This window comes from Lepidochelys kempii, chromosome 9 (genome assembly GCF_965140285.1).
Source record: "Lepidochelys kempii isolate rLepKem1 chromosome 9, rLepKem1.hap1, whole genome shotgun sequence".
NCBI lineage: Eukaryota > Metazoa > Chordata > Testudines > Cheloniidae > Lepidochelys > Lepidochelys kempii.
In genome coordinates, this window is record NC_136388.1 from 90949461 (window position 1) to 91237818 (window position 288358).

Consider the following 288358-nt stretch of genomic DNA (forward strand, 5'->3'; position numbering starts at 1 on the left):
ACTGTAGCTGGCCCCTCCCCCCGGTGATGGGGTGTCTGTGGTGGAGGGGTATCTCTGTAGCTGGCCCCCACCCCGGTGATGGGGTGTCTGTGGCGGAGCGGTATCACTGTAGCTGGCCCCCACCCAGGTGATGGGGTGTCTGTGGCGGAGGGGTATCACTGTAGCCCCCCCCCCCCGGTGATGGGGCATCTGTGGCGGAGGAGTATCACTGTAGCCCTCCCCCGGTGATGGGGTGTCTGTGGCGGAGGGGTATCACTGTAGCCGCCCCCCCGGGTGATGGGGTGTCTGTGGCGGAGGGGTATCACTGTAGCCGCCCCCCCGGGTCATGAGGCGTCTGTGGCGGAGGGGTATCACTGTAGCCCCCCCTCCCGGTGATGGGGTATCGGTGGCGGAGCGGTATCAGTGCAGCCCCCCCCCCCGGGGGGGTGATGGGGCTGTGTCGGCGGAGGCGTACGTTACAAGCACTCCCCGGCCAGCGGCCGAGCTCCTCGTCCGTCCATCCCCGCGGGGGCGGGCCCGGCGCCGCGGCGGGGCGGCACGAGCCCGCCCTGGCGCGGGGGCGGGCCCGGCGGCGCAGTAAGGTGCTGAGATTCTGGGCGCGCAGCGGCTCTGGAGCTGCGGCGCGAGGCCGTGCGGGTGGCATGCTGTCCTCGGCCGCGCTGCTGGCGCTGGGCGCGCTGCTGTGGCTGGGCCCGCAGCCCCCGGGCCGGGCGGCCGCCGCCGCCCAGGCCGTGTGGACCGCCTGGCTGAACGTGTCGTGGCGGGAGCCCGGCGGCGGCGGGAACGGCAGCGGCTGGAACGCGAGCGAGAGCGGCTTCTTCGGGCACGACTCGCCGCTGCAGCGGGCGGCCGGGCTGCTGGTGCAGCCCGACGGGCCCGACGGCCTCAACGCCTGCAGCCCGCTCACCAACTTCAGCGAGGCGGGCGCCGGCCAGGCCTGGCTCGCGCTCATCCAGCGCGGCGGCGGCTGCACCTTCGCGGACAAGATCCGCCTGGCGGCCGAGCGCGGCGCGGCGGGGGCCGTGATCTACAACTACCGGGGCACGGGCAACGAGGCGCTGCCCATGTCGCACCCCGGTGAGTGACGCGCGGGCCCCGGCCCCGGCCGGGGGAAGGGGCCTCCCGGCTCGGCCCTCGGTGACTGCGGGGGATCGTCCCCTCCTCAGCCCGGTCCCCGCCGGGCGCGCTGCCCACCCCGGCCACTCTCGGGCACCGCCCCCTGTCCCTTCTAGCGCGCTCTGGCTCCCTGGGCTGGGCTCTGCGCCCCAGGCTCTGGCCGGGCTTCCTTATCGCATGGCAACGATGCTGCTGCCCTAGAGCTTCAGGGGCAAGCCCGGTTCGAGACTTGCCCTCTGGAGAAAGGCCTCCCGTGGAGGGGGCCGATGGCTTCCCGGTTCACGAGGCAGGGCTAGGTCTCCAGGGGTGAGTGTCCCTGCTGCGTTTTGGGATTCACGCCAAGGACCCGAAGAGGGCGTGGTGCTGTGCAGGTGTAGGGCAGTGGGGCTTGCAAGCTGAATGCATGTGGCTAAGCAGGCAGCAAACCTGCTGTTGCTTGCTGTCATAATGAACAAACAGCTAGTCACTAAAAGTGAATGGTCTTCAGTCGAGCTTGAATTTTTCGCCCTTCCCCGGGAGCGAGGTCTTCAGTAGTTTCTCTAAGGTCTGAACAGAGGGAGTTTGCCATATGCTAATGGGAAGGAGAATCCACTCAGCGGCAGTGTGTGCAGGGAGTCAAAAGGGCACTAAGTGGTAGTTTGAGTGGATTCTAAGGATTGGTGGAGCAGGGGTGGAGTTTGGGAGAACTTGGGAGGCAAGTAGGAGCATGACCTTGATATAGAAAGGCTAAGAGTCATTGCAGAGACTAAAATAGGGTGGACAGGAAGGCTATCTTGGCAGCTGTGGCTTGGACTGAAAGTGAAAAGGATGAGTGGGACAAGCCAGACATATGGGGGGATGGACTACTGTCTCCGCAATAAGATAGAATGGAAGAGTTTTGGGGGACAACGTAAGAGTAGGAATTGTGAGGGTTGGATGGGGGGGGGGAGGCTGGGGTAGAGTAATGATGGCCAGGTATTGCCAGGACTGCAAGCATAGGGGAATGGTGGTGGTGCTGTAAGGGGAAAAGGAGGAAGCTGGAGAGACGTTTAACTAGTATTCTAGCTCTTGGTTTTGAAAATGATCTTCTGAACACAAACTACTGCAGTCCTGAGTTTCCAGAGGGCTCCAGTGCTTACTGCTCAGAACTTCCCAAACCTGTAGCGGAGTGAAAAGCTGTCCCTGGCCAACACTTGGTTTTCAGAAGGGTGTTGGCCAGGGACTGATGGCATCTTTAGTCTGGCTAGTTTAGTCCCTTCGAGTGATTTTGATCTACTTCAAAAGACAGGAAGTCCTCATAATTACATGTCTGTTACTCTTTCCTGAACTTATACCAATTTATCAGCCTAAACATAGCTTGCTGTTCAAGGCATTTTGTTGAATTTCTGATTTAATACATAAGTGTTAAATACATAAGCTATTGCAGCTTAAACCTGAGTAGGTTGCTGCCTGAGTTCCCTGGGCTGGGAGAGCTGTGCACTGTCATATGGCAGCATGTGTTCAGACATATGGACTCGGGGTGGGAATTGTTTGGTTCTTTTTGCTACTAATCTAGTTAAATGTGCTCAGAGTCTGCTTTTCAGTCAGTCTACCTAAGGGCAGAGAGAGAGGCTGATGTCTCCTCCAGACATTTCTATTTTTAGTCACAGTTTTCCCTGCATCCCACACAACAATCAACTCTGAATGGAATTAGTGTGGGTCCCACCCTTTGATCTTCATGTAAAATCATTTTATGCCTCACAACTTGTCCCTTGCCAGGTTGAGTTGTGTTTCCAGTACAAGTATCAAGCCTTTTTTAAGCAAATTTACCTTCTGCAGAAGTTGATGACATAGGTTCCCTCCACTTGCCACAGAAAGTTTCCTGTTTGCCACTGGTGAGTGGGGGGTTTCCCCTCAAAACTCCTCATTTTTCAAATGAAGACTTAACAGTTTGATCGTCATGGTAGTACAGTCAAGCTAATATTTCATGGGAAAATATCTTAAGTTTGAGCACCAGAGTGGACATTAAGACTCTAGTTAACACTTTACAATATTAGGTTCTTAAAAGAACTTCCTTTGAAGTGTCTACTTTTTCCATTACTAATCTAGCAAACAGAAACAAAAACAGGGTGGCTTAAAACTTGCAGGCTTAAAACAAGACCTGAGAAAGACCTGGTGAAAATGGGGAAAGATTATTTCTTCACTCTTAAAGTGTTAAGGATAAATGGCATTTGTGTGGCTTTTTCCTGTGTATTTTTCATAAAGCACTCTTGAGGTTTCAGTCTTGCAAGTTCCTGGACTTAAAGAAGATAAATACAGTCATCCTGCCATTTATCCTCTGTGATCTACAGATGAAGTTGGGGGGTGTGTGTGTGAAGAGTGTGTGTGCATGTGCAGGAAGCTGTTTAACTCAACAAATACACTGGTGACTCAGGGTTTTCCAAAAGTCCTCTTAAGAATCTTTTTGGTACACCCAGAATCCACATAAACATCTATGAGATGAAGAGTTAAATGCAGGATGGTCCCATGGGCCGGATGTGGCCCGCAGGCTGTAGTTTGCCCACCTCTGGTGTAAAGACTAATGTGGCCCAAACAGACTTGCCAAAGCATGGACTTAAGTAAGGCAATGTTCTTAAGACTGGGCATAAACAGAGTAGCAGTCATTAACAGATCACCCTTAGTTTGGCATCTACTTATATCTGTAGCAAGAAGTATTAAGAGAAGGTAGTGAAGAATGTTTAACATGAACTTACAATAAAATTTAGTGGCAGATGAGGATGAAAGTGAAATAAGGAGAGAACTGTCTGCTATTCGATTACTGCACGTGTAACCTTACAACAAAACATGGACTTTGGGCGCTTTCTAGTTCTTGAAATGAAGCATCCCAACCATGTGTCTGGGTTCTGACCTGAAGGGATTGTCTCTAGCTTTGAAAAGAGAACTTTGATTCTTCAGTACCTGCACCTCGAATATTGTTCACCTAAATCACTGAACAGCCATCAGGGAGCAGCTACTTTTGATCACTGCTGACCTCTTAAACTAGTGTCCCAGGGATAGGAGCATCTCCTTACTAAACTGTTTAGCCAGCCAGTTTCCTCCGTGCCATATTTTTCTTAAAATCCCAGTTGATGGAGACTTGGTTAGCTTAATTGAACAAGCTGCTGTTCTCCATGGTGTGTGCTGTGCTTCAGAGATCTTCTCCCTCCCCTTTGCCCCTAGGGTGTAGTTTTGAGTTTTAGGCCCAGGGACTCATGCCACAATTGTTCAAGGTGGTGATCCAGCATGATTCATTATGTGCCCTGGGGTATATTGCAACTTCCAAGCCCAAGCATGGACAAAAAATGGAACAGGAAGTTCTAAACCAATGGATTCCAATCTTTTTGTCTGAAGCTGTCCCTCTGTAGTAATTGCCTTATGGTACCTCATGAATCCTTGCACTGTGCCATGACAATTGGGGCACCTAATTTGTGGTGCTGCCATTCTCTCTTCTTGTGTCCTTTGTCTGACTGTTTTGTCTCCTATTTCTCGCTGTTTCTACTTCATTACCTTTCCTGAGTCTTCTGATCTCTTCTCTCTCCCTACCCTCCAGTGCTCTCCTCTGCTTTTTCTGTTATCTGTCTTCCAGCTGCTGTATTTCCTGTGTGTCTGCCCCTGACAGTGCTGGCCTTTCTCTTCTCTTCCCAATTATCCTGCTTGCCAGGGACAGTGAATGTTTGTCTGTCCCCTAGCAGAGGGTAGGAATGTGGGGGAAGTGGTGCATGAAGCTCTGGTGATTCTGTCTGGTTCAGTGAAACTTTGCTGACAAGGCAACAGAAGAAGCAGTGTCCTCTGCAAAGAGGATGGGGATGGCAATGCATCACTGTTCGTTCTTTGGGGACAGTATAGCAGAAAAGTAAAGGGGAAGTGAAGTTAAGACATTAAAATGCAGTTCTTTTCTTAAAAAAAAAATGTATTTTAATGGTTCTTACCCCTGTATGTAGTCAGTCCTGTCTGCTGACTTGGGGGACAAATCTGCAACTGTTAGCACTTTACAGCAGTACAGGGAAGGAACTAGATTTTGTTCCTTCTACTGCATCACTAACAGAATAATTTGAGTTCAGTCAGCTATCTATCCATGCCTACTAATGATCCTATGGGCACAATCTGACCCATAGAACCTTTATTACAGGTGGCGGTGCTTGGGAAGGAAAGAAACCAGTTTGACCCTTATTCCGGGCCCAGCTTCTGGGTCTGACAATTGGAAAAAACACTTGTAAATGAAGCGAGTATATTTCATATGAAATACTACCAACCTGAACATGGACCCGGTAATGCTATATCTAGAATCACACTTGGAGCAAGAAGACAGACTGAAACAGGGAAGGAAAAACATGTACAGAAATAGCTTACTCACTAAGTCCTAGGATTTTTACCTCATAGTTTCCCACCTTGTGTATCACTGGTGTGACTCCCTCCAGAGGGAGTAACAATGGGAATCCTAGTGTAGAGATTACCAGGATTTTGCCCACTGTCATCTGGGGCTTCTCCAAAGGCCAACTTTGTGTAAGTAAACTTTCAGCTCATTTTTTGATGAAACCTAAATAAATAGTAAATTGGAGAAGTGCAGCTCCATGATATTTGAAACTAAAAGCTCACATATTCTGATTTGATTCTAAATTTATTGTAGGCCTGCATGGAACAGTGACTGAAATACCTTAATCTGCCTTTGCTAGCATGAAATAGACTATTGGAGACCGCACTTCTGGGAAGACATTGGTGCAGGGCAGTAATGCAGCCACATTGAGGGAGAATTGGAGCAGGTGGGGGGAATAGATTTCAGCCGAGGAAATGATGGTAAAAACAGGTGGGGCTGAAGTTAAATATTGTTGCCGACGCAAGAATATGCAAACCGTCTTCCTGTCCACTAAGAGGTTATGCATGGAAGCTTTCATGTACTGCCAGACAAAGAACAAAAGCCCTCTTGGATGGACTTGCACATGAGTAATGTAAAATATGTTGACTCTTCTCTCCTTCACAGGATCTCTGCTGCTACGAAGCTTTCCAACTCCTAATATAGGCTTATCTTCTAGACGTGCAATAAACAACTGTATTTTTTTGTATGATTATCAAACTTATCTTTTGAGGTAGAATTCTTATTTAGAGGCTCAAACGTTCCTGTACATTTAAGTAACTTATTTTTAGTCATTTCACTTTAAGAGGCTTGCATTATTTAATTACTGTGCACACATTGAGAGGGCTAGATTAATTCTGTTTTGTTCGCATCAGTCTTATGTCTAGAAATTAATGGTACATCAGTTTGTCAAAATTACCATTAAAAACACACACAATACAAAAATAGCCAAATCAGATATAATATCCTACCTAATACCTTCTAGTATCTAAAATGTCAAGGATTTAATGGAGTCTGATGTCATATTTATTTAGTAATTTTGTAAGCATTATATCTTATCAACAAGTAAACATCAGTTTTAACTATACTCATTTCAAGATGATGGTGCCTTTCTGTGGCAGGCTGAACATGGTTTCAAAGTATAATATTATGGGCTGATAATTGCTGACCTCTGTAACATATATTGGCCTTCAAAAGCAAACATGTGATTGGGGAAAGATTGAAACAGAGCAAGACCAAAGTACATAAAATGAGTTCAGTTAGCTTTAAAGGGTTCTTTAATAGACTTGAGCGAACCAGAATGTTAAGTGGTTTTCCTGTCAGGGTACATTAATAGCTGTGGAAGTTCTTTAAGTGTTAAGAGTAATATGTCTTGAAGATCTGCAAAGAAAGTACAATGTGATCTTTTTTTTTTTTTTTAACTTCCTTCTTCCAGTGCTCAGATCTTGACTCTGCTGGCCTTGAATGACAGATCATCTGGCTTTGTGAGTGCTATACCTGAGAGGGCCTGAGCAGACATTGGCTAAAAATAACCAACAAATGTATCAAGGAAAGAATACTAGCCAAGCAGGGGTGTTGCTGTCATGAAGCGCAGAAGTCAAGAGGCACAGTTTCTAGGGTATCCTATATTAACAAACTAGGATTAAAAAGGATCTGAGAGTCTAAACTTGGATCAATATATGAAAAAGAAGCTGGTGAGGTTAAAACCTTTAATGCCAATAGTAAAACTTGTACTGAAGGGATTAATTGCCACCAGCAAAAACAGCATACCATCTCTTAAGTTACTTGAGGAAGCAGTAGTCAGCAAGAAGACTAGCTGTGTCCTGTTCAGGCTTGTTATGAAGCATGGTTTTTAGAAACAAGCAGTAAAGGAAACTAATCTCTAAAGGAGAAAAGGATTGAGATCTGTGGTAAGTATTATGATTGGTATATCCTAAAGTAGTCTGTTTTTTAACACTATATTTGTGAATGGTAAATAAACAATCCTTTGCTGCTTTTGAAAGAGCAGAATCATAGAAATGTAAGGCTGGAAGGGACCTTGAGATGTCATCTGGTCAACCCACCATGCTGAGGCAGGACCTTATGCCTTATATTTATGCCTTATAATTATGCCTTCCTTGACTGGTGTTAGTCTAAGCTGTTACTAAAAACCTCCGATGACAGGGATTCCACAACCTCCCTTGAAATCCTGTTCAGTAATTAGTTAGTCTTTCCTAGTATCTAACCTAAATCTCCCTTGCTTCAGAGTCGGCTGATTACTTCTTGTCCTACCTTCAATGAATGTGGAGAACAATTGATTGCCATCCTCTTTATAATAGCCTTAACATATCGAAGGCTATCAGGTACCCCCTCGATCCTCTTTCTCAAGACTAAACATATCCAGTTTTTAATCCTTTCCTCATAGGTCAGGTTTTCTAAATCTTTTATCATTTTTCTTGCTCTCCTCTGGATTCTCTCCACTTTGTCCACATATTTCCTAAATTGTGGTGCCCAGAACCACACAATATTCAGCTGAGGCCTCATCGAGGCGAAGCCTTACCTTCCATGTCTTACATACGACAGTCCTGTTAATACACACTGAAATGATACTGGTCTGCCTTGCAGCTGCATCACACTGTTGATTCATAACCAATTTGTGATCCAATATACCTTGCAGATCCTTTTCAGCACTACCACTGCCTAGCTAGTTATTCCCCATTTTTGTAGTTGTGCATTTGATTTTTTTTAATTAAGTGTAGTACTTCTCCCTTGTCTTTATTTCATCTTGCTGATTTCATACAATTTTTCCAATTTGTCAAAGTTATTTAGAATTCTTATCCTGTCCTCCAGAGTGCTAGCAATCCCTCCCAGCTTTCATCTGCAGATTTTATAAACGTACTCTCCGGTCCACTATCTAAGACGCTAATGAAAATGTAGAATGGTACCAGACCCAGGACAGATACCTGTAGGACCTCACTAGATCTATTCTCACAATCTAATAGCAAACCATTGATAACTACTCTTCAAGTACAGTCTTTCAACCAGTTATGCACCAATATTAGGAATACCCTAGAGACTTGGAATATGGAGTTGTCTGTCAATGTCAAATGTGACTACCCTCATCTGCCTCAGCCATGGCTTGATGTAGTTTCTTTGCATGCCTCTGTGCTCATACCAGACACAGCTGATTCAGAAAGAACACAACTGGATCCAGAACTCTGAGTTTATCTCTGCACCAAGTAAAAGCTCACTTGTGAAAGTTTTCACTTATCTTGAGCTTGTAACTTCTTGTGTCCACAGATAGCTGTCATATAAATATTAATTACAATGTTTGAGCCAAGTACAGTATAAGGTGGCTTTTCCACAGCATGGATGAGCCAAAATGATGCAGCTGTAGTAGGTTCTCAGCTGTCTGTTCCAGTGCAGTGCCTTGTGTTTGGGGAAATTTCCCCAAGGAGTCTGTAGCCAGCACAGTTGATGGATATTATTATGGCATGAGTTTTCAGACTCTTTGAATTCACTGGTACTGCCCAAGGTGTGGTTATGGTGGTTTAGCTGTACTAAAACAGTTATGTCTAAAACGGTTGCTCTTTGGATTTACTAAACTGTTGCAATGACAAATAATGAAATAAAAAATGTAACGAAGTAACAGTTACTGTAAGTATTTACTAACCTAGTGGTAGGGTATATTGGTCTTTCTCGCCAGCTGCATCATTGTTGGCTCATACCTTGCAAATCCTACAGAGCCTAACAGGTTGATAACACTGCATATAGTTTTGAACTTGCCAGCAAGCAAATGTTGTTTCTCTGTTGTAAGAGACTTGGGAAGCCATTCCAGTTGAACCTGCATATTGTCTAGGTGCTGAAGGATGTAGAGAAACTCACTGTGACAAAGCAAACTTTGTCTTTGGCTAATAACTCCTGGAGGAGTATGCCAGAGGGGATTCAAGACAATTCAGTTCCTGTACTGATTTATTAGAAAACAACAAAAGTGATTTGTTGTTCGTAGTGGAATTCTTAATTGCATCTCTGAAGAGGTACACAAGAAACAATCTGGCTTATTTCTGTGAGTCCTAGATAATATTTAGGTTGAATGAAAGCTTGATCCAGTAACTGAAGTATATGTAGCCCATCACAGTACAATGTCAGGAAGAAATATTGGTGGTGGTGAACTTAATCGCATTTGAACAGAATAAATCGATCTTCTACAAAGCCAAAACTACTCACAGTTGGTTAGTGAAGAGCGATCAGAAGGGAGTATTGAACAGGCTCCATGAACTTTGTAAGTTTCTCCAGAGGATTTTTTTAAATTCTCTTCATTAGACAGGAAAGGCAATGCTTTAACCTTGTAAATTTCACTGAAGAAAAGGCAATGAGCTGTCTATAGAACATCCTGTCTTCAGATTTTGAAATCTGCAGCTAAAATACTATTCTTACAATGCAGTAAAGGATGACATTTTAAACATCAGTAAATGTTAGGCCCTGGCTCTTTGTGTCAAACTATAGTAACATTTATATTAACATACCATTGAGAGACGAGATGATTTTGTTAATTGTGAGATTCATCTCACAAGTGATCACTTATAGTTCAGTTTAATCAAATCTGAGAAGTACAGTTGGAGACTATGGAAAATCACAGAACATGGCGTATCCCCTTCTCTCTCTTCTGAATGCTGAGCTTTCAGTCAATGTTTTCAGCACTTGTGGAAGTGACTTTCCCTGCCTATTGTAAATCAATGTATTGGTGGGCTATGAAGGTAACCTAGCAGAATAATCTCTCTAGACAAACAAGGGTGGCGGCGGCATTAGCAGCAACAGCAAATATATATAAAATATGCTCCAGCCAAGTTAGTTTTGTTTGTACCCATTGAAATCTTGTAGGATTAAAATGCAGGACGTAAACGCAGGACGTGTATGCCATTCCTACAGAATGCTGACTCAAAAACAAAAAGATCCCTCACCAAACCAGTTCGGTTGCACTTTGAGTGCTCACTGGATTGTCCCTTGTGCAGCTTCTGAAACGAGCTGAAGCACTTTTTAGGCTTTGCCTCTGTGCTCTTTAACTGCAGTGTCTTGCTAGAGAGAATTTGGAATTAAATAAGGGGACAAACTCTATAGCTCTGGGCTTGATGCAGAAATTACTGAGTGAGATTCTATGGCTTTTGTGCAGGAGATTTGACTAGATGATCATGATGATCCCTTCTGGCATTTATTATCTATGAATCTGTAAGGCACAGAGGAAGAAGGATATCAAGGCAATAAGTTAAATTTGCTGGAGTTTTTGAATCTGCATTGAGGGATGTGGGGCTCTGCCTTGGGTCCTAGTTGAGGAAAAATCTAGATAAAGGTGCAGCCGGAAGCATTTTAATGCCATTGTATTTTCCTTTCCTTTTTACACACATCTTCTATTGGCTGTGACACCTGACCTTTTATTGTGGCAGCCATTCTTGTTTTACTGGAAAGTATTGCTTCTGGTAGGATGACTGTCCGGTCTCCAGATCTGGCTTTTCTTTACACTTCTCTTCAGTCTGTACCCCTGTTCAAAGCACAGAAATTATCAGAGTGAAACCAACTTGTACTCAGAGTTTGCTACCTTACTTCTGGCAAAGAAGGTTAAAACCCTATAGTACGCATCTCACAATTAATACTATACCATTGTTGGAGGGGATTGCTTCCTGTTCCCAGATGGCGACCAATTTCTAGCCTAGGTCATCCAGCTGATGTTCAAATTCTTCTGTTCTCCCTCTGTGTACATCATGTGCTGCATGAAGTGACTTAAAAAGAGATGGTGACTCTTGCATTCCGAGCAAGTACTACATCTAAGATATGCTGTACTTTAACATGGGTTGTGGTTGATTAGCCATCACTGGAAACGTTATTCGATCTAGATTGCCTTTCTATAAGAGATGCTGTAGTTCAAACAAGAATTAATTCAGGGAAGCCTGTGGGCTGTGTTATGCAGGAGGTCAGAGCAGATAATCTCAGTGGTCATCCTGTCTTCATAATCTATAGAGCAGGACTACTGATATTTGGATGCCTTTGCTTGGTGGGGAGACTAGGACGTCAATCAGATCACTGTTGATATCAGTTCTTTAATTTCTGACGTTTTTCTTGCTGCCACTATTAGTGGCAATGCTGTAATTAGAAAAGTTACCTGAATGCTACATGTCATGCAGTCATTCTGTACTGTTCCCTTTCTCTTCTTCCCTTTTCATGCTTGCAAGTAATGATTAATGCATAGGAAGAATGGTGGAGGTGGGGTTAATATTTAAGCAGTTTGGTGTGACACCTCTGCAGTTGCAAGGGCACTGTTCTGCTACAGAAAAGTATAATAAAATCTTCTCCTTCCCACACACCTGGAGTAGAGGATTTCAACTAGCAACTGACCAGTGAATAGTCCTGATCCTCTCCTTTTACTTGAGTATTTCACTTCTGAGGGGTACCCTTTTCTTTAAAGGGAAACTAACTTGACATATGTTTCCTTTTTTAAAGGTTCCAGTTAATGCAGCTTGCTCTTGAGACCGCCTGCTAGCCTTTGGTTTTTGTTGTTGTTTTTTTTTTTTAAATAACTGCATTTCTCCATTAAATATCTTTCTGTCCTTGATCCATAACGACTTGTAGGATCAGGGAACCAGACTATGCAAAGTGCCATTTACTGCACAAAGTTAACTGAAAATGGGGTGGTTTTTTCCCTTATATTTCAATTATAGTCATCTTAGGTGGCATGTGAGCTGGGAAATACTTTTCACAAAGTGGTTTGTTTAAAACCTGGACACTATTCTAGGAGTGGGGTTCTTGGCGTACTTCCAGATTGTGGCACGTTTTGGTCCGTTTCCTTGCATCACCAACATCATAGCTTTTATCTGATAGCGGTCACATCTGAAATGGTGTCACTGTCTCACCTTAGTCTGACTAAACTAGAAAAATGGAAATGTTTCCCATTCCTCAGGCTCTCATCCTTGTAAACAGGATGAGGGGGCATTATGAAGAGTTCCTTCATTAAGCAGCTTCTGCCTCAGATGATGTGTGAATTGGAGGCAAGCGTGTGCAGAGGTGAAATAACGTATGGCATTCTGAGTAACTTGGATACCTTGCCAAAAAAGCTTCCTGTTTTGCCTGTCACGAGGAGATTCATGACCTGTGGAACTTAAGTTTCTGTGTCTGTTTACAGCACCAGATTTGAACACAAGATAAATCAGTGATACTGACAAGATGGTGCCTGTTTCTCCTGTGATACTGGATACCTTTCTTTCTGCTAAAACTAACATTACAGGCTGGTTCTAGATTGCCTGATGTAGTTTATTCTAGTTTTCATCAACAAGAATCCAGTATGGCTCTTCTTATTTTGACCTGGCAAGAATATATAGGAGCAGCATTTGGGACTGATGTAATGACTTGCATTTTAGAATTGTAGGAGAGTATAACAAACCCTTTTTGCATGCCTGGACAGCCAGGTGTGGTGATATGATGGGGAATTGCCAGTAGGTTCCGCTGACTCTGCTGTGTAATTTATGATGTCTCTTCCTTGTAAGTGCAGAAAATGTTGGTTTGGCCTCTAGTGCTGTCTGGTTATACTGTTGGATTTTAATCCAATAAAGATCAACATATAATAGACTAAAGTAATCTGTCAAAATCAGGGCTTGGGAAAACAGCACATACAGGGCACCTGCATTAGGAGCTGCACTGGTCAAGCTACATCAGCTAGATAAGGGGCAGTCAGTTTTTTTTGTCAAGGTCCACATTTCTTGGTCAAGGTATATTCAGGGTCCAGACTCTGGAGAAAATAGTTTTGAAAGAATCAATGGTAATAAGTAAATAAAGATTTTTGGGGTCTGTTCAAAAGCGTCTGGCAGTCCAGATTTGGCCCGGGGCCTGCCTATTTGGTATCCCAGCTTAGACTACATTTCAGACTTAGTGATTTCAAGAATAAGATTTAACAAGGTCACTACGTGCTTGAGGTGAGTACTAGTGCTACTTTGGCTAAGACCAGCTATATTGTGCATGTGTGCTGTGCTGTTATCCTTGTTTACCTTTTGGTGTTTTTCCATTCTGTTCCATTCTGTAGTACTCCTGAGCAGATTGGTTACTTGTCTTGTGGATTGAAAATGCAGTGTTGAGTTCTTGTAAGCCTGTGTACACTAGGGACAAGGATGAGACCATCACACTTTTGACCTCATGCCAAAAGCTTTATAAAGCGATGTCATACAGTGACTTAGCAGTAAGAGGTTCTGCCTAAACAATAGCAAAGATCTCAAACTGCACTGACAACTGTGTTGACTTTTCCATTTGCATGTGACACAACTTAGTTCTAGAGTGAAAAAAAATTCTTTGGTCATTTCCTTACCTTGCCTTCAGTGCAGTGGAGAATTTCATACACGCAGCTTGAGTGGTAGAAAAAGCTTGGCTGGCGGGTTGGGGTAACAGCTTTATGATTGAGAGTTTCATTGGCATACTAGCACTGGGTGAAGTGATGGGTTGTTGGCTTAGTAGCTTAGATAGGTTTCCTGTGTAGCTACATTCTCTGAATATCTCTAATTTAATTTTAGAGGGCCTATATTTCTAGATTAGAAGTCCCTCTTTCTGCCAATAATCATGCTACAGTACTTAATCTACTGTTGCAAAACACTTGCTGGCTCAAATAAATAAATTCTTGAAAATATTACAGTCCACTTCTGAAGTCTCTCAGAGCTGTGACAGTTGAGTCATTTGATTGGTCTTCTTCCAAACTGGCTGCATTTAATTCACTTCACAAAAAGGAGACCTTTTATTATTAAATTATTTACATTCTGCGGGTCTTAGCTTGTTTGAACTCCAAGACACACTCTCACTACAGGATTAAAAGCTTCTTTCAGGCATTAGCTATTAGTATTCTGGTAGTGCCTAAGACATTGTACATGTACAGGAAGATGACTTTCCTAAATATCTCTAAGCTAATAGTTTCTCTGAAGCTTTTTGCTAAAGTGTGGTACTTGAGACTTGAACTGTGCAAATGCTTAACTTGTTAGTTCTGTTGCTGAATATATACAAGTATTTAAAGGGAGTTGAGACCTAAGCTGAAATTAGTACAGGAGAGTTTCATACCAGATTAGAATTTTAATCAATATGAATATGTATATTAACAATGAGAGCTACATCAAAAATATTTTGACGTTTTGAGAATTCCATCAAATATCTGACTTCTCACCATATGGTTAGGGCAAAAGCAAAACTTACACTTTTTCCCTTTGAGGATGCAGAAACAATAATTTAATGAAGCACTTACAAATAAGTTGCTGTCACTTTGTAGTGTGTTAACCATATGGTGCAAGGAAAAGCGGTCTTCTGACACTGATTACTGGAACCAGTAGTTATCAGTAGAAGATTTGGCTGTAAGATGACAATTCCATTTGTGAAGTATTTCAAAACTTTGTCTTCATTTCATTGGAATAAAACCCCAACATTTCAAAATTCTCCAAAGAAAAACTTTTAAAAGCTGCATTTTGGGTAAATCAAAGTTTTATTTTTTATTTTGATTTATCAAAATACTCTGTGCGGTGGTGGTGTAGCCCAAGATATTAGAGAGACATGGTGGGTGAAGTAATCTTTTATTGGACCAACTTCTGTTGGTGAGAGAGACAAGCTTTTGAGTTTACACAGGTATCATCCCCTGAGTATTCAGATGCATTTTGTAGTGTTATCCATGAGTATTGCATATCAAGGAGTGCCAGCCGAATCTTAGCCTTTTAATTTCTCCTCAAAGATGTTGAATTGGATGGGTAGCTTTGTCCTGGGAAGCAGAGACTCTGAGAAAGATTTGGGGGTGGTGGCAAATCACCTGAATGTGAACTCAGTGCAATGCTGTGGCAATAGGGCCAATGAAATCTTTAGATGCATAAACAAAGAAATCTTGATTAGGAGTAGCACTGTTGTTTTAGTTTTGTATTTGGTACTGGTGTGGCCGCTGCTGGAATATTGTATCCAGTTCTGGTGTCATCAGTGCTAGAAGAATTGTTCATCGGAGAAGGTGCAGAGAAGAGCCATGAGAATGATTAAAGGATCAGAAAACATGCCTTTTTAGTGATTTTGAGTTTTCTGGGTTAGCCTTCGGCAAATTGTTCCAATTGTTATGGTGGATTCTCCATTGCTGGCAATTTTTAAATCCAGATTGGATGTTTTTCTAAAAGAGAGCTCTAGGAATTATTTTGGGGAAGTTTTATGGCCTGTCAGGTTCCATCTGGCCTTAGAATCTATGTTCTCCTCATTATATTAGGAACACATACTAATGCTAATGATTCCATGGTTAGCCTTAGAAATACAAGGTATGATTGTTGTTCAGTGACTGTCAGTACGTTTTCAAATTTAATTTCTAGATCTTAATGCATTTTTTTAATGCAGTAAAGTTACTAACTTATTATGCTGCTACCAAAAATAAAGTGTGTAACTCTGAAGTAGGAATGTTGATTAGCTATTCCTGAGAGGTTAATAGGTGGGTATCTTCCCTCTTCTCCTCCCTGCCCCAACCACAACTCTCTCATGGAAAAACTTCATGTATAAGCAGTGCTGCGATTTGTACGTATTAATGAATGCATGAAGAGTAAAAACATACCATTTCAGTAAAGGTTTTCTGAAAGGAAAACTAAAGTGAATGTTTCAGATAGCAAATATTTGCTGGAGAATATATTGACTTTTCAAGTCATTAGGGAAACATTTATCTCTATGACAATTCTCTGGGAGTTAAATTTTTCTAATACTTGTCATGAAGCTCCATAGAATTGTTACATAATGTACTGAAGTTATCCATATGAATGAATGCAGAAAGATTTAATGTTATAGGAACACTGTTTGAGAGCTAAATGGTGGTAATTAGATCTTATTTCAGCATCCTACAGCAAAAGGAATAGACCTGAAAATGCAACAACAAACTTGACTTTTAACTATTTACAATCATGTAAGGAAGATGTTAGACACACATGAAGCTTTTCAGTTATGAGGAGAACAAGAAAGACTTGTTTCCTGCTGTTAAATTGGGTGCACAGTCTGGAAGTGGAAATGTGCTGGATTCAACTTGTAGAAGCCTGCAGAGAGTGTGGCAAAACTTCAGCATAGAAACTTCAGCATGGAAAGTACACAGCTATAGCAACTCCCTCTTTTCTCTCGAGGGAAAATATGCCTAGCAAAGCAGAAAGTATCTCAAAGGGATAGTCATTACAAAAGCAAGACTGGGTGAAGTTTAAACAGAATAACAACATACAGAAAAAGCTGTGTTATCAAGCACTTTACCAATTGGAAAGTTCTAGAAACCAGCATTTCGGGGTTCCGGATCCAGGCAGCACTCACCTCAGGTCGCTCCCTGCAAGTGGCAACATGTCCCTCCTGCTCCTAGGAGGAAGAATGGCTTTGGGGGCTCAGTGCACTGCCACAGGGGCGCCATGCACTGCCCCTGGCCCGAGCATTGGCTCCACAGCTCCCATTGGCCAGGCACCAGGGCCAGTGGGAGCTGCAGGGGTGACGCCTGGGGGTGGAAGCAGTGTGCAGAGCCACCTGGCCATCCCTCTACTTAGGAGCAGCAGGGACATGTCGCTGCTTGCAGAGCACTGCCCGGATCTGGCATCCTGCACTTCCTCTCATGTCCCAATGCCCAGCCCCAAGCCCCCTCCCGTGCCCAAACTCCCTCCCTCAATTGGTAAGTGTAAATCAATTTATTCCAAAACCTTCTATATTGACACCTCAACCTGGGACAGTCCCTCAGATTTGTCACCTAAAAAAGAGTGGTTTATGTGAGGCCATCACATTTTCTTCAGTGAAAACCAATGCTAAGAATTCATTTAGCTTCTCTATAATGACCTTGTCTTCCTTGAGTGTTCCCTAAGCACCTCGATTGTCCAGAGGCCACACTGATTGTCTTGCAGGCTTCCTGCTTTTGATGTACTTAAAAAAATAATTTGCTGTTAGTTTGAGTTTTTTGCTAGCTGCTTTTCAGATTCTTTTTTGGCCTGCCTAATTATACTTTACTTGCCAGAGTTTATGCTCTTTTCTATTTTCCTTAGTCAAATTTTACTTCCAATTTTTAAAGGATGCCTTTTTGCTGCTTTTACTCTGTTTAGCCATGGTGGCATTTTTTGGTCCTCTTACAGTTCATTTTAATTTGGGATATACATTTAATTTGAGCCTCTTATGATGTTTTTTAAAAGTTTCCATGCAGCTGGCAGGCATTTCACTCTTGTGACTGTTCCTTTTAATTTTCATTTAATTAGCTTCCTCATTTTTGTGTAGGTCCCCTTTCTGAAGTTTAATGCTACTATGGTCATCTTCTTTGATATTCGCACACCCTCCCAGCCCCAAGGATGTTAAATTTAATTATATTATGGTTACTATAACCGAGCGGTTCAGCTGTTTTCACTTCTTGGACCAGATCACATGCTCCACCTAAGACTAAATCAAGAATTGCCTCTCCCCTTGTAGGTTTCAGGACTAGCTGTTCCAAGAAGCAGTTATTAATGGTGTCTAGAAACTTTTATTTCTGCATTCTGTCCTGAGATTACATGTACCCAGTCAATATGGGGATAGTTGAAATCCCCCATTACTATGGAGTTTTCTATTTTTATAGCCTCTCTAATTTCCCTGAGCATTTCACGATCACCATCCTGGTCAGGTGGTCAGTAGTGTATTCCTACTACTCTATTCTTATTATTCAAGCATAGAATTTGTCCATAGAGATTCTATGGTAGAGTTTGATTTAACATTTTTACTATATTAGACTCTGTTTTGTTTCATATATAGTGCTACTCCCCCACCAGCACAACCTATTCTGTCATTCCTATATATTGTGTACCCTGTTATGTGTCCCATTGATTGTTGTCATTCCATCAAGTTTCTGTCATGGCTGTTATGTCAATATCCTCATTTAATATCAGGCACTCAGATTCGCCCATGTTGGTATTTCGACTTCTAACATTTGTATACAGCACTTATAAAATTTGTCACTTTTTGGTTGTCTGCCTTCATGTAATGTAATTGAATGGGAACTCTTTTTTTCATTTAACTGTTTCTCTTCGGTTCCTACCTGTACTTTATCCATTTTTATCCTCTCCTTTTGTCTAGGATATAGAGAATCCTGGTTAATAGATCCTCCCCTATGGGATATCTCTATCAAACCATGTGAGACTAAGGCAAATAAGGATCAAAACTAACTCCGAACAGCTTTCTGACTTGATTTGTTTTTGGCATAGCTTGTTATTACTCATTCTCTCTGTAGCTGAACTTATGAAAGCAGCGATCTTTCTTTTTTTGTGAGGGACTTGACCTGTACTTAATCACTGTATCTACTTGTAACACTTAATTAAAACTCGTGGTATGTTAGACACTGAATCAGTTTGGAGTGACTTAATATTAACCAACCATGGTGCATAGTTCTCATCATAGAACATTTTTTGAATAAAATATAGTTTAGCCGCATGGGAGATGCTAGATCAGGGGTCGGCAGCCTATGGCACACATGCCAAAGACAGTATGCGAGCCGATTTTTAATGGCACGCTGCTGCCTGCTGGGTCCTAGCCACCGGCCCCACTCAGCTGGCTGCCGAACCCAGGCCAGGACCCCAGCAGGCAGCAGCGTGCCATTAAAAATCCTGCCCGCCCCAGTTCACTCTTCTCTGCCCCCCGGGGGGCAGGGTGAAGAAGCTTGATCCTGCTGGCTGCTGCTGTAGGGCTGGCAAGCTCCTCCTCCCCTGCCTCTTCCCCCAGTATGCTGGGTTCCTGCCCCTCCTCCTCTCCCTCCATGCCACTCATCAGCTGATGGCCCTTGCAAGGGATGGGGAGAAGTGGAGCTGCAGTGTACGCGCAGCTCAGGGGAGGAGGCAGAGAAGAGGTGGGGACGGGGCCTTGGGGAAGGGGGGTAGAATCAGGGCATATCCCCTCCTGCCCCTTGCCATGAGCCGTTCTGGACAGGGGGTTGGGAGCAACCCCAGGACCCTAGCCCACACACCCAGCCCCCTGCCCTGACCCCTGCACGACCCCAGCCTTGACTTCAGCACCCCTCACACATACCCAGCCCCCCTATGCCCTGACTCTTGCACCCTCCACATTCCCACCCCCACCCTGAGCACCAAATGGGAGCTCCTGCACCCCTCACACCAAATGGGAGCTGCCCAGGTAAGCACTCCACACCCAAACCTCCTGCCCCAACCCTGAGCCCCCTCCCTCGTTCTAGCTCCTGGCCAGACCCTACACCCCAACCCCCAGCCTGTTCCTTCACCCCCAGCCCTGTGCTCAGTGCACTCCCACCGTCAGCTCAGTGCAGAGAGAGAGGAAGAGAATGGGCTAGAACCAGGGAGAAGGTAGGTACCTACTCTGTGTGGGCAAGGCTGGGATCCCAGACCAGCAGCAGGCTGAGCAGGGCTGGCAGCTGGGACCCTGGCTGGCAGGAGCCAGTGGACAGAACTCCAGACTGGCAGCAGGCTGAGTGGGCCGGCGGCGTAAGATCAGCTTTTTAATTTAATTTTAAATGAAGCTGCTTAAACATTTTGAAAACCTTGTTTACTTTACATACGACAATAGTTTAGTTATAGACTAAATATATAGACTTCTAGAGAGACTTTCTAAAAAACATAAAAATATATTACTGGGAGGCGAAACCTTAAATAAAAGTGAATAAATGAAGACTTGGCACACCACTTCTGAAAGGTTGCCGACCCCTGTACTAGATAGACTCAATGCTGAATATATTTAGTAGTTTGGAACAAAAGCAGTATATCAATTGTAGTGCAGAGAGTGGCTTGACTACCAAGAAAGCTCCTTTTATTATATTTCTATCATAAGAAAATGAGAATCATCAAAGTTTGGGTGAGGTTAATTAAATGGTAGTCTCCTACAACTGTAATAAAAGTGTGTGATCAGAAGACTAACTAAATATGGCACCTTCTTAACCACTCCTGCTCCATGAGGACATTCTGAGTCATATCTACTTACTTTACTGACACAAATGTTTAATAGCACCGCAGAACCAACACAGCTCTGCCATGAGACTCTTTTCTAGCTGATGTTTAAAGTAGTTTTTACCTGGATTTATTCATGGTGTGGAGGGGAGGACTGATTGAGCTGGGTAAAGTTAAGGTGATTTGCTGCTTGTCCCACATTTGCTTCACTCCTCCTTTTAGGAGTTCATTTACATTATAAAAAAGTTGTGGACACTTAGACAACCATTCAGGTACTTCTGGCTGTTCTTGGCATTCCTGGTCACTTGCAGTGAAGGAGATTCTGTTCTGGCTCATACCTACTAACCAGACTTGTAGAAAAGGAACTTCAGCCATTACATCAGAAATGCATGTTAATTGACTTGTTGTGATGGGTAAACTAGGAAGCACAGCCTGACATTAAAATTCCAGGTTGATTCTGCAACACTGATCCTTCTACATGTCTTGTTACTTGTAAATTGCAAACACTTGATATGGTAGTCACTGGCTACATCTATACTGTGACCTAGGCATGTGATTCCTCTGCTGGTGTGCAAATATCGGTGCTAGCTCTCATCAAGCTACTGAGAGTATGAATAGCAGTGTAGCCGTGGTAGCATGGGTAGCAGCAACAGAGGCATGCCAAGTACATACCCACTGGTTTCCTGGGGGTCTGTACTCTACGTGCCTCCACTGCCGCTACCCGTGCTGCCGGTACCTGTGCTGTTTATATTCTCGCTAGCTCGATAAGAGCTAGCACCAGTATGTGTAGACCAGTGGGGGAGTCACACCATAGTTCATAGTGTAGATGTAGCCATTGAGGGAAACTTGGAAACCAATAGCAACAGTTATCTTTCAGAGGAGACCTGGGTGGAGTCACTAGAGTCAAATTCATGCTAAATTTCCTGTTTAAAATATAGAATCCAAGTCTGTCTTTTGTTTAACAGATTATTTTGTGTCTGAATAAATCTTGTTCAGTAGGATTGCCAAATTTAGGAAAGAGGTGTAAGAAAAGCAGCATCAGAACAAGGAAATCAACAAGGTCTTAGAATGGTACTTTATGAAATACCGTGTTCATGATAGAGCTTTTAAACCACTATATACATACAAATACAAACTTTAGTCCTTCAGAAATAGGTAGCTATCATAGTGACTCCCTGGGATGTAAACCAAGATTTCGTACTGATGTGGTTCCAAGGAACATATCAAAATGTACCCTTCCGTAGTACATAGCGTTGCTCCAGGTGTATAACAGTAATTTAAACATTCCATGTCCGAAAGGTGCCTTATGTAATGATTATTTGAAATCAGTTGTTTACCTAGTTTGTGGGTAACAAGTGGATATCTTGAAACGCTAATCTATTTTGTGTTCCTTCCCCACTCTGAACTTTAGGGTACAGATATGAGGACCCGCATGAAAGACCCCCAAGCTTATTTTTACCGGCTTAGGTTAAAAACTTTCCCAAGGCACAAATTTTTCCTTGTTCTTGAATGGTGTTGCTGCCACCACCAAGTGAGTTAGACAAAGATTCAGGAAGAGGACCACTTGGAGTTCCTGTTTCCCAAAAATATCCCCCCAGACCCCTTCACCCCCTTTCCTGGGGAGGCTTGAGAATAATATCCCAACCAAATAAGTAAACAAGGTGAGCACAGACCAGAGCCTTGGGCTTTTAGGATACTAAAAACAAATCAGATTCTTAAAAAGAGAACTTTATAATAAAGAAAAAAGTAAAAGAAGCACCTCTGTAAAATCAGGATGGAAGGTAATTTTACAGGGTAATAAGATTTAAAACACAGAGGATTCCCCTCTAGGCAAAACTTTAAAGTTACAAAAAACAGGAATAAACCTCCCTCTTAGCATAGGGAAAATTTACAAGCTAAAACAAAAGATAATTTCCTTGCTATTACTTACAATTTGTAATCTTAGATGCTTATTTTAGGTCGGGTTTTAGGAGATGTGTTTTTCCTGCCCTGGTCTTTTTCTGTCCCGGAGAGAACAACAAAGAACACAAACAGAACCTCCCCCCACAAATTTAAAAGGATCTTCTTCCCTTATTGGTCCATTTGGTCAGGTGCCAACCAGGTTATTTGAGCTTGTTAACTCCTTACAGGTAAAGGAGGAATTTTATGCTACCCTTAGCTGTATCTTTATAACACTATATATGAAGATAAAGTTTAAAATGTAACACTAAACAACTGCTAGCTAACAGGTCAAGTGTAGAAATGTTCAGTTGGAGACTGTCATTCTACTCTTTTTAGTATCTGAGCTAAAGCAACGTAAAAACCACTGTTGAAATAATTGACTCAATCACTAATAAATTGGTTAGTCTCTAAGGTGCCACAAGTACTCCTTTTCTTTCTGCTATACAATAATTTGAAACTGAAAACAGCTTCCTCTTCTCTTTACAGGGGCAGGAGACATTGTTGCAATTATGATCAGCAATCTGAAAGGCCTGGACATTGTACGCCGGATTGAGAAGGGCTTTCAAGTGACTATGGTTATTGAAGTAGGGAAAAAGCATGCACCCTGGATGAATCACTATTCAATCTTTTTTGTCTCAGTGTCGTTTTTCATTGTCACAGCAGCAACTGTGGGCTACTTCATTTTTTATTCTGCTCGAAGATTCAGGGTTGTAAGAGCTCAGAACAGGAGAGAGGTTAGTTTCTCCTATATATTTGACACTTGCTTATTTATGTTGTACATTGCATATTGTTTTGGGAGATGGTGGTGGTTGTAGCTCTACCTGCAGGGTCTTTCCACTGCATCTTTCCACTGGCGTGGGGAATTCTGGGGCTACATCTGTCACGCAAAATAAGGCTTGAACCCTGGGTCCTGGCTTTATTTGGGCTTGAAATGTCCACGCTTGTGGGGTCTTAAGGCCTGGGTCCAAGCCCAACAGACGTGTAAATGGAAGGGGAGTTTTGGGCTTACACTGCAGTGCAGACATACCCTTGGAAACTATGCATTGTGATAGCTTTCTACGTTACTTTCACAGAAACAAAGCTCCCACTTCATAATGGTCCTATTGCAGTTAACGTGAAACTTGGTAGCAGTGATTTCCAGACCTGGGGGCACGACACTATTGTTTTTCCCAGTTGGTTATGCTATCGTTGACCTCTCCAGCTGAACCAGTGCTGGTTCCCTTCCCTTCAAATGTTTGTGAAATTTTGAGACTTGGGTTTTTTACAGAATTCCATACTCCTGATAAACTGTCTGAATTCATGCAAGTAGTGGAAGGCTCAGTCTTTTGATGTATTTATTTTAACCCATGATCACCTAATATGCTATTATAATACAGACCCCAGTGTATCAAAAGCTTCTAGTTCTAATAGGTTGGCTTCCCAGTGAACATAAAACCAACTGTCATCTGCTTCAGTTGTGGAAAAATAGAATAAAGTTACTTAGTTCATAAACTGTTAGTAGGATGTTAATAGGCATCAGTTTTCTTGCCACTGGAAGCAATTGAACATTCATATTAAAATTCATAGATGTAGTGCGTGTGCTTTCCAGTTGTTCTTGTGTTATTACTGTGAAGCTTAGGTATACAGTAGAACCTTTCCAACTTGCACAAAAACTACAGCTTTTCCCTACCTCAGATTTAGTAGTAGATGCGATAGTTACTCTGCAAAATGACACTACAGAATACTTAATGAAGCTTGTACTAAATGTGTGCTATAAAGGAGCAAAGTACAATTGATGTGTATGTTTGGGTTCATTTGTTTGCAAAACCGGTAACTTGTAATGAGCCTCCCCCATCACTAGTGCATACTAGTAATGGTCTGCTAATAGTAAGTTCACCATGGCTTTAAGTAAAAGTTCTTACTGCTGCTCCAGGGGTGTGCCAGAATATATAGTGACACTTGAAACAGCAGAAAACATTTTTTTCTCTAAAAGCTTAGTCTTGCAAGTTCTACAGTGCTCCTTGGAGAGGATTATAAAACACTGAATGGACAAATGCAGAAGTTATTTTAAATGCATTGCTTAAGGTCACTTTTGTGCTTCCTTAGGTGGGACTTCCCATTCCCATTCTGAGGATGTTGTGTGTCTTTAAAATGCCAAATATTCTATTCCCAAAACTCTCCTCCTAAGGAATTACAAAAAGCCAATTTTGATTATCTGGAACACTTAACAAAACATCTGCTCCAACTGCTTGTTTTGTACAGCAGCTATAATAAACATTATCCCTAGAGCTGTGACCTAATAATAATGCTGATATTAGATCAGGTGATAAAACTTTTGGCTATTAGCATTTCCTGTCTCCTAGTTTTGTGGTAAAAGACACAACCGTAGAGACGTTCAAGAGTCTTCAAAGCCAGGTGCACACAGGAGTTTGCTATTTTAGGATTTTTAGCAGAGAAGAAAATTGCTTTAGAAACTGAACATTAATAAGACACTCCTCAACAGAGGAAATTACTGAATTTCAACTTCTGGTGTCAAAAGCAGCACTGGTGTGATATTGACATATAAAATTGTAATCTTAGATTTTAAAGCACCAGCAGGGATTTACATGGAAACTTGTTGACTAATTAGTAACTCTTCATCAACTATGCGGTAATTTATGATCAGCTAATATAATTAATACAAATTATGTCTCCAGTTTGACTGTATTACAGTAGATAGTCTAGTCACAAAGAGCTCCTAAAATCTTGGGGACAAATCTATGATGGGCCTTAATTTGGTATGAGAATCTAGTCCTATCGTTTCTTCTCCCCATGGAAAGCTTAGGCCAATGGCTGTAGTCACTAGTGGGCAGAAGGGCTGTGTGTGCCAAATATGAACAGCCATTTCTATATGGTCCTAATTGTATCATTCAGGAGCCTACCAGAACATGTGATCCTCTCTGGTGACTTTGTTCTCTCTCTCCAGATTTCTTTCCAGGGCTTCTGGTAAAGCCCCAGTCTTCTGGAGCTTTGAAAAGAGGATCTGATGAACAGTTTCCTCCCCCAACCCATAATGCAGTAAAGAGACACTCAAAGTACGAGGTGACTTTCTGATTGTCTCAGAGCAAATCACCGATTTGGTGCTTGGATACTTGTGATTGATAAAACAACCTACCCTTCATCTCAGATGATTTCACTGATAACCCTCCCACCTAATCCCTTAAGTACGCTTGTTCATCCAGTCCATGAACTGGACTGCTTGAAACAAACTGCCATAGCTCAAAATTCAAAAAAGAAACCTGAGAATGTCATAACTGTGTCACTGTGGTAGCAAACGTAGTCATAACTTGTAAACCTAGTGAGTGGGTAAACTGACTCACTAGGAATGTAGCCCAACTCCAGTTAACCTACATTATGATCTCCATTCCTGGTAGGCTATAAGGTTAGAGAGATGGACATAAAAATGTTTCTTGTGAATCTAGGCAGGACAGCTGAACATCAGTTATAGCATGATTACTGTAGAATTTTAGCTCAATTAAGTTTTCAGTATATATTTTGAGAACCTCTTGTTTGTAAGTTTGAGCTCTTTACTTATGGATATTAATTCTAATAGAGTACCTCCAAGCCTCATGTCTATAGGGAATGTCAGGGAATCTACTGCTTCCATGAGGCATTGGGTGAAAATAGCAGATAGGGTTCAGGCACAACATCTGTGAAAGGTGCTAGACGGCTTGTTAGTTTTACTCAAACCAGACATTTGTCTTAATCTTTTACATAAGAATATAAGAGTGGCCATACTGTTTCAGACCAGTGTTACATCTGAGCCGGCCAGTATCTTGTCTTCAAACAGTAGCCGATGCCTGATGTTTCAAAGGAAATGAATGGAACAGGGCAATCACTTGATGATCCATCCCTGTCATTCTGTCCCAGCTTCTGGCAGTCAAAGGCCCGTGCACACCCAGAGCATGGGGTTGTGTCCCCGACCAGTTTAGCTAATAACCATTGATGGACGTATCCTCCATGAACTTGTCTAAGTTGTTTTTGAACCCAGTTATACTTTTGGCCTTCACAATAGCCTCTGGGGAATAAACTTGCTTTTAGTTGAATTCTTTAGACCTTGTATGCCATCTGTAAATCTCTCTTCATTATCAAGCCCTTTTAAAAGATAGATGTTGAAAGCAAGGTGAGGGAGCTGTAGGGGAATACTCTGAAGCTATTGTATGCATCCTTTGAAGTTACTGAATTCGAACATTGAACAAGTTTCTACCTGTTGGATGTAATACATGGTCAGATGGATTCCTTACTGTACTGCATTCTACTGGGATCTGACCAATTCTTTAGAACGTGTGGTTTCACATTTCTTAAATTGCATTCTAGCTTTTTAACTATGATTTTTATTTTCATTATTTTTATTCAGTTTGGCAGCTGAATTACATAAGTAATGCTTACTCTTTCTACAAACCGGCACAAATCATGTACAGCTAATTTAGATTCAAGCTGAAAAATAGCATTGGGAGGAACCGGCATGTCACTTGTAAGGTGGCTTCAACTGATCTGTTCAATATAAGGAGCTGAAACAGTGCAGCAGAAGGAAGTAGTCACTAAACTTACCTTCAAATCTAGAGATTTCAGATTGTCATTTCTCTACTATATGCCAGCAAAGGGTAATTATCTTGTAAAACATGCCAAAACCCAGAGGAGCAGTTAAACGTATTCTTTATTTTCCTCCCAAATCATGACTACTTGAAGCTTTAGCATAACTAGTGGTTAGCTACAAAAGTGGTATCATGAGGTAAATCTCTGTTCAATGAACATAGGCTGGCAAAGCATGTTTTTTAAAAAGAAAACCAAAACATCCCTCGTTTATTATTGTTTGGTGTGTGCCCAAGAATGTTCTTTACGATGCCCAAGAATGGCTTTACGATGTAAATACAAAATCCAGGAATGGGATTAGTTTTGTTTAAGTTTTTATTAGCTCTTGAAAACACTAAACATTAGCTGAACAGTACAAATAAAAACTTGCTTACTGAACGTGGAGTTCTAGCAATGATCTTTAAACACTTCCAAAACTTTGACTTACATTATTCACTGGACTCTGCCTTGGAAATGTCATGGCTTTTTTTTATACCAGCTATGGTAGGAACTGTTCAATACTCTAGGTGAACATGTGTTTTGGAGATTGAGTCAGTTTTGTGATGATCATTAAATATTCCAAACTTCAGCTTTCCCAGTAGTGGTCAATAACTCCCAAACCAAAATGGAAGATTTTTGATTACTGGAAAGACCGTTTCGTATATCAACTTCAAATAGCAGCTCCTAGTCATTTTGAAGATGGTAAACAGTCTTTGCCTTCAATATTGTTGCACCATTAGATCTACCTTCTTGCTGGACTCTAGTCTTTATTCCAATATCTGCTTAAGCAGAAAAGCTGAATTTTATGCAAGGGTTCGAGAGAAGGTCTTTAAGAACTGGAATGAATTTGTATTTTGGACGGATGGATGAAGGCATTCGAACATCTTGTGCTAAGCAAGTGAGCTTTCAAACCTTGAAACATTGAGGAGTTCCCCCAAGCAAACGGCAAAGGATATAATTTTAAGTTAGCATAGACTTATCCAAACTGACCTAGCAGGGAAGTACCCATGAACTTATTTGAGTAGTCGGTTTAATAAACTGTTTTATTATTTGTCTGATGATCATTTTTGACTACTTGGTTAGATTATTCTTAATACTCTTCATATAATTGTAGTTCTCTGGAACTGGTCTCCTGCTGGCCTCTGTTCTTTCCCCACGCTCTGATCTTGACTTCTGTTTTCTGTCCACCACAGAACCCGTTTTATAGTACTTAGTTATCAGAACATCCCTTGGTGGAAAAGCAGGGTTTGGCTGTCTGCCCAGTGAATCAGTATTTATTAAATGATAGTCTAAAAATGCCTTCAGGTCCATCTTGCAAGTTTGTAATAAAACATCTGAAAAAAGAGGTTTTGTTTACTGACTTCGGCTGTGTAGTTTATTTAAATCTAAACAGGAACCTAGTTGTTGCAAACTGATATCTTAATGGTATATATGCTAACCTTAATGTTTAGAGAGAGAGGTCCGATTCTTTTTCTTTTTCTTCTGTGCAGTAGCAGAGGTCCATCTTTGTCTCGTTGCGATCTTTACTCTTATGCAAGTAAATACACCAGTTTAACAGAATAAGCAGATAAACTAAGTGACTGTAGAAAGCTGGATAGCAAAGAAAAGACTAGAAAAAGACATTGCAATCTCTCATGAACCACATGATTCCCTCACCCTGCAGAGTCCTTTACTGTTCTTTCAGGAGGTTTATAGTTAATGCGGGGCGGGAGAGACGTTAAAAGGCTACCTTTAAAAACAAAACTTGACAACTTCTGTTATCTGAAAACTGGAGAAATAGACTTTTAAGAGAGGATTTGATTCTCATTTATGCCAAGGAGACTCTACAGCACTCTGACAGAGTAAAGGGGTCTTAAATGTAAATGAGAATTGGGCCCAGTGAGTGTGCAGAAGGAATAATCTGCCTGATCAGCAAATCCTTAAGCAAGGATAATAAGGATGGCATTTCTGGATGTTACCACTTCTAACAATTGAAGAGGGCTGCTTACACTTAAAATTGTATGAAATAATAGTAAATTAATCTGTCAAAGGCAAATAGAATGAAACATAAGACCCATGAGGGAAGTCCCAGTACTAATTAGAATCAATCATAGAATCATAGAATATCAGGGTTGGAAGGGACCCCAGAAGGTCATCTAGTCCAACCCCCTGCTTGAAGCAGGACCAATTTCCAGTTAAATCATCCCAGCCAGGGCTTTGTCAAGCCTGACCTTAAAAACCTCTAAGGAAGGAGATTCTGCCACCTCCCTAGGTAACGCATTCCAGTGTTTCACCACCCTCTTAGTGAAAAAGTTTTTCCTAATACTTTAGCAGGATGCTGACCAGTGTAGGACATTAACATTTTCAAAATCTAGTCCATTCTAATTTAGTTTACTGGCACCCGGAAATAACTAGTGATAGTACTTAGTTCACCATAATTGGTTCAAAGTTTAAACTTAAATGCCGTCATACAAATTACATAATGCCTCAGAAGTGACCCACTTAATGTGATACAGGAAGCAAGGTGACCTGCATCAGGGCAATGCTCAAGTTCATGGGAACAGTAATTAAATCTCTGCGCCTCAGGGTAGTGGAGCTCGGCGTGTCATGCAGATGTCTGTCTTGGATTATAGGAGGAACATAAGGAGTGTCAGACCTGTTTGAAACTCCTTCATCTCCAAGCAGTGGTGGTGATCCTCTCAGAGGAAGAGCAGGGAAAGGAACTTGACAGCATCAGTGCTACCTTCCAGAATGGAGGGACAGAAATAAAAGCCACTCTGTCTCCTCCCCTCTCTTCCTTCCATCTGGGTCTGACTCCTGTTTAGACCAGGCAATGGCAAATCCATAGTCTTGCAGACTGTGGCATATTCTTAACTCTGAATTGTCAAAACGTGTATGGAAGCCAGGACAGACTCATCCCGTCTCTGGCTCCTTCTTGTTCTCTCCCACCCCAGGTAAAAATTCATTTACCTTCATGAAAATACTTTTTGCTGAAGCTTGACAGTCAATTTAAGCCCTTAAAACTTGTTCATAAACTTTGTCTTAAATTAAATTTTCACATAAAAATACCTTTTAAAAAAAAAGTAGGCAAGCACTGAAGTTAGGAAAACAGCTTTAAGGTTGCCTGTGCAACCTTAATTTAACCCCCTTATATATGCACTATGATGCAGCCTTGAAATACAGGACTGCATGCTCTTCCACACAACCACTGCCTCCATCATTGTATAGAATAGGTGGTACTCCCTGAATGAGCAACTATTCAGTATCTTATCTTCATTGACCAATGTGTGGCCCATAACTTACTCTTTCAAAGAAAAAGCAAAAGGCCCTGACTTTAGGGCAGCCACAATACGAAATTTCAAGTCCCTTTTCCAAGCATGGAGTTACAGGAGCTGCTTAACAAAATGCTGTTAATTTAACATAGGGAAAAATGTTTTGCCCTAACGTTATTCTAAGAAATGGCTGAATAGTTCTTCCTGAAATTTTCAAAAATCAGCCTGAAGCAGACACTTGGTGTGTGGGCTGTAAGTTCTCACACCATTTTAAGCTTGGTGACGAAGTTATGCAGCTAAAAAAAGGAACTCACAATGGAAAACCTTGGGCAGTCTTAATCTTAGGTAGTTCTACTTGCACTGCCTCTAATGACAGTATGAAAACTTCAGAGCTGTATGTGAGGCAGACTTCATTTCAAACTCAAATACTGTAACTGCAGACAGTGACACAACTCCGGTTCTCCAAAGGCTACGGAAGTTCAGGACTCTTGTGTAATAGAACAATTTCTAGACTATTTCCTGCTCTTTCACAAACTCCTAAATAATTACAACAGGGCAGCAGGTTTAAAACAAACAAAAGGAAATATTTTTTCACACAACGTACAGTCAACCTGTGAAACTCCTTGCCAGAGGATATTGTGATGGCCAAGTCCATAGCATCTAGTTCTTTTTTGAGCCCTAAGTTCATGGAGGATAGATCCATCAGTGGCTATTAGCCAGGTCCCTGGCCTCTGTTTGCCGGAAGCTGGGAATGGGTGATGGGATGGATCACTTGGTGATTACCTGTTCTGTTCATTCCCTCTGAGGCATTTGGCATTGGTCACTGTCAGAAGACCAGATACTGGGCTAGATGGACCTTTCGTCTGACCCAATATGGCCGTTCTTATGAAAGAACCAGGGTACAGCAGGTGTGTCTGTCCTACAGGATCTTAGCAGAGAGAATGTGTACTGAAGCTTGGTCAGAAGTGGACACTCCTTAGAAAAATGTCTACACTAGAAGGTAAACTAGCTCAGTGGGAAGGGGTGTCTGAAGTAATTCACTGGTGCAGCTCTTAGCACTGGTGCAGCTTCCTTGTGCACAGCTGACAGCACAATTGGAAATATTTTTGACTATTGTCAGAGTAAGTGACTGTGGAGTTTCTAAATTTAAAGTCTGCTGATGAACTACTGTTTAGGAATTGTGGCATTGATACCAGGTCTAAGCTGGAAATTGATACATTGATTATCATGGTACATAGTATCATACATTGATACCAGGTCTAAACTACAAATTGTCTGAATATGTGTGGCTGTTTTTATCAACATGTTTCCAGATTAAGCCTCTAAACCGCTTCTTTCTCTGGTTGATCAACAGTCCATGGGCAGGGTCTGTCTTAATGGGAGCACTGAAACTACTACACCTAGAGGTGAAGCATCCAGAGGCAGGGCTCAGAGCTGGAGATCCAGGCAGGAAAATGGAGGCACAGAATCTAGATGCAAGTTCCTAAGCAGGAACTCTCGAGAACATGGTAGTTACTTAGTGGTTTAGCTCCCTACATATGCCCACTGTTCCTGTTAATGTTGATGTTAGAGTTGACTCTGTCAGTGTAGTTTGTGAGTTTAACAAACATTATTGCTTAGACAAATGCAAAATGTTTTGTTTTAAAATGACTAATAAAGCCAATCAAAACTCATGTAATGTGCCTACCCTGACATGAACCATGTGAATTAGATGCTGGTGTGAATTTTACATAGTCTTTTCTTCAGTTGTCATGATTTAGAGAACTATAAACTGGATATATGCTGTTCTGGCCAATAGATAATAGACAATATTGATATTGCTATATACTTATATCTTCTATTGATTGTACCATACTCCACTTGAGAACACTGTGGCAGTGTGTGTCATTCTTGGGGCTCTTCATCTATTTGTTAGTCATACAGACTGACTCATAAGACCACAATAGAGAATGCTTCCACGTGGTCTCTGTGACAGGCTGGATCACAGAAACCTCCTGGGGGTTGCCACCTGATGTGCCAAGACTACTTCTGCTCCTGCTTTCCTGCCCTATCAACTTAGGACTTCAGTGCCCTGCCTGGTTTGAGCCAGATCTGCTAGCCTGCTGCAAACCCAGACCCAGGTCTGAACCACGTCCCCTAACAGCTACAGGCTTAATTGAAAGCAACTTAGAAAGTGTTCCTGTCTTTAACGCTCAGTTGCCCAACTCCCAATGGGGTCCAAACCCTAAATAAATGTTATACCCTGTATATGAGTTTACCCTGTATACACTTTAAATTGTTCGCCCTCTATAACACTGACAGAGATATGCACAGCTGTTTGCCCCCCAAGTATTAATACGTACTCTGGGTTAATTAATAAGTAAAAAGTAATTTTATTAAATGCAGAAAGTAGGATTTAAGTGGTTCCAAGTAGTAACAAACAGAACAAAGTGAATTACCAAGCAAAATAAAATAAAACACACAAGTCTGTGTCTAGTACGGTAATAAAACTGAATACAGATTAAAAACTTACCCTCAGAGATGTTTCAATAAGTTTCTTTCACAGACTGGACACCTTCCTAGTCTGGGCACAATCCTTTCCCCTGGTATAGCCCTTGTTCCAGCTTAGGTGGTAGCTAGAGGATTTCTCATGATGGCTGCTCCCTTTGTTCTGTTCCACCCACTCATATATCTTTGGTATAAGGCAAGAATCCTTTGTCTCTCTGGGTTCCCACCCCCTCCTTCTCAGTCTAAAAGCACCAGGTTAAAGATAGATTCCAGTTCAGGTGACATGATCACATGTCACTGTAAGACTTCATTACTCACTTGCCAGCACACAGGTATACAGGAAGACTTACAAGTAAAACAGAGCCATCTACAGTCAGTTGTCCTGGTTAATGGGAGCCATCAAGATTCCAAACCACCGTGAATGGCCCACACTTTGCATAACTACAGTGGGACCTCAGAATTATATTTCATATTTCTAATTCCAGATACAAGAGTGATACATTTATACAGATAGGATGACCACACTCAGTAGATTATAAGTTTTGTAGTGAGACCTTACGAGAGACCTTTTGCATGAAGTATATTTTAGTTATATTCACGCTCATCAGCATACTCTCATAAAATCATACAGAGTGAAATGTCACAGTCTCATCCTCAAACACCTTAAAATTATATCTGATTTTGTTCTGCCTAACGTTTTAGGAATTAATCTTCATTCAAATGGAAACAGCAAAGTGGCATTATCTGGGGGTTCTAATTCAACCAACAAAAAAAAACTTTTAAATCAATTTGTGGTGGTTTTTGAGGTTTTTTGTTTTAAAGAACAAAATTAAATTGACTTGTCAGTCTGTTCTAGCTGAGTTCATGGCCCCTGTATATGTTGTGAAATTTACATCTTGCTGTAGAATTGTACTAAGCCTCTACCCCCTTTCTGTTGCAAAGTTAACTTTGAAAATGGGACTGGAATGCAAACTGATGCCCTGTTGCCTTTGAGTCGTCAACTCTGATGCATGAACTGCCCATATTTGTTTAAATTGTTTGCTTCATGTGAAACCTAAAGACAACACATTTTAAAATTGTTCGCTGCTGATAACTTTTTAGCATAAAGAGACTGTTTATGGGCTCGTATTACAGCTGCAAATTGTGTCTCAGTTCTTTAAGGCTATGTCTACACTAGTGCTTTTGTCAGTATAACTTGTTGCTCAGGGGTGTGGGGGAAAAAACCCTCCGAGCGATATATGTTACACCGACAGGTGGTGGCGTGGACAATGCTATGTCGGTGGGAGACGCTGTCCTGCTCGTTGGAGGTGGTCTAATGTCGACGGGAGCGCTCCCATCGGTATGGAACAGCTACACGAGTGCATCAGCACAGCTGTGCCACGCTAGTGTAGACATGGCCTACGTGTCAAAACCTGCAAGTGCCCCTCCATTCAGCTGTCAAATTCAAGCGACTTCTTTCCTCCTCCTGACTTTCTACAATAGTTATGTATTGTCACTCCCAAAATCTTAGTTCAGTTAAGAACTGAAAATGTAGGGAAGGGATAAAGTTTCAAAACTAATAGCCCTGATTCTGTGTTGATTGTGTTTACATTCGTACATTGATAAACTCAACATTTTAACTTGTAGCAGAATATCTAGTTTGCTGCCGAACTTTGATCCACCTTGCCTGGGCTATAACGATCCTTATCATTGCTGCACTGAGGTGTTGCAGCACTGTAGCTGGCTCTGCCTGCTATGACTTCATGTCCTGAAGCAGTAATTACCTGCATAGAAGGGAGAGGTTCATCATGTTATTGAAGATAAACCTTTTGTGACATTTTAAGCAGAAATATTGGCTTTCATGATCATTGAACCCTCCGCGGTACCAGCTGGTTAACAGTAGCTGTTAGGCAAGCTAAAGCTTCCACTTTTTGGCCATTTGTGTGTGCCTCTGTCTCTTGGCAGCCTGACAAAATTAGATCAAGTGATTGACAAGGTGGGCAAGGAGGGGGAATGCAGTCCCACTTCTTTGCTGGCATTGTAGCTACCTTTTAAGTCTTTTAGGGCTAGTCTTTGATAGAACAGTCTACAGATTCTACCTAATCTGTCCACAGGCTTAGATTAAAAACTAGCTTTCACAAAGATGCAAATATTGCATATGCTAACATGGGTCAGTCGCCAGATAAAATTGTTCTCAGTGTACAGTTGCAGTTGGTGCTAGGAAGCTCTAGGCTCCTGAGCGGTTTGTATACATTATGAAATGAACTCATTTCAAAGGTTTGGTTCAGAGGGCGTGTTGAGAGTAGTTGAGGAGCTGACTGGTAAAGGACCTTGCTTTTATTAAGATACGCCTAAGTGGCGGTCTGTGCTAGGAAGTCACAATACAAATTCACAGCAATTGGCTATATTAACTCCCTGTGATTGGGTTCTACAGTATTCCCTCTTCTGGGTTGAGTTAATTTGAAGGTTTAGGTTGACACGGGTAGATTTGATGTAACTTAATCAAGATACGATTGTGTATGTTTACAAACCTGAAAATCCTTGGTTTTGTGTATTCTCAATGAAAAGCCTTTTAAAATACCTTTGGGGAAAGCATGTGATATGTACCTTAAAAGCACAATTGCATAAAGTATCAAACTTAAGCTTCAGCTGTTTTTTCTGCTTAATGTTTCTGATGCATAAATAGGCAAACTTTCCTCTTCAAAAGCCACACTGAATACCTATGGATTATAGAGGGAGACCTGGTTACACTAGGGTTTTTTAGTCATTATTTATAGGAAAATTAATACTGTAGTTTAATCTGCACTTCTCTTTTTTTGTTACAGAGACAATTAAAAGCAGATGCCAAAAAAGCTATTGGACAGCTACAACTGCGCACATTAAAACAGGGGGACAAGGTATAATTGACAAAATAATTTCCTTACATTCTTTTGAAATGTAATCTGACACTGCATTGTCCAAACTTTCCTCCTCTTGCTTTTAATAAAGTTGGCTGTGTAAATATCCTAAAATCTTCCTGCCTTAAGTCAAATGAAACGGAGTGCAAACTCAAATCAGTTTTGAGATTAAGCCTTCCAAAGGGCATATAACTTGCAAAACTGTAGCCTATAGCAAAATCCACTCCATTCTCACTGTGAAATTTTGGCAGATGTAACTGATGCAATAATGTCAATGTCACAGAAAGGAGTTGGCAGGGGTAACTTGAGTCAGCTGCTTCATTTTAAAAGGTTGGGGTTTTTTAGTTGTGCCAAATGCTCCTGATCTTTGGGCATTCGTGCAGACAACTAAATAGTTGAGTGTGGGGTTTTTTGTTTTGGTTTAAAATTCAGAAGTCATTCTTTAGTGGAACTGAGAGCATCTACACTGCAGCGCAGTGTGAGCTATTGGGGTGCAGGTTGCAAATTCTAGAGCACACCGAAGTGTTGCACTTTAACTGCCCTGTATGGACATTGCTGGAGTGAACTAAAAGGTACCTCAATTTGCATTAATTTAGTCCTGTTAAAACGTCGTCCTCTTTCAAAGAGGACTACGTTAACGCAAACACTGGACGCTTAAAGTGCAACACTTCGGAGCGTTCTGCAGTTCACGCTCCTGTAGTCTTCACTGCACTACATTCACTGTAGCCGTACCCTTACTTCCTTTTGGCTTCTCTAAAGTTTTAAACACCCACCCACTGATTAAACAAGATATTTTGCTGTTGATTAAGTCATGGGTTTGCTTTTTAATGCCTCAGGTTAAATATCAAACCTACTGAGTTGGTAATTCATCATTTGTATTTGAGACCTGTTCTAGTTTACTCTGGCTGGAATACTTCAGCTTGAGATTCATTTCCAGAATAAATCTGTGTGCAACTCTCAATCATGAATCTGTCTCAGGATAACTAATGACTTGTGCTCTTCATTTAGGAAATTGGTCCTGATGGCGATAGCTGTGCAGTGTGCATTGAAGTATACAAACCAAATGATGTAGTGCGTATTTTAACATGCAAGTAGGTTATCTTCTGCTAAATTGCCATGTATATTTTAAATGCTAAAGTATACTTCCCAAAACCTTTGTTAAAAGACAGTAAAGGATGCAAGGGGGTCTAATCTTACTACAGCTGTTGCCCCACCAAAATAGCCTTTAAACCTCACTGTCAGGTTCTCAGATAAACATTAAAAATTGTGGAAATGTGCAATAAAGGTTGTTTATTGCCATGTAATAACTTTCAGTGAGGATGAATGGATTCTTAAGGTCGAAGAATTTTACCACATAGCTTGTGTGAACTGTATGGTCCCAAACTCCTCGGTCTTATGGTGTGACTCCTTTTCAGAGGTTCTGCCCACCTGCATCTCCCACTAGTTTTGCTGGGATTTGGGGTTACTTGGCACCTCTGAAAACCAGGCTGTCAAAGTATAAATGAACAAGGCTTTTTGCTGAGATTTATGGTGTCTCATGGGCAGCACTTTTGAGTGTAGTCTGTATTTGCAATGTGTTTTTCCTCTGCAGTTTATCATTAAAACTAGTTCTGGAATAGCTTCCACTTCCTCTACTCTCAGGATAAGGTGATGACCAAACTAAAATAAGATCTCTGCAGAAAATATTTATCAGTATCTCCTATGTCCCCTACATATCCTAGTCTTCTACGCCCTACAGAAGCTCAGTGTAAATAGTACTTTAGTACTTACTTTCTTTGGCTTCATTATGCCTGTTGGTATTTCACAACGCCACTTCAGTGTGTGCTACTTACTTTCTCTGTAATTAAAACTGATTTATAACATCCCCCCATCTTCCCTTTCTCATAACTTGCCTAAACCTCTCATTTTGGGAAGGGTTGGCCAAAATAATCCAGCTCTCTGAGTTAAAGCTAAAATTGGTGTTCTAATAACTAAACCAGTTGAATCTGGAAGCTTTTCTGGGTTTGTACAGCTCTTGATCTGCAGGTTAAAGTAAAGTTTGGAAAAAAAAAAAAAAATCTGAATTCAACACAGGCATCCTGAACTTGGTCCACGTTAGCAATTGAACTTTGAAAACTTTGGAACAAGAGAGATCAGGCTAAATGCTCAAGATAGTTTGCTTTCGAAAGCTGGAAACATAATTCTTGTGTAAGAAGCGTGCAAAAAATAGCATTCATCCCGTGTTTAGGCTGAGAAATAAGTTCTGAAGATAGGACAAATCCAAAGTTGTTGATCTCTCATCAACAATAGGAAGATAGCCACATTGAAGAGACAGTGTTATGTAACTGTCAAATATATTATCTAATACAAGCTGGAATCTTATATATAATCTTATATAAGTGAGTATTTGTGTAAGCACTCTATGCCCTACTACCATGTAATAGGAGCTCTATGTTAAGACTTGATGACACCAAGAAGTTGACAAAAGCAATTATCAGCTGATCTCCCTTGTCCAGTGCTGAGCACAGTGCAACTGTTAGTAAAAGCAAGCACGTCTCAGGAACACTTAACATTTTCATTAGTACTAAATGTGTTAGCAGTTAAATAGCTTTCAGCAACTGTCCAAAGGACCTCTTGCTGACAGTGGTATTTAACAGTGGATCAACTTCCCAGAGAAAAAAGGCATCTAGTCAGGGGTTTAGACACATCTAAGTTGGTAACTTGAAAAGTTAGCTACCCTCTTCTACAAGATGATGTCCATAAGCAAGCTCAGTTATGTCTAGTCAAGCTGCAGTTGCACCTTATGATTGCACTGTACAGTACTCTTAGACTGTCCCTTTTCCTTACCTAGTTCCACTCCAGATTAAATTAGTTGTCCTTTCAACCTTCAATCACTTATAGCTAGACTACAGTTAATATGAAATCATACATATATTTTTCTTATGTCCCCATTCCCCGTCTCCTTACCCAGATCCATCACCAATTCAGTATGTATGTGGTAGGCACTTATGTTCATGCCTGTGTATTAGTCATGCCACATGTAGTGTACTACAGTAGAACCTCAGTTATGAACCCCTCGGGAATGAAGGTTGTTCATAACTCTGAACAAAATGCTGTGGTAGTTTGAAAAGTTTACAACTAAACATTGACTTAATACATCTTTGAAACTTTACTATGTAGAAGACAAATGCTGCTTTTAACAATCTTAATTTAAATGAAAAATATAGAAGCAGTTTCCTTACTTTGTCAAATCTTTTCTTAAACTTTCCCTCTATTTTTTTAGTAGTTTATGTTTAATACAGTACTGTACTGTATTTTTTTCTCTGCTGTCTGATTGCATACTTCTGGTTCTAAGTGAAGTGTGGTTGACCGGTCAGTTCATGACTCTCAGGTTCTACTGTACGTATTCCTTGTGTATGCACCCACTTTATGTACTGGTATGTCTGTGCAGCCAGTGTGTACTGACAGTAAGCACGTGGGGATGCAGTCTTCCTCATCAGGATGAGGGCATGATAATAACTGAGGTTTTTTAGATTTCACAGAAACAAGTGGGGGGGGGGCGGTGTTATGTATAGACTTTGTTGTTAACTTGGCTTATATAAGTTCAATGTTTATCCACTGGGGGAAATTAGTGCTCGCATGCAAGCTTTAAGAAAGGGTGTGATACAGCTAACATGCTGACTTGCTCTAGTAAGGTGTGGTTTTGTTTGTTTTAAACAGAGAAACTAACGAAAGCACCAGACACAGCAATTACAGGCTTAAACAGTTATATATTAGTCATAAGAAACAACTGGTTCAGATAACTACTTATGTAATTTGAAGCAACACAATGCATGTGTAATACCTCTCATGTCTTGGAAGAGTTAATTTTGTCCTTAACTAGTCTTAATATCTGTTAATATGTAAGCATTTCTTTTCCAAACCTGTGGGAGACAATCTTCAAAAAGCTTATTTTGAACTTGAATAAACAGAACCACAAATTACTCTACTCTGATTGGTTTCAGAGTAACAGCCGTGTTAGTCTGTATTCGCAAAAAGAAAAGGAGTACTTGTGGCACCTTAGAGACTAACTAATAAATTTGTTAGTCTCTGAGGTGCCACAAGTACTCCTTTACTTTCTACACTCATTGGTGGGGCTGTTTAACTATCTATTTTGGACACACACTCTACTTCGGCTTTACTGAAAGCTGTGTTGCCTGTTAGCTGTCTTGTAACACTCCATTAATTTCTCCTCTTTATAGTCTAGGTCTTATCCATCCAATATGGCATTATCTCTTCATAGTTGCACCTTAAAAATATAAAGGCTCCTAAACTTTCTAAGGCTATTACTGTTCAAAATTAGAATATCACCTTTAAATCTTCCCTTACCTGTAGTTGGTGTAACTAAAGTAAGCAGCAACAAATGTAAGTCTATCTTAAACATTTGCAGTGTATTACGGGGAACTAAAAGTCTATGGTATTGAACAGATGCTATGAGAGCCATTGGGATATTCAGTAATGTTGGGTTGACTAAAATAATTAGCTCTATGATGACCAAACGGCGTTAAGACTGAAATAGTGATGGTTAACTTTTTTCCTACCAGCCATCTCTTCCACAAGACTTGTGTTGATCCCTGGTTATTAGAACACAGGACATGTCCTATGTGCAAATTGGACATACTCAAAGCTTTGGGAATTGAGGTGAGTTAACATGTTTCCTAGTGACAGATGACTTCAGAAATGTTAGTGCTAGTATAATGAATCAGCTGACTCTTTTTTTAGCTACTCCTAGATTGTAGAGAATAAGCGCTGAGACTTTGTGAATATCTCCCATAGTACGATATTCTGTGTGGCACTTAAAACAGCAAAGACTAATCTCTTGGTGAAAACTGCTGCTGACTTGGCATGGCTTAGTAGCTGCTCATTGACTATTTAAAATGTTTCGTGACATACTCCGTTGTAGATTACAAGTGTCATAAAAAAGAGTTAGTAGCTGCTTTTAACAGCAAACTTATTTGGATGGGTCTTATAGCAGGCCAGGCTAGCAGATGTGTGCATTTGAGAGTTGCAACTCTTCTTGAAATAAATTAGTTATGTTAGTGGGGTTGGCCTGCATTTTTTTGGCAGATTCAAGTAATTACCACTTTTCCTCCATTCCACCACCCCTGCAGCTATTTAATTAAATCCCCAGGAGTCTTTAGATGACAAGAAGGCTGGCAGAAATCACTCTCCTCCCTTCAGCAGATGGCTTCTAATAACATACTTTTAAGGAGCTTGTGTTTATCAGAGACTGTCAGTTTATTATTAGGCACCTCTGACCTAGGGAAGTGTCAGAGTGAGACACTTGAGAAATCAACTGTACTATATTGTGTGTTTTGGAGGAAGGGGGAATGGAGAGTGCAGAGAACAGGAATACACAAGGTAATAAATATATGAACCTCTTCCAGTTTGCTTCACTAGATCATCTCAGGTTAGCTTTCTCCTCTGCTGGGTGTGTAGAAAAATATTTAATTTGTCCTTTGAGAACTAGGCGTAGCACCAGGGTTTGCAGTACTGGCCCTGAAAGGAACCCCTGTGGAAGGTGGCTCTTTCGAGCGGATTGTTGCTTAGCCCATGAGCCTGTGTTCCATATTTTATCTTTTTAGTTTCACTGTGCCCTACTCAGGAGGGTTGTTCCAAGAAGGCAGCAGGCACGTTGCCCCACTTGCCCTGTAGACACAAGGTTTAATATGACATCTGTGTTGGGCAGGCTACAGCTTCATAGATAAAGAGGACAACTAGAGTTGCACCTTATTTTAAATCATTTGACTTTAAAAAGGTGGATATAGAAGATGGAGCAGAGTCTTTCCAGACCACGGTGTCCAATGAAGCATCAAATAGAGCTTCACTTAACGAAGAGGATAATCGTAGTGAGACTGCATCATCTGGATATGCTTCAGTGCAAGGAACAGATGAGCCGATTCTAGAGGAACATGCATCTTCAGAGCGTAAGTATTCAGTGATCCCTGTCTCTGTCAGTAATTGTTTATACAAATTCCATTAGCCCCTCATTGCATGTTCTCATGCTGCAGGACAACTTAAGTTTTGTTTTGGTATGGCTATTTAAGTTGCCCCTACTCAGAAGCAGAGTGCACTCAGGCCAACCAATTCTAGTGAAGGCTAGTAGTCAAAGGCTATTGTCTAGTAAAAATCTTCTTCCTAGAAAAAGAAGTCTGATAGGAATATAGGTCTTGCAAGTGTTGAAAAAGGCCCTTAACCAGTAAAACAAAAGGTAGGACTCCATTCTTGAGGCGGAAGTTAAAGTTAAGGGAAACACCAGTGGATTCAACTTGAACTTCTGCCTAGATCCATGCCCAAGGTGCCATCTCACCAAATTCAGCTGGGCAGAATAACTGGCTGTTCGTATAAGCTGGAAGTCTGTATAAGGGAAACCCATCTGCTCCCCTTCCTGAATGCTCTGTGCAGCAAAGGTTAAGAAACCATGCACTGAGTGGGATCCGAAATACTAGATGTGTATTAACTCTGGGAAGGAGCTTGACAAGCTTTAGTATTAACATTAGAACTGAATATGTACCTTATATGAAAATCTGTTCATGGCCACAAAGTTTAATGGTGTTTGGTTGTATTAAGCCCAGGACTCTTATGAAGAAGAAAATCTTAATTTACCATTGGTGTCAATCAGGTTTCCTGCTTTCTAGCATTTGTGCTGCATTAAGAGAGCTAGGAGAAACTAGTCTTTTCTGATCCTAGTGAGGAACAAGGTCAAAGAAGAGAGAATGTAAGTTTAACTGGTAAACTATGGATTTCAGCGATCCAAAGGAATTTCTTAGATTAGCCCATGTTACAAGGGCAGTGAGACCTTTCCATGTCAAATGTAGTTTCTACAATATAACTAGATTAATCTACATTCTTGAAATTTTGCACTAGTTATGGAAGATTTATGAAGAGTAGTGTAATACTCTAAGTGATGCAGTGCAGTATGATTAAAAATGGTAAATATCATACTGAATTTCAGATTTCCCAAACTTGAATAGAAAACAGAAAACATGACTTTATAAATATCCTTTGAAGTACTTATAGTCTCTTCTACAGATTAATAACATACTTTCTCCTATCAGAAATAAGATATCGATCTCTTGTCTATAAACTAGAACAAATATAGAAAATGTAGCGAAATTGCTCTGTACTTGTATCCTTCATGTGATTTGTAAGTTTAATCTTCCTATTAAATTCAACTTCCCCAAATGGCTCAGTATTTTTGCTGTTGCTTTATCTGGGCTCTTCCCACCTGAAAAAATAATTTTTTTTTTCCAGTGAACTCCAGAATGATGATGATAAAGGCAACAAGCAGAGTGCTTTTTTGTGTGTGTAATAGGAAATGGTTCAAATGAATAATTAAAACAATCGCAAAGCATGGTATTTGCTGCCACCTGTTGGGTGTCTTGCCCTGGAAAATGCAGGTAGAATTGTTCAGACAAGAGCGAGTGTGCTCTGCTCAAACTAGACAAGTGGATCTTTTCTTTCATTCAGAATTCTTGAAGGCTACATTTTTTTTACATTCCCCCAAACATATGCCACTTTAGTGTATTTACATAAATGATTGAACGTCTTGTTCTCTTCTTGCCACTTAATATTTATTACATTTCCTCCCAGCTCTTGTATGCATTCATATTCCCTTTCTTTTGTTTTAAGTTTTAGTGTATTGTAACTAGCGTGAGGCTACAATACCTGATACATTTTGTTAAGCTTCTTTCTGTCTTCACCCTCTCATCCAGGATCTACCACACAACTATAACCTGGCACTCTGCCCCATATTGGGTGTACTCAATGAGATGTTAACACAAAAGTGTAATTGGCATTACCCTTTATTTCCAAAGGTGCCAATGGTGAAGTAGTGGGGAGAGGGCGACAAACTGCAGCCCAGAAGGGTCTGTACTGCATGTAGGGGTACAGAGCAACATTTCAGTTGCAACATGTTAGCGTATGGCAAGTAGGTCTGTTTGTGTAGAGAGCATGATGCTCGGGAGAGGAAAAGTTAGTGTGTGTTATATACTTCAGGATAATTAAGTGACCCAAAAGGTATTTATTAATTGTTTTTTTCTTTTGTTTCATTCTAAAAGATGACAATCTGCATCTCGTAAACAATGAGTCCCAGTCTCCAGCAGTGGAAGTCCTTCCTCACCTTGACAACCCAAGCTTTGAAGCAGATGAAACCCGTGTTCAAGAAATCAAATCCTAAAAATTTGTCAAGCAATGCGGAATCTGAACCTGTTGTAACAAACTGCCAGTTGTGGTCATAGGTACGTCAAACTGTGTAACAAATGAACTACTCTGGAGCAGCAATGTTGCATTGGAAATATTGGGATGAAAAGAAATTTTTTAATAGATCACAATTACATGGTTTGAAAACTTAACCTTCTGCTAATTTAAACCTTTTTTATCTTCCGTTGGAATTTAGTTTAAGTATTCTTCAGATAAAACTGTCTCAAAAGAACGTATGAAGAAAACCATCTGATTTTAACATTGAACCAAACCTTCCTAACCCAGCCAGTCTTGTGCAGTGATCTTTCCATTCAGCCTGTGAAAACGTATACTGCTTTTTTAAATATTGTACTAAGCGGATGCTCCTGTAGTAGCTGTCTCTGTTGGGAATTGTTTGATTTGGAGCTTACAGATTTAGTATAAAGATGGATTTCTATTACAACCAAATCAATTTTGATCTGGACTTATAGATACTTAATTGTTTTATGTAAAGCAGTGTTCATGTTAACTGTCACTGCTCCAAATTAGTAGGACAGAATTACAAACTAAATGCCTATCAACCTTCCCCTGCTCCCCAAATATTTTTGTGGAATATTAAACCTATTTCAAATGAGCTAAAGGTTCTAATCAGTCATATAATGCAACATATATTCCTAAACCTATTTGAAGGGTTTTAAATAACAGGTCAAGTCTGACTTGCACAATATTGTAAAGGGAACAATTGCAGAAGTGCTGTATTTTTTTTAAAAGAAAAAAAAACCTATTCACTTTCTCAAACTTCTTCTAACTTTTAAATGGAGTCTGAAGGCTATCCTATGTCTCAGGGGTTGTCTAAATAGCTGCAACACCAGCAATGTTTGCTAGTCCACGTTTTGTGGGAGTCTGAAATGCTGAAGACTGTCAACTGAGGGTGAAGGTCTACAAACATCAACTAGAACATGGTAAGGCAACAGGTGATAAAAAATGCTACTGAGTATCGGGGGGTGCATAGTTTAGCAAACTGGATAAAATTGCAATGACTCAACTGATGTCCTGTAAATGTAGCTATAAATTATGGCTGATAATTTTCTAATATTTGTGGGGAGTGGAACACAAGGGTGCCTTAGTACAAAGTCTAGAGCCTCATCCACCAAAGTTAACTAAGTACATCTATAAATGCACTTTATTTTTATTTTGTGTCTTTATTCTTTATTCTGTGGTTTTGTTCCTAATACTAATGCTAACAGAATTTAGTCTAAAGAACAGCAATAATGTACTACTGTTTGAATCTCTTGGGAGAAAACAATGCATTTTCTTACTTCTGTGTAGTATGATTAAAAATGTTGTAAATATTTCATGATTTGTACTGAATTTCTTTGAATATGAAAATGTAAATAAAACTATATTCAAATTGCCTGTCTGATACTTATTTATGTTTGAACATAACCACTTTTATTACTAAATTCCTCCTCTTGGTGGAAACTTAGCCAGCTATTTCAGGTTTCAGAGTAGCAGCCGTGTTAGTCTGTATTCTCAAAAAGAAAAGGAGTACTTGTGGCACCTTAGAGACTAACCAATTTATTTTGAGCGAAGTGAGCTGTAGCTCATGAAAGCTTATGCTCAAATAAATTGGTTAGTCTCTAAGGTGCCACAAGTACTCCTTTTCTTCCAGCTATTTCAATGCTTCTCATTCCTTTTTCCATCCACAATCGCAAAACTGTTTGGGTTTTTTCCCCTCATGTCCCTATCTGAGACGAATGGTGTTTCAAAGACCAAAAACATTACTAAATATCAGGTAGTAATGCATACTACCTATCACCCATAACATAATAGGTAATACTGTTTTGACGTGTTTACTGTTTGCACGCTGAGGGCCTAAACCATTATAAACCTTTCTACAAGTACAGTAAATGATAGTCTCTGCTTTCAATTGAAGAGACAAACCACAACAGGTGCATGGAACAAGCTGGAAGAGTTTGGGGGGGGAGAAAGAGGGTGGGGGTATGATGCACTGCATAGGCTAGCTGTATACCTAATTCATAGGCTAGCTGTAACAATTCTCTCAACAGCCTAGTGGCTGTCTGTTTTCTACATGCACCACAGCAGAGGAGTTTTGAGAAGGGAGTTGATGAAGGGGGAAGTGGCTTTAAGGATTTTTGACAAGCTTGCCTACAGAAGAGGTGGCATAGGAGAAACAGGCAATCAAGGCTGGTATTTCAAGAGCAAAAACAAAAGTTGATGCGATAACCTAAAAAGGGATCGGTAAAGCTCTAACTCCAATTGTAGATTATATGCAAATGTAGCAGCCATGCTATTTTTGAGAACTGGTATGTTGGTGATTTGCACCCTTCATCAATGTTTTAAATTGATATTGCACACCTTGAAATACAGTGGCAGAAGTGTTAAAAAAAAATTCCATGTGGCTGTTCAATGGTACATATAACTTTAAGAACTACTGTACCTTTTAAAATAAAGTATTAAGATGATAAACACATACCCAGTCTGTGTACATGTCACACTTCCTAGAAAGTCCATTATTAGGTAACCCAGCTTGCTTTTGCAAGAATTACTAGATAATCTGCAAGCTCTAGAAGTGGTTCCCAAATTTATTTATTTATTTTTTTTTTTTTTGCGGATCACTTAAATTGCTGAGCATCTCAGCGGACCACTTGATGGTTTTTCCACATGTTGCTTGTACCGTTAGCTAACTGTTCTAAAGCACTTTGGATAAAAGCGCTGTAGAACAAAAAAAACATTTTTTGTCCTACAAATAAAAGCACACCGCTCATATTTTAATATCACCAGTCTTACCTTTCTAATGCGATGGATGTGCCCTCTCTACCCCGCTGCAGCAGCCCCCGAGCTGAGGCTGGAAGGAGGGGGAGTGTCTCCCCTGCCACAGGGTGGAGGCTGGGAAGAAGGCCCTCTCCCTGGCAGCCGCAGCCCTGGAGCTGGAGAAAGTCGCCTCTTTCTCTGGCTGACGCAGCCCTGCACGTCCCAAATTCCTCCCACCCCCTCTTGTCACCCACTGCCCCCTCCCATCCACCACCTATTCACCCACCCCCAAGGCCACACCTGCGTGGCTCCACTAATTATGTGGGTGGCCCTTCATTATTGTGTGCGCGGCCGCCCGGACTCACACCTTAGAGGGAACTATCCGTGGACCACCTGAATGGAGCTCGCGGACTGCAGTTTCAGAACCCCTGCTCTGGAAAGCACTAGTCATCTTGTTTGCTCAACCTGTGAATGAAGTTGAGTGGAATCAGATTCTGCATGCTGTCTCCACTAACTGGGTCTCCACTGGTAATGAAGGATTGGAATGTGACAAGCATAGAGAGCGGGCAGCCTGATGCGAGTCAGTATGACGTGGATGCTGGTCATGAGAGGGAGTTGTGCAAGCTGAAACAAATGCACCAGAGGATAATGACAGCTCTGCTATCTAAGGGCTCCGTCATCCTCCCTGTTATGGCAGTAGCTAAACTTCCACTGGCTACAGTTCAATAGAAGCAAAATCTGGCCCAAACTGACTCATCAAACTACAGGAAGTCTAGCTGATAGTAATATATTTTACAATTCCTATTTCTGCTCCTGTCTCTTGTAACTGGGTTTCTCCATATGAACACAGAGTGCTAAAGCCTGTTTAACATTCTGCAGTTCTCTGAAGTGCAATAATTACGTTTTTCTCTTTCTGCTCATAATATAAAAGGCAGAGTCTGGACCACAGGGGCATGTAGGTGGGGCAAATATTCTGCTATGCATCTCCCCATTGTCAGTGTGCATGAAAATAATGTTGAATTGATTTTCCTGAGATTGTAAGCTCTCGGGTAGGGATGGTGTGCCTTATGTTTTGCAAAGTGTCTAGCATACATAAGGCATGAGATTGGGGTGCGGGCAGAGGACAATGGACCAGGAGAAAGATGAAAGTTCTGGATTAAGGGGAATAAAGATAGTATGCATGTATACATGGTGGCTGCAAAATTTATTCCATTGAGAAACAGCCTGTGGTCAGGTTTCAGAGTAGCAGCTGTTAGTTTGTACCCGCAAAAAGAAAAGGAGGACTTGGGCACCTTAGAGACTAACAAATTTATTTGAGCATAAGCTTTCGTGAGCTACAGCTCACTTCATCGGATGCATTCAGTGGAAAATACAGTGGGGAGATTTATATACACAGAGAACACGAAACAATGGGTGTTACCATATACACTGTAAGGAGAGTGATCAGGTAAGGTGAGCTGTTACCAGCAGGGGGGTGGTGGCGGGGGGGGAGGGGGGAACCTTTTGTAGTGATAATCAAGGTGGGTCATTTCCAGCAGTTGACAAGAAGGTCTGAGGAACAGCGGGGGGGGGGGGGGGGGACTAAACATGGGGAAATAGTTTTACTTGTGTAATGACCCATCCACTCCCAGTCTATTCAAGCCTAATGTAGTGGTGTCCAGTTTGCAAATTAATTCCAATTCAGCAGTCTCTCGTTGGAGTCTGTTTTTGAAGGTTTTTTGTTGAAAAAATTGCCATGTTTAGGTCTGTAATAGAGTGACCAGAGAGATTGAAGTGTTCTCCGACTGGTTTTTGAATGTTATAATTCTTGATGTCTGATTTGTGTCCATTCTTTTACGTGGAGACTGTCATAGAATCATAGAATATCAGGGTTGGAAGGGACCTCAGGAGGTCATCTAGTCCAACCCCCTGCTCAAAGCAGGACCAATCCCCAATTTTTGCCCCAGATCCCTAAATGTCCCCCTCAAGGATTGAACTCACAACCCTGGGTTTAGCAGGCCAATGCTCAAACTATTGAGCTATCCCTCCCCCCCAGTTTGTACATTGTCTAGTTTGGCCAATGTACATGGCAGAGGGGCATTGCTGGCACATGATGGCATATATCACATTGGTGGATGTGCAGGTGAATGAGCCTCTGATAGTGTGGCTGATGTGATTAGGCCCTGTGATGGTGTCCCGTGAATAGATATGTGGACAGAGTTGGCAACGGGCTTTGTTGCAAGGATAGGTTCTTGGGTTAGTAGTTCTGTTGTGTGGTGTGTGGTTGCTGGTGAGTGTTTGCTTCAGGTTGGGGGGCTGTCTGTAGGCCAGGACTGGCCTGTCTCCCAAGATCTGAGAGCGTGATGGGTCGTCCTTCAGGATAGGTTGTAGATCCTTGATGATGCATTGGAGAGGTTTTAGTTGGGGGCTGAAGGTGACAGCTAGTGGCATTCCAACTGTAATACATGTGCACACGAGGGCAGAGTTAAACTTGTGCAAGCTTACTCTCCCCCTCTCTCTCCTCCCCCCACCCCATTTCCTCCCTTTGCTTAATAGGCTAGTTTTAATATCGCATTGACACACTTTTGCATTGGCTAAAGTCCATTTGTAAATACTCTAGCTCTGCACATTTCTTGTTAAACGCATGCACAATGTTTCCATCCTTAAATATTTCCATATGCCCAACAATCTGTAAATCACTAACTTATGTGTTTTGAGAAACAATGGTCTTTCTGTTTTCTTTCACTTTGCCTGGAGTCCAGAGGAGCTCAACAAAAAATGAGAAAGGGTTTAGAAAGCCCAACCTCAGAGGAAAGGTTAATAAAAAAAAAACAAAACCTGAACTTTAGTCTTGAGAAAAGAAGCCTGAAGGAAAGGGAGTGGGGACCAATAACAGTCTTCAAATAGCTTAAGGTCAGTTATAAAGAGGATGGTGATCAAGTGTTCTCCATGTTCACTGAAGGTTGGACAAGAACTAATTTTCATAAACTAGCAATGGTGATTTAGGTAAGATATTAGACAAAAAAAACTTTTCTAAGAATACAAACAGGCTTCCAAGGGAGGCAGTGGAATTTCCATCACTGGAGAGTTTTATGAACAGGTTAGACAAACACCTTCTCAGGGATGGTCTAGGTATACTTGGTCCTCATTCCAAGCGCAGGGGGGTGACTAGATGATCTGTTGGGGGGGGGAACCCTTCCAGCCCTCTGTTCCTGTGATTCTAACACTACCAGCATCATAGTCCATGTATTTGTATTATTCATAAGGCTTTGCATTTTTATTTCCTTTCTCGTTAGTCCTTAACTGACCTGACCTGTGACATTATGAAGTTGTGCAACTCTGATGTACACACCCTTATAAATTTTGAACTGCCCACTTTGTATTTACATAAATATTCTTTGGCATTATGGAGGTATGTAATTTACAAGCAGTGATAGGAGTGGCTCTCCAGACAAGCTAAAAATAGGAACCTGCCTGGGGCTAGGGTTGGTCCTTTAACCCTTTCTATTAATAACAATGTGCCTGAGGTTGGTCCTCTGCTGCCAGAGAACAATAACAGATGCACAATCCTAAAAAACTGTGGGCTTCTGTCTTATTTTGCAGTTCATTTGTTCTCATTGTACATAGTGCATGCTCCATTAAAATCTTTGCAAACACGGAGTTCAGGGAATACTGTGGTACTTGCAAATGGTAATGGCGGTAATGACTATAATGACTACCATAGAAGCATTGAGGTTACCACTGGGAAATCTGGATATCTCCTTTTTTATTTTGCTCGCCAAGAGGAACCAGAGCAGATTAGGTTCACTCATGCTCCTGTGGTTCCACTCCCTGAAGAAATTCTGCCCAAGAGGCTTGAGTCAGAGACATGTTTGAGTTCTTTTCAAGAAATCATGCTGGAAAGATTTCTACTCAACAAGATGATGTGGCAAAGTAGGTCAATTATGTGAACTGTCGTGTGTGTAACCCAAGACTTTTCAGCAGTGAGATTTTGAGTACTGTATTGTTCCTAAACATCTGAAAGGATTTATTTATCATCTAAGGCAGAGGTTCTCAAACTGTGGTCTGTGGACCACCAGTGGTCCATGAGCTCCATTCAGGTGGTCCGTGGATAGATCCCTCTAAAGTGAGCATCTAGGCGGCCGCACATGAGACATTGAAGGGCCACCCACCTAATTAGTGGAGCTGTGCAGGTGTGCCTGCACTAATTAGGTGCCTGAATCCTGGAGAAGACAGACATGTGAGATGGGGGGAATAGGGGGTAGGGGGGAGGGGGGGATTTGGGATGTGCAGGGCTGCAGCAGCCAGAGAAAGAGGCAACTTTCCCCAGCTGTAGGGTTACTGCTGTCGGGGAGAGACGGCCCTCCTTCCAGCCCCAGCTCAGGGGCTGCTGCAGCGGGGGAGAGAGGGCACATCCATCGCATTAGAAAGGTAAGACTACTGATATTAAAATATGAGTTGTGTGCTTTTATTTGTAGAACCAAAAAAAGTTAATAAGTTTTTTTATATAGTGCTTTTATCCAAAGCATTTTACAATAGTTAGCTAACGGTACAAACAACATTTGGAAAGATCATTAAGTGATCCACTGAGACCCTCAGCAATTTTCAAGTGGTCCATGGAAAAAAAAAGTTTGAGAACCACTGATCTAAGGTCCTGCTTATGTTAAAGAAACTTTCCTTAGTGTAACTGTAACAATGTAGTTATCAGAGTGTGAATTTTCTAGATATACACAGGACCCATGTTGAGGGACGGCAAAATTGTAAAAACAGTTTGGGCCAAGGAAACAATATCTGAAGAATTCTTCTTCTCAGATCCGAGCAGCACAAGAGAGGGATCTGTGGCATCACAGAACTGAGGTAGAAAGGGGTGTCTGCAGCTTCAACTTGATCCCAACCACTCCAAAATGAAGTTTACAGGGCTAACCCTCAGCTGTGAACATTGGTGTAGCTCCACTGAACTCAGCAGAGCTGTGCTGATTTACATTAGCTGAGGAGTTGGCCCTATTCTTTCCTCCCTGGTTAAATGCAGGCTGTCCTCACATAGAGATAGATGCTGATCTGCTCGCAAGGCACTCACTGAGAGGTGCAATGGTCAGCAGCATCACTGCTGTTTCCGTGAGCCCTTGCTCCCGTTAAAATAAATGAGCATTTACTGGCTTCAGTTCACTGATGTAAGATTGGCCCTTTAAAGGGCACGTAAGGCTGGGGCTTGGTGTTGAAGCTCCCTATGCTTTTTCTCAGAAGTGTTTAAATCCACTTTAAGATCATACTAGCTTAAGTCCGCCCCACGGTGCTAAAATTGTGACTTTACTTCAAAAATGATGTCCCCTGTGCCATGCCACTTGTGCAAACGGTTATGCAGAGAGACGGCAGCACCAAAATATGTCAGTGATCACTGGATCACAGTTATGGAAAGGGAATAACCCGCTATTGCTACAGAACCATTCTTTCACTGAAACAAATGGTCTCCTGCCTCAGATCAAGCTTTATCTCTTTCTATTGAATGCATTGATTAGAATGCATAACCAGCCTTCATAAAGATCTAAGAAAATGACACATTGAGAGAAAATTTAAATCTCTATAAATTAACTTGCCAAAGAATAGCTGTGTGTGTTTTCAGTCTGTAGTTCATAATTCACTTCCAAGTGAATGTGAAAGAAATAATAGATATTGAACAACAAAATAAATCTAGCTAGGGGTGAACAACGGTTTCTGCTTTTTGTAAAAATATGATTGTAATTTTTTTTTAAATAGCTGATTACCAACGTCTAGACTAAGTAACTGAGGACCTGAATGCCAGGTGCTCGGAACCACCACTGCACTTTATTAGAGCCCTTTAAGAGGCCACAGACTAGAGTGTTATTTACATACTAGTTACAGTCACTAGCCAGCTTCCCTGCTTATTTCTAGGGATGTACAGTATACTTATCATTTAATGCCACCCCCAATCCTACCTTCCTTCAGCCCCAGTGCATCCTGGCTGCTTGTATAGTCCCAGCTCTGGGATAGAGGTAGGTGGGGGGGAGATGTTTACTTTAATCCAATTAGCCCCTCAGCTGTACCGCTACTCAGTTAATTAGCCACCTCTGCCAATTAACTGTCATTCAATCAGGTCCCAATTAATGTATACTGTTGGGGATTTTAAAAGTCAGCTCCTGGTTCAACACACTCTGTCACACTCCAGGAAATAGTCCATAATGTCCTTGAGGGCCTAATCATGCTCCATGAGATCCTCAAACACTTCAAACAGGTGACTACTTTTCAGTTCTTCATGCCTAAAGTTACCTTCATGTGAAGCCATGCAGCTGGTCAGGGCAGGCCCAAACTTGGTGGCACTGGCTGGGGCATGCGCATGGCTATAGCAGTTGGAGGATGTATGGATTCAGCACATCCATGTGCCCTCTCTCGCTGCAGGGTTGCTATGGAAAGCCACCTACACCTTTCACCTGCCTTCCCCTGGTAGAAACCCCCAAGGAAAAGCAAACATGGCCTGGCCTAACCTCCCCCAGGTATGAATCGCTCCTAGGGTGTATCCACACTGGAAATGGGTAGGATAAATTATTTTATATCAGTGTACATTTTACATCCTACCATTAATGTGTATATAAAACTACAATTCTGATATCTTCATTAGCATTCTTCCCAAATTCTGCATCTACACTGATCCCGAGCTTCAGTCACCTGGGCAAACAGGCAAGCAGCTAGGGCTGGGCAAACACCACCAGACGCTTTCTGTGAATGTTTGTCTGACGTTTGCTTTGACTGCATTTGTGCTCACATATGCTCTAGAGACTGAGTTTACTGGCAGGAGTGTTCTTGGACAGGATGACACTTAATAAGTCGCATACTGGAGTGTATTTGCCAAAACTGATTTCTGAATACATAATGAATACTCACACTGAGCTATTACCAGCAGGATAGTGAGTTTGTGTGTGTGGTTTTTGGGAGGGGGGTGAGGGGGTGAGAGAACCTGGATTTGTGCAGGAAATGGCCCAACTTGATTATCATGCACATTGTGTAGAGAGTTGTCACTTTGGATGGGCTATCACCAGCAGGAGAGTGAATTTGTGTGGGGGGGTGGAGGGTGAGAAAACCTGGATTTGTGCTGGAAATGACCCAACTTGATCACTTTAGATAAGCTATTACCAGCAGGACAGTGGGGTGGGAGGAGGTATTGTTTCATATTCTCTGTGTATATATAAAGTCTGCTGCAGTTTCCACGGTATGCATCCGATGAAGTGAGCTGTAGCTCACGAAAGCTCATGCTCAAATAAATTGGTTAGTCTCTAAGGTGCCACAAGTACTCCTTTTCTTTTTGGATTTGAAGAGTTACACTCATCAGATCAGAGAATAAAATCACATGCAGTACCATGTGACCTGTTCCACCAATCAGAACTGCTCACTAACAAACCACAGCCAAGAGGTCTTTGGTGAATAATTCTGAATAAACCATATGTGAGGGAAACTGAGCTGTTCACAGACAATTCACAAAGAGACAAAATTTGTCAGATAAATTATTTATTGCCACAAGCATGTGGGAAGCGCCTTCTTTTGTACCTGTCATATATTAATCCTAAACAAAGAGACACTGCTCATGCATAGAACACACAACTGATGATGCATTACTGTTCCACCAACAAATTTCAGTAATTGGAGCACCAATTCCATTTAAAACAAAACAAACAAATCTGAAACACCGAAGACAGTGTGATCTAGTGATTAGAGCAGGAAGCCAGGAGTCCATTCCCAATTGTGACTGTTTTTTGTGTGTGGAAAATCACTTATTCATTCTGTGCCTCTGTTTACCTGTCTGTAAGATGGGGAAAGTAGTATCTACCTACTCACAGAGATGTTGTGAGGCTTAATTAAATAATCTTACAGCTGGTTGAAAATATGTCACCATTTTTGTGACAATTTAGTCCCGTCTGGCTGACATTTGAAAGTTAATTAACCAAAATTTCTAAATTAATTTTTACCAGCTCTATAGCTACTCAAAAAACAGAATGATATTTTCACAAAAATTCAGTTTTTTTAATTGAAATGTTCATATATGGACTGACCTTTTCATTGGAATTCAAAATTTAAATGAAAAAAGTATAAATTTAAAAAAATTAGATCACCCTGTTTAAAGTTTATAAAACATTTTGAGTGAAACCATGGCCCCATTGAAGTCAATAGAAGTTTTGCCATTGACTTTGATAAGCCCCAAATTTCACTATTTGGGATCCACAGGCGGAAGGTGTTAAATAAGTGTAAAGAACTGTTATTACTATTACATAAACACACACATACGCCCCTTTTGTTTGGTGTTTCTTTTCCCTTTTTAAAATTTTTCTAACTACTGTCTCTCCTCCCTCTTCTTCCTATCTGATCTATTGTTTTAGGTAGATCTGCTATACTGACCTTCAGGTACAGCAATTTCTACTGCCTATAAGATCATCTTGACAGAGGTCTGTATAAATCAGGCACTGATACGATCATGTGAGCACATTACAAGTGTTACCATTTCCCATATGTATTCTTCATGGCTGACACGCTCAGCTTTTTGTATATATTCTGAAAAAAAGTAATAAAATTTGAATTACAGATTATGTGAGTTATAAAGGTTTATTTCTGGGTCTCTTTGGCTATTAAATTTGAATTTTCAACCCACCCCAAAAGAAACCTTTCTGCGTTAGTTAGCCCACTTTTTAAATTAAATGTAAACTACATTTAAAGAGCGGTCCGAAGCACCCCCTACTCCTAAAGGTCTATTGGTGTGCAATCTGTTAATGTTGCAGCCAGCCTCCTTCATAAAAGAAGGGAGGGGAGAGATTTTCCCCTCCCATGTCCCCCAGTGACCCATATTAGTGTCTTTTTTTAAATACACTGTGCTGCAGCTTTAAGGCACCTGGTGTGGGTAAGAATGCAAGGCTTTCACATGGTTGATGTTAAACATGCAAGGAGCAGCGTGGCCTAGTGTCTAGAGCACTGAACTGGGACTCAGGAGACATGGATTCTATTCGTGGTTCTGCTAATAGTCTGCTGGGTGACCCTGGGAAAGTCACTTCCCTTCTCTGTGCCCCAGTTTCCCCATCTGTACAATGGGGATACTGATACTGACCTCCTTTGTGAATTGCTATAAAATCATAGAAGATTAGGGTTGGAAGAGACCTCTGGAGGTCATCTAGTCCAACCCCCTGCTCAAAGCAGGACCAACATCAACTAAATCATCACAGCCAGGGCGTTGTCAATCCAGGCTTTAAAACCTCTAAGGATGGAGATTCCACCACCTCCATAGGTAACCCATTCCAGTGCTTCACCACCCACCTAGTGAAATAGTTTTTACCAATATCCAACCTAGACCCCCCCCTCCCACTGCAACTTGAGACCATTGCTTCTTGTCCTGTCATCTGCTACCACTGAGAACAGCCGAGCTCCATCCTCTTTGGAACCCCCCTTCAGGTAGTTGAAGGCTGCTATCAAATTCCCTCTCACTTTTCTCTTCTGGAGACTAAATAAGCCCAGTTCCCTCAGCCTCTCCCCATAAGTCACGTGCCCCACCTCCCTAATCGTTTTTATTGCCCTCTGCTGAACTCTCTCCAATTTGTCCACATCCTTTCTGTAGTGGGGCGGCCCAAAACTGTATGCAATACTCCAGATGTGGCCTCACCAGTGCCGAATAGAGGGGAATAATCACGTCCCTCGATCTGCTGGCAATGCTTCTACTAATACAGGCCAATATGCCGTTAGCCTTCTTGGCAACAAGGGCACGCTGCTGACTCATATCCAGCTTCTCATCCACTGTAATCCCCAGGTCCTCTTCTGCAGAACTGCTACTTAGCCAGTCAGTCCTCAGTCTGTAGCGGTGCATGGGATTCTTCCGTCCTAAGTGCAGGACTTGGCACTTGTCCTTGTTGAACCTCATCAGATTTCTTTTGGCCCAATCCTCCAATTTGTCTAGGTCACTCTGGACTCTATCTCTACCCTCCAGCGTATCTACCTCTCCTGCATCTTAGTGTCATCCGCAAACTTGCTGAGGGAGCAATCCATCCCATCAATGAAGATGTTGAACAAAACCAGCCCCAAGACCAACCCCTTGGGCACTTTGCTTGATACTGGCTGCCAACTAAACATTGAGCCGTTGATCACTACCCATTGAGCCCAAAAATCTAGCCAGCTTTCTATCCACCTGATAGACCATTCATCCAATCCATACTTTAACTTGCTGGCAAGTTCTATGTCCCCCTCCTTGTTCTATGAAAATCTACAGATGAAAAGTGCTATATAAGAGCCAGGCATTATTGTTAACCCTCAACTGCCCTTCCTTCGCCTCTATCGTTTTCTGTCTTCTGTTTTAATATAGATTGTCACAGTGCTTTGGGGACATGGATTTGTTCTTCCTGTGCGTCTGCAGTGTCCGTAAATAACATTGCAGAGGGAATGCATGGTTCATGCCAGGTCACTGATTGCATGCACAATCCTTGTCTGTGGCTGTAAGAGGCAGGCAGTGTGTGCGTGTTGGCAGGAGCTGCGAGTGCGTGTGCGCATGCTGACAGGAGCAGGGTGTGTGTGTGTGTCTGGCAAAGGCTGCATGTGTGTCTAGCAAGGTCAGGAGGTGTGTGTGGTGGGAGGAGCTGGTAGGGACAGGTTGTATGTGTGTTGGGGAGGGTTGGGAGGGACAGGTTGTGTGTGTGTTGGTGGGATAGCAGGATAGGGTGTGTGTGTGTTGGGGGGCTGGTAGAGAGAGGCTGTGTGTGTGTGTGTTCGGGGGCTGGCAGGACAGAGTCTGGGGGCACAGACAGGCTGTGTACAGGTTGGGGAGCTGGCAGGACTGGTTGTGGGGGGCGGAGACAGGCTGTGTCTGTGTATTGGGGGGCTGGTAGAGACAGGCTGTGTGTGTGTTGAGGGGGCTGGCAGGACAGGGTGGGTGGGGCTGGCAGGGACAGGCTGTGTGTGTGTGTTGGGGGTGGCAGAGAGAGGCTGTGGGTCTATGCTGGGGCGCTGGCAGGACGCAGGGTGCTGGCGGGGCAGACTGTGTGTGTGTTGGGGGGCTGGCAGGATGGGGGGGTGCTGGCAGGGAGAGGTTGCATGTGTGTGTTGGGGGGGCTGGCAGTGACAGGCTCTGTGTGTGTGTGTGTGTTGGGGGTGGGAGTGACAGGCTGTGTGTGTGTGTGTTGGGGTGGCAGGGACAGGCTGTGTGTGTGTGTGTTGGGGTGGCAGGGACAGGCTGGGTGTGTGTGTGTTGGGGTGGCAGGGACAGGCTGTGTGTGTGTGTTGGGGTGACAGGGACAGGCTGTGTGTGTGTGTGTGTGTGTGTGTGTGTGTGTTGGGGGTGGCAGGGACAGGCTGGGTGTGTGTGTTCGGGCTGGGGGGACAGGCTGGGTGTGTGTGTTGGGGATGCAGGGACAGGCTGTGTGTGTGTGTTGGGGCTGGGGGGACAGGCTGTGTGTGTGTGTGTTGGGGCTGGGGGGACAGGCTGTGTGTGTGTGTGTGTGTTGGGGCTGGGGGGACAGGCTGTGTGTGTGTGTTGGGGTGGCAGGGACAGGCTGTGTGTGTGTGTGTTGGAGTGGCAGGGACAGGCTGTGTGTGTGTGTGTGTGTGTGTGTGTGTTGGGGTGGCAGGGACAGGCTGGGTGTGTGTGTTGGGGTGGCAGGGACAGGCTGGGTGTGTGTGTTGGGGCTGGGGGGACAGGCTGTGTGTGTGTGTTGGGGCGGCAGGGACAGGCTGTGTGTGTGTGTGTGTGTGTTGGGGCGGCAGGGACAGGCTGTGTGTGTGTGTTGGGGCTGGGGGGACAGGCTGGGGGTGTGTGTGTTGGGGCGGCAGGGACAGGCTGGGGGTGTGTGTGTTGGGGCGGCAGGGACAGGCTGGGTGTGTGTGTGTTGGGGCGGCAGGGACAGGCTGTGTGTGTGTGTGTTGGGGCTGGGGGGACAGGCTGTGTGTGTGTGTGTGTGTTGGAGTGGCAGGGACAGGCTGTGTGTGTGTGTGTGTGTGTTGGAGTGGCAGGGACAGGCTGTGTGTGTGTGTTGGGGCTGGGGGGACAGGCTGTGTGTGTGTGTGTGTGTTGGGGCTGGGGGGACAGGCTGTGTGTGTGTGTTGGGGCGGCAGGGACAGGCTGTGTGTGTGTGTGTGTGTGTGTTGGAGTGGCAGGGACAGGCTGTGTGTGTGTGTTGGGGCTGGGGGGACAGGCTGTGTGTGTGTGTGTGTGTTGGGGCGGCAGGGACAGGCTGGGTGTGTGTGTTGGGGCTGGGGGGACAGGCTGGGTGTGTGTGTGTTGGGGTGACAGGGACAGGCTGTGTGTGTGTGTGTGTGTTGGGGTGGCAGGGACAGGCTGTCTGTGTGTGTTGGGGCTGGGGGCACAGGCTGTGTGTGTGTGTGTGTGTGTTGGAGTGGCAGGGACAGGCTGTGTGTGTGTGTGTGTGTGTGTGCGTTGGGGTGGCAGGGACAGGCTGGGTGTGTGTGTGTGTGTTGGGGGTGGGGGTGACAGGCTGTGTGTGTGTGTTGGAGTGGCAGGGACAGGCTGTGTGTGTGTGTTGGGGCTGGGGGGACAGGCTGTGTGTGTGTGTTGGGGTGGCAGGGACAGACTGTGTGTGTGTGTGTGTGTGTGTTGGGGTGGCAGGGACAGGCTGTGTGTGTGTGTTGGGGCTGGGGGGACAGGCTGGGTGTGTGTGTTGGGGCGGCAGGGACAGGCTGTGTGTGTGTGTGTGTTGGGGCTGGGGGGGGACAGGCTGGGTGTGTGTGTGTTGGGGCTGGGGGGGGACAGGCTGGGTGTGTGTGTGTTGGGGCTGGGGGGGGACAGGCTGGGTGTGTGTGTGTTGGGGCTGGGGGGGGACAGGCTGGGTGTGTGTGTGTTGGGGTGGCAGGGACAGGCTGGGTGTGTGTGTGTGTGTGTGTGTGTGTTGGGGTGGCAGGGACAGGCTGGGTGTGTGTGTGTTGGGGTGGCAGGGACAGGCTGGGTGTGTGTGTGTAGGGGCTGGGGGGGGACAGGCTGTGTGTGTGTGTGTGTGTGTGTTGGGGTGGCAGGGACAGGCTGGGTGTGTGTGTTGGGGATGCAGGGACAGGCTGGGTGTGTGTGTTGGGGTGGCAGGGACAGGCTGTGTGTGTGTGTGTTGGGGCTGGGGGGACAGGCTGTGTGTGTGTGTGTGTGTTGGGGCTGGCGGGACAGGCTGTGTGTGTGTGTGTGTTGGAGTGCCAGGGACAGGCTGTGTGTGTGTGTTGGGGTGGCAGGGACAGGCTGTGTGTGTGTGTTGGGGTGGCAGGGACAGGCTGGGTGTGTGTGTTGGGGCTGGGGGGACAGGCTGTGTGTGTGTGTGTGTTGGGGTGGCAGGGACAGGCTGGGTGTGTGTGTTGGGGCTGGGGGGACAGGCTGGGTGTGTGTGTTGGGGCTGGGGGGACAGGCTGTGTGTGTGTGTGTGTTGGAGTGGCAGGGACAGGCTGTGTGTGTGTGTGTGTGTGTTGGAGTGGCAGGGACAGGCTGTGTGTGTGTGTTGGGGCGGCAGGGACAGGCTGGGTGTGTGTGTGTTGGGGCGGCAGGGACAGGCTGGGTGTGTGTGTTGGGGCTGGGGGGACAGGCTGGGGGTGTGTGTGTGTTGGAGTGGCAGGGACAGGCTGTGTGTGTGTGTGTGTGTGTTGGAGTGGCAGGGACAGGCTGTGTGTGTGTGTTGGGGCGGCAGGGACAGGCTGGGTGTGTGTGTTGGGGCTGGGGGGACAGGCTGGGGGTGTGTGTGTGTGTGTGTTGGAGTGGCAGGGACAGGCTGGGGGTGTGTGTGTGTGTGTGTTGGGGCGGCAGGGACAGGCTGGGTGTGTGTGTGTTGGGGCGGCAGGGACAGGCTGGGTGTGTGTGTTGGGACTGGGGGGACAGGCTGTGTGTGTGTGTGTGTGTGTGTTGGAGTGGCAGGGACAGGCTGTGTGTGTGTGTGTGTGTGTGTTGGAGTGGCAGGGACAGGCTGTGTGTGTGTGTTGGGGCGGCAGGGACAGGCTGGGTGTGTGTGTGTGTTGGGGTGGCAGGGACAGGCTGGGTGTGTGTGTGTGTTGGGGCGGCAGGGACAGGCTGGGTGTGTGTGTTGGGGCTGGGGGGACAGGCTGTGTGTGTGTGTGTGTTGGAGTGGCAGGGACAGGCTGTGTGTGTGTGTTGGGGCTGGGGGGACAGGCTGTGTGTGTGTGTTGGGGCTGGGGGGACAGGCTGTGTGTGTGTGTGTGTGTGTGTTGGGGCGGCAGGGACAGGCTGGGTGTGTGTGTTGGGGCTGGGGGGACAGGCTGGGTGTGTGTGTGTTGGGGTGGCGGGGACAGGCTGGGTGTGTGTGTGTTGGGGTTGGGGGGACAGGCTGGGTGTGTGTGTTGGGGTGGCAGGGACAGGCTGGGTGTGTGTGTTGGGGTGGCAGGGACAGGCTGGGTGTGTGTGTGTTGGGGCTGGGGGGACAGGCTGGGTGCGTGTGTGTTGGGGCGGCAGGGACAGGCTGGGTGTGTGTGTGTGTTGGGGCGGCAGGGACAGGCTGGGTGTGTGTGTGTGTGTTGGGGCTGGGGGGACAGGCTGGGTGCGTGTGTGTTGGGGCGGCAGGGACAGGCTGGGTGTGTGTGTGTTGGGGCTGGGGGGACAGGCTGGGTGTGTGTGTGTGTTGGGGCGGCAGGGACAGGCTGTGTGTGTGTGTTGGGGCTGGGGGGACAGGCTGGGTGTGTGTGTGTGTTGGAGTGGCAGGGACAGGCTGGGTGTGTGTGTAGGGGCTGGGGGGGGACAGGCTGTGTGTGTGTGTTGGGGCGGCAGGGACAGGCTGGGTGTGTGTGTGTGTTGGGGCGGCAGGGACAGGCTGGGTGTGTGTGTGTTGGGGTGGCGGGGACAGGCTGTGTGTGTGTGTGTTGGGGCGGCAGGGACAGGCTGGGTGTGTGTGTTGGGGTGGCAGGGACAGGCTGGGTGTGTGTGTGTTGGGGCTGGGGGGACAGGCTGGTTGTGTGTGTGTGTTGGGGTGGCAGGGACAGGCTGGGTGTGTGTGTGTGTTGGGGCGGCAGGGACAGGCTGGGTGTGTGTGTTGGGGCTGGGGGGACAGGCTGTGTGTGTGTGTGTGTGTTGGGGCGGCAGGGACAGGCTGGGTGTGTGTGTTGGGGTGGCAGGGACAGGCTGGGTGTGTGTGTGTAGGGGCTGGGGGGGGACAGGCTGGGTGTGTGTGTTGGGGCTGGGGGGACAGGCTGGTGTGTGTGTGTGTTGGGGTGGCAGGGACAGGCTGGGTGTGTGTGTGTGTTGGGGCGGCAGGGACAGGCTGGGTGTGTGTGTTGGGGCTGGGGGGACAGGCTGTGTGTGTGTGTGTGTGTTGGGGCGGCAGGGACAGGCTGGGTGTGTGTGTGTGTTGGGGCGGCAGGGACAGGCTGGGTGTGTGTGTTGGGGCTGGGGGGACAGGCTGTGTGTGTGTGTTGGGGCGGCAGGGACAGGCTGGGTGTGTGTGTGTGTTGGGGCTGGGGGGACAGGCTGGGTGTGTGTGTGTAGGGGCTGGGGGGGGACAGGCTGGGGGTGTGTGTGTTGGGGCTGGGGGGACAGGCTGGGTGTGTGTGTGTGTTGGGGCGGCAGGGACAGGCTGGGTGTGTGTGTTGGGGCTGGGGGGACAGGCTGGGTGTGTGTGTGTGTGTTGGGGCGGCAGGGACAGGCTGGGTGTGTGTGTGTGTTGGGGCTGGGGGGAGAGGCTGGGGGTGTGTGTGTGTGTTGGGGCGGCAGGGACAGGCTGGGTGTGTGTGTGTTGGGGTGGCAGGGACAGGCTGGGTGTGTGTGTGTTGGAGTGGCAGGGACAGGCTGTGTGTGTGTGTGTGTGTGTGTGTGTGTTGGGGTGGCAGGGACAGGCTGTGTGTGTGTGTGTGTGTGTGTGTGTGTTGGGGTGGCAGGGACAGGCTGGGTGTGTGTGTTGGGGTGGCAGGGACAGGCTGGGTGTGTGTGTTGGGGCTGGGGGGACAGGCTGTGTGTGTGTGTTGGGGTGGCAGGGACAGGCTGTGTGTGTGTGTGTGTGTGTGTGTGTGTTGGGGTGGCAGGGACAGGCTGGGTGTGTGTGTTGGGGCTGGGGGGACAGGCTGTGTGTGTGTGTTGGGGCGGCAGGGACAGGCTGTGTGTGTGTGTGTGTGTGTTGGGGCGGCAGGGACAGGCTGGGTGTGTGTGTGTTGGGGCGGCAGGGACAGGCTGTGTGTGTGTGTGTTGGGGCTGGGGGGACAGGCTGTGTGTGTGTGTGTGTGTTGGAGTGGCAGGGACAGGCTGTGTGTGTGTGTGTGTGTGTTGGAGTGGCAGGGACAGGCTGTGTGTGTGTGTTGGGGCTGGGGGGACAGGCTGTGTGTGTGTGTTGGGGCGGCAGGGACAGGCTGTGTGTGTGTGTGTGTGTGTGTTGGAGTGGCAGGGACAGGCTGTGTGTGTGTGTTGGGGCTGGGGGGACAGGCTGTGTGTGTGTGTGTGTGTTGGGGCGGCAGGGACAGGCTGGGTGTGTGTGTTGGGGCTGGGGGGACAGGCTGGGTGTGTGTGTGTTGGGGTGACAGGGACAGGCTGTGTGTGTGTGTGTGTGTTGGGGTGGCAGGGACAGGCTGTCTGTGTGTGTTGGGGCTGGGGGCACAGGCTGTGTGTGTGTGTGTGTGTGTTGGAGTGGCAGGGACAGGCTGTGTGTGTGTGTGTGTGTGTGTGCGTTGGGGTGGCAGGGACAGGCTGGGTGTGTGTGTGTGTGTTGGGGGTGGGGGTGACAGGCTGTGTGTGTGTGTTGGAGTGGCAGGGACAGGCTGTGTGTGTGTGTTGGGGCTGGGGGGACAGGCTGTGTGTGTGTGTTGGGGTGGCAGGGACAGACTGTGTGTGTGTGTGTGTGTGTGTTGGGGTGGCAGGGACAGGCTGTGTGTGTGTGTTGGGGCTGGGGGGACAGGCTGGGTGTGTGTGTTGGGGTGGCAGGGACAGGCTGTGTGTGTGTGTGTGTTGGGGCTGGGGGGGGACAGGCTGGGTGTGTGTGTGTTGGGGCTGGGGGGGGACAGGCTGGGTGTGTGTGTGTTGGGGCTGGGGGGGGACAGGCTGGGTGTGTGTGTGTTGGGGTGGCAGGGACAGGCTGGGTGTGTGTGTGTGTGTGTGTGTGTGTTGGGGTGGCAGGGACAGGCTGGGTGTGTGTGTGTTGGGGTGGCAGGGACAGGCTGGGTGTGTGTGTGTAGGGGCTGGGGGGGGACAGGCTGTGTGTGTGTGTGTGTGTGTGTTGGGGTGGCAGGGACAGGCTGGGTGTGTGTGTTGGGGATGCAGGGACAGGCTGGGTGTGTGTGTTGGGGTGGCAGGGACAGGCTGTGTGTGTGTGTGTTGGGGCTGGGGGGACAGGCTGTGTGTGTGTGTGTGTGTTGGGGCTGGCGGGACAGGCTGTGTGTGTGTGTGTGTTGGAGTGCCAGGGACAGGCTGTGTGTGTGTGTTGGGGTGGCAGGGACAGGCTGTGTGTGTGTGTTGGGGTGGCAGGGACAGGCTGGGTGTGTGTGTTGGGGCTGGGGGGACAGGCTGTGTGTGTGTGTGTGTTGGAGTGGCAGGGACAGGCTGTGTGTGTGTGTGTGTGTGTTGGAGTGGCAGGGACAGGCTGTGTGTGTGTGTTGGGGCGGCAGGGACAGGCTGGGTGTGTGTGTGTTGGGGCGGCAGGGACAGGCTGGGTGTGTGTGTTGGGGCTGGGGGGACAGGCTGGGGGTGTGTGTGTGTTGGAGTGGCAGGGACAGGCTGTGTGTGTGTGTGTGTGTGTTGGAGTGGCAGGGACAGGCTGTGTGTGTGTGTTGGGGCGGCAGGGACAGGCTGGGTGTGTGTGTTGGGGCTGGGGGGACAGGCTGGGGGTGTGTGTGTGTGTGTGTTGGAGTGGCAGGGACAGGCTGGGGGTGTGTGTGTGTGTGTGTTGGGGCGGCAGGGACAGGCTGGGTGTGTGTGTGTTGGGGCGGCAGGGACAGGCTGGGTGTGTGTGTTGGGACTGGGGGGACAGGCTGTGTGTGTGTGTGTGTGTGTGTTGGAGTGGCAGGGACAGGCTGTGTGTGTGTGTGTGTGTGTGTTGGAGTGGCAGGGACAGGCTGTGTGTGTGTGTTGGGGCGGCAGGGACAGGCTGGGTGTGTGTGTGTGTTGGGGTGGCAGGGACAGGCTGGGTGTGTGTGTGTGTTGGGGCGGCAGGGACAGGCTGGGTGTGTGTGTTGGGGCTGGGGGGACAGGCTGTGTGTGTGTGTGTGTTGGAGTGGCAGGGACAGGCTGTGTGTGTGTGTTGGGGCTGGGGGGACAGGCTGTGTGTGTGTGTTGGGGCTGGGGGGACAGGCTGTGTGTGTGTGTGTGTGTGTGTTGGGGCGGCAGGGACAGGCTGGGTGTGTGTGTTGGGGCTGGGGGGACAGGCTGGGTGTGTGTGTGTTGGGGTGGCGGGGACAGGCTGGGTGTGTGTGTGTTGGGGTTGGGGGGACAGGCTGGGTGTGTGTGTTGGGGTGGCAGGGACAGGCTGGGTGTGTGTGTTGGGGTGGCAGGGACAGGCTGGGTGTGTGTGTGTTGGGGCTGGGGGGACAGGCTGGGTGCGTGTGTGTTGGGGCGGCAGGGACAGGCTGGGTGTGTGTGTGTGTTGGGGCTGGGGGGACAGGCTGGGTGCGTGTGTGTTGGGGCGGCAGGGACAGGCTGGGTGTGTGTGTGTTGGGGCTGGGGGGACAGGCTGGGTGCGTGTGTGTTGGGGCGGCAGGGACAGGCTGTGTGTGTGTGTTGGGGCTGGGGGGACAGGCTGGGTGTGTGTGTGTGTTGGAGTGGCAGGGACAGGCTGGGTGTGTGTGTAGGGGCTGGGGGGGGACAGGCTGTGTGTGTGTGTTGGGGCGGCAGGGACAGGCTGGGTGTGTGTGTGTGTTGGGGCGGCAGGGACAGGCTGGGTGTGTGTGTGTTGGGGTGGCGGGGACAGGCTGTGTGTGTGTGTGTTGGGGCGGCAGGGACAGGCTGGGTGTGTGTGTTGGGGTGGCAGGGACAGGCTGGGTGTGTGTGTGTTGGGGCTGGGGGGACAGGCTGGTTGTGTGTGTGTGTTGGGGTGGCAGGGACAGGCTGGGTGTGTGTGTGTGTTGGGGCGGCAGGGACAGGCTGGGTGTGTGTGTTGGGGCTGGGGGGACAGGCTGTGTGTGTGTGTGTGTGTTGGGGCGGCAGGGACAGGCTGGGTGTGTGTGTTGGGGTGGCAGGGACAGGCTGGGTGTGTGTGTGTAGGGGCTGGGGGGGGACAGGCTGGGTGTGTGTGTTGGGGCTGGGGGGACAGGCTGGTGTGTGTGTGTGTTGGGGTGGCAGGGACAGGCTGGGTGTGTGTGTGTGTTGGGGCGGCAGGGACAGGCTGGGTGTGTGTGTTGGGGCTGGGGGGACAGGCTGTGTGTGTGTGTGTGTGTTGGGGCGGCAGGGACAGGCTGGGTGTGTGTGTGTGTTGGGGCGGCAGGGACAGGCTGGGTGTGTGTGTTGGGGCTGGGGGGACAGGCTGTGTGTGTGTGTTGGGGCGGCAGGGACAGGCTGGGTGTGTGTGTGTGTTGGGGCTGGGGGGACAGGCTGGGTGTGTGTGTGTAGGGGCTGGGGGGGGACAGGCTGGGGGTGTGTGTGTTGGGGCTGGGGGGACAGGCTGGGTGTGTGTGTGTGTTGGGGCGGCAGGGACAGGCTGGGTGTGTGTGTTGGGGCTGGGGGGACAGGCTGGGTGTGTGTGTGTGTGTTGGGGCGGCAGGGACAGGCTGGGTGTGTGTGTGTGTTGGGGCTGGGGGGAGAGGCTGGGGGTGTGTGTGTGTGTTGGGGCGGCAGGGACAGGCTGGGTGTGTGTGTGTTGGGGTGGCAGGGACAGGCTGGGTGTGTGTGTTGGGGCTGGGGGGACAGGCTGGGTGTGTGTGTGTTGGGGCTGGGGGGACAGGCTGGGTGTGTGTGTGTGTTGGGGTGGCAGGGACAGGCTGGGTGTGTGTGTGTGTTGGGGCGGCAGGGACAGGCTGGGTGTGTGTGTTGGGGCTGGGGGGACAGGCTGGGTGTGTGTGTGTTGGGGTGGCAGGGACAGGCTGGGTGTGTGTGTGTTGGGGCGGCAGGGACAGGCTGGGTGTGTGTGTGTGTTGGGGCGGCAGGGACAGGCTGGGTGTGTGTGTTGGGGCTGGGGGGACAGGCTGTGTGTGTGTGTGTGTGTTGGGGCGGCAGGGACAGGCTGGGTGTGTGTGTGTTGGGGTGGCAGGACAGGCTGGGGGTGTGTGTGTAGGGGCTGGGGGTGTGTGTGTAGGGGCTGGGGGGGGACAGGCTGGGGGTGTGTGTGTTGGGGCGGCAGGGACAGGCTGGGTGTGTGTGTTGGGGTGGCAGGGACAGGCTGGGGGTGTGTGTGTAGGGGCTGGGGGTGTGTGTGTAGGGGCTGGGGGGGGACAGGCTGTGTGTGTGTGTGTAGGGGTTGGGGGGGACAGGTTGTGTGTGTGTGTGTGTGTTGGGGCTGGGGGGACAGGCTGGGTGTGTGTGTGCGTTGGGGCGGCAGGGACAGGCTGGGGGTGTGTGTGTAGGGGCTTGGGGGGGACAGGCTGGGTGTGTGTGTGTAGGGGCTGGGGGGGGACAGGCTGGGGGTGTGTGTGTAGGGGCTGGGGGGGGACAGGCTGGGGGTGTGTGTGTAGGGGCTGGGGGGGGACAGGCTGGGGGTGTGTGTGTAGGGGCTGGGGGGGGACAGGCTGGGGGTGTGTGTGTTGGGGTGGCAGGGACAGGCTGGGTGTGTGTGTGTAGGGGCTGGGGGGGGACAGGCTGACAGGCTGGGTGTGTGTGTGTAGGGGCTGGGGGGGGACAGGCTGGGGGTGTGTGTTGGGGCTGGGGGGACAGGCTGGGTGTGTGTGTTGGGGCTGGGGGGACAGGCTGTGTGTGTGTGTGTGTGTTGGGGCGGCAGGGACAGGCTGGGTGTGTGTGTGTTGGGGTGGCAGGACAGGCTGGGGGGGTGTGTGTAGGGGCTGGGGGTGTGTGTGTAGGGGCTGGGGGTGTGTGTGTAGGGGCTGGGGGGGGACAGGCTGGGGGTGTGTGTGTTGGGGCGGCAGGGACAGGCTGGGTGTGTGTGTTGGGGTGGCAGGGACAGGCTGGGGGTGTGTGTGTAGGGGCTGGGGGTGTGTGTGTAGGGGCTGGGGGGGGACAGGCTGTGTGTGTGTGTGTAGGGGTTGGGGGGGACAGGTTGTGTGTGTGTGTGTGTGTTGGGGCTGGGGGGACAGGCTGGGTGTGTGTGTGCGTTGGGGCGGCAGGGACAGGCTGGGGGTGTGTGTGTAGGGGCTGGGGGGGGACAGGCTGGGGGTGTGTGTGTAGGGGCTGGGGGGGGACAGGCTGGGGGTGTGTGTGTAGGGGCTGGGGGGGGACAGGCTGGGGGTGTGTGTGTTGGGGTGGCAGGGACAGGCTGGGTGTGTGTGTGTAGGGGCTGGGGGGGGACAGGCTGGGGGTGTGTGTTGGGGCTGGGGGGACAGGCTGGGTGTGTGCGTTGGGGCTGGGGGGACAGGCTGGGGGTGTGCGTTGGGGCTGGGGGGACAGGCTGGGGGTGTGTGTGTTGGGGCGGCAGGGACAGGCTGGGGGTGTGTGTGTTGGGGCTGGGGGGACAGGCTGGGTGTGTGTGTAGGGGCTGGGGGGGGACAGGCTGGGGGTGTGTGTGTAGGGGCTGGGGGGGGACAGGCTGGGGGTGTGTGTGTTGGGGTGGCAGGGACAGGCTGGGTGTGTGTGTGTAGGGGCTGGGGGGGGACAGGCTGGGGGTGTGTGTTGGGGCTGGGGGGACAGGCTGGGTGTGTGCGTTGGGGCTGGGGGGACAGGCTGGGGGTGTGTGTGTTGGGGCGGCAGGGACAGGCTGGGGGTGTGTGTGTTGGGGCTGGGGGGACAGGCTGGGTGTGTGTGTAGGGGCTGGGGGGGGACAGGCTGGGGGTGTGTGTGTTGGGGCTGGGGGGACAGGCTGGGTGTGTGCGTTGGGGCGGCAGGGACAGGCTGGGGGTGTGTGTTGGGGCTGGGGGGACAGGCTGGGTGTGTGTGTAGGGGCTGGGGGGGGACAGGCTGGGGGTGTGTGTGTTGGGGCTGGGGGGACAGGCTGGGTGTGTGTGTAGGGGCTGGGGGGGGACAGGCTGGGGGTGTGTGTGTAGGGGCTGGGGGGGGACAGGCTGGGGGTGTGTGTGTTGGGGTGGCAGGGACAGGCTGGGTGTGTGTGTGTAGGGGCTGGGGGGGGACAGGCTGGGGGTGTGTGTTGGGGCTGGGGGGACAGGCTGGGTGTGTGCGTTGGGGCTGGGGGGACAGGCTGGGGGTGTGTGTTGGGGTGGCAGGGACAGGCTGGGTGTGTGTGTGTAGGGGCTGGGGGGGGACAGGCTGGGGGTGTGTGTTGGGGCTGGGGGGACAGGCTGGGTGTGTGCGTTGGGGCTGGGGGGACAGGCTGGGGGTGTGTGTGTTGGGGCGGCAGGGACAGGCTGGGGGTGTGTGTGTTGGGGCTGGGGGGACAGGCTGGGTGTGTGTGTGTGTTGGGGCTGGGGGGACAGGCTGGGGGTGTGTGTTTGTAGGTGCTGGGGGGGGACAGGCTGGGTGTGTGTGTAGGGGCTGGGGGGGGACAGGCTGGGGGTGTGTGTGTTGGGGCTGGGGGGACAGGCTGGGTGTGTGCGTTGGGGCGGCAGGGACAGGCTGGGGGTGTGTGTTGGGGCTGGGGGGACAGGCTGGGTGTGTGTGTAGGGGCTGGGGGGGGACAGGCTGGGTGTGTGTGTAGGGGCTGGGGGGGGACAGGCTGGGGGTGTGTGTGTTGGGGCTGGGGGGACAGGCTGGGTGTGTGCGTTGGGGCGGCAGGGACAGGCTGGGGGTGTGTGTTGGGGCTGGGGGGACAGGCTGGGTGTGTGTGTAGGGGCTGGGGGGGGACAGGCTGGGGGTGTGCGTGGCCCCAAGCCCGCACCTCTCCCAGCTGCGGACAGCCGTGGGGCGCCCCGCCGCCCTGTCACACAGCGCGCGCGACGAGCGGGAGCCGAGCTGAGCCCCCCTCAGTGGGCGGGCGCCGCGGCCACCCCTCGGCAAACGACCCCGCCCCCGCGCGGCGCTCAGCAGCCGCCCACCTCACGGCGGCGCGCCGGCCGCTGGGGCTGGTAGTGCAGGGCGGAGCTCGGGCCGCCGCCGCCGGCCGCCAGCGAACTACATCTCCCGGCGGGCTTGGCGCCGCCCCCCGCTCGGTGGAGCTTGGCCGGCGGGCTGTGGACGTGGGAGCGGAGCGGGGCATGAGGCGGGCGGCGAGATGTGGCTGAAGCCCGAGGAGGTGCTGCTGAAGAGCGCCCTCAAGCTGTGGGTGCTGGAGCGCTCCAACCGCTACTTCGTGCTGCAGCGGCGGCGAGGCTACGGGGAGGACGGCGGGGGGCTGGCAGGTGAGCGGCCCGGCCCTGGCGTCTCTGGGGCCGCCGCGGGGGGGCGGGGCGATGGGGAAGCGGGGCGCCCCTGTCCCGGTTTGCTCCTGGGAGCCCCGCCCCCCCAGCCCGGTGGGGCGGGGATGGGCTGAGGGGTTGGTTCGCCGCGGGCGGGCGGGCTGCTCGGGGGGCAGCGCGGGGGCAGGGGTAGAGGCGGGCACGCCCAGGGGAGGGGGCTGACCGGCCTGCCCCGGGCATAGCTCTTGGGAGGGTTGGCTGGGGTGCGAGGTCTGGGTCCCTTCTCCTGGGGAGCTTGCTAGGGCAGCTGCTGCCCAGGGGTAGCAGGCCGGGGCTGGCGAGTCACCTGCAGAGGAGATGGTGGCTGGCAGCGACGACGGGTAACTGTTGACAGTGGGGGCGGGGCATAATTTAAAGCAGCAGTTTTCAAACTTTTTGAGCTGAGCCCCTCACCTTTGAGTTACAATTTTTTGCGTTGCGTTTCCCCCCTACCCCCATACAAAAACAGGTGAATTGTGGGGTGGAGGTGGCGCTCCCGAGCCCTGCCGTGCAGGGCTAAAGCCCAAGCCAGCTGGCATCGCCGCTTCCCCCCATCTCCAGTGTTCCTCTGCACCTCCCTAGGGGGGCTCGCCTCACAGTTTGAAAACCTCTGATTTAAAGATTCTGGTGCAGCAGGGTTCAGGGCTGGGCATATAAACCCTGGCAGAAATTGGAGGGGTACATGATCCCTCCTGTCTCCCCCCCACACATCACTTCTGGACTGGCTGTGGGGGATAACAGGTCTTTGTCCTCAACGTAACAAGCTTCACTTTATAAACATTTCAGGCTCTAAAATCTGATCTCTACTCATTATTATCTGTTTGTTCAACTGGGGCTCCTGGGTGCTACTGTTATGGAGCAGAGGTGCGTTGCGCTAGGTGCTGTACAAACAGAGAATTCCCTCCTTACTAAATTGTGGCTTCTCTTTGCTTCCCCTTCCCAGAAGAAATGTCCTGGATGTCTGGGAGGGTTTAGTTCTAGGATGCTCTGGACGAGTCACTCCTTTCTGGGTTATACAAGGCAGTCTCCAGCTGTGGCATTGTGAATGACAGAGAGATTTTTAGAAGTGTGCACGTGAGGGTTTAATCATCTCCTTGAAAACCAGTGTAGAATCCTCCATCCTGGTGGGGAAAGATGCACTATCCAAGCTGTGAGACAGTGAACGTTGGTGGGTCTGGATATGCCATCCTTGTGTTGGAGACTTCAGTAGGGTTGGGCACACAGGTCATTTTCAGGGAAGAAAGGACGTATGAAAGGAATCATTAGTAACCCAATAAACCTCCAAAAAGGCTGCAACAGATTTCTAAGAAATACAGAGAAAAGCAGGTTTGGGTTTAGGAATCAAGGGTGATTCTGGTCATAAACGCCACTGTAAAAGTGTCTGGTTGTTTAATCGGATGAAGTGAGCTGTAGCTCACGAAAGCTTATGCTCAAATAAATTGGTTAGTCTCTAAGGTGCCACAAGTACTCCTTTTCTTTTTGCGAATACAGACTAACCCGGCTGCTACTCTGAAACTGGTTGTTTAATTATGAACTCAACTCTTCCGGGAAGGACTGGTTTGAGCAGAGGTGGTGGCAGCTGCTGCTTTTGCTGGGCAGTTAAGTGCTTTTCGAGGGAAGGTAAATCATGTGTGTGCATTGGCCCCTCTCTCATCCTTGTTTTGAATCTGGCATCTTTGGAGATGAAAGTAAGCCCTACCCAGTGTCACTCACTTGGCCCGAAGATTATCTTTCTGTATGCTGCTCTTTATTTAAAAAAATCTCATTGCTACAAAATGTAGAGCTGACTCCAGAATTAAAAGTTCACTTTTTTAAAGATGAATTTTCTCCACTAAATAACGTATATTTATTTATAGTTGTCCGAGTGTATGTTCTGAGCCCTTGTCTTTTCTGAAGGTGACAGCTCTGTGATTAGTTCCATGTCCTTGATGGTATTCATCAGTATGGAAGGACATATGTCCAAATATATTCCTACTGTCCTTCTCCTAATCCTTGTGGCATTACACAGTTGATGCCTGTCTCTTTCACCATTAGTATCGTGGCAACTCTTGTTTAAAAAAATGTCATTGTTGAGTGGCCAGAGGATAAAATTGCAGAATATTCTTAAAATAACATTTTATATAATGAGGTTTAGAAAGAGATGGTCTATGAAATAGAAGTTTGCAGTTATATATGCTTTCATAGCTATAAAATATATACTTTCAAGGTGTTAATTAAGATAACTGGCTATGTTTGTTTGTCTAGTTTTTAGATCTTTATATTGCTGGGTGCCGTACACTTAAAAGCTATACTTAATCAAACACAGTGAACATCTCCCTGGGTCAGAGTGCAGTCTTGCTCCACTTATTGGCCTCCTCTAGACCACACCTTTTAAGCAGGACCCCAGTGCTACAATCAAATTTGTGTATGTGACCCCCGTGAGTCTGATTACAGGATCAGGGCACAAGTTTATAACCAGTTGGTGACATGGTTGGCTCTAAATCATGGTTTGTTTCTACAAGCATCATGGTTAATACTTGCTTAGTAACCGTGGTAGGTGAGAAGCCAAAGGCCTGTGTGGGTATTTGATTATCTTTATGTAATCAGTTCGGTGAACACTCTTTTCCTTTCCCTTTTTCCTTACCTTTCTTAGATGAGACCCCTTCCTCCCCCTAATCATGCAGCATGCCTTGGAACTTGTTTGGCTGTTTGTCCTTCCTCATAGTTCCATGCACAGTAGGACATCGATACGCATTGCCTTATGGGCTTCAGGTGCCAGTCTGTGTCCTCATCCTCTGTCTGTTCTGTCCCCTGGAGAGGCATTGTGGGATCGCAGCTCAGATTTTTCCAAAACGCACTGTTAACAGATCTATTTAGTCAGAGTGGTAGATGTGAATGCAAAAACACAGTTGTGATGGCAGCAAAGCTGCAAGGTATATACAGCAGTGTTTCTTGTAACTGGGGTCAGATGAGAATGTCCTGACCTGGTTACAAAGACATGGTGGTACTTGTAATGCAGGCAGGACCTTATTTAGAAGAGTAGTATCCCTGCAGTAGTCACATGAGAGAACTCACTGTAACAAAATACCAGTCATTCAATGAAGAGGTAAAATGATTTACTTGCTGATATAATTTCTTTGGCTGTCTCAAGTGGATGCTGCTTTCCTTTCAACTTGACGTACTTAGACAAGATGGAATAATCAGAAAAAAAGATTATGTGGATAATATACATTTCTGGAACCAAATCCTCCCTGCTCCCTACACTAAGTCATGAGTCTCATATGAGTCTAAGAACCTGAGCATCCAGGCTTGGAGAAAGGGGGTTCCTTGGAGGTGGGGAAAGGAATTATCTTTTTCCTTCAGTGTCGATCTATTTAATGGCCATTACTGCAGTCCTGAGTCTGTAGTAGTCCTTACTGCTGTAGCCTGTTCTGTAGGGGCCATGGCTTGTTGATCCATATTGTGACCCTGCTGTCTCTTTTTCCTGGACAGTCCACAACCCCAGAAACATGGAAGGAGTGGCTGCAGATCTGGACTTATCTGCATGAGCTGGAGAAGTGTTGTCCTCCTGTCCCTCTGTGAACATGGATTTTACCCCTAGTGATTTCATCAAAAGAAAATTATGTTTTAAAATGTAATCATCTAGTGGAAATGAAAGGCAATGTTTTTCAGTGACAATGCACGTGTCTTTGATAGAATTCCTCTTAGACTTATTCAGAAGTACTTGGATATCGCTGCTTAATCTTACTGGGAATTTTTTTTTTAGCATGATTGGCAGGGCACAGGAGATGAGTGATTTGGTATGTAATAGGGGGATGGCTGCTTTTCAACACTTCAATGGATGGATGCTGCTGCAGTATTAAATGTATAGTAACAGAATGTATGGTAGAAAGGATTTTACCAACTGCTGTTTTACTAGACTGAACCTTTCAAATGTCTGGCTTGCAGCAAGTTTCCAACTGTGGTAGAAAATAGGATGAAAACGTACTACATTAATAAGGGTCTTGTATGATCTGTGCAGTATTTAGCCTTGGGAGTTATAAGGAAATACTGTTTTTCAATGCAGATATTTGTGTGACTGGCAGCACCACTTTTGCTTGAGGAGTACATAGTATTTAGTCTTTGTAGTGCTAAGTTTTTTCTGTTTTCAAGCATGTTTAAAAACAGGAGTGCAAAAGATATAAACCTTGACCAGGACAAGACCAGTAAGGTATAGCGTTTTTCACTTCCTGAATCATCGGACAACGTATTCTGCTCTAGCTACATGGGGGGCAGCACCAGCACTTTGGAAGTGACTTCAAGCTGTTGAGCGTTATGGGAGGTGTTGTGGAACGGGGGGGGGGGCAAAGCAGGAGGAGCAGAGTGAGGGGGCTGGGTGTGAGGTTGGTGAGGCATGTTGGAGCAAGTCCTCAGAGGGATTACTAAAAGGTGCTATTGCAAAAATGACATGATCTAGAATCTTTGTCTGTTTTATTCATTAGTGATCACTGAGATCTTGTCCCTTACAGTACTGTTTTAGAAGTTGGTATAGTTTGTTTTGGAGATGGTCATTAAGAATATTTGCACTACTAAGAACATTGCAAGCTGCCCCTCAGCATTTAAAAGATCTTCAAGCAGCAGAGAGAGCTCCCTGGAGGACTGCAAAACTCCTAAATTCTGCTGGGTCAGAAAGAGCTGCCACAACCAAGACCTTTTCTAGTCCTGGAAAGCTAATCATCTCTGTATTCTCCTGGGACCTCGTTGTTTTCCTTGATCCTGCAGAAGTTCTTAAACTCTGCAGGAGTCTTGGAGGCTCTCTCTTCCTGTGGCACTCTGTAGGACTAGAGTATCTTCCTTGTTCCATAGCATGTTAGCTGAACAGGAGGAGAGAGATGCAGGACCTGTGATATCTGTGGTGCTTAAATGCTCTTCAGAATTGAAGCTGTAGTCAAGACCTTCTGTCTAATGGAGCTGCTGGTAAAGCTGCTCGTACTCACTAATTCTGGAGCAAATACTAGTCTTCCTGCCTATTTGTTTTAGGCAGAACTTCTTACAACTTCCAATCCCAGCTTCTTACCACAAATACTTGAATATAAGCCTATTAGGTCAGTGTTTTTTAAAGCTGATTTTTATACCTAACTTGGAGTAGTGTAGACGGACTGATTCACCAGTTGGTTTATTTGTGTAAATTAAAGTATTTATAAGTCCAAATACACCAGGATTTTGGCTTCTAATATGTGAACAAGAAAGCTCCAGAAAACAGTAAGTGGCTATTATTTTACATTCACATAAATCAAAGGAGCTGAAAGGGTTTGTTTAAGCTCCCCTCTTAAAATCACCTCTGAGCTGAGATGAAGTTCAGTGGCAATACATTTTTTGCAAAAAATATGAACGTGAAAATAATAGGTTATAACCTGAGTCCTGAGACTATACTTGAATTGCCCAATATACTTGAAACATGATGTAACTGTAAATATATTGGGCACTGCAGTATATAAATAATAATAGTGTAGGTTATGAAAGTGTAGGTTATGATACATTTTCTAAGCAGTTTTTAGAAATACGTCTCACTGTTTCATTACCTGTTTCAACAGAAGATGACATGATACCAATACTCCTATTATAAGGAGCACTGAACTAAGTCTGATGTAAAGCAGGACTTAGTAAATTCAGTTGCTGTTGCTGTTTGAAGGTTGGAGAAAACAGGGTCTTACAAAGTTGTAAAGTGCTATTTTTAATTGAGTTATTTAAAACTATTTTTAAATCAGAATTATTCTCTCTATCTGTTACTTCACAGAAACTTTAAAAGTCCCTTGATTTCTCATGCATTCATTCACATGGCATCTTGAGTTCTTGAGTGAGAGCAAAATTGTAGAGACAAGCTGGAGACGCACAGAGCTCTTCTTCAGCTCTGTGTAGCTCGAAAAAGCTTGTCTTTTTACCAACAGAAGTTGGTGCAACAAAAGATATTACTGACCCCCCTTGTCTCTCTGATATCCTTGGACCAAAACAGCGACAACAACACTGCAGACAATGTTTATTTTAGGCTATTGGGAAAGCTTGTTTCTTTTTGTTGATGCTTCAGCAGCTAGTGCTGGCAGGCAGAGTGTTTCTTGCGGATGTTTTTTGGGGGAAAAAATATGTTTTAGGCCACTCTGCTTTTTTAGTCGTGTATTTTGTTTTTGAAGTATTACTCTCCCCTCATACTTTGCTTGGGATAATTGCATGAAATGGAATCTTTGTTTTTTGAGGTTCACCTGCTTTTATTTCCTTGTCTGAAGTTACACTCCTCTGTTAGTGACATCATGGCATATACTGTTGGGAAAATTGTCATCAGACACTGAATTACAGTTTCAAGTGGAGAATAAACAGAGAGAAGGGATGAACTCTGCAGCACAGATGCTCCTAAATTGGCTGCAGTGGAGAAGCACACATTGCAGTTCAGCTGGGGGTCAACTTTAAGTCACCTTTGCCCCTCAGCTGAATACTCGGCTGGCCGGATGCTAAACCAGTCCCTGAAATAAACTTGAGCATCCTTCTGGATGCTGAATTTGCGTTGGGCAAAAGCTATTCCATTTGCCTGTGAGATGTCTCTTGCCCTTCCTCATTATTTAGTTGTGTTATGATTGTGCCCAGAGCCCTACTTGGTCTTGGGGTTTTGTTGTGCTAGATTTCCTGTCTTCTCTTCGGTTTAGGGGTTGGTCTGGTCCAAAGTCAGGGAGTGAACAAAAATAGCAGCATTAAGTAAATGATTATCAATATTGCATTACTATAGTTAACTAATGAGCACAAGGACAACTCTTAAAAATAATTTGTCTTTTGGCCACTACATTTTCTGCAGGTAAAAGACATTGTTTTTAATGTTGTGCTTGTTTGTGGTACACATGCCTTTTAAATGTAAATGGACCCTCCTTGTTTGTGAGAAACTAGAATGTGTTTCAGAGTAATAGCCCTGTTAGTCTGTATTCGCAAAAAGAAAAGGAGTACTTGTGGCACCTTAGAGACTAACCAATTTATTTGAGCATAAGCTTTCGTGAGTTACAGCTCACTTCATCTTAAAACATTAATTTTATGATATTCTGCTACAAAACAGCACTGCTCCAAATGCCAAAACATTCTCAATATCCACTACAAAGGCTAGCAACATTTCACTAGGTTTTAAGGTTCAAGAAACTAGTGTTGGGTTGATCTCAGTCATGTTATCAGTCCCCAAAATGAGCAGATACAGAAAACACATTATGAAGATCATCATCATAAAGGGGAATTACGGATGCAGACATAAACTGGCTGAGGGGCAACCAAGTTTCAGCTCTTAAAAAAAAAACCAAAAAAAAAAAACCTTACAGTGACTCAAGTCAATGCCCAAAAAACACCCAATCTGAAACCATCATCAAATCAAGAAGATTCTTTGGAAAGCATGGAGGTAAAAAGAGAAATGCAACAGTTTCTCATGATGGTCTAGGGTTAAATAATTGGATTGCTCCAGGGCAAACCTGCGGCTCATAGGAAGCGAGCAGACACTGTGTGGGGGAGGGGTTAGGTATGTCCTAGATTAGACAAAAAGAAAAGGAGTACTTGTGGCACCTTAGAGACTAACCAATTTATTTGAGCATAAACTTTTGTGAGCTACAGCTCACTTCATCGGATGCATCCGATGAAGTGAGCTGTAGCTCACGAAAGCTTATGCTCAAATAAATTGGTTAGACTCTAATCTAGGACATACCTAACCCCTCCCCCACCCAGTGTCTGCTGGCTTCCTATGAGCTGCAGGTTTGCCCTGGAGCAATCCAATTATTTAACCCTAGACCATCACGAGAAACTGCTGCATTTCTCTTTTTACCTCCATGCTTTCCAAAGAATCTTCATTTGATGGTGGTTTCAGATTAGGTGATTTTTGGGCATTGGCTTGAGTCACTGTAGGGTTGTTTTTTTGTTTTTTTTTGAAGAGCTGAAACTTGGTTGCCCCTCAACCAGTTTATGCCTGCATCCGTATTTCCCCTTTATGATGATGATCTTCATAATGTGTTTTCTGTATCTGCTCGTTTTGGGGACTGATAACATGACTGAGATCAACCCAACACTAGTTTCTTGAACCTTAAAACCTAGTGAAATGTTGCTAGCCTTTGTAGTGAATATTGAGAATGTTTTGGCATTTGGAGCAGTGCTGTTTTGTAGCAGAATATCATAAAATTACTGTTTTAAGATGAAGTGAGCTGTAACTCACGAAAGCTTATGCTCAAATAAATTGGTTAGTCTCTAAGGTGCCACAAGTACTCCTTTTTCTTTTTGCGGATACAGACTAACATGGCTGCTACTCTGAAACCTTTTAAGATGAGTGCTTGCATCAGTCTTTGCAAGTGGTGACTTTGCAAATATACCCTTGTGCCATATATCATAACCGAAAACAAGGATACTGGGAGAATAGCTAGAGAGATTAACAATCAAAACATCTGCTCTGTCAAAGTCAAGTGTAAAACGAGCTCAGTGTTATGAATAATTCAATAAGCAAAAGCTCATCAAACAAATATAAACATTATCTATTTAGCATTTTAGTTCTCAATGTAGAGAGTATAAACTGTCAAATGCTGGTTTACAACAGCAGAAAATGTGAGTTTGCTCAATTACATTCTACAAAACTATTACAGTTTGAAAGATAAGATTAGTTTACTTGACATAAATTACTTACTGATCCTTAATTGCTCTTGTTTTGTATTTTTCTTTGGGAGGCTTTATCATGATAGGAAGTGCAGCAGAATCATTTTGAAAAATTAATAGCCACTAAAAGATAAACTTTTGGTGTGGAAGTGTGTGTTACTCAGCCATGCTGAGTAAGGAATGCAGGATTAGAATCTGAATGTATGATACAAAATCCTAATTTTGACTCTGCTTAATAAACTGTCTAAAACTGTGTCTTAAATACAACAGGCCTTCTCATGGGGACACTAGATGCAGTCTTGGACTCTACATCAAAGGTGGCTCCATTTCGCATCCTGCATCAAACACCGGATTCTCAAATCTACTGGTCCATTGCATGTGGTAAGTGTGATTCTTTATTGAGAGGCTAAATAGTTTTAAAAAGTGGCAAATCTTTTCCCTAATGCCAATATACCTAAGAACCGCATATAAACATCTGGTAAGATCATTCTCTCTCTCTCTCTCCTCCCTCAAACCCCATCAGGTTTTAACAGTAAATCTGCTCACCTACATTGAGGAAATGGAAAACCTGCCAGCAGTTGCTCATTTAGGGCCCTGCAAAATGCTGAGTAGTTGAATGGAAGTTGGAGAAAATCTGCACCATGCAGGATTGGGCATTTAAAAGTCCAGCATGAAGTGTTTGATTTTTGCTTCTGTGGCCTATTTTTTTTCCTTTTTATTAATTTAAGAATGTCTGTGGATCACAGAGAATGGAGATACATACCTTCCATGCAGACAGATGATGGCAAATACCGAGTCTCATTTTGTTCCAGAGATTTTGCATTTAATAAATCATGGCTTATACTCTTAGTTATTTTTATTAAATAATGAGTACAGGTTTGTACAAACAGCACTTCACTTCAACATTGAGATCTTCTTATCTCTGAGATGTCATGATAAAAAGCATCATATATAAAAGGTTATAGGCACGAAGGCAATTTTTTTCAATGTAACCTTTGACAAACTCACTAATTACCATGAAAGAGCTAAATTTTGTTGGTATTATAGAAAATATATTAATGTACTTTTTCCCTTCAGTACTTTGTTCTTTTATTTGTTTTAAAATAGCTAAAATGCATAAATCAGCTAAAAAGGCTCCAACAGGTTATAAAGCTAAAGTATTGAGAAAATAATGTGGAGCTGTCCCCTTATTCCTGGTGAGTTTTGTAGCAGGAGTTTAGCCAGCAGCAGATTTCTGCTAGTGGATTAAATAAAATTAATGTTCACCTCAGTTTCAGCATTCATTCGGTTTATCCTTAAACCATTTAGATCCAAGTGTATTGACACAGTTAGTTACAGACAGTCCTAGGCAAATAGACACACCTATACAAGTACTGACATTCTAAAGAGTTTATAGTGTTCGGGCCTGATCCAACACCCACTGAAGTCAATAGACAGATTCCCATTGGCTTCTATGGGTGTATAGATGTTATAGCTGAGGTTTCTATTTCAATGCAAACATACTTGGAACAGCCTTTCTCAGGAGCATATAGAGACAATGGAAGCTGAGTTATGGGTGCCACAGCCTTCATCTCTTCCTAGGGTGGGGTTGGCACTGGAACTATGTCAGGTGCTTAAGCAGTACAGTAGTCACTTTCCAATTGTCCTGTTCCAATAAGTTTTGGATTAACATAGGAGAACTCCTCCATAACTAAATATCAGTAATGTTCAATAGGCAGCTACTCTGACAAACTGTTCAGGTATAGTACAGGTAAAAATGGCAAGTATGTTCAAAGGCACGCTATCTCATCCTCCTTCACATCCCTCCTTCAGACTCACCTCTTTCATGATCCCCACAAAACCCTCCCTGCTATCATATCTAGGAGGGTGACAAGCTGTCACTGTCATACTTGTACTGACTCCTCCATTCCTGCTATTCTTCCTCAATTGTCCCTACTCTGAATTAAAAAGGGGGTGGGGTGGGGGGGGGAGGGAGAAAACCATCAACAAAATAAAACACAACTGTGCCAATCATTAGATCCCAATTGTTAGATCCCTGGCCCCAGCCCTGGGTTTGTTTGTGTCTGTTAGTTGTAAGCCCCTGGGGGGAAAGGTCTGTGGGAAGACTTTTCAGAGGTACAATGGGAATTGTGTACAAAACTGGTATTTATGCTTTTGAAAATCTACCCCTGACTCTTTGGGCTGGGCAAATACACGTAATGCGACCCCAGTCCCTTCCCGTGTAGCTCCAATAGTGGGATAAGGAAACAAGTTATGACCCAGTATTCGGTGGTTCTGCTGTGCAGCATTTGTATTGTGGCTTCAGATAGATTCCCTGCTTTCAAGTGCATCTCAGTTTTTCTAGTTTTATGAAACTGCTTTGGTATTATTCTCCCTAGAGCAGAAGTACACAGCTTTTTCCTGTGTAAGCTGTGCATGGTCCATGCAGCTCAACAGAGTTCAGGAGGAGGATGATAAATTTGCCCACAAGGAAGTCTGATGGCCACATGGGTGGGAATAAACAGAAAACACAAATTGTGTTTTTTCTAACTTATCTTTTGCTTGTAAAAGTAAACTTGATTATAGCAGAAGTTGAGTTCCCTCTCCTCCCACCTTTTCACTCCAGGTACCAGTTCATTCCTTCCTGTTGTGTTGTTTTTCCTGCTGACTGATGGCACAGTGTTTGATCTTCAGAGCAAGGTCTACCTTCTCTAAGCATACTGTTTTGTGGGCACATTTTATTCATTCAGCATCTTCCCCAGGAGACCAAACTTTTGTCTCTTTTATGAGTTCCTCAGTCTCTAATTGTCTAGATGTCTAGTCTCTCAGTTCCAGAAGCTCAGAGCCCTGCTGACGGTACTGAATATTTTCTAGACACACTATATTTATCTTGCAGTTAGTAAATATACAGTTAAGAGATAATGCTAATTGCGACTCATGTCATGTTTATATATTTATTTGGTTTCTCAGACATTATCTAGAACTCAGGGAACCTCCAAAAATTAAAAATGCACAGTTAAAATCTAAAATTTTGCAGTCTTACTGTGATAAATTAAGTGTGAGGGGTAGCTCCCTTCTATGAACACCCAGCCCACCCAGTTAGCTGTAAAATCCCTCTTGGTATCTGTTCTCTGCTTGCTTTACCTGTAAAGCATTAACAAGCCCAAAGGTAAAAGAAAAGGAGTGGACAACAACCAAAAGAGCCAATGGGAAAGCTAGAACTTTTAAAAATTGGGAAAGAAACTTTCCCTTTGTCCGTTGTTTTCTGGGCTGCAGGGACACAGAGCAGCAATGCTATAAGCAAAAATGCTGTGTACAGTTTGAACCAGGTATAAAAAAGTATCTTTTATACCTAGAAGAAATTATTTGGATAGGGAATGTTTAGTTAAGCACAGTCAGGTTTATTTCTTATTTTGGCTTGGGGATCTCCTCTGTGCTAAACCCTGATGCTTTTGTTTGCTTGTAACTTTTAAGCTGAACCCCCAAGAAAGCTAGTTTGGGTGCTTAATTTTTGGAATTGCTCTTTTGAAATCTAGCGAAAGCCTAAATTCCAAATGTATTCTTTTCCTTTTCATTTTTTAATAACATGTATCTTTTTTAAGAAAAGGATTGAATTTTTGGTGTCCTAAGAGGTCTGTGCATGTTGTTTGATTAGCTGGTAGCACAACTAATTTCCTTTGTTTTCTTTCTCGGCTCTTCCCCGGGCGGGGCTGTGTGTGTGTGTGTGAGAGAGTGAGAAAGGGCTTGAGGGTACCCCACGGAGGAATTCCCAAGTGTTCCTTCCTGGGTCCAGAGCTGCTTTTTTTTTTTTTTTTTGCATTTGGATGGTGGCAGCGTTTACCAAGCCAAGGTTAGAAAAAATCTGTAGCCTTGGGAGTTTAATACAAGCCTGGAGTGGCAAGTATTAATTTTTAGAATCCTTATGGGCCCCCCACCTTCCATACTCAAAGTGACAGAGTGGGGATTCAGCCTTAACAGTCACATTTTAGTTCATCATCTTTTCCCCCAATTAAACCTTTTAAGTTAATAGAATTTAACAAAAACTAGACACTCTACTGAGTCGTAAGACTCCAGTTAAATTTTCCTCCAATTTCTAGCCCCTCCTTTAGATGCCTTTAGGGAAAGATAAACTTTGTAGCATTCCCAGAGACACTTCAGACCTTATTATAAGCTTTTGTGGGTGAAAACCTCACTTCTTCAGATGCATAGAGTGAAAGTTACAGATGCAGACATAAATATACTGATACATGAAGAGAAGGGAGTTACTTCACAAGTGGAGAACCAGTGTTGACAGGGCCAATTCGATTAGGGTGGATGTAGTCCACTCCCAACAATAGATGAGGAGGTGTCAATTCCAGGAGAGGCAAAGCTGCTTCTGTAATGAGCCAGCCACTCCCAGTCCCTATTCAAGCCCAAATTAATGGTGTTAAATTTGCAAATGAATTTTAGGTCTGCTGTTTCTCTTTGAAGTCTGTATCTGAAGTTTTTTTGTTCAAGTACAGCTACTTTCAAATCTGTTATAGAATGTCCAGGAAGATTGAAGTGTTCTCCCTCTGGCTTTTGTGTGTTACCATTCCTGATGTCCGACTTGTGTCATAGAATCATAGAATATCAGGGTTGGAAGGGACCTCAGGAGGTCATCTAGTCCAACTCCCTGCTCAAAGCAGGACCAATCCCCAACTAAATCATCCCAGCCAGGGCTTTGTCAAGCCTGACCTTAAAAACTTCTATGGAAGGAGATTCCACCACCTCCCTCAGGAACGCATTCCAGTGCTTCACCAACCTCCTAGTGAAAAGGTTTTTCCTAATATCCAACCTAAACCTCCCCCACTGCAACTTGAGACCGTTACTCCTTGTTCTGTCATCTGCTACCACTGAGAACAGTCTAGCTCCATCCTCTTTGGAGCCCCCTTTCAGGTAGTTGAAAGCAGCTATCAAATCCCCCCTTCATTCTTCTCTCCTGCGGACTAAACAATCCCAGTTCCCTCAGCCTCTCCTCTTAAGTCATGTGTTCCAATCCCCTAATCATTTTTGTTGCCCTCCGCTGGAATTTTTCCAATTTTTCCACATCCTTCTTGTAGTGTGGGGCCCAAAACTGGACACAGTACTCCAGATGAGGCCTCACCAATGTCGAATAGAGGGGAACGATCACATCCCTCAATCTGCTGGCAATGCCCCTACTTATACATCCCAAAATGCCAGTGGCCTTCTTGGCAACAAGGGCACACTGTTGACTCATATCCAGCTTCTCGTTCACTGTAACCCCTAGATCCTTTTCTGCAGAACTGCTGCCGAGCCATTCAGTCCCTAGTCTGTAGCTGTGCATGGGATTCTTCCGTCCTAAGTGCAGGACTCTGCACTTGTCCTTGTTGAATCTCATCAGATTTCTTTTGGCCCAGTCCTCTACTTTGTCTAGGTCCCTCTGTATCCTATCCCTATCCTCCAGCGTATCTACCTCTCCTCCCAGTTTAGTGTCATCTGCAAACTTGCTGAGGGTGCAATCCACACCATCCTCCAGATCATTTATGAAGATATTGAACAAAACCGGCCCCAGGATCGACCCTTGGGGCACTCCACTTGATATTGGCTGCCAACTAGACATGGAGCCACTGATCACTACCCATTGAGCCTGACAATCTAGCCAACTTTCTATCCGCCTTATAGTCCATTCATCCAGCCCATACTTCTTTAACTTGCTGGCTAGAATACTGTGGGAGACCGTGTCAAAAGCATTTATTCTTTTACGTAGGGACTGTCCGGTTTGGCCAATGTACATGGCAGAGGGGCATTGCTGGCACATGATGGCATATATAACGTTAGTAGACATGCAGGTGAATGAGACTCTGATGGTGTGGCTGACGTGGTTGGGTCCTCTGATGGTGTCACTAGAGTAGATATGGGGACAGAGTAGGCAACGAGGTTTGCTACAGGGATTGGTTCCTGGGTGAGTGTTTCTGTGGTGTGGTGTGTAGTTGCTGGTGAGTATTTGCTTCAGGTTGGGGGGCTGTCTGTAAGCGAGGACTGGCCTGTCTCCCAAGGTCTGTGAGAATAAGGGATCATTTTCCAGGATAGGTTGTAGATCTTTGATAATGTGCTGGAGAGGTTTTAGCTGGGGGCTGTACGTGATGGCCAGTGGTGTTCTGTTATTTTCCTTGTGTGGCCTGTCCTATAGTAGGTGATTTCTGGGTATCCCTCTCCCTCTGTCAATCCGTTTCCTCACTTCCCCAGGTGGGTATTGTGGTTTTAAGAATGCTTGATAAAGATCTTGTAGGTGTTTGTCTGAGTGATTGGAGCAAATTCGGTTGTATCTTAGGGCTTGGTTGTAGACAATGGATCATGTGATGTGTCCTGGATGGAAGCTGGGGACATGTAGGTATGTATAGCGGAACTAAAATCATTTGCAAATTTAACACCATTAATTTGGGCTTGATTAGGGACTGGGAGTGGCTGGCTCATTACAGAAGCAGTTTTGCCTCTCTTGGAATTGACACCTCCTCATCTACTGTTGGGAGTGGACTACATCCACGGTGATGGAATTGGCTCTGTCAACACTGGATCTCCACTTGTGAAGTAACTCCCTTCTCTTCATGTGTCAGTATATTTATGTCTTTCACTCCATGCATCTGAAGAAGTGAGGTTTTTACCCACAAAAGCTTATGCTCAAATATATCTGTTAGTCTTTAGGGTGCCACTGGACTCCTTGCTGTTTTTGTGGATACAGACTAACACGGCTACCCCCTGATACTTCAGACCTTATTGAGTCTGATCCCACAAATACTTACACACAAATAATTCCACTGTTAAATGCTGTGCTATAGTCACATGGATTTTTGCTATCCAATATGTATCAGAATTTTCTCTTCTTCAGTTAGACAAGGAATCAGATCCTATTGTAGCCTCAACTGCTTTAAAAAGACATTAATACCATATCCCTATGTTGTAATATGAAACTTCTCCCCCTGCAATCTAATATCTAATCTAATCTAATCTCCTGTGCGTGCTTTTCAAGGATGTCCCTAGAGGATAATGTTCAATCAGAGACCGAATGATATAGTGTATTGTCCAAAGGACAATGTGTAGAGTATCACATTCTAAAACATAGCACTTTTAAAAACAGGGGAAAACATTGTGAAGTTCCTAGAAAATGAGCCATCTGTAAACTGTTGGTAAGTAAAATCGTAGGAATATTCCTGGGGAAATAATAAGTCGTTACAGGCTGCCATAAAATATACTCAGTTGATGAGTGCAGTAAAAATACCTATAAATGAATAAAAATAAACATGTACTCTTGAGAATTCTGTTGCCATGACTTCAACCCTTAGGAAGCAGGAAAAGGGGATCTGCCTGCTAGTACTTGAAATTTTATCACTTTTGTATTACATATAGAAGAGTTAATCTAAAAAGCTGTATAATGGCTTTGTCATGCAAAGCACGAATATAGACTGTTCCTTCCATAAGGTAGTATCCAGTTAATAAAAACAAGAGACTAAATTGCTTTCCCATTGTTACATTGTAATTATCGAAAACAAGTGTGTTAATGATAGGTTTCAGAGTAACAGCCGTGTTAGTCTGTATTCGCAAAAAGAAAAGGAGGACTTGTGGCACCTTAGAGACTAACCAATTTATTTGAGCGTGAGCTACAGCTCACTTCATTGGATGCATACCGTGGAAACTGCAGCAGACATTATATACACACAGAGATCATGAAACAATACCTCCTCCCACCCCACTGTCCTGCTGGTAATAGCTTATCTAAAGTGATCATCAAGTTGGGCCATTTCCAGCACAAATCCAGGTTTTCTCGGGATTTTCACTTTGCCTGAGGCCTACTTGCTATTACAGTAACCCTTCTTGTGCATAATTGATTCCTGGTAGGCACACAAATGATGATAGTCTTATTGTTTTTTTCACTGTAATCCTGTTTAGAGCAAGATTGTTATTCGCATAAAACCCGTGGTCAGTTTTATCAAATAGAGTAATTAAACATTGTAATGTCAGAAAGATCTTTTTGTCACCATCAGAGAATTTACAGTAATCCAGGGAGAAGGTGTATTCACAGGCTTTTAGTGGGAAACAAAGCCCAGAGCCTATGTTCATGGTGTTTTGATGGGTAGTAGGATGGCAGTACTCAGAATATTGTGTGTGTGTGTTTGTGTTTATATTTTATTGAAAAGACCATTCTTCTCATGTTTCAGCATGAGTGTACAGGGGAGATAATGATGTCATTAATTGGGCAAACAATTATAAAGCAACTGTTGGGGAACTTTTGGCAGGAAAACTCAGTATTTGACAGTATTTATTGGCTCAGTATAAAGCATTGCTTTATTCCCATTACATTTTTTGTGAGATTTAATAACTGTTAAAAACACCTTGGGGATGCAGTTCTTTAAAAGACAGATGCCAGTTCTCATTCTTTGAGAGTAGGCGTTCTTCAGGAAAGTCTGAATTTTTTAGAAAATGTGTATAGAATTTGGATTGGTAGGGACAGACCCAACAAAGAATATTTATTTGTCAATTTATCAACTAGTTGGTGAATCAAAGTCTTCACTTTTATTATTTACATAGCTCCACAAGCACTTCATGAAACATGTAAGAAGACATTGCAAACTAAGTCAAAAAGTGACCTATTCTGTGAATCTTGTGGTATAATTATTGGGGACCAATCCTGTGGCCTTTACTTACACAACTAGCCCTGTTGACTGCAGGGAGCTACTCACTTGAGTAAATGCTGCAATACTGGAATCTGCACAATTCTTCTTCTCAATTTATTAATATAAAAATAGAGCATGCATAATTAACCCTGGATAATAACTGTAAATGAAAAAAGTGATATGTAGTTTTGCTGTTACCTATTGGAATTGCTGGCCTGTATTCTCAAAAGATAGCTAAGGTAGTTTAACCTAAATACTGCAGAGTATCCAAAAAACTTTGACATGGCTACTTTTATCTGAAAAAATTGAAAACATTTTGCAATAACAAATGCATTAAAATACATTACTCCTGTGAAGTAGATACGTGTTATGCCATTTTGCAGATGGGTAACCAGAGACTGAGGGAGGTTAAGTGACTTGCACAAAACCATGCAGCAAGTCAGTATCAGAGATGGGAATAGAATCCACAAATCCTAACTTCTCAAACCAGGTTTCCAGTTAGTCTGGAGAAGAAATCAAAACTGTTTTCAATATTCCTGTTCACTTTACCTACTGTAAGATATTTTTGACAGTACCAGATATGAATGCTCATAGAAAAACCATTCAGAATGCTGGGCTCTAAGGGGGAGTTTTCAAAAGAGCCTAGTAAGTTAAGAGCCAGTGACACTTTTTTTAAGAAAAATCCCTCCATCAGAATACTTCATCTGGCTGCATCTGGTGCCTCAAAATCTTTGAGCCTGAGTTTAGAGAACTATCCTAGATTCTTAGTGCGTAGTCTGGTAGAGAATCAGTTTTGCCCTATTTTTGCAGCGTTAATTACTCTTGACATTATTTTCACCTTTTTGAAATGCCACTGCAACTCCATCATAAATGTCCAGCTTCTTAACTGTACCTAGAGGAATTTCTATTCAGTCCCAGTGCAGTATTAAATAAGCCTGTGAAAACCACTCAAACCTGCTTAAGGTGTCAGTCTTCATAAAACAAAACGATAAAGATGTGGTCAATGGAGCTTTCTGATGAGGAGGGAAGTGATGATAGTGCATTCATGTACTGGGCCTGTTTATTTCTAAGCAATTCCTGTATTGTATGAAAACTTGTAGCCTCTTATATTGTAAAATCTGCTTACCCAAAAGTGCTGAATAAATTCTTACACAGTCAAAGCCACCTTATGGAAAAACCACCTAACCCCTAAGAATAGTCCGAGTACTGCACTCAGCTGAATCCTCAATGCTGTTGTTCCATAAACATCATCTTTACTTCAGTAGTCTTAAGATTGTGGATTACTAGCTATTACCCCTGGCAAAATTCCTAACCGAGTGTATAAAAGGGCCTAGTCTTTGCGTATACCATAAACCATTTTGACTACTGACATTTCACACATCAGAAAACTAGCTAGCAGCTAATATCTTTCTTTTGTTTGAAATTTAAACTGCTAATCAAAATACCTAACTGGAAAATGCATGTGTTTCATTGTGGCAGATTTCTTTCTCTTTCTTGTAAAGTTGTTATGACATTCCTTCTACGATGGGTGACAGCTCTCTGAAAGCAAAATCCTTGTGGGGAGATCAAGAATAAAATAATTAAGTATTTTCACCAGAATAACAGTACATGGGAAATGAGGTAATGAGGCTGACTTTGCCATTTGACCTATGAGGGGAGTTGAAAGAATTGGGCATGTTCAGTGTAGAGAAGAGAAGGCTGTAGGAAAATAGTTTATAAATCTTTAAGTTTATTATAAATAGGATGGTGATCAATTGTTCTCTAAATCCACCAAGGTTGGCCAAGAAGTAATTGGCTTAGTTTGCAGCAAGAGAGGTTTAGGTTGGGTATTAGGAAAAGCTTTTTAACTATAACGATAGTTAAGTGCTGGAACAGGTTACCTTGGAAGGCTGTGGAATCCGTGTCATTTATAAGAACAGGTTAGATAAACATTTTTCATCAGGGATGGTCTTGGTGTACTTAATCCTGCCTCAGCACTGGGGGGCAAGGCTAGATGACCTCTTGAGATCCCTTTTATCCCTACATTTCTATGATTTAATTACTGCATTTATATGCCCTTCATATTTTGGATGATCAGCTTCATCCTGGTTGTACAGCTTACTTCTTTCTAAACACTGATTGTCAAATTATTCCTGTTCATACATGCATACAGAGAAGGAGAAGAGTGTCTTTTGCTTCAGTACATTGGGTTTGCAGGAAGTGCAAGACTGAAAGACCAGTGATGCTGGGTGGGCTCAAAGACATTTCAAGGATCAGGCAGTTTATATGAATCAGAAAGGTAGTGGTTTCTACATTAGGAAGTAGCTTCCGCATATATTCTGTATTTTGAATGGAATATGATTTCTTTACAATTGTGGAAGCCTAGTATAGCACAACAGTACCCACTTTGATCTTGCAGCGTCGACGGGACTTGAATTGTGTAGACAGAACTACAGTTCTTCCTGAATTGTGGTCGCCAAAGCTTTAACATGGTTAGGAATATGATTAAAATGTGACTGGGTCCTACATCACAAGGTCGAAGCATGACATAGCCATGTTGAGCGCTACTAGATGGTAATCAGGTCCTGCCTTACAGTAGAGTTATTTAGACAACATAGATGTCTATAGAATATATCTGAAGAGGAAGAAACTTTGCTATATCTAGAATAGTAGTTTCCAAACTTTTTACTAGGGAGACTCACCAACTGCATTTTATTTTTTTAATCTTTTTCGCAATCCACCATTGCATACCCACCCTCTGCCCTGGCACCACAACCCTAATCCTGGCCTGGTGCAGAGCAGACCTTCTTGGCTCAGGATGATTGGAGAGCGAACCTGCCCACACTCATCCTGCAGCTCCCATCCCGCAAGGCAGGGCCTGGCTCTTCACTCCACATGTTGTGACCTGGTGCGTGGGGTCGCAGCACCACTCAGGTTTGGCCTGGCCACATCTCACTCTCCAAACCTGCCAGCCTCCCCTTCACACTGGGCCAGGAGAAGTGCATGTTTGCCTAGGCCAGGACCCTGTGATGGGTTAATCTGTCCCTGGACATGGCAACCCAACTAGAACCTTCTGAGGACCCACTCATGGGTCGGGACCCAACGTTTGGGAAACACTAATAACTATGATCACTGTGCTAACTACTACAGTTATGATTATTTTTCCAGTGTGGACAAGGCCTTTGTGATTTTTGTTTAGGTGAAGTTTATTTCTTAAGTTTTATTAACCTGTTACTCTTTTATCAGGAGCCAGCAGAGAAGAAATAACAGAACACTGGGACTGGTTGGAACACAATCTTATGAAGACCTTATCTGTGTTTGATTCAAATGAAGATGTTACTAGCTTTGTACAGGGGAAGATAAGAGTAAGTAGCATGTAGGTGATCTAACAGAGGAAAGCTATGACTTTTCACTCTTCAGAAATATATCAATAACATTCCCTTTTTTTAGGACATTAGGGGACAACATTGTGGTGCAATGTAATTCTTTTTATGTAGTACTGTATTGCAGTTAGATAGGAGCAATGGAATGGGGTGAAGCTATTTCACTTCAAAGTTAAGTAAAATTGATAGAGACACATTCTGTTCTTGCTGGTAAGCAAAATGTATCAGTTACCTTCAATTAACTGTTTAAAACTTGTGGAAAAAGAATATTCTACAACTATAGTAATAATAATTGACAGAGCAAAATGAGGCCTTACACTAATCTCGAGGGCATTTCCCCATCTGTCTGTATGCAATGCTATCAGAGATACACAGGATCTTCTCTGTGCCCCAGCCTGTAACCAGGGACCCCTTTAGTGTGCCGGGCACCAAAGATCCACACAGTTCCACATGGGCAGGCCCTTAGTCGCCAAGACTCTGAGACTGGGCCTTCAGCACCAGCACTCCCTGTCTCTCTCCATGATTCCCTGCAGCGAATCCAGCCCAGGTAGACTCCTGCAGGAGGCTTGGATTGTAGCCCTTCCGAGCACTCAGAGTATTTATAGGAACACAGGCAGCCTCTTCAAAACAAAGTAATTCTTTATTGGTCACCTGGCTACAGAAGCTGAAAGTCCTTAGTCTGGCACACAGAAGCAGATGTTATGCCATGGTCCATCCTGGCAAAGCCAATGCCATCAGCCAAGCTGTGATGGACTCTATCCCTTGCTCTGTCTCCCTGTTCTCTTTGGCTTCCCAAGTCAGAACTCCTGAGTCCCTCCAAAACTGAAGCCATTATTCCAGTTCAGTTCACATATTCCACCTTCTGGGGTTTCTTGTTGTTTGGGGTTGATTGTTCAGTCACTGGGGGGCCTCTTTGTCTTACTGTATCCTGTGTTGATCTGGGTTTGGTTTCAGCCAGATCCTTAAAGACTCAGTCATTCCACCCAGGCATCAAGGTAGTGCACACACCTCCTGTCCCCAGCCCTGTTCCAGAAGCAGCGTTAACCCTTTTGCACCCACTGTGCACAGAGGAAAACTGAGGCATGCCTAGGATTCATAAAAATATTATAGAAAATGCCCCCTTTGTCACAAATGTGATAACTTTTGAATGCTGCATTTGATCAATTCCAAAATTTCAGAGAATGTTTGAATGATGGGGAAATGGCGGGGGGGAGGGAGGGGGAGTAATGGGGAACTCTGGTCTGAGGGGTACAGGGGGATGGGCGGGCATATAGCTCCTGGAGTGGGGGCACAGAGAGTCCCTGGGATTGGGAGAGAAATGGGGACAGTGGTACAAGGGGGAAATGTGCTGTCACACAGAGACTTTGGCATGAGCAGGTAAGTGGCGAATGGGGGTGACCTGAGGGGTGGCTTGCAGAGAGTCCCTGAAATAGAGGGGGATAGAAGGGTGGCACACAGGGAGGTGGGTAATGAAAGAATGCAGTGAGCCCCTGGTGTGTGCAATGAGCTCGGCCTTCAGAAGCAATGGAGTGTGTGACCTTCTAGTAACAGTACTTAGCTTTTTTTATAGCACTTTCCATTAAAGGATGACAAAGCACATTACAAATACCTATGAATGTAGCTTCACAACACCCCTAATGGGGTAAGGAAACCTCCTTATTCCCATTTTATAGACGGGGAAACTGAAGGTAAGTGTCTTAACCACGGTCATACAGGAAGTCTGTAGAAGGGTCTGAAATAGACTTAGGCCTCTTGACTCTCAGTCCTGTGCTTTGGTCACAAGACCATTCTTTCCCTGACATATGGCAGCACAAAATATGTTGCATGGTTTTTATATATATACAAACAAAAATGATTAAATTATAATATATATATTTTATATATATAAATTATATATAAATTATATATAATTTAATCATTTTTTGTTTTTTTTGCTTTTAGGGATTGATTGCTGAAGAAGGGAAAGGTTCTTTCATAAAAGAAGAAGATCCTGAGAAGTTTCGTGAAGCTATTCTGAAGTTTGAAAAGTGCTTTGGATTAGCAGAGCAGGAGAAGTTGGTGACCTATTACTCCTGCAGCTACTGGAGGGGGCGAGTGCCCTGTCAGGGATGGCTTTATCTTAGTACCAACTTTCTTAGTTTTTACTCATTTTTGCTGGGAGCAGAAAGTAAGTTGGCCCAGTCACTCATCACCATTTTATTTTATATTCTTCAAGTTTGAAGTAATATGTCACACCCATAATCCTTTGAGAATGAAACTTAGTTATTTTGGAGCATGAGCATCAAATAAAAACAGAGTGTAGAAAAAATTAGCAATCAAAATAATCATTTGGAATATATTATTTATAAATATTTTATTTGCGTGTACATGTGTAACCCACTAGTGTGTGCTACTTGTCTTTCTCTGTCCTGGATTCACAGAGACTATAGGTCTGGTACAGCTCTTAGCTGAAAATCCTGGGTCTTTAACTCATGCTGTAGAGATTCATGCTTTCAACTCTTGAGGCTCCTGGTTCAATTCCTGTCGCATGTACAAATTTAAAACAAAAATAATCTTCCCAAATCGAGGCATTATACATTGCTGATATTTTCACACATTTTTTGTGTGTGTAAAGTCATTTTGATTGCTCATTTAAAAGTATGCATTTATGTGAGTAATAACTCTGTGATTGAAAGCTAGAAAATATGAAGAAAGTTGCATAGACTTACAAGCATTTATATATTTTCCTGCCAGTACATGCATGTAGTATTCATGATTGCTAATAGGAGGCACAGCAGTACATCAGAAAGACACAGGCCCCTTAGATATAAATGGTCTGCTTGCTTTACGAAGCTTTATTTTAAATGCACTATTAAAACAGAGCAGCCTGCATGATGATATAGTTCATTTAGCCATTTGCAGGTTTGCATTGGAACAAAGAACAGAGAGTGTAATGTAGTACTAACATATGTGGCACTTTTTTGATGTATTTCTAACGGTGAAATTCTACCTGGCAAGCTTCCTGTAACTCTGAAGATAACCTGTAATTTTCTTGTACTTGTGGAATAGCAGTAGTTCGTGTTTCTGTACGCTCATTTTTGAAGGAGAACAAATGACTGAGGGCCCAGTCTTACAAGGAGCTGAGCACCCTCAACTCCCATTGCAGTCAATGGCAGTTGAGTGCATTCAGCACATGGAAGGATTGGGCTATAAAACAGAGAAAGCAACTACATCAGGCAAGATTATAGAACCCATTTTAAATAGTACCGTACTTCACAAGTAGTTCCACTGAAGCTAATGGAGTAGGTGTGGAATAAGGTACTACTCTATAGGAGAAAGGATTATTACAGTTTGGCCCTTATTGAAATACACAGAAGCTTCTTTTTTCTGAGAAACATGCAGTAAAGGCTGTTCAGTGGCTCACTCTAATGCTTTCAGCTATGTTAGACCTTCCTACTCAATAGTGGTTTCACTGTGCTGTTTAATTGCATTTTATCAAAGCTGTTGACTGCTTGTTCCCTTCGTGTTAAGGAAAAAGTGTAGGCGACTAACGAGCAGTGAGAAGTTACTCACACCTGCTTATACTCATATTTTCAGTAAAACTCGTTATCTCCTGGGATGAAATCTCAAAACTTGAAAAGACCTCCAATGTGATCCTGACAGAGAGTATTCATGTGTGCTCCCGTGGGGAGGATCACTACTTTTCCATGTTTTTGCACATTAATGAAACGTTCCTTCTTATGGAGCAGCTGGCAAACTACGCAGTAAGGAGACTTTTTGACAAAGAGACATTTGAAAGTGACCTAGTCCTCCATGATCCTCTGCAAATCACCAAGAGGTAATTTATTGTTTGTAGAATGTCAGCTGTGTGCTCAGTAGAGTTCCAGGCACAGGAAGAGACAGTCCTTGTCTGAAGGAGCTTACAATAACAGCTTTGCTAACATTTGTGTCTTTTACCCAAGTGTCCTGTTAGACGTTGGGTAATGCAGGGTGTTATAATTTACTGATAGTTATCGGAAGAAATCACATGAATATGATCTATAAGAAATATCAGCTTTATTCACAAATACTTGTGTGGGTATCTCATCTTGTTTCAAATTCTTCATGGCTAATCAGATTCACAAAAACACCGTTCAGAATAAGCATCAAGGCACAAATTGACCAAACCTGTGCTAATAGCACAGGGTTCTCCTTCTTTAAAACAAAACTGAACACTACATGACATTTACTCAAACAGGGAATGTACACTAAATGCAGGAGCTTGTTGCCTTCATTGTAAATTCTGTAGGAAAGTTCTCTGAACTTGGTCTTCTCATTCACTTTTGTCAGATCCGATGCAGGCTTAAGTCTAGAGAGCCAGATTTTGATCTCAGATATACAAGTGTAAATCTGGAGCATCCACACAAAAGGCAGTGGAATTGCTCTGGATTTGTACAGCTGTAACTGAAATAATAGCCCTAAGTGTGCATTATTATATAGCATATTTGCATGTTTTTCGTTTTCAGAGGCTCTTCAATGGTAAAGCTTAGTTTCTCTGAGTGTATTTTAACGAATCATTAAAGCTGACAAGTTGGTTTTCATGGCCTAGGTTTATAAAATCCTTTCACAATTTATAGGCCAGAATTAATTGTAATTCAAGGCTTTAAATCTGTACCTTTTATTATTTTTACACAGAAAACAGAGGGCACATTTGGAACAGGAAAAATGCAGAAAGCATTATTCAGTACTGTCATACAACCAAAGCTGTTTAATAATAATAATAATAATAATAATTAATAGGTTTCTTGATAGGTTCCTTAAGAGAGAACCATTTAATACATTAATATAGAAAAAGGGAGGAAAATCGTATTGCTTTATTCTCTGCTTTAAAGTGATTTCATCAGTGGGTTTACAGCCCCGGATTTACATTTGTTTATGTCCTGTATAAATAAGATCTCTGGAGAGGTTACATTTTCTAGATAATAATTGTATTCAAGGTTCTGAAATATTTTGTGAAAAACATTACAGCAAAATTCATTTTTAAAAATGTAGTGTCTTAGCAGCAAGTGGGGATAAAAAACAAGAAGTGATGATGTGATGTCACTGAAGAGTAGCTTGCTGATGAAAGAATGGAAAGGAGGGGGAAGAGCAACAAACAATTTTTTCGGCATATGTTAATTGGATAACAAATGCATGAGCCAGATGTCATTGGCAGTGGGTGATATAAGCAACCATGTGTTGGAGGCTGGTGACTGGTTTTCTTACTATTGAATTGCTTTGGGTAACATGAAATGTCAGATCTAAAATATCCATTGGGTTAAAGTCTGTCTCCTGGGCCAGTAGAGGCTTGGTCCATGTAGCGTATTTGGAAGTGCTTTCTCAGGTCTCTTTTCAAGTAGAGTGGCTTCCACAGCTTTCAGTGGAGGGATTTCCAGAAGTCCAGTACATTTCAGTGTTAGTATAATTTTTCTTTCTCTTAATTTCCTTTTATTACTCCAAGTTGTTTACACTTCAACGGTAAAAGAACCGCATGTGGCTCGCAAGCCACTGTTTGGCCACCCCTGATATGTGTTGTGATGAACAACTAAAGAGGGGGATTTGTTATTTAGGGCACAACGTATAACAACTAGGAGTAATAAAATGAAATTAAGAGGAAAAAAGAATGATGCTAACACTGAAATGTATTGGACTCTTGGAAATCCCTCCACTGAAAGCTGTGGAATCCACACTACTTGAAACTAGACTTCAGCATGTGTTTTAAGCATGTGCTTAATTACTTTGCTAAAATAGGGTGTAAGCACTGTCAACTCCCTTGGGAATTGATTGTGTTCAGAACCTCGTTTAGTGCCTTCCAGGATTGAGCCTGTAATGTATTTGAGAATGTGGGATATAATGTTTTAATATAGTCCCATCCCAACACAACTCAGTTTTAATAAATGTAAAGTGATATTAAAATAACTTTGGTTTTCCTTCTCTGCCTCACTTTTTTTATCCATTAGAGGCCTGGAGAACAGAGCCCACAGTGAGCAGTTTAGTGCATTCTTCAGGCTACCCAAAGAAGAGACCCTGAAGGAAGTGCATGAATGCTTCTTATGGGTACCTTTCTACCACTTCAACACACTGGGAAAAATGTGCATTTCGGAGAACTACATCTGCTTTGCTAGCCAGGATGGCAGTCTCTGCAGCATAATCATTCCCCTAAGAGAGGTATTGCAAATTGCATATTTTTCAGAGCCAGTTACACTGAAAGTTTTATAATTTGTCTAGATTAAAGTAACTAGCAATTTACTTTTCTTTTAGTCAAGTTTCTCATTAGAAAATTGAATCTATTTTTATTCAATTTATATGATGTCATTTTTTCCTGGTGCCAGCTGTATTAAGCTAAATCCCACTGCGTGCAGAACTCCTTTCACTTTTCAGCTCAAAGAAAACCTTCAAGTCCCTCTCTTTTTTTATCCTCTGTTCTTTCTGGGTGAGCAGAGGAACTTTTAGTGTCTCAGCTTGCACAAGTCTCACAACTTGTACTTAAACTGGGAGTCTGTCTTCGTAGCCTGAGGCTTATGGTCAAAAGCAAAGAATTGGAGGGGCTAAATATTTTGGAGTGATTGGTTATGGATTCTGGAGTCTTTCGCCTGTAGGTCACCAGCTTAAATCACTGTGGACAGTGATTAATGAGTACCAACTGTTCAGAGGCTTATGTGAAATGAGTTTGATAGTGTCTGGTCCTTAGTGGACAAATGTCAGTTCACCATTACAATTGGCGTCCTTAACAGACAGACTAAGGATCATAAGGTAATAGAGACTGTGGGATTGTCTACACTGGCAGTTTACAGCGCTGCAACATTCTCGCTCAGGGGTGTGAACCACTCCCTCCCCCTCCTCCCCCCGCCCCCCAAGCGCAGCAAGTTTCAGCGCTGTAAAGCGCCAGTGTAGACAGTGCACCAGCACCGGGGGCCAAGCTCCCAGCACTCGTAGCTCTCGCCCAGCACTGCGCTGTGACCACACAAGACACGTTAAAGCGCTGGCACGGCAGTGCTTTAGCATTGCCGGTGTAGACTAGCCCTGTGTTACAGCCTAGCTTTGAAGGGTCTAGGACAGAGATGACGCATTTGTGGAGAAGTGCATGGGAAGATTACCCTATACCTTCCATGCGGCATGTATTCTGTGGACTGAGCTTATATCAGTCTCTTTAACATTGTCTGTCTCTGACTAGTCCCAGATATGTTCATGAAATAGATACACTGGAAATTACCAAGATATCGATTAATACTTTTGTATACTCTTCATGCATGCATGTGTGCTATACATGCATGCAGCTTACTAGACATGCTGGGACAGATCTTCATGTGGTGTGAATTGTCATAGCTACGTGAAGTCAATGGAGCTATATCAGTTTACTCCAGCTGAAAATCTGCTCTGCTGTGTGCTATTAGAGCATGCATTATTACCTAGGCAAATTTCTTCTTCACTTGAACTGAGTGTTTGAAAGTATTAAAAGCCATAATATAATAAAGGTCCAAATTAATTTCTCATGTAACTCAGTTGACTTCAGTGGGCATACAACAGGAATATATTTGGCACACGCTGCTTAGATATTGCAGTTCATGTGATTTTTCTGTTGGCAGTCTTGCAAACAGAGGCTTTTGCAAACTGTAATAACAAAGCATAACAGGTTGAATTAAAGGAGCTGACTTCTTAATTCCAAATGCTCTCTTAGGAGTTGTTAGGCCCTTGTAGAGTTGTTTCACGTCAGCTGGTTTTCATCCTTCACCTATGCTGGTCAGAAGGCAGCAGCAACAGTAGTCAGTCTAGCAGTTCACAGTCATGTTACTAATTTATTATTTCCTGAAAAGCACTATATTATTAAAATGTATTTACCACTATAAATCCTAACTATCCCATCATCGCAATTAAGATCAGCTTCAGCTGTCATTTCCTGTGACAGATGTGTCTAGGAGGGTATTCTCAGTGGAGTATCCTTCCCATGAATTCTGCTTCACGTGATTATTTGCAGGAGCCAGAGTCTGGCTTCTTTCGGAAAGCTGTGTAAGATGCACCCGTTTCAGCAGGCGCTTGAGGCCAGATTTTGGAAAGTGTTTAGCACCAATATGTTAATTTTTCTAAAAAAAAAATCTGTCCTATAATGAAGTTTGGGTTTTATGGGGATAACATGTCAGTCCATTGTCTTGTGCCAGAATAGCAACAGCCCATTTTGTGCAATGATAGTTTAAATTGTCTGTGTGGTTAATTCTGCTTATACAATGGTCCACTGCGCTCCATGCTGCTCACAGGTTTGTCTGTATGTGCATGCTGTCATGGTTACCAGGCTCATTGCACTGTTGTCCCTTTTTGGGGTCTCACTGAGTGCATCTCCACAGGCTGGAATTCCACAATTTGCCCACTCTTGAACCAGGACCTGGGTTATAGTCCCTTGGGTATCAACTATGACTCAGTAGGTCCAACTGGGAGGAGTTTCCCTTTGGGAGCCTCTGACAGCAGCTGATTAAAGTGACTCAAACAGTTTCTCCAAAACAAAGCATTGTTTATTCTTTCACCCAAAGATACAAAGCCCTTAGAGCCAAGGAATAAAACAAAAAGAGACCTACATGCATATTTTCTTACCTAAGCTTAACCTCTCTATCCATGAGTCCAGCTTTTTCCCCATCTCTATGTCAGGAGAAACACCCTGCCCGCTTGCAGCTGGCTTTTTCTGTCTCTGAGTGAGTCTTCCCAGCCTGTCAGCTTTTTCATTGACATACCCTGGGGAGCCTCCCTTCCTTTTCTGCAGCCTAGCCTCTATATAGGGGTTTAGTGTCTACTCTTTGATCTTAGGCTCAGCCTAGGAAAGGATGGTGCCAGCTAGGCAGCTTCTTCCCCAACTGATGTCCCAGCCATTGTTATCTTAGCTCCTTTGAAGCTGTACAACTAAGGCTGCCTTATTTGTGTCTTTGTTTTGTCTCTCCTGCTCTGTTTAACAACCTCTCTTTACAGCCTGCTTCAGTTCAACTCTATGCATTCAGGCAGGCAGCTATACAAAATTGAATGGTGAATCCACGTCACACTTAATATTCATAAGAATAATGCAGATAGCTTCCAGTATGTGTCACATGCACTCTCAATAGAATTTCTTTTTTGCAAGCCAAGCTGACAAAATTGGGTAGGAAGATGAGATTACTAATTCCTGTGTCCTTGCCTCTTCAGATCATAGCAGTGGAGAAGGCTGATCCAGCTAACAAAGGAATCAGCATTAGTACTAAAGGAAAAAGAGCTTTTCGTTTTACTGAGGTTAAGGATTTTGAACACCTGGTAGCAAAGCTCAGGATCAGAAGTGGTACAACTTCAAGTCCTCATCACACTGCAAGTACGGAGGTAACAGCACAGCTAACTCTAATACTGAAATCTGAAAAGGTGGATCTCATTTGCATAAATTGGGCCCAAATCCAGTTGAAGTGTTTCTTTGGGACTCTCACTGCTTCAGCTGGCAGGAATTCTGGGAGATTCTGAGAAAGGGCACTGCATAGCAATGGGGCAGTCTGATGTTGAGCAAGACTTCATTCCGTGCCTCATCTACTGTACAGTTTGTGCTGAATGCATAACAAAGGGGAAGTTATAAGCACATGTCAGAGCTTATCAGCCCATAGCAAAAGAGTGACTTACCCTATCATTCAAACTCGTGTAGTGCTTCAAGGAAGTAATGCTTGGCACACATCAGGACTGAACAAAAATGTGAGCTGGGTGCTTCTCTGGACACACAGACTGTTCACACATACTAATAAATGTGCTTTTCATGGTGACTTTGCATTCATAGGGGAAGAGGAAAGAGAGAATTTTTCCTCCTGGGAAGGTTTTCTGGTTTGAGATCAAGTTTGGGATTGGTGAGCAATAAATAAATAAACCTGATAGACTTCCTGTTTCTGAGTCCAACAGGACTGAGCTGTGTTAGATGTAGTTAAAAAACAGAAATCCCATCACAGGGAATTTGAGGTATTCCTTCCCAAACCTATCATAGCTGCTTTTTCAGAAGACCAAATGGAACAGTAAGGATGGTACTGTGTTTAGGGGATTAGCCTGTGACTCGAGAGACCCACATTTAATTTTCTCTTCTACCACTTGCGCAAATCACTTAGTCTCTCTGTCTCAGTTCCTTATCTGTAAAATGGGGATAATAGCACTTCCCTATTTCCTGGGGTAGATGTGAGGATAAATACATTAAAGATTATGAGGTGCTCAGATACTACGGTGAGAGGGACCATAGAAATACTTAAGATCCATTTCCTTCAATGCAAACAGTCAGACTTTTTGGTTAAAAAATAAAAAAGCCCTTCATAATCTCTCCCGTGAGAAACCAAAAAACACCACCTGGTGTAAAATCAAGTGTGAAGTCAGTGGAGCTGCGTAAACTTAACCAGGTGGCTCATAATGTTTACAGGATGATTGTGAGGCTGTTATTAGATGTGGACAGATCTGTGCAAATAGTGTTGTGTATGAGGCTTTTCAGTTTCAGAATGTATCCCTCAGAACAGATATGTGGAACTTGCAATTTTTAATAGTGCTTCTGCATACTTTCCCTCTAGGGTTCTGCATTTAGGGCTTTGCTCTCATTGAAATTGATGGGACTTCTGTCTTTTGACTTTTAGTAAGCTAACTCCTAAAACCCCTTCATCGGTAATCATCTGCTTTGTCTGACGCCAAATACAGAACATGGTCTGCTAGGCTTTAACCTTGCCGTACCCTAGTTTTGGGGTGACATGACTTTCCGACAGGACAGTCCTACCTTGGCTTAACTGAATGTGTGTTGGAGAGGAGTACAAATGAAAAATGCTGGGTAATTCTGCTTGCTCTATCACTGACCATATAAAGTCTCAAATGTAGTCCCTGGCAAAGCTTTATACTTTTACCAATTAGAGACAACACATTTACTCTTCTGAGTCCTCCTATCGACGAGCATGCATATGTGAGCACGGCAATCAGGATTTGGTACTTCAGCTGTTCAGGAGATTATGTACCATTTTTCATTTCCAACACACACTTTTGGACAGTAAGGATGGTTTCCTTCCCTTTCCAGAGGGGCATGCTGCCAGATACTCCCCTGGATACAGGAACATGAGCCAGAGTTGAGCAGATAGTTGCTGTTATCCCAGTGGTTGCCTATAACTTTAGTTCTAAACCTAATATTCTGACAGTATAGCAGCTGGGTGGAGTTAAGAACTTTCCTCACAGTTCAGGTGGGCCTCCATGTCTGATGCAGTCAGCTCTAGTAGTTTATAACATTGATAGTAGAGGAGCAGAGTCGGTTGGAATAACCTGTGAAATAGTATCTGTGAGCTTATGCAGGGTGTACGGTGGTTTAGCACAGAAAAACCGTGCGTCATGGAAGGCTCATCCTCAAGGTTCCATTCTTGAGGGTTAGAAGCTGGGGTGAACAACAAGGGGGAAAAAATGGTTTAACCTGAACAGAAATGCTCCCTAGCTAGGAGTGCAGCACAGTTCTGTGATGTTTGGGTGCTGAGCTATGCCTTCTCAAAAGCATTCATCTTTGGAGTGGCCACACACGCCCAGTTACATGCCTTTGTCTACATTACTTGACTAATAATCAGTTTGTCTATTTTCCTCCTTAGCTGTGCTTTTAGGGTGGAAAAAGATAATTGGCTCCGTATGCATGCGGAAGGGAACATGTCGAACGGCAAAGCTGCTGAACTCAGTACATTTTGGCATTTTACTTTGTTTTGCTTATAGATTTTGAAGTAAAATATTTCTCACCCACTAAGCTCCAAACCTTGCTTCTGAAATCCTGTTAGTAGTATCCTGTGGTAGGAGAGCACACAGTTCATTTAACTGCCAGTACAATACTTGACAGTTTCTGTCCATGGCCCTGATCCAGCTCCCATTTAAATCAATTGGAGTCTTTCTTTTCATTTCAGTGGAGTTGGATCAGGCCCTCATCTTTTTTGCAGCTATCGTTTTCGTTAATATATGAATAAATATCTTGCTGTGGCAATAAAGAAATGTGTTGTTGTTTTTTTTTTCCAAGTGCTGCCGCTTAAATGTAAATAGGAAGCTCTACAGATCATGGACCACTTCAGATCTTATTTGCTCTGTAAGATTCCAGGCAGATTTGTTAATGCTGTTTAAAGTTTAAATAATAACAACAGTGCATCTGAAGACTATTGTAATTTTGAAAGGTGCATAACAAGTGGTGCTTGCGGATGAAACGTCAACTGTTATCAGTGCAGTTTCTTGCAGGACTTTTTAAGCACCTCTGACAGCTGTTAATGCATTCTGCAGGTTGCCACTACTTCTAACTCTGACAATCTGGCGGATTATTATGAAGGACCGTTAATGGCAGGTCAGAAAGGCAGCAGCACGACTGTTAGCACAGAAGCTCTAATGACCGTATTCCACCCTCAGGATGCTGATAATCTTGACTCTAAAATGGTAAGAAGGAAAACAACTTTCCACAGCTTTCTGAATCCAATGAAAAAGGATTCAAGTAAAATTGAAACGTATTCGAGAGAAAGCAGCTGATTTCTTTTACGGCTTTGGCAATTTTCTCTTCTCTGCCTACTCTGTATTTTACTCTACATTTCCACAGGGGCCTTATGCATTGCTGTATTCAATTTTCTGATCATCTTGTTTAATAATGATATGCTTTATCTTCCCACAGCAAAATTCTTTCTGCTCCTCCACCTCCTCAGGGAAGAACTGCCTGTTTGTTTTGTGACAGTGAGCAAGTACTTAATTTCACATTCATTTGAACTGTCAAGACTTAAAACCACTAGAAATGGTTTGAGAACAAGCAAAATTGTGATCCAACATCAGCTTCATTTGCTTACCTCCTTTTTCAGTCTCCTGACTTCTTGGTCACAACATTATGATTTGAAGAAAAAGTTTCTCATAGCCCAGAGCTTATCATTTTGTTAAAGGTGAAACAAAGTGGGTTTGTGGGAAATCCACTCACCCTTTTTTGTTAACTTCTTTATAAAGTATGAAGAAGGCCTGAAAGGTTTTATTTTTAAAAAATTATTTTGCTTTTCACATAAGAAATCCAGTTCTTGGAAACAGTGGAGCTCTATGGATGGCTTGAGAACCAGCGGATTACAACATTGCAGGAGATGAGGCCAAAACTTTAACAATTGAGAGGGGAATGGGTTTTTAGTCACTGTTTAAAACCGTTTTTTGTATTTTCACCTATAAAACCATAATGTCTAATAAAGGGAGAAAGGATAACTTTGTTAAAGATGCAACATCCCTGCTTCCTCAATTAGGGCTGCTTGAGAGCCCACTGAACCCAATGGAAGTTCTTCCATTGGGTTCAGTGACTATTGGATCAGGCCTTTACTCGGGGAGAGACCTCACAAATCAGGGAAGACCATACATGGCATTTCTGATATTTAAAAGAAAAAAACTTTTTGTCTGGGGGATATAGAGAACCTAAACTCTTCAGTTGCCGTTTCTTTTCCCTTTTGCAGATCACTTTTAAGTGCTTTAAAAGGATAAATTCTCAGTGCTGCTTATACAAAATGCAGCGGCATTGCAACCACTTTCCCCAGACCATGGAAAGAGCTGATGTACTGGGTTACCTATTCATTAATCACTCTGCCCCTAAGTTTGCAGTGTTCATAACTGAGTTCATTTGTAGTGTGCAAGTCTCGTGCTTTTCAAAGGGCCATATCCAGCACTCCTTACTTACCCCATCACTTCAGTTCTGCCTGAGTAAGGAACTGAAACTGCCAACTCCTTCTCATGCAAATAGTCTTTACTCATGTGGTACTGAGGTTCAACTGGATTTCAGTAGAAATATATCCTTGTGTTTTGACAGAAAGTAGCCAATGTACGAAATTGTTCTCCAGTTGCGTGGCAGATAAATATTTGATCCAGTCTGTACTTTATATGGAGCTAAAAATTTTCAGCCATCAGTTCAGCTACTCAAACTAGCCCAGACTTCCACCTGCTTTATATTTTCTTGTTATCAATTCATCTTTAGTACTGTTTATTTGTAACTGTTATTGAAAACAGTTCAGTACTGAAAAACACTTATTATAAATAAATAAACCTGAGGACAGGAAAGATCAAGAAACCACAGTATGATAAAGACATTGGTGCCTGAGTTGTACCTCTGGCATGCTTTCCAGCTCCCATTCCCAACACTGTTCCAGATCTGTCAAACTAGGATAACACAACAAAAGGTGATAAATGGGAAAATCAGAACAACCTGTTTTGCCTGCCAGGTTTGTAGGACGTATTGTTTTATCTATGTAAGAGCTAAATATGATTATTATTATGGTAAGTAAGGAACAGTTTGTGGTACGTTGAAAGCAAATGATTTAAGCAAATAGGCCATGATTTAGTGATGTAAGTAAGCAAGTGGCTACTCCTGCAGGAATTCTATGCCTAAAAAGTCTGCGCACAATATTTTAAAATTCTGCGTATTTGATTTGTCAAAATAACACAATATAATCACTCCCGTTTCAATTATTTGGGTAATTTATTTTAAATGAATATGTCAACAATGCAAACAAAAAAAAAAAGATTCCCCAAGGAGTAGAGAGTTAAAGAAACCCCTGTGATAACCCAGTTCCAGTTAGGGGATACTGGAGAGTGCTGTGTGGGTCCCCCAAAGCCCAAACACCTGCACCCCTCTTTCCCCAACGCCCAGCCATGGTGCACCCCCGGTCCAGACACCTGTACCTTCCTCCGCCCAGAGCCGTTACCTCCCTCCAGCTTCTTTACTGTCCCTCCAGGGGACACAGCAGAGCCCTGCCCTTCCTCACCCTTGCCAGAGCTGGGTCTCCTCGGCCCTCTCCCATCTCTGGACAGATGAGGATCAAGCCGAGCAGCCAGAGTATGCAGAGCCTCCATCCTTGCCAGGCTGGGTGATTCTCTCACTGTGTGCTGGAGAGCCAGACTCTTCAGAGTATAGCAGCCACCTACTGGTGGCTGGCAGCTCTAGCCCCAGTTCTGCAAGAGAAACATGAAATTCTGCGGAGAACATTAATTCTGTGCAAATTCTGCATTGTGCAGTGGCGCAGAATTCCCCAAGAGTAAAGTGTCTAACTTCAACCACATGAGTAGCCTCACTGACTTCAGTGGGACTACTAACATGCTTAAAGCACTTTGCCGCATCAGAGCCTCAGTATACCTTCCACAATTTGTTCAAACCTTTTAACTAGGTTCATTACACAAAGAAAAGATTAAGACTGGAGGCAACTAATGCCTTGTGATCAATCTGAATCCTACTTCTGCTTCCTCATTCCTTTCTTCCTTCCCATTTTTCTTGTTCCGATTCCTTGTTATTTTCTCATTCTCTCATCTGACTTCCTGTTTTCCTCATCCTTTCCTTACCTCAAGATAAATCTCATTCCACTGAATTGCTCCCCTGAGAAGAATTTCTTATTTTTCAGTGAGATCTAATAAAAAAATAGAGTGTGAGGTGTTCTAAAATTAGCCCAAGTTACAATGACTTTTTACGTAGAGAGACATGCTTGAGAAATGGAAAACTGCAGTAGAATTCCAGAGGGAGCTATACTGAGCATCTAACTTTTTAAACACAGAGATCACTGCCTTGTGTTTAAATATTAAATTCTCTCATCACCCCTATGGGCTGATGTGAAAACATACTGGTGGTAGACGATACTCTTCCTGCAGGCTTCTTCATAGCAGAGTCTAGCGAATGCTGACATTTCCCCCCCCCTAGCAAACTTTCCTGGCCCTCTATTCAGTCTTTTTTACTGTCTGTCTCTTCACACAGTGCAGACTTTCCCAGGGGCAAATCTTTCCTGGGGCAGTTTGCTGTCAGAGGACCCTCAAAGGGCTTTAGCGCAATCATTCAAGTAAGTGTTGGAAATGAAACGAAGATAAAGTTAACAAATTACAGAAGCTTTGTATTCTACTAGTAGCTTAGTTACTTAAGTGGTTTATTCTCCGTTGTGGGTTTGGTTATATTTTTTTTCTACTGAAAATGCTTGTTCTTCTTTGTTAAAATCCAGCATGTTTGATCATCATTAGAGAATACTATATGTTAGCAGCAGTCTCATGTACAAAGTCTTCTGGCTGCAGGATGGCAATCCTTGAATTAAGATGGAAGGTACAGACTTACTCTCATTGTAATAAATGGGAGTGTGACACTGATTTCAATAGGAGCAACACCATAATTAGATAATTCTTTTGAAACTTAAATTTTCAATATTGCAAGGTACAGTGCCACACCCAATAGGAGTTTAAAGCCACTCAGCACCACTGAGAGCGTCCACCAGTGTCATTAGTGTGGGATGGTCCAAAATTAATTGAGCTGAGCTAAATTTCTCCAGTTTGTCTTGCTTTGTTCATGACATCATAGAGTTGTAGCCAAGGCCAGCCTTAAAATTTGCAAAGTCTAATCTGCCAGAGAGTTGTTGGAGAGAGGGTCCCATCTCTGTCATTGCCAAGAAAGAAGTTGGGCAATGCTGAGAATTTTGAGTTTGCTAGGTCCCACAAGAGCATGAGTGGGGACCCAAGTTGTTGGCTGCACTGCTGGCGCTTAAGGGCTTGATCTTGCTCTCATCTGAGTCAATGAAAAGCTTCCCTTTGATTTGAATGGTGAAGGATCAAGCACCAAGCAGGTTGTTGGTATAGCAATGTCAAATGGGAAGATGTGGGCCAATGATCACATAGTCACAGTGTCTGTACTGGGTATGGCCTTTAAAAGGGACATTCTATCTTCCTATGTTATTACATTGCAAGTATGAGAAAATGTTGCAGGAGGTATCCTAATGAGGTAAATAGGTCACCCACTACATCAAGCTGTGACTGCCCAGCCGGGGGGTGTGTTACATACCCTTGTAAAGATTTTTATTTACAAAAATGCTAGAAAGAACTATTTATTTCTAAAAGGATTATTTTAAAATGAGAAACACCTTTGATATAATTTATCATGTTTCTTAATTAGCCCTGCTATTTAATCCTTTGGATTCTGATCCTCTGCTACACATTTCTGTTGTTCTTGTCCATCAGTTTCTGTTGAAATCAACAAAGTCTTACCCTTAGGACATTCCTGACACATGAAGCAAAACAGATGGTGCTTTCTACCAAAATCTACCTGAAACATTCAACAGCAGCCAGTGCATAGTTACTTTATAACCATAGCCTTTAAGATTCTGCTTGTTCTTAGCTGTTCTATTCTGACAGCTTTGACTTAGCCGCTTCCATCAGGACAGAAAATGAATAGACTATAGGAGAGCTTGCTTTATTTTGTAAAAATATCCAAACAGCTGATTTAATGGGCTAAAATTAATTTTAAAAGGGGCTAAGGAAGTACACAGTAGGTTAACAAACTAGATTTGTGCCTCTGGAGACCAAGTACAGAATCTCACAGGTTTGTTGGTCTCATTCTAGTCCCTTGTGAACATCACAACACCACCACCACAATTTAGTCCATTCTGAAGTCCAGCATTGGAATGGCAGTGGTGGCCTACGTGTTGTGTTGACAATGCTTTTTGGAGCGTTTGGAGAACTTTGTGGGCAGGCTTTCACAGCACCTGTCTGCATTGTCATACACACTGGTTAGCTGTGTTGTTCCCTTGCACTGTTAATCCTTTCTGGAACTGTACCACTTCCTGTACATTTGAGAATTATGTGGACTTTATTTATACAGTGTTAAAGATGAAGAAACAGGCGGGGCTATCTGCATGTTGATTTTATAAACTTTTTGCAATATCAGACAATATAGACCAAAGATTTTAAGGGGGTGAAAAAGTCTACATAAAGTTACTCTGTATTCAGTAGGTCAGATTCTGTTTCCATTTACACTAGTGTAAATCCAGAGTAACACCACTGATATCAGTTCTGTCACTCCCAATTCATATCAGTAATACTGAGAGCAAAATTTAACCTTATACTTCTTAATGTATGAGCAGACTTTTTCATTATGCTTAATGGGCGTTTGTTTTTGTTTTGATAGTTGAAAGAAAAAATGAAAGAGCAGTCCTGGAATATCCTCTTTGTAGAGTGTGGACGTGGCGTTAGCATGTTTCGGACAAAGAAGACTCGAGATCTAGTTTTAAGAGGGATCCCAGAGACCTTACGAGGAGAGCTCTGGCTGCTCTTCTCAGGTATTGAATAGTAATTAGCATGAATTAATTTTACGGAGTTGTACTACAGAAATATTCTAGTCAGTGATCAAACAGACTGCTTCAGAAAGTGCTGTTCTCTGCCAGAAATAGATAAGGATCTTGCTTTTATGCAGGGAATTTAAACCAAACCAAATCTGTAGTCTTTACAGTTGGAAATCAGAGCTGCAGACTCGAACTGCTTTTAAAATTGTCCTAAAAATGTTTGTTTCCTTGGTGATAAGGTACATGCTATATCCTTAAAGTTCAAGGGGACAGTTAAGTTGGAAAAGCCTCTCTGTGTATGTATGTACTGCAACTGGGAGCCTGGGTGGACAGATTCTCGCTAGCAGGGCTCGAGATAGCATACTAAAAACAGCAGTGTGGACATTCTGGCTTGGTCTGGAGCTTGGGTTCTGGTGCCTATCGGGTAGGGTGGGTTTGAGAGCCTGAGCTTCTGCCCAAGCTGAAATGTCCACATTACTATTTTTAGTGCACTAGCTTGAGTTTTGCTAGCATGAGTCTGTCTACCCGGGCTGGGACACTCGCTCCCAGATACAGTGTAGATGTACCTTTTAAGACTGTGTCCTCACATAGCAGGAAAAACATATTTGCTAAACCGGTTTTAAATCTTTTGTCAGGGATGGCAGCTTTACAAACCAATAAAGTTTCTGTAGCAGAGAATTTTCCCCATCTTTGCAACTGTTTTCTAGACTAGGCCCCTTGAACCAAAGTACAGAGCTTACAGACATCATGTGCTTCACTTGCAGTGTTTATAAAGATGCACGTGATCTCTTGTGAAAGTTACAAAGGTACTTTTATGGCCTTCATCCCTGTGGTGTAATACCTGTATTAGAATGCCTCACAAACACTAATTAACTTATCCCAGCAGCACACTTACAGAATAGGGAAGTATTATAATCTGTGTTATACAGATGGGGAACTGAAGCCTGGAGCGATTAAGTCACTGATTTTGAGAGGCCCTGAGCTCCTGCAGCTCCCATTGACTTCAGTGCATGAGACAGTCACCCAAATCACTTGCTCAAAGTTGCATAAGAAGTCTGTGGCAGAGCCAGGAATTGAGTACAGATCTGTCTGACCTTCCATCCAGTGCCTTGACACAAGACTATTTACCCCAATATCAGAGGTGATTTTGCAACTCTTCTAGAGATTCAGTTTATGACTACAAATTACTTGTAAAATTATCTAGCATGTTTTAGCTCATGCTGAGTAGTTGTGAATGCAAGAGATTTATAGTTGCTAACTGACAGGTTTCAGAGTAGCAGCCGTGTTAGTTTGTATTTGCAAAAAGAAAAGGAGTACTTTTGGCACTGTAGAGACTAACAAATTTATTTGAGCATAAGCTTTCGTGAGCTACAGCTCACTTCATTGGATGAATGCATCGGATGAAGTGAGCTGTAGCTCACGAAAGCTTATGCTCAAATAAATTTGTTAGTCTCTAAGGTGCCAAAAGTACTCCTTTTCTTTATAGTTGCTAACTGTTGTTGAAGTATCTAGCTGTACATTTATTCTTCACTCATCAGTTTTGTATCTGAGCACCTATGGTATGTGATGGCGTGAAAATTTTAGAATGATCCAAATGTGAAGTACTTTTTGAAAATGTGTGTCTCATAAATGGCTTGGCCAGTCCACTACCAACTTTGCAGGGGAAGAAAAATATTGACTCTATCAGAAAACATTTGTAAAATTACAGATGGAATGGGGACTTTTTTGTGGAAATCAAGAAAGAGGTCAGGGTCAAAATCTGATATATAATAGAAATAACCTACAACCTTAACTACCTTGAGCCTAGTTTTCTACTTTGCTACTCCTGTAAAGCCAGTGTAACCCTATTGATTTCAAAAGTGTTACTCTGATATAATACTGGAGTAATGGCCTGGGGAATTGGCCCCCAAGCCTCCATCATAAGCCATAAACTTCAGTAAATACTAAAAGCTATTATACATATTGCAAAGAATAATTTAGATATTCCACTATTTCTGTCTTCTAATGCTGTGCAATAAAACATATTGGCAGGTGCCGTTAATGACATGGCTACAAACCCCGGTTATTACACTGAACTGGTGGAAAAGTCCCTAGGAACATGCACTTTGGCTACTGATGAAATTGAACGAGATTTGCGTCGCTCCCTGCCTGAGCATCCAGCCTTTCAGAGCGACACTGGTATTTCTGCACTCAGGAGAGTTCTTACAGCCTATGCGTACAGGAATCCCAAGATTGGATACTGTCAGGTAGAATGCTCTTGAGATCATGTGTATGGGTCTTCTAAACATCCATAACACTAATATATGGAACCAGTATAGTGATGCCACACCTCATAAACTCGTCACATAAATCCCTGGGGATTTCTTGCTTCAGTGGTTTACTTGTGGTATAAATTTCAAAACATTATACAACACTGACTTTTATATAGGGTTTGTCACCAAGTTCTGCCCGTGCCTATGACATTATTTTATCTGCTGTAAATCTTGGATTTATGCTAGGCTGACATTATAAATCTACCTTAGATAGCTTAAATGGTATACTAGGCATTTTAACTGTGGTGCAGCAGAAGTCTGGTTCAGGATATAGTTGCAGCTCACCCCAACTGAGCTTTAAAATGATGCAATGTAAACTGTGCTTTACAAATATATATAATTATAACATGCAGCAAACCTGAAATGCACTGCATGCTCTCACAGTCTTTCCTTGCCAACACCTCTTGCCTTGATTGAATGTTGTAGGCAATGAATATTTTGACATCCGTGCTGCTACTTTACGCTAAAGAAGAAGAAGCTTTCTGGCTATTGGTTGCTGTGTGTGAAAGAATGTTACCAGATTATTTCAATCGTCGAATCATTGGTAATATCTTTCTGTCGTCTATCAGTTTTTTAAAAATAAATGTATCAATCACATCTTGAAACAGAAGTGAAGAACTAGCTAAAGTTTGGATGGGGGAAAAAAATGATGGATTTAGTTCACTGTTGTAGTTTAGAAAGAAGAGTTGAAAATAAAGAGGAATGTTCCTGTTTGTGCAGGAATTAATGTAGCTTTTTATTCCTGGGCTATTGCTGTAGAGAGAAACTATTCAGGAAATACTGTAACTTGTACCATATTACCGTTATCCTGGATTTGTATATTAAAGGCACACTATTAACTTGAAAAGCTAGTCAGTTTTAATAAAAAACATTTAATTAAAAATATTTCCAGGTCCTATACTGTTCCCTGATTCTGCTGGCCAAAGTTTCGTGGGTGGTTTCTGTTGGTTTTTTTTTTTTTTTAGGGTTTTCTCTCTCTTGTTGCAAACAAGGGACACTGACTACACGGGAGGAGCAATGGAGCTGACTATGTACTATCAAAAGCAATAACATACTACGTAGTGTGCAGTCATGCTAGATACCCACATGTTGTCTTGATGGCTCCTAACATACTCGGGTCATGCAGGTGTTTGGTATAGCCACTCACCCAGACCTGTTCATGTTATTCCTTATGTCATGCCATGGCAACAGCTTGACCTATTTTATAACGAAGGTATGGTTGTGTGTGAGCCTGATTCCTGGAAATGTCTGCTGCTTTACTTCCTATATTACAATTTGGGTGGCTGTTTCGTTGTCCTCCTGCAGGGGCCTTGGTGGATCAGGCAGTGTTTGAGGAACTTATCAGGGATCACCTGTCTCAGCTGACGGACTACATGACAGACATGACATTCTTCTCGTCTGTCTCTCTCTCCTGGTTTCTTACCCTCTTTATCAGCGTGCTGCCCATTGAAAGTGCAGTCAGTGTGGTGGACTGTTTCTTCTACGATGGGATAAAGGCAATCTTGCAGCTGGGTCTGGCAATACTGGACTACAACATGGACAAGCTGCTTACGTGTAAGGATGATGCAGAGGCAGTGACTGTTCTAAACAGGTATCGGTGTGTTCATCATTTATAAATGCAACTCAGAAAGATATGTAGTTACAGGTAGATTTGCCTCTTAGAAAATGGCTGAGAAGTCATTAGGCTGGGAATTTCAAAGGAGCCAAGTCTTCAGCTCACACTGAAATCCAATGGGATTTGTGTGCTCAACTCCCTTAGGATCCTTTGAAAATCTCAGCCTTAGTTTCAGAGTGGTAGCCATGTTAGTCTGTGTCAGCAAAAACAACGAGGAGTCCTTGTGGGATCTTAGGGTATATCTACACTACCTGCCGGATCAGTGAGCAGCGATTAAAATTGACCCCCGAGCGCTCTCCCGTCGACTCCTGTAGTCCGCCGCCGCGAAAGGCACAGGTGGAGTCGACGGGGGAGCGGCAGCAGTCGACTCACCGTGGTGAAGACATCATGGTAAGTCGATCCAAGTATGTCTGATGAAGTGGGTTCTAGCCCACGAAAGCTTATGCCCAAATAAATTTGTTAGTCTCTAAGGTGCCACAAGGACTCCTCGTTTGTTCAGCTTTAGTTGTTCCTCTTCTAAAACCATAAGCACTTTGTCCTGTTTAAAATGGATACAAAACCTACACTTGAGCATTTATAACACCCTCCAGACCTGTCTTTTCTCAACATCCAAGCAACCCAGAGAATACTAAAGTGTCTCAGATAATTCAGACATCAGGTTAGTAACAATATGACCCTTTAATTATGTTCTTATAACAATGCCTACGGGCTCCTCCATAGTTAAGAGTTAATATTTCAAACGGGGCAAAAAAAATCTTTACCTGGAAAACAATCAAGGCAAGATAATTGCCCTATTGCTCTGTATTGTATTTATGTCACTAAATATGCATGTTTAAATGCATTCTTAACTGACACACTGTAGGCAGGAACATCTTCCTAAATTCAGATATCCTAGCTGACATCCTTCTCTGTCAGTGTGCCTCAGAGTAGTAAAACAGTGCACGCGCTGTACCATGTGAAAAATGAGACCTATTTAGTGTACAGCAATGGCAGGGAGACTTATGGTTATGAATGTCCTGACTTTTGATGGTTTCAGCCAGAGCTTTAGCATATTATATGTTTAAATGGTGTTAGAAGCCATTGACTGTTTTAGCAAGGAGAATTTAATTATTGTTATAACAAACCATATAGGCTAACAGTCACTTCAGAACCGAACTATGCTCATTTAAATTCTTAACACCTAAATTAAACTCGTAACCGAAGGACAGTTTTACAGCTTATGTTTATTGAAGCTTACGCATAAAGAACGGGTTGGAGTTCAGTTTTTAACTCACAAGCTCAATGTGAAATCCCTTCTTCCTCAATATCCATACATAGTTCAACTGGAACCAAACTCTGCTGTTATGCTGGCTTAACTGTCATTTAAAGATAAACAACAAACATTGTAAACTTGTTTTGAACTGCAGCTTCTAAAATTTTGCCTAGCTGTAACGGGTCTTTTTTTGCACAATTTCTCCAGCCTGCAGCAGTCCAATACATTTTAAAGGGGCTCACGGTAATTTGCAGCAAATAGGAAATGATTGCTCTATGGAGTTGTTTCTCTGTAGATTATGGTTACCCTTGTCCATGAGTGTTTATTGAGGATATGTGTAAATTATGAATGCATGCAGATCAGGACCCAATTTAGCAGAGGCCTGTGGGTTAAATAAGACTGACTAGGGTCCCAATTCACCATAATCTTAGTCCTCCTTTCCCACGTAAATAACCCAGCCTTTATTTGCCCCCAGACAGATGTTCTCTTTCAAGTGCTCCCTCTCCATCCACTCTTTTCTTCCCCAGCTTATTAGACTCAGAGATGTTGTCGGTTTCACTTCGCTTTGACAGTTGGATCTCACTAACGTTATGTCTGTGTCACTTTTGTGCAGATTTTTCGACAGCGTCACTAACAAGGACAGTCCGTTGCCTCAAGCTGTGCAGCAGGCTTCAAACCTGAACGATACAAAGAGTTACCACCCAAAAGTGGACATAACTGACCTGATCAGAGAGTCAAACGAAGTGTGTATTCTTTTGTGTATTATGTTTTGTGTCATGTATTTGCATTTTCTTGTTTGCCCTTTTTAAAAATTGTGGTTTTGCATCAGCTGAAGTAGTTACAAAATCATAGAAGCTGGAGAAACAGCAGACCACTCAGATCACTAGTCCAGTCCCTCTCAGTGCTGGACTGTCCCCTGAGCTTTGTCCAAGCTTATTTCCTAGGCTATGGTACTTCTTTTTATTGTACTTGAAATGTATTGGGCTGGCAGTCCTGGGGAGTGGAGTCCTCTAGGCACATGGCAGGCAAAGCAGTCAGTTGGGCTAGCATCCCCCAAGTCATTATTTGTGTCAAATGGCAAATTGGCAGAGGCAGAAACTCACAAACGCAAGACTCTGACTTCTGCGGATTGCGAGAGGTGGTGGAAATTGACATTCTGCTCTCAGCTGCCAATTTAAGGAGTTGCCTATGCTCTGTATTTTGGAACAGCAGTGAAATAGACATTGGTGGGGAGGAAGTACCCAAATCAGAATTGACCATGATCTGCTATTTAGGTTTTTACCACTTCCTCTTCCCCCTCCCTGTATGAGGTTTGGTTTCTTCAACTTCTCCTGGTCTGTGGCTCTCTGGATTGGGAAGGAAATTGACTTAGCTTCTGTTTTCTCTTCTTGCTAGCACAGATTTTGTATGAGGCATTTCCTTCCTTGGGATGATTTGGAACTAAGCTGTAATCTCTGCTTTGAAGCACTTTTTTTGTTTTCAATTTCTGCTGAGCCCATCTATGGTGAAAGACTGTACGAGAGAAAAGAGTAATCCACATTCTCTCTTTCCCTGTTTCTTTCCATGGATCTGAGACACCCTTTCTGACTCCAGTTCTGGTTATTGTGCCAGTGAAAGGCCTAGAGCATATTTTTTTAATGAGGGTATTGGAGAGCAAGGTGGAGTGTTTTGTGCTGAAGAGCAGCTTCTGAAGAAATGCACTAGCTTGGATGTGGAGCTAGCTGCTCGTGGTATAATTTGTGGAGAAGGCTAGAATAAAATTCAGAGTCTTTCGATTCCTGTTAGGAAGAGAGGCATGGGTTTGTGGTCTGAGCACAGGGCTAGGAGCTAGGATTCTACTTCTAATTCTGACTCTTGAACTAATCGCATAATGTATCTGTGCTTCAGTTTTCCCTTCCTGAGAAATGGAGATATCGGTCTAGTTTCAACTTTCTCCGGTGAGCAGAGGTAACATTTATTAATGTTTGTAAAGCATTTTTGAGATCCTTGGAAGGACAGCACCAGAGGTGCAAATTGTTACAGGCCTGACTGCCTGTCTTGCTCATAGAGCGCAGCGCCATAGAAGTCAGTGGGAATACTCTCTGTGTAAAGGATCACTAGTAGAGCTAGGTGCAATGCTTTTGACAAAATGAAATTTCATCAAAATATGCTGCTTCACAAAAGTGTTCCAGTGAAGTTTTTGCCAAGAAGGACCAGAAAGAGAGACTGAGGCTTGCTATAGTCTAGTGATTAGGGTACCAGCCTGGGATGTAGGAGACCGGGAGACCCAGGTTTCTACTCCCTGCTTTACCTCATTCAGAGCTGAGTTTTGTATTCCAGATCACTCCCAATCCAGCAGAATAAGGACTTGATCTGGAGTCTCCGACATCTTGGTCCAATGTCCTAACCAGCAGGCTGCAGAGGGTGAGGGTCTCCCCTCCCACACTCCTGATGAAAGAGCCTATTTCAACACAATATTGTTTCCACAGAAGTTTGTGGTTTTGTTCCAAAGTGGAACGAACCCAGATTTCGAAACCTTGAAAGTTGCTGCAAAAGGGAATTGTCATACTGCAGCCAGTTCTAATGACTAACTCTGATTAAGGGGCTAGAAAATATGCCTCGGTGGTTATTGCCTCTACTGGGTGTTGTGAAAATGAGCGAGGCTATGTCTGAAGATGAAAAATGCTGTGTGAGAGCCATGTTTTGTTTGTGTCCTTTTATGGCGTGGACTCCCAGGTTCGTTCCTTTTCAGGCTAAATCCTAAAGAAGCAATTTTTAGTTTGTACATGGAAGAGTCTGTAGTTCTTAATGTATTGCATCTATTCAGGATTAGATTGTAAATTTACAATCTACCCCTAATGAAGGGCATTGAATTGCAGCCCTGCCAGAGGAACAGACCAGGGACCTTGTTGTGACTGAGTTGAAATTCCTTCCCTGATTCCTCTTTTGCTCCAGGAAGGACGTAATCTAGTACTGGTCTTCCATCATCAGTTCAACCATGCTGGCCAGCATGTGGAGGATTGCTCGTTACCCACCCCTGCCTCCTCACTTATGTGGGAGGGGTGTAACACCTCATCAGAGATGACTTCTTCCTCCCCCTCCCCACACATGCAAGGACCCACCCCCTTGCAGGGTGGGTAAGGGGGCACCTTACACCCCCTTAATCCCCTGTGCTGGTGTGTAGAGAAAAGGACAGTCCTGCCCTCCGTCTCTTAGAGTACGTCTACACAGCAAAGCAAAACCTGCAGCGGCCGGTGCCAGCCAGCGTGGGCTCATGGGGCCCAGGCTGCAGTGTTGGGTCACTGCTGTGTAGACTTCCGGGCCTGGGCTGGAGACCAAGTTCTGGGACCCTCCCAGGGCCCTAGAGACCAGACTTCAGCCCAAGCCTGGAAGCCTACACAGCAGTGAAACAATTCCACAACCTGAGCCTCGCGAGCCCAGTCAGCTGGCATGGGCCAGCCACATGTGGCTAGTTGTAGTGTAGATATACCATTATTCATCAGTGAGTTTCCAGAGCACAGGCTTGGTTTGTATCAATATGGCTGGTCCTGCTGCTATTTTTAGTGGTGGGAAAAGCAAAAATATCCACGTATATAAGCGGCTCTGTGGCTGGAAGTAGCTGAAATTCAATTTCACAAAGTTTGGGTTTTTTTCCCTAGAAATATGGTGATATTCGATATGAGGATGTTGAGAGCATGCGCTGCAGGAACAGGCTGTATGTGATCCAGACCCTAGAAGTTACTACAAAACAGAATGTGGTAAGTGAACTGAAAGGACAGAAGCTGTGAACCATGTGCAATAGCATTTGTTGCCTTTCCTCTGACGGACTTCCTCCCCTTTGGAAGATGCAAACGAATGAATGAGTATGACCTAGAATATCCACGGATGACTGAATAACTCCTTGAAGGCTGAAATCCCTCTGTGATAGGTGTTTGTAGTAAATGGGGGTTTTGGTCCAAGATGTTTTGAATCTGAAAATCACAATGTGAGCTGCTGCTCTAGTTATTGGTAACACTGTAGGCTTCCAAGGACTCTGCACTACATTCTGTGATTCTCTGCACTGATCAGAACGGGCTGACCTGTATTTCTGTATGCTGCTGTTAAATTGTTAGTGCACTTCCGTTAAAAACATAAGGTAGTGTAAAAAGCCTTTAGTGACACAATGAAACGCTGAACACTAAAATAATAATCAATTAATAACTTAATTTAATTGTACATTCTGTTTTGCAAAGAAGAAATGGAGAAAAGTACTAATAACCAATAAACCACCAATGAAACACCACTGAGGGGATAACTGTATTGCAATATAAAAAGGATCACTTTTTAACATGTGTACTTATATAAGAACATAAGAATGGCCATACTGGGTCAGACCAAAGGTCCATCCAGCCCAGTATCCTGTCTGCCGACAGTGGCCAATACCAGGTGCCCCAGAGGGAGTGAACCTAACAGGTAATGATCTCTTTCCTGCCATCCATCTCCGCCCTCTGACAGACAGACGCTAGGGACACCATTCCTTACCCATCCTGGCTAACAGTCATTAATGGACTTAACCTCCATGAATTTATCCAGTTCTCTTTTAAACCCTGTTATACTCCTAGCCTTCACAACTCCTCAGGCAAGGAGTTCCACAGGTTGAATGTGTGCTGAGTGAAGAACAACTTCCTTTTATTTATTTTAAACCTGCAACCCATTAATTTCATTTGGTGGCCCCTAGTTCTTATATTATGGGAATAAGTACATAACTTTTCCTTATTCACTTTCTCCACCCCACTCATGATTTTATATACCTCTATCATATCCCCCCTTAGTCTCCTCTTTTCCAAGATGAAAAGTCCTAGCCTCTTTAATCTCTCCTCATATGGGACCCGTTTCAAACCCCTAATCATTTTAGTTGCCATTCTCTGAACCTTTTCTAATGCCAGTATATCTTTTTTGGGATGAGGAGACCACATCTGTACGCAGTATTCAAGATGTGGGCGTACCATGGATTTATATAAGGGCAATAAGATATTCTCCAACTTATTCTCTATCCCTTTTTTAATGATTCCTAACATCCCGTTTGCTTTTTTGACTGCTGCTGCACACTCGTGGACGTCTTCAGAGAACTATCCACGATGACTCCAAGATCTTTTTCGTGATTAGTTGTAGCTAAATTAGCCCCCATCCTATTGTATGTATAGTTGGGGTTATTTTTTCCAATGTGCATTACTTTACATTCATCCACATTAAATTTCATTTGCCATTTTGTTGCCCAATCACTTCATATTTTGAGATCTTTTTGAAGTTCTTCACAGTCTGCTTTGGTCTTAACTATCTTGAGCAGTTTAGTATCATCTGCAAACTTTGCCACCTCACTGTTTACCCCTTTCTCCCGATCATTTATGAATAGGTTGAATAGGATTGGTCCTAGGGCTGACCCTTGGGGAACACCACTAGTTACCCCTCTCCATTCTGAACATTTACCATTTATTCCTACCCTTTGTTCCCTGTCTTTTAACCAGTTCTCAATCCATGAAAGGATCTTCCCACTTATCCCACAACAACTTAATTTACATAAGAGCCTTTGGTGAGGGACCTTGTCAAAGGCTTTCTGGAAATCTAAGTCCACTATCCCCCTTGTCCACATGTTTGTTGACCCCATTGGAGAACTCTAATAGATTAGTAGGACATGATTTTCCTTTACAGAAACCATGTTGACTTTTGCCCAACAATTTATGTTCTTCTGTGTGTCTGATCATTTTATTCTTTACTATTGTTTCAACTAATCTGCCCGGTGCTGATGTTAGACTTCCCGGTCTGTAATTGCCGGAATCATCTCTAGAGCCCTTCTTAAATATTGGTGTTACATTATCTATCTTCCAGTCATTGGGTACAGTAGCTGATTTAAAGGACAGGTTACAAACCATAGTTAATAGTTCCGCAATTTCACATTTGAGTTCTTTCAGAACTCTTGAGTGAATGCCCTTTGATCCCGGTGACTTATTACTGTTAAGTTTCTCAATTAATTCCCCAAACCTCCTCTTGTGACACTTCAATCTGTGAGAATGCCTCAGATTTGTCACCTACAAAAGATGGCTCAGGTTTGGGAACTTCCCTAACATCCTCAGCCGTGAAGACTGAAGCAAAGAATTCATTTAGTTTCTCCGCAATGACTTTATCGTCTTTAAGTGCTCCTTTTGTATCTCGATCGTCCAGGGGCCCCACTGGTTGCTTAGCAGGCTTGCTGCTTCTGATGTACGTAAAAAACATTTTGTTATTATCTTTTGAGTTTTTGGCTAGCTGTTCTTCAAAATCCTTTTTTGCTTTTCTTATTATGTTTTTACACTTAATTTGGCAGTGTTCATGCTCCTTTCTATTTACCTCACTAGCATTTGACTTCCACTTTTTAAAAGATGCCTTTTCATCTCTCACTGCTTCTTTTACATGGCTGTTGAGCCACGGTGGCTCTTTTTTAGTTCTTTTACTGTGTTTTTTAATTTGGGGTATACAGTTAAGTTGAGTCTCTATTATGGTGTCTTTGAAAAGTGTCCGTGCAGCTTGTAGGGATTTCACTCTAGTCACTGTATCTTTTAATTTCTGTTTAACTAACCTCCTAATTTTTGCACAGTTCCCCTGTCTGAAATTAAATGCAGTTGGTTTCCTTTGCTTGCTTATTTCTTCAGTGGCTGACCTCTAGTAAATAACATTAAGACCAGACTAATATCTCTTTGTATAGTAAATGGTCACTGTAAATGCTGCACTAACCTATTGTGAGCACTGAGACCATAACTGTTGTATTTATTTTGTATGGTTAACATATTGTGAATGCGAATGCTGGTCTTGCAGCTGTCCTTGACATTAAGGAGTTGTTTACTTGAATTCCTAATTCTCTGTAATGAAAAATAAACTCTTTGTTTGCATGTACTGAAAGTGCCATTTGTCCCTTATGAATGAAGCCATATATTGCATTAGTATAAATAATCTGGTATATAAGAGTTGGCTTATGGTTTCTATAGTGTAAGATCAACACCCACGTGCAATGTGATTTGAGTTTATTCTTTCCTCTTTGGGTTAATATGTGGTCCTTGACTTATTTCCAGTCGAGATTCTGTACTCATTCCCTAATTAATTGTAAGCTGCAAAAAATCTGTAGAAAAATTCAAACAATCTCTTAATGTGAGCTAAAATCTTGGAGAGCATTGGAATAAGACTGTAGAGCAAAGAGGGGGAAAGTCACCATTTAATTTTTTTATTTTAATTTATTTTAGCTGCGTGTTGTGTCCCAGGATGTAAAATTCAATCCTAGTGACCTGGAAGAGCTTTATGAATTATTCAAGGTAACGTGCTGTTTTTCTTTAATGCCCACATTTGCAAAATGTCTGTATTTAGGGTCAGGTCTAATAAGGAAATGTCACAGATCCAACCCAATGAAAAAGAAGATTTAATATATACACTTTACAATGTCATCTTCAAATAACACTGGAAACAAATTCAAATTTTTTTTTGCCCAAGCAGAATTTTCCTTTCTCCTGGTTTAACTCTTTGCCTTTTCTTTGTAGAAGGAGCATTTTCTGTCTTGTTACTGGAGTGCAAATAGCCCAGTCCTGAGACACCATGACCCCAGTCTGCCATATCTGGACCAGTATCGGATTGACTGCCAGCAGTTCAGGGTCCTCTATCACCTCTTGAGTCCATGGGCACATTGTGCAAACAGGGACTCTCTTGCACTGTGGACATTCAGATTGCTGGACGAAAACTCCGATTGCCTTATAAACTTCAAAGAATTTGTCTCTGCACTTGGTATGAGAATATCGAATACATACACTGTATTGACAAGGGGCTTGATCCAGAGAGGTGCTGGGTTCCCTCAATTCCTTTGTTAACCATTGGAACTGAGAGCGCTCAGTATCTTCAGGATCAGGCCCAACTATGGACTAAATTGAGCCACCTGGCTTACAGAGTATATTTATAACTTCAGATGTGGGAGTTGTGTACGCTGGTTGACAACGGTTTAAAATGATTAGCGCATTCTCTGGCTGTGCTATCTATATATAAAGTGGGCAAAGCAGTTTCTGTTAGCCTCTAACTTCACATGCTAGTAATTTTTCTGAAATATTGGGCTGAAATTTTCCATGCTTGGTCTATATTAATGCAACTTTAAGTATGAAATTCCCGAAAACTAGGAAGTTCAGAAGTTCACGTTTCGAAAAGCGTTAACTTGTCCATATTGCACAACCTGTCTGACTGATGAAAAATACTTCGCATGCTATGTATCATCACACAGACAGTACATGCATCCCAGCCAAGTTAACATAATTTTTACTGACTTTTTATTAATTTAGCTGTGAATTAAATGCAATCTTAATGTTGCATTAAAAATTTTTTTTTTTTGCATCTGATATTCTAGAATGCTGTTGTGTAGGAATAAATATTTAACAAAAAATCAAAAAAACAACATCAGCACTGTGTGATGTGATTTCCTTATATGGCAAGTACATTGTTCTGTGCATTCAGCTCTGCCTAAATTTCTGGCTGCCATGCCTCCAATTTTAACCATTACTGGGAAGGATTCTCTAGCTAAATAAACATGACTCTTTGTCTAGTTACTAAGAGGAGGTTTAAAATGTGTTAACATGTTGTAAAACATCACTCAATTCACAGTATAGACAAACCCAAGTTCAGCTGCATGGGATAGTACTTTCTTTCAGCCTCCTCTCACATGTCTAACTTCAGTCATGTTTCTGTGTTCATGCTAGTAGGGTTTTTTCTCCAAGCTTTGAACTAATTGAATGGAATGTCTTGCCTTTCTCCGCTAACAGATGTCATGTATAATGGAAGTTTCACTGACAAACTAAAGCTGCTTTTTAAGCTGCACATTCCCCCAGGTAAGTTTGTAGTAGTGTTTGAGGGTTTTTCTCTGGGCTACTACTCTCTTTCCATCCCTCTTTTTCATTCTTTGATTTTCCAGGCCTGCATGTTCCTTCTTGTTTAACTAGGACAAAGTGCACAGTGCAGACCCACAGCTGTAGTCCCAGGGTCTGCTTTACCCAGTGTGGTGTATTCCACTGGACCAGGAAGGAGCTAGTATGTTCCTAGAGCACTTCTGCTTTATCCACAGGGACAGACTTACCCATATGTTGTTTGAACTATCAAAGAGCACTTGTCACTGAGTTTCTGTTATACTCTGGCCACTCTTCAGAAGCCTCACATTATTATTTTCAAACACTGATTTTGCTACTAAATTTGCATCTTAGCTCTGTATTGACTTGTCAGTGTTTTGCCTTGAAAAACTGGACGGAGATGACATGGAAACATGCAAAATCTGGTTTGATTTTAGAGGTGATTTAGGACTATAGGACTTGAAACAGTACTTAATCCAAATGATAACGCCCAGGTGAAGTCTAGGAAGGGAGGTCTCCATCTAAAGATGCACCTTTTTGTAGAGACATTTGTTCACTAAAGGCCTAATCCAAAGCCTACAGAAATCGGCGGGAGTCTTTCCATTAACTTCACTGAGTTGCAAACCCCATTCCTAACACCCTGTTCAGCAAAGTACTTAAGCACGTGATTAATTGTCGTAACTTCAGTGGGGTTAAAGCACGTGTTTAAAGTTCAGAACATGCTTAAGCGCTTTGCTAAATTTGGGCCTTAATGTGGAAAATGTTCTGAGGAAAGGTGGGATGTTTTGGGAGCTTAACCACCAGTCTGGGAGTCAAGTAATTGGGTTTCTTTCGCCAGCTCTGCCAGATCTTGGGCAATTCCCTTAACCTCACAGGGGGATAGTGAGTTTTCCTCACTTATGTTTCTAAAGCACTTTGAAATCCTCAGCCGAAAAGTACTAAGCCCTGAACCTGCAAATGGTCTGCACAGGCAGACCCCACTGAAGTTTGCAGATCTCTAGAGGAGTGGATGCCTGCACCTATATGGAGCCCTGCTGACTCTGGTGGGGATCCACCTGCACTGATTCTGTTACAGTATCAGGGCCTAAATCAGTGCGGTTTGTTTATTATTAATTAAAAATGTTTTGTGTTTCCATGTTCTTTCAGAAACCTTTACTAATGGCTGTTTGCTGAGCATTTTGGTGCCATTAGTTTTGAGTACAACTTAGTCCAGCAGTAGGGTTTGTACTGAGGAATTTCATCTCCAAGCACTTGAAGAGTGTGCTAAATGTTCTATATTCTTTTCTTTTTACTGTTGTTTCCTTTTTTTTCTCTCCCCTGCCCCCTCCTTCAGTTCATGTAGTACTGAGAAACAATAAGAAAGTTTCTTGGCTGTCACTATGTTGCCCTTTCCAGTATGTTGATGACCCAGGTACCACTATGTCCGCTTTCAATTGATTGCACTAATTTTTCCTGCAGCTTTTACTGAAGTGGAATCTCTAAGCCCTTCCAAAGGTGATGATCTTTCAAAAGAAGAGCTGATTCATTTCAGTCAACTCAATGGTAAGCCCCAGCATGCTTGGATTAGTACAAAGAATTAGTGATATTCTATTAGCTCTACTGCGGTAGAGCTCAGCCGCCTTAATCAGAACTGGGGCCTGTTGTAATAGGTACTGTATTAATGCCTATGAAGACACAATTCCTGCCCCAAAGAATGCTTATGTAAAATGTACCCCCCGATGACAAGAATCTTTTACAAAAGCCCCACCCTTGAAGATCATATATATCCCACAAGGCAGTGTAGAAGTTCTCCACAAATATCCACCTACTCTCTTCTCAGAGTTATTTTTTCTGTATCACTATGTGTTGCTTCAGGCTGAAAAGTTGGTTAATAGCTAGATTCTGTGGAATACCACAATAACCAGTGCTTAATTATTATTTCATGTGTTTATTTGTATTATGATAGCATCTAGGAGCCCCAGTCATGGGATATGGAGGTGGGTGCTGTAGAAACATACAGAACAAAAAGACCCAAGGAGCTTACAGTCTTAAGACAGGAGACAGCAGGTAGATACAGACAGATGGGAAAACACAGGAACAATGAGAAAATACTGGTCAGCGTGATAGGCAGTAGTCTCAGCACACCAGAAGCCTAATCTTTATTAGGTTATTCTTTAACTGCTGACTGTACGCTTATCGCTATACTCAGAAACAAAGGAAGACTCCCTGGCCCAGGGAGTTTAACATCTAAATCCATAATCTTCTTGAGGCGTCTTGTGAGGTTTCAGAAACATCCTTCTCCATTTCTGAAGTCCCATGCAAAAAGAGGCGGGTCCAAATTGCTGGGGATCTATACAGAACGTTGCCTTTAGGAAACTCAGTCATTTCTCTTCCTCGGAGTTGACTTCCCTTTTCTCCTTCATAAGCTGTGTGTGAGAGGTTTAAATCCACAGCAGCAGTACAATATCTGCAGTAAACATTCCACCAGCCTCCACCAGTGTTGAACACCTGGGGGCAGAGGGGAAATGGGGAGAATCGGAGACTATGCAGCTGACTCTAGCTCCTTTTGCAGTCTCTAGCTAGCTCTGCAGTATGGTTAGCAACTCTTACTCTTTGGTGCATCCATATAGCTTCTTTGACACAACTGAGTTCAATATACAAGCAAGCATGTGTCTTAAATATCCTTGAAGAAGGGAATTTTGATAAAGGGAAACACAGTATAAACTCAATCTGTGAAAGAAACACCAAATACTTTTTCTTCTCTTCAAATGTAGTTTCCTCTCCTGTGGATAGTCAAGAAGCTGATGCTTTGAAGAGAAGCCCAGAAAAAGGTAAAGAATCTCGATCAGCGAAGTCAGACACTCAGTGACCCGGTGTCACCTTTCGGAGAGAGAAATGTAGCATCTCTGCTGCATGGCTGCTCCTGCATGATAGCATTAATGTCTAATCTCTTTGTATTGTTGGGCTTACTCAGGGCAGTCCACAGGTAGGGGTTATATTCATTTCGATGCCACTTCATCCTTGGTCTGACTAAGACTGTTGAGTAGGAACTTGACTGAGGGTACCAGCTCATTTCACATAAGTCACTAACATGTTGACTTTTTGTCATTTCTGTCTGACCTGGTGTAGATTTGAACTGATAACTTGGAGGAGAAACATCTGCGTCTATTACCAGCTGAGACATCATATGATTCTCTTCCCCTTCCCATGGTTTAATTCATGTTTTAGAAAAACCATGAACATTTATTACTGGATTGATACAGATTGTGTGGTCAAGTAATTTCAGACTAGACATTGTTTAAGTTCATGAGGAAACATATCGCCTTGACTCTTTGCAAAAATACTGCTCATCTTATGGGCCAAAATTGGTACTTCAACCTGAACTCCATAAAGGCTTTGGAGAGAAGTTGGATTTGAATTCTCAGACCAAAGTCTGCCCCTTCAATTGGATCCCGAGCTTGGCTGGCAAACAGCCAAAATCTCACAAGGAAAATTGACCTCAGGAGATCTGTACCATTTTGAGATTGTGGAAATTCACAAGATTTCGGCACCTCTCACTGGCACTGTCAGATCTGAACATAAACCCTAGCCCCGACTCTGCTTCTCACCTAAACCTTGGCCTAAATCTCAGCCCATGTGTTTTCATAGTTCTGTATAGGAAACTTGTGCCCTGGTTATATTTCTTTCCTTTAATATATGATGCTCATGTCCAAAAGAAAATATAAGCCAAATGTTCCAGGACACATGTGACTTCTTAGCAGAAGATGTTCCCAAGTGGAATGTGTCAGAGATCCATTAGTTCTGAAATATTCTTTTCTCTCAAGCAGGTAAAGAGAAGATTGATATTCAGGCCTATCTGAAGCAATGGCAAGATGAGCTTCTTAAAAAAGAAGAAAATATTAAGGATTTGCCTAGAATGAACCAGGTAAAACTGTCTCTCTGACTCCTGTGTCAGTCTAGTTTTTCACTTTCTCTATCCTTGAGATCAGCATAATAGCTAAAATGCAGTGTGTTCCTTAGGGTCTCTTCACTTTGAGTCCTATACTTTAACCACTAGACTGTATTTCTAAACTGTTATAATCCTGGCTGAATGTTTTCATTGCCTCTAGTATTCGTTAAGGGCACTATGTCTAAGTGACTTAGGCCTGGTCGACATGTGGTGTCAGCATAACTGTGTCAATTAGGTGTTTGATTTCTTTTGCCAATAGTTATTCCAGTACAATCCCAAGAATGGATGCATACCTCATACTGAACCGCTATAGTTAAACGGTACAAATTTTGTATAAGGGGAAGCCCTCAGGAGCACAAGTCACTTGAAGGGCACTTCTGAAAGTTCCACCATAAGGGTCCATTACAGGTAGCAAGCTGTTCATTCAGGTCTCCTTCCCATAGTTGGGACCCTCCTTCCAGATGATGTTGGGGTATCCTCTCACACTGAGGTTACCTCTCCGGGGGAGGGAACTCCAGTCGTTAGGAAAAGGCAGGTGTTAGTAATGGGAGATTTGATCATTAGAAACATAGCTAGCTGGGGTTGTGATGACCGGGAGAACCATATGGTGACTTGCCTGCCTGGTACGAAGGTTGCGGATCTCTCTAGGCATCTAGATAGACTTATGTGTAGTGCTGGGGAGGAGCCGGTGGTCATGGTACATGTAGGCACCAATGACATAGGGCAGGGTAGGAGATATGTCCTGGAGGCCAAATTTAGGCTGCTAGGAAAGAGACTGAAATCCAGGACCTCTAGGGTGGCATTCTCAGAAGTGCTACCAGTTCCACACGCAGGGCCAGGTGGGCAGGCAGAGCTTCAGAGTCTCAATGCGTGGATGAGACGATGGTGTAGAGAGGAGGTGTTTAGATTATTAGATTTACTGGGGAAACTTTTGGGATGGGGGAGCGTGTACAGGAAGGATGGGCTCCACCTAAACCAAAGTGGATCCAGACTGCTGGCACTAAACATTAAAAAGGTTGCAGACCAGTTTTTAAACTAAGAGATGGGGGAAGCCAGTTGCTGCAGAGGCGCACGTGGATCAGACAGAGACTTTTCTCTTAGAGGAGAGTCTATTGATAGAGATTCTCTAGGTTTTAGTCAGGAGGAGGGGATGAAAGAGGACAAAGTATGGGCCAGATCAGACGAGAAACATTCACATAAAGAATCTGACACATCAGAAAAGGGCAGACAAATAAACAGTGACAAGTTTTTAAAGTGCTTGTACTCAAATACTAGAAGTCTAAATAATAAGATGGTGAACTGGTGTGCCTCATGTTGAAGGAGGATATTGATATAATAAGAAAAGGAGTACTTGTGGCACCTTAGAGACTAACCAATTTATTTGAGCATAAGCTTTCGTGAGCTACAGCTCACTTCATCGGATGCATGCACTTCATCTGATGAAGTGAGCTGTAGCTCATGAAAGCTTATGCTCAAATAAATTGGTTAGTCTCTAAGGTGCCACAAGTCCTCCTTTTCTTTTTGCGAATACAGACTAACACGGCTGTTACTCTGAAACCAAATTGATATAATAGGCATCACAGAAACGTGGTGGAGTGAGGACAATCAATGGGACACAATCATTCCGGGGTACAAAAATATATCGGACGAACAGAACAGGTCGTGCCGGGAGGGGGGGCGGGGAGTGGTACTATATGTGAAAGAAAATGTAGAATCAAATGAAATAAAAATCTTAAATGAATCCACATGTTCCATAGGATCTCTAGGGACAGTAATTCCATGCTCTAATAAGAATATAACAGTAGGGATCTATTATCGACCACCTGACCAGGACAGTGATAGTGACGATGAAATGCTAAGGGAGATTAGAGAGGCTATCAAAATAAAAAACTCAATAATAGTGGGGGATTTCATTTATCCCCATATTGACTGGGTACGTGTCACTTCAGGACAATATGCAGAGACAAAATTTCTTGATACTTTAAATGACGGCTTCTTGGAGCAGCTGGTACAGGAACCCATAAGGAGAGAGGCAACTCTCGATCTAGTCCTGAGTGGAGCACAGGATCTGGTCCAAGAGGTAACTATAACAGGACCGCTTGGAAATAGTGACCATAATATAACAACATTTAACATTCCTGTGGTGGGAAGAACACCTCAACAGCCCAAATCTGTGGCATTTAATTTCAGAAAAGGGAACTATGCAAAAATTAGGAGGTTAGTTAAATAGAAATTAAAAGGTACAGTGACTAGAGTGAAATCCCTGCAAGCTGCACAGACACTTTTCAAAGACACCATAATAGAGACTCAACTTAACTGTATACCCCAAATTAAAAAACACAGTAAAAGAACTAAAAAAGAGCCACCGTGGCTCAACAGCCATGTAAAAGAAGCAGTGAGAGATGAAAAGGCATCTTTTAAAAAGTGGAAGTCAAATGCTGGTGAGGTAAATAGAAAGGAGCATGAACACTGCCAAATTAAGTGTAAAAACATAATAAGAAAAGCAAAAAAGGATTTTGAAGAACAGCTAGCCAAAAACTCAAAAGATAATAACAAAATGTTTTTTACGTACATCAGAAGCAGCAAGCCTGCTAAGCACCCAGTGGGGCCCCTGGACGATCGAGATACAAAAGGAGCACTTAAAGACGATAAAGTCATTGCGGAGAAACTAAATGAATTCTTTGCTTCAGTCTTCACGGCTGAGGATGTTAGGGAAGTTCCCAAACCTGAGCCATCTTTTGTAGGTGACAAATCTGAGGCATTCTCACAGATTGAAGTGTCACAAGAGGAGGTTTGGGGAATTAATTGAGAAACTTAACAGTAACAAGTCACCGGGATCAAAGGGCATTCACTCAAGAGTTCTGAAAGAACTCAAATGTGAAATTGCGGAACTATTAACTATGGTTTGTAACCTGTCCTTTAAATCAGCTACTGTACCCAATGACTGGAAGATAGATAATGTAACACCAATATTTAAGAAGGGCTCTAGAGGTGATTCCGGCAATTACAGACCGGGAAGTCTAACATCAGCACCGGGCAGATTAGTTGAAACAATAGTAAAGAATAAAATGATCAGACACACAGAAGAACATAAATTGTTGGGCAAAAGTCAACATGGTTTCTGTAAAGGAAAATCATGTCCTACTAATCTATTAGAGTTCTCCGATGGGGTCAACAAACATGTGGACAAGGGGGATAGTGGACTTAGATTTCCAGAAAGCCTTTGACAAGGTCCCTCACCAAAGGCTCTTATGTAAATTAAGTTGTTGTGGGATAAGTGGGAAGATCCTTTCATGGATTGAGAACTGGTTAAAAGACAGGGAACAAAGGGTAGGAATAAATGGTAAATGTTCAGAATGGAGAGGGGTAACTAGTGGTGTTCCCCAAGGGTCAGCCCTAGGACCAATCCTATTCAACCTATTCATAAATGATCGGGAGAAAGGGGTAAACAGTGAGGTGGCAAAGTTTGCAGATGATACTAAACTGCTCAAGATAGTTAAGACCAAAGCAGACTGTGAAGAACTTCAAAAAGATCTCAAAATATGAAGTGATTGGGCAACAAAATGGCAAATGAAATTTAATGTGGATGAATGTAAAGTAATGCACATTGGAAAAAATAACCCCAACTATACATACAATAGGATGGGGGCTAATTTAGCTACAACTAATCAGAAAAAAGATCTTGGAGTCATCGTGGATAGTTCTCTGAAGATGTCCACGAGTGTGCAGCAGCAGTCAAAAAAGCAAACGGGATGTTAGGAATCATTAAAAAAGGGATAGAGAATAAGTTGGAGAATATCTTATTGCCCTTATATAAATCCATGGTACGCCCACATCTTGAATACTGCGTACAGATGTGGTCTCCTCATCCCAAAAAAGATATATTGGTATTAGAAAAGGTTCGGAGAAGGGCAACTAAAATGATTAGGGGTTTGAAACGGGTCCCATATGAGGAGAGATTAAAGAGGCTAGGACATTTCATCTTGGAAAAGAGGAGACTAAGGGGGGATATGATAGAGGTATATAAAATCATGAGTGGGGTGGAGAAAGTGAATAAGGAAAAGTTATGTACTTATTCCCATAATATAAGAACTAGGGGCCACCAAATGAAATTAATGGGTTGCAGGTTTAAAATAAATAAAAGGAAGTTGTTCTTCACTCAGCACACATTCAACCTGTGGAACTCCTTGCCTGAGGAGTTGTGAAGGCTAGGAGTATAACAGGGTTTAAAAGAGAACTGGATAAATTCATGGAGGTTAAGTCCATTAATGACTGTTAGCCAGGATGGGTAAGGAATGGTGTCCCTAGCCTGTTTGTCAGAGGGTGGAGATGGATGGCAGGAGAGAGATCACTTGATCATTACCTGTTAGGTTCACTCCCTCTGGGGCACCTGGCATTGGCTACTGTCGGTAGACAGGATACTGGGCTGGATGGACCTTTGGTCTGACCCAGTATGGCCGTTCTTATGTCTCCTGTAAAACCACCGCCCCAAGGTACAAAGCACCAATCATAGTAAATCATCGCTATTGATTCTTAAAACAGCTGCAGTCCATAATCAAGACTTTAACCATGACAGAAGTTCTTGTTTTGTCTCACAGAATTGCTGTGCCACATGGTAAATGTTATACGACAGGGTTCATCTGTTGTTCCTGATACAGAACTCTAAATATCGCAGTAGCAAACACACCAGAAGGGGAACCTCCATAAAGTTTTTCTTTAGTTAAGGACAATCCTGTGAGCTGAGTTGTGCCCATGCATTTTCCAAAGGTTTATATGAGTATTTCTCAATTGACTGAGAGTTTCATACAGACCGTTTTTATTGTTCAGGTTACTTTTGCAGTTAGCATAAGATGAGTGGGTGATGCGAAGTTATACTTAATGGCGGGAGAAGGGCACAGGGCAACAGGAGCATGTGATCAAGTAGTTGTCGTCTTGGTCACCATTTCTCTGGTGGTCTAGATGAGAGAGTTACTATGGTAACTGCTCACTTCAGTTATATTGCATGTTAAATGCCTTGTTTAATCCTTGTCTGAGACAAAAGACAAATCTTGCCATCTTCATTCCATTTCCATGCTCAGTTACTTGACTAAGTGTTTGCAAGAGTTCTCTGAACATGACCTTAATTCCTGTTTATAACACTCAGCCTGGTTCTAACGTATTCTAACATCAATGGGAGGGGAATAAAAAGATCAGTCTTTTCCTGACTAGGACCCTTTGTTTGGTTCTAGAAGAGTGTCTCGGCAATCACTTACCCGTTAGGAGCCTTTTATAGGAATGACTTTAGCGCCATTACAAAACAGCTCTTGGATGGATGTAATAATGGTCCATTCTCCCTTTTGTGTAAGGTTAGGCATGTTTCAAAGGGAGAATGGTCATTGTGCTTTTAGAGGATGCTTTTCCATGATCAGTTTTATTTTAAGAAGGTGGAAATAAAGAATACCAGCTAAACAGAAAAGCCTGTTGCTAGGGCTTTGAGTTGATCTCTGAATAATCTCCTCTTTAACTCTCCCTAGTTCCAGTTCATCCAGTTCTCAAAGACTTTATACAATCTGTTCCACGGGGACCCTGAAGAGGAGTTGTTATATTGGGCTATAGCAACTGTCACCAGCCTCTTGCTGAAGATGGAAGAAGTTGGGAGAAGACTACAAAGCCCCATCTCACCAGCCAAAAGCCCAGCTTCTGCAGCAGAATCTGGCACTGACAGCCAGAGCACACCGAAGAAAGACAGTGCACCCCAACAGACTGAGCGCAGGAGTGTACAAAGCCCTCGCAGAGATGACCATGAATGGTCTTTTGCCTTTGAGCAGATCCTGGCATCCTTGTTAAACGAACCAGCTTTGGTGAGATTTTTTGAGAAACCTCTAAATATAAAAGCCAAAGTAGAAAATGCTAAAACTTCACAATTAAAAGTGAGAACCAGAGTATAGTTCTTTTTCACCTTTGCACCCTGTGTAACACAAAGGCCATTGTTATGGAAAGTGAGCATTGTTTATATTGAGAATGAGATTTGAGGATTTAGCTTTAACTACCAGATAACAATATGTTTTGAAGTAATTAAAAACACTTTGAAGCACAATCACATCTTTGTGTTGTTCATAAGTTTCAGTATAGTTCAAAAACGACAGAAAAGTAAACTGAATTTTTACCATATTATACAAAATATGCAATATTACTAAAGAATAGCAAATGTGACCCATAGAGGGCACTATTGCAAAACTTTCTGTCCGACTACTATTACTGGTTGCATATGTCTTAATTCATTGTTGTGATGAATATGATGATTTTCTGCCATCTTCATTTATAAGTAGTACTTGACATCTAAGTGTTTTACTTTCAGGCTGGTTTAATTTCTAAGTAACCATTTCTAAATCTGCATGTAAACTCACCAACCCAGGGCAAAAGCCTCAGTACTAAGAGGAATAGTGTTTTTGGACTGGTAGCCTTGATGGTCACAGGAGCATTGTTGATAAAGAAGGAAGTTTCCATTCTTTTACTTGTTGCTGTACTGTAGTGTTAATCTTTTCTTTATCAGACCCCACTGGCTTCTAGTGAATAGCTGGTGTCAGAGCTGGGCCTGAATCTATGCAAAATTCAGACCAGAATTCTGATTTCCCAAATGGCACCATTTCTACACTGGATCTGTATGCCCTAGGATTTTGGGGACCCAGATTTTGCAGCTCGGGTGTGATTTCCATTTGAGTAGTTTCCTGCATCAACCCAGATGAGTAGGTTACCCCTCCCTGCCAACATTCTGTATCCCTGAGATGCAAGAATGGGGGAGTTAACTGATGGTCTTGTGGCTCCCCTGTTGAACAAGGGTGAGAAAGCTGGGCATGGATCATCAAAAGGTGTAACTTCCAGTCAAATGTATTCTAGTGTACTTGCTGGAGTCGCAAAGAAACTGACAGACAATGACTAATCCTTTCTTTCTGTATAAGGAATTAGGATGTGATGTAAAGCACTAAAATTTTATCTGTATCCACTTGTAGGCAGGGGAGGGATAGCTTGCTCATCTGGACCGTGTTGGAGAAATACGTGATTTTGTTTGTCTCAAAACCCAATAGTAGCCATCAATAGCCACCTCCTAATAAGTTGAATTATGACTGCTGAGCCAGGTTACTGACCTGCTGCAGCAGATGCTGCTTTGTTACCTTTGAATCTAAGCTCAAGCTTGTAATTGTTCATCTTTTGCCATTGGTTTTTCCTTTTGGATTATTACCACTTTTATAGTTTATATCCATCGGGACAAATAGCAGCAACAAAATCCTTCGGAGTCTGAAAGTCAGGTTTTTTAATGTCAGCTGGAAAAAAGCAACTTTTGTGAGTCATCATCAACGAAGGAGCTATCTCTTTATTGTAAGGATCCTCTGAGGCAAGCTCTGCCAATTGTTACGGAGAAAAAGTGTTGACTCGACCACTGGGTAGCGTGCATTAAAGTGGGTTTGAAGAAACGGGGGGCGGGGGGAAGCCTTGTATTTTTACAAAAATGATAAGCTGCAAATGTTGTTACGTAGTAAACTGCTTAAAAGTGCATATTTCTAAGGCATGAATTAGTCTTTCATGAAAAGCAGCACTGTTTTTATAAGGTGTGTGTTGTTTGTAAAGAATTAGGACAAGAGGTGGTACCAATATTAGGTGCTTTTTCTATGTTGCTTACACGGAGTAGAAACAAAGTAAGATTTCTGAACTTGGCTGTATATTGCAAAACAATGTTGAAATTCTGTCACTGTGAGTGGGAGGAAAGTTACCATGCCTCCTTGAAAGAAGCTGGAAACAGTTTTGTTCCTGGTCAATATCCATGAATGTGTATAACCATTTCTTCCTAATCTCAGGAATGAATGTAAATTGATCTCAACTGAAGGAATAATTTAAAAAATTGGATGATAATATATACAGCAAGTGAAATTAGGCACCTTATTTTAGAAGCTTAAATGTGGCTTGAGGTTATATAATTTTGATTTGTATATCATGGATTGAAGTGTGAAAATCCTATATCCTTTCACATGTATATTTCTAAAAGGCAGAGATGGATACTACTGCATGGATCTGTATATCTATATTTACTAATTGTTTTCACTGCATATTTTCACTGTTTTAAAAACAAAAAGCAGGTAACTTTTGATGTTCTGGGCAAGGGCTTGATTGATCAGGCAAACCTTTACTCACGTGAGTAAACAGTGTGCAAGCAACCCCATGGAAGTCAACGCAGCTACTTGTGGGAAAGGCTGAGCAGCATCAAGCCATATGTTTTTAATTTCAGGCTTCATTGTGGGTTAACAAGTATGGCGTATTTGCCAAGCAAGATAAGTTAAAGGCTTATTGAATTTTTGTAGTGGGCAGGGAAACAAGTTGTAAAAAGAGTTAGACGCAGGTTAAATTATATGCAGGAAGAAGGTGTTAAAGAAGTCTGCAAAATGTAGTAGATGTGATATTAATGGCTGTTATGCAAAAATAGGCACTTTTTTTTACAAATGTCATGCACTTTCTATTTAATGTTAGTAAAAAGGACCATACAGAAAGCCAATTATATATCAATTCTGTACCTGCATCTAAAGTATAATTATCACACATGTTTATACACAGAATGACCAGCATACATGTAAAATCTGTTTAAAACTAAAAGTTAGGGCTGTAATCATTCGTTTATTTTTTATTATCCTAAGAGATTCTTTTTAGTTGTTTGTTTATTATAGATTTTTGAACAAAGAAAATGTAATGTTTGTTTTTGTCATTCCTTTATACACCTGTGTTCTGGTCCAGCAAAAAATTGCCTTGACCTTCTGTGCCATGTGAGCTCTAGATAGTCGTGATTGATGGGTCAGTCTTGCAGGGCAAAGCTTCCTCGAGGAAATCATCTTTCTGTAGGATGGCACGGCGTTGCGCAGTTGCTCTAGTGGGAAGAGCTCATGAAACTCCAGGTGCTTGGAGGCTGCGGACCAGCTTCTGATCCCTCTCACACCAGTTCTTAGTCCTGATCTGGAACATCCTTAATATTTAGTACTAAGTATTCAAGTGTAGGATTGAAGCACGTGGGTGAGAGTTTGCATGAGGTCAAGGGAGAGGATTTTGCTTCACACAGTGCTGCGTGAGTTTAGAATCCGTCCCTCTGTCTCTTTCCTACCCCATTCATTGTGGAGATGGCCTGGCTTACAAAATATATAGAAACTTAGTTGGAGGCAAAACCCTTTTCCTCCTCCTCCCCATTGACTCTCTGCTGTGGGAGTCCCTACTCTAAGGTGACAAAGGAATAATAGCTGGGCTAACCACTCTACTTACAAGTGCTCTAGCGGAGTTAGCAGGCAGGTACCTGGGAGGTATCTGCACCTGGGAGCTTTGACCCCTTTAAAATTCTCTGTGGTGATGCAGAGAGTAACCCACACTCCTGGGTTAGGATATTGTGGGAGACTGCACATCCCCTGGTTTCTTTTGAATAAGCCCAATTGCCAGATATAGATGAGTATTGGCCTGAGCAGAGGTTTTGGCAAAGATCCAGGCAGTTGCAGAACCTACTCAGCCACTGCCCAGAAGGAACTTCCCACTGGAATCTTCAGTAACTTTTGTAAGGGTCGGCAGCTAGAGGTGATTTTTACCCTAGGGAGGGCCCCATAATATCCTCCCCTGCCCCACACACACACACACAACCCGACATGGCCAGGCATTTTCATGGAAAAAAAAGTTCCCTGCTTTTTTTGGGGGGGAAATGTATATTGCATCCAAGATAAAACTGGCATTGATTTTGGGGGAAGTTTATCTGGGTAGAGTTTGCTAATATTAATGTTTTTTTATTCATTTTCATTTCTTAAATTGGATTAGTTGGTATGTGAAAACATCAGCATGACTTCAAAGACGATACAATCACATGGTTACCCCACTATGTCAGGTACTGAGAGCAGGTCAGGATGATCTTTTAGCGATCAGGATGATCTTCGTAATCCTCCCTCCCTCGGGCACTCTTACTGGGCATATAAAATGTCTCTCTAAAATGAGTGAAGAAAAGCCAAACTACCAATCCAAGGGAACAGCTAACAAAAAGGTAGTGTGCCCCTGAGGCAAGTGAACTAAACAGGTTCATTAGGGTGTTTTTTCACCTACCTCAGCAGCACAGTCAGGACTGTGGCAGGATTGACCACCCTTCCGGACACACTGGTGATTTTTTAATAGTTTCAGCTGGGAATGGCAAATTCACTGGGGCGCTCCCACTAAAATCACTGGGTGTTACCTTTACAGAGTGAAGGAAGAGCAGAACCCAATATTGTAATTGTTTGAAAAAGACGAGCACTTTAATGTTTTCTAAGAAGTTAGGGGTGAGCACAGTCATATGGTACTAAAAAGCACTTAAGGTTCACTCCATCCAACACAGTAATTGTTCAGTACTTGTAGATGGCCATAACATACTGATCTTGTTTTTAGTAGTTTGCCAGCATGGCAACTAAGAAAGGGATATGTTTGTTTACATTAATAAAAGAGCCTCCATCCAATTGTACTATACAAAATTCTTATATTTAATTGTAAATGTTATTTGAGTAAAAGAGTTTCTTAACAGAATTATTCCAATTTATTTCCAGAGAAATACGATATTTTGTCTTTTTGCTACAGTTATATCACCAAGAATGCAAACCATGTCTATGTGCCGGCACGTTGGCTTTTTATACAATGTACTGTATGCAGTAAAAGTACTGTAAGTAATGAGGTGTCAATAAACTTGTTTCACTTAAGAAAAATAAATCTGCTTTGGAGGCATGGTGTTCCCTTTGCACTGAGCTCCAGGTTTCCTGTAATGTTTAACCAGCATGGGATTTTCAAAAGTGCCTTCGGGATCCCAAAGGCCAGTCCCATCCTTAGGACTTACTAAAAGCAGAATCGCTCGAATTTACAGTAGTAACAGTGAATGCCGCAGTGAACTACTGGATTTTGCGAAAGGCAGCCTTACCCTTTTGTAGGAAATGGGAATTGTGGGTGTGCAAAGATTGCAAGGTTCAGGACCTTAGTGAATGAAATAAAACTTTCCAAAGGTGGGACCCTAATTGAGAAGGCTCTGCCTTCAGTCTTCAGAGAATGTTGTGTCTCCTGGAACTGAGAACTAAAAACCACTCGGTTGATGGAATGCAAGGAGAAGGTCAAGTCCCAGACCATTTGGGGTTTAAATGTTACCCCAGCACCTTGAGGAAAACAGGAAGCCAGTCCTCGGGTGGTATGTACTTCCTAGGATGACTAGAGAGCAAGTGTGAAAATTCGGGACCCTTTTTTTTTTTTTCCAGGGTGGGGAGGGTATAGTGCATATATAAGACAAAGCCCCTAATATTGGGACATCTGGTCACCCTAGTACTCCCAGGGCCATGTGGATTTTAGCAGTTATAGACAGCAGATCCAGTTCAGCCACTAAAAGCGAGTCCATTTTTACACAGTCCTTGCTAAACCAATAACCAAAATACATGACTAAGCAGAGGCACAAGAAGCCATCCTCCGCCTGTCATTGACAGCAGGTAGAGATAGAAACAAGAGAAAGCTGGGAGAAAATGGAAAGTTGCAGTCAAAGAGGAGACCAGTTTTCTAATCCCGGGATTGAATTATCCCAATGTATGATCCTTACCTTTAGAATTCTAAAGTTGAGGGCTGGGAATCCCGTTAACTTGTGTCAAGGTTCCTCCCCCACTCTGAACTCTAGGGTACAGATGTGGGGACCTGCATGAAAAACCTCCTAAGCTTATCTTTACCAGCTTAGGTCAAAACTTCCCCAAGGTACAAAATATTCCACCCGTTGTCCTTGGATTGGTCGCTACCACCACCAAACTAATACTGGTTACTGGGGAAGAGCTGTTTGGACGCGTCCTTCCCCCCAAAATAATTCCCAAAACCTTGCACCCCACTTCCTGGACAAGGTTTGGTAAAAAGCCTCACCAATTTGCCTAGGTGACTACAGACCCAGACCCTTGGATCTTAAGAACAATGAACAATCCTCCCAACACTTGCACCCCCCCTTTCCTGGGAAATGTTGGATAAAAAGCCTCACCAATTTGCATAGGTGACCACAGGCCCAAACCCTTGGATCTGAGAACAATGAAAAAGCATTCAGTTTCTTACAGGAAGACTTTTAATAAAAATAGAAGTAAATAGAAATAAAGAAATCCCCCCTGTAAAATCAGGATGGTAGATATCTTACAGGGTAATTAGATTCAAAAACATAGAGAACCCCTCTAGGCAAAACCTTAAGTTACAAAAAAGATACACAGACAGAAATAGTTATTCTATTCAGCACAATTCTTTTCTCAGCCATTTAAAGAAATCATAATCTAACACATACCTAGCTAGATTACTTACTAAAAGTTCTAAGACTCCATTCCTGGTCTATCCCCGGCAAAGACCAGCATATAGACAGACCCCCAGACCCTTTGTTTCTCTCCCTCCTCTCAGCTTTTGAAAGTATCTTGTCTCCTCATTGGTCATTTTGGTCAGTTGCCAGCGAGGTTACCTTTAGCTTCTTAACCCTTTACAGGTGAGAGGAGCTTTCCCCTGGCCAGGAAGGATTTCAAAGGGGTTTACCCTTCCCTTTATATTTATGACAACTTGTCTCTCTCTTTCCCCCTAATACCCCATTCCCATCCTTGTCCCAAAGGGATTTGTGTCTCCTCCCTTCTTTTCCAGCCAGGCAGTCTCTTTCTGCTATCCTCCATTCATGAGGATTCCCCACGGCTTCTGGGTTCTACACCCAGCAGGCCCAGCCAGTGTTGTGAGCCACCCACCTCTGTTGCTTTTGTGTGCCCAATTTGATACGATCAGCCAGTTGCTGCGTTCTTAAGCCACATGCCACAGCCCCGATCGAGACCTAGAAACTTCAGTTTCAGGACTGTGCTGTAAGTACCAAGCAAAGAACACAAGCACACGTGTAAGAGGTCTTAAAAGTATACTTTTATTTTCTTCCAAAATACTATGTACAATCTGTTAAAGCTTGTCGAGATGCGACGGCTCCTATCCAATGGAGCTGCTCAGAGATGCGTAATGCAAGACGACGACAAAATCTAACTGTCTTCATAAGACACTTCCTTTTTTCCATTACAAAATACTTTAACATTTATAAATTTATCTATATTTGACATCATATAAAATAAACTAATATTCATACTCAAGTCTAAGTTTTTACAGGGGATATAGTACAATATGTACAAGAATGTTTCACTATGTTTGTCAAACCAGCCTGGTTATAATGTACCAGGCTTTAATGTACAAATATGCTAAAAGTGCAAGACTTGAATTAAAGCTGCCTGTGTTTTCAGAGGTCTGGAATTGTGTGGCCAAATGTGTATACATGGGTGTACTCGAAAGCTGGACAACGTTTATGACTTAGGAGGTATCGCTCTGAGCTGGCACCAATCTTTGGGTACACTCTGTTGCATACCTACAGTCCAAAGGACGGTAATAAGCCCAGAGTCTACTACTGGTAGAAGGTGCATCCCCTTGTAAGTGGACAAGCCCACCTGCTTACCGAAACCAGTTGACAATGGGCAATTCCAAACAGGTCACAAAAACACAGGTCATAGCTAACACAGAGGTAAACAAATCAACGGTAACCTGAAGAGGATTGCTTTGAGAGAGCTCAGGGCCAATGGCTGAGGTCTGGATTCAGTATTTATACAGGTTGGGCTCCTGTTGCATTGACAGGAGATTGCCTGAGTAAGGACTGAACAGAAACTGAGTAAGGACCTCAGCAGTTTGGCGCGCTCATGATTGTCTGAAAACCAGGAGCAGCTTGAAGGCAGCAAGAAAGAATGTGCATTCATGAAAGCTGCTTCTTCACAGGCGTGAGCATGACTTGGCCAGTGTTAGCCAGGATTTGTCAACATATGTCAGTGACTCTTTTGGCCAAATTGCACTAACAGGGGTGATAGACAGTGGAAAGGAAGGGTGGGGTTTTTTTTCTTCTTAATAAAGTGCATGTTTTTTGAAAGGCCAATCCGAAAAAGGGTCCCAAACCCTGCATTCTAGGGCCACCATTTAGCCTCTTTCCTTTCTCCACCCCAATCTCCCCAGCCACATATAGCGGCTACCCTCAAGGCCATATTGTCACAGCTCCCAGCCATTCACAACTGCAACGAGCTGGCCGAGGATGGCCATATTGCACATAGTAGCCATGTAAGTCTCAGCGGGACAATTGGCCAGAGCTGTGTTCCATAAGCAAAGGCAACTGCATTGACTCAGCCTCAGATATCTCTATAAAACACAGGCTTTCTCGGTGCTACAACGTGCCTGAGGGGAGAGCCTGGAGCCAGCTGCTGGTCTCATGCAGAGTAAAGCAGAGAACCCCCCACTGCCTGCAGCAGAAGTGAGAGTGGTTTAAAGCAGAGACCGCAGCCCAGCTGCACAAAGAGTGAGGATGAATTTTTGGGCCTTGTTTTTATTTTTTTTACATTGCACAAGCCCGTCTCCCATCTTTCTTCTCTGCCAGCTCACTTTATTTTCCAGTTAAAGGAACGGCTTTGGGGGCCAACCTAATCAAAGGACAAACAGCTGCTGAAAGGGTTGCTCAGGCAGTCGCTGATGGAGCAGCACATGAGTGTGTGGCTGCTACTTGAAGCAAGCAGCCCAGTCCCTTAGGCACACCTTGCTTTCACACCGGCTGCAGCACCCGCCACGTCCACCACCAACATGCTTCGGGCAAAAGCCTGTCTGACACGGGCTAAAAAACCCCCAAAGGAGCTGTGACTGGTAGGGCATTTACAGTGATGGTTTCAGCTACAAGGCTATAGTCACAGGGGTTCACCTGTATTGCCACCACCTTAATTTTAGCAAGGGAGAGTGTGTGAAAGCCCACAAGCGTTAAGAACATAAAAATGGCCATATTGGTCCATGTAGCCCAGTATCCGGTCTTCCGACAGTGGCCAGTGCCAGGTGCCCCAGAGGGAATGAACAGAACAGGTAATCATCAAGTGAGCCATTCCCTGGTACCCATTCCCAACTTCGGGCAAACAGAGACTAGGGACACCATCCTTGCCAATAGCCATGGATGGACCTATCCTCCATGAACTTACCCAGTTCTTTTTTTGAACGTGATTAATCTCTATAATAACTAACTGGCCAGTTTCCTGTAACACTTTTTTTGTCCATGTCTTGGCCCCAGTGAAACACATGCCAAGAGCACAGGTCCACCAGTGCGGTACTGTACCAAAGTGGCCAGAAGTCAGCCAAGGCTACCTTAGCATTTTAACAAAACTAGTGGCAGGTACTGAGCGGCCGCGGTGGGGGGTTTGCGGGGCCCTGGGCCTCCCCACCCCTTCTGCCTGTAGTCCATCCCGTCTGGGCATGATGACCCAATTTTATAGGGACAGTCCTGATATTTGAGGCTTTGTCTGCTATAGGCACCTATTACCCCCGCCACCCCGATCCCCATTTTTCACACTTGATGCGGGGGCTTCCCCCAACAGGCAGGTGAGCCAGGGTGGTGGTCTGTGTGTGTGGAGGTGCCCATTTTTCAAGGGACCATCCTAGCCAAAGCCACATCCCAAGGCTACGATTTAGTCCTGGGCATTTTTAGTAAAAGTCATGGCCAGGTCATGAGCAATAAACAAAAATTCATGGCCCGTGACCTGGCCATGCCTTAGCTTTGTAAGTAAATCTTGGGGGGGGGGGCACTGGCGCTGAGGAGGTGCTTGTGACCAGTGGCCCACAGCTGCTCCAGCCTGCTGGGGACCGCTACAGCCACTGGTGTGGCTGTTTTTTTTGGGGGGGGGTGGGGGCACCATTGGAGCAGCAGGCCCTGGAGTCAGCCACACAGGCTCCTGCAGAAGTCCCGAGGGTCAGGGAATCTGTGACGGACACGGAGCCCTGCGCATGAGGTTGCGAACACACCCAGCCAGCAGGAAGGGCTCATAAGCCCCAAAGCATGAACTCTAAGCGCAAGTGGCTTTCAGCCACATTTGCTGTAGTTTCAGAGTAACAGCCGTGTTAGTCTGTATTCGCAAAAAGAAAAGGAGGACTTGTGGCACCTTAGAGACTAACCAATTTATTAGAGCATGAGCTTTCGTGAGCTACAGCTCACTTCATCAGACTGGAATGGCCACAAGGCAGGAATTCACTTACCAGGCTCTTATGGGCCCGAAGCAGGACTCGAGCAAAACACCCTAACTTCAATGTGCTTTTTAGTTACAGACCAGGGGTGGGCAAACATTTTGGGCTGAGGGCCACAGCTGGGTGGGAAAAGTGTATGCAGGGCTGTGGGAGTGGAGGGGTGCAGTGTGCAGGAACGGGCTCAGGGCAAGGGAGGGGTGCGGGATGGATGAGGGGGTTGAGGTGCAGCAGGGGGCTCAGGGCAGGGAGTTGGGGGGGGGGCAGGGCCCTGGCCCCATGCAGCTCCAGGAAGCGGCTGGCTCCACACACTGCCCTTGCCACGCCTCCAGGTACCTCCTCCCAAAGCTCCCATTGGCCACAGTTCCCCGTTCCCGGCCAATGGGAGCTGTGGGCGAAGGTACCTGGCGGCATGGGCAATGCATGGATGTGGTGCTAGCCGCTTCTGAGAGCGGCGTGGGGCCTGAGGCACCACTGGGGGTGAGGGGCAATCCCACGGGCCATAGTTTACCCACCCCTGCTTTGGACCCTTCCGCTAAGTGCGAGTGTCTCAACTCACCTACATGGCCTGCCTCTGTGGGTCAGCCAATGGCTCCCAAGGAGGCACGTCCTCTTGTGGGGCCACTTTTTGGCCTATCACCATGGCTTGGCTCACCCTTGGGCACAATTTTTGCCCCTTGTAGGTAAAAGACAGTAACAAACAACGCTTTACTACGTAGAAGTTTGAGGACGTCACTGGGAAGTCGGTTACTATTGCACATCATTGTTCCAGCCAAGGTCCCTGACATTACAACACGCTTCAGTCACAAGGAATTGTTGGGGAACATCTCATTCACATATCTCTGGCAGCTGAAGGGGTAAACACACTCTAAACAGCAGCTCAGTGATGTTGGTCTTGCCAGCTAATCTTTGGTACCCAACTTGCAACCCCTGCCCTCACCCCTGGCTGCCTTGAGCTATACTCACTGAGCCAGCCAGCACATTTGACAATTCCAGCCCACCGTGCATTTGCCCCAGGCCGTACAGTGCCGGGGTGGGGGGAGGGGTAGCCTCTGCCTCCTTGACCTCTCATTGCTAAGCGCCCTTCTTTTCTATTTACGCCACCCTGCCATTGTTGTGCTACAACTAGGCTATGAAAATAGATAACACACGTCTCTTCTGATGCCAGCGGCATGGCTGTGCAGAGCCAGGGAATGGTCTGTGCTGCTCTCCTCTTTGGTGACTTGAGTTTTCATGCTAAAACTTTTACATCTAATTAACATGGTTCTCAATACCCCACGCAATGTGAAAACAAATGTACTCTGAGTATTGCCTCCAGCAGCAGGGCACTCAGACTGCAGCCGTGGTGAGCCTGAGCCGGCCAGTTGCTCCACACCCCTGCTAGGCAAAGCCAGGTACCCCGCTTAAAGCATGCTCAGCCCCTTCTCTGCTCAGAGGCCATGGTCACAGTTTTGCAAGCTGGCGCCCAATAGCCCAGTGTGGCTGGGCACCAAACACGCCCAGGCGGGCTTGGAAACGAACATGCACCTTTAAAGTGTCCAAAGAAACATCATAACGCAGATTCTTGGCTGGACCGCAGCAGCCACTGGGGCAAAGTGGCTGAAAACCAGCAGAGCTGCCTCACTGAGGATGCCCTGTGCCTCGGGAAATCCCGCTGTGGCACAGGGCTGCAACTTGGGGAAGGGGAGGGGGAAATGTGTGGCCCTACGCCCAGTGAGCCCATGGTGCCTTTGGGAGCTGGCTTAAAATAAAGCATTCCCGCATGAGCCCGGCTTTACAGGGGTGAGAGGTTGAGCAGACCAATGGTGACTTACAGTCACCTTTTCCAAGCAGTGCTGAGCACAGCTCCACTGATCCAGCTTGACCTCACCACGCTTTCAGCCTCATCTGTTTCATCTCAACTACTAGAGGCAGGCACCCTGCGATCATGGTGACGGAGGGGTCCCAAAAGGGCCTAGAAAGAGCAGATTGATTAGGTTAGATCGAGGTTAGACAATAACTTTTCCCTAAACTCTATTTCGCGTGCCAGCCACAATGTTATGACTTTGCCATCACTTTTTTCCTTTAAGGAAGTACCCAAGCATTGTCTCAGAAAGCCGGTATTAAATTGTCTTCAGAGTTTGGGATCAAGCATTACCCAAATCTAACACTCAGTTTCAAAAAAAAAAAAAAAAAAAAATCTAAAGATTAAATATTCATTTTCCTTTGGAAAGACACAAACAGTAGGGACACTTTACTATACACCCACTGAGGAATAGACAGTTTGTCAGTTAATAAATATAAACACATAGTTAAAAAGTGACAATTTACAAAAATACAATTTATTGCTAACCCTATGGGCTTGGAATATCACTTAGTATAAATTTCAGCTTTGCCAAATTGAAACATGAACGAGCAAAACCACAAAGTTTGCCTTTGTCTGAGTTTCAGGTGTAAAGAAACATGTACAGCAAGGTCCATTGGAGAATGTAAGGACTCCTTGCCTGTACACCCTAAAAAATACTTGGCTCTGGGAACTAAAACCACAGAAATTCATCTGCACCCGTAGCATACTGATGGCGACGTGAGTTGGTAAAACAACCGTAAGAAATTTAGGCAAGAGTGGTGGTCCAGGAATTAGCAGCATTATTCAATCATCTGGAAAAAACAAATTATGGGATTGAGGGATAGGGAAAAAGGAAACCAAAATCCACAATGAACCTACTACAACAAAGCAAACGATGTAGATGCTCATTAAATGGGACCCTGCTGATTCTTACAGGTTTCCATGCTCCAAACACTGGTCTTAAATTCACAATGAATTTCAGCAAAATTTAAAAGGAGCATTGATGTCCTGAATTGCAAATATTTTCTCAGTTGCAAAGCGAGCTTTGCACTGACCTGATTAACAGCATGCCTGCAGCTAGAAATCCAGATTGCAGTCCAAAGGAATTGCAATGCTGTGCTGTGTAAGGCTGTATGGCTTAGTGACCAATAACAGCCACAGATGACTGTATTCTTCAGCGGTCATTTTCCTGCTTAAGTCAGCCATTTTTGTTCAGCAAGTCTGTCACCGCCTTTGCAGACTAGCTTTAGCAGGCAAGAGCTCCACAACCAATTCCGACTAGCCTGATTTCAGCCTCCAGGTATTTTTAGCACTTAACAGCCGCTCTTGACAGGATGTACATGAACGGGAGTTCTAGCTACTCACAGGTCAACTGTGTTTAGTCAAACAGTCCTGTTGCTTAATGAATCCAGACTTTGCTTCGATACGGGCACGGTGCAGCATCAAGGACTGAATATATAAAAATGGTAATCAACAAGGTACCCATATGGCGATCGTGCTCTCCTGCTGGGACCTTCCTCCACGCTGCCATGTTTCCCTCTGGGCTAACCCTCACCCCTCTGGCACATGAGGAGGGCCTTCTCTCCTTGAATTTCGCCGTCCGTCCCCGACGCCTGCTCAGCACAGCAGCTGCGACTCGTCACCTTCTCGTCATGACCTGGCTTTCACGGCAGCTGCATTTCAGGCAGGTCCTGTAAGTTGCAGGACTGGCCCTGCGGATGGTGGCTTTGTTGCTGTGGATGGAGGAAGTAGCCCATGGTATTCTGCTGCGGTATATGAGATGGCTGGAAAATACGCTGATTTTGACTCCCCTGGACCGACTCAGGGGCTTGCATCTGTAGAAAGAAAATGTGATACAATTAGACTGATTTCCCAACAAATGCAGATGCTCCTTGTGCCCTGATCTAGCTACTTCTGGCTGTTCAATGCAGTGCTCTGGAAAGGGTGGGTCTGATTCTGGAAGAGGCTATCAAAGGAACATACCGTGCAGAGCCTGGGAGTGAAATACAGGCCCTGTTCCTTTATCCCGAGGGCCTCAATTTTCAACATAACGGCGAGTTTCTGGGCACTCAGTTTGGATGCCAAAGTTATTTGCACGCCTTAAACCACCGACAATCAAGTACCCACCCTGTGGGGCTAGAGATACTATTGCCAAACCCACAGGAAAACATATGGGAAGGCTCCAGTCTGGGTGAGTGCAATTGTCAATGGCTACTACTGAAGTCTAGAAGACTCTTGTGAGGAGCGATGGCTGGTAAATCCACATAGCAACAGCTCCAGGAGCCTGCTCCCATCCCCCTGTACACGGTGGCTCGGTTCCACGGGGCATAGGGCTTGACCAGCCATGCTACCTGGCCTTAGTAAGCCTCTGCAGCATAGCCAGACCTCGGTAAGTTCCCGGTGGTGCTGAAGTTTGATCTCAAAATGGACAGAAATTCTCATCTTTGTAAGCAAATACCCAGCCCTGTAGCGAGACACACAAATGGGGCGTGGAAAATAAATGTGGTCTGTGATCGGCAAGGCAACCAAAAGGACTGAGTGTGAGGCAGCTGTTGACTTGCTGTGACTTTGGACCTATCACTTGACTTCTCACTCTCTCCGTTTTGCTGTCTTTACAAAATGTGGATGAAGGCACCTACCCTTACACAAGTGCTCTGAGGATGAATTCAGGAGTTACCCCTTGTAAAACGCTGGGTCTGTGCCTGTGCTGAATTTGTCTTATTCCACAACTTGAGGGGATTATTATGTAATCACTCCTTTTTCAACCAGCCCTGCAGCATAACTAGTTCCACCTGGAGCTGATCTCTTCCTATTACTTTGCTACACCTCCTCTCACTGACCATTAAACTTACGGCTTTTGTAAACCCACTCAGTTTTTGAGAGAATGAAAACTATTTTCAATTATTAATTAGCCTCAGTGATTCCTTCCACTAACTGTTTTATCAGCTGGGCACGATCCTTGTTCTTGAAAATCAAATCTGTCTTCTCGAAAGGTTTGCTCGGTGGCCCAATTAATTCTTTGAATAAAGAGCAGCACGTGGCTGGTTTAAAAAAAACAACAACACAGTCTGCTCAGATACTACAGGCCAGATGGAGCCAGATTTTCAAAAGTGCTTTGGACCCAGCAACTCCCAATGTTTAACATTCCCGGCCAGATTTTTCAAAAAGCTCCAGGCACTGGGTGCTGAGCTGCATGTGAAAATCTGGCCACTTATTTTGGTGCCTAAATGAGAGTTAAGTTCTTCTGAAAACATAGTCTCAACTGTGCTGACCATTTTTGAAAATTCCGGTGATACAGGGCAGGCTGTAGGTATGTACAGGTACAGTGGGGATGGGGGTCATGTAAGATAAGACAGCCAGATTCAAGTCATGTAAGAGCGTTTCCTTCTAAACTGTCTGATCGACATTTACAAAGCCCACCCAAGTATGCTACCTGCAGGTAGAGATGCTGCTGCTGAACCTGCTGTTGGGGTGGCCATTGGTGGAGATGAACTGGAAGTTGCGTCTGGTGGGAAGGGAAGTTGGCCTGTGGAATCATGACTGAAGGAGTAAATACAGGAGAAGGGGCAGGAGCCCTGACTGCGCTACATGTAATTGGCTGCATCTGTAATGGGGGAGGCAGCATCTGTTGTTCTGGAACAAATCTGTAAATAGGAGGAAAATAAAACACTAATAGAAGGTAAACAATGAATCAGCATGAAAATAAATGCCGGAGATCTATGCTGATTGAAACAAAGCAAAATGCAGTTCGCTAAACCAAATACAGTCCGGAAAAACAGCCCGGAAAACATACCAGACTAGCTGCAAAAATCTCCCATCATGGGTGGTGGGTAGCATCGGCTGTGCCTCCCCAAACAGCCTGGCAGGGCCCCGCTCACACTCTGCCCCCAGATTCCCTCCTGCAGTTCTTTGCCATGCCCCAGGCTGGCTGGGGCTAGGGCTGGCCAGCCTGCCGCAAGAACTCAGGGCTGCTGGCACTGGGCTCGTGCTGCCCAGCCGGCACTGGGACTGCACCACCAGGTGCCGGGGGCCCTCAGGCACAAGAGGTGGGGGCTAGCCTCCCCCAATGGCTGGGTCACCGGCCACCCATGTCTCCCATGTCCTTTATCAGTATAATGAAGTGGAATTCCATACTGGAACTCCACATGTGAGAACAAGAGTATCTGATTTGGAGAAGCTGAAGGCTTTGCTGTATGGTTGCCCCCCATCCCACCGAAACCACGAGTCTTGTGACTTGGCCTGTTTAAATAAGAGATTCATCGATTCATAGATTCCAAGGCCAGAAGGGACCATTGTGATCATCTAGTCTGACCTCCTGTATAGCACAGGCCAGGGAACTGCCCCAAAATAATTTCCAGAGCAGATCTATTAGGAAAACATCCAATCTTGATATTAAAATGGTCAGTGATGGAGAATCCACCATGACCCTTGGTAAACTGTTCCAATGGTTAATGACTCTCACCATTAAAAATTTACACTTATTTCCAGTCTGAATTTGTCTAGCATTCAACTTCTAGCCATTGGATTGTGTTATACCTGTGTCTGCTAGAATGAAGAGCCTGTTATTAAATATCTTCCCCCATGTAGATACATACAGACTGTAATCAAGTCACCCCTTAACCTTTTCTTTGTTAAGCTAAATAGATGCAGCTCTTTGATCAATGAAACAACCATATCCATCGGCATACTTAGATTTAAAGCTGTCTGGGGCAGGGACCAATACTTTGGTGTATGTTAGTACAGTGCCTAGCACAATAGGGGTGGCATCTCTGGGTGCAACTGAAACAACAATAGAAATAAGGTGATTAGTACTCAACTTCTGCACCAGCACACACTGACAGGTGTGCAGCTGTGTTAAGATGGACTGGTTAGAGCACAAGAACACAGCAAAGAGTTTACCTACGCCAATGGGCAGCGGTACAGTCCGTTGTAGAGCTGGACAGGGAATGTATTTTATTTCCCGTGAACATTTCTGAACAAAGATTTTTTTCATTTCTATCAAAAACTTTGAATTTGGGGAAGATGGCGAAAAACCAGAACCTGACTATTGCCAGTTTTCTGAAACTGAACGCAGAAAATGATTGCCAACCCCCACAAAACGTCGGATTTTAGTTTTCAATAAAAGCCTGAAAAATCTGGATGAGAACTGAAATTTACTTGGAAAAATTTGTTTGAAGGGATGTTTTTCATTAAAAAAAACAATCCAACTTCATTTTTTCCCCCAACCAACTAGTTACTTATCTCTTTACCCCCAATTTTTTTTTTCTTTTTTGGTAACCAACATTTTTGATCATTTTCATGACCCCGAAAAGAACCCCAATAAGATCTTACACATGGACAAAGCCTCTGAAGAGAAAGTTCACTGCTAAGATAGTGTACAATAGTTACAGGGAAGACTTACTTTGCTTGCTGTCTGCCAGCAGTGTTTTGTGATGACTGATTACTGCCATTAGCACTGGGCATCAAGGCTTGGACAGGCTGATCTAACAACATTCTACAGAAGAATGAAAACATGGCACAGTCAGAAAAGGTATTTGTTTTTTCCTATGTTCAGATTCTTCACAGTCAATCTCTAGTACCCTATCCCCGTAAAAGCTGTGTGAAAGCTCTCAAATCTTCACTAACTCATTCCATCCAAGTTTAAGGACCTGAATGCTTGTGTGCATATAATATAAGATCACAATTTTATCATCAGCTTTAAAGAGACCACAGATCTGCGCTGAAATGGCTAAGCCTTTCAGATCACAAATGTTCAGTTGATCTTGCTAACATTATCATGGCCCACCTCGTGCAAATTAAGGATCCCATTCTTTCTTTTGCTTTGGACACGAACGCACATTTAGCTGGCATCTGCCCACAGAAGAGTTCCAGGCGCCCCACAACGCATACTAACATTTAAAGTGTTTGCGTGCTATTTTCGGGAGCTGGGTTGGGTGGTGATGGGGCTGTGTCTGTAAAATGCATAGCACACAAAAATTACTAACAATAGTCGAGCCAAATTCCACCCTGGATCACATGGGAATTTGACCTTAACATGTTCAATGATCTAAAAACCTCTTTTAGACAGAAAGGCCTCCAGGCAACCTATTTTAAAAGGGCCCGATCCTGCAAGCACTTTTGAAATGGGTTGATCCTGAGAGCCCTTTATATAACCAATGTCTGCTGAGACTTCACGGGAGTTCTGCATGTGGATGGTTAGCAGGACTGCACTGAAAAGGACTATTTCCAGGGCATCCATCCTGGCAGGAGAATGGCTATTCTGGAGTTCCTGGGCAACGAAGAGAAAACTATGGGAACTGCTAGTTTTGCCTCTTTATTCCCCTGAAACCAAAAGCTCAGCGCCCTCTGACTGAAGCAGGGTATTTAGTACATTCCGTGCCTAAAAAGCTGTTAAGTTATATGGGAGGCACATGTACGAAGGCATGAGTAAAGCTTTAGTAAAGCAGAGCTCCTGACGTGTAGAATGAAAGCCAAGACTTCACTGCTACCCAGTCTTGTGCACAATGATATTTTCCTCCCACTCAGACCTCATCAGGATCGAGCACTGACTTCATTCCTACCTGAGACTCCTATCTTGGCTGTAGTTGGACGGTTGTTGCCTTTCACTCATTTCCGTCGGCATCTGAGCAGACACAGTGATGGGATGAGTTTGGGAAAACACCATGGGGCTGTTGTAGAGGGGCATCGAAATGCTTGTCTGCACTGGCAGGTGTGTGGGCTGGGCCTGGCTGCCTCGCATTAAGTGCTGTTGCTGCTGTACCTGAGACAAAAAAATTGTCCCCTATTAGACAAATCAATTCCATGGTAGAGACCATCTACCTCTAACGTGCAGTCAGACGGCAGGCTGTGTGACGATGGCACTTTCTGCTCCCTGAATACAACAGGAGACAGACAGCAGATCTGTCGGGAGAAGGTGACTGAAAAATCTGCAGCCCACACTAACGGATTCTTGTACTTCCTCTAAGAATATGCCTTCTTCCCTGAGTTATAGCAGTGTAACTCCCACTGATTACACTGAGCTACTCCAGATAGACTCTGGTCTAACTAAGAGCAGAACTGGAATGACAGGACCAAAAAGATCTCCACTAACTTCAACAGAATTCTACCAGGAATGATTTTGGCCCCCTTAGATCTAATACTGTTAGGCCATTAAATCTCTAAATACTACAGCAGAGTGACGTCATCTACATTTATCATGTGAAACGAAGTAACATCTTAAAGCTGATTAAGTGAAGCACGTCACATTCACTACAGCATGAAACCTAGACTCAGGAGGCAAGAGGAGAATGGTGCTCATTAGCGGGGGCTAAAGTGGAGGGAGCCACATGGCCCGGGCATCAGCGTCATCCTTGGTGCAACTCCACGTGGAGTTGCCCTAGGGACGGATCTGTCCCTAAACGAGCTGACACACAATAATTACAAGAGCCATTTATAAAGAACATTCAATTGCTCTTGAAGAAAACCAAGAAGTTAGCAACCTGTGAGGAAGTGACACAAGGTTCCCTGAGGAATTGATGTGGTGACGGTAAGTGTGGGGCATTGTAGTGTTTGGATCCCATAAGGCCTTGCTGCTGAGACTTCTTGGCTGTGGTCTGCCTGGTCGCCCCAGGCTGCTGTGGTTGAGATGGCCTTCTTGGGCTCTGTTGCTGTACGTTGTTAAAGACTATGGGCATAGGTTGTTGCATCAACATCTGCAAAAAAGAGATACCTGAGCTGGTACAGCAGTTTATGTGTTTAATTTTTTAATGCATCTACCTGACTCTGCTACAGTAAGCTCTAATGCAACGTACAATATTGCTAGTGCAAAAGACAGCGTTCCCAAGGATCTATTAAATTGATATGTTAACATAAACTGTGCTGGATTCCCTATATCCAATAAAACAAGGTCCTTTGCCATGGCTTAGCAACCTGGTATTGAGATACAGACAGATTCACAACTAGTTCTAATGAAGCTTAGTCAAGTCAAAACTGAAAGTCACTGGAGTCTGATGGCTTTTGCAAAACAATTGGAACCTGCAGTTCAGATGTTGGTCTGGGGGTGCCTATATCACAAAACTCACCACAGGGGATCAGCTTCAACAGAGAAGAAGGACTAAAGGAACACGGACACTTTTCTAAACCACCATCCCTAGTTGCTGAGCCTGCATTCTTTACTCACTCAGCATTCCCACGTGCACCAGTAAAAAGCCCTACATGGGCTTCTGTGCATGTGGCTATTTTCAGTATACGAAACCAATATTACTATGGACAAGGCCATGTTTGCCGGTGGAATCTGGTACATTCTGCAGCAGTGAAGTGGTTAATATACAGAGCTGGTTTTTATTTTTCCCCCGTAACGTATTTGTTAAGGAGTAGATCTAATTTGTGTCAATCCTTTTCCAGCTATTCCCCAATCCTATATTTTTGGCACTGTAGTTTGAATTTTTACCAGCCCACGCTCCATATTTGACTGAATCATTGGTGAATGATTTCCACTTAGAATGATCAATTGTACTTTTCTCTCTTCCAGCCTCTTTGCTACTTTGACTAGAGGACAGTGAACATTTAAATTAAAGTGTGCGCAAATTAAAGTGATGTTAGTGATGCATAGTAAATCCGATCAGATTATTGTCAGTAAAGTTCAGCTCTCAGTTTGTACAAATGGATTATTTTTCAGTATATTTGTATTGTCGACTTTTGGGTAAAAGGAGGAAATGGATGCAGTCACTGGTGTTCTAGATGCACCATAGTTTGTTATAATCAGTGACAAATCCAAGGCACGGATTAAATACAAAATGATCTATGCTGCATGTGTGCTTTGATGTCACAAAACAACGTTACACAAGGGGTGATTTGCATGTAGCTCTTTAAAAAAAAAAAAAGAAAGAAAAAAAAAGGATGACAGGACAGTCCATAGATACCCAAAAAATTCCTGTGTAGATCATTTCTGGAGAACATTCCATTTCCAGAATTAAAGCATACTCAGTTATTCCAGTGTCACCAAGCTCAGGATATCTGAAGAGCATTTGCTTTCCCATGTTGCGCTGTCATTAATTTTAGTGTCACATCTACTTATTTCTTTCATGGCGTAATCTAACAGATAAAGAGTGATTATTGCCTTCCTTAGTGTCGTATTTGATTCGAATAGCCACCTCTCCTTAATTAGAGGAAGTTTTTTTTCCAGAAATTGGCATCAATTATGATGCACTAGCTTTCACTAGCAGGACATATCCTGTGTAATACTATTAACAATATATGTCCTCTAATTCCTTAGGAGGAATTTGGGCCTGCTTTCTAATCCTATCTTGTTCAAACACAACATTAAGAGAGAACAGAAAACCAACCTTTGATAATCTCATAACACGATACAACCCTGTTACCTGGCTTCCCAAATAAACACTGCCAAGAGTCTGTGACCATTCAGGGCCGGTGAATAGTGTGATACAGAATTTTTTCATTTCACCCAGAAATGCTCGTGTCAAAGCTAAAAATTGGTCTCTTGTTTTATGGAATTGTCTGGCAGCTAAGGATACGGGGGATTGTGCAACGTTGTGAATTGCTTTGTTCGAGTTACTGCAGGATGGGTCTGTGCAAATGATACTTTTATTGCAACTTGTGTGTATTTTATGCTGTAGCCAATATGGAACACAAATATTGTATTTTCTCAAACAGCAAAGCATATGTTATTTTCCATAATGGCATCACTGTCCACTGTAGCGCTTCATACTGTAATGAACCACTAGGGGGAGCAACAAGGTAATTTTATTCCAGACACTTTAAGAGACAGAAATTCTGATTAAATAACAAATTAAGAAAAAGTAGCTCTGGCAGTAAGGTTGTAAATTCCCCATCCCTGACTTGAGGCGCTCAGTGATGGAGTTTCCTCTGTGAAAGCTTCTAACTGGAATAAAGTTAGTCACTTGCTGACCTTTAACAGCACATGAATGGATTTCTTTTGGAGGAAACCTGCCTGAGGTCTTTACAATGGCTAGAACCTACTGGTGCCAACTACCATAATTATTGGAATAGCCACTAGATGGTGCGTAATCTTTAGCCACAAATGCACTATCTATCTGTGGTACTTAAGTGACATACAACAGTTGAAGGTAGCATGAAACAACAACGTTCTCACAGTCTCCTTTGTTCCCACTGCGCATGTTGGGCTGTGTGAGTTGTTGCTTTAATCTTCTCCCTTCCTTCTTTCTCTCTACTCTTTCCCCTCTGCAATCCTATACCCCAATTTCTGGCAACCTGGCCCTGTATATTTCACATTAGGGTATATAACAATCACACCCAGGGAGAGAATGCTGAGGCCTCAATTGTACTGTGTTAGATGGGCCCCAGTGTCTCCAACTCATACGCTGTGTCAGTCAACACACATAAAGCAGCTGCAACAGAATCATAAAATACAATAAGATAGTGAACTGTGAATAGCAGAAAATCAAATGTTTGTTTGTGCCCAAATAGTGAGGTGGAATCCATGGCCACCCCAACCCTATTAACCCTGTCAGTTTTAGGTGGAAATCTGCTATTGAGTTTCTGCAGTCTTACCCCATCGTTAAAACTCCAAGCTCTTCCTGAGTAGGTGACTTTTTATTAGACATAAACGTTGGGAATTTTTTGATCTGGCACAATTACCAATTTGATATTTAAACAACAGGGAAGCAAGAACCTCCAGCCCTGCTGCTACAAACACTAAACCGTCCTTTCTTTCAGGAATGATCACGGTTCAGCAGTTCAAGAGTTTAGGAATACATTGCTGACAGGATTCATTTCTCATTTTTTTCCTTGTGGCAGGAGATAAAACACCCCACTAGGCTCTTTTCCTACCAGTCTAGAATGTCCTGACGCTTAAGATAAAATCAAATGATACTTTGGGCCCAGGGAATCAGACATGGGGGCAGGCAGTGATGAGCTGCCGAAATCTTAACAACTGGTTCCCTCCTCACCCCACGAGGGGGTGCTGGACTGCCCCCACCCCCCGGGACTCCTGCCCCTTCCAACTCCCCATGTTCCTTGACACCCCCACCCCAGGACCCCTGCCCCATCCACCCCCTCCCCTGTCCCCTGACTGCCCCCAGAACCGGGCAGAAGGGTCTTGTGGGCCACGGTAGTGGGTGCCCACCGCGCCCCGCCCCTAAGAGCCAGAGGGACCTGCCGGGGGGCGAGATGGGGAGTCCCAGCAGTGCTTACCTGGGGCAGCTCCCAGGAAGCATCTGGCAGGTCCCTCTGGCTCCTAGGGGCAGATTAGCATAGCTAGTAGGGGAGCAGGGGGAGCAGCCACGGGGAAAATTTGGGGGGTGCAGAGCCCCCACCGGCAGCTCCCCGCCCCTCGCCCGGCCCCAGCTCACCTCTGCTCCGCCTCCGCCTCCTCCCCTGAACGCGCCGCCCCGCTCTGCTTCTCTGCCCCCTGTGGTTCCCCTGCGCGCCCCCACCCCGGGTTACCTGCTGCGGCACGGGCGGCCCTCCTCGCACCCCCCCGCCCCAGCTCACCTCTGCCTCCCAGGGCCTGAGTGCGCAGCCACCGCCTGCTTCTCAGCCCGCCCCAGCTTCCTGCATGAACAGCTGATTCGCAGGAAACCGGGGGGCGGGGGGTGAGGGGGTGGAGAAGCAGAGCGGGGCGGTGCATTCAGGGGAGGAGGCGGAGGCGGAGCGGAGGTGAGCTGACATGGGGCCGGGCGAGGAGCTGCCGGTGGGTGCTCTGCACCCACCAAATTTTCCCCGTGGCTGCTCCAGCCCCGAAGCACCCACGGAGGTGCTCCCTAAGGCGCCACTTTTGGCCGGTTGTTGAATTTAGAAGCCCTTTCAGAACCGGCTGTCCCGAGGGACAACCGGTTCTAAAAGCGCTTCTAAATTTACCAACCGGCTCCAGCAAACCGGTGCGAACCGGCTCCAGCTCACCACTGGGGGCGGGGGACACTGGAACAGATTCATATACCTGCAGATTGGAATCTTGCACTAGTTGGAGCTGCTCTTTGATAACATGGAGTTCTTCTTGCTGTGTCTTGATGTCAGCTTGCAGTATGCGAGTCCTCTCCTCCAGCTGTTCTTTCAGTTGATGCATCATCCCTAACTGGGCTGGGAAGTGGTACACTGGCTGCGGAGAACAGAAAACACTTCACGCTTAGCCCCGAGCTGGATGGACTAATATTGCTGCTGACCGCAGAAAAGTGAATGCTCTCATGCAGGACAGACTGCTTCTCAAAATATGGGAAGCTGCCCCCATGGAAAAGATGACTATACTGAAAAATTACACGTTGGACACTTGTAAGCCAGTGCACCACTGCGTTACTAGAATCTCCCACTGGTGTTACTCCACCGAGCATAGATGTGGAGTAACCCAGTGGTGAATCAGATTTTGGTTATCTTTCTTTACTTGTATTGAAAAGGTCAGGTGAATTAGGAAGCTGTCTACTCTTCCTATCAAACCTTGCATCCCTAGGTTTATTGGTTATTGTTACTTTGCTCCATTTCTTCCTTGCAAAGCAGAATGGCTAAATGGCAGGAGCTTGCTATGAGCCTTATACTATGGAAGGCACTTACTCTAAAAATTATTCTGAATGGGCTACAGGCCTGATGCAGCTCCCAGAAAAGTCAATGGAAATACTGAGCCCTAAATAAGACCTCAGTCATGAGCCACCTTATACACGTGCAAGGAGTAAGGGGCTTTAAGGTGCCCCCGACACCCCTGTGCAGCTACCCACATCAGCAGCCTGTGTGCAGGGTCAAGAGCTGATGAGCCGTTCCTCCCTCTAGACTGAAGGTGGAAACAGGACCCCAGGTTGTGACTCTCTGAGTCACAGTTTGGTCCCTGGGCTGCTCCTGGGTCAATGCAAGTACACAATGCCCCTTACCCAGGGGAATCCCAGGATCTAGTCCTGAGTGAGTCAGAGAAGAAGAAGAAGGGATGCAAACGGTGGAACTAGGAGCACGTCAAATTCTTGTTTCTGAGCCAAGTAGCTTGCTAACGCTAGTATCATTCATATCACAGAGCACTCAGGAACTGTCATCGGAGGGGCCTGCCTGCATGTGCTTCTCTGATGGGCCGCTCGATGGCACAGACACAGAAAAAATAACCTGGGAGAATGCTGTTTCTGGAACCAGAACAAAGGTCCCCCGCTCTCAAACCTGGTGCAGCCAGCAACGAGGTAAAGCATGGCTAACTCAAGCCAGCTGAGTCTCTTGGGCAATGATTTCAGACCTCCCCTTCTGCTACAATAATGTTACCATCTGCTGGTCATGCAAGAGCTAACATGATCTTAACAAAACCAAACCACATACCGTCACAGGTTGCTGCGAGGGAATTGCTGGCTGGCCCACCTGGTGCAGAGTGAGATGTTCAGCGGGTGCCTGAGGAGTTACTGTTGCCTGGGGAAGAGAACAACGGTTTGGTTTAGACCACAGCGCACCTGACGTGAGGGCCAAGAGAGTTACTGAGTGCCAGATCTACTGCAGGAGCAAATGTGTTACCCCGAGGGGCTCCCGCTGTCAAAGCATCAGCGCTGGCCAGACACAAGGGAAGACGTTCTCACGTGGCCTGTGGACACGCCCATTCTCCCTGGCTGAATTCCTCGCATTTCAGAGATCTTTCACTTCCTTCCTGTACCACACTTTTACCACCTGAGAGACAGCTCCATGTGGGGCTGCAATAAGCGACCGACTGACAGTTTTACCAATTGAAACAGGTGCCGACCAGTCACCTGGGGACAGAGCGAGCCCTCAGGTAACTCCTCTGGAGTCAGCACAGCTGGACGGATGAATCTGGCCTCTTCCGGATGAAACCCTCTTCACCTGAGAAAACTGGGCTTCGCCTGGATCTGGGCAAGCATAATCAACTCCAGGCACCACGAGACCAGGGTGTAAGTCTGCAGTGTCCCCTCCCCAAAAACCCACACATGAAACCCACCACCACCGAAATCACTGTCTCCCTTTCAGTGCTAAGTGCATGCTAGAAAGGCCATCGCTCGCAGGGTTATCTACCTGTGCGCTCCCACTTGAGGCCAGCCTCAGCGATGCCTTCTCCTGCTGACCCATTGGCACGGATTGCCTGGTGGGAGTGCTGGCCTCCGTATGCCGCATGGATGAGGTGGCTGCAAAAGAGAAGTTCCTTTTAGACAAAGTAACGGCATGAGGCCATCAGACATGCTCTCCTATTCTAATAGGAGTGGAGGAGAGTGGAGGCATGGCAGCTCCAGCTGCTACCTAGCGCCCCAAGACACTGCTGGACCTCACAAAAATATCTGCTCTAACAATTGCCTAAACGTGGCAAAGAAAGCAAGAGGGTAGCAATTAATGACCATGAACTGCTGCCCAGACCTGCTTACCCATCATCTACCCTTCTCCTTCTGGGCAGGGTGGCCCATTTTTGGTAATAATTTCAACATTCTCTCTAGGGTGTTTCTCCAGATGAGCCACACCACATGAGCCCTACAGAGATACACAAGCTTCCCCACGAGAGCACGAAGCCAGACCACCTCTGCACTGAAACCCACTCTGAATATTCCACCGCACGAACAGGGCCACTGGGCTTGTTTTCAATACCCCAGTGCATTATATGCATGTAACATCCCTGTGAGTCCTCGTCCTTAGCCCAAATGTGACAAGGTGAGATCCCAGCCACGTTGCTCTTCATATCAGGAGGCCAGTCTCCCAGATCTTCCTGGGCACTGATTCGCCTCCATTCAGACATTAAATGTCTGACCAGGTTAGATTTGCACATGCGGCCTCTGCAGTACTTAGCCCTCAAACTAAGACAGTAATGATGAGCTGAGCAGACAGACAGGCAGTTTCTACTGAAATGGATAAAACGGATGCATTTTTTAAGGGCATTCAAGGAAAGGTCACATTGAACTCCAGTATCTTGTTGCTCCAGCTATGACTATCTAGTCTGATTCTCAGTAGGAAGGCTAAAAAGCTACACATTTCCCCCCTAAACTTCCCCACATTGTCACCCCTGGAGCAGCAGTAGCATTGGGTGCTAAGGGCTGACAGCTGTCGGGGCTTTAATCAGTGTGACCTGCACCTGCCCTGAGCAGGGAGTAAACGACACAGCTATTAAAATGCCAGCACTGGTCTACTACCCTCGAGCGCCCACAGTTGCTACAGTGCCCAGTGGAACTGTACCAGTGGGGAAGTTTAGGGGCAAATGTCTAGTGTAGATACATCCTGGGCTGGTCCCTCCCACCCCCTCTACTCATTTAATAGTCATCTCCTTCTCTGACCCAGCCACGTTTGGGATCAGAGCCTTCTCCTCGCACAACCTTCCCCTATCTCTGCACTCACTGGCTCTCGTCCCGTTCCCGATCACAGCCCAAACCCCACCTGCCTGGCTGCACAGACGATGTATATTTCCAATGCACCTGCCGCTGCAGTATCTAGGCGTCTTCGCAGGACAAAGGAGGACCACCAAGAAGGCCTTGCCTCCTCCCTCGATTAACTCCTCACAAGCACTGGCCTCTTGGGCTTTGTCTTCACAGCTTAAAAAAGGCAGTTTTACAGCGAGATAACCAACGTGGGTTAGCAACCCCGCTGTAAAATCCCAGTGGAGGCGAGGCGCTGTACCGCTGTGAGGAGCGAGGCAAGGCCCGTGCTAAACTCCCGCCCAGGCTTGGCCCCGCCTATGGTAAAACTGTAGGGGCCTTGTCTGCATTCTGCTTTCACAGCAAGGCGACTAATCCGCGGTAGTTGTCCTATGGTAAAAACACACTGTTTCTTTGTCAGCAAAGACACAGCCATGGCGGCGACCTTCACTAACCCCGTCAGCTTTGCCGTGGTTCAGCTGCTGGGAAAGGCTGGTGCATTCAGAGGCCAAGCGTGGTCCCATCCTTGTGCTCAGGGAACCCTAAAGATGCCAAAGGGGGCTACTCTAAGTTCAGACGGGTGTGACAGATATAAACTAGCCACCCGGCAGACTGTCCCCTCACAGTTTTTTAGGACTCTCAAATGAGATGTCAAGAATTATAACATTCAAAAACCCGTCAGAGAACACTTCAGTCTCTGGTCACTCGATTACAGACCTAAAAGTGGCAATATTACAACAACAAACCTTCAGAAACAGACTCCAACGAGAGACTGCTGAATTGGAATTAATTTGCAAACTGAATACAATTAACTTAGGCTTGAATAGAGACTGGGAGTGGATGGGTCATTACACAAAGTAAAACTATTTCCCCTTGTTTATTTCCCCTCCTACTGTTCTTGTAAAGTGCTGGAAATGGCCCACCTTGATTATCACTACAAAAGGTTCCCCCCTCCCTCCTGCTGGTAATAGCTCACCTTTCCTGATCACTCTGGTTACAGTGTGCATGGTAACACCCATTGTTTCATGTTCTCTGTGTATATAAAATCTCCCCACTGTATTTTCCACTGCATGCATCCAATGAAGTGAGCTGTAGCTCACGAAAGCTTATGCTCAAATAAATTGGTTAGCCTGTAAGATGCCACGAGTACTCCTTTTCTTTTTGTGGATACAGACTAACACGGCTGCTATTCTGAAACCTGTCAATATAGTTTAAAACTTCCAACCGAGATTTGAGGTGTAGGGATTTTTTAAAGCGGCTCCAAGCTTTTGCCAATATATAAGTACAGCCTTTGCTGGGATCTGTTGATGCTGACTAGGATACGTACATGCTGAGTCGGAGAGTGCCGTGTGCGAAGATCGCCGGGAGCTAGGAGAGGATACAGACACTCTTTCCCTGCTGGTTTCTTGGTTGTTTGCACATTGCCTGATGTCTATGTAACTATTGTGACTCTGCAGTGAATAAAACACAGACAGCAACATCCTTAGCAGCACAAAAGCAACATCAGCTTGAACCCCCTGGAATCTTGATCGTGGCTCTTTCTCCGACAAAAACGGTCTTTGGTTCTTAAAGGGCCACAGCTGCAGCTACAATATTAATTTGGGTGATTGGAAACAACCGGCAGCTTGCCCCAAAAGAGACCCTTAGATACTCCTTAGGGTATGTCTGCACTGCACCTGAGGTGCAGATGTAGCAGCCCGGTCTTCAGCAAGGAGAGTGCACGCCCAGGCTCCCTGGCGTGCGGGTACAGCCAGGGCTGAAGCCCGTGTTGCTGCACCGATATTGTTATTTCTAGCGGTGGTCACGCAGGTGCGCCCACCTGTGCTACAATCCTGCCTTGGAGGCCCTAAGCACTAGCCCTAGAAGCTCATTGGAGAGGTGACCCTCAGACGCTCACCTAGCCATCTTCCGAGTGAGAGCTGGGCTCGTCGTTGGGTGCACCTGCTGCCTGCGCCTGGCATAACACCTGCATGGGCACTCACGGTTTCCTGCCTCTGCCTTCCCGGGACCCCGGACCTGTCTCAGGCTTTGGGATGATGCTGGCTGCTATCAGACGGACCCATCCCAAGCTCCTAGAGGCGATAGCAATGGACTCCACAGTTATAGCACCATGTCTTCTTCCTGGAGCTTAGCTTCAACGTACACCCTTCTGAGCCTTGCGAGATGCACCACAGGAAGGAGACACTCCCCCACCCTCAGCCCAGCCTCCAGTGTGGCAAAGCCATCGCATCACAGAGGGAAATTCCTCACCAGCCCCCTCACTGGAGATCTGCCTAATACTGTGTGTGTGAGGGCAGGTGCAGCGTGGCTTCATGGCTAAGATGCTGGCTGGGAACTCAGGAGATCCAGGTTCAACTCCCCCCTCCATCACACACTGTCTGGGTAACCTCGGTATCGCCCACCACGTCAACCGGAGACAGCACTCCCTCTGGTTTATTGAAACTGTACATGCTTAGAGGCAGGGACTGTCTCTTCCCAGGTGTATCTACAGTGCCTGGCACAATGGGGCCTCCAGACATCACTGTAATATAGATAGCGACTAATAATATGCCTGTCTATGGCACCTCAACCTCCAGCTGGACTCCACACACTAAGCCAATGCCTGTGAGAATCAGCACGGGGAGGGGGAAGGAGGCGGCTGGATGGGAAGGGCACCACGTCACCCCCAACCCTCTTTACACACTCCCCTCCTGCATTACAGCTGTCCTCTCGCGCCCCTTTCCCGTCGCTGCTGATTGCCAATTGATTGGTGTATAAATAGAAGCGCGCTTTTATAATTAGCTTCCTTCTGCCCAATTTCTCCAGGGATGTCCCAGCTCATTGGCTCGGACACGCTGGGCAGTGACTGGGGAATGAGCGAGTGAACGTGGCAGGAGGAACCGGCTGGCTGGAAAAGGGAAACATTTCATTTGTTGCAGATGTGGTGGGAGGGGGCTGGGAGGAGATACAGACCAATTTTGGGGGATATCGGCCGCAGCCTGATTAGCTTGTATACCAATGCCAGGTGGCGAGTGTCTGCTTAAGCTGAGATCCCTGCTCTCCTTACCCATGTGAGTAGTCACACTGACTCCAATGGAGCTACTCTAGCAAGTAAGGCAGTGGGTCTGGCAAAATATTTGGAGAGGGGACTGGCCTAATCCCTGCCCCCTACACAATCATGACAGGAGCCCGAGGTCTTACATGAACAAGCCACCCAGCACACTGTTTACGTACACTGAGGGCAAAACAGCCTTCCTCTCATGCAACAGGACGGCCAAGCCAGTCACATTCCCCGCACTGTTTGCCAGCCTTCCACACCCATCCAGGGAGCTAATCATGCTAACCTCGCACCCCTCCTCCTCCTGCTCTCCCTCCAATGGGAGAGACAGAGCTGCTTGTCCTTTTTTCATCCCTCCTGCCACCCGAGGCCAGCCAGGTCCAGTTCGAGGTCTGGGTAATAATGTCTTGGCAATCAATAGGGATGGGAAAGAAAAGGCAGGAAAGCAGTGCCCCGGCAGGTCAGTGAGAGCTGTTTGCTAGAATGAGTCTTTGCTTGAATGCAACAGAGGGTCTTTAAGACAGCAAACTTTCCAAAATACACCATGGTCTGTAACCAGTCTAACTCACATACACACACATACTCAGCAATCAGCTCCACCATGCCCAAACAGTCTGCCATGTAAGGATCACAGTGTATTAAAGATTTATTATTATATAATCAGCCCCCCTGCACCTCCCTTGAACTGGCTTCTCTAAAGTAATATCTGAAGAGTTAGAAAGCTAGCGGATTGATAACCCCAAACGATTACCAAATGAGCCACTTGAAATGACTGACTTTCCAATGTCTTGTTTTGAAGCTATTCGGTGGATATATTTAAACGAAACTGAAATGACCCTGTTAACTGAGCATGAGTGACGATGCCCGATTGATCCAAACAATGGAAATTATAGCTATGATCACAGCTCTGCCCAACCTTGCAAACATGGCTGAGACCTGAAAACAAAAATCAATAAATCATGCTTTTCCCTTCACTTCCCATCTTTGTCTGATTACCCATGGTGAGTCAGCATAAAAGCGGCAAACACTGTGGTACTGATCTGTAGTCAGTGCCTTGTATGTCGGTGGTACTGAGAGTTAGTATATCATTTACTATCTAATAAACTTCATTCTGCTCTCTGTAAAATAGCGTCTTTTCTTCTGCTGAACTGAGGTGGCTTAAGATATAATTTGAGTAAAGGTCTCAGAGAGAGCGGGAGATCTGACCTAACAGTTTAATAACGATGCAATTATTGAGTTTGCATTGTTATAAACGAGCTATTTTAGTGCAAAGCAGTGTGGAAATCCTCCTGGTGGGTTTGAAAGATAAAGAACTATTCGGTTTGGAGGTGAGTAAAGGGAAACAGGGAAGGTGTAGTCCGTATGTATTTCTAACATTAATGAGTTCCTTTTATTCGCTCCCTTCAGCATGCACTACCTTCAAAGAAGAAGATGCCAGTTCGATTGATGACTCCTCAAGGCCAAGATCTCTCCTTCTTTCGGCTCGAACCTCTGCATAACTACATTGGGGGAAAAAGAGAGATTTAGAACACAATTCTTATTGCCTATTGGAAGTAAAAAATAGGCTGTGAAATAAAAACGATGACTGCTTCCTTAATGACAGCTAAGCTGACATACAATTCTCTGAGGACCTCTTATTTTGTACCTCCAGCTTTGTACACACAATTGTTCGTGGGCAAAAGGCACAGTATTCTACACTCTAATTGCTGATTTACAGGTGCACATGTACCATTTGCACATGCAAAACTGCAGAGCAGATGCAAGAAGCTGCACATGTAATCTGGGGCACCGACTGAGATGCTCATTTATAAATTCTGGCCCTAAATGTCTGACAGCAAAACAATACTCAAAGCAAAGCTCTGTGACTGTGTTCCTTCGTGAACAGCAGGGAAAAAGAGCCTCTTCATCCTTACCACAATTCCCTTCACAGAGGAACTCCCCATTCTCCACAGCCTGTCAGAGAAACAGTCCTGATGCAGGTAGTAGGAGGTACACACCGCTTCCAGCCTGTAGACAATTTCTTGTGTGTCTTAATAACAGTGGTACAGTCGCTCAATGGGACTCAAGCTACTCCCCCGGGAGCTTTGCCTGAGGAAGGCCTGCATGGCTGTGACCCCTGTTTTTGTAACTGAACAATATCACACTTGCACGGGAACCTTTCTCTCAGTCATGGGGTGGCACATTTTCAAAGCATGCAGCCATCACCACAGATTGGAATACAAATCTACCTACCGACTTCAATGGAAGCTGTGCATGTGGAATGATGGTAAGTGATAAGCCAAATTTAAAGCCCATTGAGTCCCCTGGAGAATGTGCCTCAGAGTACGCTCTCTTGCAGCTCTTACTAACTGTCTCTTAAATAATAAAACATTAATGATTTATAAGACCTGAGATTTAACTATGAGAGTTCTTAAAATCCAGGAGATATTTCAGAGACTCTCCAGTATGTATATGGCGTGTGGGAAAGGGTACAGTGTTAGAACTAAGGCTGGGGTAAGATTCTAAGGGGGGGTGAATGAGCACAGATCCATTAAGAAGTCAATTGGGAGTTGCCCATTTACACCACTTCAGAGTCTGGCCCCTTAGCCACCAATTTCCTTTATTTCATCTTTCAAATCCAAGGTTCTATTAATTTTTCTATTTTACTAAGTAAAATGTATGTTCAACCTGAACTATTTGATGTGTGTCTAGGACTTTAGGATGTGCATGTACCAGAGACAGAGACAGAAAAATATGTTCACTCACACTCCATAAGGCCGGAACCTTAGGTGACAGAAAGGTCTAAAAATTTCCCAAAACAAGGCAGAATCAACAAGCCTCATGAACGCATTCAAATTAAAACAGCTCTCAGGGTGTGGTTTATACCAGCATATAAAATTCTACCCACATATGCCTACTTATTAGGATACGATGCTCTTAAGGTTGTATTTCAAAATATCTAAACAGAAAAACTGGTTACTAATGGGCTTTTCTCCAAATATTTGATAGTCTCAAACAGGGAAGACAAGGATAAATTCACATTTTTACTAAAATTAGCTGACCCCAAACTGGTATGTCATTTCTTTTTAAAACCCTCCTCTAAATCCATTCTAAGTATACACTCAGTCTTGTTTGAACCAGCAATGGAAATTTACCACTGACACAGATGGAAGCAGATTCCAACCCAATAATTGTGTATCACAAACCTCCAAAACTAGAACAAGACTGTACAAGATTTATAGCACATTTAATGCCATGAGTACAACAGAACCACCACTAGGGGTGTCATATGCTAATTTTTACAGTTCATAAACAGCTATCTCCAAGTAACAACTATCTAAAGTTGTGATCAAAAAGGTTTGTAAGAAGTGTATGGATGCACTGACATCCATAAAGCATTCTGGTTATGAACAGCTTTAAATTTTTGATGGATCTGTGTCATGGCTAAGGACAGAAGTGGAACATAATATACTCAGCCAAATGTTGCTTCCAGGCTTTTTGGCTTGGTTGCCAAAAAGTGAGTAATGAAAACATTAAAAACAATTTCCAAGTTCTCACCGATAATAATTTTATGTAACTATGTATCATCACAGTGAGTCGAATCACACCACAAATATTTGGCTAACACATAAAAGAATGGAAAATGAAATAGATGGGCACACTGACGAACAGAAAGTGTTAAGCACATATTCCTACCTCACTACAAGGTGTGTACAAACAATGAACTCAGGTTTGGAGTTCCACTGATGGTACGTGATGTAATAGTGTGTTTGCAACCATATCCATTGCTGGCCTTTGGTCAAGAATCTGTAGTAACAGGACTTTCCTTTTCCAAATTGCATCACTGTTAAACGAAAAGAAACAATTTGGTTAATAAAACAGTTACATTCTGATTGTGACTGAGATTAGAAGAAGAGCTTTGTCCCGTCTAACAGCGCAAACATTGCTATCAATTCTTCCTCAACATTGCTTACATTTTCAACCAGGTGCTGAGTTTTAATCTGATTTGCGGTTATTAATTTAAAAAGAAAGTGCTCCAAGATTTGGGGTTCGTTTTTATAAATGGTCATAGCTGGCACAGGCAGAGATTCTGCTTTTTGCCAGCAAACAGTACATATAAATGACATCTACCGAACAGTACATTGGCACTTTATCAGTCTAGCTGCATGCATTTCAGACATTGCTGGCTTAAAGTCAGGAAGCTTATAATAGAAGAACCCTGATCTGAAAGTGGAAAGTCTGTTTAACTGCTAATTGAAATGTCCACAGATTAGACTGTATATGAACGGAACCAAGTCTTTCTTTGAGACCCAGTTGTGCCTAAAGTTAACCACTTACATCTCCCTTTTAAAATACCATTTAACAAGGGTTGTTTACTAAAATGTAATATTAATGACCAAGCTTTCAAAAGGGCTTCCCAAACTAAAGGCACAATTTTGCACCAGCAATTCACTCTGCCTACAACTGAGCTCTTTCAGGAGCTGATCCAAAGCCCGCTGAGCTCAATGGAAAGACTCCCATTGACTTCGAAGGGCTTTAGATGAGGCCCATAGAGAAGAATGGATGGTCTTGTGGTTAATGCATTGTATTGGGAGCCATGTCAGCTGGATTCACTTCCTAGCTCTCCTGCAGATTTCCTGAGTACCTTTCCTGAGTTTCCTGAGTCAAGTCATTTAATCGTCTTTTCCTCAGATTGCCCACGTGCCAGATGGGGATAACAACACTTCCTGTCCATGCTGGGGTAGCTGAGCAGATAACTTTTGTAGCACTTGTGAGGTGCTCAGAAAATATCGGGATGGGGAATATAAGTAACTAAGTAGGTAGATTAGATGCCTGAGTATCTGATTCCACCCACAGATCCAGTAGAGTTAGGTATCTAAATAGGCTGAACCATGGCCTTGCCCCCTGCACGACCCCTGAGGCCCTGCCCCCGCACCACCTCTTCTCCCCAAGGCCCGACCCCTTCTCCCCTCACCTCCCACCACCTATTCCCACAAGGCCCTGCCCTCACGCCACCCCTTCCCCACGAGTTCCCGCCTCCGCACTGCCTCTTCCCCTGAGGCCCCGCTCCTGCGTTGCCCCTCCCCCCCAAGACCCTGACCCCCACTCACTCCTCTCTGCCCCCTCCCTTCCATCACTCACCCTTATGGCTGGTAAAAAGCCCCTGACTGCAAGCACATGGTAACATAAGGACATTTGGAATTAATTTGCAAACTGGATACAATTAACTTAGGCTTGAATAGAGGCTGGGAGTGGATGGGTCATTACACAAAGTAAAACTATTTCCCCATGTTTATCTCAAACACCCCCCCCCCCCGCCCCCCGTTCCTCACACATTCTTGTCAACTGCTGGAAATGGCCCACCTTGATTATCACTACAAAAGGTCCCGTCCCCCGCCCCCCTGCTCTCCTGCTGGTAATAGCTCACCTTAAGTGATCACTCTCCTTACAGTGTGCATGGTAACACCCATTGTTTCATGTTCTCTGTGTATATAAATCTCCCCATTGTATTTTCCACTGAACGCATCCGATGAAGTGAGCTGTAGCTCACAAAAGCTCATGCTCAAATAAATCGGTTAGTCTCTAAGGTGCCACAAGTCCTCCTTTTCTTTTTGCGGATACAGACTAACACGGCTGCTACTCTGGAACCAGTTCCCCTGTTGTTTGTCTGGGTCTTTTGACAGCAAGAGGGAAGGGGAAAACGGGATGCAAAAACACAAGATAAGGCTGGGGGACCGAGAAGTACATGTAGCACCGGAAACTACTCTTAACTCACAATTGGAAACTGACTCAATTCCAAATTCTATAATTGCATCTACAGTCTTGGGGCAATAGTACTGGAAGGTGTCACCCACCTGCACACATACACTGCATTACATATACAACCATGGGTGCTCCAACACGCGCTGGCAGCCAGCTTCCCCCTCACTCCCCAGTGCCTCCTGCCCACCTGCTGCCCCGCTCCCCCTCCCTCCCAGCACCTACCGCCCGCCGCAATCAGCTGTGTCACAGCACGCTGGAGGCTCTGGGAGGGAAGGGGAGGAGTGGGGATGGGACACGCTGTGGGGAGGGGGCGGAACTGGGCAGGAAAGAGGTGGAGTGAGGGCGGGGGCTTGGGGGATGGGATGGGGAGGCAGGGCCTGGGGCAGAGCAGGGGCGGGAAGAGGAGGGACGGAGATGGAGGCTTGGGGGAAGGGGTCGGGGTGGAGCAGGAGGTTGAGCACCCACCCGGGCCTGGAGGAAGCCGGCACCTATGTATACAGCCTTTAATGCTAGTAACGTCAAAAATGCACCCTTTTGGACACTACAATGTGAGGCTCATGGCTGTCATGGAAGCTACAAGTGTTGTATATAGTGCTGCGTCTTGAAGAGAGCAGAAGCAGCTGAGACTGGGAATTGAGTGCTTAAGAAGGAACTTAAAACCTGAGTTTTCATCTAAGGTTCTATAGTGTGCATTCCCGTCATGGCTGGCTGTCCCCAATGGGGTAGCTGAGCATGCTCCCACCACCTGCACAAGCCAGCTGGAGAAGAGAGCTGGTTTATAGGGGTTCAGGTGCCTATAGGGTTCAGATGAAATGAAAAAAATATGGGGTCATAAAACAATAACAGAGAAGCTTTACAAACCCACACCAGGTAGTAAAACAACCCCATTTACCCAATCCCACCTCCCAGCCCCTCCTTAGAATAGCTCCAAGCTCCAGTGAGATCTGTAGTAACAGCAGCATGATATATTGTAGCGGGGAGCAAGCCAGCCATGGTATGGATAGTCCCTGAAGAATTTAAAAGCAAACCACTGGGTAGATAGCAGCAGGTTGAGTGCTCTTCCTAATCTGGCTAATGAGAACATTCAGCACACATTATTACCAGTAATGAAATGTAATCAGTAATACCAGACTGTGACATACATGGCAATTTCCTGAAATGTCCTGGACAAACCTTACTGAATTCAGTTTATGTATTTTAGGAGTTCATTGCATGATTAATGTAAACCCTTGAGCATCAAAGGACTCTTTTAAACAATGGGTCAGACAAGAAGGAATGTTTGGGATAAAAGAAGTTGCGTGGGATTTCCCAGGAAATATTTGGGAGGAAGGAAATGCAAATTTATACCTCTGGACCCAACCTTTTGAAGCTATGCCCTGAGGAGAAATCCATTGTCTATCAAGTACTTGCTCCCAGATCAAAGACCGAGGCTGGATAAAGGGTTCCTGTGTGTTCTTATTCTGAACAAAAGGTATCATGAATGTGTAACCACAGAAAACCACCTATGTGGTATTTGAAGGACTAACCCCCTGTCAGAGCCCTTGGTAGTAGAGTTGGGGTGATCTCTGGTAAGCTTATTAGCATGCGTGTAGCTTCTTTTACTGCTTTGAATGTTTTCTCTGTACTGCTTTTACCTTAAGAATAAATGTGCTTGCTTACAAAGGGCTGTGTGGTAACTTAACTGTTGGCAATTATGCTGTTTACAGCCTCTGAGGAGAAGGCAAAGGAGGCCTGTTTAGGCAGTCGGACTTGGTGGGGAATTCACAGAGCTGTGCAGCTTGGAAATACCCCAGTCGGGAGGGAGACAGATTTGTGTCTCCACCCATCAGAGGTGAGAGCTGGGAAACCAGAAGCCTAAGTGGGTGCCTTTGCTGGACCAGAGGGGGAATACAGGTGCAGTTGCCCTGAAGCGTGACACAAGGGCTATGGCAACTTGACTGCAGAGCTCCATTTGATTCTTGTTACCTTATTGCCCCAATAATGGCATTCACACATGGCACATTCGCATACACACTGGGCCTGATTGTTCCCCAGAGTTATCAGTGCAGGGTTGATCTTCTTGTGCAGGATATGGAGTGGGGCAGCATCTGTCCCTGCCTATTCGGCACCAACCCTCTAATCCCCAACCCCAGAGGGTCCTCTGTGGGGTCAGAGATCTGAAACGGGGTGGGAATGAGCACCCACAGGGTATCCAGCCAGAAGCTGCCCACATCTTGCCAATGACACCATATCACCTGGAAGCTAGCTAATTGCTCCAGAGTTAGTGCAGACACAGAGCTTCTGCCCAGATGACAATGGGCAGCTGCAGATCCCCTGGGGTCCACATAACCTCAGAACTGTCCCTGCGATATAGGACGGTGACACACCATTGAGCAGTTCTGATTCTATCCAGCAGAGGGCAGGGGTTGCACATACACCCTCATCAGTTCCTTATTGTACAACTATACCTAGCAGGGGTGGCCAAACTTACTGACCTTCGGAGCCACATACAACGATCTTCAGACGTTCGAGAGCTGGGGTGCACCTGCCGGGGCTCAGAACTTAAGCCCCACTCCTGCTGAAGGCCTGAGCCCTGGCAGCCGTGCCCGATGGGGCTGAAGCCCCGAGACCCCCTCCCCACTGGGCAGAAGCCAGAGATGATGCATGGGGGGAGAGGGGAACATGGGGTCACACACCCCCTGAGATTTTTGCCAGAGGGTTTGCTGGCCCTGCTAGGTCACATGGTGCCACTGGGTCTCTTTCCTGCATGGCAGCTGCTGGCGTGGGCACGCTGGGAGCTGCGGCCATGGGGAGAGGCAGCAGCAAACAGCTGGGAGTAGCAGCCCCTTCCTGCAGTTCCCAGCTATTTGCGGCTGCTTCTCCAAGGGGAGCTAACACCTGGGAGCTGCAGGGACGGGCTGCTGAGGGGGAAGCGTGCCTGGTGGGGCATGACTCAAGCTTTTTGGGGGGGGGGAACCTTTAAATTGTGCCCCTCCCCTCAGCAGGCATCAGTCATCTGTGGCAGAAGCCCCTTGCCCCATCAGTCTGCCGCAGGGCAGAAGCCACGAATTTCCCCCCACCTCAGTCTGATAAGTGGAGAAGGGAGGACATGGGGGCAGGGGGCGCGCTCTGGGAGCCACACTTCAACCGTAAAAGAGCCACATGCGGCTCACAAGCCGCAGTTTGGCCACCCCTGCCCTATAGAATTAGTTCTTTTGCACTTTTGATAAAACTACTCCTTCCTCTCGGATTGATTTGAGAGAGAGATTGACTGACAGATACCACCCGTTTTAGCCAACAGGGAATCTGTGCACAATATTTCTTGAGAAACCATCTCAGTATGTTAGAAACATTTTACAAATAGTAAGTAATTAAGTATCACAACAACTTAATGAGGTGGCACTATTATGCTTATTTTACAGATGGGTAATCTAGGCACAAAGAACTTAATTATAACCTGCTTCAGAACTTAATTATAAGCTGTTTTCCAGAGGTGCTAAGTATGCATGGTTCCACTGAGGACAATGGGAATGGAGAGTGCTCAGCAGCTGTGACAATCAGCAAAAACCCAAGAATCAAGGTTGTTCGCACAGCAACACAACAGCAGAGTCAGGAAAGGAGGACAAGAGCTCTGGCTCTCAGTTTTGCAGTAACCATATGCTAGGGCAACTGACTTCCAGCACCCAAACACAACAGATATCTGCCAGTTTGGCAAGTTCTCACTGATAAAACTTGCCCTGATAAAATAACAGAGTCCTAGGGATTCATCTTTCCTAGTTAGGCATGAACTAAGCCATATTTTACAGGAATAGGAAAGAATTTCCCTAATAAACATAAAAAGAAAAGGAGTACTTGTGGCATCTTAGAGACTAACAAATTTATTTGAGCATAAGCTTTCGTGAGCTACTGTTCACACAAGTGTCATAAGTGCATGTTGTCAGTTCCCTGCAAGCAATGAGAAAGGAACTTACAGTGTTCATGGCACCTAGCGAGAAGCTCCAGGTCATCAGCGTGGTAATAATCATAACCTGACGTTCCCAGAACCTCAAAGGGTAAATACCCTATAATAGGCGGGGCCCTAGAATAAACGCAAAGAGAAAGACGTAAATACAAAACCTGATGGGATGACCATTTGGTAGATCTTTAGCAAACTAAAAACCAAATATCTCCTTGCCAGAAAGCTGGAAGTGATATTGATTTCTTTGTATCTGAGTGAGAAATAAAGATAAATATGTCAAAACTGAGTAAATGAGAAGGTATCTGTTTATTGTTTCCTTGTCTATTCATTATTCATTATGTGGGTGTATGGAAAAGCACGTATGTATGCAAGTGACTCATTCATTAATCATGTTTGTTAGCTTAAGAAATGCTATGGATGTTCGTGTGCATAATACACTGGAGACTGTGTAAAATTATCCAGTAGGCAGGGTGCAAATGTCATCTGGGGAAGAACTGTAGAAGAAACAGTAAGGGCTTGTCTACATGAACACTCAGTATGTGGCAAACTGGGGCATAAATCTACCCCGCAGCAGCCTGCCGCACATTAACTGTCCGTGTGGATCCTGCTGACATGCAATCCAAGTCCCATAGTGTGCTTTGATCTACACTGCTTTGCAATGAGCGTAGATTAAACGCACTAGGGAACTTTTAGTGCCCAGCAGCATGGTCCCCATGGACACTCAGTGCGCAGAAGACTAGCATGGGGCAGATTCACACCCCAGCTTGCCACAATCTAAGTGTTCATGTAGACAAGCCCTAAGCAGGACTCTCCGGTGGATGTAGGGACACGCTTGGTTATAAGAGAAGTAATCTATTCCCGTGGCATGGCTTGGGGAACTGAAACCAGCAAAATGATTTCTGTGCATTCTATAGAATAAAGATTTTTCTTCTGAACAGATGTAGAGCTGGTTTCCAGGACTCTGATGTCTACGGCAGATGAACAGGGAACAGAGGAGGAAACAAAATGAGGACCAGGTTTAAGCTTCCAATTCCAATTCAGCGTTTAGAAATCCAATACTAAATTACATCTTTTCAAGCTGAAAATGAGAACTTTTTTAAAAGGTGCAGTTACAATAGTGAAGTGGTAAATGAACCGCACTAGAACAAGGCCATGGTAACACCTGGGAAATAATTCTCATCGCACAACACTGCGAGTCAGGACCAAAGATATAATTAATTATTACACCTATTGCACATAAGAACAGGCCTAATTCTGCCCTCGGCTGCATATGTGCAACTCCCAGTACTTCAATGGGAACACTGTGTCTGCTTTGGAAGTCATAATTTGGCTGTATTCTGTTTATTTGGCTTCTTACCCTTCCCTTTGCTTTACTGTGCATTTGACTTGGCTGCTGGGTGTGATAACACTATGACAAGCAGCATTTTCAGTTCACTCCTCTAGAGTAAACACGGCAATATATTCCCAAAATAGTTAATGTTTTAAAATTAAACGTCATAGGAACAGGCTGAAGGCATAAAAAGAGAGGACCATTCTCCTCTATGCTGGTGTGTCTTAGTACCATTCTGCGGAAGGCCAGTGCCAACAGGTGACCTTAAAATAGGCTTGAAATATGGGCCCGAAATAACAAAATGTATTCAGCTGGGAAAAATGCAAGCTAATCTGCTGCAGGGGGAGGCGGAATAATCCAAACCAGAGATTCTGGATTTAAAAGGAGGGAGAATCCTGGGAACCAGTAATGTCCGCAGGGAGAGTGGACAGCGCTCTGTCAATAGGAGTTTGCAGTGCAAGCGGACACGAAAAAGGCATGTGTGAATTGGGGCTGTATGCCCAGCATCACGGAGCCAAGAGGTAAACCCTCTCTGTGGGCCTGATCCAAGCCCACTGAAAGATTCCCATTGACACGCATGGCACTGGATTGGGCTCTCTCTAGAGTCAGACATTCTAAGGTCAGATGAGACCTGTAAGACCACCTAGTGTGACCCTCTGCAAAACACTTGCCATGGTACAGTAATTTCTGCACCAAACCCATAACTTCTCCTTGAGCTATAACGTAACTTTTAGAAAAAGATCCAGTCCTGGTCGATATATGATACAGCTCCAGTGCCATCTGCATTCATTTCTGGACACCACATGGTCAAACAGATTTAGAAAGAGTTCAGAGAACAGAAACAAACCTAACTAAGCTTTATGAGAAAAGATTACAACTGCTACATACGTGTAGACTGGCTAAGTGACGACTAAAAGATGAGGAAGCCAGGTGGGCATGCAACATGGTAACTGTCTACATCCGAAAGGCAAAAATGTCAAGGAAGGAATAGAATCACTGAGGATGCTGTTACTAACAGGGGACTATCAGTAGGAGCAATGGGAAGAAATTAAGAAAGGGGAAACGTAGAGTGACTATCAGGAAAAACATCTTGAGAGTGAGTTTTGTTACTCTGTGGACGTAAGGATGGCAAAGGACTAGGAAGTGTTCTAGAAAGCAAACCAGTCCTGGAAAGGGAATAGCCAGAATAACTTCATAGATCTTTGTCATCTGCTATGGTTCTAAGCTAGAACATTCATAAAGAGATACAAACACTCACGTGGATAGCAGAGCAAGCCACACAATAGCACAGCACAGCTACATTCTTAATGGGTCCAATCCTGTTCACACTGAAATCAATGGCAAACCTCACACTGGCCTTCATGACAGCGGGTTGCAGCCCATTATAGGGGGACACTCCCAAGGCAGAAGTAGAATATGGCGCTAGTTGGGATTTTACTGTTTCAGTTTTTAAAGTTTGGGTTTTTTTAACATGTTAACGAAATAGACGAAATAATGAAACAGAAAATGAGTAAAGGCCACAGTTTTCTCTCAGCTCCTCCCAGTGAACAGTTGCACTGGCACAAGGGAGGATAGATTTGGCCCCAAGAGATAAATAGCACCTGCTGATGAGACAGCAAACAAAATGCAGCTGCCACCTTTAAGCAACGTTAGAGCTTTCTGATCGGGGGTGAATATAACACTGGGGTTGTCAGGAGTGGGGATTGAACCTGGTATCTCTGGATCTGAATGCATGAGCCTCTACTGCCTGAGCTAAATGCCATCAACCACTAGACCAGTGGTTCCCAAACTGGGGTTTGCAGAACATTACAGGGGATTTGCCAGAAAAATGTCACTCATGGCAGCCAGAGGACCCCGGGCATTGGAGGTAGGAGGTGGGACCCGGTTGCAGAGAAGACAGCCCGAGCCCCAGGGAGAGCGGGGCCGAGCAGTTGGGGCTGGCAGCCCGAACCCTGCCCCATCAGCGGGGGAGCTGGCCACCCGAACCCCAGCGCTCCACGCGGGGCTGGCAGCCCGAGCCCCAGGGAGAGCGGGGCTGGGCATTTGGAGCTGGCAGCCCGAGCCCCGGCAGTCAGCGGGACCTGCAGCCTGAGCTCAGTGGAGCTCAGTTGACTGGGGTGGTCAACGGGGTCCAGCAGCAGGAGCCTCACGGAGTGTGGAGGAAATTTAAATCCCTGGAAATATTCATTTTTAGGAGGGGGTTCATGAGATTTCACAATTTAGTGAAAGGGGTTCGTGGGCTGTTAAAGTTTGGGAACCACTGCACTAGATTCAGACCATACCAAATGCACCAAATGCACATCCACATGACACAAGTAAACCAGGCCAGAGTAGAGCTAGATTCTCCCCCGTTTTAGGGACAATTTGCACTACTCCATCCACACTGAGTGGTTCTAAGTACAGCATAGCCAGCCATGGGAGGATCACCTAGGGCTGTCACAATTTATACACTCCCTGCACCTGCAAAAGGAGGTTGGCTGGGGTAAAGGAGGGGTGGCCAAAGACCCTTACACCCAAATGCCATAACGGTCTCCTGTGGCCATTAGGAGGCAGCACAAGCTCTCATCACGGGTTTTCAGCACTTCTGAAAACCTGCTCCTACATCATTAATTATCTGTGGGAAGCAAATGTCAGCGTTCTCTGATTGTGAGTTCTTTGGGACAGCTGGGGAAAGTGCCTAGGGGACCCTACAATAATAGAAACAAGAGAGTCATATTTACCCAAAATATCTTTTACAGAGCATTGTGCTCCTTTTCTTTATCTGACCCAGATTTCTATTAAATGTGACAGAACGTGTATTTATTAAACTGGCTTTTATTTCTGTCTGTCTATGCCACCAAGCCAATGTCTTTTGGGCCTGAAATAACATACTGATCTTCATGACAATAATTCTTTCAGAGGAACGTCAGACAAACATTTTAAGCAGCTCAGGAAAGTGCAATGCTTTCCGATTTGTCATCATAATTTAGAGGAACTGATTCTTTAATTGAGAATGTAACCACAAAATGCTTCTAACCTGGGATTGGAGAAGGAGTCGGCATGTTGGCTGAGCAATCTGAAAGTTTTTAGCTAGCTTAGTCACTGCTAAGGAAGTCTGCAATTCCCTGTGCTAAAGGAACTGTTCCAGTTTTCTGAGTAGGAGATCAGTGACTGCATGCAGTGTGAAAGGCTAAAGGGATGGACTTCAAGTTATCACTGAAGTGCAGGGATTGCAGGAGAAGATCCTTTAACAATACTGTAATTAGAGCAACAAACGATGGAGGAGGGAGTAGAATATGGAACAGAAACAGACCAATACAAAAGCATCCGGTTTGTTTTTTCCCTTAAATGATGTCTCTATGTAATTTTAGGCTCCAGATGTTTCTAGTTGGTCGATGTTTATATAGCTCAGCAGAACTGTCCTAACCTGCTTCTGCGCTCCATCGCAGACGCTAGGTCTGAGCGAACGAGGCCCTGGTTCTGATTAGAGCTCAGCACCAGCTACACCTATGGCCTCAGCACCTTTCAGGATCAGCCCCGCAAAAGTGGAAAATAATCCTTGAGAAATAGCTGACAATATTCTATGAAAGAATCGCGGTGCCCCTACTATTCTATTAAATTGTGCATTGAACCAATGACTGAACGAGTGAAAGCACACTCCTGGCTCCATGTTCACTGCTTACATCAGGCACTGCAATACACTCCAGCTAAACGCCTATGTTAGCTTAATTTACGCTCAGGAACAATGGTTTCCTCACAGGGGATATCACCAGGACTGAAATAGAAAAATTCCTCTCTGAGTCACATCCCAGATTCATCACAAGGCACTTGGATATATTTCACTAAAGCTCTTAGGCCGGCTCCTGGTAGCTTTCTTCACAGAAGTTGCTGGGTGCTCAGCCCCTTGAGAACCAGTCGCTGCTTTAGATATCTCAGTATTGACTTAGCCTAACTTTAGACATCCACTTTTAAAAATTTAGGCTACTGCATATACCAATTTCAATTCTTATAAAGTTACATTAATTAGACCTCGACAGCATGAGTAACATGCAAACAAAACTGCAGCAGAAGTGGTTTCTCATCAGTACCTCAAGACAGGATTTCCAGTGTAGTTACTCTGATTAATATATTAATTTCATTTTCATTTCTTGCAATATCTCCCCTCTCTCTCTGAATGTACAGGGTGGTATTTGGGTTTCTTTAGAAAATAAGCCTTCAGCAAAGGAATTTTATTTCTCAGCCTGGTCTTTCCAGTGGTAAGTACATGGCTAGAGTCTGCGCTCTCCGGGGATAGTACTATTGTGCATTATGGAAGAAGGGAACGTGTGTAATACTGTTAGGTATTCATGCACACACACAAATAAGCAAGAGTACAAAGGCTTTATGCTTTTTTTGAAGGACACTTGCCCTTTTATAATTAAAAAAGTTTTACCAAGTGATCTCCAGTCTATTTCACTCCCCAGTAGTATCTTATCTCCATTCAGTCAAAATAAATCAATAATTACAACTATCCATTCTTTTAATTTGTTTCTTTTTTAAAAAAAACTTTAATTCTATATCAAGATGCAAATCAACAGGGCAAAGAACAGAGTCAGATTCTCAGCTGCTGCCAACTGAAATCAATGGAGTTCTGCCTATTTACACTAGCGGAGAATATGGCCCACGTGGTTCTATGTTAATAACTTATTTAGTACCACAATGAACCTGGACATTTTTATATGTGCTATATTTCCAGCTCACATTAATGGAAGACGAACACAGTTTCTTACTGCCCTTAAATATGAAAGAGAGCAAAGCTTTTAAGAAGGCGTGAAGTGTAGGCTTTGATCAGTGTCACCTTAGTGTTCTCATTTAATGTGAAATATTCTGCTTGGGGGCTCAGACAACATTTGCTGGACAGTTTTCCTTTTCTAAACCATGGTTTGTATATTCTCCAATCACCACATGTTGTATTTATATCTGAAAAACAATCCTCTCACCTGTGGTCCAAGAATAAGAACTTCCACTCCAAACTGTGTCTCGATGTGAATTCTTCACATGGCTCTTCAATGTTGCACACCTCCTGCAGAACAGTGGGTGCATTTTAATATTTCACTCTTAGGAAAATGGCTTGTGTGACAACACAGCTTTATAACACGTACAAGGACTCTTTGGAGAATAAACTGACTTATTCTTCCGCCAACCAAGTGGTGTCTCCTCTGGGGCTGAGGTGAGTTCAACTATGTCTCTTGGGGAAGGCATTCTTCACACCCCTGAGTGACACAGCCAGGTCAACCTAACATTCAGTGTACACCAGCCTTTAGATGAGAGTTGTCTGAGTAAGGATGGCAATGTCAAAGTCCAGCAGATTGTAAGCTCCTTGGGGCAGGGACTGTCTGTTTGCTCTGTGTTTGACAGCACCTTGCACAATGGGGTCCTGATTCATGACTAGGACTCCTACGTGCTATTTTAATACAAATAAACAAATAATAATAAACCAATGGTGCAGGTTATTTCTTTGCTAACTACCACTCTGGCAGTTAATGGGCCACAACTGAATTTTATTATCTTTATTACAGTATATACATAGTGCCCTTCTGTGGATAAACAGCGGGTTAAAAAATTATGGTTCCCATGGTCAGAAAAGAGCAGGCAGTATTCTTACACAGTCGGTGAGTTTGGCAAGTTTCTTTTGGAGATACAGCTTTTCCCGGGGTTCAGCTGGAAACCGTGTTTCCTTGTAACTTCTTGAACATATGGCTTAAGGAGGACCCTCTCGTGCTATCATCGATGGTTCTTCTCAAATGCAAGTCCGCACTCGCTGGGCAATGCAATAATGCGCAGAGAGCCTCTTTTGTTCTCCGCTATTCTTAAGCAAACTATAGACACTAACTCCCATCCCCAGCCCTCATCCACAGGTCCTCAGCTCTGAATAATTCACTGTCCAGCTCTCAAAGTGCAGGATTTAAGGCCCCTTTGCAAGATTTCTCCTTTAGGAATGAGCAGACTTGAATATCCATTCACTTCGCTTGTGGTGAAAGCATCATTTTTTTAAAATAGATTATAGATCCCTGGTGTGAAAAGGGAAACATGGCCCGAGGGCTCTCACCTTTAAAAACTGCGGCGTAACAAGACGAACAGTTGCTACAAGGCAAATCTGCTCTTCTGTGGCTGACCTGAATACTCTTGCGATAGCTGATTCAAAGCCATTGCAGGAGGGTGTAGGCACTAGACAAACACAACAAAACACAAGCCAAATCAGCATTTCAAGAAGAAAATGTCAAGGCAGATACAGTAACCAACAAAACCGAACAATTTAGCTCCTTCTACGCACAGCTCAGAGCCAATCAGAGACATGCCCCCCTAAAACTTGTTCAAATGATGATCATTTAAGACTTATTTGGTGGATTCTTTGTCCATATCTAGACTCTCGGCTCAAACATCGGAAAGGTTACACAGGTGCAACTACTAATCCTCGGCTTTGCAGAAAACCTGTTTGTAACAGCTTCAGCTCAACTGAAGTGTATGCGCTTAAGCCTGCCAGCTGAAAGCACCTTAAGAAGGCAAGAAGCACTGCAAGGTTCATTAAAACAAAGACAGTGAAATTCAGCTGTTGGTTTCTTGTTTATTACTTTCGTTACATTTTGTTTATGCTTTTTCAACTATCTACCTTAGGTGGAAAATCTCTTTAGCATTCCTACTAGGGAAAAAGATCTTTGTTCGTTGTAGATCTCAGCTCGAATTACCATGACAGACCAAAACAGCAGAAAACATGAATCTTAGTTTACTTGCAAACAATTCACTAGTGGATTAGCCAAATTCTCTTCTCCTAGCTGCACTACATGTATGATATTGATCCAGAGGATCATATTCTGCATTTGTTCCATGCAGAAAAACCATGTGGACATCTCTGGAAGTTCACTGCTAGGAATGGATGCAGACTATACAATGGAGACATGGAGTGTGGCTTAGTGAGGAGAATTTTGCCTTAATTTTGCTGTAGTTAGAAATACTGCATGTGGCCCAGTCCGAGGGAGAGTGGTAAACCAAACAGCGCTTGCTTTTCTGAGCTGCCTATCATGGGAAAGATGGTGAACAAAACTTCTCATACATATTATGCAATCAATGCCATTACCAACACACACACGACACCATTCATTTAAATTCAGCACAGAAACCCTGTATCTCAAAATGATTGACAGGAGGGCTTGTTTCAAGGTTGTTGATGTAGAGTAGTTCATAATAGGGGTCCTTTTGGAATCTGGCAGCAAGAACCGAGCATGCTATGACAGGCTTTCAAAAGTATGACGGCTATTAAAATTACCAGGTGAAGAACAGAAGGGAAGTGGGAGAAAGAAAGGATGACTGATGCCATTTCTGAACCCTGAACATTTTGCCGAGTAAACAGGACTGCAGCTTGTACTATATGTTAGAATTAGAGCCAGGCAGAACATTTTCATGTGGGCAATTTCAACATTAAATCCAGAAAATTCGCTCTCTCTCTCTCTTTCTTCATTTTATTTTATTTCCAGGAAATGGCCATTTTTGCATCCACCATCCTGGAAGGTTCAAGATTTTGCAGATTTCCTATACAGACTGAGGGTAACAAATAACATTCCCAAGTGTCATTTTGAGCGAACCAGAGCATTTTAGGTTGTTTTTGAATGAACTGGACTGTTTTCAAAAATGTGTAGCACCACAAGGCCAAATGTAGCGTCTGAACTATTTGATAGTGTCTCTTGGAAATCAACTAAAACAATCAGAGGATTCCACCCCCACCCTTACAGCCAATGACCACCCCAGCTGTCACATGGAAAATGACTCTTACCACATCGGTAGCACAGTCCATTCTGCTGCCTACATGTCATTTTAAAGTGCAACAAGGCATTTAAGGTGGCTCTGGTCAAAGACGGAGGGTAAGTGAGAGAGGCAGAGACAGAGTAAACTGAAGCAATAACTTACCATGAGTAAAATATTTAAAATCCACTACAAATTTCACATATTCATATGTTAGGGGCTCATTTGGATCTAAGCTTCCCCTTGCTAAATGGCAGCAAAACTCTATTTGCTTTTCAGCTGAAACGAGAGAGAAAAGAACATTTTTAATAGTCCCTATGTTTGCACTTTCACACACTCCATCTATCTAATCTATCTAGGTTTTTATACAGACCCCGTCACTGTGGTATCTGAGCACATTCTGTTGGGATGCTCCCGATATCCCAAAGTAAATAAACAGCAACTGCAGAAACTTGTCTGTCTGCTAGGCTAAGAAAAAGTATCCCCCACCCTATTCTCTATACCCTCCTATTTATATTGCTGTACTAGGACTGAACGTCTGGGCTCACTGAAGTCAAAGTGACTTTTGCTATTGACATCCTGCGACCAGGATTGCACTCAAGATCCCTTAGGGCTTGTCTACACAGTGTGGCAGTGTACGCACTCCAGGGGTGTGATTTCTAAAGCCCACTAATTTGTTTCACACTAATTGATCCATGACCCTGCTGGTGCTCACTACAAGTTTCCTAGTGCCCTTTAACATACAACCACTCTCAAACAGCACCATCTTAAAGGGCACTAGGGAACTTTTAGTGCACACAAGCAGGGTCTACACAGACCAATGAGCATGCAACACATTAGCGTGCTTTAGAAATCACTCCCCTCCCTGTAGGCACACTGCTGTGCCACGTACACAAGCCCCAGTGAAGCTGGTTGAAGGCACTGGGGAACTTTCGAATGACTTGAAAGGGCTTTTGATCAGGCTCTACTACAAATGAATATTCTGAGGCACAAACTCCCTGGAAAATATAGTCTCCAGCAAGGGTGACATTTCCCCTGTGCACAGGATGAGCACAAGGCCTGAGCACCGCTGAAATTCCAGGTAAATCTTATTTTGAGGGCTTAAATGATACTTAAGTGGGGCTGATTAGGCCATATGCTGGCTCTCTGCCCGAGGGTGATATACTCACCCTGCCTCCCTCCGGCCCCCAATCCGCATAAAAAGGGGCAAGAGCAGCATACAAAGACCCTGAAAATCCCATATCTGTCTGAGGAAGGGCTCCCCCAGCACAGGTACTGGGGAAGCCAGTCATCAGGCTGACTCTGGAGGATCCCCTCACAAGCTGGGGACAGGGCTGTAGTGTGCAGAGCTGTAGTCCTGAGGCGCATAATATAGACAAGCCACCCAGGGCCTCTCCAATGCTCTCAGCATCAAAAGGAAACAAAAGCCCCCGCTAAAGCCAGCTCTCCCTCTGGGCTGTGAATTCCACGCCTTAGAGGCTCACCACCGAATCTCACCCCAGGAGAGTAATCTAAGGGAGTCATTTCATTTTTCGATTGTGATCAGAAATAAACAACAACAAAAATTACGTGACACATCAAAGGGCAAATACCAGATTTAATGATGTGCTGAATTTTTAGAAACCTGTGAAAGAGAACCGGCACTATCTAATAGAGAAGCCAGCATCGTTACTCTCCCTGGGAGCCGTTTGCTGGTTAGAATCTTCCCCTTAACCATAGTCTGGAGAGATGCTTACGGTTTAGAACATCAGCTGCAACAGGATCTGTCATGAGCACATGTGGAGAAAGGAGCTTGTACACTTCATTCTGTTCCCGCTCAGGCAGAAAGTTTAATATATTTTGGTCCACCAAATCTGACTGATACAAAAGAATGCTTTGTCATGTTCAACAGTACAGCATTAACCCGTCCAGAGGCACAAACACTTTGATCAATGGGTAGAACGGTAGGGCAGACGCAGTCATTTTAACAGGACAACTTAACATGAGGAAGTTACATTAGACAACGGTACAGGGAAGACAGAGAGAGGAACTGTGGTTCTCATTCTCTGCGCTGCTCTCGGACAGATTGTAATAATTATAATAATAATAATACCTATTTCTTATATACTGCTATTCCTGAGTTGATCTCAAAGCACTTCCCAATCGTTTAATGTATTTATCCTCCCAACACCCCTAATGAGAGAAGGAAGTAAAGATCCAATCTCATCCTAAATAAGCAGAAACATTAATCCTGTGTTTTCTTCTGTACAGGAAAAAATCCATCTTACTCTCTGCTTGTCTGACATAAATAGAAAGCACGCAGTGTTGTCGTGTCGGTCCCAGGATATTAGAGAGACAAGCTGGGTGAGGTGATGTCTTTTATTGGACCAACTTCTGTTGGTGCGAGAGACCAGCTTTTGAGCGACACAGAACTCTTCTTCAGGTCAGGGAAAGGTACTCAGAGAGTCACAGCTAAACACAAGGATGAGCAGATAGTTTAGCCTATGTAGTGAGCGCATATTCTAAGGGACCACTCAAGGTGAAGTGGCCATATCCTGACATGAGTCTGCACATGATACTCCCCACGGAAATAAATAGGGGATTCTGTGTAAAAATCAGTGGTCCATATGGAAAAAAATGAAGGTTTTTATCCACATCATAACCTCTGTAATAAAATGCAGCTGAGCTAAACAACTACATGGGGAACCTTGTGCTACTCCAAAGGAAAGACTTTCATATAACCCCTGGATCTCCCCATCACTCAGAGGATTAAAGCCAGGGAAGCCCCAATAAACTCTGACACCAGAGCTGCATCAAAGCGTACCAAGGAGTAGGCTTGGAAGAGGCTTACGCTAGGAATGGTGTCAGAGTTTATTGGGGTTTATCTCAGCTTTCCATCAAGCAACAGACACACGGGGAGTGGGCTGTGGTACAGCCCCTCACGGACATCTTCATTTCACATTCAGGTGTCCAATAACTCAAAGTTAACAGTGTTTGTCAGTGAATTTCTGATGTCAAATCTCTTCAGACCATAGCTCAGTGTCAAGTCCGGAATCTACACAGGGCTTTTCTGTTTCTTGGATTAACCAAGGGGATTGTAATTACCCCTTTTTCACACTACAGACACATTTGTTCCAGGAAACAAGCATTTGTTGATAGTTTTGTAACAGGAAGTGGAGCTGTGTGGAGAAAGGAAGCTCTGTTTCAAGAAGGATTTCAAGATTTCAGAATTTGGCTGCATTCCAAATTAGGAAAAAAAGGTAAACATTTCAAAATTCTCCAGGAAGGAAAATTCTGAAAATGTCTTTTGTTGCAGGTGGATTGAAATGTTTTGTTTCAATTTCAACTTGTAAATATATTTTGTATAGCATAATGCAACATAACAACAATATTTGAAAATGGAAACAAAAAGTACATTCAGAACCAAAACGTTTTGGTGCAAAAGTGCTGAAACATCATTTCAACATCATCAGAACTTTTTCCCCTGGTTTTCTTTTGATACAAAATTCCAGTGAAATCAACCCGATTTCACAAAGCACTTCAAGGTGAATGGAACTGCATAGTCCAATGGAATGTGGTTTCTTTGAAGCTTCTCTGACCTGCTGACCAGAGTCAGAGTCAAGGCAACATGTGTTTGTGCCCTGTCTACACTAGCATTTACAATCATATCAGTTAATGTGTTAAAACATGGCAAAAAAATCAGAGGTAGACATGCTATCATTTATGCACATGCTTGGAACCAAAGAGTAGAACTAACTACACTTCTGAGGGAATAGAAACAACTTCTGTACCAAATTGTTGCTTCCTAGTGTAACACATTCTTCCCAGAAACCTCAGGCTTCAGACACATCTAATGTCCATGTGCTTTTGATCAAAAGTGGGGAGATTTAGCCCTCACACCATCTGTACATTATTTGAAAACAGCATTATCAAGAGCACATTCCATGACCACAATATTTTCCAGACATTTGGTGGAACAAACAACACACATAAGCGGCCTCAGATGTACAGAAAGCTGTGGCTACTATGATTCTGCATTTTTTTTTAAGCTAAGTCAGAGATCCTAATGCAAAATCTATTACTGAGGGATTTCACACAATTTGGGATACTCCCTAAGGGTCTGTTGGGTTCATAAGCTGTCAAGGTTCCTTCCCCACTCTGAACTCTAGGGTACAGATGTGGGGACCTGCATGAAAGACCCCTAAGCTTATTTTTACCAGCTTAGGTTAAAACTTCCCCAAGGTACAAACTTTTACCTTTTGCCCTTGGACCTTATGCTGCCACCACCAAAGTGTTACACAAAGAACAGGGAAAGAGCCACTTGGAAACGTCTTTCCCCCCAAAATATCCCCCCAAACCCTACACCCCCTTTCCTGGGGAAGGCTTGATAAAAATCCTCACCAATTTGTATAAGTGAACACAGACCCAAACCTTTGGATCTTAAGAACAATGAAAAAGCAATCAGGTTCTTAAAAGAAGAATTTTAATTAAAGAAAAGGTAAAAGAATCACCTCTGTAATCAGGATGGTGAATACCTTACAGGGTAATTAGATTCAAAACATAGAGATTCCCTCTAGGCAAAACCTTAAGTTACAAAAAGACACAAAAACAGAAATACACATTCCATTCAGCACAGCTTATTTACCAGCCATTTAAACAAAAGGAAATCTAATGCATTTCTAGCTAGATTACTTACTAACAAGTTCTAATACTCTATTCCTGTTCTGTTCCCAGCAAAAGCATCACACAGACAAACAGACCCTTTATTCCCCCCCCCCTCCAGATTTTAAAGTATCTTGTCTCCTCATTGGTCATTTTGGTCAGGTGCCAGCAAGGTTATTTTAGCTTCTTAATCCTTTACAGGTAAAAGGACTTTGCCTCTGGCCAGGAGGGATTTTATAGCACTGTATAAAGAAAGGTGGTTACCCTTCCCTTTATATTTATGACATAAGCCAAGGAAGGCATCACATTCATCCAGTTAGTTCTTGCCTCCATGACAGACACAATATGGCTAATATTGTGTATGACAAAGCACAACTGAATGGAAATTGACTACACCAGATGTGTGAGTATATTGCAGCACATGACAGGTTTCTCAGTAAAAGTGAAGTCACACAGTGCTTCTCCAGCTGAAGCATCTCACAGCCCAGCAGGCCCCACGTGGGGAATGCTGCAACTCCCAATTCGCAATGTGGCAGTGGATATTAGTCAGGTATACAGTATTACTAACCTGAATGGAAGATATGATTTGAGAAATGAGGGAAAATATCAGTCACACTATATATCCTCCTCATGCACACTTGTGTTGGCTAAGCCACTTGGACACTGCAGCTGCATCAGAAAGCTATTTCTTGCACAGGGCCGAATTCTGACCCCACTGAAGTCAATGGAAATCTTGATGTTGATTTCAATGCGGGTGGCAAAATTCATTCCTCTATAACAATCTTCGGGTCAGACTGTGCATGGCAGGCACAAGGCCACCTGTACGATGTAACTGAGCTATATCACACAGCCCCATGGAGCTCTGTGAAGGCTCTCTGTACACAACCCCTGAGCTTGCTGGGGGAGTGTGCATGCTACACAAACAGAGGGATGTTGTTGTCGAGTCTCAGGCGTGTAACAATCTGAACATTCTAAATTAAAAACCAGGCGTCCAAGCGTTATGTTGTTAGAACTTACCGGTAAATGTCCAAGAAGAGAGGAGACACTATCAGACACATAAATAATAATCCCGTCAGTGGTAAGTGCAATGAGAAATCCATCTAATGCCTAATGATAAAAGACAGGGAGAAAAATAAGAATGTACCTGTACTTCAAATACAATATAGAGGTAATTGTTTTCAAAAGTGACGCCTCTAACACTCTGCAACCAACATAAATCCATTGTGGTTCAGCACAGAAAGAATAAAAGTAATTACTAAACATGGTGCCTCATTCAGAGTCCTTCTAGCTAATTTCTTTCTCATTAGCATTAATTTAACTTGCATTTTGCATCCACGGAGTCTTGATTTAACATGAAGCAAGATATAGGATGTCAGATTCCTCATTCACCACCCTTACAATCCTGCTGACTTCAGTGACTCCGATTATATGTAGCAATTTACGCACTTGTTAACCTACTGACTAACAGAGATGTCACATACCATCACGGTGAGCACAGAATGGAAACGACAGACAGACAGATACAGATTTACCAATTTATAGCTAAAGCCAACGAGATTTAAAAAGTCATTTATTTTACTTACACCTGTTTAACAGATTACAGAAATTATTGTTTTTTACTTTAGTTTGGTTTCTCTTTTCTCATCTACAATGGCTGCCCCTACTTCTGCCTTGCTGGATGACTGTATCTCTGATGTATAAATAGCATGTGTAAACTCCACAGAGTTAGCGGGGCCCTGAAGCATTTGAGCTTACACGGTGGGGAACTCAGCATTGGAGCTGAAGTTCTCTTTCCCTTCATTCCGAGTCAGTGTGTTTCCTTCCTGTATGACTAGCCCAGGACCCTATTCTTCTAGGACAGCTACCAAGTTCAGGAATGTTTTATCTCCAGTCAGCACAACAAACAAAGCAATCTCTTCCAACACCAAAGCTAATGATGCTCTGTAGTTTAGTTCACAGGCAGCAGAGATGGGTGGTGCAGGCACCATCCATTCCCCCTTCCCTGATCACCTCTCCTCCTCACTCACTCAGCCCTGGCTCAAGCATGAAGAGCAATAGAGACTTCAAAATAAAGGTCCCAAACTGTCTCAGCCCAGATTAGTTTTGTGACTAAAAACCAAACCAGGACACGGTGTGATACGGTCACACAGAGCAAGAGCTATTACAAACTCCCTTCCCCCTGCCATCTCTCTCAGGCTGGTGTCTGTTTTGATTAAACCCGAATGAACTAACTTGTTTGGTGAGAGCAACTCCTGGAAAGAATGAACAGACTTTTCCAAGGAGGTCACTCATCACATCCTGATGAAAAGGAATAACCAAGACACTGCAATGCTGCCCAGCATACACCCTTATTCTGGTACCTTAGAGACTAACCAATTTATTTGAGCATTAGCTTTCGTGAGCTACAGAATTGGTTAGTCTCTAAGGTGCCACAAGTCCTCCTTTTCTTTTTGCGAATACAGACTAACACGGCTGTTCCTCTGAAACCTGTCCTTATTCTGGTGCAATTGCTTTCAACCGATGGGATAACTCACAGCCGAGGTAGCATGCCACATGGAATCAGAAGCAGCCTTCTCCAAGAAAGGCTTGCAGAAATCTCAGCTCTTCTGCAGGATGTGTCTCCACCTGCTAAGAACTTTTGTATGTGAAAACCAGGGCCTTTCTCCTCTACATGTTTCATGCAAAGGCATTGCTGGCAAACGGGGTGGGATTCACCATTCTCTGTTTAGCCACAAAACAGGTACAGCACAGGGCATGCAACAGCATTGTGGGCTTTCTCACCCTGTCCTGCTGACAGGCTTCAGGCTAGACCTGGGAGGGAGCGGGTCGCTCAATCTCCAGGTCCATTCAGCTTTTGTCATCTGTCAGCTCTGGTGGCTGTTCTGTGAGGTGGCTTCCTGCCCTTTTCTCCCCACACTGGATTTGCCACCTGCTCAAAGCCAGACCAGGTGGATAGTAACAGAAAGTTGTTTATCATCTGTAAACTCTGTATGGGGCAGGGACCATCTTTTTATTCTGGGTTTGTACAATGGGGACCTGCCCCATGACTGAGGCTCCCAGGCCATAACACAAGCAATAACAGTAATAGTAATAATCTGATGGCAGTCGATGCTCTCCAGGAACGAGCTATGTAGTCTCAGTGCTAATGGATGCAATGACCGAGAGATGAAAGGCACTACCCCTGAGCCCGCCACTTCCCCAAGCTCAGAAATCTTTCACTTCTTCTTACCTCTAACATCAACTGCGTGAACTCCTCATTGCTAAGAAACGAAGGCTTCCAGTCTTGTCTAATCTCACAGGCCTCGGTCTGTGCTGTGATTTCTTAAAGAGAAAATATCAGAAAAGCAACAGGACCCACATCAGCTGGATTGTTTTTCATTTTTGAGGTAGAGATAGATTTTTCACAAGGAATAATCTCCTCATATGGAAGTCTCAGCTCCAGCATCGTATGAATGTCATTGGGAAGATCAAGAAAAGGGGACGGCATAAAGGAGGAGGAAAAGGAGGTACGAGAATAATTTTAAAAAGAAGATCGGAGCCCAAATTCTGTGGTCAGTTAAGTCAGTGTAAACTTAGAGTAATCCCCTCAGAACCCATGGGGTTACTCCAGATTTACAGTGGCATCACAGACAGCAATATTTGACCTCAAATCCGAAATTACCTACTAAGAGCCCACAGGAAGGGGAATTACTCAATTCATGGTGCTATGCACACCTGCTCAGGGCACGTGCAACATAGACAGCCACCTGGAGCATCCCTTAGCACTTGTGTGGCCAGACACCAGCTGTCCCTTGTTCATAGGGGTGTTTGACATGCTCCATGAGGCTCCAAGCAACAGAATATGGAAATACCTTTCCCTCATGCTACACAATGCTCTTCTGCTGCCCTTGCCTGGTAGCCACTGACCAACTCTGCTTTGTGTGCAACCACTCAGCTCCTGCGCTCTGCACGAGTGGGGGCATGTCTTACACTGTGTGAAGGAGCCAGGAGATAGCTCTGAAGCGAGTCATCTGGTGCCCCTCCCTATCAACACAGAGAAGCAGGTTCAGGAAAAATGAGACTTTGCTGGGGGGTGTGGTTGTGGAGAAGCAGGAGAATGAAAGAAAGGGGTGGGAGTCAGGAGAAAGCAAACAGCAAAGGGGCCATGGGGAGGAAGAAATATGGGCACCAAGGGAGCCAGGTTGTGGGGAGAGACTGGGCAACAGATCACATAGTAAGGGCCAGGGCATCTGGGAAAGAGGGGAAAGATGGAGAACTGGGACAACAGAACCTGGCAGAGCAGCGAGGGAGAGATGAGCAAAGAGGATTAAAGGCAGAGCAGAAGAGGCAACGGGATGGCCCAGAGGGGAGCAAGGAATTAGAAAATGTACAGTGGGGAGCAAGAGATAGGGAGAGCAAACCAACCCAAGAGATGCAAGGGAATACGGAGGGCACGGGTGGGACTAGAGCTCTGTAGTTAGACATATGACTAGGCTCTAGCCTAGAGCTGCACTTTACAACCACTCCCCTTTTCAAGCGCTTTGTGGTTTAACCCTGCATCAGAGAATTCAACCTCCTCTGAAGGCCAACTCTGGCTATTAGCCCTTCCTCTCCTCACTGCTCCCACCACTCTGCCGTTCTGCAGCTCTGTGTCCCTGTTCCCACCAGAAATAAAGTGCCGGCCAGCTCCTCCGCTGACCCCTTTAGCGATTCTCACACTCCCCTTGGAGGGCGGTAAGAGCGGGCAGAGCACTATCCAATACCTTTCTGTTTCTGTAAGAAGTCAATGGTCCTCTGCAATATTGTGGACTTGTCCATCTTGAGAGGGTGGCCATGACCCTGAAGCATCGTACAGAGCTCTTTGATGAGGACATTGAACTGGTCTCGCCTTTTCTTTTCAGATTTGTTGCGTGATGCCCTGGTTGATCAAAACACAGGCACCATTAAGGAAAGCAAGGGGTGTATGTCTCGATCCTGCAAGGCACTGAGAGGCTCTGGCCCAGCACATGCTTAAATTAAAGCACTTGAACAGTGCTACTGGCTTCAGTGGGTCTACTCCTATGCTTAAAGCTAAGCATGCACTTGAGAACTTTGCTGGATGGGGGCCAGAGTGCTCAGCATCTCACAGCAGGATCAAGCTCACAAGGAACAAGGAACATCTGGAGGTGAGAAAAACGATGGATATTTTTTGGAGTGAATATGTTTATTTATTTAGGTAGGGTTTTGGTTGGTTGGTTTTGGGTGAGGGTTTTTGAAAAGAGGTGGTCATTTGGTATATGCTCGAGCTGTGTGAATAGCGGATTTTTTGGTTTGCTGCCCAATCTAAAAGAAATATTTGAAATATTGCTTTGGGTCAAACCAAAAACAATTGTTTCAATTTTGCAGCAAATCGAAAAGTGGAAAAAAAAATTATTTTCGGGTTGAACCAAACATTTTTGTTGTGACAAAATCAAAATGTTTCATTTCAATTTTGACCTTTTTTAAAAATAAAAATAAATTGTTGTTTAAAATAAAATCAAAGACAATTTTGAAAAGTCGTTTCAAACTGAAAAATTGAATGTTTCACTTTCTCCAAATTTTGGGGTTTTTTTGACTGAAACAATTCCATGAAATTGATATGAACTTACAAAACATCTTGATGTCACCAAATCCGTATTTTTCACTGACAAAAAACTTTCATGTGAAAAATGTCACCCAGTTCTAATGTATGCATTATTTTCAAAGGGCTCTCCACCTGGCCTCTGAAATTGCAGCCACGACTGTGTATGCTTATAGTTTTCCGAGTAGTTGCTTCGAGACTGGTTTTTTGCATTGTGTGTGCCAAAATGGGCGAGATACCTATTTCCTGATTTCTGCACACAAGTATAACATGCATACACAAGTTTTGTGCCCAGAAAAACTTGGCTGTGAAAAAACTGCACAAAATTGAGGCCACACAATAGTTTAAAAATCTGAACTGAGTAGAAATGTGATGTACGAAGAAACCACACACCAACTTCCAACCTGCATTAATAATGGTTAATTACCGAATGAAAACACTGGCTCTGAGGCACCTCGCCCCCACCCTCTGCACATCTGGTGTGGGGTTTCAGAGTAGCAGCCGTGTTAGTCTGTATTCGCAAAAAGAAAAGGAGGACTTGTGGCACCTTAGAGACTAACAAATTTATTTGAGCATAAGCTTTCGTGAGCTACAGCTCACTTCATTGGATGCATTCAGTGGAAAGTACAGTGGGGAGATTTATATACATAGAGAACATGAAACAATGGGTGTTACCATGCACATTGTAACCAGAGTGATACCTTAATGTGAGCTATTACCAACAGAAGGGGGGGGAGGGGGAAACCTTTTGTAGTGATAATCAAGGTGGGCCATTTCCAGCAGTTCCCACCCCACCCCCCAGCTCTCCAGCTGGTAATAGCTCACCTTAAGTGATCACTCTGGTTACAGTGTGCATGGTAACACCCATTGTTTCATGTTCTCTGTGTATATCAATCTCCCCACTGTATTTTCCACTGAATGCATCCGATGAAGTGAGCTGTAGCTCACGAAAGCTCATGCTCAAATAAATTTGTTTGTCTCTAAGGTGCCACAAGTCCTCTTTTTCTTTTTGCGAATACAGACTAACACGGCTGCTATTCTGAAACCCCACACCAGATGTGCAGAGGGTGGGGGCGAGGTGTCTCAGACCCAGTGTTTTCATTTGGGCCCATTTGTATTTGGAGTGAAAGTCCAAAGACAAATTAGAAAGGTAAGAGTTTTATTAAGAGAAATGAATTCACACCCAGGATTAAACTGGAACCTCCTCTAAGCTTCACAGAGAAACCATCCTCCAACAAGATACTAAATCCAACCAGTGAAATTCCCAACCAGGAGCACTGAATCATTATATCAAACAGGAATTGGGTGATCAATGATCCTGAGGGCAAGACAATGTAACCTAGCAATCTCTGAGAGCTGATTCGCCTTTTCTTAGGTGTCAGCTGCACCACCGGGTGATGAAAAAGGCTGCGTATTTGTCCCTGTGCCAACTCTGACATATAAAGAATGAAATCTTGCTCCAGTGAACTCAATGGGAGTTTTGCCTTTGAAACCCACAGTAGCCAAATGGGGCCCCAAAAAAGCATTCCAATCACAAGGCAAGCAAATCGTGTCCCATTTCCACATACGAGAGAGATTTAACACACAACCCTTCCAGTGCTCTGTATGTCCATCCATACCTCTTTGCCCTGTCCTTCTCATCTTCATCCATCAGCTCGTTTACACAACTCAGGGTTCTGGAAGGAAAAAGCAGGGTTTACCTCCTTTAAGACCTGGGAAACATTGTCCAATTACACTGACGTTGACAAGTCAGGACCGTTGACTCTAATGCACAAAACAATTAAAATCCGGGTTATTCATTTTGATTCTATCTTCACTTTCCCCACCCTCCCCTACTTAATGGTGCTTTTCTTTTTACACTGTATATTCAGCATTTAGAAGTGATGTTTGGTTTGGCTATCAACTCAAAATATATAGTAATACCTTTGTGTGATGGAAAAATGATGAAACACATTATAAGGCAAATTCTGCCCAGCGACTTGCATGTTTATCTGGGTGCAAGGCGCATGGGGGGGAAAATCGATAAACTTCTATTTTGCAAACTTAAAAAAGGAGAGCCATTTTCAGAGTAGGGTCTGCGCCAGTCTATGCTGGCACAAGTTCCTGTTGCTGGTAAATCCACCAGGATGTAACTGCAGTGGTGGAAACCTCCCTTGCAGCGGAAGGGTGAGAGAGGGGAATATGGAGCCAGTGTTGTCCACGAAGGGAGCAGCATTCGGCAACAATAGGATATGATGAAGCCTGCCAAAGGATTCAAAGGCCATTGAGTAAATGGAAACACTCGCACTGATTTTAATGGGCTTTGGATCAGGCTCCTCGTGCATCATCTCAGCAGCCTCCTGCCACGGTAAGTAGCTGTAAGCTAAAGCTGTTGCTTACCCTGCAGTAAACCTGGGAGAGGAAGACAACAGCACGCGGCCTCCCTGGGACACAGGGAAGTGTAACTGGTACCGCTCTGCACCAGCTGAGGTGAATCAGTGCCGCAGTCTTTATTTTATTCTAAGTTCTTTCACTGCACAGGTAAGGGCAACAGTGGATGACAACTCCCATCAAGAGCCCTCTGCTCTTGATTCCAGTAAAGTGATGGAAAATTTAACACAACAAGGGTAACTTCTTAAACTGGCAATTTACTCTCTGTGACTCAGATTGGCCAATCCGGATCCAGTCATGTTCCAGATCTGTCAAAAGGGCAGAGGCAGACAACCCAGCCACAATCATCCCACACCCTTAATCTCCCAGAGCCAGCCTTGCCAAGTCACAGCCCGCCTAAGAGAGCTCCAAAACCAGTCCCCACATTGACTGGAATCTACTCCTGTCATTAACTTTAGCAGCCAATCAGAGTCCATGGTGCTAACGAGCACTTTCGCTGGCAAGCCCTTGGCAACACACCCAGTGCCCCAGGAACATTCTTGATTGGACAGATCCAAATATTTCCCCTGCTGCTGCATGCCAGCTCCAACCCCAAATGACTTAATAGCTCTAAAAGTTGCACGAAATAGAGCTGCCCACAGTGGACAGGAAAAGAGCATGGCTGGCTTTTCAAAAGATGATGCCTAAATTAAAGGCAAACCAGAGGTTTTCCAACTCTGCTTAGCCTCCTCGCTCCTGACCTCACCGCAAGAGGCAAACTGGGCAAAGGAAATGAATTGAAGGATTCATTTCTTCCCAAAAGGTGAGCGCACATCAAAGGAAGGGAGTGGTTCCATATCAGATAGGGCACCTGAGCGCACATAACCGAATCAGAAATTGCCTGCTCTATTCCTCAGATTCATCAGTGCAGACTGACAGGGGAAGGTAAGCACTTCTTATCACCATGTAAGTAGAGATGGGGCAAAATTAATCCTTACAGGGAGAACAAATTTTAATTAACCCACAACTGTACTCAGACTAGCAAGCAACCGCTATTAAAAGCTGAAAAACCCTATTACACTTGCTTAAGAATGTGCTCTCTGTTAACCTGTCTAAGCTCAGCAAAGCCTCAGGGAGCTAAAGATTTTGGGCCATATTCTGGGCTGATTTACACCACATGCAACTCCACTAAGCCCAGTGGAGTGGAAGGCAGTGCAGAACTTGGCCTGTTTGTTCCATACAACCTCATGGGTCACTTGGGCTGATGAAACACTCACTTTGGGCTATTTAGAGTCGTTCCCTGGGCTTCAAAGGCCTTTGGATCTGGCTCGAAGGGACGGGAAGGGAAGCACTGCAGAATTTAGCACCATGTTATATTACAATATACTTTTACCTTTACATTCAATACATTTTCAGCGACATATTCAAAATAAGCTCCTCTTGCAATAGCATTTCTTGGATTTGGACACCACTGATCTTCCCTTTGCCCACTATTTTTAATGGAATTACACTTGTATTAGTGTACGTACCCACAGGCACACATGCTTTAAGTTTTTAATGCATGCGTTTTCTCTGTGTTTCCTGATTGTGTAATAGTGTTACTATGCCATTTTCTTTCAACCATTAACGTATATGTAATTGTAACCCACACACCTCCTGGGTGTGGTGTTCTGCTGTCCCATGCAGTGGCACCGAGACCACTTAGAGAGAGAGTAATGAGTCTGCTCTACAGCCTTAGCTAACAGCCTCCTCCTCCTACTGCAGGCTTTTAGCTCATGCACGAAGTCCCAGGTTCAATCCCGCCTGTCGACGACTGGGGTCTGGTGGCGTTACAAGTGCCCACCTGTAACACCGACAGACTCTGGTCTTGGTCGGGGAGGATCGAACGTGGGACTTCAGTGCATGAGCCTTTACTGTCTCATTAATCTTTTTCTTTTCTGTTTCGATAGAATTTTTATGCAAGTTGGTGCTTCCGATGAATCTCTCTTTTCTACCAAAGCGACATGACTAAAGCTCAGGTAAATGATTGCAGAGGTCAGCTGGAAGGAGCACAGGAGGTCTTGGTTCTTCACCGGCTCCCACCTGGGTTCGAGGAGAGTTTAGACATGTAAGAAGGAGACAGTTGCTTCCTACCTGTTGACCAGTAAAACAGCATAAACCAGTGGTTCCCAAACTTGTTCCACCGCTTGTTCAGGGAAAGCCTCTGGTGGGCCGGGCCGGTTTGTTTACCTGCCGTGTCCGCAGGTCCGGCTGATCGCAGCTCCCAGTGGCCGCGGTTCGCTGCTCCAGGCCAATGGGAGCTGCTGGAAGCGGCGCGGGCCGAGGGACGTACTGGTCGCTGCTTCCAGCAGTTCCCATTGGCCTGGAACAGCGAACCGCGGCCACTGGGAGCCATAATCGGCCAAACCTGCGGACGCGGCAGGTAAGCAAACCGGCCCGGCACGCCATGGACTTTCCCTGCACAAGTGGCGGAACAAGTTTGGGAACCACTGGCATAAACACAGAACCGGAAAGAGGATTTTCCCCTCTCCTACTGGCCAGAGACACATTTGTATTTGTAACTATATAGGAAGATATGGGAGGCGGGAAGGAGAGGGGACTGAAAAGATGCTCCCCAGAGGTCATGGGCCGGGATTCCTGAGGAATCTGTTTGGACTGGTTTTTAGCTAAACTGTCTGACCCACAGGATGGGAAAAAGTTGCACCAAAACAGAGAAGTTCAAGACAGTTTATGGTGTGTTCTTGTACGACTCCAAGTGTATTTTATATCTGCTTCACTCATTCTTCAGACCAAAACTCTGCCCTCGGATCTCCATGTTCATCTCTGACTGAAGTCAACGCGAGCGATAAATAATCATCCAAAGATGGAACTGGACCCCTCCAGTATTGCTTGCTATTCCTTTTACATTATTATCACCTCTCCAATTGCTTTTGAGATAAATGCTAATGAGCTCTCTGAGCTCCTTTTTAAATCAAAGATTTTAATTACTTCAATTCTCCCGACCCTTTTCTTTTCTCCAGATCGTCTCATTGTCCCTCTGCAAGGCACATCATTTCTCAATTACCCAATTTTGTCATATTCTCTCTTCTTTCTGCGAGCCCACTGATAGCCCCCACAACAGGAGCACTAATGTCTCTAGAGTACTAGGAGCTGAGACTTTTCTTGTTTCAAAGGACACGTTCTCATGAAAAAAAACAAAACCAACAACCCTATGAGTACAGCGGAACTCTTGATAATTTCAGGGTCATCATCGACAATGATCATTTGCTGTCGTACCAAATTTAAAGAATATTTAATCCAACCACGCTGTTCAAATTGACAGCTCTGTGCAATAGCCTCATGGTTGTTACTGTTGATCTTATTATCACTGAGCCCGGAGAATCAATTTGAGACGCACTAACAAGCTCCTGACATTACCAATTCACTATAAATTGGCAAAAAAGGAAGGTGAATGACTGACGATGTCTATATGTTGGGTATGTGAAAAAACTAGCAGTTTGTTCGTGGTTCATAGTAATTAAAAGCACTTAGACGAGAAGGAGACACAACTATGAGGCTGGTCCGAGTGCTGATACGGCTGCTATTTTAGGTGAGTGTAAAGCAAGTACCTTGAAAAAAGCAGACGAGAAAGATTTGGGGATTGAAAATAGGGGGCCGCTGCTAAATACCATGAGTGACACAGACAGAAAGCCAATGATATTAAGATACTGTGGGCATGCATAGAATGGGGGGGAGGGTCGTCTATGAGTAAATTGAGGCAATAGGCCAAGTTCCAGTTCATTGGTGCCAAATTCACTTATGTCACTAGGTTTGCACTGAGAATTTAGCTCAGTGAACTTGTAATATTGTGGCTACATCTCAAGAGGACTCAAAGACCGCCTGAAGAATAGGAGAGCACGAGAAAACCATTCAAGGCTTACGCTGAGTTCTTTCAGTACGAAGTGCTTTAATAATTTAACTGAGGCTAGTTTTATTACTGTTTCCAGTTTGAAACATGTACTTCCAGATTGACACAGACAAAACTTTATGCATCTCCTGATGAAATAGCAGTGGAACTGCTGCTGAAAACACCACCTACATAACACGTGTCAGCGCTATGGGTCCGGCACTCCTTATCCTCACTTACATCATCTTTTCACCAATGTAACTGCTTTTACTTCAATGGAATTATTCCTGATTTGTCCTGGCATGAGAGGAGAATGAGACCACAAAGTATTTATGTTCTCCTGCTGATCTATAAATTGTACTGGGACTTCTACTCTTAGCTGAAATTGCTTATACCTCCACTAATTTTATTTTTGCTTAGAGACTAGTCCTCCGGAAAAATAAGCCACCCAGAAATTCTCCTGAAGTTCAAGCATTTTGGAGCTATATGTGCATATTGTTTTTATTAGCGAGAAAAGTTTTTATTCCCTTTGAATAACTTAGGAGAACAAAAAAAGGGGTCGGAATAGGGTGATGGTGGATTTTATTCAAATTTTCCAAAAAATGTAACTTTGGGCTGAGCCCACAAATAGAAAAATTCAGCCAAAATGGAGAATTTTCCCAAGTCATGAATCAAACCAAAGGATTATAAGGAAGTCTGACCCATAACTTTAACTACAGTGTTGATGAGCAATTGAATGCCATTCTCTGCAATGTCAGTTATCTCTATGGAGATGTTTTCATCAGCCTACACAGGTGGCCATCTTCCTCATCAGCCTTAACAGCTGAGTAAAGAGAAGCTTCTTAATCAGCAATAATACCTAGCTCTTACATAGCATTTTTTATCAGTATATCTCAATGCACTTTAAAAAGGAGATGAATATCTTTATCCCCATGTTACAGATGGGATAACTGAGGCACAAGGCGAGAAGCTACTTGCCCAAAGTCATCCAGCAGGCCAGAGGCACAGAATATGAGTCATAAGACTCATGAATCATAAGAACGGCCATATGGGGTCAGACCAAAAGGTCCATCTAGCCCAGTAACCTGCTTTCCGACAGTGGCCAATGCCAGATGCCCCAGAGGGAATGAATAGAACAGGTAATCATCAAGTGATCCATCCCGTCGCCCATTCCCAGTATTCCCAGTCCAAGTGCAGTGCTCTACCCAAGATACTTTATGTAACTGTCTGTTAACACCTATCAAGCCTGAATTAGGAATCATGCACGCTGATCTATACCACTACAAAGTGGAGGTGACAAATCTATCAAGTTAGGTTTGTATATCCACCTTGCACACACATAAATGACTACACAAGCTGCCAGAATTAGGCTCCATGTGCCTATCCTTATGGGATACAGCCAACGATGATGAGAGATCGTTTGAATCAACAAGAGACTTGGACAGCAAACGGTGAAAGAAAATAAAGTCTACAGATCAATACAAATGTCTTAACTGTCAAGGCTGTGGAAGAATGAATATTAACAAACACATACAAAAGCTTTTCGCATGATGCAGCAGAATGGTGAGCTATAAAAAGACCTACCATAAAGGGTACACTTAAAGACAAAATATTCTTAACTGGATTAAGCACTTCAGAGCTAAATTTAGTCCTAAGTGCTCTTTGTCTTGTTGTAAGATGGAGCTAAATATAGTACTCAGAATATCGTAAGGGTTGTGGCCACTCTTAATGGGGGTAGACTAGCAGCAGTAGGTTTGCATATAAGAGTGTTTTAAATAGTTACAGATAGAACAATTACATCTTTTACTTTAACTGTATTAATAATCAGAGGAATCAAGATTTGTTGATGGCCAACTGAATAGCCTCTCCTGAAACACTCAGAAAGATTCTAGAACCATTCAGTATCCTGCCTGATTCCAAGAATGCAGCAAAGAGATAGAACAGCTTGTCATCGGTCCCAACTATTTGTTATTTTTCCCCATCCAAGGTATGTGCTGGTAAATTACCCAGCAGAGAAATGTGGATTTCATCAGTCTTGCAGCCCTCAGAGGGGAAGAAGGTCCCCCAGCCCGAGTCGTCTCTCCCCAATATCAGCAGGAGAGTTTAAAAAAACAGACATAGCATTTTTAAGGGTAAATTGCATTTTAGACCTGTCAATCTTCAGAGTGTTCAAAGTAGTTTCAAGGGTTACAAAAAGGGGAATGGGGTATGACAGTCTTAACAGGATAAAGGGACTCAGTAGCTCAATGAATAGTTGAAATGCTGTTTCATGCATTCATATTCTGGCAAAATCCTCCCCACCCTGCCCAAAAAAATTAAGAACATCCCTTTGCTTCGCAAAAGTAAAAAAAAAAATCTCTGCTTGTCTGAATTCAGGAGACATCTGGATCTGTGGGCCTTTGATTGCAGAAATGTATATTTACTAGTCTACTGCAAATCAGCAATTAATATAATCCACAAGGACAAAGTAATATCATCAACTTGAAAATTACTGTTTCCTGTTAATGGAACACTAGGTCAATTAAGGATGTCCCTACAAACATCTTCTGGTTGGGATTTTATGCATTGATCCGCCAAATGCTTATGCATGTGCTTACTTTTAAGCACCTGATTAGTTCTATTCTTCTTCTTCAACGCTTAGCTGAATGGTCGGCCATAACAATCATTGGCCATTTGGCCTGTTCCTGTGCACTACAAGGGCTTGACGGCCCGAGAGTCCAACATCGGACCAGACTTGAGTTAGTTTCCTTGAACTCATGATAAAGTCTACCTTAGGGCCCAATCCTGCAAAAATTTCTGCATGTGCTTAACTGTATGCATTGTGAGTAGTTCCTTGACTTCAATGGCACTATTCACATTGTGTAAAGCTAAGCTCCCATGTAAATCTTTGCAGGATCAGGACCTTAGGTAGTATTTGGCAGGTTAGGGAAGCATTAGCATTCTCAAATATACACTGTAGAAAGAGATTTTGTTTATTACAGTGTGCCCATGTAAATAATAGAAAGACAAGGTGGAACAGGTAATATCTGGTATTGGGCAAATTCTGTTGGTGAAAGAGACAAGCTTTTGAGCTTACACAGAGCAGTTCTTCAGGTCCTCACCCACCTTGTCTCTCTAATATTCTGGGACCAACACAGCAAACATGTAAATAATATATTTTGTGAGCTTGCCCTCAAATTCAGGATGCAGAGCTTTGTAGCACAGTGTGACGCTACAATAAATAAGAGAGTTGATGGCATTCTCCAGCAATAGGTTTTATATGTCTGTGTGCTAATGTTTCATTCTTCTTGAGGCAACTGGAGGGAATGACTGTGGTTGACAGCTAAACAACTGATTTAATTTTTAAAAGGCTGAATTTAACTTTTTCAGTAAAGTACAGATTCAATTATGCCATGTGAATGTCAATGACATTTGAAAACCAGACAGTGCTTCATCATCTCTATGGTTGTTTAGCACAAAAAGGAGTCATCACTATGGAGTTTACATGTCAGAGCATTAAAATTGGATGCCTGCCATTTGCAGATTCTTGCAGCTGTAACCAGCCTCTTGCCAATCACAAATGACTTTTAGGGCTGGCCAAAGTGGAGATCTCCCTACCCGGGGCAGCAGTAGGAGCAGGAGGCTCTCTCGTTCTCTTTTCACTAGGAGGGCTCACATTCCAAAAGCCATTCACCTGTCACTGAGACACACAATTCCAAAAAGCACATGGCTCCCTAACCTAGTACCACAACCACCAGCAAGTAGCAATTTGACACAAGTTTCCTCAGAAACTTTACCCCATGGCCTCTCCTCCTGGCCCCAACAGAACTGTGGGATGCTTTCCAGAGAGATGCAAGGCAAAAAAAAAAAAAATGGAGGATTAAAATGAACACCACTAATCCAAATGAAATGGAACACAGAGGCACCCACTTTCTTTTTTTATCATTATTTCATTCTCTCCTTAAGCTTCCCTGTATCTTTCTCTTCAATTCCATCTGTTGTTTTTTCCACTATTCCTGTCCTTCCTCGTATTCACATTTTGTAAAAACATTTTATTAGCAAATTCCACAGTACTCCCCCTTCCTATATGGCGTTCTCTCCCTGCTCCCTTTAGCTCTTGTCTCTCCCTGCCCTCTTCCCTCCAGTGGTTTCTCCCACTTTCTTCTTGGTTCACGCTCTTTCTGTTTGTTCTCCTCTCCTCCTTTTCCTGGGTATCTTCCTTCTTCATCTATCTCCATTCCCGGATGACTGAGACAGATACCCAACTAAAAAAGCATCTGATGTCCTGCTCACTCTATTCTGTGGGGTCTAACACCTGATCTAATCTGTGGCATAGTATTCAGTTGTATGACATCAATGGAGCTATTTCAATAAGAAATATCAGCATGAGTAGAAATGTAGGGGGCAGGGGAATGAACATCTATGCAAAACTCATGAAAAACAAGTAAGATGAGTTCTGATTCTGTACTGTTGTTAGTTTCTCGTAACTGGGGTAATTGGAACTGTTGCTACTCTTCTCTGGTTGATCAGGATTTAAATTTAACTTGTTACCTGTGACAGCTTTCTGGCTACATTCATTATGACAATAACACTCTGAAGTGGCTTCTAAGAGGTGACCAAAGAAAATGGATCAGACAAAACAATCAAAGGCTGTTTTGGAACACAGTGTTTCAAAATAGAATTGAAATGAAAGATACGGAGATATAGAACTGTGGGTTTTTATCCCAGTATATGCTGTTGTCTGACAATAAAAAGAAAAAAGAGACTAGAAATACTAACAGACACGCTTGAAAAGAAAAGAAGATTAGAGGAGCACTGAGTTCTGGGAGACTTTAGATCCTGGGGAAAACAACCAGGCAACCTTGTTTTTGCTACACTAATTTACTAAGCCTTGGTAGAGCTACAATACTGGAGCAATCATTTAAAGTGTTTCCAGGGTTTCTGGTATTTATTTGATTAGTTCTATCAATTTCCTAAAATTCTGAAAATGTGTCAGGAGGCAAAACCACTGGTTCAAACTCCTAGAGTAGCACAAAACTATACTGTAATTCCACTGGCATATATTGACACAGGATGGAAACGTATGTGCAAACTGTGCCCCCTTTCCCCGCCCCCCAGCCCTCTTAGCCCTGGTCTACACTAGGACTTTAGGTCGAATTTAGCAGCATTAAATCGATGTAAACCTGCACCTGTCCACACGATGAAGCCCTTTATTTCGACTTAAAGGGCTCTTAAAATAGATTTCCTTACTCCACCCCTGACAAGTGGATTAGCGCTTAAATCGGCCTTGCTGGGTCGAATTTGGGGTACTGTGGACACAATTCGACAGTATTGGCCTCCAGAGTGCTCCATTGTGCCCGCTCTGGACAGCGCTCTCAACTCAGATGCACTGGCCAGGTAGACAGGAAAAGAACCGCGAACTTTTGAATCTCATTTCCTGTTTGGCCAGTGTGGCAAGCTGCAGGTGACCATGCAGAGCTCATCAGCAGAGGTGACCATGATGGAGTCCCAGAATCGCAAAAGAGCTCCAGCATGGACCGAACGGGAGGTACGGGATCTGATCGCTGTTTGGGGAGAGGAATCCGTGCTATCAGAACTCCGTTCCAGTTTTCGAAATGCCAAAACCTTTGTCAAAATCTCCCAGGGCATGAAGGACAGAGGCCATAACAGGGACCCGAAGCAGTGCTGCGTGAAACTTAAGGAGCTGAGGCAAGCCTACCAGAAAACCAGAGAGGCGAACGGCCGCTCCAGGTCAGAGCCCCAAACATGCCGCTTCTATGATGAGCTGCATGCCATTTTAGGGCATTCAGCCACCACTACCCCAGCCGTGTTGTTTGACTCCTTCAATGGAGATGGAGGCAACACGGAAGCAGGTTCTGGGGACGAAGATGACAACGACGATGAGGTTGTGGCAGAACCGCGTCTGCCAGCACCCAGGAGACATAGGGTGACAGTGAGCTGAGCGGGCTCCATGCTTGCCGGGGTATGGCATCTGCACAGGTAACTCAGGAAAAAAGGCGCGAAACGATTGTCTGCCCTTGCTTTCACTGAGGGAGGGAGGGAACAGGGGCCTGACGATATGTACCCAGAACCACCCGCGACAATGTTTTAGCCCCATCAGGCATTAGGATCTCAACCCAGAATTCCAATGGGCAGCGGAGACTGCGGGAACTGTGGGATAGCTACCCACAGTGCAAGGCTCCGGAAGTCGACTCTAGCCTCGGTCCTGTGGAAGCGCTCCGCCGAGTTAATGCACTTAGAGCATTTTCTGTGGGGACACACACACTCGAATATATAAAACCGATTTCTAAAAAACCGAATTCTATAAATTCGACCTAATTTCATAGTGTAGACATACCCTTAGATGAGCTCCTCAATTCACTGGAGGCCACTCTGACAGCGAGATGGTACATCTATGTTGCACTATCAGATGATAATGGCAACGGCACCATTAACAAACATTCCCTTCTCCAAAGTCAGCACTTCAATAGGAAGTTGAGTCTTCACATCTTGATTCTTGGACGGGTAATGACAGCCAAGTTCGAGCTCAGCACAGTAAACTCCCCAGGGACAGGAGGGGAAACTGGGGCACAGAGAGGGGAAGTGACTTGCCCAAAGTCACCCAACAATCCAGGGGCAGAGCTGGGAATGGAGTCCAGGTCTTCTGAGTGCCAGTTCAGTGTTCTAGCCACTAGGCAACACTGCCTCTGCAACCTACCTTTGCTCTCATGCTTTCGCCAAACATGACCAGTGTGGTGCCCGCTGGCCGAGTGCATTCCACACAGTTCTACTAATTATACTTACCTTGAGCCGCATGCTTAACCCTCTAATTCTCTCAGCAGAGAACCTGGCCCATTCTCTCCAGCAGGAAGAGACAATCCTAGCCTCAAGGTAACACTTGTAGAGACGAACCATTTTATTAATCTCTTCATAAGATTAATAACACAAACCTCCCCCGCTCCCCAGCCCTCAGTCGGGAATACGTAAGAAATAAATCTGCTTATATCTTTTCGGAGGACATTCTGTATGAAACAAAATCTTGGTTGCCTCAGAGTTCACCTACTCTTGTGGCCTATTTCCAAACAGATATTATAATACTGACACAATTATTTCCTCCATAGTGTACCATGATATCAGTAATGGAGTATTACAAAACCAGGCTGAAAACTAGCATCAAGAGTAAATAAACTATTAAGCAATAAAGAAGTTGGACCTGATTCTCTTCTGATTTACACTGGTGTAAATCAGGAGTAACTCCATTAAAGTCAGTGGTATTACACTAGTGTAAAACCAATGTAAGTGAAAGCAGAAACAGGTGTCTGTCATACAAATGTCCTCAGAAAATAAGCAGTATACAAACAGCTTCCTTCCTTACATGGAATGGTTTACCGAGTTTTCTATGCGGTATAGGAAATTCTTTATATCCTTTAGAGAGAACTGGGGCATGTGGGTTTTCATACAAATGTTTCCAACAGTATAAAAAAAAAAAGAGAGAAAAACAACATTGAAAATGTAATGAGCAGAATTCTTCTTAAATAGGATGTTCTGCAAAATTTCCCACAAAATATCTACTGTTTGTAACAATTTGGTTTTGTTTAAACAGTGACCCCATTGTGCAAAAACAGATTTTTTCATGCAGGACAATTTGGAAAAAGAAATATTCAGCACAATATCTACTGGTGACATTCAAGGAGGACTCCTACACAGCTGACCTACTGACCACACAAATTCAACAACCATTCCTACTACGTGAATATGATAAGAAGGTCAGAAGGGTGCTGTGGTTTTCTGTTGTGCGTTGGAGCACTCCACTATTATATTAGCTGAGCTGGCAAAACACAAAACTAACAGCAGCAAAGGGTTAACACTGCAAATAATAGCGGTGAAAAGTGGCTCAACTAAGCTGAATAAAGACAAAGATATAGATGCACTAGGCCAAATTATGCTTATAATTATATTGATGGAACTTCAGGATATATTTCCACTAATTCCAGCCCTTGGTTTTTCATGGAAGAACACAACCCGACCGTTGTTTATTGGGATCCAAGAATGCAACATGTATATCTATATTTTTAAAGTATCTCTCTCCCAGTTTGCTAGCTCAGACTACTCTTAACATGCTAGAATAACAAAGCAGCTGGGAGCTGTGTTCATTTCTAAAGGAAACCAACTTTCACAACTAAGTCAGTAGTGTTATCTCCTCCTACGTCAGGCTTGCAGCACTGTCAGATACTCCTCTCTGCCCTCTGACACAATGTGCTCTCTTTTTAGGGCTCACTGGCTGTAACCTCTTAAAGGTGCTGGAGGCAGCTGGAAAATAGACTGTGCAGATACTGCATATTATTCCCATTAAAACGAGAGAGGTCACTTGTCTTCTATAAATCTTTTTTGTGCCACTCTCTTGGGTTGGGTTGTTTTTTAAGTCTCATCAATACTTCTGTCTACATGGCAAGGTTCCCCTTCTGACGTGCTGTCCTGATGTGCTGAACGACATTTCTTGTAACTTGTCCTTACCTAATTTACTACAGGTGGAATTCACCCTTGTGCAGAGACCCAGCACAATATCTATGCACCACTCAAGTCCCACGCAAACCCTATTTTTAGGTCTTGTGCTATTCCTCACCATACAACAATAAAGCACAATTAGGCATGTAATCATATCAGATGCCCACATCCCCATTTTGTAAGACTAAAGGCCAGAGAACAAGTCATCAGCAATACAATGAGTTGCACCCAATCTACAACCCAATCTAAACAAATCAGATATAAATACATAAAATCCTCAAAGCTTCTTTATTTCCTGTATAATCAGATTTTTGTTACATTTGTTACATTGTTATTTAATGGATCCTAACCAGGCTGCTATAACAGATTTCTGATCAGATATTTAGTTTCCTTCTTGTAACATATAGGATACAGACAGATCTATTTATCTATGCTAAATATAGGGGCAGTTTTTCAAAGGCATAAGGTGCATGACATGAGATGGCAAATATATTTTGCATATATTTTTATTCATGTTTTAATTACTCCATCAATCTAAAAATGCAACACTGGCATTAATGTCCTTGGCAGGCCCTCTTTCTTTATATGCTACCCCTATTAAAAAGTATGTTTTATTTGTACAATTTCTTTCTTTCTTTTTTTCTTTACTGTGGGCATAAAATATGTTTCATACATCGGAGGATGACATTGCTGATGATATGAGCAAACATACTTTGCGTTTGCTCTGTTGTGCTTGAGGTTTCCAATCACAGAGCTGATGTGAACTTATTATTAAAAAAATAATACAATCCATGCCTTGCACACCAAAACAAGGGAGTTATGAGTGAGCAAAGCATGCAGGACCGAGCCCTAAGAAAATGTAGGCTCCAATCCTACAAACTGCTCTGCACCTGCATCATCTTCAAACAGGTTTCTGTGTGGGCAGAGGATCTGTTCACAGCAAGCAGCTTGCAGGATCAGGGCCTTAGTGATTTTCAGAGAGTAGGGGATTGCCAGTCTGAAATACCTTGTGGAGCTTCCATTTATTCACAGAACAGGTATGACACACGCAGTGCTTGTGCAACTAACCCCCCTGCTCCTCCACACTACCCCATGAGTATGCCTGAGCCCTCGCTAAAGGCTAGAACCACCATAGCCAATTCCCCAGCCAGGCTGCCATTGCAAAGGTGTTGCATGCGTTTAAATTTCCCGCAAGTCAGAAGAGGCACCCTGACAGTGGAATTCCCTCCTGAAGGAAGTTTGCCCGAGTCCCTGGATGGCTGTGTTCAGAATAATGCCTGTCTTTTTCAACCGATCTATTATGGACCTACTCTAGGCTCCTTCCTTGCTTTGCATCGTTATACTCCCTTTGACTATTATTTTGGATTAGTCTGGAAATTGAGTCTTGGGTCACTGTGTTTCCTGCACCACCAGATTCCTTTGCTTTGTCAGCCTAGGTATTGGAGCTACTGGAGTTTTGTTCTACGATGTGACACCCTGTACTTTAGTTTCTGTTGTACAATGTTTACACACTTTGTGACAGGCTCACTGTAAACTGATGAAATAATAATTTTCTCTTCCACATTGCTTTCCATCAGAGGGCATCGGAGTACTTTACAGACATCAGTTAAGCCCTACAAATCCCCCCCCACACACACACCCTCCCCACACAGATAGTAAGGAGGTAAGATTATCCTATTATACAGGTGAGGAAACTGAGGCCAATACTTTCAAAAGTGTCCACTACTTGGGATCCTTCTATTTTTGGAAGCTGAGTTTGAGACATTAAAAGCCTGCTTCTGTTTATGGTTGCCCAACAACACAAAAAGCTGCCATGACCACTATAAAAATAGTGAAACCTAAAAAGGAGTAAGATGATTGGCCCTGTGATGAACTGTATGGACAAACGATCAAGTGAAGACAAGGTCATGGGTCTGCAGATGTGCAATGTAGCCTCTCCGTGTTAGCTATAAAATCTGTCTGCATGTGTAAGTCAACATGCTAATAAACTGAACTTTTAGTTCACCATGACCATAAAAAAAAAAAACCCAAAAAACTTGAGCCTATTTTTCAGAAGTGCTGTGCACCCACAGCAACCAAAATTGGTGAACACTAAGTTGTGGCCCAAGTTACTTGCCCAGGGTCACACAGGAAGTCGGTTTCTGTGTTTAGGATTGAACCCACATCCTCAGATAATCCTGCCTCTCCTAAAACAAGCTTTCTTCAGATAGTATACCATAGACATGAATGTTCCTTAAACATATATCCCTGTAAACAACTGCTTTTAATTGAGAAGGAAACCCAGCATAGAGAGTAGTTACTGAAAATTTTCAGGGAAGTGGTCTGATTTTGAGTGCTCACTCAGTGTGTCACCACGCTGGACTTTCTGAAACTCAGAGCAACATCAGGAAGCTATTCTAAAAAGGCAACAGCATCGCAACAGGATGGGCCTAAACCAGACACATGATTGATGAAACCCTCTCGGACCCTGAAGGAAGTTCAGCTCCTGATTCAGATCTAAACTTCTTGACTTAAGCCTGAACCACAAATCCAAATGCCACCGGAATTTTGGGGCTCTCATATTTAGCACTCCACAGCTCAGCCCTCCCTCTAAACAGAATGGAAATCAGAATCTCTGGTTCACAGCTACAGTAAATGAGAAATCAAGTTCAGGAGGGGTGTGGAACCCAGGTGGAACAGTACTGTGTGCTGCAGAGGTGTTCAACTGCCCTGGGAGAAAGAGCTGTGGGAGAATTATAAAGAGCTTTGGTCATTAAAACTCTAAGTACGCTTGCATGTGAGACTCTGAATTTTATCTACTTAGCCATTAAATGAATATCAAAGGACTCACAGCAGCTAAGCTAACTGACCTCATTCTATAGATTTGGCTTTATGCTCCCTAGTTCAAGTATAAGCAACTTCTCTATCTCCTTGGTATGTTTGACTCTGGAGCATTACATCTCCATTCCAGGTATAATGTGCATATAAATCAAAAAGAATTTAAATAAAGCTCTGACATTTCAAAATTTGCCTTATCCTTCTTTGGCTCTGAGAGCTACTGCTGCAATCCTTAAATGATCTGCTCACATCTGTTCTCCAGCAGAGCTCATGTTCATGCCCCACTGACCTTAGTGTTGCCTTCGCTGCAATCTTAAAGCTAAGAAAAAATCTCAACATTTCCCTGTACGTGTGAAGATCCTTTCAAGGAGGAGGAGACATAAAAAAATTCAACTATTCTGTCACAAGAGAAGAGAAGGATTTAAGACGGAAACAGAGTTGAGTTATGGAAATTGTGGTCCCGATGCTGCAATCTGCTTAGTACCCTCAAACAAGCTGAGGATGTCGGCATCTCACAGGATTGAGCACCACAACTGCAAGCGTGAGATGTTTTTCTAGTTACAGTGGTTCTCATTCACTTGATTCTATTTACTGCTGCTTCTATTCAAACTTGACTAACTCCATCAAGTTATTTCTTGGCCTGTGCCTTACATCTGAATAAGTAAACATTTTTCATAAATTCCAAGCCCACTTGTTTCAAATGTATGATTAAGCATCGGACTGGAGCATTTTTGTAAGAAAACTCATCCCCCTTACTCAGAATTTCCATAATTGCCTGCAGTTGTCATAAAGTGGCAATTTTCCATCCACAGCCACATGAAACAGATTTTTTACTTCCACTGCATTATAAATATATTGTATGATTGCAAGGAGTCCCAAGGCTAAAATATATGCCTGTGTTTTCAACTTCCTTGGAGAACAGCACTTTGAGCCCAGAACAGTTAATAATGATACAAGTTAGTGAGCATGATGAAAAATATTTTTCTGTGGCTACCAGACCTTCTCCGCAGATGTCTTCTCTTGTTTACTATGAATAAGACATATGATAAATATAGTAAGTGAATACATCTTGGACAAAATAATACTCATCTGTAATATGTGGGTCACATAATTCTAGAAGACTCAAGAACCGAAAGAGATGTTGGCTCAAATCCATCCCTGATGTAAGTCCACTGAAGTTACCTCAGGGATAGATTTGACCCAGTGAAGCTTACAAAATTCTGCAAGATGAATTGCTGCCACTTATATACTTGGACCTGCTAATGTTGATAGGTTTCTTTCTAAAAAAAGTACCCTAACTTCTGATGCACGGTTTGTTTTTTTGTACCACTGCATTAAAGAATTCTTTGTTTAAACATACCAGTTTGCAACTAACCTTCATAGAGACGGCCATTTGTGTTCAAAACCTTAGAATTTTAAAATTGTTAAATGTAATAACTTGCAGCATTCTACAAAATAACCCAAGTCTATACTGGAAATACAATGTGGATTTGTTAGAACGCAAGGGAGAAAGCCAAACTTTTTTTCAGAAAGTGGAAAGTGAAAATAAAGATCAACATTTCTATGTCTTAATATCTCTGCGACTTTGTTGTGTTGACCATCTGGAACTTTTTGAAGCTAGTGACACGTCCATCCATTGTAGCTCTTTTGTAGGAGGTCGCTATTGTCGTAAGTATTACATACAAATACCCAAGGCCTTAATCCGCCTTGTTTAAGTTATGCACACACATCTCCCTCCTGCCCCCCACAGTTCATTTGCAATGGCTAGATGGATAATTATCTCAGATAACCAAAATATATGACTCAGCACACACAGAACGTCAATTTCACAATTGGGATTCTGATTTTTTTTAACTGTATAAGGCTGGAAAATATGTGCCCCACCCATACAAAGCCTAAGTAAAAAAAGGCTTGGGATAGAAAACTACATGGGGGCTAAGAGAGAGGGGAATTATTCCTCACTACCCTGGTGATATGTCTCTTTGAGACACAGACTTTAAGCTCAGAAGGGACCATCATTATCAGCTAGTCTGACCGCTTGCACATTGCAGGCCACAGAACCTCACCCACCCACTCCCGTAATAGGCCCCTAACCTCTGGCTGAGTTACTGAATTCCTCAAATCATGATTTAAAGACTTCAAGCTACAGAGAATCCACAATTTTACACTAGTTTAAACCTGCAAGTGACCCGTGCCACATGCTGCAGAGGAAGGCCAATCTGACTCAGAGGAAAATTCCTTCCTGACCCCAAATATGGTGATTGGTTAGACCCTGAGCATTGAGTACCAGCCCAGCAATGTGCTATAAATGGCTGTGGCCCAATGCACCCCTCCAGAGCAAAGTTTTGACCCTGAAGAGTTATTGGCCATCCCCTCTGCTATTCCCCCCGTCAGGCCAGAAACCCCCTAACGCTCTTCCCCGGAAATGGATGCTACAGAGCTTGGCTCTACAATGTGCATGGGGGGTTTGGAAGGTTCTCTGCTTCCCAGATCACTCCTGTAATTGCAAACACCCCCTTCCCACTGAACTTGGGGTCTGAGTGCTCAAGGAATGGGAGCTGCTGGATGTTGCTCTGTCTGAATATGACACACATACTTTCTACACTATTGTGGCCACAAAGAGGCAGTTCCCACCAGCACGTATGCACAGGGAAATAAGAAAGTAGGCACAGTATTGTTCCTAATGCTGTCACTGTCATGTCCTAAAAACTGTTGTCTCTGCCAGTGCATTCACTTAGGAAGTAAAAAAAAGGGCACATGCTAAATATCTGCATGATATTTGAGGATTTGTCAGGGGATGGTGGAAGGGATGAGTATAGCTCAGCAAGCAGCGGGAGAGCTTTATTGGTGTGCGTGGAAGAAATCTGGTAAGATTGGGGCATCTACAAGATCTCTAACAAGCATTCTTAAAACTACAATACACACCTGCTGAAGTGAAAAAAACAGATTGATAGAGCCAGAAGAGTACCCAGAAGTCACCTACTACAGGAGAGGCCCAACAAAGAAAATAACAGAACGCCACTAGCTGTCACCTTCAGCCCCCAACTAAAACCTCTCCAGTGCATCATCAAAGATTTACAACCTAGTCTGAAAAATGATCCCTCGCTCTCACAGATCTTGGGAGACAGACTAGTCCTCGCTTACAGACAGCCCCCCAACCTGAAGCAAATACTCTCCAGCAACCACACACCACACAACAAAAACACTAACCCAGGAACCTATCCTTGCAACAAAGCCCAATGCCAACTCTGTCCACATATGTATTCAAGTGACACCAACATAGGGCCTAATCACATTAGCCACGCCATCAGGGGCTCGTTCACCTGCACATCTACCAATGTGATATATGCCATCATGTGCCAGCAATGCCCCTCTGCCATGTACATTGGCCAAACCGGACAGTCTCTATGCAAAAGAATAAATGGACACAAATATGACATCAGGAATCATAACATTCAAAAACCGGTAGGAGAACACTTCAACCTCTCTGGCTACTCAGTAAAAGACTTAAGGGTGGCAATTTTGCAACAGAAAAGCTTCAAAAACAGACTCCAATGAGAAACTGCTGAGCTTGAATTAATATGCAAATTAGATACCATTAACTTTGATTTGAATAGAGACTGGGAGTGGCTGGGTCATTACACATATTGAATCTATTTCCCTATGTTAAGTATCCTCACACCTTCTTGTCAACTGTCTAAATGGGCCATCTTGATTATCACTACAAAAGATTTTTTCTCCTACTAATAGCTCATCTTAATTAATTAGCCTCTTACAGTTTGTATGGCAACTTCCACCTTCTCTGTATGTATATATATATATATCTTCTTACTATATGTTCCATTCTATGGATCTGATGAAGTGGGCTGTAGCCCACGAAAGCTTATGCTCTAATAAATTTGTTAGTCTCTAAAGTGCCACAAGTACTCCTGTTCTTTTTGTGGATATAGACTAACAAGACTGCTACTCTGAAACCAAAAATTGAAATAAATCCTTCCCCCCAAGAAGATCACTAATGCTAGCAAAGGCCTAATTGACTGCATGACACTGCAGTTTTACAGCCAGATCCCACGTTTGAAGGTACAGGAGTCCCACACTCACAGCTGAGCTGGACATGAACAACCAACGGCACCAGTTTTCACTTAAAGGAGAGTTTCCAACCAAACAGCAACCATATGGAACCAGGTTTTGTCCTGAGACAGTGTAAAATGAGGCACTGAAGAACTCAGTAAAACTAGGTATGTAGAGGAGATCTACATTCCAGCCAGATGGTGGGTAGGAATGCACTTCAAAAATGGTTCACAAAGAGTTCATTTCTGTGAAAATGTGACCCCATAATTCTGTCAAATCAATGAGATCTCGGACGATAATCTGCATGGTAACATGGAGCCAGCAGTAGTAGTTAAAAATCTCTGTGACCTTGTCATAAATGTAGAGGGAAGGGTAAACCCCTTTAAAATCCCTCCTGGCCAGGGGAAAGCTCCTCTCACCTGTAAAGGGTTAAGAAGCTAAAGGTAACCTTGCTGGCACCTGACCAAAATGACCAATGAGGAGACAAGATACTTTCAAAAGCTGGGAGGAGGGAGAGAAACAAAGGGTCTGTGTCTGTCTGTAGTCGTCTTGGCCGGGGATAGACCAGGAATGGAGTCTTAGAACTTTTAGTAAGTAATCTAGCTAGGTATGTGTTAGATTATGATTTCTTTAAATGGCTGAGAAAAGAATTGTGCTGAATAGAATAACTATTTCGGTCTGTGCATCTTTTTTGTAACTTAAGGTTTTGCCTAGAGGGGTTCTCTATGTTTTTGAATCTAATTACCCTGTAAGATATCTACCATCCTGATTTTACAGGGGGGATTTCTTTATTTCTATTTACTTCTATTTTTTATTAAAAGTCTTCTTGTAAAACACTGAATGCTTTTTCATTGTTCTCAGATCCAAGGGTTTGGGTCTGTGGTCACCTATGCAAATTGGTGAGGCTTTTTATCCAACATTTCCCAGGAAAGGGGGGGTGCAAGTGTTGGGAGGATTGTTCATTGTTCTTAAGATCCAAGGGTCTGGGTCTGTAGTCACCTAGGCAAATTGGTGAGGCTTTTTACCAAACCTTGTCCAGGAAGTGGGGTGCAGGGTTTTGGGAAGTATTTTGGGGGGAAAGACGCGTCCAAACAGCTCTTCCCCAGTAACCAGTATTAGTTTGGTGGTGGTAGCGGCCAGTCCAAGGATAACGGGTGTAATATTTTGTACCTTGGGGAAGTTTTGACCTAAGCTGGTAAAGATAAGCTTAGGAGGTTTTTCATGCAGGTCCCCACATCTGTACCCTAGAGTTCAGAGTGGGGGAGGAACCTTGACAGACCTTTAAATAACAGTCCCAGTTTCTTCAAGACTTCACACACAGTGTTGGAGAGGAGAAAGTAATTTGTACTTATAACCTGTTCCTCCCTCTTCCCGTTTTCTCTAACGTTTTTGAGCATGTCTCTCACAAATTGCAGGTGAACTTCAAATGTTGTTTTCCTAGGATGTGGACCACATTCTGGGAGGAGAATGTTGAATCAGGACAGGTGAAACGGTGACCCCACTGAAATCAAAACTCTCATTGCCTACAGCAGGGCCAGGATTTCACCCTGCCCAATTTAACATGAAAGTAACATTACACTTTTTGGTTTTTAAATTACATGAACAGCTGAGTACATCAAAGCACATGCCAAAGCAAAACAGGGTCCTCATCTATCATTCATATATGGCTCGTGTCTTAAAAAGAAAGAATGCCAACTATTTGGTGGCCTGTCTGAAATGAGTGTCGGTCCAGTTTCTAGTGGACAGATGTCCACGTCCCAAAAGCCTGGCATCCCAGCAGAGAGGCCAAGGAATGAATGGGTTTGTCTCCCAGTTAGAAACAGTCTGAAGCCCCATGTTAAGGCTAAGGCACACTGGGCAGAGTAGGGAAATTTGCACTACGCTTCCCAGGCTGTACCTTCTCTATGGATAAACAGAGGGCTGCAGTTTAAAACACTCTCAATCTGGCAACTCTCATCAGCATTAAACTGTGTTAATGTTTATTTAAAGTGGTCCCCTTGGTTACGATTAGTGCAGTCACAAAAGGAGAAAACCAAAGAGCATCAAAACCCCTCATTTTGACACGAACATTAAAGTGAATATGAAATAATGCACAGAACAAGTAACTGGCTCCCTTCAATCTCAGTGGATTGTTTATCTTTACTGTAGTATTAGAATTGCTGAATGAAATATTTACAGTTATTCATGCAATCAAACACATTTCCCTTAGGAAATAACTGATTAAGTATTACACAATCATTCTGAAAATTATTTAAGACTACTCTGATCCATATCCAGTCCAGACAGGCATGTTAATATGGTTTAGAAGCAGTCATTCTTTAAGGCAATGAGAGAATATCCATTTCTGGTGATGATATCCTGGATTGCAATTTGAGTGTACTGCATATACAGGTTAAATACGGTACAATCAGTCAATTAATTTATTTAACCTTATAAGCTAGGGCTCAGTGGGACTGGCAGGGAACATAGAGCAGAATTTGGCCCACAATTTGAGAATTCTTTTTCTGCCAATGTCAAAAGTTTTAGTATCTTGCAGATGTTTGCTTCCTTTTTGTAGAATAACAACACTTCTCTTCTAGAGCAGCGGTTCTCAAACTTCATTGCACCGCGACCCCCTTCTGTCAACAAAAATTACTACACGACCCCAGGAGTGGGGACCGAAGCCTGAGCTTGCTGCCCCAGGTTGGGGGCCAAATGCCCAAGCCCCACTGCCCCAGGCAGGGGAGGGGGGCGCCAAAGCCCAAGCCCAAGGGCTTCAGCCCCGAGCAGGTAGCATGTAACCTGAGCCCCACTGCCCAGGGCTGAAGCCCTTGGGCTTTGGCTTCGTCCCCAGGTGGTGGGGCTCAGGCTTCAGCTTCAGCCACAGGCCCCAGCAAGTCTAACACCAGCCCTGGCGACCTCATTAAAAGGGGGTCGCGATCCACTTTGGGGTCCCGACCCACAGTTTAAGAACCCCTGTTCTTTAAGAGCGAAGCACGTGATGCCATTTTTTCTCTTAGTGGGGCTATGTGCCAACAAAATTCCCAAATCAGGGACTCAATGCTATTCTATCAAAGCCACTAGGAATTTTGCCAGGCTAGAAGCAGAATCAGGCATTAATGTCAACTGAGATGATGCCTAAGAAAATCTGAAACTGATGTCAGGATATGCACAAAAATAAATTCAATGTTTTGCTCAAAAACAACTATTTTATGGTCAAATGTTCAATTTCAGTGACCTGTTGGAAATTTTAAAGATAAATCTAACATTTAGCTAAGCTGATTTAATTCCTCCAAATCCTCTTTTCCACAGTAACTATATTGCAAGAATATACAAGTAAAACATACTCTTTTCTTTTTTTTTTATAAAGGGGTAATTATTGCAATAATTATTCCAAGCTCTCCACATTACTATACAGAGCCATGAAATCCTTGTAATGGCAAAGCTCCTGTTGATTTCAATAGGGTCAGGATTTCATCCCTAGACTTTCTAAACACTGTGCCAGGGATGTGAATAGGGTGACAAGACAGCAAATGTGAAAAATCAGGACGGGGGTGGTAGGTAATAGGAGCCTATATAAGAAAAAGACCCAAAAATCGGGACTGTCCCTATAAAATCGAGACATCTGGTCACCCTACCTGCGAAAGACAAAAACAAAATATTTGTCTTACGGGTTTTACTACTACTGCACATCTAATACAATACAATGTTTTGAAAGTTTTGACAATATTGGATCATTTAAAATAAGTCTTTTGGCAATGTCCATTTGAAAATATGTCTGATCACTGTAATATTTACTTCAAGGTCAAAGAATCAAGTACAAACATCTGCATCCATTAGTATAGGACATGAAACAAACATTTGTTACAAAGTTCCTTGTGAATCTGTAAATCACATAAGAACAAAGAAAATCTACCTTTAAATGTCTGAATGGTAAGCACTAAAAAGGACAGCCCTGGTTCACCAAAGGGGACACTTCAGCAACAATCCAACAGAGGTTAACTGGAAAATTCGTATCTCTTCGGGGCTTCAATACTTCATAATACTGCTTCATCAGATTCTTGCCTTCTATGCAAAATCAATGATCTACTCTACTTGCTGATAATTCTTCAGTTAAATAAATCAACAGGACTATGTTAGAAAATCCCACAGCAGTTTCCACAAACACTACAGCTTTTGAAATAAAAAGACATTTTATACTTATAAAACTTCACTCATTGTAGGATATGAGCATATTAGAGACTTCATCGGAGGACAGCTTTCAGCTCAGACACTATTTCAGCTGGATCACACATATATTCAAATCTTTCCATTCAAAAGAACCAGACCAGAGAGGCTGTCCCCTTTGTGCTAGTCTTCTTCTGTCCCTCAAGTGACAACTTCGATTCTACACTCCTGCTCACTAGAGACTGCTACAAAAACAAACAACAAACATGACTGTAGATCATTTTAAACTCTCACTGCATTTTCCATGGCGAATGGGCCCAAACAGGGGAGTCTGGATCCAGATTTGGATATGACTATGAACTTCCCCCAAAGGTTGGGGGTCTCTGATATACAGAGTTCTGGTTCAGACCCATTTCTAATTTCTAAATGGCATAGTGGTAAATTTAAACATTACTTCATTACACCTGAGACCTGATTCTGTTCCCAGTGAAGCCCAAGACTGCTCTATCACCAAGCTGAAGGTGAGATTGCTCAGGTTCTTGCAAAATCATGCTCCCTGTCCTATTCTGAAGTTGTTGGTTTTTGAGATTCTTACCATGCAAGAGGTTTATACCATGTTTTAACCAAGGAAAGGAGGAGCTGACACTGAGTTCTGCAAATTGCCCCAAGCAATGGGGTCCCTCAGCTGAAGGTTTTAGCTCAAGCCTAATGGGACCCAGGAGGAAGATTTCAGAAGATCTTGCTTCTGATAACCCAAGTTCCAAGAGTTGTTGAGACAGCCCTTATAGGGCAAGGTACTTAACCGCAGCAGCATCAATGACAACAGGAACCGCCTGTCCCAGGAGTGACTCCCAAGGGTGAATATGCCCCCTACGCAAACATAAAGTCTAATAATGCTGGGAGGCCATTGCCAAAGGTTATCACTCTGACTGATAGACAATAAAAACAAGTCACTGGTTATGTTGACTCAGTGTCTTCTCAAATAATAAAACTCAACCCTCTGCAATAAGTAAGATTAAATATGAAATATATCTGTTTAGGGATAGCAGAAATCCTGTTTTGGTTTGTTTCACTAACACCACTTACTATCCACTTACTATTAGAAGGGGAATGAAAAAATAGCCCTGATTTCAGTTCGTCAGTGGCAACCACAAATATACCATGCATATTAAACTGTAATGTGTACAGAAAAGGCAAAAAAGAGGGCTGAAGTCTTCTTTAGTTTTATGCTGAACCCCCTAACTGTGTACGATTTGATTCAAAACAGCTTGATCAGAGTGAATTTTTAATCTACTGTAAATCACATTATTGTATATTAGAATCAGAGACAGGCTAAACAGGTTTAGCTCTATACTTCCTAAACATGGGGTGTGATCCTCCTTAATTATTATGACCTCCTTAATTACTACGTTTGCTGGCAAGCAAACACTGGACCAATCACACAACACCCTCCCCCCATAATAAAAACTGACTTGCAGTGGGTTTACTCTGTATTCTTCAAGAGACTAAAACTAAGTGATGCTTCAAAGGGACTTTTTAGTGAAGCTGTTACTAGTTCAGATGATTCCAGTATGTGTCTTTATATCTGAGTGAAATTTTGGTCCGAAATAAGTCAATGGGCTTTTTCCTATTGACTTCTATGGGGCCAGGATTCCATCCCTCTCCCCTGCTCTAGTTAATCTGAATTAATTTTAAAATCCATTGTGTATTTATCATGCTCTCTCTCAGACACCCACAGAACAGTCAAAGGCAGTATGTGCTGCTATCTACTTTTTTTTAATGGTTTACACTTGAATGTATTATTTATGGTTGAAACTTTATTATCCTAAAGCAAGGTGCAATAATACTGCCATGATTTAAGGTGAGATTACAGTGGGCAGGTCCCAGAAAATGTTCAGCACAAATAAACCTTATTAATTTAATTTAAGTGTGTGTGTGTGTGTGTGTGTGTGTGTTACAGGCAGAGCAGGTGCAACAAGGGAGAAGATCAGCATTTTTGTGGATATGATTCCTTACATTGCTACATACTTGAAACCCTGACTGAACTCAGACTGTTTGTAAACAAAATTACACACACACACACACACACACACACACACACAGCATTCATCAGAGCACCTCACATATATTAATGAATGTATTTTCACAACACCCTTGTGATATGGGGAAGGATTACTATTCCCATTTTACAGCTGGGGGAACTGAGGCACAGAGAGTTTACGTGACTTGCCCAAGGTCACACAAGGAATCTGTAGCGGAGCTGGAAACAGATCTCCTAAATCCCAGTCTGGTGCCTAACTAGAGCTAGACAACAGTCAGATGCAGACTATAAATACAAATACAGATATTACTTACAATCTGAAGCTCTAGGCATTGAGTATAAAATTCCATATGAATTTAAAGCTTGTGAAAAGTCACTGAGTGATGGTTTTGGAGTATTTAGACCTTCAGTAGAGAGAGCACACAAGAAGGCTGTTCAGTTTTTGCCCTGTGTGTAGAGATGACCAATGAGCACTGTTTTTAAGGGCAGTTTATATGCTGGTGACACCAGTTCACTAGGAACTGGATTCATTACATATACTTCACTAAACAGCCATCCTATAGCAATGACTTTGGACAGTGCATGACTGTGGTTGGATTCAAACCAGTAATCTACTGTCATTACCAATCCTGCAAGCCCCCGCATAGGGAAGATGTTTGGCAGTGTTTTATATCACAAATATTAATGAGACATTCAGTTACTGCAGTGATGTGCACCATAGAAGCGCCTACAAAATTAAATAAAATTGTGTTGGCAAAATTGCACTTTAACAACTCATTGGGGTTTGGTTAACATACTTCTTCTTTTACTATCTCAGGATTATCCTCATCTGTGCTGCCATTTTCCAATATTTGAATCTCTTTGAATAGAGAATTTATCAAGTTTGCAATTGCTGCTTCAGGCTCATCCAGGCGGCTTTCTTTTTTCTAGTGGAACATGACTTACGTTATGCATTCAACATTCCTATGTCAAAACTGTTCCTGTGAAGAACAATAATTTATAATTTGCAGCTGGCAATCTTCTAATACTTCTATAGGTCCCTACATACAATCCACAAGAGGTCTGCTAACATGGTTGGATCTGAATGGGAGCAGGGGTAACTTTAAATCTAGTGCCACGATTTACCATCTTTGCACTATATTATGAATCATGTTCAGTCTCCTGAGGACCTTTTAATAGTTACACTGTATTTTGTTAATACTACATTTTGCTTCTCATCCACACCTTATTTCAGGCTCTGTAGAAGGGCTTGTCTACATGACAAAGTTGCATCATTACAATACAGGTGTGATTTTTAAACCAATTTTGTTAAACCAGTGCACATTTTCATTTCAGTGTAATAGTGGGTTATTCTGGTTTCATTTAAGCCACTTAGGAATAAGTTTGAACTAAACCCAAATAAGCCATTTTTAAATGCAAATAAGAGTTGGACCAGTTAAATTACCTCAGTTTAAAAACTGACTGAAGTTGAACTGGTGCAACTTCTGTGCATAGACAAGGCCAAAGCTCTGGAATGAGAAATAAAGTAGGTCAAATTCTGTTATGAACTGCATGCCAGTCGATGCAATTCCACGTACTTCTGTGGAGTGGGCTGTGTGGATGCACGGCAAGTGAACCATGTCTGTGCAGAGGGACAACCCACTAAAACCCAGGATTGATGTGGGATTTAAGTGGTAAATAGGCATTGTGTGGGCCCACTGCATGGACGTGCATTTCATCCAAAGTGCAGGATACAGGGAGCCTATCACCTTTTTGCCCTAAACAGGGGCTAGCCACAACTTGAATCCTTGCACTCATCTGAAATGGACAGCATCACCCTGACAGCTGGCCACAGACAGGAGTGTATGCTGCGCCCCCTCAAGGTGCTCAGATGTTATGGTGATGAAGGTGGTATAAATATTAGCCCGATGGGGAAGAGTTATGGTTGTGCTCCCCCTGCATGCTGGGGTGCATTGGGTAACACTGCACCTCTCTGAGGCACATACCTCACAGACCTCTCCCTCGGGAGGTGTATCTCTGCACCATCACCGACACGGACTTGGGCCTTAAAGGCACAACTGAGTTCCCTGGATCGAATTTTGCTCTCATTTATACACCGCAATCCAGTTGAAGTCACTGAGGTCACAGCAATGCAAATGAGAGCAGAATTTGGTTCAATGGTACTTTAGTGAGGTTACATATGTAAAACAGCAGAATTTGACCTAATGTGTGTCAGATGAATAGGGATGTAAGAATGGTCTCATCAGGTCACAGGGAATAAATGTCAGTGAATTTCTGCATTACTGACTTACCAGATGTTTGGAAGTAGAATGATCTAGCGGTATATCATTTCAATAACACGCGACACACTACTCAAGCCTGGTCTACACAGTTTTGTATTGGTATAGCTATTTTGGCTATGGGGTAATTTTTTTTAATTGAAAGAGTCATACCAGTACAACTCTTAGCATAGATGCAGGATAAAGGTGCCTTACACAGGTATAGCTTATTCCTCATCCCATATAGATAAGGCCCTACCAAATTCATGGTCCGTACTGGTCAATTTCACGGTCATAGGATGTTAAAAATTGTAAATTTCATGATTTCAGCTACTTAAATCTGACATTTCACAGTGTTGTAATTGTAGGGGTCCTGACCCAAAAAGGAGTTGTGGGGGGGGGTCACAAGGTTATGGGGGGGGAGGGTTGCGGCACAGCTACCCTTACTTCTGCGCTGCTGCTGGCAGGGTGCCGCCTTCAGAGCTGGGTGCCGGTCTCCGGCCACCCAGCTCTGAAGGCAGCGCAGAAGTAAGGGTGGCAACACCACAACCCCCCAAAATAACCTTGTGACCCCCCTTGCAACTCCTTTTTGGGTCAGGATCCCCAATTTGAGAAACGCTGGTCTCCCTCGTGAAATCTGTATAGTATAGGGTAAAAGCACACAAAAGGCCAGTTTTCACGGGGGAGGGGGGCAGATTTCACGGTCCGTGATGCATTTTTCATGGCCGAGAATTTGGTAGGGCCCGCCATATAGGAATAAGCTGTATGGGTATAAGTATTTTTATACTGGTCTAAGTGAGTCCACACTAGGAAGGGTGCGCTGCTTTAACTATACCAGTTTGGTTAAAGCAGTACAACTTGTGTGTGTGTATGCAAGCCTGAAGTCTGAATAGTAAAGCATTGCTACCAAATTCTTGTTGCCACTTCTGAGAAGAAGCTGGATTTAATAACAATATCTCTGCTGCTTGATTTTGCTACCAATACCATGCGATTTTTATTATGGACTACTCACATGCCAAAAGTAATCTTTAACCCTGAGCTGCTTTTGAATATGTGGACGCTCAATATGAGTCTTAAACTGGTAAAATCATTTTACACAGTCATATATAGAGCTGCTTGGAAAATAGGAAAAGAATCTGGCACATATTTTTTAACATTTTTCAGTGAAATTTCAATTATTTTCAGAATGTCTCACCAGCTTTACTCACTTACACTAACTCACTTTAGACTCAAAAGCCATATTAACTTTATACTAACTAAAATCAATCAAACTGATATATTTTAATAAGTAAAACAAACAGAACAACCAATAAATTCTTCTGATCCTTTATATATTTTCCATGGTTTCAACTCCTAGCAGTTTTCAGAGCTTCAACTGTAAACAGAGTTAACCGGAGAGATATGAAAGATTCACATCAATATCATTCTAATGGAGGCTCGTTTTACCTTAACTGGTTTTTCTTTAATAACCATTAGCATTACGTCTCTTTTACTGGTGATGAATACTTTTCTCCTCTTTACAGTTTACTATATTTGTCAGAGCCTGGTCTGATAAGAAGTCCATAGTGTTATCATTATTACTGCATATTAGTCCACAGGGTGCTGTGTACCTATAAAATGCCTCTTCTTCTCATGTACACAGAGCCCAAACTGATTTTACTGATCAAGTAACTACTGCAAAGTACTCTGATCTGTAGTTTGTGTTTTTAAAAAAAGCATACAATTTACAATAATCTACGCACAAAAATTCCATTTCAGGCTCTTCAGTATTTGAAATGGTCTTTACAGTATAACCTAGAAATGTGGATTTACCAGCAAGAATATTACCTAGTGTTTGTATGACTCTACAAAGAATAAGTCCTACTTATCATTAACAGTATCCAACATAAGGCACGTTGCTATACCAAGTTCCAGGTATCAGTAGGTACAATCCAGTGAAATTAGGGGAGGAGAGCACAGGTGACTCAGTAGTTTTTGTTTAAGAAATGAAGTGTCTCTTGACATTTCACCATCTACACAAATAGAACATCTCATCTCATTAATTAGATCAATACCTCTGCTTTCACTGCCCAAGACAAAATAAATTCAGGGTAATAAATAACCACACCCTGGTAAATTGATAAAGGATGGTAAATTTTTAATGGCTTTGACTTCAGCCATATAATTTCTGGGGTTACTCCCCAGCTCAGGAATACAACTGCCATCAGAATAAAGCCTTCTTCAATTTAAGTGTCAGTTCTGCCCCCATATCGGACTATGGGATTGCTCTTAAATCTACTTATGAGGGATCTACCTTGAAGACCGTTCAGATGACTGGCAAAGCTGGAAGTGCAGTGGCTCCAATTCTACACAGGATTGTGGAATTTTACAAAGGGCAAATGTTCTATAAAATAGGTATGACACCATGTGAGTCACATAACCTCAGCTTCAAAATGTGTTTCAAATATAAACCATCCAGAGCAATCTCTTTACAATTTCAATTATTAGAAACAATACATCTAGGAGTCATCATTTACAAATCTATATCTCAAACACACTTGGATCTTCACATTCCCTTGCTTTTAATGTAAACAGTTTGCAAAACCAAAAAGCACAATATCTATGTTGGGAGGAGTAACTTTTTAACCTGGATTCTAGATTCTATATATAGGAACATGACTTGGCTTTTAATTTTTCTTCCTGCTGCATGTTACTACTACCAGATTCACAGAATTATAGAAATTCAAAATAGAAAGAAATCCTAGAGCAGATCAATTTTCCTTTCACTAAAACAAACAAAACATAACATAAACCTTGCTCTTTTATTATTTCCCTGCAATGATTTCGCAGCACCATGACACACTGTCATTCCAACTATGCCTGGCATTTGGAACTCATAGGGTCACTCACTTTCACCCCAAAACTGTCCACAGGTAAGTTATGAGTCTCCTCTGCTGCTTCCATGGCTGCCAAATTTAAGCTTAAAACTACCAGAATGACTTAAAAATATATATATATATTCTCTGATTCACAAAAACTCGACTCCATGCCCGGTGTTGTTCTCTCATTTTCACTCTGTGGATTTTTATATTTTTTAAATAAGAGTTTAATTTATGGCTGAAAGGTACATGTTTGAAAGCTAATTGTGGGCTGACTGAAGGTGCCCAGCTTCAGCAGGAGTTTAAGCAGGATTGGTGCTCCGAAAAGTCCTGATTGGAAGGGAACGATTGTCTTGGGGGGTGCCTTGGAGGTGTTCTAAGAGCGGAGCACAGGCCCGAAGGTAGCAGGAATCTGGCCGCCAGGCTGATCTAATTCCCTCCATCCTGCAGAAACTCCTGTGACACACACACCTCTAGGGAAGGGGATGAGTGTCTGGCACCGGCATCTCCCTCGCTCTCCGGCTACCTCTGCAGAGCAAACCCCCCCGCCCTGCGCCCCGCAATGCCAGGAGCCCCCCCCCTCTCCTCCCGCCCCAGCTCGCCCTGTACCTACCCCGTCTAGGAGGAGGATGCGTTGCCAGGGGCAGGGGGGCTCAATGCCATGCCAGGCGCTCTCCCCGCCTCCAGGGTCACCACAAGCCACCCGGTGCCCCTGCCCAGAGGGAACATGTCACGCGAGTCTCTTCCAGCCACCGCTGCAGCCAGAGCAGGGGGCAGGGGCTCGGCCAGGGCTGGGCTGAGGCGGGCTGCCCCGAGCCGGGCTGACTCGGGGAAACTCACATTTGCAGGGCGAGCTGCCCTGGCTGGTTGTGTAACTCGGCGGCGGGCTTAGCCCGTCCCCCTGGCATTGCACCGGCGCGCTCCCTCCACCCCTCCCTCGGTCCCTGGCACCGGGGCGCGCGCCTGCCGAGCCGGGCGCGCGCCTTGCCGGGCGCGCGCCGCCCAGCTCGGGGCCGGAGCCGCTCGCCCGGCGCGCGCCGCGCCCCGGGAGCGCGCCTGCTGGGAGTCGGGGGCCGGGAGCGCGCCTTGAGGGAATGGCCGGAATGCGCCGGGAAACTGGGGCTCTGCTCCCGGGGGCGCGCTCGGCCGGCCAGCCGAGCCCGGGCCCGGATTCAGGTCCCAAACCGGCTCCTGGACTGCGGGGCCCGCGGGATCGGGGCCCCGGGCTCTGGGCGGGAGGCAGCGGGGCCCAGGGGTTTGCGCGGAGCTAGGCGCTGCAGGATGGAGCCGGGTTTACACGGACCCCGGCTCCAGGGAGCGGGATGTGCAGCAGTTCTGGTGCCTGGACCGGGCAGGGCGGGTGGGGGGCAGCTGGGGAGGCAGGGATCCCGGGCACGGCGGGTGGGGGGGCACCTGGGGAGGCAGGGATCCTGGGCAAGGGCGGGTGGGGGCAGCTGAGGGTGCAGAGATCCCGGCCACGGCGGGTGGGGGGGCAGCTAAGGGTGCAGGGATCCCGGGTAGGGGGGGGCAGCTGGGGAGGCAGGGATCCCGGGCAAGGGCGGGTGGGGGCAGCTGGGGAGGCAGAGATCCCGGGCACGGCGGGTAGGAGGGGGTAGCTGAGGGTGCAGGGATCCCGGGCACGGCGGGTGGGGGGCAGCTGGGGGTGCAGGGATCCCGGTCAGGGCGGGTGGGGGGCAGCTGGGGGTGCAGGGATCCCGGTCAGGGCGGGTGGGGGGCAGCTGTGGGTGCAGGGATCCCGGGCAGGGCGGGTAGGGTGGTAGCTGGGGGGGGGTGCATGGATCCAGGGCAAGGGCGGGTGGGGGGCAGCTGGGGGGTGCAGGGATCCCGGGCAGGGCGGGTAGGGGGGTAGCTGGGGGGTGCAGAGGTCCCGGCCACGGCGGGTAGGGGGGGCAGCTGAGGGTGCAGGGATCCCGGGCACGGCGGGTGGGGGGGGCAGCTGAGGGTGCAGAGGTCCCGGCCACGGCGGGTAGCGGGGGGCAGCTGAGGGTGCAGGGATCCCGGGCACGGCGGGTAGGGGGGTAGCTGAGGGTACAGGGATCCCGGGCAGGGCGGGTGGGGGGGGGCAGCTAGGGAGGCAGGGATCCCGGGCACGGCGGGTGCGGGGGGCAGCTGGGGGTTCAGAGATACCGGGCAGGGCGGGTGGGGGTCGCTGAGGGTGCAGGGATCCCGGGCACGGCGGGTGGGGGGCAGCCGGGTGAGCTGGAAGCGCCAGTGCCCTAGTGGGGAACTCGCACGGAAAATAGGTCAGCCAGGACGCTCAGCGCCTAACACCATCCCTAGCAATAGCAAGTCGGCTCCCTCCTTCAGAAATGGGGGCTGGAGTCTGCCCCGTCGCTGACAGGTCCCTCTCCTCGCGCTGCCTCCCCGGGAGCCCAGGGGCCCGCTCCTGGAGCCTCTCCCCTGTGGGCTGCTGGGACTGGGGGGGGGGGTGGGCGGTTAGGGACCCCTTGGCATTTCCTCGGTCCCAGCCAGAATTAAGTCACGCTGCCAGGTGAGGCCTGTCCATCCTCCCTCCCCTGCAGCAAGAGCGGTGCCTGGGGCTCTCAGCAGCTCCAGGGGCCCAGCGCAGGTGGGCAACGTTTGTCCCTCGGTGACCTGGTGGAAAGCCTGGAGGGGCGCTGGCCTGGCCGCAGAGAGCTGTGCCCCCCCGGCGGGAGAGAGGGCTGCGGATCTAAGGCGGTAACACTGCCCCCCCCCAGCTAAGTCACAATAACCTTTCTGCTCCCGTGACAAGACACGCTGCGCATATTCCGGCCCTGAAACAAGCTGTTCTAGGCGGTGATTACTCATAGCAGGGGATGAGTCACTGCTTTAACATGTGCTTTAGCAGAGCCTTCCTCCTAGGATCCCTCCTCGGCCCTGGTAGGACCCCCCCTCGCCCCCCATCTGACATCTTCCCACTTTCACAACAACAGGACTCCACATTTACCTCTAAATAAAGGGGGGGGGGGGAAGGTTCAGGAAAACCAGAGGGCTCTCCCAAGCCATGTAAGAGTGTTTGGAGATCCATAGGCGGATCCATGCATCCGATGAAGTGAGCTCTAGCTCACGAAAGCTTATGCTCAAATAAATTTGTTAGGCTCTAAGGTGCCACAAGTCCTCCTTTTCTCATAGGCGGAGCTGGTTTTTGACCTGTTCCATTAGGTGAGGTTGCTTACCCCTGCTTTTGTTACCTCTTATTTCTGGAAGCACTCTAGCCCAAAAGCTTTGGCAACAAAATTTTCTATTTTACTCCTCACCCTTCCCCAAATGTCCGAGGGAAGGGGGTGCCTCCACCTTCCCGTCTGCAGTGGAGAAGTAGAAACCTTTGGAAATGTTTTTCATGCCGTTATTTTAATAGTACAATAGCACTTAAAAGACCCTAGCAAACATCGGGGCCTATTGTGCTAGGCACTGTACAAACAAGCAGAAAAAGAAGCCTTCATAATCTAGGATTATGACAAGAAACAACAGCTACAAGAAATAAACAAAAGGTTAGGAAATGAGGGAGGATGATGACTGAGAACATCAATTGAAAAGACAAATTAGGCAGCAGGTCACCCATGCATGTTAAGGCTCCTCATTCAATGTACTTAAAGGTTAATCATGTTTGTGCCTGTAAGAGGGGGGCCTTAAGCTATCACTATTAGGGACTATCAAGGGGAGAAAGTAATATTATGGCCACCTATCAAGAGTACATATTAGCCACTAGAGTGGGTGATAAGAACTGAGTAACTAAAATAACTGCCAAATTGTTATGCAAAGTAAACATAAAATAAGGATAGTACCAGCTCAGGGTGGTTTTATGGGAGCTAAGGCTTTGGCTGTCATGATAAAATACTATCTTATTATAGCCTAATAACATCAGCCACACTATCAGAGGCTCGTATACCTGCACATCCACCAATGTGATATATGCCATCATGTGCCAGCAATGCCCCTCTGCCATGTACATTGGTCAAACTGGACAGTCTCTACGTAAAAGAATAAATGGACACAAATCAGATGTCAAGAATTATAACATTCATAAACCAGTCGGAGAACACTTCAATCTCTCTGGTCACGCAATCACAGACATGAAGGTCGCTATCTTAAAACAAAAAAACTTCAAATCCAGACTCCAGCGAGAAACTGCTGAATTGGAATTCATTTGCAAATTGGATACTATTAATTTAGGCTTAAATAGAGACTGGGAGTGGCTAAGTCATTATGCAAGGTAGCCTATTTCCTCTTGTTTTTTCCTACCCCCACTCCCCCCCCCCCCAGATGTTCTGGTTTAACTTGGATTTAAACTTGGAGAGTGGTCAGTTTGGATGAGCTATTACCAGCAGGAGAGTGAGTTTGTGTGTGTATGGGGGTGGGGGGATGTGAGAAAACCTGGATTTGTGCTGGAAATGGCCCACCTTAATTATGCACATTGTAGGGAGAATGGTCACTTTGGATGAGCTATTACCAGCAGGATAGTGAGTTTGTGTGTGTGGTTTTTGGGAGGGGAGTGAGGGGGTGAGAGAACCTGGATTTGTGCAGGAAATGGCCCAACTTAATTATCATGCACATTGTGTAAAGAGTTGTCACTTTGGATGGGCTATCACCAGCAGGAGAGTGAATTTGTGTGGGGGGGTGGAGGGTGAGAAAACCTGGATTTGTGCTGGAAATGGCCCACCTGATGATCACTTTAGATAAGCTATTACCAGCAGGACAGTGGGGTGGGAGGAGGTATTGTTTCATATTCTCTGTGTATAAATAAAGTCTGCTGCAGTTTCCACGGCATGCATCCGATGAAGTGAGCTGTAGCTCACGAAAGCTCATGCTCAAATAAATTGGTTAGTCTCTAAGGTGCCACAAGTACTCCTTTTCTTTTTGCGAATACAGACTAACATGGCTGTTACTCTGAAACCTATCTTATTATAGACACACTGAAGAGAAGGGAGGCAGGAAAAACTGCTATAAAAATACTGATGATGAAGAAGGGAATGTTTTTGAGGGTGCAGGTGTGGCCATTTATATCACCCTCACATCAGAATAAAGTACTGGTCTGAAGCAAATTTCATAACATTGGGCCAAATCCTGGCATCAGTGCTGAGGCAACAACCCCATTAACTTCAGTGGAGTGGGCTTTGGGTAACTTTCTGTTGTCTGAGCTAAAGGCCAGTCATGCAACCAGTTACCCCTGAGAGTGATTCTTACTCCCATTAGTTGTCCCAGTGAAGTCAATGGGCCGGATTCTTTTTTTCACATCTACTTATGTAAAACACAAACATCTTTGTTAAAAGTAATGGAATTACAGTGGTGCAAAAATAGCATTCAGCCATCACTTGTGAGAATGAGGGGTAGACCCTAGGAGCATGATTCTGATCTCACACCAGCTTTACTCTACTGTAACCCTGTGGGTGTCACAGTCATTCCCTACTTCTTTTGGGTGGTAAGGTAAAATTACAGGTAGTTGTTCTAAAGACGTGAATAACCCTCACTGACCTAGATACATTCACAGATGTTATGTCCAACAAGTAATTATGTAGGTGACTAATCAATTAGTAATATTTGTACTGTTACCTGTATACAGATATAGTCAATAGTTCTGTGCCAAGAAAAAACACACAAGGCTGGGTAGCAGACTAATGAATATAAAAAAAAAATCAGACCCCAAAAGTGACAGACGGAATGTTTTATAACAGAGTATGGCTTAAGAAAAGAAAAATCTATTGGCCCTAAAGAAAAAAAGTGAAGTTACTACTCTAATAAAGAAACCTTAGTGATACTGATCATTATTACTGCACACTAGAGAAAGAAAACCTCCCACGTCAGCTAATCTCTCTCATAGAGAAACAAAAGATGTACCCCAGCATTTTCTTCAATTTCTCAAGTGTAAAAATGTCTTATAAAAAACCCAGTTAGAGATTAAAAATACAGTGTGGTGATCCTCATTGAACAAACTGGCAAAGCTGGTTCTCACTTCTGTAAGAGTGGATCCTATCAGGTCTGGTCTACACAAAAACCTGACCAAGCAAAACTAGGGCATCTCTTTCTATTCCATTCCAGAATAACCTCTATTTTTCTTTCACTCCATGTACAAACAGCTATTGAATGAGGAGTTTGTCTCCTTTTGCTTTCACTTTGCTTGCAGTGAGTTTGCTCAGACTGAAGTGCCACTTGTAGTCAGTAATCGCTTCAAAGAAAAGAAAAATCATATTCAGGAGAGTGGGTTTGTTGGGGAGGGGGGGCTGGGGAGAAAACCTGGATTTGTGCTGGAAATGGCCCAACTTGATTATCATACACATTGTAAGGAGAGTGATCACTTTAGATAAGCTTTACCAGCAGGAGAGTGGGGTGGGGGGAGAAAAAACCTTTTGTAGTGGTAAACACCCATTTTTTCATGGTTTGTATGTATAAGAACATCTTCTGTATTTTCCACAGTATTCATCCGATGAAGTGAGCTGTAGCTCACAAAAGCTTACGCTCAAATAAATTGGTTAGTCTCTAAGGTGCCACAAGTACTCCTTTTCTTTTTGCGAATACAGACTAACATGGCTGTTACTCTGAAACCTGTCATATTCCAGATGCAGTCATTTGGAGAGACGTCCATTGCAAATGCTTCCCCCCGCCCCCATAGACACCTTTCAGTGAGGCAGACATCTGATGCTGAAAAGATGGTGTAAGTGGGTTCTGTTTTTGCAGCTATGAACACATATCCCTGATTTTGAGGATAACTACTTATTTGCTGTGGAACTGAGAAGAGACTGCAAAACAATAGACATTATGATAGGCTCAAAGGACAATAATTATAGGGTACCAGCAGGAATCAGATCCGAGTTTGATCAGATTAAATTCACATTAGATTCAGTGGTTCAATCAAGCAGAACAAGAAGAGGACAAGTGCGGGGGGTGGGGGGGTGGGAGGACCCTATCCTGTCATTCTGAAGCTTAGTATCTACCTTATAAGCTTTTCATTTTGAAAGCCTGTACAAACAGTTGTTTAACCCCAAAAAGATGGGTTAATTGAAAAACTGCTGGCCAAATTCTGCTAGCCTTACTCCTGTAGAACTCTCATTGGTGTCACTGAAGAGAGCTTAGGCCAGACATGTCAACATAGTTTGTGTACCACTCTACATCAGTGTAATGGTATATAAATTGGTGCAACTGCCCAGGTTACACTGTTGCTTTATACTGTACTGGTATGGCTTATTCCCCTATAAGTTTACTTGGGATTCTTATGAAGCAAGCAAGTTGGTGGATCATCCCACCTGGCATCATCAGATATCTAGTCCTGCCAGGAGAGCATGGCCCATGAGGAGGATGCAAAACTACAACTCCCATGAGTCACTGCTGTGGCTCAGGCAGTCAGATTCATAGGGTACAAGAGACACAAGGTGGGTGAAGTAATATCTTTTATTGGACCCATATCTTTTGATGGAAGAAAAAGCTTTTGAGCTACACCGAGCTCTTCTTCAGGTCTAGGAAAAAGTAATCTGAGCGTCACCGCTGCATACAAAAACAACGAGGAGTCCTTGTGGCACCTTAGAGACCAACAATTTTGGTGCCACAAGGACTCCTCGTTGTTTCTGCTGATACAGACTAACATGGCTACCATTCTGACAGCTGCATACAAGGTGAGATGTGTTAACCCAGGGGTGGCCAACCTTTGGCTCTGGAGCCACATGCGGCTCTTCAGAGGTTAATCTGCGGCTCCTTGTCTAGGCACCGACTCCGGGGCTGGAGCTACAGGTGCCAACTTTCCAGTGTGCCGGGGGGTGCTCACTGCTCAACCCCAGCTCTGCTACAGGCCCTGCCCCCACTCCACCCCTTCCCGCCCCCTCCCCTGAGCCTGCAGTGCCCTCACTCCTCCACCTCCCCCCCAGAGCCTCCTGCACGCCACAAAACAGCTGATCGGGAGGTGTGGGGAGGGAGCGGGATGCACTGATCAGCAGGGCTGCCAGTTGGCAGGAGGTGCTGGGAGCGGGACAGGGGAGCTGATGGCGGGGGTCGGGGGGTTCTAACATATTACTGTGGCTTTTTGGCAACGTACATCGGTAAATTCTGGCTCCTTCTCAGGCTCAGGTTGGCCACCCCTGTGTTAACCCCTTATGCTTAAATTTGTCACACCTTGTATGCAGCTAAGCTGACACACACTGATTACTTTTCCCAGACATGAAGAGAGCTCCGTCTCTACCAAAAGTTGGTCCAATTAAAAAAAAAAAGGGTATTACCTCACCCACCTTGTGTGTGTCACATCCTGGAACCAACATGGCTACAACAACACTGCAAACAGAGATTCATGTAAACCCAGAATGAGTGTTCATTTCAATTTCCATGGAAAATTCACCAGAAGTCAGTGTTTTCCTCACAGAAATGTAAATGTCAGCAAAACCTTATTATTTTCCAACCAGAAAATTTTTCACTCAACATTTTTTGACTAGCCCTACTACAGACTGGCAGGACAGGAAGAGGGGCAATTGCTATCCTTAAGCTGGGTAGAGACAGGGACTGTTTCCATGAGGGTGTCTGTAAGTAGCTCAATTTAAAACAGCAGCAAAATCCTTCCATTTTAAATCCTGCAACAAATATCAGATTGGGGGGCAGGAGGGAGGAGAAAGAGGGAAATCCCATGCGTGTCAGTGTTGCAGATCTTGGGCAGTTGCTGCATTTTAAGTTTGGCAAATTCTATATTTTATTCTTTTGAAAAAGTTGCTGTGTTGCAAAGATGCATCTGTGACAAACAAACAGCAACCAATAGAAAAATGTCTCTGGCCAAACAGAGCACAAAACAAAGCAACCACACACCCATCCTCACCCCATTCACTGCAAAGGCCCGTGAGCCTCACAGCTTCACTTGGATAAGTAAGGGCTAACGTAATTAAGCACAGGGAATTTCTTTTGTAAACAAGGAAATAAAAAGGCGGTTAGGGGCAAAATTGTGCAACTAGATAGCAAGTACTTACTCACATGCGTAAGGGATTGTTCAAACTAGCTCTTAAATTGTAAGCACACACTCACACAAAAAGTCAGGCAGTGCAAAAATTCTTACTATGTAGATACTCCTGAAGTACTGTCGATACCAAATGTCTGAGTATGAAATACATAGAAGAGGATTTTTGCATTTTGTGAATTTCTGTGATTTATGGAACCTTAATTTGACATAGGCCTTTGCAATCAATAGGCCCCTTAGATCTTACAATGAACACCACATGGGTGGATCCCTGCACAGTCCTGTTAATGTCAGTTGGGGCCAGAGCTTCTTGTATTTAACAGTAAATCATAGCCAGATCACCTGTTCTCCCCCACTACCAGGAATTCTCCTATGACACTCAAACCCTGGAACTCCTCTGGTCAGGACTTATTACAGCCTGAAACATTACCAGTTTAGACAGTTCCTCATGGGGATACTGGGGAAGGACAATGCACCTACCAACTCCTGCTGCTGATACTGGATGCCTGTAGTGAGTTCTCTGAGGGGTCCAGCATATTAAGGAATATTAGTCATGTGAGTAGGGACAACAAACCCAAAAAAGAAAGTGAGAATAAGAGAGAGGAGAAAAAGTACCTTTGACTCCATCTAAAAAGTTTGGGGCTTGTTTACATGTAGACTTAGTGGGTGGCAAAGCAGGGTGTGAATCTACAGTGCATTAGTGTGCCATGCACTAACTGGACGTGTGGTCTGGACCTTGCTACCACACACTAAAAGCTGCATAGTGTGCTTTCAACTTGTGCTCGGTAGTAGGGACCACAAGGCCAGCTAGCGTGCAAGTGCACCCTGGATTCACACTCAGCTTACTGTGCACTAAGGTATGTCTACATTACCTGCTGGATTGGTGGGTAGCGATCAATCCAGCGGGGATCAATTTATCGCATCTAGTCTAGACGCGATAAATCAACCCCCGAGCGCTCTCCCATCAACTCCTGTACTTCATCTCCGTGAGAGGGGGAGTCGACGGGGGAGCGGCAGCAGTCGACTCACTGCGGTGAAGACACCACGGTAAGTCGATCTAAGTACATTGACTTCAGCTATGTTATTCACTTATCTGAAGTTGCTTAACTTCGATCGATACCCCCCCTAGTGTAGGCCAGGGCTAAGTCTCCATGTTGACATGCCCTCAATGTTGTGCATTCTTCACTAACCCCTGGACATGATTGCTACTGTAGAGTTCAGGAGGATGAGCTCATTCAATGATACACATAATGGTGATGCTAGTAGAAGATCTAGAAAGCACAACAGCCGCATGGAGTTAACTGGGTTGGCACTATTATTGCAAAACATCATTGCGTTGACAGCATGTCAAGTTAAGATTTTAAGTTATCCTCAAAAAGAAAAGGAGGACTTGTGGCACCTTAAATTGGTTAGTCTCTAAGGTGCCACAAGTCCTCCTTTTCTTTTTGCGAATACAGTCTAACCTGGCTGCTACTCTGAAATAAGTTATCCTTGTTACTGCAGTGCCCTATGCTCCCTGCATTTATTCTAAAGTGTTTGATAACAGGGACATATCTGTGTTCTACAATCTATTGCACACCATTACCTTTCACATCTCTCTATAGACATTTCAAATCTTGAATTTGAATTTGTTAGTGGATTTGAGGGAACAAATATATTTGTATTATAGTACAGTGGTATCTTAGCTGACTTTTTGTAATCAACTCATTTTCATCTCAGTTTTCAAGAACTGAAATCTATGCAAAATCGTGGGCCCCGATCCTGCAGAGACTTAGGCATGTGCTTAACTTTATACAGCATAAGGGACCTGTTAAAGTAAATGTCTAAAGTTCAATACATGCCTGTGTCTTTGCAGGATCAGGGAATATAGATATATGTACACAACACAGATGGGGACATTCACTTTGAAATTCTCCAGAGACAAAGTTTCCCATAGGTTTAATTCTTGCCTCTAAATTATGGATAATATTGAAGGTTCTGGAATTTTTGAGTCAGTTTCACTAGTCACACACTCAGAGTTTGACTGTATGGAACATATAACCTTGAGAGACTTCCATGATAGTCCAAACATTTTTCATCTGTCCTGAAAGTGCTTGACTAAGAGCTGAGGTACAGATGGCATCTGGGAATTCCAAAACATCACGTAAAGTCCCAGAATTAATACTGGATTTTCTCCTCTGAGAGATTCTTTACACAGGCAAGAAGGGAAGTTCACTGAGTGAGAAATACAATGTAATCTATTAAGATCAATTGATTTTTTTCACATTGATTTTATTTACAAACAGACAGTAGGACATTTTTACATTTCTGCCACACTGCAAGGACAGTTTGTCCAAAATTTAGATCTACTCTTTTAGGAACAGCCTACAATTATTACAATCCCCCTAAATTTGGAAGAGGGGGTTCTCTTCTCTGGTGCTTTCTGATCATGTCACATGCATTTTTCTTTTAAAGCCAAAGTGTGAGCTTAACATGTTAATACATGCTAAGATGTGAGAAGCTGGGCAAAAGCCTGCCCTTACTTATCTACAGCCCAAAGTTTCATAAAGGGGAGGGGAAATAGAGTATTAGGTCATGCCAGTGTAGGACAGGTTTGCATGGCAGGGCCAGGGTGGAAGGGACATTGGCAGGGTACACTTTAATGCTGCAGCATGTGAATCCACTACCATCTAGAGCTGGAATATGAACATGGGGACAAAGGGACTGACCATAAACCCTTTGGGCCATGGTGCGCCAGGCCAGTAACAAGGTCCTCAACTCACTGATTTTTTGAATGCTTGGTGTGGAATTCTGGCCCCATTGAGATCAACAGCAAGACTTCCAATGACCTCAGTAGGGCCATGATTTCTCCCCTGGTTATAGTCCTACATTTCTACTTTGTGGGAGGGAGACAAGGCTGCCTCTGCCCTCTTCCCACGTGTGTAATATCTTTATGCACCCATTTGATGAGAATCTTTGGATGACCACTCAGAATTCGTGGGAATTTAAAGGACTAAGTCACCACTTAGGGCAAAGTTCTCCTCTCAGATCCCTCAGAACATTTCAGTTCTGATCATCTGATATCCCTACGCATGTAGAACTCAGTTTAAGAAGTCTTAGGGGCCATAGCTGTGCCCAGTCCCTCTGGGCATGGAGAACCCTGCCTTTTGCTGTGTGGGGGGTAAGAATAGGGAAAGAAATGCAATGGTGGCACCTAATGAGAACAAGTGGCACGGTTGCAATCATGCATGGAACAGCTGAATGCCTCCTGCACAAAGAGCTGAGAGCTGCAAAAAGCTACTTAGAACTCTGGCTAACACACACATTTTAGGTGGCTGATCTTATTTGCAATGAAGGAGTTGGCACGCCAGATTTGTGGTAATAAAAATGTTCTCTGATAAGCATTCTTGTGATGCAGTTCAAGCCAATATCCTAACTCATAATAAATCGAGGCCAAGAAATGCACCCAAGCTAAAATGGGGCCAAATCCTTCTCTCCTTACGTGTGCAGGAGCACCCACTGACAGTGAAGATTTGACTCGCAGTCTTTTGAGTCTGAGCAAATAGCAGAGCACTCTAGGGTGAGGTATGTATGTGTGTGCATTATATTCACTTTGGGTTCAGCACAGTCTCCAGCTGATTTAAACACAAATATTATCTCAGATTCAAACGGCTATCTTTAAATATGGGGTAAGTGGGCATGAATAGCCAGAGGTAACAATCATCTCCGATTATTCTAAAATTAGCCACAGAGAAGCTTTACAAACAGAACTCTGAATAAGTGATCTAGTAATAAAATATGTTAAGAGGCCATAACCTCCTGGGCACAGAAAGTCTGCGAGAAGCCAAAACATGCAAAGGAACCACTGTTACTCCACTGAAAGGCAAGACACAAGGCCTAGAGAGTCTGTGCCTGGAGATTATTATAGTCTCAGACACAATGTGGAGCACAGCATCCTGGTGCAAACACAGAGGAAGTTAACAGGGTGATGGCTGTATGTCCATGATGATGCAAAATTATTGGCCAAAGTCTGAATGTGCGTGACTTATGAGGCCATTAGATCTTACTTACTAGTTTTATGACCTGAACCCAGAATGAGAAGCCTTTTCGTTTTTTAACTACCTAATGTTTCGGCTGAGGCTATTCTTATTCATAGAAATGTTTTACATTTTCAAATTCTACTTAATTACCCACCCCAGTATTTAGTGGCAATGAGTTCTACAGGTCAGTCAGTCATTGCATTATTTATATTTGATTGATGCTGTAAGTGGCCAATTACTAACCAAGCCAAACAAGAAGTTAAAAGATTTCAGATGATTTTTTCAGTGGCAGAGACATGAAATAGCAAATAGCAAAATCTGCAAGCAAGAAAAAAAAAAAAGAAGTAATACTACAGGCCAGACACAAATGAGAGAAAGCTGCCCTGGCTGTTGCAGAAATCATAGAATCATAGAATATCAGGGTTGGAAGGGACCTCAGGAGGTCATCTAGTCCAACCCCCTGCTCAAAGCAGGACCAATCCCCAATTAAATCATCCCAGCCAGGGCTTTGTCAAGCCTGACCTTAAAAACTTCTAAGGAAGGAGATTCTACCACCTCCCTAGGTAACGCATTCCAGTGTTTCACCACCCTCATAGTGAAAAAGTTTTTCCTAATATCCAACCTAAACCTCCCCCACTGCAACTTGAGACCATTACTCCTTGTCCTGTCATCTTCTACCACTGAGAATAGTCTAGAACCATCCTCTTTGGAACCCCCTTTCAGGTAGTTGAAAGCAGCTTTCAAATCCCCAGCTATCTGATCTTTCTATAATTTCTGGGAATCTGACCAGACTCCCCTGTTGCAAACATGAGTAAATAGTGGCAGACAGACACCCTCCCAGCCAAAAAACACTTATAATAATCTCCATACCTTCCCATTGCTTTCCTCCAAGCTGCTAGCATCTATTACTGGTGTTTTATCTAGATTGACCTACAGCCAGCTCGCTCTTATCTATGCTTTGGTCTCATCCAAACACTGGGCAGCTGGAAATGATAGCGGAATAAAGAAGGGTATCATCTGTTGCAAACATCGCAGCTCATACTTCCTGGCTAATCCTCTAGGCAGCCTCAGACATGTTGAGCAGGACACAGGATGAGATAAACTCCTGCAGCAGCACCACCATATAACATTGTCCTTAGAGAAGAGAAGCAATTGGTCAGTGTTGCTCTCTGGGATTACTCTGGGGGAAAATGTCTACTTCCCATTAGGTCCAAAGATGAGCCAAGAACACCTCGTGATCAACATACCGAAGGCAGCTGATAGACTTAATACCAACATGGAACTTTATCTGCATCCATTGCCAGGAGATCATTGACCAAGCACAGTCTCTACCCCACCCAGGGAAGGAAATTGGATACTGTGAGAACTTTTCCACCACAAACTGTTGAATAATCTTGGCCACCCACAAAAGGCACAGGTTGATAGCTTCTGAGAGATGCATGGGGTCTCTGGAACACAAGACATACTCAATAGCCTGCCCTCCACAAGGGAGACATTAGGATCTGTATTAGTGCCAGTCAGGAAGGACATGGGTCCAGAGCACAGATTGTGGGACAAGTTCTCCAAACACCACCTTTAACATGAATTTAAAATACACCTATGAACAACTGTGGCCTTCTTCCAAAGCACATTAAAGTCAATGGGATCTTTCTACTACTTGAATGGGCCCTATAATTTCTGGGGTGCTTCCAAGGCTTTTTTCCATTTTAAAATAAGACATACAGAAGAGTTGAAATCTATGCATTAGTAGGAAAGTGAAGGGCCTGATCTTGCTTCAACAGAAGTCAGTAGGAATTTTGCTATGGGCATAACTGGGAATCCGATTGAATTTACAGGGGCTGATTGCAATGCCTTCCTTATGGCCTCATGGGAGGAGCTGACCACGCTCTACTGCTATTATGCTCAGGTAAGTGGATAAAAAGCAGGTCAGGCCTACTAACCTTGCCAGGGAGCCCAAACCTGCTTTGTTTAACCACCTCAAGAGTATTTACATGTGCCCAGTATCTGGGAATATGCAGAAGTGCGTGGGATGTTACAGCAGTCACAAGCACAGAAATGCATACCATTCCTCTGTGCTCAGAGCAGGTGTTGAAAGGCATTCGTAAATGGAGTAGAATGCTATTCCTGTTGTCAGCCGACATCTCTCTTCTCCTAACAACATTACAGGTTCAGTATAAGTTAGCAGAAACAAAACACACAAAAACACTGCTAAAAGTGTATTATACAAACCCCATTCACAATAAGCAACTGCTTACATTTTGATAAACACAGCTTTTGTTTCTATGTAGAAGGGGATTTCCAAGAAAAGTTTTTTTATTTAGCATTTCTCCACCTAAACAGGAATTTCAGGATAAGCAATTTTGATCAGAGTTTATTAAGGAAGGGCTGGAGTTGAAATAAGAGCAGTTGAATTTACATGGTGACAATGACTTGCTCTTATAATCTACGTGCACTGTGTGCGCTAGACTGACCCGCAGGAAAGGGTTGTGTTTTACCTTAAGATGAGACAACGTTTTGTGTGAAATGCCCACATCTTTCTTGTTGTGGTGGTGACTGCAGATATCCCAGTCTTTCCACACCTTTGCATGAATCAGGGCCAGGACCGATCTCTTTCCCTCTGGGTTCCTCCATGGATAGAAATCCAGTCCACCTTCTGCCACAAATGTGAAGGTCATCTAGCATAGAGAACAAGCAAGCAACCAACCTCCTGCAAACCACTCTGGCAAATCCCTGAGGAGTTCCCTTGACAAATATTGTACCTGGGGGCTGGCAGGCATATTATATTGCCTTTGCTGCCAGTGAAAAGCCACAGTAATTCTTTGGAGTGGCAGTCACAAAACAGTGGTACTAGCTAAGCCTCGCTAATAAAGAGCATTTTGTTGTGTATTGGGTTTTCCCTTCTTTTCTGTTGAATTCCACTTCCTGTCCTTAGTGCTTGTGTTGGTGCTAAAATAGAGGCCAAGAGTAATTTCAAATGATGCGCAGTACTTCCTATCGGCCTGCAGTCTTTCCCCTTGTAGGACGCCAGTTGTCTGAGACCACAGTGGCACAAAAAGTTGTCTGAGCTCTCTAAGAGCAGCACTCGGTATGGGCGCTACAGCCCTGGTCCTCTGTCACCCTCTGTTTGTTCAAAAGAACAGGAGGACTTGGGGCACCTTAGAGACTAACCCATTTATTTGAGCGTAAGCTTTTGTGAGCTACAGCCACTGAACGCATCCGATGAAGTGAGCTGTAGCTCACGAAACCTCAGGCTCAAATAAATGGGTTAGTCTCTAAGGTGCCCCAAGTCCTCCTGTTCTTTTTGCGGATATGGACTAACCCGGCTGCTCCTCTGGAACCTGTTTGTTCAGACACCATCCAGGTACTACACAGATTACCCAGGTAGCGTAACTGCCACTGCATTAATCACACTGCAGCTGTGACGAGGGACCATTCTGCAAGTTGGCAGACTGTTTTGAAGACAGAAAGAAAAATGCACACGCGAAGGATGCCCATGGGAGAGTTTGCTTGTATTCTGGTCACTTACACAGCTATTCTACAACTATTTACTGCTTCAGTTGCTATGGGAAATATGAATACTTGCCATGTCAACTGCAGCAGTCTGTGGCTGACAGGCTATCTCCCGTCCTAAAGAAACATTCCCACTCAGCTGTGCGGCAGAAATGGGCACCTGTTACATCCATTCGTTCAATTTTTCAGAGAGTTGTGCGTAACCAGTGGTAATTCTTCAAAGATTTGGAGCGTCATATTGCCTTATATCGACCCGGACTTTACTTTCGCTTGGAAAAAACGTGAGCTAGCTGTTGTGCCTGGGAAACTGAGATGACAGCAACGCTTGCAGAGGCAACGTAATTTATCAGGTCTCCTCTGTTCCAACATGTGTTGCTTCCCGTGTGTAATTCAGAGAAATCAATAGGATGAAGACAAGAGCTGTGGGGGCTAATTCTCCTCGCTACCCTAGGTGCACCACCTGTTTAAATTGTGATTTGCTCTATGCATCCCTCTAGCAAAGAAAGGTGTCATTAATAGCCCCACTTTGCTCCCTCGCATGAGCTATTTATAATCACCAGTGTGCATGTGCCAGGGGTGGGGTGGGGTGGGGAACAGCTGGCTCCCTGGGGCACTACCCAGCACCCCCACCCCTTCACAGAGATGTGAGGAGAATAGATAGTGCTATGCTGGCTCGCACAGCCAACCCCCCTCAACGGGGGTGGGGCTGGGGGAGGAGAGTAGTAATTTGCTGGTAAAGGCAGTAGCAGATTAAATATCCCTGTAGCAATTCTTTTCAGGGGCTGCTACCAGGGAACCAAAGCTACGCACCTCCCCTAACTCAGAACCGGATGTAATGGCACAGCCTCCCCCATTAAAAGCCATTAGAATTGCATGCACGGCAAAATTTGGCTCATGACGAATAAAGCATATGAAATTATTGACCAGCGTACACCATGCAATATATAACTTTGAGCACATTGCAAACCCTTTTTCACTTTGACAGATGGACTTTGTTGTACTGGAGCACACCCTGTCCTACGCACAGTCTCTCTTGTTAGCTTAAAGGGCCTTGGTTTTTCCTCTGCAGTCACAGATTCCAACCGTTAGTGCAAATGACCAGCTGCAAAGTTAGAATAGACAACTGTAAATGTGTTTGGGTTTACAAAAAGAAAAGGAGGACTTGTGGCACCTTAGAGACTAACAAATAAGGTGCCACAAGTCCTCCTTTTCTTTTTGTGGATTCAGACGAACACGGCGGCTACTCTGACACCTTTGAGTTTACAGGAGCCCTGTTGAGCAGTGGCAGTTTAATGAACTTCAGAAGTTCTCCACATGATTTCTGTTCTTGAAATACGTAAGTTAAAGAAAGTGGCTTGTGATCAAGATTTATCAATAAAACTGAAACGATGAAGTGGGCTGTGGCTCACGAAAGCTTATGCTCAAATAAATTTGTTAGTCTCTAAGATGCCACAAGTCCTCCTTTTCTTTTTGCGGATACAGACTAACACGGCTGCTACTCTGAAACCGATATTAAAGGTGTAGGAAAACCATTACCAGCACAGATCATAGTTTCCTTGGCTATTTACCTCTTCTTGCTGACAAAACATTCTCAAATGCATTGCAAGTGACATTTTTATGGTAAAGTTTAGCCTAAAGGTGAATGCGCTCTTTACATTACCTCATAGAAGTTGTTTCTTTTAGCTTTGTATCTGTTTTCCTACTAGGAAAATACTGACAGATTTTTCCCCATTGTTTAATGTATGCAGATGTCAATTACACGTGAATCTTGCAAAAACTGCTTATGTGAATGATACAGTTTTCTGGGGATTTCCATAATTGTTACTGTTCAGAACAAATATTCTGTCTACAGATAAATTTAAAAAAACTGAACCAAACTTTCATTTTAAATGTATTTGCCATCTTGGCAGTGCTGATTAGCAAATGTTTATTTCATAAACAAAATTGTGTCCCACACACATCCGAAGAGAAGAGGGAGGGAGGGGGAAAAAATAAAAAAGTGTTTTTTTTTTTTTGTTTTTTTTTTTGCTATTTGCCATTTCTGATGATATATGATCCACTATGCTTTCCAAGGAGCAAACATACCTCTTAACAGTCTTGCAAAATTCCACTCAACTACCACAGTTGAATATTTTTTGATGGGCAAAATAAAATACCCCCAAGCACATAAGATTTTCCCACTAGAGTGGGCAAATAGATATCTTTGCCGGAACTGGTAAATTTTCATGACAATTTTATAAAGGTGCTATATTGTGCAAAAAAGTCAATAAATTCTGAGACTAATCTAAAGCCCACTGATGTCCATGGAAGTCTTTCCATGGACTTCAATGGGCATCGGATCAGGCCTTCAGGGATGACTGTGTTAAAAGCCATTACAAATGAATGATGTGATCTTTCATTGGGCTACTCTTTGCATCTGACTTGGGGCAGCCTGCCTGCCTAACGATTCCAATAAGACAGCAGTCTAACCTCGATATCTGTGGTTGCTCCTCAAGCATGCCATCTCTCCACATTTTTCAATTAGGCTGGGCAGGGACTTAGTTCCTTTTGTAAAACTGGACACTCCAAGGAAGCTAAAAGTCAAAGGAATGAAGAAGAGCTCTGTGAAAACTCAAAAGCCTCTCTCTCTGGCCAACTGCTGTTGGTCCAATCAAAGATATTACACCATGTCTTTCTAAAATCCTGGGACCAACACAGCTACAATACTGCATAAAACAAAGAAACAGAACCAAGTTGTTTATGCAGAAGAAACGGAGACAGAAAGCCATGAGGTCTGCTCTGCTTGAGTTTCAGCTGGCATTCACTGAGCTTCTGGTGGGGATGTGGCAGCTTCAAACTACTGCCTGCAAGCTGATTTTACCCTTCTGACGGGTAAAATCTTTCAGCGAATCAGCGGGTCAAAGGAGCATTGTCAATACCTTTCCAAAGAAGGTCTGGGTATTGGCTTCTCTTTAAAAAGCAGTTGTTAGACTCTCACGCAAGAAACCATATCTTGACATGGATAATCTTGCTCATTATAGCATAGTACCCCTCTGAAACCTATTTTGGGAAGGTTCTGGCAGTACCAGGAATTCTCCATCTTTCTTAACCATGGTCAGTTTTTTTCTAGGTCTAGTTAGGCTACGGGGGACTGCATAGGCTTAGCTGGCTGATGATCTCCTGCATACAGCAGGAAAAATAGCACATCCACAATAATCCTTTTAGGCATATCAGCCGCTATTGATACCAGTGACCAAGAGGTGCATTCACACAGCTGTGGACTGTGGTAGGGATGGATGGAGTCATTTTTGAATGGCTCCATTCCTCTTCTCCTCCCAGGGAAGGAGCTGGCGATCCTCCAATATGTAGATAACATTCAGCTGTGCATTTCTATTTCATCAAAGCTGACTAATGTGGTTAATCTAGTGTGAACCTTGCCAGGATCGGGGCAAGCTGGCTGCTACTCAATCCAAGTAAGACTAAGGTTATGCTGGTAGGTTAGGGAAGACAGGGTGAGTTGGTGAAGTTTCAACATCTTTCCCACATAGGAGTTCGCTTTTTGTTGTTCAGATTTTCATTGAGGGCACTTAAGTGGATTGGGTTCTGTGCATCCAGGAGGGGGTAGCAGCCAAGAATGCTTTATCATCAGCAACTCTAGCCCAGAAGGCTGAAACTACTTGTTTCCAATGCAGACCTTGCCACACCAATCTCCCCTTTTACACCCCAAGAATGGAATAGTGGGGTGCATTCTATATGGATCGTCTACTCCTCATGATCCCTTTAGCTGAGAGAGGATGCAGCTGCTATTCATTTTAGGCTATTCCACCTGAGCTCTAGGATCTTCTCTGGCTTCTAGTTCATTTCTAGGGACTGTTTAAAGTGTTAATGGATATAGCTTCAGGTTGTTCAGGTCCTGGTTACCTGTATTGTTACTTCTCATAAGAAACCACCACAGCTGAGATCAATTAAGGTGCTAATGCTAACAGCTCTCAGTTTAATCAGGAAGCAGATCCTTGACTCTGGAACATACTTGTCCCCATCAGTTCACCAAAGCCCAAACTTGTTGACCCTCAGGTCTCATTGCAAGATCTGTTCTCACTAGCCTTTAGAGGTTTTATTTGAGAAATGTAACTACAGAATATGGAGGTTTCTGCTCCCCCCTCCCCCGCTTTTAAAATTGTGTACATCAGAATTGAGGTATGCCAAGTGGGCCTGGGAAGATACAGCCTTAGGCTCCAATTCTCTTATTGGTTATTTAATCTGACATTGCTTGTTGAAGTTTGCAGTCTCCATAACCAATTTGAAACTGAAACATCAAGGACCCATAGCTATGCTATGGTGACTGCATGCATGCAAATTAAAGCTTCTCTTTGAGCTAATCAAGTTAAAGGTTTTGAAACACGGGCCTGAATGTTTTCAGACATGATGCGTTTGTGAGGACCACTGCGTAATACAAGAGGAGAGGCAGAAATGTTTGCACCCTTAGGAACTGCATACTAGAGATTGGGATTGTCACAGAAGTCTCAGCATTGATGCAGAGTTGATGGATCTGTGGACTCTAAAATGAAGCTTATCTAACTAACTGTTGTACAATAGTATTTTGAAAGAGGCATTTGCCTTTTATGTGGACCCTTTGTTGTTTGCAGATACAGAAGGACATAACGGATTTCTGTCAGGAACCTCTCCCTACATGAAAATATAAACAAATTAAAATGCCGATTGATTTAACAGATATGAATGCAATGTTAAAAACAAAGCCATAAATTCGACAAGGCAAAAATCAATTGGTCACTGGATGCCAAATATGCAACACTGGTTTGCTTAACATTTCCATTAAGATTAAGCAAGTAGTTCTTATACAAAAATTTTTTTGCATAGGTTTTTGGAATACAGTATGTTGTTGCCTTGTAAATGTTATATGCTGCCCTTTCCATAGTTTCAGACACACTGACGTGACCCATGACAAACTTCACTGCTCTTTATTATGAGGCTGACATCTAGTTCCAGGTGCCTCATAAAACAAGCCGTTTTATGGTAACAAACAATTGAAAAAGCCCAAAAAGAGTGAGATTTGCTCCCATTCCCTCCTAAAATATAGAACAAAGATATAATGGATACCATGAGAGAGATGAATTCTCCTGACCATAAGTTCTCTTTTCTAAGAAGTGCAAGGGTGATAAATATGTGCTAAGTGTGTTTCTACTTCATATGTAGAAACACTGGGTACAAGTTTGGGGGCTGCAGGGCTTGGTCAGAAGACACCTGTACTCCGAAGGTACAACTATGGCTTTAGGGCAAGAGAATGGTTTTAATTTTGTGCCTAATAGTGTAACAATTTACAAATGGGAGAAATTAGAGAAACATAACCTGTGGCAGAGCATAATTACAATAGGTTTCAGAGTAACAGCCGTGTTAGTCTGTATTCGCAAAAAGAAAAGGAGTACTTGTGGCACCTTAGAGACTAACCAATTTATTTGAGCATAAGCTTTCGTGAGCTACAGCTCACTTCATCGGATGCATACCGTGGAAACTGCAGCAGACTTTATATATACACAGAGAATATGAAACAATACCTCCTCCCACCCCACTGTCCTGCTGGTAATAGCTTATCTAAAGTGATCCACCTGATGATCACTTTAGATAAGCTATTACCAGCAGGACAGTGGGGTGGGAGGAGGTATTGTTTCATATTCTCTGTGTATATATAAAGTCTGCTGCAGTTTCCACGGTATGCATCCGATGAAGTGAGCTGTAGCTCACGAAAGCTTATGCTCAAATAAATTGGTTAGTCTCTAAGGTGCCACAAGTACTCCTTTTCTTTTTATAATTACAATAGAAATCTTAGGGCATAATTCTCTTCTTGCCTCTGCCTTCCCTCATGCACTGGTGTCAGTGGCAGACAATTGTAAATGCATGCAGATAGGGCAGAATGCTAGAACTGATGTCCAGCTTGTGGTTTTTAGTAGAATATTTTTAGCCTGGAAGTGTGGTTTTTGCAGAGGCAAGTGATTGTGCAAAAATGTAATTCTTACTAATGTTTTAGAAATGAAAGAAAACTCTTACCCTAGCATGCCATAAGAAAACCCTGTCAAGTGTAGGTTTGGGTATAGATGAAGAGTATTAGTGTAAGCTTCCAGGATATTCATGTTTAAGAAAAAGAGTTGTGGGCAAGAAAGTTGATTGACTTTTTATGAACAAGCTACTCATTCACCTCTAGGGAATTCTGAAGGGAAGAGGCGAGGCTGACATGTTTTAAACTTGTCGAGTCAGTTTGTAGAGTGGGAATTTGCCAGTTTTTGGATGGGAGGTAATATAAAGAGCCTCACAGGATTGTTTCATTCAGTTGGTAGAAAGTACATTAGACACAAGGAAAGGTCAGGAGGGCTTAAGAAAACAAGACTTCTGAAGTTAAATTCAATTGGGATCTGATCCACAGCTTACTGAAGTCAAGAGACACACCCCTGAGGGCCCTTGGATCAGGCATTAAGATATCATGCTTTGCTCTAGTTAACTTTAATGCTACCATGTTTATGCATACAAATCAGTATCATGCACAATTTATCATCTTACCATTGTGTTAACTTTTTATATGCCAATGCTTTTTGTTCCACGGAAGAAAACACACTTATCCTTAAAGAACTCATGAATGATGTGGAGAAAGTGAATAAGGAATAAACAAATGTAAAGAAGAAGAACACAAGAACTACAGGTCCCCCAATGAAATTAATAGGCAGCTGGTTTAAAACAAATAGAAGGAAGTACTTCTTCACACAACACAGTCAACCTGTGGATCTTGTTGCCAGGGATGTTGTGAAGGCCAAAACTATAATGAGGGGCAAAAAAACCCAAACCAAACCAAACCAAACCAAACCAAAAAACAAAAAAACAACTAGATAAGTTCACGGAGGATAGGTCCATCAATGGCTATTAGCCAAGATGGGGAGGGATGCAACTCAGTTTGGGTGTCCCTAGCCTATGATTGCCAGAAGCTGGGAGTGGATGACAGGGGTTTGATCACTCGATGGTTGCCTGTTCTGTCCATTCTGTCTGAAGCATCTGGCACAGGCCACTGTCAGAGAGAGGATACTGGGCTAGATGGACCATTGGTCTGACCCACTGTGGCTGTTCTTATGTAGTTCGGGGCTTGTTACTGCACAAGATGTTTGAAAAGTATGTAATGCTTTGGTAATGAATGAGTATTCTGAGCATTGTCAAAAATTCATCAATAATATTCAATACAGGACACAAAAAGCACCTCCATTCGTAAGTCTAATAATAAGTCTTGAATAGCCTGTCATTATCCTTTCTGCAAGAGGATGCATTACAAAGTCTAAATGCAGCAGAATAATATTCTCTATTGGTATTGAGTACAGCAGGCATTGTAGAATGATAAATATCATACATTGTTATTGCCTGTAGAGAAACACGCATTTATTAGATCAGATTCAGTCTATTGTATTTACACTACAATAAAGCAGAAGTCTATAACTAGGAAAAAACCTAGTGATGTCAATCATAGAAAGCCAAAGAGTGCTTATTTGTGAAAGTACTCATGAATTGTGTTTTGCAATTCATCCATCTCTACCCATCACTATCACTGTTGTAATAATAATTACCTACCTACCCTTCCATGGGAATTGTGAAGAGCAATTCATTAACATTGATAAAGCACTTGGAAGATGGAAATAACTAACTACATGCTTAGAATGATCATTGGGCCTAGTCTGGAATTTTCTACTCAGTAGTATGTCCCTGTAGGACAAGGAAATAAGGACTTCAGGCATTGGCCCAGTATTATTAGAAACTACATTGTCTCTTCTCTCATCAAGACAGCTGAGTAGAGCTACATTTACAGTATAGAGCCTACGCTGATATAGCCTCCCCAATGAAGAGACCGTGTATGCTGAGAAAAGGAGGGTCTTTTGTTGGTGTTCCTGCACTACCTCCCCAGACAACATTAGTGACGCTTACAGAAACACTCTTCTGTTGGCACAGTTGAGTCTACACTGGGGGATTTGTCACCATAGCTATGTTGCTGGGGTGTGTGGTTTTTTCCACACCCCTTGCAGACATAGCTCTGGCAGTTTAAACTGAGTTTAGACTAAGCCTAACTTCCACAGCAGAGAGATGTGGTTGTGGATGGGCTTCCATACTACTTGTGCCAAACTCAAGGGGGACTTTCTCGGTCACCTTTACCAGAGTGTGTGTGTGTGTGCGCGTGAGAGAGATCTATATCTGAGGGCTGATGGACAATAAGAATGTTCTATTTAAAACCCCTCCACTGGCTAGAGGCTCTCATTAATAATATTTTAATCAATTTGTGCTAAGCTAATGCTTTAGTCAATTCTTTTCATAGTGGGTGAATAGTTATGCACATTCATTTTATTAGTTGCTTTTGAAATGGAAGTTTGATAACAGAAGCATCCTTGAGCTCAACCCAATATCAGTGATTTTCACCCGTAGCTATTTACATGAGTGCATTTCTAAATGTGTATTTCATGCAGATTTCAAACGAGAGAGGTAAGGCGAATGTTATTATTGCTCTTTGCATTTCAAGCTCTCTTCTCTGTATAACCCAGTGACACACAAGTACACTTCTTCTACTGATAAACACTGGGTTACATCTGCTATGTCAATGACTCACACTTAACAGCATTCACAAAATATATAGGTCAGGAAGGCAATTATGCACACAACACTGACCTACATCACTTCTGTATTTCAGCAGCCATGAAATGTTGCCCTCTACTTGCAAAAAAGGGGTCCTGTAAAGCAAGGATCAGTCTCTGATACTACAGGTGCTACAATGAGGAGGAAACAAACAAACACATACCCCACTACTAACCTTGGGAGAATGCAGACCAAAGGATAGGCAAAGTTCAGATATCTAAAAAGAGTCTGGATTTTCATTCCTATTTGCTTGGTCTCATCCAAAAAGCTTCTATGTTTCTTGAGAACTGTAAGTATCCAAGGCAGCCAATGTACTAGTTATGTCTCAAGTGTCCCTTTGAGATGTCACTCATTTTAGTCCCAAATGAACCTACATTCCACATAAAATTTGGTGTCTCTTCAGTTTCATTATTGAAAGTTATATAAAATAAAGACTCATGAAGCTATAAAGTGGGAAGGGGATATATTTGAGGGGAAAAATCTTATAGGTTTCTCACATTAATAGTCGTGTCTCAACCATGTTGGGTCTTAGTCATACATTGCATCCCATATTTTGGCTTCAGCAGCTTAAGGGAGATACAGCCTGCTACCACTTTCAAACCAATTAAAAACTCACTGAAATATAGTAACAACAGGAGGCCATGTTGTGGCAAAGTCAAGATGAAGCCTGCCAGGGCACTTCGTAGTAGTGAACTGTTCTAGGCACAAGAGAGGCCATCCTTCCAACTAAAAAAATTAGCAAAAGGAGCACCTCACGTAGAACACGGGGAGCTTGGTCTTATTTAAAAAAAAAAAGTCATTCTGGTTTGGTTGGCTGTTTGCCCAGTTACATTATTATAACCAAATGAGCTGACAAACTTATTGTAATAAACTCCCATTGTTGGATGCATTTTGAAGACGCCACTCCCATGCAGTAATTAAGTGCCAATATAAGAGGCTGCTTCTCTACAGAAGTCAACTCAGTCTGAAATTAACCCACTCCACTTCCTGTCCTCTTTCAGTTCTTTCTCTGAGAACAGTAGAATGGCCTTTGCCTAAAAACCTACAAAATGGAATCATATTTTGCATAAATACTAGAGTAAATCACAATCTAGTAAAACCATCTTTCCCAGCCCTTGTCCTGTCTCTACAGAGACTCTTGTCTTCCTCTCACCCCACAGCCCTTCATCCCAAACAAGACAGCCCAGCCAACCCTGGCAGCCAGCCACTTTGCCCTGTGCTGTTGCCAATGCAGGGCTCTGGTCAAGGATCCTGCAATAATCTGCTCCTGCATATCAGGAGCAAGATGGGGAGAGAGCTGGCAGCAATTGCAAGGGCAGTGATGATCTCTAAGAAGAAATATGGCATATGGTACCCGCATGAGAGGGTAGAAGAGCGAGGAATAAAGCCACACTTGATTTCAGCATCTTTTGCTATTATGCCCCAAAACTCCTCTTCCCCAACCCTTAGATGGCTGTAGGTGGAATGTGATGGGCATTATAGGTGGTTGGGGTTTCTTCTTCACTATGGTCACTGAGGATTGTACCATGCTCTGTCCTCTCAAGAGCGTTCAGTTGCCCAGAGTTTTAGGTGAGTTGGAGGTGGTCGGATGCCTCCGGGCTTCCATCAACTATAAAGTCTAGAATCTTTGGACCAGAATAAGGTCATGGGAGGACAGAGAGATGCAAAAGAAGGACAACATGCAGGTCTTTGGGATTTCTCCCCAGGCCACTTTGTGTGTGTGTGTTTGTCCCAAAACATATTGTGACATCCCACAAATGTCTGACTTCTCCCATCTTGAGACTGACACTCTGAAGTAAGATGGGTTGATAATCGTACCGAGGTATAAAACTTAGAAGTTTACAGATATGAAATCATTATGTGACAGGTTTGGTCACAGATACCCCCTTGGGACTGCCACCTGATGTGCTGAGACTACCTCTGAGCCCGTTTTCTCTGCCACTTGGGACTTCAGATCCCTGCCTTGTTGAGCCAGACATGCTAGCCTACTGCAAACACAGACCCTGCTGCAAACCACATCCCCAAAAGCTTCAGGCTTTAACTGAAAACCACTCCTGTCTCCAGCGCCCAGACACCCAGTTCCTAATGGGATCCAAACCCCAAATGAATCTGTTTTACTCTGTATAAAATGTATACAGGGCAAACTCATAAATTGTCCGCCCTCTACAATACTGATAGAGAGATATGCACAGCTGTTTGCTCCCCCAGGTATTAATTACTTACTCTGGGTTAATTAATAAACAAAAGTGATTTTATTAAGTATAACAAGTAGGATTTAAGTGGTTCCAAGTAATAACAGGACAGAACAGAGTAAGTTACCAAGCAAAACAAAACAAAAACACGCAAGTCTAAGCCTGATACATTAAGAAACGGTTTACAGATGAAATCTCACCCTCAGAGACGTTCCAATAAGCTTCTTTTACAGACTGGATTCCTTCCTAGTCTGGGACCAATCCTTTTCAGATCAACGTTGTAGTTTATGGCCTGGTTCCAGCAATCACTCACACCCCCATAGTTACTGTCCTTTGTTCCAGTTTCTTTCAGGCATCTCTTTGGGGTGGAGAGGCCATCTCTTGAGTTGGCTGAAGACAAAATGGAGAGGCTTCCAGGGCCTTTTATATTCTCTTGTGGGTGGAAACCCCTTTGTTCTTCTGTGCAAAATCACAGCAACAAGATAGAGTTTGTGGCCACCTGGACAAGTCACATGTCCATGAATGATTCAGCTTTTTGTAGGCCAATGCCATTGTTTACATGTTAGTTTGAACATTCCCAGGAAAGCTCAGATGTGGACTGGCGTCTCCCAAAGTCCACTGTCAGTCAAGTGTTTCTTGATTGGGCACTGAGAATAGTCCTTTCTCAAGAAGCTGACCAAATGCTTCACTGAAGCTACTTAGAATCAAACACATTGAGATACATGTATATAGCCAATAATCATAATCAGAAAATTACAACCTTTCTATAGACACCTTACTTGACCTCCTTTGTACAAGATTTGGTGCAACTATAGGACCTTGGTTGCAACAATGATCTATAGGGTCACAGTTCATGTCAATAACGTCACACATTAATCCTGACAAAGGTCAGCAAGAGCTAGGAATTGTGCAAGCTTTCCAGCAGAGCCCTGCAAAGTGCTTCCAGGCTGCAATACCTGCCAAGCCTGTCTTGGGTGGAGATGGCCAGTTGCACTTTTGCAATGTGAACAAAGGTCCACTTGGAATTAGACCCAGACATCACCACCCAAGCCTTCAAAGAACCACCAGGTGGTAACAACTCAGTCATCACCAACCTAGGTTCGACTAGAATCTGTGATAGGCTCCAGACCCAGACAGACCACTCCCCTATGCCACCCAGTAACCATTTCCATTTGACTTTTACTCATTGTAGAGTTCCAGGAATGAGCAAACTGTAGCCCCTTCAGGGACAGGTACCATCTTTCTGCAGCTCAGAGCACATAAGGAGCCGCCACGGTCAAGTGGACTCAGAACAGAGCTGGGAATCAAGAGAACAGGGGCCTGATTCTCTGCTGCCTTGCATGTTGCATAGTCACTTACCCCTATGTAAAGTGAGAGAAGCAGGTGTAACATGCTACCCAATCAGCATGGGAACAAGTCCCTCCCTTTGCACAGGTGTAAATCACAAAGTGCAAAGCAGTGGAGAATCCAGCCCAGACAGTAATAGTCCTGCCGCTGCCATTGACCCATTGCCTGAACTCCATCCATGGGGGGTTTATTTGTGTTTCAGTGGTTCCCAGAGGCCCCACTCAGGATCCAACCCAACTGCGTTGGGCTGTGTGTACCGACAGCAAACAAAGACAGCTCCTCCCCTGCAGGCTTACAGTTTAAATAATTCACTTAACCTCACTGTGCCTCATTTTCCCCATCTGTAAGAGGCACATAATAGATGACACTTTCAAAAGCACTTCAGTGACTTTGGAATCTAAGTCCCATTGACTTTGAATAAGAACTAGGCTCCTAAGTCCCATTTTCAAAAGTGATTTAGGAGCTTAAGTCACTAGGCACTTTTGAAAATGTAACCTAGTAACCCTGACTTACCATTATAAAGCACTTTGAGATCTATAGCTGATGAAAGAATTAAGTGCCGATATTACATTTAATAGTCTGGCTAGATATAAGTGGATAAGCTAGTGCTAGATTTGTACTGTGAATAGTTACCCACAGCTAATTGCGAACATGAATATAAAGTCAGATGTACAATATTGACATGTAAGCAAAAAATTATGAACTTGAACTTAGTGCTTCCTTAGAATTAGAAACAAGGTCTGTCCCAGTTTTAGAAAGGATGCTGAAGAACAGAAGCCTCTGCCATGCCTTAATGGCCTACAAGGGTGAGTTAACAATAAGCACTCTTTAATTAAGCTCCTTGAGAAAGTCAGATTCCCACTGGGCTTGTGAGCACTGCAAAGCTCTTGATTTATAGTAATTCAGTGCATGTGTTCCCTAATGCCTATGTAGGGCAGCGAATCCCCAAGCTCTCTCCAGTGTAATTAAAGGCAGGGTGTGCTCCTGCCTGGCTCACCTAAACTGTGAATAAGCTGTTAGACCTTAAGAATGTATTGAAGGTGTTCTCTTTCCATAGCATTTGGCTACCAGTTACTATTACAAAATAGTTTAGATCCCTGATTTACTGAAAGGTGTGTGTGTGGTCTAGTGATCTGAGCACAGAATTTCTGAGTTCTAATCCTGCCACTGACCAACTGTGTAGCCTTGGGCATGTCACATCCTGTTTCTCTTCCCCCCCCGCCCAATCTGTAAAATTCAGCACTGGAATATTGCTTACCAACCACACAGGGGTATTTTGCAAGGCTTAATTAGTCATGGCTGATTTTCAGAAATGCTGAGCAAATCTTGGCTCCCGGTGGGTTTTCAATACCTTTGAAAAATCAGGTCACTGTTTGTCCAGTCTAACATTACAAGAGCTGGCTGAAAACAGGGAAAACTACAAAAATATCTTCAAAAATTTATCACTTTTACATTGAAACTGGCCAATTTTACATGCTAGAAATTTGAATATTTTCAAGAAATCTCTTCTTGGCTGAGAAAATAGAATCCTATTTGGTTTGTTTGTTTTTTTTAAAATAAAAGAGTCATTGCAGTTTTCCATCCCATTTTTTCCCCCAATCAAAATTTCAAGTTTCGATGACTGTCAAACTATTGAAATTAAAAAGTAATCAGCCAGCTCTCATTGCCAGTAGTATTGGCTTTTCCCATTTTGATTTTCTATTGTTTGAGCTCAAAGGTGGGGTTTTTTGGGGAGTGGGCGGGGAGATAGGGGCTGTCAAATCTTTCCCTACTGACCGTGGTCTTTTTCCCTGGAGAAACTTGAAGATTTTGGCCTTTGTTTTGAATGAAGTGAAAACCAGTCCTAATTCATGTGGCAGCACCTTGGGGCCCTGGTCTATGACTGAGGCTCCTTTGTGCTAGGTGCTGTACAAACAGAACAAAAGGAAGGTCCCTACCCCACACTGATTACTATCTTATGTGGCCATTGCATTCCAAACTAATAAAACTCAGACTCACTGGGCCTATCCACTGTAAATGTCTGTGTTGCAAAGCTAGAAGAAAACTACAGCCTGTCACTTGCTGTATAGCTTAAGAGGGAGGGCAGTGTGGAATTTCTTTGGGAGAAATTTTAGTTGCAAGTCGCCAACATTCCTAATCTTGCTTTAGGGACAGATTTGCCTTTTACACAGATGCACCATTTGGGGAAGAGAACAAGGAGCAAAAGAATCAGGCATAACTGCAATACTAAAGATAACAGCAAGGCAGTGGGGCCATGGCCAGTGGGAAAAATTAACTCCGGCATGAAGCACATGCACCACTTAAGCTTCAAAATAGGGCTTAAGTGGGGTTTCAGTGTTCCTCCCTACAGTGATTTAACTCTGTATGAGAAGGAGAGGAGGATTCAGCCCAAAGAAATAGTTTAAGGGCAATTTCTGAGGTGTGTGAGGTGAAACATGAAAAACAATAGAGAAACAAAGTGGAGAAGACGAAAGGCGTCCTGTGGGATAAGATGATGGAACACATATGGGAAGAAAGGCGCGTAGGAGACATGGAAAGTATTCAAAGAGAAATTACTGTATGCCTAATGGTTATGTGTGCCATAGAGCTATAAATACTCCAGGATTTGGAATGAGGGGAATTTATAGAAGGAAATGGAAAAAGTCCTCAGATGTCAGGGAAGGCTCATTAAAAAGGTACCCGTAGGAAAATTCACAAATTTGAGGAAAGGGTGAAAAAACAAACTCCATTCCCCCCAAATAAAATAAAATAACAAAGACCAATGAACAAAATGAAGCAAGCAGGAGCAAGAGGCACATTAAAAAAACAAAAAACAATGTCCATTAAGATTTCCATGCATTGTTTTATCACTGTCCTCGTTTATTATCTTATTCGTTTTCTTCATTGCCTATCATGATGCAACATCTTCCAGAAATGATTTTTAAATTGCTACCGCATCATGAGTTATAAGGTCGGCTGCTGGTAATGCTGTGACCACGCTGTTCATTGGTTCCTTGTACTTCCCCATGCTGTTTGTTATATCCTCCAGTTGTTTCTTGTTTAATAGAATGTAAGCTCTTTGGGGGCACAGCTGTCTTTATGTTCAGTTTTTGTACAGTGCCTAGCATAATGGGACCCCAATTCCTGACTGGAGACCCTAGACAATGCAGTATCACTAACTGCTACTACTAATGTAAATGCATGGATCTGGTGTTCAAGTTTAGGGTTATATGTTCATCTTAATTTCTGTTGGCTCAGCAGTGTGACTTTATTTTTATGACAGGTTTCAGAGTAGCAGCCGTGTTAGTCTGTATCCGCAAAAAGAAAAGGAGGACTTGTGGCACCTTAGAGACTAATCAATTTATTTGAGCATAAGCTTTCGTGAGCTACAGCTCACTTCATCGGATGCATAGTTATGGTTATGTCACTGGCATTTATAAGCAGCTATTTTAATCTCCATTAGTAGGAAGAAAGGGGGTAAATAAACAAATAAAATGTTCTAAACCCTGTAACTATAGTTACAGCTTTCAAAAGTACCTAATGACAGGGTCCTAAGTCTCAATAGCTTTCAGTGAAACAAGCTCCTAAATACCTAGGTCACTTAAAAAACTGGAACTCAGGTTCCTGAGTCACTTAGGCAACTTTGAAAATGTTTTTATTAGATCAAAAAGTATTTGGCTTGTGTGTGAATGGGTAAGGAGAGTGGGTTAAAAAAAAAAGTTGGAAATACACCTAAAACTCCTTGATCTATTCACACAGTCAAACACTGACCACATGAAAGCTCATTTTAAGTGAGAAACACTCAGAAAATAAATGGCCAGTTCAAGAAAAGCAAATAGCATGTTTCTTCTCATTTTAAATGTGCAGTCTTTGCTTAGTTAATTCAGTCCATTGTTAGGCAGCAATATGGATCACATATCAATTAAGCAGATTAGCAGAATTAGACTCTTTTCACTAGTCTTTCACCAAAAGAAACGGGCACAAAATTTCCAGTGAGTGACGAAGCAAGCTCTCCTACATAAAAACCGATTGGTTCCATTTGTTGTCCTACTTGTTTTTTTCTAGAGTTATGTAAGTAACATTTGCCGCACTGTTGCTAGCTCATTTCCTTCCCTTGCTCTCCAGTCTCAGGAACACCACTTTTACTCAAGTCACACTGACCTCTTTTGAAAAGAAGGACCAGCATTTCCCCCAGCCCCCAAACTAAAGCCTCTTATCTTCACTAACCTGGAATATTTACTAATCAAGCTGATGGTGAGGCTCTGGAATTCTTTTAATTAGGAGGGGACTGGTTGGATAAGGTCAACTAAATACAACAGAGAATCAGCCATTCAGGAATAGAGACCATGGACAAACACACATGCAGAGCAAGAATCATGCTGACCCTTCCTGCTTCTCTTTTCAACATCAGTCAGAAAATGTGACCATATTGTAAGGCACTAAACCACTCTATCTTGGCACAGTGCAGTAATAGTCAAGAGGCTCTTGGAGACTTTGATCTTAGCTACAATGTAATAAAAACCCAGTGCAACATATTCAGGCATGATAAACATCACCCTCTTCATAACAAAATTGGGTACCAGTTGATATGTTCATTGCATTCCATTCCACTAGTGTCATTTCCATTTACCTCTGTGAATGCGTGAGACTGTCAGCTATGCAGTGGCTTATCTGCCTTATTTAGGAGCTTAAACATGAGCTGAGGGTTTAGTTCTGATGTCAGTAGATTCAAACACAAGGATGTCAATTAATGAAATCTCATGGAAAGCTAAATCAATACGTATAGTACATGGAACGGCAAGCATGTGTGCCGATAGACTTTCTTTTCAACAAATGCCAGGGCATACTCTGTCCTATTGTAGACTAGGGAAACAGAGTTTTGTGGCACAGCAATTTTGTGTGTGTGGTTAATTGGCCAGGTTGAAAAGTAACAGCAGGAACACTGAAAAAGCTCTACATGTAAGTGTTGATTTAAACAGCGACCCTGTTTGAAACAGACATGTTGAATTTTCCTTGATTGTCACCAACCATAATTTTTATCTGTTACAAGTCACAGTCAAAACAACTCTTTTGTAAATATCCCAGCAACATTTAAACTTTAGCCAGAATAGAATAATAAAATACTGAAAACAATAGTGCCATGCCATGAATGTACTCTACCAGTACATCCTAATGGCATGTTATCCATCTTTCCCACTTAATGACAGATAGGAGTGGAATAGAGACTACCTCTAGAAAAAAATAGGAACAGAAGTGATTTTTGTTACAAAAGAAAAATCAGCTGATGATAGCAGACATTTAAAACTGCTTAATTATAATAGTTCTGGAGCGACTGAGATGGCTTTAGATTATTTTACATAACTGTTAAATCCCTTCTGTGAATCATTCACCTCCTACGCTCCTGGGTGCCGGAGCTTAAAAGATGGCCAGTTATTTAACAGGCTTGGGAGTAGCTTAAAAATGTACTAGCATTTGCAGCAAGAGGACAATTGCTAGCGGGGTTTATTTAGTTAATTATCTGCACAGTCCTTGTACCTAGGCAGTATTTTGCTATTCATTTGAAGATGCATTTTATATTGCAAATTAGTTGAATTTTATTGTGTCTGTCCCATGGTGCACTTCCAATAATAAATTTTTAAATTAGATAATATACATACATATACACACCCCCAAAACAAAAGTTTCTGCTATGAGGTGGGGGCTCAGCAGTTGGAAATGACTGAGGAGAACATATGTAGGGTGATGTATTAGTGGATCACAGGATGACCATGAGGCACCAATGTGATGCAGTCATTTAAAAAACAAAAAAACAAAAACAAAAAGGAATTGCAATTTTAGGATGGATCGGGTGAGGTATTTGCAGGAGAGATAGAGAAGGATTAATGACATTGTCCCAAGGGACTGGTAAGAGCTCATCTGGAATATTGTACACATTTCTGGTCACACATGTTCAAGATTAATTTAGCTAAACTGGAAAAAGTACAGGGAAGAGCTACCAGCATGGTCAGGGGGAAAGGAAGGCCAATCTTATTAGAGGAAACTGAAGGAGCTTGGCTTTTTTTACACTAGCAAAACAAAGGCTGAGGGGGAGGGGAATGCTCTCTGTGAACACATCCAGGGCGGTAAACACCAGAGAGGGAGAAGAACTATTTAAGCTAAAGTACAATGCTGGCCCAAAAATATGACCAGTTTATCCCCATTTGAATACACTGAGTCTGGAAATTAGAAGAAAGGTTTTAACCATTAGAGGAGTGATGTTCTGGAACAGCTTCCCATGAGGAGTAGCAGGGCAAACAGCTAGCTAGTTTTAGGATGGAATTTGATAAATTTATGAATGGGACTATAGCTCGGGATTATCTGATAGCAGGAGACTGGATTTGATGACCTGGGAGATCCCCTCCAGTTCCATGTTCCAATATTTCCAGGGGAAATTTGCAAGGCTAGAAAGAAGCTGTGGGATTTGTCCTAAAGTACATTTTCCCATTTATTACAATTTGGTTTTTGTTATTTCGGATTTAGTGTTTATTTTAAAACGCAAATTATGGTTTATTTTTAAGAGTAAAGTTGTTTCTAATATACTATGAACATAAATAATGAAGACTGGAGATGTTCTGAGTCCCGGCCCACTTTAAGCTCTCTTAAAAAGAAGATTCCACACGGACCATTTGTGGCCAGAATCAGGCCTTTCTTTGCCACTTGAACAAAAGGATCTCATTTGAGACTCTGTCCTTTAATTTCCCTGGGCCTCAATTTCCCCATCTGTCAAATGTGCACAATGATGACTTCTCTCCAATCCTTGTAGCTTTATACTCTTAGCTCTTGCGGGCAGAGAAAACCCTGCTATATACATACACAATAGCTTGGACAATGAGGCCCCTAATACATTTACTGTTGTAGAACAAACAGGGACTCGTTACATTATAATTCTCCTTTAAAAGTTATAGATTCTCAGAGGATAATTTTGCAGTCAAATTACTAGTGGACTAAACTAGTTGGAAAGGAGCTGAAGAGAGAATACCAAAAAGCTGGAGACAATACAAAGTGGCCAGAAGCAGAGAGCCTCTGATTGTAGAAGGTGAAAGTGGGGATTATTGGGAGCTCATTGCAAACAAGTAGCTCACGGCTCCACAAATAGGAGTGGAAGCTTCCCCAGAACAGCTCACCATTCTAGCTAGCACACCTCCCCGTCAACACAAGTAGGAGTCTCCCAAATGCAGCTGTGAAAGCCTTTTTTGTTATTATTTTTGAAAGTTTAATCCAGCTCAGAGCCAGATTAGTGATGTCACACTCCGAGAAGAGTGGGTGGCAAAGCTCTGGCTAGCCGCTTGGGAAAGCGTGGCCTAAACATATATTTCATCCATGTCTTTTTGCGTTAGTTACCAGCTGATATAGAGCCCAATCCTGCAGTCCTTAGCCCCCACCCCCGCAGGCAACAGGAGCTGCCAGAAAGACTGAGGGTCATATTCTCCCCTATATATGGGGGAGGAAACCCTAGGAGTTCCCCCTTGCACTTGGACGTCAGCCTCCTAAAATGCAAGTAGATCTCTCTCACAGTGCCTCGTGCCTCCTTAGGAGCGGTGCTACCATTGCCCGATTCCCTCAAAGCTCAGCAGCAGCAGCTATAAAAGGGACTCAGTCGGAGTTAATGCTGCACCAGTCTCATACCACAAGGGGATGGCCTGTTTTCTGATCCCACCTGCATCCCATCCCTGAGCTCTCACACAGAGGGGTTTCAGCCAGGTGCCTGGGGAAAAAGGGGAAAGCCAGCATTCCCCTCCTGTGCCTTCTGGCTGGATTTCTGATAGTTTGGACCTCCTCTGCTCCTGGAGATGGGAAGAAGAACATGGCCTTAAGTGGGATGGCCAGCATCTTGGTTAGGAGCAGGGACTGAGCCAGAACCTCCAGAGTTAAAAGCATGAGCCAAAAGGGATCAACCCTGTGGCTACAAGAAAAGCAGTACTTGTGGCACCTTAGAGACTAACAAATTTATTTGAGCATAAGCTTTCGTGGTCTCAGATCTTCTGTCGATGAGGGGAAGAGGGAGATTGCAGGGCTGAGACATTGTCCATTAGAAGTTGGGAAGGGCAGGAAATTGATCATGTGGGATTTGCTCAGCTGATCTGTACAGATGCCACAATGCCCATTTTGAGGGGCAGTTGATGCATCCCATAAAGGAGAGCCTGCAGGCCACGGCAAGGTCATTTCTTCTGCTGGGAGTCCCTCCTCTTCAACAGCATTGCACATCAGGACCATATGTCCGTTCACACTCGATTGAAGCTGTTCTGCCTGGTGTGCCAAAAGAGGAATATCTGAACTCAGAGGAGGAAAGGAATCAGCAGAGTTCAGAGGTGCTTCTGGCTGCCATGAAGACTATCATAACAGCTGAGACAGATCACATGGGGTATCAAAACATATGCAAAAAGGAAATGCTACCAGCAAGTGCCCCGTGTTCAGGCAATCCCACAGTGGACAGTAGCACCAGGCACTGATGATAATAGCCACTGAAATGCGTGTACAGCTGGAGGTATGCTAAATGGGCAGAGAGCTGGCAGCAGCCAATTAATCTGAGCAGGCATTTAATCCCTGCCGGAGTCAGGACTCAGGTTCTAGTGGGTGTGGCTCCACTCCAAAACCAAACAATAAATCTTCAGGCCAAATTTGAGCTCTAATCAAATTTTATGGCACAGATGTTGAGTATTAATGGGGAAAGAGTAAAAGCAGAATTACAGTAGATCTATATTCTGACCGAGCACCTCCCCCTCCAATCAACTCACAGAACCCCTGGTGTAGATTCCTGCTGCTAGTGTCAGAAGTAATTTGCATTCTCTGTGAGGTAGCTGGATCAGACACTACTTGCATTATAACACACCAACTGTGCCACTTTCCAGCTGTGGAGGACCTGCAGGAGAGTTAACTTCTGGGTTTTAGTTGAGGCCCAGAAAGCAGCACAGCTGTTACTGCCTTCTTTGCTGCCTCATTTGATGTATATGCACAGAGATGGGTGGAATTTGTCCCTTAGTATTTAAAGAAGTTCCAGTTTTAAATGCTGCTAATAGAAGAATGTTGGTAAGACGACTGGGGAATTAAACCAACAAACCACGTACCTGATCCATTTCTCTGGAACTCTGGCTCTGGCACACAAGGTATATAGATGGATTTTTGGTAAGTGGAGTCCCATAGAGCATAGGGTCTGATGTTGGCCCTTTGATAATTGATATAGGCCAAAAGCAGGAACAGGGAACTCAAAGGCTGTGACAGACGTTCAAAGTAGTGAATTATGTTCACAAGGCTATAACAGTGACTCACGCATGGTAAATAAAGTCAGGTATGAACAGCAAACATCCAGGTTAGCAGGACTTCTTCGCAGACCTTGGACTAACAGTTATTTGCCCTCAAGAAATGACCATGCTTTCCAAAGCAATGGCACTTACGGTACTTACACCTATCATTCCTCTGCAAACTAAATGGCTATTGCATTTATGGTAGTCTCAGGTGAGCAAGACAACAATGAACTGACCAGACACTGATCCTGGACCCTTCTTTGCCTGCTATCTTCCAAAGCCACAGCCTGCTCCAATGAATATGCTAATTAAACTGGGACACTAGGAGATCTGGGTTCTATTCCCTGCTCTGCTACTGATCTCCTGAGAGACCTTGGGCAAGCCTCTTGACCCCTCTATGCCTTTGTCTCACTCCCACCCACTGTCTGTCCTGTCTATTTAGGCTGTAAACTCTTTGGAACAGACACAGTCCCTCACACTATATTTGGATAGCTCCTAGCACAGTGGGGCCCTGTTCTCAGTTCAGGCCTCTAGGTGCTACTATAAATAATAATTCCACTTTCCCAAATCTGTTTTTTTTATCTTGAAAGAACAGAAAAATAATCTAGAAACAAGGAAATCATGCCAGCTTTCCATAAAGACATTTTGAGAGAATCCATTTTAATTTACAAGAGTGTAAATTTGGAGTAGTTTTGACATCAGTGAAGAGGTTTTCAGTTTCCCCCATGTAACTTAGCTGGTTGTTCCTTTAATACAAACAGAAACTCTGAAAGTATGGACTGTCAACTATTAATTACATTTTCTGAAGTGATCTGTATTTCAGAGCCTTCATCAGCTGGCAGCAGTTCAGTTACTACTCCATGTTATTGCAAGCTATAGTAAATAGTCATGGACAAACGGGTCTGAATTTCAAGAAGGCAAGTGAGGACAGTTTAGTTGGCAGAGTTATCTCCTCACCTTCTTGGTTTGCCACTTACACATGTAAATTATTCTTTTGAACTGGAAGTACATCATGTCCTTTTTGCACTTAAATCAGACCCCGTAGGGAACACTAACGGAACTGCCCAACACAAAACCCTGCAACCAACCTATGACAAAAAGTCAAAACAGTCAGTTATGAAGTTTAGTAACTGAAGATGGATGTTGACAGATCTATATTATGAATCAGACCTTTAAAATACAGTGGATCAGTCCCAAATACTACTTACAGTCTAACATAAATGGATATTAAAGAACAACTTTAAAAGAAAGGTCAAGCTAGGCTCCCTCCACTCTGAATAATGTCACTGTATAATGTGGCTGACTTGAAGGCTTAGACAGTTGCTCAAAGAAAAACTTGTAATCAGGCAAACAATAAAGCACGCAGGCACACTTAGATAGATACACCGAGCTGATAAATGAAAATGGGCTAAACTGGATGTAGGTGGGTCTAGCTGAGCAAATATTTGTGTTTAAAGCGACAACACCTCTTTGTATCAAAGCAGCAATGGGCAGGTAAGTAGGTATTAATCTGGACTTTGGTTGCTCAGTTTTCGATAATGGTAACCTAGCCTACAAGTGGAAATGTCTCTGATGGGCCAGGACACGGTATTTGACTGACTGTCCTTTTTCAATGCACATTAACCTTTATTCCCTGACACGCTACATTATGGCAGTCTCGATAGTGCCTGCTACTGGTCTGTTGTTCCCAAGGCTCCATGACATGTCCCTCACTGGACAAGGAGGTAATTATAATTCCTTCTCTGGAGGTGAGACTGTTAAGCTCAAGGCTAAGCCCAGCCCTATAATGTACTGGTGGTAACCCCTCCTATCTCTTCACTGGCACCTACTCTAATGCAGTGGTTCTCAGCCTTTCCAGACTACTGTACCCCCTTCAGGAATCTCCAGCTAAGCCCAAGCCCTGCTGTCTGGGGGTGAAGCATGTAATTTAGCTTTACGGGGCCCCTTATGGCATGGGGCCCCAGCCAGCTGCCCTGCTTGCCACCCCTTAACACCAGCCCTGCATTTGTGACACCCCTAAATCCATCCCGTGATTCTCCCCCCCGGAAGGGGGGAGGGGTCACAACCTCCAGGTTAAGAAACACCAATCTAGAGGAGTTGATGTACCCCCTGGAAGACCTCTGCATACCCCCAGAGGTAAGTGCACCCCTGGTTGAGAACCCTGTTCTAACGAAGTAATGGGTCCAATTTTAGATGTGGTCAATGGAGTTCCACTCACTTACACATCACTAGAGTTGCAGTCACTTCAACCACAGGACTGAGGAAACATACGGCCGATCTTGTAAGAAGGTGTCATCCCCCCCATTTTAGCAAAAACAAAGAACCCAAACTTAAGTGTTGGACCTCAGGAAAATGTTCCTGTTAGCGTCAGCTCATTCAGACACCAAAGATTGAGTGGCATCTTACGTTGTCTGCAGTCTGACAACCCCTACTTACAGGTACATACTATGGGAAGGTTACCTCTGGATTTTAATGGACTCCCATGATCCTCTGTCTGATGCAGAATTTCTAATGGCATCCTAGAATAGTCTTGCCAGGCCAAATAGTCTTTACTACTTCAGCCAAACCTTATGCGTTTCTATAGCACTGTACAAACATTCTCTTCCTCATTAGAGCCAAATGAGGAAACATTCTGAATGCAAGGTGATTAGTGGAGGTTAGGCTCAGTAATTGATCTCCATTTAAAATAAGATATTTAAGGTTTATGTAACTTAAATGTTGCGGACGTTCAATGGACTGTGGAAATTAAACAGTAAAAAAAAAAAATAAAAATCTGTATCTAGCCATCTGTGCTTCCTGTTTGTTCACAGTGGGTTAGAATCTTAACAAAAAGATTAATGTGTCGAAATGGAAAGAAAAACATACATACAAACGTAAACAGAAAGAGTACATCTAGCCCGAGCATGGCATGAATTAATTCCAACACAAAGGGACACAGCATCTTCTAGCAGTTCATTAGGAAACCAAACTCTGTGGCAGCCCACCCCTTTCTTCTCCTAGCAGGGACCTGAGAGGAGACAAGACATTTCATGAGGAAATTTTTTATTTCCTAACTGTAGGGCCCATGCTGTGGCATGCTCTGCGGAAGGTGCACTAGTACAGGGGTTCTCAAACTTTTCCTTTGTAAGCACCCTCCCACCCCCCACCCCCCCCACAACACGTTATAAAAACTCCATTGCCAGGGCTGGCATTAGGGGTAGCAAACAGGGTAGCTCCCCAGGGCCCCATGCCACAGGGGCCCCCCTATGAAGCTACATTGGTCAGGCTTTGGCTTCAGCCCCAGGTGGCAGGGCTCAGGGGCCTGGGCTTCAGCCCCATGCAACGGGGCTTCAGCTTTCTGTCCTGGGCCCCAGCGAGTCTAATGCTGGCTCCTGAAATCTGCTTGCGCCCCCCTTCCCCCCCCCCCCCCCCCGCTACCAGGGGCGCCCAGACCCCTGGTTGAGAACCACTGCACTAGGTCATGGTGGGGAAATGGAGTGAAAGAAAAATTCCTTTGCATAGGAACCCAGTCAAATTGCAGTGACATCACCCCAGGTTTGTACAGTGACTAGGCCACACAAAGGGGCCTCCCCAATGGGCCTATACTGGCTTATACCAGCTAAGGATCTGGCCCTCTCTATGTAAAATGGAGGCTATTATATTATCCAACCTCCAGGCCTACAGACTCCTTGTGTACAAGATTAGAAACAACCTAGTCAGCGGATTTCTAATTCAACAGCCCACACCTGGCAATAACAGTGATTTTCAAAGAGCATCTCTGCTGTACGGTTTCTTTCCTTGTGCCAGAAGAAGCTCTGACCTCAAAACCTTCAAAGAGTTTCATAACCGGAATCCTTACTTTGCAGGAGGGTATTGTGTTTTCTGAAAGCCAACTCTTGCTCTAATTCCTTTTGGATGAAAAAAAAAAAAGGGCATCTTTCCCTCTCTTTTAATCTATTCTGCCATTTCCTACACTTCAGCCAGCCCACTATCTTCCTGAACTTTCAGATTCTGCTCTTTTGTGTCTTTTCTCAAGTGATCTAGAACAAACCAAACCAAGGAGTGGCATATTTAATGCATTCATACTCCACAGATCACACCAGGCCATAAGTTTCCATAGAAAGATGGATGCGTGTATCTGATCAACACCCCCATATCCGCACTCCCTGTGTCCATTGGTGGATGGGATAGGAGCTCTGATCTCAGAGTACAGAAATATCAACAGCCACAGTCTGGAAAAAGTGACTTTTGCTAAACACTTAGAGAAACCAGAGGCTTGAGAGGATATTAATAGGATGGGGTAACCAGGAGAAGACAGTTCATATGGTAATGAAAATGTGTAAGTACTTTGGAGCCATAGATTTCTATTTTTAGAGAGATGTGGGTAGTTAAATAACCACTGGCAGCTTGTGCTGAGGAAGTGATAGCAAGTGCCATACTTATTGGAAACCCCAAGCCACAAAGGAGAGAGTAATGTAATAAGTAAATTTAAATAGTGCCTTTCAACACAAAGAACCCAAAGGGCAAAAGCAAACATAAACTGATGTACAGGTACACAGGGAAGGTTTCATTTGTGAATGAAATGCAGCCAACTCTGGGGTGAAAGGTGTGAGTTCACTGAACTGCCCCAACCATTCAGGACAGGAAATGAATACCAGATTCAATTAAAATTGAAGGGGGATATTTAGGAAGGCAGTGCATAGTTATTGAAATTGGGATTTGGCCACGAAACCCTGTTAATGCCCTTAGTCCTGCAAAAAATCCTGCAAATGACTCTACATCTCAGCTCAAAAAAGAGCACTTCCAGCAGCACAGAGCTGCCTTGCACCACACCATGAAATTGGCTCAGTAATGACTCAGAAGTTGTTCGCAGGCACCATTTTCCAAAGCATCTAAGTGTTCCTTGAAAGCTTCCCATCCAAGCACAGGCCTCAGTTCATCCCTGCTTAGCTTGAGAGGGAACCACAAGAAACTCCTCTCGCTCTCTCTTCCCTCTAGTACCATAGGATGAAGCCAGATCTTACCACATCATCATCTTTGCTAGGAAGGGCTTGACTCAATGCTCGCTGAAGTCAATAGGAAGACTCTTATTGGACTTCAGGGAGAGCTGGATTAGACTCCTAAATAGCTGTAGTACATGGCAAGTCTAGAGTCTGATTACCAGATGCCATAAACCAATCTTAAGAGTGCAGGTCCAGACCCTGCAAGAAGCATTGTGTGGATGCAGAGCTCTGCTATGGCGGTAGAGCTTGGTGAATGCTCCCTGGAGGGATGTTTGTGCTGTGTTTTAAAATCCATGGCACAGCCTGGGTCTACACACGAGGGCCCATGCTACAGTGCTAAAAGTGCTGTGTAGACATGGGGGTTTTGGCAGGAGCTCAGGCTCTGAAGCCCAGGGGTTTTCTGAGCTCAAGCTCTGTTGACCTGGGCTCTGAGACTCTGCCACATGTTTTAAGATGTAGTGTACGCACACCCTTCAACCTAGCGGATGTTCTGGAACGGAGATCAAGTGTTTTTATTTCCCCATTTATTCCTTTTGAAAGCAGACATTTCATTGATGTAACAAGCTCCCTTCAGTTCAGAATCCTCCAGCAACTAATTAGCAGAGATAATAGTCAAATGTTTCAAAGCAACCCATCTAGACACACAACGGTAACACCATCAGAACACTAGAAACAAGTTATAAAACATGCAAAAAAATAAAGTCATCCTCTGCCCACCCCCTTCTTCAGCAGGTTTAGCTGGTCTAGCCAATTGCTGTTCTAGGAGACATCAGCACTGCAGAAGGACCTTCTCAGATCCACCACCTGGATAGGCTCCTCCCCTCCATAACCACAGGAGCATCACCATCAGCTCCTGAATTTCCCGTCATTAAGATTGGACCCTGTGGTAAAGCCACCACTTGCCAATTCTCTTCTAGGCCTGGTGCTGCTGAGCTTTTCAGCTGCAGACACTTCTGAGGCATCCTCATCACAACAAACCCCCAAATGCCTTGCGCATCGGACTAGGAGAGCACAGCTGTGCAGACCAGTTTGTAAAGATCTGCTGGAAAGCTGGAGAATTGCTGGCCCTCCTATGAAGTTGTCTTAGTCACCGAGGGCTAAACCCCCAAAGCTGACACCTACTCACATCCTAGTGAAAAGGAGGGGAACTCAGACTGTCCTGTCGAGTATTTATCTTACAAAATCTCTGATCCCCACTTTTTTTTGCTTAGATTTGATTTTTTAGAAAAGAAATTGCTATCTTTAAAAGTCATCATAATCCTGATAAATAGCCTGCCAATCCAGTTATCACATTTCACATAATGTACAATGCCACAGTTAAACACATTCTGCAAATGCCATACGCTGCTGTCAAAGCCTCTCCTAGACTAAACAGATTTATTGGTATATAAAAAAAAACGGTTCTCATGTCTTACTTGTTCATAGAACTACCACATAGTAAGAATCTCGTATACTGTAGGGTTGGGCTGTACAATGAAATCAGTAGTGACAAAGCATGATGCAGAGTAACCCTTTCATGGAAGAGGATGCCGAGGTCCATATATTTAGATGGGGGCCTACACATGCCTGACTTAGATATGCAAATCCCCAAATACACGCATATGAGCTGGGTGCGTGAAAACACCTACCTAGATTCATGTATGCAGTTATTACTCATGCATGCATCCCCCCCTCCCGAATACGTGCATGTTGAAAGCTCACTCAGTGTTCATCAAGCTATTGCACATGCCCTTTAGGAGGTGCTTGTAGTGAAGGTCCATTGGACTGGATTCCAATTAGAGAGATGAGTGAACCTGTTTGGACAACTTAAAAAATGGACTCCAGCTTTAAATCTCAACCTGACCTTTTATTAAGGTTAGATAAAGGGGAAGGAGTTACCCAAGTGTTAAGTATTTTCCACACCCCTCTGCACTTAGGGTCCAATCCTGCAAGGTGCCAATGTGGTGCTGCGTGCCAGCCATTGGCTCTTCAGCTTGCAGGGCTGGGCCCTTGATGATTCCAGTCAAGAGGGAGCACAAAGGAGTACTCAAATATGCCCAGAAAGGCTGGCTGGCAAGATTTCCAATCAGCATTGCAGATTTAAAGAAAAATTCAGGTAAGCTTCAGCTGTAACCATCCGAGCACTGGGGTTGTCCGCTATGGGCTTGGCAGACTGTGATAATATGGTAATTAAAGGGTTAATGATCCCACAGCACAATCTTAGGGGCTAGTGTGGAATTCATGTGAGTTGCTCTATTCCTAAGGAACAGGCAAACGAGGATACCGTGGTACAATTAATACAATGCAGCAGCTAACGGTCTAGTCTGAAGATAGAACTGTGCAGAAGAGCAGTTGGGGAGCTGCTCAGAGGAGGGCTCTCTGGGTTCTGCCAAGATCCTGCTCGCTTCCATCGTTATCTTTGCAGAGCATTCGATCAAAGCTCTCCAAAGCGAATGCTTGCGGTCCTTCAATGGCTTCCTTAACCCCGTGGCATCTCTGCCCATCGTTAGCCCAGATTAGTCCATTAAATAAAAAATGGAAGAGTTGAAGTGGAGCAGCTCTAGGTGTGTCTGAGATGGATGGGCAAGTAGGGCACATGAGAAGAGAGAGCAGTACAATAATTTACTCAGAATGTATAGTTCCAGTCTCCTGCCCCTGGCACTTTTCAAAAGGCAAAAGTAGATATAATTCAGTCAAAAATTCTAATCATGAGCATATTAAAATCACACTTCCTTATGAGGCCCCGCCCCAAATAAACCAACATATCCAGCTATTCCATCCGTCAACTCATCCCTACTTCAGACAACAGGGGGGGAAACTGACTGAGCCACATGCCCAGACCATACCTGCACTCTGATGACCAAAGGAAGCACAGATCACAGCCAAGTAGTCTTCCTGGCTAACACCTGCCAGTAGCATCCTCCTGTTTAAATTGAGGTTTAACCAAAGAGCTTCAAAACGGTTCACATCAGAGGCCAAAACCATAGGGAAAACAACAATAACAAACACGTTGCCAACTTCAGTTGTGCTACAAACCTGAAGTCCCCTGAGAAACTTACAAAGGACCCTGAACTTCCAGGATAAACGTGGGCCCAGGCTCATGCTAACCTGGTCAGGACTCTCATCAGACAAAGCCATGTGAAGCTAAGTAGGAGTGGGTGAGCTATTGGTTTCATTTGAATTGAACTCCAAGCGAATCCCAGGATGTGTGTTTGACATTGGTGAGCCTAAGGGAATTAGGTTTGTGACAAATCAATGGGATCTGAGTGCCTAAAACCCTTAAGCTCCTTTGAAAAACCCAGTCCTAGTTACAATGCAGTCCTTTAAAAACAGGCCTTAACAGAGCTTTTGATCAATAGAACTGCATTTCCCATGCGAAGAGTCAGGTAAGAGCAGTGACTGACTCACATCTCTATTAATCCAATTAGTGTGGCTTTGTTGAAGCAGGGACACACAAGCAGCAGAATCGCAGGCTCTGTCTCAGGTGGCAGTTTACCGACACAGTGATATTGTGGGCTTTGATGCTCCTGAGGAGCTGGGGGAAGCCAGGTTTATTCCCATATCTGTAAATAAGTCTGTTTACTTTGAATCTGAACAGGTGCACAGCTCTTCTCTTGTAACTAGGGCTGTTTCCCAGTTTGCCACATGTCTGCGATTTATTAGGAGCGCTGACCTTTCAGTCATACTGCCTCACTTGATCAGGTTTCCCTCTATCTTGGAATCAGCGCAAATGTACCGGGTCTCAGTAGTGTCATCTTGCTTATTAATAAGCAGCATTTACAAAGTGCTGTTAAATGCACCCCGTCAGTTTCAAGCACCTATATTCCCCCTCTGTGGTCCAGGAGGACCCAGTCAGGTCTCCAGCCACCACCTGTCTCTGAGCAAGAAGCAGGGTCCCCAGTCCCTTCTAACCAGCTACCATAAATGGTGATAGCTCCAGCAAGCCAGTCTGCCTAGAGGCCAGCACCTGGGTGTGCTTTCACGCTGAGCTCACATGAGCTTACGAAAGCTTACGCTCAAATAAATTGGTTAGTCTCTAAGGTGCCACACGTCCTCCTTTTCTTTTTGCGAATACAGACTAACACGGCTGCTACTCTGAAACATGAGAGTGTGTTTACCAGTGACCCTACAGCGCTCTCTCGCTCTCTCTCTCTCTGCAGAGAACATTTACTCTTAGTATAAAATTTTAAAGAAAGCACTAGAAAGGAAACACGCTCCCCCCACCCCCCCCAGAGATTCTACACACATACTAAAAGCTTACCGGAGGTTACTCCCAACTCCAGCATGGGTAGGAGTCTGCCTTTCCAACCCGTCAGCAAGGGTTAGGGTCTCCCTCGGACCCAAGGTCCTGTCAGTTTGTTGAATCAAATCACGTATCAGATCAAGCTCATCCGTTTATACCAAAAGCCATTTCTTTGTCCCCTGCTCGCTGGAAAACCCAGCCTGAACCAGTATATGCAAATCAGCCCCAGGGTGGAACCTCTCTTTGAGAGGCAATCACTCCCCCACCCTGTTTTTTTTTAATAGTTCTTGGAGCAGTGATAACTCTCTCCCATGGAGCAGAACAATCATACATAAGCCATTCATAAGTGTAAGACAGGGCTCCCCAAACATACTGCAGGGGGCTGCAACATCTGGCCTAAGCACTGCTCTTTAACTGAACACAGGAGTAAGACCTGGCTCCCTGCAACCTCCTGTTGCTTTGCTGTGAATTGACAGAGGACTAGAGGCACCAGGGCTGTCATTCGTTACTAGCACAACTCCTGTGCGGCCTCTAGTGATAAATAACCCTACCATACATTTACTTCTATCCACAGATCTCACACTGCTCTACTTGTATATTAATGAAGCCTCACGCTCCCTGAGAGTCAAGAAAGACTTGTTATCCTCTGTACATAGATGGGGGCAGTGAGCCACATAGGTACAAGGGAGCTGTAAGTCTCCCTCTCCAAAAAAGCAAACAAAAAAACCATCCCTGGTGCAGGGGACCACCTCCCCCAGGACAACACTGTCCTCCTGGCGTAAGGGGCACGCGAGGAGTGTTCCAGTGAGGTATAGTGGCAGGAGAAGACAAGACATATAGGGGGCATGGCAATTGGTGCTGTAACCAGTACTAGGGTTCAAAACAGCCATCACCTGCATCTAAAAGGAAAGTGGTTCTACACTGGTACACGGATGAATCCTCCATAGAAGATTTAAGTGTTTTGCCCAGGATTACACAATGAGTAGCTGACAGAGGGACTAATCTTGTTGTCTTCAACAGGAAAAGTTAGTAGTCCTTGCTGATAGTCCTGTTCTAAAGAAGAGACCACAGTGCCTGTGAGCACATTCACCGACCCACTCACCCAGAGCCCGAAAAACACAGAAAGACCCAAGTCCTTTTCTCTAGGCTTTGCAAGGAAGGAGCTTCATGCTCCTAGCCTACCGGCCTTTGGTGAGTGAGGCTTGTACTGCTTGTATTAAGCAGCCTGCAGCATTTCTGCTCCAGCCTTTACGCTCAGCCATCATTCAGAGCAGAGAGAGCTTTCTGGGCCATACTGGAAGCCTCATCCTTTGGTGAGGAATGAGAGTTTTAGCACATGTTTGACTTTGCTTCTCAAGGAACTGCAATTACCCAAAAGCGAAGGCTCTAGAGCAGGGCAGAAAAGCTCAGCCAAAAATATTTTGGACAAAACCAGAACATTTTTTGTAACAAAGAAATGTTCATGGAAGACCAAGTCAGTTCTTCAGCTAGCGCTAAGAGAGCTCATTGCCACAAACTGCCTTCTATCTGGACCTTCTGTATTATTTATTACTTTCTCGTGTTATCATAGGAGAGTCTCCCTCAGACCCACAAAGACAGAAAGAAGTCATTTTGCCAGGTTTTTGAATGTCACCGTGTGTTAGCGAGACAAGGCGGGTGAGGTAATATTTTTTATTGGACCAGCTTTGTGGAGCTCAGAAGCTTGTCTTCCACCAACAGAAATTGGTCCAATAAAAGATATTACCTGCACTGGTGTATTAAACACATGCCAAGGGCCAGCTGGTGTAAATCAACATAGCTCTACTTGTTAGAGCTATAGTGCTTTACACCAGCTGACGATCTGGCCCTTTAATTCTATTTTGTATTTCCTTGTCATTTGCACACAGTCTCTCTCCTCACTCTTGTTCACCCCCAATAGCAAAAGCTTCTTTTCCCCCAGGGAACTCCTAGCACCAAACTGGAGTCAGGACTATTCCAGTGTGCCCTTTGGCAACTCACACGCTTTGTGGGACTTATTTAGTACAGCCCAAGAGAACTCCTACTTACAGCTGTAGGGCCTTCTTTACAAAAAAAAAAAAAAGAGAGAACCTATGAACCTTCCTCCCTCCCCCATTCATCTGGAAGGAAGAGACAACCCTCGTCTATTGCAATGTTTCCATACAAAGACTAGGCCCATCATTTATAACTCAGACTCTAAAGCCACACAGGATCTGTTTTCATTCCATTTAGATTTCAGCAAAAAATAAATTCAATGGAATAGCTCTTAAGTTCTACTCTGGTTTTCAGGAATTCTGGAACTTGCCCCAAAGGCTTGAGAGATTTTGACAACCTCTCCAGCTTCTCTTTACCCCAGATCCTATGCTCTTTGCACTATATGTCCTCTAGTGGGTTTCCAGTTCAAGTAATGATTTTGCTTCCCCCATTTAAATGCTTTAAAGAGGAGCCCATGAAGGGGATACCAGTGATTATTTCCTCCGGGGGAGACCGTTTGGAAGAGCACCAGGTGGTCAGTGGTAGGCTATCAACAGGTGGCTGAGAAGGCAGATAGGATAAACACTTGTTATACTAATAGACATGAATTACCCTCCATCTCCCTTTTAGTGGCAGTAGGTCTCAGAACAGTGTGAAACTGGCTAGTTTTATTTTATGGCACTTGGTGTTTTCAGAGTGCAGAGTTGATGATTTTATATTGTATGGGAGAGAGAGAGAGACGGCGCACCTGTGCACACACCTATGTCATGCATCTAAGAACTATGTAATATTATTAGGAGTTGCTGCGTTATCAGCCCAGGAGAGCAAAGCCTTCTATTTTACCCCTAAATAGATACATCTAAAGTAGTGACAGTGCTGGCATCCCTACCAACTGCCCCAGTAATATGCTTCAACCTTGATCCGGAAGGACACCTCTAGTGGGAAGAGGCTCATACAGATTCCACACACGGCTAATTCCTTGCCTGAGCTCTCCAAAGAGACTGCTAAGGAGTGCCGATTATAGGGGTAGGATTTTGGGATATAAACACTTGTCCATTGGTTACTGGACTGAGACTCATTTTGCATGGGCTATTGAAGAGACATCAGATGGTAACAACTTTTGATTGCTAGTGACCTGGTCTGGGTTTCAATGAGTGACAGAGATAAGAGACTAGATGCAGGGGATTATCAATCCCCTGAGCAACTGTTACATCTTAAGAGTATAGCTACATTTATGGTACAGAATCCTATATATTTTTTCCTTTGGCTGGAGAAAGAATAAAATAAAGGACATTTGTATATCAATAATATTTTGTGAGTCCCCAGGTAGCATCCTTCCACTGGGGTTGATAGTTTTCCTTTAAAATTGATGTGTTGAGAATCCCTCAATAGAGAGGATTAAGTGTTCCAGGGATGAAGAGCAATGATAATTCCCTGCTCTTATATGTTGATTTCCATTAAAAATAAAAAGTGCTTTGTAGAAGTGGCTAAATACTATTGTCTCCATTTCACAGATAGGGAAATCAAGGTACAGACCAGGTAGGCAACTTTCTTAAGAGGAACTAAAAAGCCAGTGGAGAATCCAATTCTCCTGACACTAGTCCCTTGCTCTAAACACTGGAAACTATTCCCATTCCTTACTTCCATTTAATAAACCCCTATTCATCAGCAGTGTGGTGACCGGGAGTGAACTATGTACAATTATTGATGGAAAATGTACTGTAACATGGGGGTCAAATGGAGAAAACAGATCTGGATTTTTGCAGGAATGAAAGGCTCCAGGGAAGAGATTGTTTTCCAAAGTAGAAGGGTGGGTGCCTATGATACAGCAAAATAATTCGGTTCCACTTTATTACAGGCTGACTTTAATTCTACAGCTGGTGCTGGGTGTTATTTTTATTCTAAATGTTCTTCTAGAGAATCCTCGGAGTTCTTGTTGAACAGATAACAAGCAAAATTGCTTTTATATTTATAGCTTTACTTCCCTTATCCGCTTGGGACAGGCCTTAAAACATGTCAAAGCATATTCGATATTCCTGTGATCTCTGTAGTGCCAAATTCTTCTGAGTTGCATCAATTCAAATCAAGGAGAATAAAAGCACGTACAACAGGAGGGAATGTGATTCAGGCTGTATTTTATCTACACACGGACGTGCCACCTCTGCTTGAAGCTTCAGAGCTCTAGGTTTTAAAATAACTATGTTGGGCCAAATCCTTTGCTTGTATAGGTCAGTGGAACTCCACTGTTTTCAATGGAGCTATGCCAGTTTGCACCAGCTGAGAATGTGGCCCACCATTATAATGAACTGGGGCCCGGTCCTCGCGGTTGCTTGCTTCTTCACTGCCTATTGCAATCCAGCCCCTCGCCCAATATACTCAGCACCTCAGAGATATGGGGCCCGTAGAGTCAGACTTGACACATTCTCTCTCAGTATTTGGACTGATTGCCAGCAGAGGGGTAACTAAGTCAGTAGGGATAACCAGTACCTGCTGAGCCACGGACAGCAGAGAAACTTTGCTATAGGACAGTTTGATAGTCTTTTATTAACAACATTGCTTCTAACAGATGATGCAAATTGATACCCTTTAGAGAAAAGCGTAAGGGCACAAGCTAGATCAGCCCTTTGAAACACAGAGTTATATGTTTTCTTGGCAAATTATCCACCCCACCCATCTTTGAACAAGGCAGGGTACATTACGAAAAAAATACAGCTACTGAAAGCAAGATATTTTCAGGTCCAGAGCAGGAAAAGTGAAGAGGCATGTAAAGAATGCTGAGATCAGGCTTTGTACGCCACACAAAGCATTTACATGGCGTGGCGCTGATGCATTGTGATTCGGTGGCATCGGAGCTCAGCAAAGACCAGTCATTGACACCGTACTGTCCTCTTTCTTGACATGTCTGAGTTGATCTCAGAAAGCTCTCTGACTGTTTGATTGAAGGGAAAGGCTTCAGGAGGGATGACCTAATAAAGTTTTATTTAGACAAGTTTCCAAAAGCACAGAAAATTGGATGACTCATCTGGCCCAATGGTCCACATGCTTTCCCCTTCACTCAGCTTTGGCAGAGAGCCACTGAACATAGTACTAGAAATGGGGTTTAAAGAATATTTTATTGGTCGTATTATTCATGCCTATTTATAACAATCCTGCATTTCTTGTGAGCCCCAAACCCTGCATTTAAATCAGTTGCGGTGTGCGGCTGTGTGCAGAAAGAATGCAGGATCAGGCCCTAAAATCATGCATGAAAGGCACTGATCAATGCCAAGGGCTGATTTTGATTTGCTGCCAAGATCTAATTGTGAAGTTCCCCTCTCTGCAGAGAGTCCAAGTAAATGGCTTCATCTTCCATTGAAATCAGTGGAAAAATCTCCCATTGACAACAACAGGTGTTGGATCAGGTACTAGAATTCACCCTCCCAACTCACAGGCAGCCTGGTTGCATCTCTAGACAGGTAGACCAGACTCCACTCCATAGGAAGGAAGAATGGCTGCTGTCATGCCATATCCCCTTTGTGAGGTGATGAGATCCACCACAGCCTATGGCCCCATTGTTCTTTTCCAGACTCTCAATTATACCCAGCTTGTTTAGTAGCAGAAGGTTGCTCCCTGTTGCAAGACATAGGGACAGGAGTTTGTCCTTTGTGGTCTGACCATGGACTGGTGCAAAACCCTCCACAGCATGAGTGAATGTCACCCTTAAAATTTGATAGAAGCGTTGCCGAAGTTAGTGCTCTCTTTTGCTCAAAAGTTCATACAATTGCTCCCCTTTGATTTCCCACACTGAACTAGGCACTTGGCTCTCATTAGGAAATCTGATCCTGTTGGGAGCTGCACGCATGACAGTACAAAGCCAGCAGCCATCGCTGTATGGATTTTTACATCTCAGTGCACCTATGACAGGGGAAACCTCTATTCCCTTCTTCCAAATCAAGACTCTGAGCAATATAGGCCGTTGATGTTTGTGTCACATAGAAATGGGTTTGACTCAAACCCTCCTTATTCCACAACGCCACAGTTCTGGAGAAGTTCAAAATCCAGACCAAGGTATGGATCTAAACTTTGCAAAGGTTGGGGGCACTTGAAACAAGAGCCCCAGATGCCAAGCATCCCCAAATTTAGGAGTGCTGGAAATCCAGGTCTGAATTCTGATTCAACCCATCACTCTGAATCAAAGAACTGATTCAGACACTAGCTTCCCCCCCGCCCCTACCCTTTCTTTCTTTCTTTCTTTAAATGGACTTCAAGCTAGTAGTTTAAAAAAAAAAACAGTACCTTTTATGGCAATAGGATTCCACTGAGATTTACTTTTTCTTTCTAGAAAGGAAGCCAGCACAGAGCAAACATGCTGCAAATGGATAATCTGACACAAGTACAGAAGGACAAGTTCAATCAGACATCTTACAGTTTCCAAGCACTGCCTGCATTCATTTTAGACTCATTTTAGCATGGCAAGTCACAGCAGTATAAACATGGGTGGGGGGGAGAAGCACTAGCTGGCAAATAGTCAGAACTTACTGTTCCTGACCCAGTAACCTACTTTCTGAGCACCACGTAACATTAAAACCACCCCCAGCTCAGACTGCAACGTCACCTCTTACTTAACCTCTCAGAGGCAAAGAGCGGGTCTGGCTAGGAAGAAGTAGATGAGATGTGGTCACCATGCACTCGGTTCTGCCCACAGAATCTTTTGATGCTAGACAGGAACATGAAGGGTGGCTTCCAACCTCAAGTGGTTCAGAGCTGCTGCTGCAACACGTGCGATCCAATCAGTGATGTTTGAAATGGTCACAAAAGCTGAATCACTGATGTGTTCTCTGCAGACTAGCCAGGGGTGGTGTCCTAGAAAAGGGAAGGCAGGCAGGGGTCTGTTTTTTTCCTGGAGTAAAGGTGTTTATCAGAAGGCTTGTTCTGGGCCAGTTGCACTCAGACTCTCAGTGAAGTCTGATGGAAGCCAGTTATTCGGCAATAATACTGATCAGTCTTTAAAGGAATTAAGACTGCAAGGAATTGTTAGCACAAATGTAAAGAAAGCTGCTACACCGACAACCCTAAGCACCTATGCTGTGCCCCACCAAAGTCCTCCGTTTATGTACATAACGGGTTACCCCCGACCCTACCTGCCTCCCACCCCTGACATTCTTCTTGGGGGATAGAACCACTGCTAGGAAGATGGATTTGAATCTGTGACCTAGATGTGAAAACCATCCTCTCTCATGACTAATACTTCAGAGGGGAACTGATGGTTTAAGGTATCACTCTGACTTTTAGTATCACTGCACTGGACTTCAGCAGAGGTTCTGCAGAAATGGGGACATGACCTATCTACAACCTTAGCCAACCACACACTGCCTTCAGTTCCTCCTGTAACCCCTAATTCAGGCTAATGAGGGGGTAAAGGAAGGAAGAATTTATTCCTAAGGATTTCAGGTATCTAATATCTGTGTGACTGCTTTAAAAGTGTTTCCTCAGACACTGAGGGACAGGAGCTGTAGGGTGAATCCTGTTGTAAAATTAAGAAAGTCTTTCAAAGGAAGAGAACCAGACACTTTAAGCAAAAGTGTACCTGAATATAGTTTTAGCAATTTGCAGACAAGAATACCAGATTGTTTGTGGGCACTGATGTTCAACCAGAATGAGAGAGAGTTTGTGTTCGACACTTGCTATCCACAAATGGTGTAGACACCTAACATTGGTGAGAGAGTCTCTGGTTTGTCTTCTGAATCTCCTATCACAAAGATTGACGTGTTTTCACATCATCCTCTACTTTAAGTATTTCTTGTGGTAAGGAACCAAATGTAAATTTTGGCAGCTGTACAACAAACAACAGGGTAAGAGAGATCAGAATTTAGATCACAGTGTAGATTCTAAACTACGTATTGCCAAGAAACAGTGAAGAGACTAAGACATTGTGTATTATGACAAGACAGAACCTCTTAGGCTCAGATTCAACAAAATACTTAAGCAGGTGAAAAGTCCAGGACTGCTTAAAGCTAAGCATGCGCTTAAGTTCTTTAACTGGGGCATTAGGGCCTGACCCAAGTCCCATTGACATCACTGGGAGTTCTTCCATTGACTTCAGATGAAATTTGATTGGCACTGTTGGGTCTAACTTGCAAGCAGTTTTGGATAGGAAAGTAAAAATTGGAGAATGTGGAAACCCAAACTTAGTTGCAAAATACATCTGCCTCCCCGAATATTCTCAGCAAGCACTAGTTAATGACAACCATTGTCCCTTAAAAAAAAAAAAAAAAGGCAGCTTGAAATTCAAAATTTTAATGAAGGAAACTAGGGTATTAGAATCAGTAAGGTAAGCTACTGACTAGACCTAATCAGAAATTTGATTAAATATTGTGTCGGAAAATGTTAATTCATCAAAACCAAAACATTTCATGGGAAAGGGTTGGTTTTGACAAATTCTTGACCTTTTTTTTTCTTTTTTTAAGTTTCAAAGATGTTGACATGTGTCCCATTTCAACATTTAAATGAAAATATCTAGTCTTCTGATTTGAAAAGACTTTTTGCTTTGAAATTTAAATGAAATTGTGGTAAAAAAATAGTCACAGTCAAAATGAAGCGTGTTGATTGACCTAAGCCTTTTTAAAAAAATATATATATATATAAAATTCAGTTTGCAAAAGTAAGATTTTTTACTTTGTCCTCATTGGACAGGAGCCATTCTTTGAAATCTCAAAACTTCACAGAATGGGAACATTAGCCCCGCACCAGCTCTACAACTAATAGCCTTAAGCCATCACTAAGTTTAAAATCATTTGGAAACATTTCACTCTTTTTGACCTATGTACAGCACAGGATATAGGATTATAAACATTTAAAGTCATCTTTCTTCACTACAATGAATAACTTAGCTCTCTGAAGTTGTAATATTACAATCCACACTAGATTATCCAAAAATGCACTTATAACAAATTATAACTAACTACTACTTATACACAAATCCGGGCATGATCAGGTTTTAAAATTCACCTAATTTTAGCACCCTGCCAGTGAAAAAGTCATTGTCATGAAAACGTATGGGATACCAGGCATATGTCCCCCCTCCCAAAAAGGAGTGAACTTTCACAAGGCAGAGAAAGTCATGAGGCAGATGAAGGGAGCCCTCCAAATATATCCAGAGAAAGGAGATGCATTGGGAGAGCTGTATCAAAGAACGGGTGGTTACTGCCAACAAATCAGTTTGGGGTTACATCAGGTGTAGACAGATTTATAGCAAGACCCATTAGTCAATGCACAGCAGGAGAAGAGGGTACTACATAAGCAGGGAGCGCAAGTATCACTAGCAAACACTGGGCTTATTTCTGTCCACCTTGTGAAAAAAAGATACACTCTTCAGCCATTTGAGAAGCAAACAAAAGCTCTTGCTACAGCACATGAAGTAGAGACGATGATCTTCTTTATCACAGATGATCTGACAATTAAGGCACCCAAGGTAGAGATGAGCATTTGGGACATTAGAATAGGGCAGGTCTACACTGCAGCTGGAAGCAAACCTCCCAGCCCAGGTAGACGCCCTTGAGCTAGGGTGTGGACGCTGCGGCACGGGCAGGGCTTGGACCCAAGAAATAGGGAGAGCTTGAGCTCCCATGGCTAGCCCAAGCCTCCGCCGGTGCTGCAGGGTCCTCACAACTATTTTTAGGGCCCTCGCATGAGCCTCGCATGCAGCCTCAGCACAAGTCTTGCTCCCGGCTGCAGGGTGGACACACTGATTTCATTGTGTAGAAGCTTTGTGCGGAAGACATTCACCTGATGAGATGCTCTCCCTATATTATGGCCGAGGTCCTGCAAACACAGACATACTTCACTTTGGTCACACGAGTAATTCCATTCAAGCCAACAGAACTCCTCGCTCATCTGCCTAAAGCGAAGTATGCGTTTGCAGGATTGGGATGTGTAATGGGGCCTGGATTTTGGATTTCTAAGTCCAGGCCCACAGCATGCTAGTGGGGAGGACACTTCTTTATGCTCAGGGCTATCCTTAGTAGGAATTTTGTATGTGGATCAAGGGCAGGGAATCACCATCACTGAGAAGATGTCACAGGATGACATACCAGTGTTTGAATAAGGCCCTTTTACTGGGGTGATTAGAATGCAGACGGCATCCAAGGCACAGTAGCCTTCTCATATGGTTGCCATCTGTGATTCTCTACCAAAGGTTATCTCAGGACTCCTATTATTAAACCCCCCTGCTAGCGGAGATTTACAACTCAGTTGGCAGGAAAGTGCACAGCCTGGAAGGGCTTTAAAAAAAATACATTCAGAATATCTTGTTCATTTGGGGAATTTTGATACAAAAAATGCTTAAGATAATAAAACTGAAAAATGGAGTCTGATTGCGCACCTGAAATGCTCTTCATCAGGGCACTGCACTACATTAAAGGGATAGATAATAAGACAGAAAATATCATATTGCCACTATATAAATCCATGGTGCACCCATATCTTGAACAGTGTGTGCAGATTTGGTCGCCCCATCTCAAAAAGATGTATTAGAAATGGAAAAGGTACAGAAAAAGGCAACAAAAATGATTAGGGGTATGGAACAGCTTCCATATGAGGAGAGATTAATAAGACTGGGACTTTTCAGCTTGGAAAACAGACAACTAAGAGGAGATATGATAGAGATCTATAAAATCATGACTGGTGTGGAGAAAGTAAATAAGGAAGTGTTATTTACTCCTTCTCATAACACAAGAATTGGGGTCACCAAACGAAATTAATAGGCAGCAGGTTTAAAGACAAACAAAAGGAAGTATTCTTCATACAATGCACAGTCAACCTGTGGAACTCCTTGCTAGAGGATGTTGTGAAGGCCAAGACTATAACAGGGTTCAAAAAAGAACTGGACAAGTTCCATCATGGAGGATAGGTCCATCAATGGCTACTAGCCAGGAGGGGCAGGGATGCAAAACCATGCTCTGTTTGCCAGAAGCTGGGAACGGGCAACAGGGGATGGATCACTTGATGATAACCTGTTCTGTTCATTGCCTCCGAAGCACCTGGCACTGGCCACCGTTGGAGGACAGAATACTGGGCTAGATAGACCATTGGTCTGACCCACTATGGCCATTCTTATGTTACATTCATAGGCTCAAACTGTAAGACCAGAAGGACCAATAGGTCCTCCAGTCTGATCTGCTGCAGACCTGTTCACTTGCACTGTAGTATGCAGTGCTATAGCTGTGTTGGTCCAAGGATATTAGTTGGTCCAACAAAAGATATTGACTCACCCACTTGGTCTCTCATTTGCACTGTATTCATTTTAGGTTGAAATTCACGCATTGTCTAAAGGCTCAGCAGGAGATCTGTGCACCACTCCCTTCAGCTCTATTTTGAGGGCATACCTTGGGGTTAAATGATGCTCAGATCTTGTGCTAGCCCTTGGCACAGCGGTGAATTCCACCTTTTACTGAGTACACTAAAAGGAGTTCACTGGAACTTTTCTATTCTGCTGTATATGAAATGTATTTATTGTTTACTTTGCAGGGTGTATATAGTGCACCGAACATGTCCATTAAACATTTAAACACATCAGTCTATATTGACGTAATGTCAGCAGTACCATAAGAACTCTCCTCCATCCACTCAGCAAATATTTGCCAGGCAACATGCACGGAAAGCAAAAAATCTTCTGTCAGACTAAGTGGGAGGAAAGGAGTTTAGGACCTTCAGTTGCTAGCCCTCTGCCTCCAGATGTGCAAATCTAGGATCTGTCCATTTGAACCCCCAGCTGATTTCAGCTACCCAGTAAGAACATTAGGAGAGAGGAGGTCTCAAGTACCTAAGACATGCACTGCATTGTTTTTTTGTTTTTTTTTTAATCCAAACCCCACATGCTGGGCCTGATCTTGGTTCACGGAGAGGTCTCTTTGCTACACCAGAGTGACACAAAGTGATCTTAATGCTGCCCTGAGGGTTTCTCAGAATGGTAGGAAGCCAGCTATGCTGGGATCATGCTGGCAGTAGGAAAGGGGTATCCTAAACAACCATCAAGGTTGAACATTGATATAATTAAGGTTAAACCTTCTCCATCCTTTCCCCCTAAAGCCAACAACTTGCAAGGATGTTGCAGTTTTCAAAACACAACCTTGGAAGCCACGGGAATGCAGTGAGGGTGAAACCTAGAGATATTTAGGATTTTTTTTTTAATAAGTGTAGAAATTCACTGTAATTTTGACATGCCAGAGAATAAATTGCAAAATACGCCTTTCCTCATCACCGATCTGGTCCTGTGCACTAGATCTCACCAAGAGCTTTCAAACAAGCCTTATTTGAAGATTCTAGGACAAGCAATTTTTCAAATAAAACCAGTATAGAAGAGGAGACACATTGTTGGGGCATTGCAGGATCTCCTCTTCTATTGCTCCCCTGCTGATAGCTGCTTCCGCCTGTGGTGGTCTACCTCAGCCCTCTGGCCAGGTCTCTTTAAAGTCCGACCCCCTGCAAGGGTGTGAATGTCCCACTCAAGCAAGGCTCACCCAGTTGTAATCAACCCAGCAGAGTCTGCCCATCCCAGGCTCCCCTGCAGTCCCCTGTGCCTCAGATTAGCTTTCCCCTGGCATTTCCCAACGCAATGCAGAAGACTCCAAACAAACCAACCCCATCTAATGTAACCCCTGCTCAGAAGGGTGAGCTTTTATTCCTGCTGGGCTCTCCCCAGCTCCCTGTTCTTGTTGTGCAACACTCCTCCCCAGGGAAAGCTTCCCTGGAGCCTTACCCCTTTTCCAGGGCCTACCTACACAGCTAGCACTTCTACAACTTTTCAGTGACTGTCTCCTTTCCTCGAGCAAGGCACTCCATCCCAGGTCTTTCTCCTGGTGTCCTGCCTATAGCTTTCACTTCCTTCCTTTAGGGAGATGACCCAGATCCTCCCCTGCTGGGTCTCATAACAACTCAAGCTTGACAAGCCCTCCAGGTGCAGCCAGGTGGGCTAATTGAGCTCTCAGACTCTTGTTAACCCTTCATTCTCCATGCTGAAGAAGCCTCTTAGCCCCAGTATGGGTTAGATTTGGAATGGCTGAGTTTGCATGGATGAAGGTCTAATAAATAAATGCAGTTTTGTTTATTTTGTAGGGGAGCTATTCTCAGACCCCGACACCCTTCTCTGAAAAGGAAGGTTTTATAACACATTATTTCTCATCATGACTTACAAGAACCATACCAATTATATGGACCTTACTGAAAAAGTTGCAAAGTAACTTAAACAGTCTCTTTGCATTACTTTAGGGAAAGTCTTTATTTGTTTGTTTTACAATTACACAACACAGATTTTTAAACTTTCCAAACATCACTGTGGCAAAAGTGCTTTTAGACGGCCAGTTAGATCTTGTGACATGAAGAAACAAAGAGCATGCACAGCAGTAACTTTTAATAGACATTATATTGCTCCAGGTTTCACTTTTAAAATGATCTCCAGGCCAATTTCCTTATTGCTTAGGAAAGACAGAAGCATTCCCATCAATTTAATGCTAAGGAAAGGATAAATAAACTTGAGGGGAAGCATATCTGCTACACATAATTTTTATTACATTCAACAAAGGTAGAGTTCATTATGCCTTTCTTTCTAGTCTGTGGTATGTTTCAGTGCTTTGTATCCATCATTACAATGAAGTATGTGTAGCTAGGGCTTTTTGTTTGTTTGCAGAAGAGAACAATTTCTGGACCCTGATATTATTTTCTGTTTTTAATAGCACTGTCCTCTGGTACATCACTACTGATCAGTGCCACTTCCATTTTTAGTCAACTATATTTTAAAACTGGTGAATTCATCCATTTGATCTTTCATTCTGAGTGACAACATGGTGTATTTACTAGATTATTAGATGACTGGAGATCGGGATCTGCTAAATTCTAAGACCAGCTCTGCCACTAGCCATGTGGCCTCAAGCACGTCATATAGGTCTCAGTTCTGCAAAGCACTCAGTCCATCCCTGGCTAGCAAAGCACTTGTAGTGGATGCGGAAGACTTTGCTTTTCACAAACTTTGTTTTATTTTAAAGGCTATGCATATTGTTTCTAAGGCTAAGTTTTCCAGTTTGTAGCGTAAGCTGCAAAAATGCCACCCGAGCAACAACTAACTCATGAGTCCAGAAATGCAGAAGCAAAATAACAATTTCAATTATGAGTTTACAGTTAAAGGAGGAGAGGAAGGATATCCCCCACTGAATGAAACGTTGGAGGATTCTAATCTGAGTTTATAATTAAAGGAGAAGGATAAACACAGAGTGTAAAACTGCACATATAAAACCCCTCCTTTGAGTGACCATCAAAGGGGAGGTCAGTACCCAACTGCCAGTCTGCAAACACCAATACTGGTTTGTATCAGTAATGCTGCACTTGGAGTTGTTAGAGGCCTAAATGGAGTAGTGATTTTAAGTGCCTAACTTGAAACATCCGAAAGACGCCTAATTTTCAGAAAACACTGAATGGTCTTCCTCTGAAAAAAAAAAATCTTAAAGTGTCTTACGTTGGACGCCCAAAGTCACTCGACTCTTTTGAATGTCTTGGCTACAGTTTGCTTTTTTGGCGAAATAGTGGTGCCATGAGTGCCACCTTATTGTGAGATGAGCTATTTTTAGTGGTGTAATGCCAGATTTCCAAGTGAGGTAATTTAATTTACTAATGTTCTTTGAAGCTTGCACCTTGTTCTCTCTCATGCTGAAGCATTGCATACGCTCCTTATTACTGTGCAACCAAGTGATCTGCACAGTAAACCTCCGGACACTGCTTCTTTCATATTTCTGGTAGAACAGTATTTACAAACATTTTCAAAGGACTAAATAGCAGTAGAATAATTCATGATAGACATGAGAAGAAATGGTCTCAAAGGAACCCTTTTTTGAAGTTCCTGTAGAATTTAATAGAAAATGATCATTTTTCTTTGGATTTGTTGGGTCATCCTGTAGAATTTAGTAGACAATTATATCTCCTTTCACCAAGCCTATTGGATGCTTCAAACAACCCTGTACAAATCAGCTCATTCTCTATTAAGTTCTGCAGGTAATTATTGGAGCTGGTCAAAATGTTTCATTCAAGAAGATTTTTCATTGAAAAATGGCCTATTTTCAAAAAATGAAACTGTTTGCCCAAACTTTTCAACATTATTGAAAAGTATCTATTTTGACAATGCTTTTGTGATCTGCTTGACCACAACATTTCCCAAAAATCATTTCTGAAATCAAAATAATTAATGTAGCGAAAACCATGTTAAACAAAAATTTTCAGTGAAATTTTGGTAAAAAATATGGCAGAAAATTTAGTGGGAAAAATGGGCCAAATTTGAACCCAGCAAAACAAAAACAAACATGGAAATTTTGAATTTTGCTTGCAAAATTATTTCCCAGTTTTTGAACCAGCTTTAGTAATGTCTATAGCACGCTATTATATTTTTATAGAACCACATCAATTTAATCCCGATTAAATGTTACTGTAGAATTTTTCCGTAAGGCAAAACAGCAGATCTCCCACCCTTAATTTTTGGGGAAGCCTTGTTCTTCTAGGGAGCAAGAGGAAGGATGGCTTAGTGGTTAGGGCAGTAACCTAGGACCCAGAAGACTGGGTTCACTTCCCTGTTCTGCCATGGACTTCTTGCATCACTTAGCCTCTCCGTACTCTATCTGTAATGGGAATGAAAGCACATCCCTAACTGACTGAGGTGTTGGAGCGTAAATACATTAAAGACTGAGATGGTCAGATGGGGGCCATATAAAGTACCTAATTTAGATAGACAAGAGGCCTATTTACAGGAATGAAACCCATTTCACCTCCATGGCAGTGAATGGGACACTTGTCTTCTGTGGGAGTTGATCCATGAGGAATTCTTTGGTACCCCTCTTTCTTCCCCTTTCATTCTCTTTCTTAGGGCTACACGGCCCCAATTCTGCAAACTCTTACACATGCGTCAGAGTCAATGGGTCTACTCATGTGCATATGGTTAAGCGAGTGAGTAAGCATTTTCAGGCTCATGGCCTAAGTCCCTCCTAGGAAGGATTGTTTGGGTCTCTCTTCAAAACCCATCAATGGCATCTTCCAGCATCAGCTAGAGGGGATCTCCCCATGCAGAGGCTGAACATGCTGCTTTGGGAGCACTCCCAGATCCAGTAGCCCAAGGCATGAAGAATGCAGCCCGGAAGCGGAACTCAAATCCTCCAAATGGCAATGAAATGTGCTGATCCTTGCCCACCCCCAGGATCATTCTCATCCTTGGCTTGTCCCCAAAATACTGCAAACTGCCTAATTCATCCATATGAAGTCAAGTTTGTAATGTTTTATTTTAAAAAAGCTCTTCCTCCTTATGGGGCATTAAATCCTCTTGTAAAAATTCATTTCAATTATATTTCCTTTTGAAAGAAAATAAAAATACTAGTAGGAAAAGAAACTCTTTGTCATTACAACAGCCTCTATATTGAACCTGGTTTAAAGTTTAACCAATGAACAAATCTTAAATAAAATACACAAATCTCAGGAGTAAATTATTTAAGATTCAGAATAATGGTAATGTGGGATTCAAGTTCTCTCTCCAACGTTCAGCAGTTGAAGGGCGTCCTGTTGCTGCAAACCCCAAAACAAATCGGAAATCTCATGTTTCTCTAGAGATCTCCCCCACCCCAAAGCTATAACATTATTATCCTCATGACAGTGAAGTGTGAACATCTGACATGGTACAATTCTATTTGCTATTACCTAAAAGCCAGAGCAGCAACCCTTACTCACTTTGAGTTGTACTTACCATATTCTTGTGAGTAGCCCCATGCCCCTAACATCTGTGCAGAGCAGGCAAGACCTCTGTTT

The 288358-nt window shown here is 43.9% G+C and overlaps 3 protein-coding genes across 8 annotated transcripts; 2 read left to right on the plus strand and 1 right to left on the minus strand.

Annotated features, from left to right (window-relative positions):
* The first annotated feature begins 562 nt into the window (after positions 1-562).
* On the plus strand, positions 563-45048 carry RNF128 (ring finger protein 128). Its single transcript, XM_073358339.2, has 7 exons — positions 563-1077; positions 22783-23030; positions 35429-35500; positions 36509-36591; positions 40063-40159; positions 41277-41445; positions 43579-45048. The coding sequence occupies exons 1-7, from the start codon at positions 642-644 to the stop codon at positions 43695-43697; spliced, it is 1224 nt and encodes a 407-aa protein (XP_073214440.1). The 5' UTR covers positions 563-641; the 3' UTR covers positions 43698-45048.
* Positions 45049-69520: 24472 nt separating this feature from the next.
* TBC1D8B (TBC1 domain family member 8B) lies at positions 69521-137072 on the plus strand. 3 transcript variants are annotated; one of them, XR_012160613.2, is made up of 22 exons: positions 69521-69730; positions 78650-78760; positions 90235-90353; positions 92313-92538; positions 93948-94188; positions 96329-96536; positions 99531-99698; positions 102615-102764; positions 108265-108415; positions 110450-110664; positions 111157-111274; positions 112036-112321; positions 114211-114340; positions 117236-117334; positions 120827-120895; positions 121118-121358; positions 122378-122443; positions 123917-124000; positions 125212-125268; positions 126262-126362; positions 128336-128466; positions 131900-131977. XR_012160613.2 is itself a non-coding variant. In XM_073358340.2 (21 exons), exons 1-21 carry the CDS (start codon positions 69604-69606, stop codon positions 132311-132313), a joined length of 3381 nt encoding a protein of 1126 aa, XP_073214441.1. In that variant the 5' UTR covers positions 69521-69603; the 3' UTR covers positions 132314-137072. The 3 variants fall into 3 exon arrangements, 2 of the variants coding, with proteins under 2 accessions (XP_073214441.1, XP_073214442.1); XM_073358340.2 differs by lacking the exon at positions 128336-128466 and having other exon boundaries at positions 131900-137072; XM_073358341.2 differs by lacking the exon at positions 128336-128466 and having other exon boundaries at positions 126265-126362; positions 131900-137072.
* A 1948-nt stretch (positions 137073-139020) lies between these two features.
* On the minus strand, positions 139021-225343 carry PASD1 (PAS domain containing repressor 1). Of its 4 annotated transcripts, none has more exons than XR_012160615.1 (22): positions 225089-225343; positions 193185-193241; positions 190730-190884; positions 189217-189308; positions 187005-187094; positions 183083-183203; positions 181512-181625; positions 179659-179777; positions 178550-178632; positions 172275-172381; positions 166258-166405; positions 164000-164081; positions 160873-160996; positions 158227-158336; positions 157528-157614; positions 156185-156343; positions 151746-151958; positions 150828-151027; positions 149669-149761; positions 147701-147911; positions 145750-146102; positions 139021-144396 (listed from the first exon to the last, which is right to left on the minus strand). XR_012160615.1 is itself a non-coding variant. In XM_073358342.1 (21 exons), exons 2-21 carry the CDS (start codon positions 193214-193216, stop codon positions 145932-145934), a joined length of 2511 nt encoding a protein of 836 aa, XP_073214443.1. In that variant the 5' UTR covers positions 193217-193241; positions 225089-225343; the 3' UTR covers positions 139021-145931. The 4 variants fall into 4 exon arrangements, 2 of the variants coding, with proteins under 2 accessions (XP_073214443.1, XP_073214444.1); XR_012160614.1 differs by having other exon boundaries at positions 145323-146102; XM_073358342.1 differs by having other exon boundaries at positions 139021-146102.
* Positions 225344-288358: the final 63015 nt, after the last annotated feature.

Bases quoted from the DNA above. Each gene is read 5' to 3' on its own strand.
- RNF128 (XM_073358339.2), top strand. From the start codon at position 642: ATGCTGTCCTCGGCCGCGCTGCTGGCGCTGGGCGCGCTGCTGTGGCTG. The intron at 1,078-22,782 runs GTGAGTGACGCG...TTCTCTTTACAG, and splicing joins GCTGCCCATGTCGCACCCCG to GGGCAGGAGACATTGTTGCA. The intron at 35,501-36,508 runs GTATAATTGACA...CTCTTCATTTAG, and splicing joins CATTAAAACAGGGGGACAAG to GAAATTGGTCCTGATGGCGA.
- TBC1D8B (XM_073358340.2), top strand. From the start codon at position 69,604: ATGTGGCTGAAGCCCGAGGAGGTGCTGCTGAAGAGCGCCCTCAAGCTG. The intron at 92,539-93,947 runs GTAAGTTGGCCC...TCATATTTTCAG, and splicing joins ATTTTTGCTGGGAGCAGAAA to TAAAACTCGTTATCTCCTGG. The intron at 96,537-99,530 runs GTATTGCAAATT...TTGCCTCTTCAG, and splicing joins TAATCATTCCCCTAAGAGAG to ATCATAGCAGTGGAGAAGGC.
- PASD1 (XM_073358342.1), bottom strand. From the start codon at position 193,216: ATGGATGAAGATGAGAAGGACAGGGCAAAGAG. The intron at 179,778-181,511 runs GTAAGTTATTGC...GTGTTTGTCTAG, and splicing joins TTTTAAATATTTTACTCATG to TGCCTACACCCTCCTGCAAT. The intron at 158,337-160,872 runs GTACGTATCCTA...TCTCTTTTGCAG, and splicing joins GGCACTCTCCGACTCAGCAT to CCACCTCATCCATGCGGCAT.